The sequence below is a fragment of the Maylandia zebra genome, linkage group LG13, assembly GCF_041146795.1.
Source record: "Maylandia zebra isolate NMK-2024a linkage group LG13, Mzebra_GT3a, whole genome shotgun sequence".
Lineage (NCBI taxonomy): Eukaryota > Metazoa > Chordata > Actinopteri > Cichliformes > Cichlidae > Maylandia > Maylandia zebra.
The window spans coordinates 16,377,258-16,621,050 of NC_135179.1; the positions used below are offsets into that span (position 1 = coordinate 16,377,258).

The 243,793-nt window shown below is 40.5% G+C and overlaps 2 protein-coding genes across 9 annotated transcripts in view; one reads left to right on the forward strand and one right to left on the reverse strand.

Moving 5' to 3' along the window:
• lrmda (leucine rich melanocyte differentiation associated) overlaps positions 1 to 82,451 on the forward strand; it is a 209,775-nt gene extending 127,324 nt beyond the window's left edge. The window contains exons 3-7 of the mRNA XM_004551601.6: positions 7,030 to 7,156; positions 8,507 to 8,646; positions 12,709 to 12,835; positions 52,745 to 52,829; positions 81,191 to 82,451. Coding sequence (XP_004551658.1) covers positions 7,030 to 7,156; positions 8,507 to 8,646; positions 12,709 to 12,835; positions 52,745 to 52,829; positions 81,191 to 81,270 — 559 coding nt within the window. The 3' untranslated portion in view covers positions 81,271 to 82,451. The remainder of the gene's footprint in view (positions 1 to 7,029; positions 7,157 to 8,506; positions 8,647 to 12,708; positions 12,836 to 52,744; positions 52,830 to 81,190) is intronic.
• A 12,791-nt stretch (positions 82,452 to 95,242) lies between these two features.
• On the reverse strand, positions 95,243 to 243,241 carry kcnma1a (potassium large conductance calcium-activated channel, subfamily M, alpha member 1a). 8 transcript variants are annotated; one of them, XM_004551613.6, is made up of 30 exons: positions 242,083 to 243,241; positions 201,018 to 201,185; positions 172,593 to 172,654; positions 160,221 to 160,314; positions 159,542 to 159,653; positions 151,779 to 151,854; positions 150,282 to 150,357; positions 148,894 to 149,064; positions 147,248 to 147,339; positions 141,666 to 141,776; positions 141,461 to 141,566; positions 141,001 to 141,083; positions 140,845 to 140,914; positions 139,801 to 139,956; positions 139,216 to 139,325; positions 138,958 to 139,026; positions 134,907 to 134,993; positions 134,736 to 134,812; positions 121,970 to 122,063; positions 117,931 to 118,057; positions 116,841 to 117,065; positions 116,102 to 116,294; positions 111,813 to 111,926; positions 110,377 to 110,460; positions 108,456 to 108,586; positions 106,456 to 106,650; positions 105,876 to 105,994; positions 104,928 to 105,152; positions 103,820 to 103,848; positions 95,243 to 99,701 (listed from the first exon to the last, which is right to left on the reverse strand). In XM_004551613.6, the coding sequence occupies exons 1-30, from the start codon at positions 242,371 to 242,373 to the stop codon at positions 99,550 to 99,552; spliced, it is 3,699 nt and encodes a 1,232-aa protein (XP_004551670.1). In that variant the 5' UTR covers positions 242,374 to 243,241; the 3' UTR covers positions 95,243 to 99,549. The 8 variants fall into 8 exon arrangements, with proteins under 8 accessions (XP_004551670.1, XP_076747751.1, XP_004551678.1 ...); XM_076891636.1 differs by lacking the exon at positions 110,377 to 110,460 and adding an exon at positions 129,486 to 129,659; XM_004551621.6 differs by lacking the exons at positions 110,377 to 110,460; positions 147,248 to 147,339 and adding an exon at positions 147,063 to 147,154.
• Positions 243,242 to 243,793: the final 552 nt, after the last annotated feature.

The following is a 243,793-nucleotide window of genomic DNA, read 5'->3' on the forward strand; positions in this document are numbered from 1 at the left end:
CTACCTCTGGTAATGCTGTCTACCAATCACACCACAGGCCCCGTCACATTATAAAATTCACCGCTAATATGAAGAAATTATCTTTAGCCTTTCCTCTTTTTTTTTTCTTTTTTCTCGTTTTGCTTTATTGTTCAGTTGAATCACGACTTCTCCTCACTCTGTTCATTTTCTCCTTTATCTGCGTGCATGCGTTTCCTGAGCGGCAGTTTGCGCACATGCACGGGATTTTGCGTGCACCCCCTTTATCAGACTGACAGGCTTTTCATAGAGGTGGTTTTTAATGCATGCCTGGACATCACTCTGGCAGGGTCATCCATCAGACATCAAGACAACATCGATCATTTGCCATGAAGAGAGCGCGGGGTAGTGATTATTTGCTATTAGGTGGATGCTGAGGCATACAAATGGCTGGCAGTTGACAGTTGAACTCACTCTAACGTAATGCGGGATGGCTCCCCCTCTCAGGGAAATGTTGACAAGCACTGAGCCTGAACACTGTAATGACAGAGTGTACAGGCAGACACAGCACTGAGGGATTCTTCCTCACAAATCGCACCATCCATTATTTAATGTTTTTTTTTTTTTTTACAGCTTATTTTATTACAAGTTCATTTCCAGTTAATATTCCTTATATTTAAAATAAATGGATGTGTATTATTTTATTTAATAAAAATAATAATAAAATCAATGCTTATGGGAAATATAATTATTGTGGGAGGCTTTTTTAATGTTTTATGTACACACCAATATGTGAGCCAAATGCGGCATGCATGAGAGATTGCATGTGCTTGTTTGTGCCGCATTGATGTCCTCACTGACTGCGATGCCATCAGTGAATTGATTTCCAGTTCCCGTTCACTGAGAAGGGAGGGTATTTGTCATGTGGATAGACAACTAATCTTTTAATACAAACATTCACAAGATGCATGGGCCGTATTGTGAGCACAGTCCAGGTACTGCGAGGAGGGAGGTGCAGCGTGGGCTCTGATGATGTATTTTGCGCTTATGACGCAATTCACGGTGTACAATTTGTTGCTGCACACGAGGGAACACCTGTCTTTGTGTCAGCTCTCAATTTCAAATGGGCGACTCTCTTCTACCTCTCTATTAGGTCGTTGTTAGAGCTTAGACTTCATCCCGTGCCAAACTGGGGTCAAGCGAGGCTTATGAGGTTGGGCCAGACAGGAATGTCTGTCAAGCTCTTATCCCTCGGAAAAGGGCTGGTCCAGGGTCATTATTCAGCAAGGGGAGTCGGTAAGGCCAGGTGATGCTGACCACAGTACAGCGGTTTTGATTTTGTAGGCCCTGGGTCTTTGCATGTGTGCGTGCGTGAGAAGGTGTGTGCGAACTGACAGGATCACTCCCTGTCTGATTCACAGTGCTCTCAGCCCCTCTGCCAGCCCTAATGACATTGAGACAGAATATTAACCTCACACGCTCAGCGGGAATATCCACAGGGGTAGTCTATAACTCAGACACTGTTGGAGCCACGGTGGTATTAGCAGCTTTAAAATTTCAGACAAATGCGCCGTGATGTAGACATTTACAACAACTGTATCTGCACTTCTCACTTAATAATCTCATGTAAAGCGAAGTAACGAGGGTTGATATTTAACATCTCTATCAAAAAAGAACTTTGATAATTATGTTTCACAGGTTTCCGCTCTCTAAAAATATCTGTTTGTTTTAGCAAATGATGTAACCCTCGGTAAAGTTCACTCTATCATGCCACTATCAATTGACAGCTTTGTAGCTCCCGATGCTTTCGCACGCGGGAGCAAGCATAGTGCAATATTCAAAACAGATTAAGAGTGAGCCCACATAAAGAAGAGATTTGCTGGCGGCGCCAAATGTACTCTAATGATTTGCATTGCCATTAATAGTAATTTGCAGCTGCCTGGGAGGAGACTTGTAATCCCCTTTCCATGTGTGAATTGACATGCATTCAAAGGAAGGCTACGTGTGTCCTGAATGTGCGATCTTTAAATGACTGCCACCTGAGGCCTTGCAATACAGAGAGAGAGGAGTGCCACACTGAGCAGTGACTGTCTGCATGTGAGCAAGACAGGGGTTAGCGAGAGCTTTGGGGGGGAGATAGAGACAGATAATGACAGCCTAATTCACCATCCCCATCAGAGGTGCGTGTGCAGAGCCACGTATAGACCATAAACTGTAGCTGGAGGGGAGAGCGCTGAAAGAGACCTGATCAGCGTAGTGTGGAGGTGGTAGGGGGGCTCGAGGGGTTGCAGGGCATTAATTTGCTTTACAGTTAATGTCATCTTATTTATCATGAGCTAATCCCAGCACTGTTTTGATGCCTTATTTTTGGTATTTTAGGCTATTTACTCGTGTTTCCATTGCGGGCTGAAGTAACGAAATACAGCAATGCTGAACTAATGGAGACTTGTTGTATTAATAGGTTACATATTTCTTTCCCTACTGTCTGTATTTTCAAGCCGCACCTTTTACACTTTTTACACATATACTAATATTAGCTCATCTGGTGTCATATAAGCTTTAGACTTTTGTATCAATATAAATCTCAAATGTCTCTAAAACTCGTTAAAGCAAATCTATTCCTTCTCATTTTTTCATTGAAATAAATTTCTTTAATGTCAGTTATCAAGGAGGTGCAGTTATCTAATGAAATTTCAACGTCTCTCTTGAAATAAGTGGATTTGTAATGCAAAGTGTTAGATAACACAATCAAAGTGGGAGATGTGGGAAAATGGGATTGTTTAGGAATATGGATATTTTTAAATTGCACATAAAGACTGACAGATATATTGCAGTATACAGAGTTGAAAGAACCATCAGGATATTTTTTGACTATTTAAGGCTGAATGGCTTTACGGCCTTCTTCCTTCATCTCTAGCCAACCCTCCTCCATTCACCTTTTCTTATTAAGTTTATTAAAGCCAGTCCACATGCCGGCTTTTTCAGGTCCAGTTCCTTTTACCATTCATTACAGTACCTTATCCTGGCAGGCAATCTGAAGTGTGCTCTGAATAGTCCATTATGCACATATGAGGGCCATCATGGCCACAGTATTGGTCAATTCATCAAACATTTATCTGTTGCCCTCTGAACAGTATGTCAGTATGCCCGTCACTCTGCAGCTCTTGCCCTCCATTTAAAATAGGTGTGCATTGCTTTTTTTCTCGCACTGATGCAACCTTTGAGGGGACTTTGGCTCCTGAGCTGTGGACCGCAGCTGTGAGGGCTCTCAAGCTTTTCAAGGGACTTGTGTGCGCATGTGTTTTAATATACATTAGACTCTGGAACTTTTAAGTACCACACTGCTAGCTGCAAGGATGCGACCTCTGATCTCTATCACCATTTCAGTAATAAAGGAGGCTTTGAGGTTGTTTTACTTTATAGCTCTGTAATGGCTTAGACAAACTCCGTGTTTGACCTATCGTCTTCAGCCGACACAAGGAGGGAGACTGTGGAACACATGTAAAAGAGCCCGGGCTGCTGTTCTTCATTTTTCATGTGCTGCCTGAGGATATCCAACATGACACTAGTGCACACCATTGGCAGAAGTGACTGACATTTCAGCCAATAATGGTCGAGAGTTTTCTTCCCTCTGTTGTCAGCAGTGGTTTATCAATCACTATGTCTGCATCAGTATTAGTGTATTGATCTGGCAAAGCTGCTCTCTGGGTCAGTGTCTCCTCTCCAGTGTCCTTGTCTGTGCTCCCTGTGCCGAGCTTCCTCTGCTCCAGCTAAATATTGCTGTGTCTCCCCTCTGTGTTCAATAGGCTGGATCTTTGCGGATAATGGAGGTTTCAGCACATACATGCGCTACTTGTGTAAGCTCGAGAGCACACACTTATGCACACAGGGCTGTGTGATGTATGATGGTGGGCTTACACAGGCTAAGTGGTAGTCAAAGCGTACAGACAGCCTGTGTGAAGTATTAGCTCTGACAATGAGGCTGATCATAATTATCTTAACAAGGAGAGGATTCATCGCCTCACCTCGTTAAAGCTACCGCCTTTCTCTCGCTCGCTCGCTCACTCTCTTTTTCTAGGTAATAGGTTTTTTGGTTGTTGTTGTTTTATTTTTTTTGGGGGGGGGGGTTTGTAGCTTTTCTAAATTTGTAATGTTAAAATGGTAAATTATTTTTGGGAGTAATTCACTTCCATAAAATTCTTTATTCTATTTAATTATTATGTTTATTCTTAAAAAAAACATTACACTTACCTTTTTGATAATTAATTATACTATTAAAATAATGGGATCTGTCATACTAGCAGGTGTATGACACATTTAAAGCAAAATGTTTGGTGTGTGTGTGTGTGTGTGTGTGTGTGTGTGTGTGTGTGTGTGTGTGTGTGTGTGTGTGTGTGTGTGTGTGTGTGTGTGTGTGTGTATATTTCACTGTAGAAATTTAGCGTTTTGCCTGTGCCTGCCATTTATCACATCTCTGGGTTAGTCTCATTAGTCTTTTTAATAGCAAACCCTACCCCTTTTCTTAAGGGGGTAAAGTACTTTTACTGCAGTGCCTAAACTTTGTTTTCAGAGCCACACATTAAAACAAGAATGCTTATAAAAAGTAATGAAACCAGTTATGGAAGTTTGCAGAGGGAGCAAAGAAAGCTGGAGAGTATTAGAAGTTCAATCCCTTGCACTGTAGCTAATGCTGGATGGGACTCTGTGGCTCTCCCCTGGCTGTGAATTTAACTGATTAAATCAGCCAGTGCACGCAGTAGTGGTGACATGAAAACAACAATTAATAAGGCTCCCTCCTGAGCCATGCGGCTCTCTTTAACCGAGCAGCTAATAACATAACCCACAGGACTGCAGCCCATCATACACACACACACACACACACACACGCATGCAGGTTTCAGTAGTTTGTTAGCAAGCTTTGTTCACAGTGAATTAAATAATGGTTATCCAGTGTGGTATACCTATACTTAAACAAAGATTATATGCAGCATTTAATTGCATTTTGTACTGAAATCCTATCAGGACAAACACAATAAAAGTGCAAAAAAATGTATTAATTGCATTCCCATTTTTTGGCTTTAGAGCCAGTAGCCTAGCCACAAGTAGCCTACAGTTTACATGTTACTACTACTTGTGGATTTGCATAAGCAGCACTGGCATATGGACAAATCCCAGCACAGCAGATGACACAGAATGTACTCAAAAGGAACAGGAAAGTTGACTTATTGTCACTACATTGGAAGTGTTTACTTGTATTCTCTGTTGAGCTAACTATACTGTAGCTTTTTTATGCCTTTATAAATGAAAAGTATCATTGTGGGGGGAAAAAAATACAAGCAAACAGAAAATGTCATAAAACTGGCACATCTCACCGTTCATCCATCTTGCCAGCGCATTAATCAGACCTGATAAGACGTTGTCAGCTAGCGGCTTTCCCAGCACGCTGGCTAGGTGCTGTCAGTTGTTGTGGGTGTCGAGTGTGTGTGTGTGTGTGTGTGTGTGTGCAAAATGTTGATGTCTTTAAAACGAGTCTGCCTCACTCGCAAGTCAACAATGAATTTGCTGATTTATTGTTTTCCACTCATGAAGGTAGTTGCAACATTTTTGCTTTGTACATCAAAGCTGCTGGGAGTATGTCTGCTGCCAGCGTCTACAGTACTTCTTGGATCATGGACTATGCCTCAGTGGACCTCGGGTGGTGGGTGGGGAAAAGTGAATGAGAAACTGAACAGGCTAATTAAAAGCGTGTAATTAAAGTGCACATATGGGAACTGAGTTACCAATTAGTTGTAAAAGTTAAAATCTTGATAGGATCTTAGATTTATACTACAGCCTGTCCTCCGTTTTTCCCAAAGTCTTAATCTTGCCTTTTCATTATCTTTTTCCATAATCTATTCTGTACATTATACATTGTTTCCATATTGCACACTGCTTCATGCTTTCCATATGCATGTTGTCACAAGAGTTGTGTGCGCTAGGCAGCTCATGACACTAGGCAGATACAGAGAGGAGCAATAGTTCATGCTGCAGTTATTTAGACATCGGTGAACCTTGAGTTTGTCATGTAGAGATGTGACATGGCTCACTTGGATTTATATTTATATAACTGCATTTTCAAATCCATCTGCTTTTACTTTTACCAGAAAACATTTTATCTGTTTAGTGTAGAGCTTGGAAAGAATGATTAGTGCAGTCAAATGTACTTAATATTCAGAAATTCCACATTTAATGAAAATATGAGCGGTGAATAAGAGATGTTGAGAGTTACCCTGTCTGTGTTTTGTCAGATTTAGATATCAATAAAGCCACTCAGGACACTTAAACATGCAGGGCTAATAGTGCGAGGGATTAGACAGCACACGCATTACCTTTGTGCAGCTTCTATGGCTTGAACTTTGCAGCGCCCTGACACCGGCCCTACGTCATTTTTATGCCTGTGTGAATGTGTGCGAGAGGGACAGAGAGGAAAAGGAGTTGAGATGACCCTTCACCTTCCTTTGCACTGCGTCATAGAAAGAAACGGAAAGGCAAAATGATTCCTTTAGGAGGAAAAGAAAATAGTCCTTTGATGTTAAAATCCCGACACTAACCCCTATCATGGCACAGTTGCAAAAAAAAAAAGTTTCCCTTCCATTCCATCTGTGATTGCAAGTGTATTCCAGTTCCTCTGTGAAAATGATGGATGACAAGTTAAATTTGTGTCTGGGGAGTGAAGGTGAACTGTGACAGAGTGATTTGTCTTGGGAATGGAGGGTTAGGGTCAGGCGAAACTGGGTGCCTCAAGGCACAAGACATTGACAAATTCATCCTGCCCGCTGCATTTCTGAAGCCTTTTGTTTTGAATCCTGGCTACTCACAAGTGACCCCCATCCCTCATCCTGCCAGCCGCTGAAGGATGCCTCACCATGCCAGGGGAGCTCAGCACCACTAATTCTTGTCATTCACTTCCTTGACAGGCCCAGACCCATACTCTCTTGGTGCATGAAAGAGAGCTGAAATATTTATTTCTTCTCAATAACAGCTTACCAGATTTAAAGCCATAACAGTTTTCCTGCTTCCTTATCATTGCAGGTCACTGGCAGGCCTCAAAATGTTCACTGAGCTGGAAGAGCTGATCGTCGACAACAATCTGCTTGGAAATGACCTCCAGTTGCCCAGGTTACCCAACCTCCACACCCTGACGCTCAACAAGAACCACATATCCTTTCAAGGCCGTTGCTCAGCCTCTGATTTGCATTTTCCAACGCAGACATTATTTACAGGCCTCGGTGTCGGCATCAGCAGTTGATTTCATATTAATTGTTGTGTCACTGCCTTCCTGTATTGTCTCAAAAAGCCACTTTGTTATGCCACGGCTCTGCAGGAAGCACTGGGTGTTGCAAAAGAGTGTACAAGAAGTTGGCTGTCGCAGAGCTTTACACTGGACTAGTTTTTGAACCACAGGGACCTCTAGTGGAATCAGTTTTAACTGTCAACATATCTTTTTTTTTCTATTTTCAAAAAGAATAAAAAAGTAGCAAATTAAAACCAGATCCAATGAGCGAGACATTATATTTGCGAAATATAGTTGGTTGATTTGTTTCTTTTTTCTTTCGCTTTAATTTGCACTAATGTATTTGCATCAGCTTTAATATTGTATTGCACCGTTTTCCTCACTGCTATAGAATTGTCCAGGTATTATTTGTCACTTAATGATCACATTTTGGCCTCATTTATTCGAATCATCTTGCGTTCTACTTGCCACCCAACGTAAACATGTTAAAAACCAGAGCTCTGCACAGCCAACCTAAATTTAAGACACACTGCGAAGCTGTTTATGATCAGTCAGAGAAGTGTGAACTTCCCCTCCAAGCTTCAGAACAGCTTTAGCAATGTGTCCTGTTTTTCTCTGGTTACGCAAATCCTACTGGGTAACGATGCTTACTCTTTCTCTCGCACATACACACACACACTTCCAGAGTCAACATTAAAACTGGGACTCCTTGAAGTGTGCATCTGGGACTGTGCGCTGAGTTTGGTTGTGAAGTGGTCGGCACATGCTAATAGGCCAATTATGTACATCCTGTCGTGGCATGGTGCCATTTTAAAGCTCGAGCACTGCATTAGTGCAGTTGTATTTTGACACTTTGGGGCTCAATTTTCCAAGTGAATGTATTAGTGATGAATGTGCCTGCTTAGGGGCTGTTTGTTTTTTCCACGTTTCGCAAAAGTTTTCCACGGCACAGCTCTGAGAAGCACGGACTGTTGAAACCACAGGGCATCCATCATTTTGTCACTGTTCTGCACCCAGCCACCTAGGAAATGAGAGCGTTCAAGAGAAAGAGAGAGAGCAGGAGCCAAATTGTGTCACTACTATATGCCAAAGCCTGCACCTTAAATTGCCCCTCTGTCTGCCCAGTCTCACAAAGCCACTGACTAGCCTCTTTGAGCACCTCAGTAAATTTGACAGTGATGTGTTTTTGTGGAGCCAGGCCTGGGAGGGGCTGTGCGGGTAGTAAATGCTAATGTAATTAACAGCACGAGGTCCTTGACATCCGCCCTTTGACACCTGACTGATATCGAGGCCTTGCTGGAACACTTGGCTGATGTGACCCCATCACTCGAGTACCTAAGCCTGCTGGGAAATGAGGCCTGTCCTAACCAGCTGGTCAGCCCGGATAAGGACGAGGACGACTACCAGCGATACAGGTCTGTTGATGTTACGTATCGATCTTGTATGAGGAAGATCATTATGTGTTTAGATTTTTAGATACTCAACTGTTCAGAATGATAGGTTTTTATTAATAATGTCTTTGGAGATGTTCCTTTTTTTAAACAAACAGCTCCTGCAGTTCATAAGCAGACTGCGGATTCAACCACATCACTCTAAAAGCTTTGTCAACTGGCCCCTCTACACTCCAGTTTGCAAAATGGATTTCATGTGTGACTAGTCACCACCACAAATGAGTGTTTACTACCCTGCCTTACCAGAGCAGATGATGCATTAAACATCAAGCCAGGCCTCAAGCCATGCAATATGACCACCATTTGTCAGGGTCCTTTACATGAAATGCGATAAAAGGCGAAAAGCATACTCTCTTTTGTCTGTTTTAGCCCTAAGTGCTTGTTTCTGACTCTGTGTTGCCTATTAATCATTTACCACCCATGCCTTTCTTGAATAATCTTTCTTCTCTCTTTTTGTCTCCCTTTCTCCCCCCCCCCCCCCCACCACCGCCACCACCCATCGCTCTCACTTTCCCTCCCCTCCTCCCCCCTTTTCCCCCTTCTTCTCGCATCCTTATCTTACTGGTAAGGAAAGCTGTTCTGTTTTGACTGACAACGTCTATGGTCCTGTAATGTAATATTCATAATGTGTCACATAGTAAAACATCAATTTGAGCGTGATGCAGATTTCATGTCTGACAAGGTTAGGCTGTATGCAGGTCGTGACAGCACTGGCCTTGGGCAATAAATACCCAGCCCAATGCCTCAGGAGCTTTTGGTCTCTCAAGTGAAATACCCTGGTGTGCTGCATCGGTGCCCCAATTAGTGCAGTGACATAGAAATACACTATTCGCACAGCATTGTGTAGTCTGCACGGGAGTTTAGATAGCGTTCTTTTATTAGGTGACTGTACAAATGCTCAGCGGCCGTTCGTAGTACTACAATAACAAGAGTTCAGTTCTCTAATATTATACGTAAATAGTGGGGAAATGGCTATTCAGCACAGGACTCCTCAGAGTAACTTTGGTTTAAAATGTTCTGGCAGTATAATTCTCTTTAAAATATTTCTAATGTACTTGTAATCCCTTACATTATAAGACGTCATCAATTTTTCCAATTTCTCCGCTGTGGCTGATCAAAGAGATGCTAATGATTTCTTTTCCTTCACCCAAGACATTACTGAGTGTAATGATTGTGTTAATATTCTTTCAAATAATTTCAGCTAACAATTAAAATGAACTTTCCTGATGTGCCAATAAACACAGTGAAACAAACGGGTATAAAATGTTTGTTTTTGTTTAGCTGGAGTTTAACTTCTTCTAAACTTTATTCAATCTGGAGAATAAAGTTTGCAACAAGTAAATGAAGGATAACTTTGGTTTTACGAATTTCAGACAATCATTAGAATTTAAGGAATTCTCTAAGAGACTTCCCCTTGAATTTAATGCACCAAGTAATGCTGCCATTGTAAATGAAATGAAATTAACATTAAATGTTTTAATTATTTGACTTTTATTACATGTGTGTTATTGCGCCCCACGCCCCCTTAGTAAAAAGCTAATTGCACTGTTCTAAATGTTAGTCTCGCTGTTAGAACCAGATATACTTCAAAGGGTGTCAGAAGCCATATTTTGGTATTGTCAAAGTATACAGTAGCTACTCTTTTTCTCTTTCACTAGTCAACATATCCCAACCCTCCACTCTACCCCCTCTGTCTCTCTCGCTTTCTTATCCTCCCTCTGTGGTTGAGTTGAATCATTAATATCCCCACTGGCTGACAGAGCCTTGTCATCTGCTTTGACCCTGTGATGGTAGGTTACCTATGGAGAATAACCTCTCTACATGTCTCCCAAGGGCATCTTCACATTTCATCATGAAAATGCCCTGAACAAAGTCTTTCTACATGGAGGGAGACACTGGATTGGGAAGGGGCCTCTTGGATTTGAGTGGTGGAGCTCTCACCAGCAAAGGCGCTCTTTTTTAGTAGCTAGGCCTCATTTCTAGAAATATTATTTGATTTATTCTCAGCTATAATAATCCTAGACAACGTGCTTACTTTATTTTAGGAAAAAAGAAAAAATCCAAGTCCAAGAATCCCTTTTGAATCTTGGGTATCTGTCATCAATATATTTCAAATCGGTTTAAATTGATGGCAGAAGAGAGAAGCAAACTTTTTGGACGTCAAAAATATCATGCACAGAAGAGTTAGACCAGCTGTTGAAAACACTCTCCCCTCTAAAGGCACGCTTTCTATTGTCTCCAATACCACGAGAACTGCCATTGTTATTTACTCATTGTTCTAGTCTGGCACACTATTAAAAAATCGAATACATTTTTAATTTAATGTTTTTTAAGTCCTTTTTACCTGGTCTTACCAATGGTTTATCAGCAGGTGCGTAGTGTCATTTAGGGTTGTCACTATACTACAGTTTTGTACTTGTCAATACAACATACAGCAAGTTAGTGCTTGCTTCTGGTGACTTGACACTGTTTTGGTGTCAAATAGCATTGTAAAATATTCTTTCTGTCTAGACATAAATGATTGGTTCATCCTAAGAAAACAATACTTTCCAGAGCATGACAAAGTTTGCTGCCAGGCTCCCAGATTCACTTTATTGTTTTATTATTAGCGATAGCTGCTAGCTACTTTTTTAATGCTACCATTAGCAATATAGCAATGATAGCATTTCATGATAACATCAGTCGTCTGCGCAGTTATGGGTAAATGCTTATAGTTTAATGGCTGACAGTAATGTGCACACTGTTCAGGTTAAAATTTAGGTTGACAGTTAGTGTTGTGAGCACCAACTTTTTTAGCTATTTGCAACAACGCTGTGTGAAGTTGTGTGTGTGCTAGAGGATCCAAAGACTGCACAGGACGTGATTTGTATATTTAAAAAACCCAAGCTCACGCTGCCACTTAAGAATAACAGGCAGAGCTAAGTTAAAAATTTGAGTTTTCAAAGTTTCAAGTTGAGCATTTTACATTTTTGACTTATCTTAGAGTATGTTGAAATTCAAATTTATTTGAATAAGTTATTCAAAAATTAGAAATTTCTCAATTTCAAGTTATGAAAGTCAAGATTTTGACATGCTAACCTAAAATTTTGACTTACAGATGACAATTAGTTTGATGATCAATTAGTAAGTCTAGTAAGTCAATATAGGTGTTTTTGTTTGTTTGTTTGCTTTTGCAAACCTTGTGTAGAAGCGTATATTTGATCATGTCACAGGAAAGCTGAAAAGTGATCATACATTTAGAAATGCGGTCTTTCTATTGATGATGATTTAAACGTTTGTCTGTTTGCTTTGTTTTTTCAGACTTTTAAATTATTTTTTTCCTTAATTTTGCACAAACATATTTTATATTCCGTGTCAGTCTAAATGTAATCCCCCTCCTTATTATCCTCAGGTGTTGAAAACTTTACACAGGCTTTGCCATCTCCCTTCATCGCCATCACCATCATCAATTTGTCACGGCTCTCTGCACACAGGTCTTGTCTTTGGACATATCCCCCGTCCTTTCTCACCCTCCACTTAGGTGCTGTATGCGTGTCCTTTTTAGCTACCAGCTTACCCCTGACATACCGGTTCCTCTATTCCTGCCTGCCAGTGAAAGGATCTGTTGTCATCTGTGTATTCCAACCATTATCTTTTGACGTTTCTCTCCCTCCCAATGAAAGACAGTGTGTCTGAAAGCTTAGAGAGATATCTGTGATGCTTGCAGAATGACAGCTCCAGCAGACGGGTTGTATCTTCTTTCATGCTATTTATATGTCATACTTTTTCTTATCAGCTTTGAAGGTTATTACATACAAGAAAATATCACCATTAAATCTGCATCACTATTAAATCTGAGTAAACATGGCTTCTTTTCAACTTTTGTTGATGCCTGCATTTACATATTAGAATTTGTGTCAGTTTGATTAGTGTATCACGGTTTACACACTTCCTCAGATAGTCTGTCTCTTTGTCAAGAATAGACCTACAAGGAGGCCTTTTATGGCAACAGTATGTTAATGCTCAGTTTTTCCTGTCTCATTATAGGTACTTTGTTCTGTACAAGTTGCCACAACTGAAGTTTCTGGACACCAGGAAAGTAACCAAAAGAGAAGGGATGGAGGCACAGGAAAGGGGCGCATTCATGAAAGTGGTCAAGCCTAAGCCGGAAGCTGTAAGTTATGTCTTTTAGTTTAGTTTTCTTACACTGTTTTAAGTAGCAGAACCTCTAAAGAACTGAATGAGTTTGTCACTTTGTTCCCTTTCCTATTCTCTTCCTTTATCCTTCTTTTCTTCCTTTGCGTGCTTGACTGTCACTCATCCTTTACAGAGGTCCTAGAACTGTGGCCCTTTGAAAACAGTCGGTGTCTCCCAAGGCCTAGAGTGTGCATGCGTGTTGCATGTGAGTGTGTGTGATTATGGCCTGACCTGATTTCGTATGCATGAGCCCAGATCAAAGACGACGGGCGGCTGTCCGGCCACACTTGTGTTTCCAAGTGTGACGTGGCTGGAGATTGGAGTGACAGCTCATGTACATGCTGCTCGCAATCACTTAATTATCTCAAGTCAGTGCATTCATTCATCCTTGTCTTGTTTGGGACCCCAATGAATAAATACAGTATAAAAAGGTTTGCCCCTTTTACTTCAATCCCCTCGTCTTGCTCATTTTGTAATGCACTATAAATGATCATCTTTTTTCCACATTTGATTTCCTGTAACTGTAAGATCATGAAATATTTACTGTTGGGATCAGCTTAGCTTTGTCATTTCAATGCTCTGGGGCTCCGACAGTCAGCCTGGGAGGTAAAAATGGATCCAGAGAAGGCATTCGGTGATAAATCAGAAGCATGTGAGTTAATGTCGGGTTTAAAAGTGCACGAGAAAAACAAAATATTTATTGATTCAGACAATGAGCTAAGATAGTGTACTCTTTTAGTGTCAGATCATGCTACTCTTTGTTCTTGATTCTTCATGCAAGTGGCAAGTGAGATAGCAAAACACTAAAATAATTTAACCTCCGTCTGCCATGTTTGGTAGATAGAGAAGAGTGGAATGAAAACACTGCTCATCCACTTTATATAAAAAGAAAATGGGGACCTCTACAATGCTTTTTGGCAGGATAAAGTCACTTTTAAGATTTTATTTACATAGCCTGTCAGTGAAAAAGAAATGTTTGCTTTTGTCGCCACAGCCCTAGATGAAAGGAAAGATAATCACTGATTCGGGCTGACATGATGTGTGTGTTTTTGTGTCTTTGCGTCTTTGAACCTGCTGTATATGATTATTTATTCCCTATGCAAAGTAAAAGGTTACAGCTTTGATGAAAATACGTCTACCGAACATTTCGCACAGTATTTTGTGCGCCTGATCGTACTCTTTTTGTACTATGTACACTTCCCTATTAGCAGTGTTGGGCTGCTAATGAAGAGCATTTTTGCCTGGACATATCCTGAGTGGAGGATGTCACGGCAGCATTTCCATAACATTTGTTTTGAGTTAGATGAGACGTGATGTGTCAACTACCGCAGACTTGATGAGCCATGAGTACCTCCCGGCTTTAATTGTCTGCATCATCAGAGTGATTGTAAGTTGACCGATAGTGCGGGCCACCAATTAGTGAAACGTCTGCAACAGAACAGGAGATTGGGAAGAGATGATGGCGTAATTAGATATTTGTGTTTTCTTTTATGTCTGGTACAGCAGGGTGTTGCTCATAGCACTGGCTCATGGTACAGTGTCTGCCATTAGATTCATTACAAAGAATGGTAATTAGATGTCTTGCTGTCACTAACACTACCATTCGAGTCTCAATTAGTGCAAGTACTGTGGGGGGGGGGAAGGACCACGATTGTGATTTAAGACATTTATTTATGAAACTGATTCGGGGGGTTTGGAGGGTGGTGGGGCTCTGTGTTCATTTATTATTTATATGAAACTATATGACAACTATTCTCCATATTGTTAAGAGTAAACTGAAACCTTAATAACAGCAGCAACTGCAGCAGATTTACAGTGATACGTGCCCGCTTTTGACAGCACAAATTTAAGGAAAAGCCCCTTTCGTTCTCACTGCATCACGTACAGTATGTATTGGAATAGTTAATGGGCTGGCTTTGAAAAAGACAGCAGTGAACTTTCGAGACCTCACTTGAGTCATATCAGAGTGGAATATGACCACAATTTAAACTCCTTTTCAGTCATGCCATTTTGGCCTGGCACAGAGGATTGCCACATGTTTCTGATAAAGCAGTTATGGTCTTTAGCACAATATGAACACCATAACTTTTCATACATTCCCAGTGTTTTCCTAAATCACAACCAGACATTAAAGAGCTATTTTTTCGTAAAGAGAGGCAGACACATGCAAAAGCCTGTAATGAGATTTGCAAGTGCGGAATTAGCAAAGGAAAAATGGTGTAGTTTTTAGAAAGGCGTTAAAGAACCAAACGTTTGTTGTGAAGACGCACAGTCAGTCTGACACACAGGAAATAAACTCACATTTGGGCATTTGTTTAATTGTCACTGGGTCGTTAAAATGCATTTCTGATTTTAAAGGATAATAAGCAGTTGGGCATGAAATGGAAGCAAAATGACTAAGACTAGATAGAGAAACTGTACAAATACCTGAGGTAAACAATTAAAAAGAAAAAAAGAAAGCAGTAGGGATGATTAGTGTTTTCCCAAAACCTCAACAGTGAGCAGAGTCAGAGTGGAAAAGCCTTGAGCTGTATTTGGGGAAATTGGGCGTGTTGGAATGCAATAATGTGATAATTCTCTTTGAGGACTTAGAGGTCATGGAATGAAATGGCGTCAAACCACGTAGAGCCATTTGGACCGTGCTGGGCTGCTTTTGGAAAATGCATGTGGTACATTTTGGCTCAGTTAGGCCACGCCACTTCCGCGCAGCCCACATTATGCTGTCGAAACCCTTGGGTTAAACTGGCCATGTCTATCAAAACACTGTGACAGCACTTTCTGTTTTCAGATCCCAAGTAGAGCTTTAAAAAGTGCGTAGCGAATTTAACTAGTAGAATAACATTTACTTCTTGCCTGATGTTTAAGAGCGTTTCACAGTGAGTGAAGTAACTCCACGGGCCCCCTTACTGGTAGCTACGTCAGCCAGTATAAATGCTCCTTGGATGTCACTTAGATTTTGCCCGGATGAAGTATTTGACTTGATTTTCTAGCATGAAGACAGTTTTTTTTTTCTTCCCCCCACATCCTTCTCGGTATAATGTAAAGCAGACTGCATTGCAGGGTGGCTTGAGCCAGCTCCCGGGTCCCATGAGTCTCTGCACACTGGGTAACGGTTCTTCAAGGGAATTGACAATGACAGAGCCAGGAAAGTCCTCAAGTGGATCTTTTCAGTTCAGTTTTTTCTTCCCAAGACACTAACCTGTTTTACTCTGCAGCACACAGTGGTTCATTTTAAGTTTGCGCTGAAGTGAGCAGTTCAAATCTGAGATAGGCTACATCATTTTAGAGCCATGATTGTGCATTATGTGATGCACGATTCTGATTTCGTGTTTTATTTTTTTATTGCATTGCAACTCTGCAAAAAGAGGCAGTATTTTGCTATAGGTCGGTTGTTTAGCTTCCTTAAATGTATGCTGTGAAGAATGTTTCTATGTTCATCTCACTGCTTGAGAGTTATGAGTTCCCCCGAAGCTTTCAAACATAACAAACAGTATGCAATATAGCACTTTGTGAATGTGCCTTCAGTGGGTTTGCTGAATCATTTTACTGAACAAATGTGTCCTTAGAGAAAACTCAAACAATATGGTTCACGACAGGGGGAGGGAATATTACCCAGCAGATTCCCACGGAAGCATGTTTATTACCACTCTTTACCAGAGATGGGCAGTTACAAGTAACGCATTACTGTAATCTGATTACTTTTTCAAGTAACAAATAAAGTAAGGGATTACTATTGCAAAAACGGTAATTAGATTACCGTTACTTTCCCGTAGGCACGCTGCGTTACTGCGTTACTAAAACCGTGATTTTTTTTTTGCGAGAATGTCTCATGACAGTGACGTAAGCGAGTGCGACGTTCGTGACAACAGCTGTGTGCAGATCAACAATGGATAATATATCAGTGCGGGAGAGAGTATGAGCGTGCAGCGTTGGAAGTACTGACCTTGCTTTCAGTTTGATTCCATAAAAAGTGACAAAAACATTAGTGTCCGTTGTGCGTGGGAAGAAAACGTCTTTTTTTTTTTTTTTTTTTTTTTTAAACTTCCGAGCAAGCACCGAGTGCGTTACCACGTAATGGGAAATTCACAGAGAAACTCGCGGATTCTTCCACTGACTGCTGGAATGTGCAGAAAATAGGTTTAAATGTTAAACAAATTTCTTCCAGTCAGAGAATGGTGCATATAATTAATTTTTTTGCTTCATGCATAAAGTTAAAAGATTAAAACTAATAAATCAAGTTTTAAAAAGGGACTTTTCCATTTGATTACATTTTGTATGATGGATTATGTAGAAAAAGTAGAATTGGGCTGAAAGATCTATCGCTTTATCACCTATTCAGGTTGTAAATCGTGTTTTTAAAAAGTAACTAAGTAATTAATTACTTTTGAAAATAAGTAATCAGTAAAGTAACGGGATTACTTTTTGGGGGAAGTAATCAGTAATTAGTTACTGATTACTTTTTTCAAGTAACTTGACCAACACTGCTCTTTACTCTCCGTTTGATTCTCCATGTGCACCAGATATTATACCTAAAGAACCTGGAGTTGACAAATTCCTGCATCGAATGAAGTTGAATGAGGAAAGAACTGCATAGTAGTAGAGGGCAAACTATAACTACACAAACTGCCTCTCTGCCTTATGTTCGCTCAGATGAATTCTCTTACAGACTGTGATTTTCTTGCTTTTGAAGTCTGTTTTCTTTTCCAGCTTACATAATGTCTTATTATCTGTTAATTGCGTCAGACACTCCTTGAGACGCTGCTTTTTAACGATAACGTATCCTAAATCTGAAAGCAGCTGTTTGCAAATGTTTGAGTGTGTTTAGTTCATACGATACACAAAGCACAGTGCTTGCTTTTTGTCGGATACTTCCAGGGTACCACATGTTCGATGCGTGTATCAAACTGACTGAATGGCGTATGCTTCCGTGTGAGCTTTTCTCTGTAGCTGACTGCTGAAATACGTCCAGAGTTTGGACCAGTAGAGCGAGCTCTATCCTGAATGTTCTGGCAGCTTCAACTGAGAGGTCACGCAGGGGTTATAAGCTGGGAAAACAACGGCAATTAGAGGGAGTGACTCACACTGTCCACATAAATCATCCAGGCCCTGCATATCATAAACACACTGTAAAACTTTAAAGCACAATTAATTGTAAGTAAGTGAGCCAATATTGATTTATTGCCTCTTTCAAAGCATAGAGACACGGGGTGCATGACCTGAGTGTCACGTCACTCTTGCAGGCAAAAAATGATCGATGTATTATTCACTTTTTTTGGCTGAACGCAGTGGATAAAAACAAACGTGTGTTTTCCTAAGGGCCTTTATGAGACACTAAAGTGGCCTTATTGCATTAACTGCCTCTCCTTCTGCTGGCATCCGGTGCAGAGAAGGCACGCCTCTGCGGTGAAGCATTTGTTGTCTCGATGTCTCTTGTGTTCAGCGGTGGAGTCTGAGGCTTGTCAGAAAGCAGGCCGAGGCTGGCCAGCAATAATGAGATGTCTCCCTTTTTCTATTTTCATGTTAAGTTTTCATAAAGTTTGACAAATCATGTGATCGGTCATATAACCTTTCCTTTTTTTAAACTTTGAAAGTAAGTCTTGGTTAAGCTTTTATTACTTTAATAATATTAAGTGTCTGGGATTGGCAAGCTACGTAACCTGTTGTCTGAACATACTTTTCCAATGAAATCCTTCATAAGGCTTTGGGAAGGACAGAGTTTTTATTGTAACTCTGCTGATTTCAAATTTCCTTTTAAATGTAGAAATGGGCCGGGGAAAACCCCACTTTTTCCTTACAATATCACTGATCACTTACTTTATCATTTTTGGACATGTTTGAGGTTTTTCTCATATGAAAATGTGCCTCTTAAAACAATGTCTTTTTTTTCATTGCATGTAATAGGGCTGCAAATCTCTACAAACCCTGTACACGCACTGTAACAACAATATCATTCCACTAAGGCTTCTCTTCAATTACACTTCTTATCAAATGATGGTTTTTAGCTATTGCATCGTACAGCATCCCAGTGCGTTGGCCTATCAGTTCAGTCAGAGATAATCCTCCCTGTTGGTCTCTTTGGTAACAGAAAGATGCTGCAAGTGTAATAAGAGACAGTTGGCTTAGTGTTTTCGGAGCTCGGAGGGAAAAAAATCCATCTTTCTTCCTCTTCTCCTGCCCCACCGGGTGCTTCTGCAAAACTCCAATAAACTTTAATTCTTTCAAAGAGATCTGTTATTAGTTTGCTTGTCTCTTTTAGTTGAGGTTGACTGTACACATTAATCACTGTTTCAGCACTTTATAGTTTACTTTGAACTTGATTATCACGTGCCCCTGCTGAAGGCAGTTTTGGTTAAACTTACTTTCTGATTTTTATTTTTATGAGACAAGTCAAGTGATGTTGTTGTTGTTGTTTATGGCTTGCAGATGTTAATTATTTGTTATTTATAAAGTTAAATTTACTTTAGAGCTTTGAAGCTCTGCTGGATGATGCAGGGAAAGTCCATACAAAGCGAGACAGAATAATTATTTTCCTGTATTGCCAAGAATTGGGAGAAGTTATATTACGATCGCATGAGGTAGGGTGAGGGTTAGTGTCAGGGTCAGGGTCGTCAGCACCTAGACCTCAGAGGGCTGAGATGAAAAACATGGTGCTTAGAACTCTTCCCTCTCTCCCCCAGTGCGCTGGATCACTCGAGCTTTAATCCATTATGCCAGTTGTCTCTGTTTTTCAGTGCGGTGTTAATGGAGATGGAGTCATCTTTCAGCAACAGTGACTTTCATGAGCCGGCAACAGAGGACAGAGCCAGAACTGAAAGTCCCTCCACTGAAGTTTGTGCTTACACAGGCCTTCTTTGTGGTTTTTAGAGCTTGTCAGACATGTCAAGCACAGGCTAGAAAAAGTATATTGTTTCCAGGCACTTGGATTCCTTTCCCCCTGACATCTGCCACTCTGCCGAGATGATAAATTCTTGCCTCATTAAGCGTGGGTGTGGGATTACAGACTGACAACACATTAATCACTGGGCTGGGTGGCAGCAGCCCCGCACCAGCTACAGGCATTGTTAACCAAACTTTTCTAATGTGTCACTCTCCTCCTTGACAGCCCATAATCAATCATCCTGATTGGCAGGGCTGATAGATTACACTATTTATACTTTGTGTAATGAAAGCTAGCGTTTCCACCTACTGTCATTGTCGAGACGATGATAGGCCACCTCGTCCAGCTCAATGGGAACACATACAAAAAAGAAACGGAGAGAAAAGAGCGGGTGGGCAGACCTTGGCGTGCATTGTGAACTTTCAAAGAGACACTGTTGAGTTCCAGGGTGGGTGGGTGCATGGGTGGTGTGATGTTTGAGGGGGGTATTCTGTGTGTCCGTATTGTTCACTCTACACAGTATAGCTTAAAGGAAGTCTTCGCACCATCACCGAGTTATTGTCACATTTGTCGTTATCAGCGGAAGGCCATGCTCTCACAGGTAAAACTATGTGAGAGCACTTTGTCTGTGTGAGATTAACTTTCCCTGTGACCCCATTGGCGAGGTGAGTTTTTGTTGTCAGAGCGTCTTTTCTGGCAGAAAGTGAATAATTTACACATGTATAACAACAAAATGACAGGACACCATATACGGTATCTGTGTGCTTGTTAGTGTGCACGGGTCAGCAGGACAAAGGATAATGGATTTCCCTGTTTCCTTGCTAAGAGCGTTAGCGCTATGTTACAGTGCTTTACAACCCCCCAGCACAGTTTTTTTTGTCTTTTCTTGTTTTTTGCATGGGAACTGGATGAAATGACACACGGCTGGTAGCCTTCAAACATAATAAGGTTAGATTTCTTTTTGTTCATTTCAGCCGTATGTCTTTGTCTGATATTAGAGATGTCCTCAGCGCACAGAGTGAGGATATTGAATATGATCTCTTACAGTAGTTGAGAGGGTGCCAAGCTTTTTGAGGAGGGGAAAAGGGTCCATCGTGTTTTTGACAGGCAGTAAATCTGAGGCTGTTTTTTTTTGTTTGTTTTTTTTTTTTTTTAAGCGATGGCGTGCTGTCATGAAATTAGTTAACTAGACCATATTATGGAGAGCCAGGTAATTTACCCTCAGAGATGCAATCGCAGATAACTAGCAGGAGGCCGCATCCCTGACCTGACATTGCTTTGTGTATAATGCAAAATCTAGTGACATGCTCAATGGGTTCTGTCAGCTGCAGGATTGAATTCTCTGCCTACTGCGTCTCAGTTTGGAGCACGCTGGTCAATTATTTCTGAGGCTGTCAGTGCATAGGGAGACACTGTTATTTAGTATGTGTTAACTTGGCATCATTAAGACACTCAGCTGACAGACAATAGCACACCTGAATGTTATTTATTTTGATTCCCGACAGGGGTAACCTTCAAACGCGTTGACCTCCTCCAATTTTGCGTTTTGTGAAATCCCACTCGGTCCATTAGAAACGGGAGCTGTCGAGACAGTAGGGAATCAAATGACCACAAGTCGTCTAATCTAACGCAGTAATGTGCAGGAGAAGCTTCCATTTGTTTGGACAGATTGCTCTGATCACATGGTGGCAGTTGAGTGCCTGTATCCACGCTTCTGCACCAGACGTTGTTGTCCACACAAAAACTTAAAAGCACACACTGAAATGTCATATTATCATAGATCCACGTTTCAGCTCACAAGTGCTCAGGAATAGATGCGGCGGTTTTGCGTCGCGTGTTTCTTTTTAAGTGGTCCTTAGGCAGTAATGTGTTCTAACTTTGCTAGTTTTTTTTTTAAAAATAATAATGTCTATAAATAACAACTCATTGGTATTTAAAGATTATAAAACACAGGGATTGAAATGTACATCCACCACGTTTCACTTAAAATCTTAAGGGTGTTTTTTTCCCAGTTGATGAAGTGAAACAGTTTAAAGTTTGAACTCCAGAATTACCAGGCTTCCATGCTTTGCCTGTACACATACACATCTTCCAACACCTCCACCACCAACCATCCAGCACTGGTGATGAATAGGAAACCTGATCGAGCAAAGCCTCAGCATCACCTCTGTACAGCAGGATGACATGATTAGGAGGTGACAGCTTCTGTAACAACATCTCTGCATTTATCTTTCTCTGCTCTCTCTCTCTCTGTCTTTCACTCTGTGTCACTCTCCCTCTCTCACTCGTTCTCTCTCTCTGTCTCTTTCCTCTCAACAAGTCAGACTACTCTATAATTAATGTCCCTGAGGGCTATCCGCAGGTCAGGTAAGGGGGGGTGCTGTTGAGACAGGTAGTCTTGACACCTCCAGCTTTGTAGCTTCTGCATGCAGGCGGGTAGGTGGCTGAGAAGGGGTAGGAGAGGCCACTGATGAGGGCTGGAGCATGTTTAGGTTGGAAGCTAAGGCGGGAGGAACACTGCAGGTTGAAGGAAGGAGGCCCAAGTGTGCAACCTTTTCACCTGAGAGACAAAAAGGTTGGTTTCACAGGATTAACCAGTCAAATCTGGCGCATTAAAGGCTTAGCTCATCGGGAGCTTCACATTTGACTGACGGGGAGATCCCACACGTGTTTAAACTAAGAAAGGTGCTTTGAAATGGGATAAAATTTTGAGGAGTGATTTAAAGAAAACTTTGTTTTAAAGAAACCTGAGCTTGTGAAATCCTCAACTAGTCAAAAGTTCCCCTAACACTTTCATTCTTTGTGGTGCTTGTGTGCTGCTTACAGGTTGTTTAGCACTTCTGGTTGTATAGAAGTTTAAAGTGAGCCCCTTTACCACTCCACTCTTATGTGTCTTTACAACATTCACACAGTCTCCCTCTCTGCATTTCACAAACACGGCAGCCGCCCTTTTCCCCGACAATCACTCTCTGAATAGCCACTTATGCCTGTGATTTCCATTGGTGAAGAGGCATTTTTTTTCTTTTTCCTTCTCAAGTTTTGAATAGAAGCAGAAAAATGGAAAAGAGGAGCGGGGGTGATGAGCAGGGTGATGGGAGAATTGGACAAAGGAAATTAAGTTGAGACAGCGGAGGAGAGGGAGCCATGCTTGCGGAAATATGTAAAACACCGTGGGGTTGTCCAGGGTGCACTATAGAGGTCACTGCGAGGGCAAAGGGGTCAAGTGACACTCAAACAGCATTTTTGTGTCATTATGGGAGTGCCGGAAAAGGCTGTGAATAGATTGGCATAGGGTTACAGGGCACTGATGGACAGTGAAGTGGGTGAAGGACCTTAATGCCACGATGTTTTAGTGGCACTCATCCACAAAGAATTTGTCGTCTTCCTTCGGTTGTGTTTTTGTCGTGAGAGCTTAGCAAAGGTACAAACTTCTATTTTCTGAAACCTGATTAAAGTACAAGATCTATCACGCTTTACGTCCTAAAAAGACAGTATTAAGCCCCTAATTTTATCAGCCGGGCATTTTTTGTTAATTTTCAGTGTCAAATTATTTTCATCTCTCTGTGTTTATCAAAGGAGATGTAACCTCTGACAGCTTCATTCGCTTTCTATTTGCAGTTGGTGCTCTGTTACGAGCTGACAGATTTGTGATGTCTGACTTCTGCTGTACTGTACCATACTTAAGAAACTGAACCAGAGCCAATGAGCTGTAAGATATCCTGTGAGATCTAATGCAAGTTGTGATTGGTAACGCATTTTATTTTACCAACTTCTCCAGGCAGTGTAGAACAAAGGTTTGTCGTTTCATCAAGTCTGATTAAGTGAACACAGGAAATACTGCGCTGTAGTAGTGGGTGGCAAACAGAGCCATTTTGACAGGCAGCGGAGCTCTATTTCTCCTTATTACTGTTTGTTTGTCTTTCTTTCACCTCACGGTTATAAACAGGTCCCACGAGTGCCAGAGATGTCCACGGCCAAACTGACAGTATTGACCTTGTAGCACCAACTCATTTTGTCCCATTCTGTACGATCTGTCTGTTATCTTGTTAAGACCTACAACTGTAACCCGCAGCCTAAGACATTTAATATATGATATAATGATACTTATCCCTGGGGATCACCTGATATGCTGTTTCCATGCAGGAGGGAGATGGATAGGGCACAGCGGGCATCACTTCCTTGCGTTTTGCTTGCCAACTGGCAGAGTCCGCCACCAGACATGTTCGGGGGTAATCCGAGAGGTGGGCTGAGCTGCGGCAGCTATGACTTTCATCACACCTGTGCTAAAAGCCCAGAGAGGAGCAGCTTGCCCATTCTACCTACTACCCCCCCTCCCCGGTAAGGGAATATTGCGACTGCAGCAGATCAGATGGGCTCACATCCTGTCAGACTCATCAGATTTCAGGACAACTGAGTGCTTTTGTCAGCTGAATTCCAGACATCTTCTTCCTTTCTTCGCAGAAGGGTTTTTCAAAGATAATGTGTCTCAGGACTTGACCCCCCTCAAAACAATAGCATCATTGATACCGTGATGACTCTAACTAATGCTAATGGTGTACGGTACATAATTCATGAGATGTCAGTTTGATCAAAATATGAAGTCCTTAGCCTACAATCTATACCAAACCAGCAGGGCAGAAAGAGGGAGACAACAAGTCTGATGCTCCTTTCATGATGTCTCAGCTCGTCCTCTTATCTATTGCAGCTTGTCTCTCAGTGCCCTCTGTCATAGATGTCATTCTTCCGTGACACCTGTCTGCCCTCGCTTCTTGTCTCACTGTCCCATCTCCTTCTCTGTGGGGTGGAACTGTTTGTTTTCGGAGGTTTGTTTATAGGGGAAGGAATACACCGCTGCTCCAGGCCCCCGTCTAGTCTTTCAGCTCATCACACAAAACATGACAGCCCTCTTTCTCTTTGGTGCTGAGATGAGCCGTTTCTCCCGTCCCCATAGGGAGTCAAAATTTTTCAGTTTCGCTCCCTCCTTCTTCAACTTCACTCGAACACAGCCGATCGATATTGTGTGAGTGAGCGAATGCTACCTGCTTTGGGCCGTCTGCACAAACATTGTGTAATTTGGCAAGTGATGTGGTTTGAGGTTATATACCAGTATATTTCAAAAGGAATGAATGTTTCACTGAATGCACGTATTTCTAAGTAGTTTTTTTTTTTCCACACACAAGCTGTCCTTGAATGGAAATTCAGTATCAACTCAATCGGGCTTTTTCAGATTCGTTTCAAGGCAAAAAATGTACAAACTCCATTAAAAAAAAAAAGAAACAATCTAGTGGCACAAAAATCCCAAATCATTAAATACTTATTTTCTATCATTTCTTTTGTTCATTAACACTCCGCAATGCCAACGTAATCGGTTCCATTTGGACACAGCAAGTTGTAATTACGGCAATAAAATTAGGTCTTTATTCTGGTAAACATGAGCAGTGAAAAGACTATGATTGGCCTGTAAATGGGAATGATGTGAAATCAGTCACTGACAACTTGTAGCTTGTAATTATACTGTTTTCCTGACACACTGTGTAATTATGTTGTTTACTTTAGCAGTGATCTGTTAAACACTTAAGTGTTCCCATTTGTAATATCTGTGAATTTGGTACATTGAAAATGCAGTTCAAGTGTATTTTTTGTTGTCACGGCCGACTCTCACAACCATCGGCCTGAAACCAAGTTACACTTTTAGATGGGGGGGGGGGGTCTGAGGCTCATGGAAAAGTGTTAATAGAAATAATCATACTGGGTGGCCTACCACTGGCCATCAAAGGCCTTCAGTGCTCCACCCAGCAGGCTGGCTCCCAGTTTCACTCTTTTTTTAGTACCTTATTACATTTTTTCATGCTTTTCTGTGTAATTTAGCTTTCTCTTCAGAGCATATCAGCACATCAGATAACCCCAAGGTGTAACAGTAAATCCTTGAGTTCACACACATACTCAGGAGTTGTGTTTGTCTTGCTGGTGTGCGCAAGTTGTGTTTCTTTTTCTTTTTTTGTCTTTAAAGCATGGAGTTAAGACTGAATCAGCTGTTCACACAGGCTCTCACATTGCGCACACACAGGCACGATACTCTGGCTTGTACAAAGGCGCAGTTGCACAGTAGCAAACACACACATTTCTTTTTTTTTTTTTTTTGCACACAAAAACACTCACACACCTAAAGAGGGGGCTGTGCCTCCGGGGGCCACGTCAGTTACCTGCTGACACACAGGCTAGTGATTGATGAGACGCCGGGGGCGCTGGAGTAGACTTTGTCAGCTGCTCATAATTTATACATCTTATCTCCATCAGAAGAAAAGACAGAATGCCGCGTTGTGTATATGGAGATGAAAACACTGGGCTTGTTTAGGCAGCGGTGACAGGGTAGCTGCTAGCTGTTAGCCGTGGCGCAGAGTGAAAACTCAGATTGCTATCTGTTAGCTTTCTCACCAAGTCCCTCTGTGGCCAGAGCCTTCACTCTTTACCTGTGATGAATCCTCTGTCTGTCAGTCATTTCCACTCACTTTCATTGCCTCTTTCCCGCTCTCTCTCATGTTTCCTCCCTCTTTGTGTCTCTCTCTGTCTCGCTCTCTCGTGTCTCTATTTCTCTGCTGTGACCCTTTCTCTTTTTTCTCGTCTCGCTCCTATGTCTATCTCCTGTCACATTCTCAGGCCAGACAGGTCCAAGCCTCTGCTGAAAGCTGCTGGCTCGTCCTCAGTCCACTCACAGGGCGAAGGTCAGGACAGAGGCATGGCTTGAGTTACAGAATAATTAGCTGTGTCGGTGTCATGTTGAAATCAGTGTTCAGACGGTGTTATTTAGTACCGTGCAGCTCTGAGTCTGTTTGTTCTTGTTTAAAATCCTGTGCGTACAGTTAGGCAACTAGCGAGGGTGGTTATTCTCAGACTGTGGTTGATTTATTTTACTCCACTATAATTCATTAGAAAAACGGTACTTTTTATGCTTTTTAGCAGTGAATTATTTTATTTTAGAAAATCTAAACCACGTACAAATCAAGTTATTAAAAATATATATTGTTGCCATGACATCGATGATTTAGAAATATTTCAATGATGGCGTATAAATAGCACTACTCTTTCTTTTTTTAATCAGGATATTTTAAATTATACTTAATAGAGTATTTTCTTTTATCATTATTATAATGCAACTTTTACCCAGGTAAAAGACATTAGTACTTTTTCTACTATTATTTTTTAAACCTTGAATTTCTTTGTTTGTCCCACAACAGTCTGTAACTTAATGAATGATTAAAGGACTTCTTTCCCAGAAGAACAGAGGCGCACACTGTCTCGCTGCTTAAAACAAATGCAGTGTCTCATTGATTTTCGATTTTGTCATTTCAGGTATTGTAGTTCTTATTTTTGTTTTGCTCAAGTTCAAGCCAAAAAGGAAATAAATAAATAAATAAATATATATATATCTCACTGATCGTGCGTAGAGCTTCTTGCTAGTAAACGAATCTGACTTTTGTTGCCCTGTACACTCAGCGTTTGATATTGCCTTCCTGAATGTGAAAAGAAAGTTTATCAACCCAAAGAACTTTGCCTTACTCTCCTCCATTTGTATTTTAGCATGCTTTGTTCTTTCAAATTGCATTCAGATGTTTTTTTTAAGAGTGTCAGTTAACTACTACACCAGCAAAACAACTTTGATTCCATAACCCCTTCCCACTATTGATCTTGCCTTGTAGATAAAAGGCTGCTCTCTCTGAAATCATGCATTTTTCATTGTGGTATCAATGGCAGCCTTTGCATTTGGCATCACACTTAGCTTAAAGCTATACTCACAAATGCTGTCTGTTTTGCTGTATTGATTCAGGGGGTTTGCATCTTGTATATTTGAGATATCAGTCCCCTGGTGTCATTTTACTTTATCTTTGAGCAGCCTGATAGCTGTAAAAAAGCCCAAAAGAATCAAGCAAATTAGCCTAATTAGTGTTTTTTGGTGTATATTAACATTGTGCTTTGCGTGAAATTATCAGGCTGAAGCATTTAACTAAAAAATGCTTTTATTAAAAACAGTGTTTGTGGTACTTCACATCCCCATGACGGCTCAGGCTTCTGCAGGTGCAGAAGCCTGAGTTTGAACACTTATGTGCGCATTATTTATTATTTTTTTCCCAGGATTACACTCACAGTAAATGCAATGAAATTTTACCATAAGAATATTTTCATGCTGTTCTTGTAAAATGCTGATCCCACATCGGTGCTAAACGTATACCTTGAAGGAAAAATAAAATTGAAAATAGAGGTCCAGTGCTACCTTCCTATACCAAATAGCAGTTCACATTGTAGTGATGCTGATGCTTGTCAGGTGTTAAACAACACTTTCGACCAAGGACAGACAAATGAGAGAGTCCTCCTCTCTAATAGAATCTAAAAAGATGAAAAATATAGTGCAGGAGGCAGGAAGGACTAGTCAAAGAGGTGACCATCAGCATCTCAGCGGTGTGGTTTGGCAGCCTCCAGCCTGCCATGGTGTAATTGGAGAGAAAACATATATGGGAGCAAATAACCCCCTGTCAGGGGCATTAAAGGGAGATGTTGTGACGACTGAGAGCCCTGCTAGCTGAGCACAGCAAAGTGGAGGGGAAGAATAAGGCCCATCAAATGGAAAAAAAAAAACTTGCTTGAAGCAGCAGTACATCCAAATATTCAAGATAATTGTTGACCGGTGGTGCAATACGGCGTCCATGTTTGTTTGTGGATCGTTCCCTCAAGAGGAAAAAAAAATATAAATAGATATTTGTCAGTATTGTCACTGCTATTTTCCATTCATCCATCCACTCCATGCTTTGATTGATTTGATACGTCTGCTTTGATGAGTGCAATTTGAAAATGGCAACGGGTCACATTTATAGCAGAAGTGCTCAGCCCGTATTACTGTGAAGTGACACGAAGGTAGATGATTGAAACGGGGAGGAAATGTGAGTCGCTGTCAAAACTTCGAACTGAAAGGTGGAAGGGAAACACGCAGACAAAGTGGGAATTCAAACAGATCGATGGTGTTAGTGTGCGAAGAGGTGCAGGATCAACAGACTGAGTATTTCTGTTAGGCAACAGTTTGTTTTCCTGTATTATAACAAGCATTTGCCTACAATGTCAGCCTGTCGAACTCTAAACATAATATAATAAGCACAGATGTTTGGCCTTTCATGTGGACTTGAGGGTTGTGCGTTGGTGCCAATGAAACACTGGGGGTGGAAAGTACTTCTTACCAAAAGAAATTAGATTTTGGCCCGACTTAGTCAAAAATCCTAACTCCTTAAATGTTAAGGGCTCTCTGTCGTGCTCTTTTTCCTCTTTTCTCCCACGTCTGTACTTCATAATCATCATAAAAGAATTTGCGTGCCTCTTCTGAACCTCCCGTGCGTTTGGAACCTGTCTGACCTCGCCATTCAACCGAGCGTGTCAAAATGTTAATGAGGATTCCCCAAAAGCGCTTCGAGGTTAAATAAAGTCATCATAAGCTGTCGGTCGAAATTCAGTAATTTATTTACTTGGCATGTTTCCACTTTCCCTGCCACTCTGCCTCAGTTCTTGTTTCTATCCAGCGACAGGGCTTGTCTTGTTGGGTTTTGTTTAATTTTTTTTTTTTTTTTTAATGTGTGTGCGCGCAGGCAGCTGTGCAGGCAGCTTTTGTCTGTGTGTGAGATTGCTGCTTTAGCTCTGTGGCCCCTCTCATTAATCATTTGGTCAGACTATTTATAATGTGGCAGCCACACCGCCACCTCGGTTGCCATTGGCTTTTGTCAACGTGGCACTGTGTTTTGTGGCAGGAGGAAACCTAATTATTAACTGTTAAGATGGCAGCCAGCAGTAAAGACGGTAAAGGACCATGTCAACACAGCTGCTTGACAATCAAGCTAGAGTGATGGCCCACTGAGCGGTCATGGACCAACACCAGCACACTGTGTGGCTCAGTCCCAGTTTTCATGAGCTTAAATATATGTGTTTATTTTCTTTTAGTTTATTTTTTTGTATAGTGCTGTATTTTGCAATTTTTTTTTAACATTTTTAAGCTGATTTTTTTAATTAATGATGATGAGTTTTGCACATCATGCACCTCACACACTGAATGCACTGACTAAATTTTGCCCAGTTGGAAAGGACTTACTATGCATGAACATCCACAACCATCAGCTATAAACGCACACTTGTTTGATCAGGTAATTGTATTTCTGATAAAGTTTTGAAAAAAATTACCATTTCTGTGTTTCCTGACTGAAACCTGGCGAGTTCTTCTTATTAATCATTTGTGTTCATGCTGCAAATGTCAAACTAGCACAAATGATTAAATCATTCCCTGATTTGCTAAACAATCCCATATCTTGCAAAATCCAGGGAAGATTGAGCTGGCCCTGGACTTGAAGTGTCAAAAGAATATAATATCTTTCTGTGGTGAAGAGAAAAAAAAAAAGAATTAGTGAAATCCTCCTGGAGAATGACAGTCTTTGTTATTTGTCTTCTGACTCCTTAGCAGACAGCTATCATGAAAAAAGAGAACTCACTGTGCACCACCGAGAGAAGAAAAATATGTGAGTCAGACTTTCCCCTCCTCCTTCCTTTCCCCAAAGCTTGAGATCCCCCTTCCAAAAATGAAAAGGATCAAGTTGCTGTCACTGTCACTGCACAAACATAAACTTTTCTGGCACCTAATAAATAGGCAGTGTGGCATTGTTCTCAAAGCCAGACAGGTGTGTCTGCCTCAGTGATGATGGATTCCATTATTCTGTATGGAAAGCCTGTTGGCTTTCTTGTCATATGTTGTCACACATCTCTCTCCTGAGAGAGAAAGGTTTGAAAGATGGCCAAAAGTAATTACACAGACGCTTCCCTGATGCTGCTGCCATGTGTTTTCTCCTGCTCATCACCACCAAAGGTAGAAAAAAAATTCTGTTACCCACAGCTATATTTCACGGGGAGATGGGGAGTACAGACATGTTGGTGCTATGGTGCTCTCCTGGTTGTGGTGATTGCTAGCTCATTAACCCGTCAGCTTTGTTTTTCCTAGCTATGAACACTAGCTTTGGGAAAGGGCCCTGGGCACTTTTACTCATCACTAAGGTGGAGTAGTACGCCCCGATCTGGGTGTGTGGTGATGACATTATTTGCACCTGAATGGCAGGTACATCAACATCTCCTTGTAAACGTTTCAAAAGCGAGACAGTGGAAACTTTGTTCTCCTCACAGCCCACTTGGGTTGCTGACAGCTTGCTGATTGATATTATCATTCTTAATGTCAGTAAATAGAGGCATGCCTGATAAAGAATCGGTTTCCTCTTGGTGCTGGAGAGCTCATTTATCTTTCTGCAGCTCACCCTAGCATATGCTGAAATTGGAGCCGGAAGTACCCTTCTATTTCAGTCAGAAAGTGATGTGTGTGTATGTGTTTTTTCCCTCCGTGCCATCTCCTAATCTCGCCTCCCTGTCTCACTTTCTCTCCTTGTCTCGGTCCCGCTGGTTATTTTGATTCTGAATTAGTGAGACTTAACTGGGAGGGAAGATCTTAGAAGAGCTTAAGTCAGTTGTAATATGTTAGGACAACTCTTGATTAGATTCTGTCAGACTGAGGTCTCTCTGTCTCTCTCCTGTTCCAGTCTCCCCATCCCAGAACACTAGCTTAACAATAAGCAGATATCGAGCTGCTCAAGGGCCCTTCCATGAATTTGTTACCAAAATAAGGCCCTTGTTAGACTGATACTTCGTCAGAGAGAGCCTCCATTATCTAATTGTGCCTTTTGTATAGTATGTTTTTCTTTTACGAGTTAGCCCCTGAAGAAGAAACGGTGTATAAAATCTGCAGACAAGCCCTTCTAGAACTGCACAGTGGTCACAAAAGGTCCTACAGATATCATATTGAAAAGGTTAAACACTGACAGTGAACAACCCTAACATGGTGGGTACACAACCTCCAGTGAACAGTAACAAATGATGGCATTTGAAAAAAGGAAAAAAAGGCACATGGAAAAGCTATTTTTTTTCCTTTTTTCTGTCAGCAGCGAATAGGTTACACCACCGTATATCGTGGTCACGCTGCTCAGAAAATTAAACACGCAAAAACATATCTGAGTGTTTGACTATAACAATGCAATTCAAAGCACCGATCTGCATGGTTTTTTTTTTCTCCCCTCCCCACTCCAGTCCCCCCCCCCCCCCCCCCCCTCCACACACACACACACACACACACACACACACACACACACACACACACACACACACACACACAGCTATTATGTTGACAGATCGCGCTGATATCCACTGAGCTGGTGATAGATACGTCATATCTTGGGGAGAAATAGGTTTGTCCTCAGCAGGTGAATATGCGGCTCACTCATCCTCCAAGTGGAGAGACACGCATGACACTTTTCGACACTCTCTCTCTGATAGCACTTTGGCATGCAGGCAGAATCAAAGGGGGCATCTTTCACATGCAATTAGAGCGGAAAATAAAGACGATGAAGCGCGGTGTACAAAGGGAAGCTGGGGATCAGAAGGCTGTAATGAAAGGTGATTAGAAGTAGAGGCCCCAGCCAATAAGCTGCAAAGAGCTGGGGAAATAAACTCATCCTGTTAGGGATCTTTGTTGAGGACACTATTAGGCATTATCAAAGCTGATAATGACAGACAGCCACTGGCAGACAGAGATGACTATGCTAGACTATCCTAGATGATAACAAGTAATAAATCAAACCTCATTTTTGAGTGTGGAAGATGTGAACGTCATCTGCCTGAATGTACATGCGTAGTCCACTTGGTTACAAAAAACTGGCTGATAATGAAATTTATGTCACTGGGACCCAAGCATGCCAGTATAAGATCTGAGTCTACATGAAAGGCAGGATAGAACCTGGGCAGGTCTTTAGTGTGTCGCAGAGAAACAAACAAACCTGCATGCTCACATCCCACACCTCACAGTCGATTTAGTTTTTTCCTTAATCGCCAGTTAACTTAATGTGCACGTCTTTGGATTCTGGGAGGAAACTGGAGCACCTGCAGGGAGAGCGTGCAAACTTCATATAGAAAGGCCCCAGTTAACCAGCAGGTTTGAACCTGTTCTGATCAGTGCCTGTGCAATGCATGCTGGCCACCCTTTAATGGCTCACGCTCTAATCCGTACGCAGGTTGGGCACAGAGTTGCAAACTCTGCAGATCAGATTGATTGCACCAAAGGTGGGGGTCTGGGGGTGGGGCATGTTCACAGTTGCACTACTGACCTATGGCACAATGGCTTTTCTACTGTAATCCAGGTTATATCCAGGTCTCATCACCAGTGGTGATCCTCGACATAAACAATCAGTTTGACACAGAATTTGATGTTTTCTCTTTGTGCAATTTCGTGAACTATTGTAAAATCACAAATGTGCACATGCACGTAGTTCTTTTTGATCACACCTCATATTACACATTATATACAGTTGGTCCAAGCATGCCTGCCTGGATATAAATACAGTAAGAATACTACTGAAAACTCATTAAATACAGGCGACATCATTGAAAAACTTCTGGGTGTTTTACCGACATGTATTACAGGAATAACTGCTCTGACCTTATGTTTAATCACTTTTCTTTGGAGTTTTGTATGTATTTACCTTTCATCTGATTGAAGTCTGTTAAGGCAGAACATCATTAAAATGTGAGTGGAATCTGCTAGTTTCATCAGCGCCTTGAGGCACCATAATGTTGTGATTTGGCGCTTTATAAATAAAATTAAATTGAAATTGGACCTTGGTCAAAAGTGTATCATTTCACTGGTGACTGGATGGCATTTTCCCTTAGTTTTTCCATTGTTCCTATGTGTCCTCACAAGCAGTGGACCATCCTGCTGGGTACTGAGTGAGTGAGTGATGGGCATTTGTTGCACTGCTCTCTGACTAAACTAAAGAAAAGGAGACTCATTCCTCTGCCTGCCATTGCCAGCTGTGAGTGGTTGTCAGGGTTGGGGCTGGTCCAGGGCCTGCTAATGGTGCTGTCTGTCTCAGTCAAGTACTTGAGCTCTTGAGTCCCTCAAGGCACACCAAGCTCTAAAGTTTGACTGGAATTAGGCACCAGGTGAATGCACAGAGGGGCGACTAGGCTGCCATGGTTGCAATCAGTGCAACATTACAAACACAGTTCATGTCTTGAGAGGCTCTTTTTGAAGATGTTTTCTTAACCACTTAAAGGTTGAATGTCGAGTTAATCTTTGTGCAAGCCAGTGGATTTCTGAAAAAAATGGTTGGTAAATAAATTATACAACATGTATGTTTTATACCGGTTGATTATCATACCAAAAGGACCCCCACGTCCCCAAAACACAAAGGACAAAAAACATAAAAATAAACCAGAGACTGAGGAGGGGTCCCAGAGGCTTCCACAAACAAACAACACTAATTCAATGCTTCACTGACACAAAAGCGCATTCAATCAAATGCCAAATAACATCCTTGTCAAGCATCTGGTAAATGGGTTATTTGGCACCTTAAACAACAAGTTGCAGTTCAGGCCCATTCAGTTTGTCAGCAGACACTACTGGCATGCTGTCTGGGGATGAGAAGCTTAGCAAAACAAAAAAAGGAGGCTGCAGGGGAGCACTGGGGCAACCGGAGAGTTTAAGACCTGCAGTGTAGCTATTACAGGATGTCAGAAAATGTGCGTAATTGAAAATGATTAGAGCTCGCGTAAAAGCCGATCAAGTCAGGGTTTGGGGAGAAAGCGCAATTGTCCTGCATAATCCTGCCTCATTCTGTTCTTTCATCTGGATGAAGAGATCAAAAAAGAAAGGATTTGTAAGGGCTAGACCTCCCTTCGCTACAGCCGCTGAGCTCAGCTCCTCTCTTTGCTTTGCTTCTTTTCAAATGTACTTCCTCTCTCGCACCCTCCGTGATGCGTGTTTCTTTTTGTTATCTGCGACATCCGTCATTTGTTCCAATGCACGCAGAAGTCAGCAAGCATTCATATGCATTTTAGCTGCAATATCTGCATGCTTGGCATTAAGTTGTGAATCGTGAAGAGGGGCCTGTGTGACAGCATGTTTAGAGATTGCACGGTGTTGCTCTTCATTATGAGACTTCAAAGGGACACACACAAACCCACACATAAACTATGAGCTGTACTTCCTTTATGCATCTTCCAGAAAAGGAAAAAAAAATTAAGAAAAAAAAAACGAGGATAGAAAGCAGTCTGAAATGAAAGCTAGAGGGGCCTAGAGAGAGTCAAAGAGAGACACACATGGAGGAATCAGCTGTGTGCTGAATGGATCTGAGTTGGGGGAGAACGCTGCCCTTATGCCCTCTCTTTGAAGTGAGGCACAGGCCGTATGTACAGGCCCCAGAGAGGGGCACGTCTACATCCCCCCCATAGGCTGGCTGAAGGCGGCAGTCCATGCGGAGCGCGAGATACAGAGAAAAGAGTGAAGCTTTCCAACTAGGCAGCTTCCTCTCTGCGCTTTGTCTTCACCTGCATCACAGTTATTTTGTCAAGAGAAAGCTTGGAGAATTGAGCTCTGCCATTCCTGATTTAATGCCTGCATTATTTTAAGGTTATAAGATGCTATTTTAAAAGGTGTTTTATGTGATTAAGACTGATGTATAAAAAGTCAGTAGTCTAACAAGTGATAGCATGCACATGCAGCTCATTCAAATCCTCTATAATGGCCCTGAGTGTTTACCTTAAGATAAATTCTCCTAAACAGAAACATGAGTGATGGGCGTTTAGTTCTCATCTCAACAAATATGTTTAAACCAGCGAGTGAGGAGGGAGGGCGTCCATTTATGTTGAGTGCAGCACCGTTAACCGCTAGCTCGATTAGCAAGGAGGGGGAAAAAACTCGGAGCAGATGATCTCCGTCACTGTAAAGTCACACTGTTGCTCTTAGCTGTCGAAGCTGCGCTCACAGGACCCTCGTTGTAAACACACGCACGCGCGCTTTGATGGGCTGTTCTCAGCTTGCGCACCCAACACTCGGCTTGCGGGTTGGGTGGGATGCGGAGAGACGGTGTGAGGTCTTGTCTGGTCCGAGCAACTCTTGCTCTGCTCTGGCCTCGGGGAATGTTTGGCGTGAGATAAGGCTGTGTTTGAAGAGGAGCTCCAGATGCTCGTATATTACAGGTTGTCTTGTCATGCCACAGATAAAGCCTCAGAGAAGCTCCTGTCGCCAAGCTGTACCACACACAGACACACACTCACAGTGAAGATAAACGTTTACAGGAAGCATTCACCCTTCGACAGTGTCGTGCTGTGAACGTCAGGGCTGTCATAGCTCGACCATTTTTAGGCTGCGGCTCATGTCTGCAGCATCTACATTTTGACATTGGCTTACATCCTGTATATCCCTTTTTATAAACACATGATTATATTTCCCTAACTTTGAGATAGCGCTCTAGTTTTAAATATATAATTAGCCTTAACAAACACTGACTGCTAGTTACTCTCTAAAAGGACATGGGAAGGGGAAAGGGTTTATTCTGCTTTCTGAGATTTGATTTGGTCACTGTGCACTGCCAGTTGGCTGTCCAGTGTCTTTTCACACTTAATAAAACAAAAATGCAGTCTTAATAATTTCAATTCCTAGTCTTAAAGTGATGTTACTATGCCTAGCATTTATTTTAATAAACTTTGAAATAGCTTTTACTGTAGGTCAGATTTTAAGTCTTGGCTTCAGTGTACTCTCAGCATGTAACCTGTTGAAATATCTCCTTGGAAAGCAAAATTGCTTAATTAGTTTGGGGGTTCTGTTTGATTGACCGTGTTCTTTGCTGTAAGTCTTCTTACCTTATTAAGAAGGAGAAACGCTAAGGTGTCCCTGTTTTCCATCCGACCTTGAATGAGGTTATACCTCACTAATAGGACAGGAGATAGTGTGTTTGTATAATGCAGAGCCGGGTTTCCCTTTGTCATTTAGTCGTGTGTTTGCTAAAGTGGAATGGTATATTGCTCGACATAAAACGTGGCATGTCTTCATTTGTCAGGCTCATAGAGCTGTGAGACAAACGATGTTCAGAGTGTATTTCTGAGGGCCCTCTGAGACCACAGTTGAGCGGTTGCTCACTGGTGCGTTTCTCATGCTAATGTCATGGTCTCACAGTCTATCTGTCACCCCATTACGCTAACATCATTATGCACAGGGGCCTGTCTGTGTCGCTGAAAAGGACAGAATTATTCCTGTCTTATTTTGAAGCAAATTGTTTGGGGAACATTTCTCTCTCTCTCTCGCTCTGTCTCGCTCTCCTTTTTTTTCCAGCGGTAATGGCGGGCCAATCATTTTGCGAGGCTCCAGGTATGCAGATGAATGAGTAGCTATTTGAGCTGTTTGGTGAAAGGGAGTTTTTGTATTATTCATGAGAGGGGTGGTGTGTCTGAAGGAGAAGGTGTGTGTGTGTGTGTGTGTGTGTGTGTGTGTGTGTGTGTGTGTGTGTGTGTGTGTGTGTGTGTGTGTGTGTGTGTGTGTGTGTATTAGGGGCCAGTTGGGCTATCAGACACGCATGCATTCACTCTCAGGTACAGTGTACATGCATTGACTATCGCACTAACTCTGAGACAGCCATGCCTCAAAATTGCAGATAAAAATTGTGGAAGTTTGTTTCTGCCACTGGAAATAAAAAAACAAAAAAATGTCATCTGTAACTCAAAATTTCAGGTTAGTATCTCAAAAATGTGACTTAGTGACTCAATATTTTCAAGTTACTTCCTTTTGGGTCAAAATTTACTTTGATTTTGACTGTGTAATTATTGCTGGGGATTTTAACATTCATGTGGACAACCCTCAGGACAAAGGGACTAAAGACCTGAGTAACACTCTGGGCAACTTTGGGCTGACTCAGCATGTAACAGAGGCCACACATAATAGAGGACACACTCTTGACCTACTGACCTCCAAGGGCCTGAGCATTTCAAAGGTTACTGTGTCTGATGTGGGCCTGTCTGATCATTACTGTGTTTTCTTTGAAAGTAAAATCTCAGCCCACACAAATATATCAACAACAGTGATCACAAAACGGTGTATAACTGAACACAGTAGTGCAATTTTTAACCAGGTCTTCCCATTAACACCTGACCTGTCCAGAGGGTCAGTCAATGAGCTCGTCAATAGCTTCAATGCTAACATGTTAAATGTAATGGACACTATTGCTCCCATTAAGGTGAAGGTTATCTCTGGAAGGAAAAAGTCTCCATGGAGAAACTCCACACTGGTGAAAAATGAAAAAAGAGAGTGTAGGAAAGCTGAGCGCAGATGGAGAAAAACAAACCTCCAGGTTCATTATGACATTTATAAAGAGAAACTTCACAATTATAATTTACAACTGAGGAATGCAAGGAGGTCCTACTTCTCTGACATCATCACTAAAAACAGTCATAATGCTCGGGTCTTATTTTCTACAGTTGACAGGCTAACAAACCCTCCTGTGTCAGTGGCAGCTGAACTTCATTCGACCATGGCCTGCAATGACTTTGCCAAATTCTTCACTGAAAAAATCCAAAAAATTAGACAAGCAATTGGTACATCAACAGCAGATCCAGGATATGTACTGTGTCCACCGAAAAACTGTTTAAACACCATGAAACAGTTTCACCCTATTAACAGCAAAGACCTGGAGGACATCTTAGGTCAACTGAACTCCTCCTCCTGCTGTTTAGATGTCCTGCCAACAAGTTTTTTCAAAAAGGTCTCAAAGACTTTGCAGTCAGACCTGTTACAGATCGTCAACTTTTCTTTATTATCAGGTGTGTTTCCAGAATCACTAAAAACTGCTGTAATAAAACCTATACTGAAAAAGGACAATCTTGACAAGACACAAATGAACAACTACAGGCCGATCTCAAATCTCCCGTTTTTAAGTAAGATCATTGAAAAAGCAGTTTCTCAACAGCTCAGTTACTTCTTAAAACAGAATAATTGCTACGATGCCTTCCAGTCAGGTTTTAGACAGAACCACAGCACTGAAACCGCTCTGACCAAAGTGTTTAGTGACATATGTCTGAATACAGACAGTGGAAAAATGTCAGTCCTAGTTTTACTGGATCTCAGTGCAGCATTTGATACAGTTGACCACAACATATTACTCAAACGACTGGAGATCTGGACAGGTCTTTCAGGAACTGTACTAAACTGGTTCAAAACATACGTAGAAAACAGGAAATACTTTGTATCAATAGGTAACTTCACATCTGAGCAGACAAGTATCCCATGTGGAGTTCCCCAAGGTTCCATCTTGGGACCCCTTCTGTTTAACATCTACATGCTCCCACTGGCACAGATTATAAACAACAACAAAATAAACTATCACAGCTATGCAGATGACACACAAATATATATCACAATGTCACCAGGAGACCGAGGCCCTGTACAGGCTCTTGGTAAATGCATTGAGGAAATCAATGACTGGTTGTGCCACAATTTTCTCCAGCTAAACAAAAACAAAACTGAGGTAATAGTCTTTGGCGCCAAAGAAAAACGATTACAGGTCACCAGAGAACTTCAATCTATACATCTAAAAACCACAAACCAGGCGAGAAATTTGGGTGTAGTGATGGATGCAGACCTAAACTTAGAAAAACACATTAAGACAATAACAAAGTCAGCTTACTATCACCTCAAGAATATATCAAGGATAAAAGATCTGATGTCTCAACAGGACCTGGAAAAACTAGTCCATGCATTCATCTTTAGTAGGCTTGATTACTGTAACAGCATCTTTACAGGTCTACCTAAAAAATCAGTCAGACAACTACAGCTCATTCAGAACTCTGCTGCTCGAGTCCTCACTAAGACCAAAAAAGTGGACCACATCAGTCCAGCTCTGAGGTCTTTACACTGGCTGCCTGTCCGTCAGAGGATAGACTTTAAAGTTCTGATGCTGGCCTATAAAGCTCTGAATGGTTTAGGACCAAAACACATCAATGACCTCCTGACCCAGTATGAACCTTCCAGATCCCTCAGGTCATCTGGATCCGGTCTTTTATCAGTTCCCAGAGTCAGAACCAGACACGGAGAAGCTGCATTCAGCTTTTATGCTCCTTATATCTGGAACAAACTCCCAGAAAGCCTCAGATCAGCTGAAACACTCAGTTTATTTAAATCCAGGTTGAAGACTCACCTGTTCTCAGCTGCATTTGAATAAAGCACCAAATCCACACTTTAAGCTTAAATTTCAAAACTTACATTTAACTACTGATTTTATCTACTGTTCTGATTTTATCTGTTTTGATTTTATATACTGTTGTTTGTTTGTTTGTTTGTTAATTAGTTAGTTAGTTTATTTGCTTGTTTTAATCAATTTTAAATCATGCTTTTTATTTGTTCTTGTTTCTAATGTCTCTGTAAAGCACTTTGAATCACCTTGTTGTTGAATTGTGCTATACAAATAAACTTGCCTTGCCTTGCCTTGCCTTACTCAACTTTTTAAGATAACTCAAAAGTTCAACTTGGCTCTGCCTGGCAGAAACAAGCTTCCATGTGAACTATATGCTTGTCTTCTAGTAGGGATGCCATGTATTCTGAATGGTTGTTGGCTTTCTTGAATACTCAGTTTGAGGCTACTATTAAATATTAATTCAATTTATTTATTTATTTATTTATTTATTTTACCAGCTGTCAATGCACAAACTCTGCTCTAAGCAGCTTGATTTTTATAAATTAGGTGGATCTGCTATGGCCTTCTCTCCCTCATCCACCTTACTCGTTTCCTCTTACCCAGTGTAGGTTCAGTCTAAGCTCTCAGTCTTAATACTTTGGTTCTGGGAAAGAACACAAATTCCATGAGTGTGTCAGCAGGTTTGCAGGTCTCCTGCATGTGTGCCGCCTCTCTTTGTGGGAGCGATGCATACACCCACCTGCTAATTGAAAAGCTTCAATCAGCTCGGCTAACTGAGGAGACAACCCTGGGTTCCTGTAATTGCTCTGGTGACAGTGCTTCACCAAGAAAAAAAAAGGGAAAGCCTTTCTGTGTCTCTGTGTCATCATTTGCACAGCGTTATGAATAGGTTAATAAAATGAAATACTTTAATTATAGCTTACTTGCCATATTGTTAATGGTGCCAGTGTGGCTCAATTGAATAATACAGTTTCTACTATTAATTATCTGAAAGTGAACTTGTTAAAATGATATTTTACAGCCCCTTGATAAAATTATCGCTAGAGGCAATGTAATGATAGACAGACAAAGGCCATGCACGAATTATCATAAACTATTAGCTTGTTTCCAAAGGGTTTTATGTTAATCTTTTAGTGCTTAAGTACCCTGCAATTAACATATCAGGAGGAGCTGCCTTCCAGCTAGGCTTGCAAATTGAAGTGCTCAGATAAAAAAGCTATTGAGATGAAACCCTGAAAGAGAAGAGGAGCTATCGCAGTGAAGTGTGCTGGAATTTTTACTCGTGCGCTTGTGTGTCTGTGCGCACATTTGTGAGAGAGGGAGAGAGCGATAGAGAGACCAAGAGCACCGAGACAAAGAATGAGTGAAAAAGAGAGCAAGATGCCGTGAGAGTGTCTGTGATCAAGGATGTATAACAATTCCATTATCTCTCGGGTGATGACATGAGATGTCTCTTTCAGGCCTCTCTCCCTTTGTCTAATGCTGCACAGTGTGTGAGGTATAGCTGGAATGAAATGGCTCTCATTGGCTACGATGGCGGCATCTGATGGAATGTGTTTACACATCAGGCTAGTGGCTTGATATGTAAATGCAGCTCGCTGAAAAGGCTACAGGGAGATATGGTTCATTGTTGGGTCCTCGCAGCCTGCTTTTCCTTTTATGCTAAGCACAATTGTATCCACTGAGCGAGCATCTTGTAAAACACCCGTTGCCTTTGGTGAGTTAAACCCACAGAGGAGACCCATGCTTTGGAAGATATGCATGTTTTATAGGGTAATTGGCAGCGTTGCTTTGCTCTGCGTTCTTTGTAGTTGACACATGGCACCATTTACGTTTATTACAATTAAAAGAAAATGCCCATAAAGCATGTGTTGACAAAAGAAGAGGGTAATTATTCCTCCGAGTATTATCTTCAGATTATTTCTTCCAGGAAAATGTATTATATATTTTATACTGATACTGATTCTTTTCTTCTTCTTGTTATTTTATGTTATCGGGCTTGTAGTTGTATTTAGAAAAGACTTGTGTTTGTCATCCACACTGTAGGAATTAATTCACAGTGTGTGCAAACAGTGAGTTGTTGGACTTTTTATCCTAATAGACATTCTAATAGACATCGGTCCTGACTCTGTGAAACCATATTGCCCATAGAGTGTTGTGATATTTTCCTCCATCACCCAAAGATGGATGACTCCACTGAGGCCCTAATCTCATGTTAAAGATTTGTTGGCCTCTAGGAGTCAGGCCTAGCATTGAGGTGCCTCACCTGATTTATATTCACTGGCACTGGAAGGAGAGCCAAGTGCACTATCTGCAAAGCAGATGCTGCAGCAGTACCCTGGTATTAGGACTTATATTTCACCTGAAATAAAACCTCTGAGCAAGGTTGTGTCCTCGAACCGCCTCTTCTTTCTCTTTTTTTTTCCATCTTTTATTGGCTCTCGTCTTCTTCTTCTTCTAACATTTACTTTTAGTAATCTTTCATGTATACGATAACCTGACCAAAAAACCATTATGTCTGCAGTGGTTAATAGCAGAGAAAAAAGCATTTTGCAACAACCTTTAAATTTTTTCTCCTGTGGCTGGATATGAAATCAGAAAGCTGAGGCAAAAATAAGGCCCATCGCCAGCCAAAATGCGGATGAGCGTCGCCTTTAAAACCAAATTCTTGTCTGTCAGCTCCTGTAGTTTATGGGGCAGAGATTACAAAGCTACCGATACAATAAATTAAACTGATGGACAGAATTATGCCCAGTGCTTCCTGCTCTCCCCAATGACGCACACTAACTTAGCGCTGCCTGACAATGAGTATGATTTAACACCCGAGCAAGAGCGGAGAGAGGAGAAACATTCACAGGCAGAGGCACCTAGGCCTCTCACTTTGGCCCACAGCCTAGTGAATAAAACACTGCTTTAATTCACCCACAAACGTGTCGCCATTAAAAGCCTAAGAATAGGGATTGCAGATCATAAATACTCTCTGATTTATTAGCTGACAACAAAGAACATAAGCCCAGCCAAGGAGAGGGAGATTGTTTGACAGAGTCTTGTCAAGGGGAGAAAAAGAGAGGAAAAACACACTCGTTCCCTCATTCTCACTCGCAGACACTCTTAGCTAAATCTGACCAAGGATGTAGCCCAGCCCTATCTCCTGCAGCAGTGCAGGAGCAGATGTGTCTGCTCTCTTCTCAATGTGTGACAGACAGAAAAGATAAACAGAGAGAAAGGCTGAGAGGGAGGAAGAGACGGAGGGAGGGAGGTAAAGAGAGCAGGAGCTGGCACGGCACTGGCTAATTTATCTCGCTGAGAGACAGATTAAAGAGAGAGGAGAGTGAAACAAAGTTCCACTGGCTTAATCAGACAGCCTGCTAGCAGAAGACATGATAAATCAGAGCAGGCTCGGTCCTGGAGAAAGCCTTTGCTCTGGGAGGGAATGGGAGACATCCTCAGCCAAACAGCAGTATCTTTTACATGGGCTGTTGTGAATAGCGGCTCGTGAACCTGCGATGGTGTATACGTGCAATCGATACTCGTTGCTATTGTTTGAACAAACATTGTTGTACAGTAGTTGTCGGCTGTTACATCGCTCCAGCGCTGTTATTTTTAGGCGCGGGTGAACAATCCTGCTCGCTGGTGTTGTGTAAACAGGACAAAAGGGACATGAAGGGCCTTAAGTTTCCCCCTCAGTTTTTCTGTGAAGCAGTGTCTTTCTTTAGCTTTGTGTCTGACAGGGGACTAACCTAAGGGCCTAACCCAGGAAGAGGAAAAGGGGCTTAGATATCCCTGTGTCATTAGTTCACTACGGGGTCACAGCTGGGCCACTCAGAGCATGATTACACCCCTTGATTTATCTGCTTTGGAGCCCTAGCACAGATAAATCTCCGAGCTCATCCCCGCCGTGGGATCCTCACTGTGTGATAAACGGCCCAAGCTGAATAAACAACCGCCAACACCCCCCCCCCCCCCCCCCCCCCCCCCCCCGCACCCTCCACAAACTCCCAAGCCCTCATACATTATGAATAATTCATTCAGGTTGCGAGCTCTGTTAAATGTGTATATTTTCTATGTTAAATGGCAAAGGTGCATTCACGATCTCTATCCAAAGGTGCACATCTTTGATGAAATAGTGAAGAGCCAGAGATTGACCGACATTTTGTTTTGTAGTTGTAAAAAAAGAAAAAAAAAATCCTCACCCACCTCCAGCTGTCGTCCTCGAGTGTTTTCACGTAAATTTGCCTTATGCAAATATGTCCCTACCACAGTTCCTGTGTAGATATTGGCCTGTCTGCCACTTTATCACAAAGTTTAGAGTCATTCATTACAGTGACCCCTGCAATAAATTTGCTTAGCGGAAAATTGCCCTCGCTGGTGTGTAGATGTGATTACGAGTGCATTTTAACTTAATTAATTGGCCGTTTCTGTTGACAAGAAATTTATGCAGTAATAATTTGCTCGAAATAGATGCAGAGCGCAGGAAATGAGATATCCATCAGGGCGCTTGTGTTCCGCCAGCTGCACCGCGGCTAATATGAAAGTATTTCAGGCTGCTCAGACCCTGCTGTTTGCGCAGTCAAGATTATATATACCCACGATCCATTGCCTGCCTCAGAGGCGCTCATGGAGGTCTATGATAACAAAGACTATGTGATTTATGGCCTGCTGTGAAAGCAGAACTTGATGAGATTAAACAATTTCATAGCACGAGTGTTTCTCAGAGGGCCTTCTGATTTGTGGCAGCAACACCGACAGTAAATCAGGTTTATATATCTGAAAGCATGCTCAGCAAAGGAGTGCAATTACTATTTCAGACAGCTACTTTTTATTTAATTTTTATCCCTGGTTTGTCTCTTTTATTCCTGGCCTGTCACATAGCCACTCACCTTCATAAGTCCTTTTGAAGGAAGGGCTGAAAAAGATTGGGAGGGTGGGAAAGTCAAGGAGGGCTGGAGAGGACGGTGCAGTGGCATGTGCCCTCTGCTATCTCTCCTCGGCAGCTTTTACAGCAACAACAACAACAACCAGGGGAGGACAACAGGCACCAGAAGAAAGACACGGGCACAGAACAGGGGAAAGCACTCCATTTTTAATGCTTTGTTTGCCTGCTGCTCTGTCCCAGTCTGGGTAAATGGAGTAAGCAGAGTGTAATTAGAGAGCTCGGCTCCGCTCCTTTGCCACAAAGATGACATGCTGTAATGATACAGCTTACAGGCCCGCAGAGGGTTCTGTCTTGCGACGGAGCATCTCGGTGGTTTGCTCGTGACTTACGATAGGTGTGGAGGATGACAGCGTTATCGTTGCGACGTAGCGATTCCGAGATGCGGATGTGGGGGAACTTCCTGTGAAAGGTTGTCAGAGATTGGAGGCAAGCGGGAGATGGATACAGAGTGTTTTAATCATCTGTTTTTACAGGATGTGTCTAATATTTTCAAATGAAAATAAAGGCCAGCCTAATTATGTGGTGGTCTGATTTGTCACAATCACAGGCAAAATTGTGTTTGTGTGCTGAAAAACAAATCACAAAACCACGACGACAATAAGGCACCATTTTTTTTTTGTTTAATTAAGAAAAGAAGTCGTGCTACTGAATGTTTTGCTTGAGTTCAGGTCAGATTTCTTTAATTTAGACGCCAGAGCTTGAACTGTATTTACATCATACAACTCAAAATCTGTGTTAATCAACTAATCAGTTTTGAGTTTTGGCCTGAATGTAAGTGAACACTGAAATAGATGTGCATTAGTGTTTCGTGCATTAAAAAAATATTTTGTGTGTGTGTGTGTTTGAGGTTTTTAATGTGAGTTCCTGCACACATGCAAATGTGTGTGTTTTGAAGTTGCGGTTAAACGTTCAACGGGTGTTTGTGTGTCTGTGTCCTTGGGTGAAGATGTGAGTTGTGCATCTGTCTGCATCATCCCGTATCTTCCCAGAAAACATCAAGAGATCTCATTATTTTGACACATCTCAGGGTTTTTTTTTCCTCTTTTTTCTCTCCGTGTGCCTTGAGTCAAAATTAGTTTTCGTTCCCTCTGTGATCTTACTGACTGAAGCCGGCTCAAAGTAAAGAAAATCGCAGTCTTCGTAGCAGGGCTGAGTCAAACACACACTTCACACAGCCACAGTCTGAGTTAAGCATTGCTAAGTAACCTTCACATTTCACTCGTGTGAAGAGCTAATTTCCTTTAAGTTCACATGTCACTTTTTGTAGCTCTTTTTGTGGGTCCTCTTCAAATGTCTCTCGGCATCTAATTGCATAGGAAACATTCTAGACAAGCCGGTGTGACAGGCCCGCTCCCAGAGTCTTCAATTATTAAACATCCTACACTCTAGAAAACAGCCTTGACGTTAGATACAGCCCCTAATCGGAACAGAAAGCCTCATGATATGTCACACTCCTGAGTTGCTGTGGTTTTGTGCGTGTGTGTGTGTGTTTGTGTAGTTTGCCTTAAAACAAGGAAAGATGAAAATATTTCTTTTCACACCAGTTAAATAAGGCAAAACTATGACAAAAATAATTTTTGTCACAGGTAGATCAGAAAGCTCACAGCTTACTTTTCCCCCTCTTGTTTAGTGATAAAAGAAATGGCGCCTGTGGAAATGTGAGAGACAACTGGTTAGGTTTTGCTTAAAAGTTTGACCAAGGTAACAAATTACAGTTTCGACTAATACTTGAAAGATTTCATGATGCTTTATTTGCATGTGTGTCTGTCTGTCTTTGCAACTTTGTAGCATTAGCATCTGCGCCTGTGGAAAGGTCAAACTAAACCAAAATAAAAAATAGCTTTAAGCCAATTGTGCTGCATACCTGCAATGAAGACTTTCTCCTTTAAATCACCTGTACTTATCCAGCAAGACGCTCGCCCAAAAGGTCGACGACTCTTTAAATTTCAACCTCAAAACAAACACAGCCTTATTACCATCTGTGAGTCATCGCTGTGGGTGATTAACGTTCAGCGGCACTCAACCTTTGCCTGTCTGACGCTTAGCCGTACACAGAACTGCAGGTTTTTACTGTTGCCGGTTCACTCTGTGTGTCTCGTGCCCCGAGCGAAACATCAGTTCCTCTTGTGATCAGTGATCATATGATACGTTTACTCAGAACAAGTTCATTGGAGTAGAACTGGCTAATCATTAAACGCACGCTCAGTAGTCTTCCTGCTGGGGAAAACACTGCCGTTCTGCTCACAAGTGCAGGCACCGTTACATCAAATTTTCTTCCCCCTGCCATCACCCAAGAAAACGGAATTCATTCTTTTCATGCACACTCATTTTATTTTTTCTTTTCACTACGCACGCTCAGAATCACTGAGGTCTCGTGTAACATGACATGAAAACATCTTAATTAATACACTTCTATTGCAGTCTTCGCCATATTTTGATGCCAAAGTACCCATTTTAATTATTTGACCTCATGCAAAGTGCTGCTCTGGCATCCAAAATAATATCTTGTGCACCAGTGTGATATTCCATTAGATTAGACTTTTCTTTGAGAGCGTACAAATGCCTCTGCTCGATCTCTGGTAGCGAATTAGAGCATTTTCCATTTCATCAGTGCCATTACATGCTGAGAGATGCTCCGAGCCGTTGCTGCTTATTCGTTTTTCATTGTTTATTTCTAAAAGTGTTGCATTGTTTGTAACCTCCCCTCTCAAAAAAAACCAACTTTAGAAGTGCGAAACACGAATCATAAAAAATTCCATCTAGTGAAGAAATAAACGTGTCATGCCAGCATTAAATGTTGACTCAAATAAGTTCACAAGTTGTGTCTCCTCTGATCTCCAACATGATCAGAAAGCTGCACCAGTTTATAGAGACAAGATGTGAAAAAAGTTCCATGCACAGACACAAAAGAAATATTTTGATATAGACCCAAAGAGAAAACATATCAAAAGACATTTTTATACATGTCTTTTGCAAGCACAAAAAGCAGAAATGGTGTCAAGAGAAAACAAAACAGAAGGCTTGTTTCTTCCAACAATTGCTTTAAGCTACAAAAATCTCCTTGAGTCCCTAGCCTCCCCTCAATGTCAGCCCCCTCCCCTCCCCTCGCCCTCCCTTCCCCTCTCTCCTCTTCATTTCTCTCTTTTCCCCTTTTCCCTCTGTAAGGCAGGACAGGGCCCTCTTTGCACCCTGATAGGTTGCGGGCTGATGCTTAGCAACAACATTCCTGTGCCCTAAGTAGCAGTAAGCCTCTGGCTGAACTCTTTGATGTGGCTGTCAGGCCACATTTATTTCCTTTTAGCACTTTGTCTACTTGTCCAGATGTATAAGGAGATAAAAAGGGCTGGTGTTTACACTGGTCTCCCTCTGTAGCGCGGCTGTAATTAGATTGTATTGCTGGTCAGTCTTAAGGAGAGAGGTGAGGTGAGGCGAGGCAGGAACCAGCTGTGTCAGGATGAGCTGGTCAAAGGGAGACTTCAGAGACAGATCGCCAGAAAGGAAAACAGTGTGTAAGACATGGTGCAACACGGTTGCTTTATGTGCTCACCGCGATGGCCGGCGTCAGATTTGAGAGAAATCTTCTAGATGAACTAATATCTTCATAATGTACTGTAATGTAACGCCCATCAAGATCTCTAATCTGCAGCCAAGCTTGCGAAACTTTGTAAACTTTGTGGCAGTTGCATGTGAAAAACAACTAGATTCACTTTTTCAGTGTCTTACATTTTGAAGATCCCCACCGTGGAGGTGGTTATGTGCTCCATGTGGCTCTCTTTGTGACTTGCTTTTCTTCTTTTTCCATCCCTCCCCTGTCTTCCTCCCCTCTCTCTCATGATGATATGTTGGAAGTAATAATCACTATTGCCTCTGGGTTTATCAGCATTTATTCACATAACAACACTGAAAAGGAGAAGACAGACAGCACTGGTGTGATGTATTATCTAGTATGGGAATCATCTTTCATAATGACATCCAACGGAGCTTCCTCTCTCTACCTATTCCACTCTCCCGCTTGCACACATACATCTACACACACTTTCTTCATTTCTCTCTCCCTCTTTGCACTCCCCTCTGTCCACCCTTTATTATCACGGAATCCGTGGTGCTCCCAAGCCTGTAAATTTGTGCCACATTATCATAAGCTGTGGTGATAACTCACATTGCACAGAGACAATAATGATGTGAACACTCAGCATATGCCCCGGGCCCAGCAAATTAAAACAATGCTCAGCTTGATGAGCAGACTAATCTGGACAGCAGAGAGAGGAGAGAGAAGAAGGGCGTCCAGGAGCATCTTACATAGACAACACAGCAGCACCTCCCTCTGTTCAGTGTAGGTACAGCTGGAGAAATCAAGCCAAAGAGCCAGAGGGAGTGAAAGAAATGATACAGGAAAGAGGGAACAGTGGGAGATGGAGTGTAAATGAAGTCCTTGTTTTGAAAATGTGAAAAGGACACGATGGGACAGGTCGTATGTTTAGTACATCGGAGGTTTCTGATTTGACAGAAAGTTTGCAAACCCTTTGTAATATAAAGGATTCCTGCATTAATTAATCAGAAAATGGTGCCCCATGTCTACATCGCAGTCATAATTTCAAACTTAAATGACATTTGGATTTTTTTAATTTTGATTCGTACATCTTGACCACTCACAGCGCAGGGATGAAAAATTAGAAATTAGAAACTTGTAGAACCTTCACCTCAGTCCGATCTCTTCTAAGCTCCCTGGACTGCTGCCCTGTGTTTTCTGTACTGTTCTCTCAGTAGCTGCAGAACAGCGACGCTCACTTCACCAGACTTCACATTTGAATGCTTTGGTGGTAATGTGCGACACCCCCTTTCCTCTAAACATAGCATTTTGTGTCTCAACAGTCCACTTTACATTGACCCTGAAGTGTTTTTGCTTCATTTGTGAAACACACAGTGTTGAGCTTTGTTTTGTTTATATGTGTCTGCAAAATGGTAGGTTGCTTAATAGCTTCCTTCAATAGCCACCTGTCTTACTCAGTGCTTATCTTAGAAATTTAACAAATTGTAGAGATACCTCCTGGTGGTCCTTTTTCACCTTTTCCAGGATTGCATATCGTGCTCTTGGTCTGAACACTGCGGGACACATACTTGCATAGAGAGTAAGCAACAATCCTGAATAATCTTCAATCGTAGCCAGCTTGTTTATTGTTTCTTGATGAGCAGCCCTTTCCAGCTTTGCGCATCAATAAAATGCTTTAAATGTGTTTTCCTTGTGGTATGATTCACGTCAGTGTTTTTAGGATAAGCAGACTTTGTCAGTACAGACATTGTGTGACCTTATAACAAACAGCTCCTTACAGTAATTGGAGCACCAAACTCTGAGCAGCATTAGAATAGGGGTTCACTTAGTTTCTCCAACCTACTTTCTAAATATCTTTAATAAAGGCACCAAAAGTTTTCTATTATTAGTATAATCAGAGTTTCTTTCTTTTTGCATTTTCTTTGTAATGGACCATGCTTTATGAGTAGCCAGTTTAGAAATACTGGTGGAAAAAAACACTTGTTTAAAGTGCTAAAACATAAAGCTATTAATCCTCTCGTAGCAAGTACAGAAAAATCGTCCTCCATTTGCTTCACATGCATGCTTGAGTGCAAATGTCAAGGGCTAATGATGAAGATCTGAGGGTTTAAAGGGGAAGATCGAGACAAGTGGAAGTTGGAGTTACAACAGCCACCTACGGGTCAGCTGTGTGATCAGCAGGCATTAGAGCGAGGAAGTAAAGTAGTGGTGTCATATCACTGGGGTGGAGTTGGTTTCAGCACTGAAAACAAGGTGACTAATGTCCCATAGGACCACAGCCAGAGTGCTAAGCTCCATCTAGTATTCACCACACCTAAGTAGTGCTCCCTTGTTCTCATCCAGCACCCCCTATATCATCTGCGGGTGGTGCTGTTAATAATGTGGCAACCCGGAAGATTAATTGTGGCCGAGCATCAGGATTAAGAGGGGATTTTTGTGGGCCAAGCAGGCCTAAAGGGGCCCAGGCTTGTGATCTTTCATGCAGACCAGGAAATGAGGCAAGCAGGGGGCGCAACTCTATGGTGGCCCAGACATGCACAAAGGTAGATCAGACAGCTCACAATTCCCGTCTTAATGCCTGAGTCGCTTGTTTCTTTTCCTATGAAGTGACATAGACGAACACTGAGTGTGTTTGTACTGATCGGTAATATGAGTTGCAAACCAAAATGGCAAAATTCAAAGATAGGAAAACGCTAAATAAACCTTGATACATGTCTCAAAAATGAGATGGGTGGTGATCATTTTGCTGTAGGATCTTTAGTCTCAGTCCAATATTTGTTTTGCTAGCTCAATGCTATAAATACCCAACTATTTTCCTTACATGTCAGGTGACAGTAGTTACTGAGTACAATGTGTTCATATTTTTAGTTCTTTTACTTCATAAATGTACATCGCAGAAGCAGGGGAGTGATCTGTGACATTTCTTAGGTTTTAGCAGCAGGTCTGCTGTCAAAACTATATTCTTCTTTTAAGCACTTTTTTTTTTTTTCAAAAGCTGACTCTCCAGCATACATGAAGCAAGGCCTTTAAAATAGGCGCATTTTGTCTTCTTTTTTTTCCTTGGTATAATATGAGACACATGCTGGCCAGACCTTAATGCCTTTCAGAGATGCTATCTGAAAGCACATTATGTGATCGTTTTCAGTTCACATTGCTCTCTTTGCCGATGAAGAATATGGTTCCATTTAACAGTGCAGACCATTCCATTTCTCAAGGTTATGCATGGGCATGTAGAGGAACAACAATAAAAGTGGGAAAAATGCAGCTCCAAGCCATCTCTAATATGTATTTGTCAGTTGAGTCTCTTGCCATGATTAAAGGCCTAGTGAATTCCTTCCTGCAAGAAAGGAAAGTATTTCTGCAAAGGCATCAGATATCGCTGTGTCATGATAAACTGCCTGCTCCGCTAGCTAAAAGGCTAAGGTGGAAAAAAAGAGAATGTTTTGGACCTTGAAAGTGCACCAAAAGAATAACAACACACAAACTGTTGACCCGTGTGGGAATACTGTCTCATGACATAGAGGCCACTGTTTTCTCTTTGTCCCAAACCCGCATTCATCACACGCGTTTAGCCTGAACCTCTGACTGTGCTCACAGTCAGAGGTTCAGTCCAGTTTTGCAGCTAAGAATGTATGAAAAAAAAATCACATTTCAGTTGTAGGACAATAAATAAGATAAAGAAGTTAAACAAAGAGAAGTATGTATCATGTAATTTGCATTCACACTTTCTAGTGTAGAAAGGTTATTTCGTCTGATTTTATATTACCCTCATGTTACTGTTGTATTATCTGGGTGAATGTTAAAACCTCCCTATTAGGTTATGCTATAAATCAGGTGTCATCAGGTCCTCTCATAGACTTCATTAGAAAAGTTGTTTTGGTCTCTGGTTTGAAGATTATATTTATGAAGCCTAATGTGTTTGTTGCATTTAAACGTGTCACATCAACAAATTGTGATTTTACAAAGATTGAATCGCTTTCTGTACAGGTGTATCAGTACAGGTGTAAGACAGACACAGAGATCTGTTAGCATAATATACCACATAGCAATCTATTTGATTTGTCAGATAATTCCATTATAAATGACTCGACTCCATGAACAGGGTTTAAAGGTCCAGTTTGGGGATTCAAATTAGCAGCAATCTCACCCAGAGGTCAGCTAGCAGCTATAGAGAAATGACTGACACTCAAAGCAAGCCCTTAATCTTAGTATAATATAAACGGATAAGTTAAATTAGGAAAACACCACTGAAGGTGATTAATCCATGCTGTTAAACCTTGTCCCTATGAGAAGATTTTTTTTTGTCACAAAATGTAAATAAAATAAAATGAACTTTAGAACAAAGACTGCCACATGGCATTATTTTTTAACCATGTGGCAGTGGTTTGCTGCTTGCTTGCTATAACTTTATAGCTAATTCTTTTTCTACATTCCTTTTCTGCTAGTCACTTAATGAGGCTGGATCAGAGAGCCATCCACTGCCCTATTCGCCTCTACCGCGAGGATCCAGAGATCCCATGCCCCACAAAGGTAAGAAAAATATTTATTTTCTTCAAAATTAAGAAGAAACATTGAGATCCTGGTTCTATAGATTATGTAAATGAGTCATAACGCTAACAGCAGCAGAGAGTGGGAATCTATTGAACTTGAAACTGAGTTGAAGTTATCTATTCTTATTGATCTCTTCTCATCTGTGTGATGTGTTGATAGTGGGAATAAATCTGAGTAATCTCAGCTAACTCTGATCTGAGTGTAAGCGTGGGAGCATGCAGTACATACACAGAATGAAGCATCCTTGATCTGTTGATACTAGACATTGATTAGGCCTCATATTGACCCAGTGTAGTATGTTGATGTAATTATGTAGCAACTTCTTAACATCAAACACTGCACTCTAGAAAGAATACAACACATTCATTAAAACGACACACTGCTCTAAATTAATGGCGAAGGCCACCTACTGCTTTTGTACCAGATACTCAGCTGAGACTTTGAGAAAAAACAAGTCAAGTTCAATATTATTATACGTATCATACCCACAGGTCATTATCCCGTAATCAGCTGAAATGATTTACTGCAACCAAAATTAACTAATTCAATTCATTCCACTTGCATTTTTTTGTTGTTGCATGAATTCACAACAAAAGTAACATCAAGGTGTTTTATATTGTAAGGTAAAGACCCTACAGTAATACAGAAATAACCCAACAATGACACCCTATGAGCAAGCACTTGGTGACAGTGGGAAGGAAAAACTCCCTTTTAAACAGGAACAAACCTTCAGCAGAACCAGCCTCAGGGAGGGTGACTCATCTGCCGTGACCGGTTGAAGGTAAAGTGAGGAAAACCAAATGTGCATTTTAGTCAGTTCGTTTGACAATTTAGTGGTTTTCTTAATAATTAAACTGAATTAAATAAAGGAAGTGAATATATTTTATTTTAATACCACCAGAAACAAAAGTAAAATTCTTAAAATGCCCTCTATACACACATTCCAGCTATTAACATAAAGTAACATAAACACAACCTATGCTTCAGCCACAGTTCCAGAGATGAGCAGTCTCTTATGGATCCAGCATATGTACAACATATGGAGGTGGAAGACCATTTAAGGCTTTAAATGCAAGCAGTAGCACTGTATACTGGATTCTGTAGTGCAAAGGAAGCCAGTGTCAGTAATGCAATCTCTCTCTTTTTTTCTTTCAGTCAGTAATTGTCTGCTGCATTTTTGGACTAATTTTAAACAAGCAAGAAATGATTTACTAACTCCAGTATACTGTGCATAACAATAGTCCAGTCTACATGTAACAAAAGCATGCAGAAAGCATCAGAGCTGATGGTTTTAGACAAAATTTTAGTCCGTGTCAAATTTGTGTCAAGGATTTTAAACCTGTGTTTTAAAGTGGGTAAGAAGCCCAGGTTATGTGTCAACCTAGTTCATAGTGGAGGGCCTAACGATACGGCTTCTGTTTTCGATTCATTTGACTGTAAAAACTGTGGGATGTTTCTATATCCAAGATGCAGACAGTGGGCCTTCATATGCAGCAATAAGAGGATGCGTGCTGATAGTTTAATAATAAAGATAATTTTAAACATAAAATTTCACAGTCAGCCACCAGTTTTTCCATGTCTTGCAAAAGAAAATAAACATGCGAAGCAGTGTCTTCTATTTTCCAAATTCACGTTTATATATAGACTTTATGGAAACCCAGATTTAAGTAAGCCTGACTCTTGGACTTGGCTTTGTGGAGTTGTTTAAAGCAGAATTAACAGATAAGTTTGGCTTAATAACTCATTTGGCTTAATAAGTACCCTATTTCAGGGTTCAGGGTAGTTAACTCTTACTTCATGCTTGAGAGATTCATCAATGATGTCACATTGCAAGATATTTGTGATGAGCTGACAACCACTATAGTAGCATTACTTATCAGTTGTGAGTGCTTCTAGGCTAATATACAGTAGAGTAGACCTCCATCCACATTAATGGTGCCAAGGACAGATCTATGTCATGAAAGCCAGGATGGTGGCAGCTCTCATCGGAAGTAAGGACAGAAAGAGCCTTGTGCTTTGTCAAAATCAGACCTGGCTAAGAACAACTCATTTAAAGGTGAGGGGACCTGCCACATGAAATATATTTCTCCCCTCTGACTGAGATCAGAGTAACAGTGACAGTCTCCATTTGTTATTTTTATGATGCGGCGCTGCAGCCTTAGATAACACAGCCCTCGTCTTCGCCCTTCACCTCCTCTTCGTGTCCCTGCCTCGTCGAGCCCCTACCCCCGCTCTTATTTTTTTCTTTCCCCCCCGTTTATTTGCTCTTCTCAAACACAGTTGAGTTTTCTCTATGTGTGGGAAACGGTCACAGTAACTCCTCATTCAAAGAGAACAAAGTGGTGACAAAGCAGCGCTACAACAAACAGAATGGTTGAGACAGTAATTCCACACAAATGCGTGCTGAGGTAAATTCAGTAAATGAACAAAAGCGCTGAAACAATGCGCTGCATAATTTTGTGCAAATCACTGCAGAACTCTTGTTTCAACACACACGGTAAATTAAACAAATCGCTACATGTTTGTTCAAAATTTGTTGCAAAAGTAAGCCACTCTGGTCTTACTCTGTATCGTGCTTTTCCCACTGCAACTGCTGCTTCTTGTGCCATGTGATTAGCCTGTTTGCTTTATGCTTTAATCTTGAGAATCACAATCAATACTTGAATAAAAAATGCACTTCAACAGCTTTGGCTTTTTAAAGTACACATTATGCGGTATGTGATTGTGACAGTAGTTGTTTGGGTTAATGGTGTGGTCTTTTTAATAGAGAGGCAAGCGGGAGGCTGTTTGGTTTTATCCGGACTCCAGAAATAGCGGCCATATCAGCAGCGTATCTGAGATCGCTCCGACGGTGTCTCAGAAACACTCCGCCTTACCTCCCTTGAACCCCCTGCACCTAACTACTCCACCGTGTTACCTGTTTGAAAGCCCCAGAGTCTGGTTGGCAGAGGTAATTACAGCAGCTAGGAGCTCCCAATGGAAGGCAGCACTGGCAGGTCACTGCCCAGGGACAGAGGGGTGGAAACTGTGCTCCTGTCTTGGTTGGTGAAGGACACGGAATAAAACAAGGTAGCAGAGAGAAGAGCAGGGGAGAGTAGTGAAAAAACATTTGCTGCTGTGGTAGTGAAATCTAAATCGTAATTTCATAGACATCTGACAGCAGACAGAGAGGAAAGTAGGGGGGAAAGGATGGGGAAATCAGGAAGAGGGGCAGCTTTAAACAGTGAAAGGAGATGAGACTTCAGAATGAGAGGAAACTAGACAAAAGGCAAAGTGAAGGAGGATAGTGTGTGGCTCTAGTGTGTCTTGACGAAGGCGTGACACAGAGTGGAGTACATAGTCTGGCAGAGGGGCCCGAGGATCGTCCACTACTGTCACCTTAGCTCTAACTCTCAGTGCTGGTCCAACTGTCAGCTCGACTCTGAATCTAACAGTCCAAGATGGAGTCTCAGTGTAAAGTATAGTTTGCCTTCATGAAGACTGGTCTATACTACACTATTACACAGCCAATTACACGATGCAGTCTTGTGTCTTACTGTGAAGATGTATCATTTCAGCCTGGAAAAGAAAAAAAAATGTGCTGAGTTATTTATTACCACCTTGTCTTTTTCTTGAGGTGGCACATTTTGAAGTCAGATTTACATGTTGATTTCATAGATCTAATTATAGCTGTAGTTAAGAGGTATGTATGTAAAAAAAAAAAAAAAAAGTAAGGCTTGAGACTTGATTGATGTATCCGTGTGCACAGAAGAAATTTTAATGAACTGCCTTTCATTTCCTTTGTATAATTCAATAAATATGCCAGACACTAGAAGCTGCTTTTTCACATGTATCAGATTAAATCTGATTGGGCCATCCTTCAGCAGTGACAGCTGTAAATGAAGGGGATGTCTCTGTACAAGCCAAGTAAATAGATCAAGAAAAAAAGCCCCACCTGGTATCTGCCTTACAGTATGAGCCCTGGGCCCTTTTAATCTCGCTTTTCTGGGCCTGCTTCCAGCTACTTTGTATGTATGTAACTTAAATGGTGCACAACTGTTATTAAAATCCCCAGAGGAAAGCAGCCTTCAAAGAAGAAAAAAAAAACCTCCTTTCTGATGATACTCATGGGGCACCTCGCATTTGTTTAGAAGTTCGCTTTTGTTACATGTCGAGGTGATCTGCACTGCAGCTCCTGCTACAATCCCCACAGCTCCCTCGGCACTCCTCCCCGAAATGGAGCAACGGGAACAGATCCAAGCTAAGAGTAAACTGTTTTACAGTTGCTGCACAACAAATAAACAAACATCTGGAAGCATTCAGAGTGGCCCATTAGAAGGGCTCTGGGCTTTGCCAAAAAGGGGTAAATGATGAGGAATGGGCTGTCGAGAGGCTGGTGGAGACAGGGGAGAGGCCAGATGACAGAGCTGTGGGTGCTAAGCACTGCCTTTTAGAGCTCAGCTGGGCTCAGAGAGATCTACACCTGCTGCTATCTCCTCCTCCCCTCCTCTCCTCCATCAGACATCTGGATGGGATACATGACTAATGGATGACTAAACTGCTAGTGTTGAAACTTAGCTGTTGTCATTATGAAGGAAAAGGTTGTTTGTCTGACTGATGACTTAATGTCCTCTGTACAACACACTTGGTAAAAGTAAAAATCAGTTTGACGGCTTTAAAATGAAAAAAATAGATATACCCCGATGTCTGTTTATCGTTGTTTGTGTAATAACCAGAGCTGATTGTATCTTCTATAAGTGCTTAGATTAGATGCTGTTGTGAATGCAAATCTGTTTTGAAAACATGTTCCGCTGATTATGAAATTGCTTCCTAAATTAACTGGCATTACATCAGACATCTGTTTCTTAACCCCGTAGGTTTTTCTGCACCGAGCTGTTTTTTCCGTGCTTATCTTGAGTGATAACTTAGTTCTGGTCGATGTCAATCTGTAGATAGAATGACGACTCTGCTCTTTCAGCTGACAGTCCTTCCATTCTGGTTTGGGCCACATGTTCCGAAAGTATGGAAACATCCTCTCTGGAACTTAGTGAGAAAACACAGAGCAAAGCTTTGACGTTTCCCATTAGACATACGTGCTCTGCAAGACATTTCACTCAGTCCCGTAATGATTATACCAGGACAATCTGTCCCCTGATAAACATCACTCTTAAACACAAAGACTTGCTTTGGCCCCCACACAACTAAAATGAGCCACATGGAAAGGGAAAAGTGTAATCTTTTCCTCAAGACTGTCCCAGAGAGTCCTTTGCAGAGCTGCTTTCTATAAACTTTTGTAATAAACCAAACAAAATTTGAAGTGTGCATTCAACATCAATGAGAAGGGACAGATGATGAAATGCTGTTACAGAGAGTGATATATATACACACAGTGAGCTGGCAGCTATATACCGAGCCTCTGCACCAAACTCTAAAAAGTAAATTAACAAAGTAAAGACATGGCCTTCTTCCCGGGTACTGACTTCATAAAAGTGTTTCCCAAGCACTCGTCACTTCATGAAGGTTTTATTTCTCTGCAGCGTCTGCCAGTTGGTGAGCTGATGAGGTGTCTTAAGTTTAGTGTGTAATGACTGGGTGTCCTGTTGCCATCTCGGAAGTTGTCATGTAAATCAAAATCCAGCTACAAAACTGACACAGTCGAACAGATGTTCCCCTTTGTTTAAATGACCATGCACAGTGTTAGCCTCAGGAGCTACTTGGACAGATAATGTCGAAATGTAAGATATTGTACCGTGGTGCTGCGATGCAAATTTTCTAGAAGTACTTGCATGGCGTAACTTTGTGCTGAACATTGGGGGGGTCAAGATCTCTGTCTAAATAAATAAATAAATCTGGGTAAATTCCCAGATGATTAAACATGCAACTATTTTGCTGGCAATAACAAATTTCCCATGTGTGGGACTAATAAAGGTTATCTTATCTTATCTTATCTTATACCTGAAATGAGTAAAGAAAATCAACAGCCTATTTATGCAAGTTAATTCTTAATTTCATTAGGGGGTTATATTGGTTGGATCTGATTATTGGGGGGGGGGGGGGGGGGGGGGTGGTCATAACCCCCCTAACACCCCTGGAAATTACGCCCCTGAGTACTTGCTATATTTCATCTCAAATATAGCTAAACAGCTAAAACTAGCCTTCAATTTATACATTACATAGTAACGCTTATAATTTGCTCACAATGTAATACAGTGTTCTCTACTTATTAGGCTAAAATTTATCTTACGATATTAAAAGACAAAAGGAAAAAGTACATGTGTATTTATTGTGTGATTTGGCGCTATATAAATAAAATTGAATTGAATAGAATATTTATCAGTAATAATATTCTATTTAAAAAGGCACAACATTACGTGTACTCCTTTGAATGTTGTAATTTAACAAAATAAATACCTTTAATACATTTTCCTGTTAAAAATGGCTCTTTACTTGTAGTTGGAAACAAAAAGTAAGTAGAAAAATGTGTCGTAAATGCTCGATATTTCTCTTTTTGCTTCTAAACGCGTATCAAATGTACAAGATTCTGAAAATTCCATCGCGGTCACATCAGTCTACTTTTTGGCAGCGAGGCTCCTGGTGTATATCACAGCATATCACAGTACTATATACTCCCCCTGAATAGGACAGGCTCTATTTCCTTTATCTGAGTCAGATGATGTGATATTATTCCTCCCAGGAGTGGATTGGCTCAGCAACATGAATATCCATTTAAGCCAGCCTATGGAGATGGATGAGGCGAGAGGGGACGAGGCAAACTGGGCCTGCAATCCCTCATCGCGGCTTCGCATTGCACAGCGCTGTCCGCATCCAAAGTGATGAGAGCTCATTTTTAGGAGGCAGGCCTGTCCTTGTTATTACTAGCCCTGGAAATCACCTCTACATTTTCTCCCTTAGAAGCAGGCTAGATTAAAATGCCAGGATAACCTCCTCAACTTCCATGACAGGCTTAACTGCCAAACTGTGACACGCCAGCTCTAAACTGCTTTGAGAAAGCTGCCTTCCACCAAGTGTCATTATCTCTCCGTTATCTGATGGCACTCCTCTCAGTGTGTGAATAATTCTGTTTGTGCAGGGTTTGGGGAAATGTCAGTGACACTATTGTTTTTACCTTGCCGTTTGATGTAGCTGGGAGAGTCTCCCGAGTGTCTTGAGTTCTTAAACTGATGTTGGGCGTATACAGGAGAAACTTAAAGTGGAAAGATAGTACTGTCAGCTTCTGAACTATTCCAAGATATTTGTTTGTTAGTTCCTTTAACTATTGGTATAAAAGTACACATTCCCCTCTCTGATATTCTGCATTAATAAGGGTTGTTTCAGTCAAGTTAAAGTAAAGTTCTGGATTTGGTTTGTCTGAAGCGATTGAAGTGGTTTCATTATGATGCCACCAAGAGTTCACTAATGTTAGACAATTAATGTCACAAATTAATCTGCAATTTTTTTAAAGCACCTGTTTTACTTTTTAATGAGTAAAAAAGCTAAGTCATACTTTCCACCCATCACTATTGAAATATGATTATTACAAGCTTTGAGCCACTTTCTCAGCAGCGGGAAAATATGGAGTCTCCTAAATCTTTATAGTCCGTGACTATTGCAGACAAACCTTTGTTATTTATGATGATAGAAACCCAACTGGGCTTACCCGTTAAAACTTTCTTAAGCACAAACAGACGTATGTTTCTTGGCTGCTTCCCTTAATATGTCAGAAGAATAGACAAGGACATGAGTTTCTGCCAAGCAGACCCAACCCTCGTGGAAAAATATACTGCAAGTCCTCTGGACCTTGGTTTACTTCCCAGTTGCACTGGTCATTCTCAGGAAGGTAGCAGAACATAAATCATCCAAAGTGGATAGGCCTGCAACAATCAACTCTGATTCTAATGCAACTACACTATTCATTTTCCACCATGATTTGTAGCTGTGGTTGGGGACAACTGAGATGTGGTCAGTGCTTTCAAGTCGTACTTTCAGTCAGAAGTTGGAGCGGGTTTCTGGAGCCTTCATGGTTTCCAAAGGTGGGAGTCCATCATGGTAATTTAGGATGGGGGTTAGCTGCCAGATGGTTTTGGATATTTTTGCAGCAGGATGGATGTTGGGTCCACAAGCTTTCTTCTGTGTCAGTACCCCGTGAAACAAATTGCTCAGTGAGCAGGCTGAGTCTGTCTACTTGAGGGGGGCTCGCTACCCTTCATTCTGATGAATAGCTACTAACATTCAAGCAGATGGCCGACAACTTGTCATTCTAAAAGGGACAGGATCAGACCAGAACAATGCCTTGTAGCCTTGTAATTATTGCACGTTACCTGGGATGTTTAAACAGAGACACAAAACGTCTCATAGTTTATATCAGCTAATATAAAACAATACAGTATTTGTTAAGTACACTTACCTTCTCAGTTTATGTGGCGTCATATATCTTAATCAGGGTGTTTTTTAATAAATTATATTTTAAGTCTGCTGTAGATGCTAATTCTAGGGTAACTGATCGCGCACGGTAATCATTCAAGATCAAAACATGCTTTAATGCAAGTCTGGTTAATGGCTCAAACAAATTAGATTCCAATTCACTCAGCAGCTAGTTTATCATGCTGTATGGCTTACCAGCTGTGCTACATCAATGAAGCTTTCTGTCAGGAATCTTAACATAGCTATACACAACATGGAAATGCTAATATTTGGTGAAAGAAGAGGCCACACAGCAGCATAAGGTGAACTCTGGCTTGAGAATAGGTTCTGAAGTACAATAAAACATTGATACGGCTAATGATCTTTTTTAAAATTTATCATATTGAGTATACAACAAAACTCAGCACAATTTCAAGCAATAAAAACAAGACTTCCACAGAGTGTTCCATATAGTACTGTGCAAAAGCCATCACTTTATTGAAAGATGTATACAAGGAAATACAGTATCTAAGGCAAAAACAGAGTTTGTACAACTCTAATGAGCTTGAAAGTCAATATTCGGTATGACTACCTTTATTCTTCACAGCCATAACCCTCTAAAGCCCATCGATCGTATTTGATACACGTGTTTTTGTGAGTTTTTGAGACTTCTACATCATCAGCGTGACTTTTTTTTACCCTCAAAAAATGATGTAACACATTTCTAATGACTAAATTGCAAAACTATGGCTTATGTAGAAAATGTGATACAAATTAAAACTCATGCAGATTAAAATTTGATATATTTTTACAAATTTTAAGGTTAAACAAACACTTCATTATCAAAAAAGTAAAGATTTCTGGCAGTTATTTCATGGTGGAGGTTTTAAAGGGTTAACTCTCTCAGGCAGGTGATGGGAAGTTCTTTTCATTTCTTCAGAATGAGTTCTCCAGGCTCCTTGAAGGACATTCAAAGCTCTTCTTTGGATGTTGGCTGCCTTCTGTTCCATTCTCTATCATGCTGGTACTTATAATGTGCACTATGTGAAAAATGAAGCTTTTCCCAGTCATCCACTTGGTATCTCCAGATGTTATTGCAATGATAAATTTTGACAACATCACTGGCTGAAATGTAGCCCCATAGCATGAGAAAGCCTCTACCACGTTTCAAAGTTGGCTTTAGAGACATACTATTGTACCTCTCTCTTGACCTCCTCTGTACATTTTGACATATTTCAAATTTGAATTCATCACTCCATAAGATCTGTCCAGACACACTGCACACCATACCAAGATACAGCATGTTTTTCTCATAGATCCAACTAAAGATATGGAAAAGAATTGTGTGTTTCTGCATCAGAATGCTTGGAACAAAGTTTCTAAAGATACAATTTCAATTTGGTTCCTTGATAAATCTGTTATGTATAGACACAACAAACCCTTTGAGATAGGTGCTTTTTTAGGTCAGTGTTAGGTGCGTCAACACACAAGAACCTGAACATGACGAGGTGCAAACACAAACTTTCAACGATCTTCAGAAAGCCTGAAGAACTGTTGGTCAAAACTACTTTTAAAAATGACCTCATACTCCTTTGAAGCAAAATATAAAGAAATATGGCGTAGGGAAATTCTCCCTTCTTTTCATTTTAACCAATGCATAACCAGATCCTAGCAGTGTAGTGATTAGAGTGGCACTCTTATTCACCGACATGGAACTGCAAAACTACAAAAATAATTCTCAAATTGTAATATAATTTAATTCTTCTTTAAAAGTTTACGAACACTTGATATTTGTTAATAATAGAGGCCATCATTTTTAGAAAAGGAGTCCTTACCATTTTACAGGAATGAAACTACAGGGTAGATTACTTTAGTGCTGTTGGCACAACAACACTATGAAGAGATTTCCATGTGTCTTAATTGACACAATTAAGACACATTGAAATCTCTTCATAGTCTCCATGAAGATCTTCAAGGGATTTTTTTTATAGTCAATTCATTGAAGCACTAACAGAATTACTAAAAGACTGCAATATTTACATTACTGATATATTAAAGTGATAATAGTACAGGGTGGGCCGTTTATATGGATACACCATAATAACATGGGAATGGTTGGTGATATTAAAGTCCTGTTTTCTGGCACATTAGTATATTTGAGGGGGCAAACTCCTCAAGATGGGTGGTGACCATGGTGGCCATTTAGAAGTCGGCCATCCTGGATACAACTTTTGTTTTTTCAACAGGAAGAGGGCCATGTGACACATCAGACTTATCGGTAATGTCACAAGAAAAACAATTGTGTGCTTGGTTTCAATGTAACTTTATTCTTTCATGAGTTATTTACAAGTTTCTGACCACTTATAAAATGTGTTCAATGTGCTGCCCATTGTGTTGGATTGTCAATACAACCCTCTTCTCCCACTCTTCACACACTGATAGCAACACCGCAGGAGAAATGCCAGCACAGGCATCCAGTATCCGTAGTTTCAGGTGCTGCACATCTCGTATCTTCACACCATAGACAATTGCCTGCAGATGACCCCAAAGATAAAAGTCTAAGGGGGTCAGATTGGGAGACCTTGGGGGCCATTCAACTGGCCCACGATGACCAATCCACTTTCCAGGAAACTGTTCATCTAGGAATGCTCGGACCTGGCACCCATAATATGCTGGTGCACCATCTTGCTGGAAAAACTCAGGGAACGTGCCAGCTTCAGTGAATAAAGTGGGAAACACGTCATCATGTAGCAATTTCAAATATCCAGTGGGCTTGAGGTTTCCATTGATGAAGAATGGACCCACTATCGTTGTACCCCATATACTGTATCACACCAAATCATCACTTTTGTTGTTCCAACAGTCTTGGAGGGATCCATCCAATGTGGGTTAGTGCCAGACCAATAGCGGTGGTTTTGTTTGTTAACTTCACCATTCACATAAAGGTTTGCCTCATCACTGAACTAAATCTTCTGCATGAACTGAGGTTCCTGTTTCAATTTTTGTTTTGCCCATTCTGCAAATTCTGTGCGCCGATCTGGGTCATCCTCGTTGAGATGCTGCAGTAGCTGGAGTTTGTACGGGTGCCATTTGTGAGTAGCTAATATCCACCAAAGGGATGTTCGACTAATGCCACTCTCCAGTGACATGCGGCGAGTGCTACGCTGTGGGCTCTTGCTGAATGAAGCTAGGACAGCCACTGATGTTTCTTCATTAGTGACAGTTTTCTTGCGTCCACATTTTGGCAAATCCAACACTGAACCAGTTTCACGAAACTTAGCAAGCAGTTTGCTAACTGTAGCATGGGAGATGAGTGGTCTTGTAGGGTGTCTTGCATTGAAATCTGCTGCAATGACCCGGTTACTGCATTCACCAGATATCAACACAATTTCGATCCGCTCCTCACGTGTTAACCTCTTCGACATGTCAATGGCTGTGAACAAAGAGAAACTTGTCAATAACTCATGAAAGAATAAAGTTACGTTGAAACCAAGCACACCATTGTTTTTCTTGTGACATTACCAATAAGTTTGATGTGTCACATGGCCCTCTTCCTATTGAAAAAAAAAACAAAAGTTATATCCAAGATGGCCGACTTCTAAATGGCCACCATGGTCACCACCCATCTTGAGGAGTTTGCCCCCTCACATATACTAATGTGCCACAAACAGGACTTTAATATCACCAACCATTCCCATGTTATTACGGTGTATCCATATAAATGGCCCACCCTGTATAATACAACAACTCCAGGTCTGCATGGATGCACTTTTCTTTTTCCTCTGGAGCATTATTTGTCCATACACACACACAATGTCATTCCCAGGTACCCTCTATGCTCTGAGCTATTGTCGTGAAAAGAGCTGAACTCATCTGTCAATTATGGTAAGCTCCATTGGGCGATTGTCTAAACTGTTTTCTCACTCTCTGGATTCACTCTGCTGAATCCTGTGATTTATTTTCAACTGCCTAAGCATCAATACACAATTGGGAGACACTAAGCTGTGATGTCTGAACACAAACTATTGTCAGAGTATCAGCATAGCTCACATTAAGTGCCATTTAGATTATTCATTGCACTGGGCTGTGTGAAAACTGCTTGTAAAGAGAAGAGAAGGCCATTATCCCATATGCCGGGATTCCTGTGCTATGGATCTAAGCTTCTGTTTACTTCAGATTCACTCTCCAACTGAATGAACGGTGTCAAGGCTGAGCCGAAAACAGGCACAGATTTTGTGCCCCGCCTTGAAGTCCATAAGGTCAACTGGATATGAATGTCAGTGCTATTTTGTAGAACTGACATGCATTTTATCTCTTTTAAAATATAAAAGGGGCCCTAGGTTACAGGAAGTAGTGGGTTTTATGGTTTGCACAGGCTTCAACATCTCAGCTCAACCAGAATGAAAAGAGCAGGGTCACTGAAATGCTAGGAAGTCCAAAACAACCTTTTAATCTGTCACATTCATTTTCTTATTAGGTCCCTTTAAACAGACAGAGCAGGTTTCCCTGTCATTGTAATATGAGCGGACAAGTTATTTCACCATCATAATTTGATTTGTCGATAGTTTCTGGCATGTTACGTCGCTGCATTGCAAGATGATTGGATTGACTGTTTTTTTTTTCAGACACATACATTTATCCCAGATTGTTGCACAGCTTCATCCCTATCGTAAAGGATAAACATGTACTCAAACCTAAACCTTCAAACCACACCGAATATGATGAAAAAAAAAATTTTTGGTTTTGTGTATTTGCTGAAATTATGAACTGCTATAATGCAGCAGAATGTCAATAAACTGATTGAAAACGCTGAAAGCACGAATAAACAGGAGCTATTTTTTGTGCATGTGAGTGTTTAGTGCCTGGAGAGCTTCTAAAGAAAGCAAAAATATGTCTCACAATTTGACACCATTAGCAAGTGTTAACGCATAACCTTTGGCAACACTGGCCAGCCGCTCTGTACCATTTTAGGCATCTTCTGCAGGAGCGGTTCTGAGCTAAGGACTTGGACAGCTGGATAACTGAGATGGGGTGGAGGGCATGCTGCTGGATAAAGTGAAACAAACATATCTGGCGGTCTGATTCTATGTTTGCATGTTTCCACTGTGACCCTGACATGCAGTGTCTCAGAGCTAGCCAACTGTTTGTTTTTTGCCCTTTGGTCTATGTTTTACTGAAATAACTAGCCCCTCCCCCCCTTGTTCTCCTTAAATTATAATCTCCCTGTAAATAATAGTGGCCACTATTTTCAAGTGAAAAGAGAACATTTTGAACCATCACCCAGATTAGTGTTTTTCTGTTATATAGCAGGCGGTAGATTGTAATAAGAGAGCCGAAAAGATGATATTAAGATAACCTTGGGAGAGAAGCGATAGCACAGCCATCAGCATCTGTCCTTCCTGCCGTCACTAACCCACGGTGACATTTTGGCTCAGGAGCAGCTCGAGCAACAGCAGTTTATTTGCACTTTGTATACAATAGTTGAAGGGGTGCAGTATAGCTTTTTATTATTGTTATTATTGTACTGTTGTAGGGATCGCTTCCACAGTCTGATTCTATTGTGATGTGTTGTTACCCATTAGTGTATGGCGAGGTAATCCTGACAAATACAGTGAACAAATCAAGGACATTAGTGCCGTGATGTGCAGTCGATAATATTTGGCTTCATTAATTCCTATGCCCTGAGATGACATCCCACTCCTATTAGGTTTGAAATCTCATCCCCTTCTCCTCTATACCTCAGCTGTGGCTCAACCAAGCAGCCAAGCAGATAATACGCTCTGAGCTCTGAAACATGTACCATTATAATTAGCTTTGTCAGGTCCTAGCCCCTACAACCCTCATGCAGATAATATGATAATATGTCTTCATAACCAGCTGACCTTACATGCTCAATATTTCTCCCCTTATGAAGATTACATGTCAATAAAGTAATTGAGTCCCGGGGTGTGTGGCAAGTGAAGATTTAGGTTATAGGACTTTTTCGGGGCAGTGATGTACGAGCGTTATTATTTTACCTGTCAGGAGATGTGCAGGGGCTGAGGACAGTCCGAGGGTGTCAGGGGGGAAGGAGAGGTGAGGAGGGAGACAGAGAGAGAGAGAGGGGAGACAGAGAGACACAGATAAGAGGAAACAGAAAGAGAGGGGAGGGTGCAGAAAGAAATGAAGTGAGCCAAAGAGGAGCACGGACAAGGCAGCGTAAGGAAGACAGAAATGAAGAGAGGAGGGGGGAAGACTGGGAAGAGCAGAAGAGGCGAGATCATTTCTCAAAAGGACGGACAGATCCACAGTTAATCATTCCCTCATACCTTCATCTCCATGTCCCCCTGCCTCACTCTCTGCATATGAGCAGGGGATATGTCATATTAATTAAAAGAAATAGAGTTGCAGTGGAGCCATCCATCTGCATAAGGCATAGGGAGGCCAGAGGGGCATGAAGAATCTCACAAAACACAAACGTATCATCACCACAGCCTCAAATCTGATTGGCTACCCTGGGTTCATCAGTTGTAATTCTGGCAGGAAATGACGGCATGTAATTTGACACTGCTATAAGCTGAATGTGATGTCACCAAGTGCACATTTTTCATCCTTTTAACCTTAAATTTACAGTATCTGTTGGCTGCTTTTCTTTGTACTCGCATTTTGTACTCCCATAATCACCTATAACTCACACAATGTCTGGCTCTAAAATACTCTTAAATACATATCAGAGCAGCATGATTATGGCCAAAATGATTAAAGCGATAATTCTGATCAATACTCCCATCAGAACCTGTCACAATTATTCATTGATTTTAGTGACAAAAATGGTTTTATTTCACCTCATGTAAACGAAACAGCGATTTAACGTCCGTGCTGTGCTTCTTTCCTGATAATGTACAAAACTTACACTGTGCTACATTCCTGACACGGTCAGGCACTGCTTTAGGGGGCACTAAATTTGCTTTTGCTTTGCATTCTACAGTTAGGTCTATAAATATTTGGACAGAAATTATTTTCTAGTTTTAGTTCTGTAGTTCAAAAAGATTGCATAAAAGTTTGAGGAACTAAAACTTTTTTTTAAACACAATCCCTTCATATCAGGAGTATCAAAAGTAATTGGATAAATTAAATAACTGAAAATAAAATGTTCATTTCTAACACTTGGTTAAAAAACCCTTTGCTGGCAATGGCAGCCTGAAGTCTTGAACTCATGGACATCACCAGATGCTGGGTTTCCACCTTTTTAATGCTCTGCCAGGCTTTTACTGCAGCGGCTTTTAGTTGCTGTTTGTTTGTGGACCTTTCTGTCTGAAGTTTAGCCTTCAAATGAAATGTATGCTCAACGTGGTTAAGATCGGGTGGATGACTTAGCCATTCAAGAGTATTCCTCTTCTTTTCTTTAATAAACTTCTGGGTTGCTTTGGCTGTATGTTTTGGGTCATTGTCCATCTGTATTATGAAACACTGCTCAAACAATTTGACTGCATTTAGCTGGATTTGATCAGACAGTATATCTCTGAACCCCTCAGAGTTCATTCAGCTGCTTCTGTCCTGTGTCACATCGTCAATAAACACTAGTGTCCCAGTGCCACTGGCGGCCATGCCTGCCCAAGCCATCACACTACCTCCGCCGTGTTTTACAGATGATGTGGCATGCTTTGGATCATTAGCTGTTCCATACTTTTTTCTTGCTAACATTCTGGTAGAGGTTGATCTTGGATTTATCTGTCCAAAGAATGTTTTTGTCAGAACTATGCTGGAGTTTTTTAGATGTTTTTTTTAGCAAAGTCCAATCTAGCCTTTCTATTCTTGAGGCTTTTGAGTGGCTTGCACTTTGCAGCGAACCCTCTGTATTTACTTGGATGCATTTTCCTCTTTATGGTAGACTTGGATATTGATACGCCTACTTCCTTAAGAGTGTTGTTCATTTGGTTGGCTGTTGTGAAGGTGTTTCTCTTCACCATGGAGATGATTCTGCGATCATACACCACTTTTGTCTTACATGGACATCCAGGTGTTTTTGCGTTGCCGATTTCACCAGTGCTTTCTTTCTTTCTTAGGATGTACCAAAATTTTGCCACTCCCACTATTGTACCAGTTTCTCCGATGGGCTTAAGGATGGCTTGTTTCAGCTGCTTTGACCACATGTTGCCTGTTCACAGCAAAATCTTCCAAATGCAACACCGCACCTTAAATCAATTCCAGGCCTTTTATCTGCTTAATTGATAATGACATTACAAAGGAATTGTCCACAGCTGCCCATAAAATAGCCTTTGGTGCCTTTAAAAAGAGGGGCACATGTTAAGGAGCTGAAACTCCTAAACCCTTCATCCAATTTGAATGCGGATGCTCTCAAATAAAAACTGAGAATCTACACATTATTTCCATGCCCATTATGGATCTGTTACACAGTTGAAATGATGGGCCAACTCATCTCCCGTGCAACATATTTATTTTTACAGAAAACTGTAAAAACAGAAAAATAAGACAGGCCGTACACTGCCTCTTCACCACTGGCACTACTTCTTCTAGTGTAGCTGACATTACTTTATACAAGTAACTTATACAGTTTCACATTCACATGCACCACCTTTGTAAACTGGTTAAATCACACAAATACATTTTACTATACACATGAACAACATAGTGAACTCATTACAGTTTTATCTTGTTTTTACTACTGTTTAAATCTATTTATGAACCTGTCTTCTTAACTGTATTTAATAAACTAGATCTCTTTCAAATAAATGTTTTTCTTAACATATTTCTACAGCATTCACTCTTCATGAACTAAACATAACGCAATTCACACTTTCTCTTATTGTGCAAAATATATATCTTGTGGCTTTAACCCAAAAATACACCTGCACCGAGCTCACAGAGTTTCGGTACAGTCTAACACTTGTATCGGCACAGGCTAACAACTGGACCAACTTGGAAATTAGCTCTTTAGCTTAACATTCGCCACACACAAGACATTTATCATTAATCGCCACTGCTGTCTGTCACTTTTATAACATCTGTTTATATTATCAACCACCCAGCTTACCTGTAAAAACAGAAAAATAAGACAATCAGTTCTCTTTGGCGCGCAGGCCGTACGCTGCCTCTTCACCACTGGCACTACTTCTTCTAGTGTAGCGTCAGCTACCGAGGACCGAGCGCCCGTACAGGACCGAGCGCCCTCTGCTGGCGGAACTTATACAACAGTAAAACTTACATTGCAGTGGCCTTACTAAAAGAAAATGTCCTTGAGTATAAAATAAAATGGGGGGCTACTATTTTCATGTCTCTGTCTTTAACATAGTGCCACATATCTAATTAAAATATTTTTTAGTAAACAGGTTTGTCTCAGTGTCCAAATATATATGGACCTAACTTTATTTTAGGAACAGACATTTTCAATATTCTTTGATCATATACATTTAATTGTAGAAAGCCAAAATTGTAATTGAAATTAAAATTTGATTAATTGTGCAGATCTAATACATACTATATGCATGTACAATTCTGTTAGGCAGACTTTGCAAGTACTGCATTGGATCCTTTTTGCCTTCAACAACTCTTCATTTTTAATGATACAGATTTAGCGAGGTATTGGAAACATTCCTCTGAGCTTTTGGTCCATATTGAGATGATAGCATCACACATTTGCTGTAGATTTGTAGGCTTTCATCCATGATGTGAATCTCATGTTGCTCCACATCCCAAAGGTGCTCTATTGAATTGAAATGAGGCCATTTCAGTACAGTGAACTCATTGTTATGTTCAAGAAACCAGTTTAAGATGATTTGAGCTTTGGGATGGATGGATGGATGGATGGATGTGTGTGTATATATGTGCATCATTTTCTATTTCAGTAGATATAATAAGTATCAATAATGCTGTCAATGACTTTGTTTAGCCAGCCACCTAATTTTCAACTTTAGTTCTTTAGTGAGAAGATCTAAACTGTATACATTACAGTGGTGAAAAGTTGCAAAGCAGATTAGCAAACTCAACTTTTTGAAGTGATGGGGATACCAAACTAAATGAATAAATAGGTGGACATATCATATAAGCTTGTCAGTTCTTGGACATGAATAGCATACCCCTTCAAGGTAAATGGCACAGATTGCATATGCACAATTGCAAGTGCATCAACCAATATTAGATACTCTATATGTGTGTTACTTTTTGCAATTATTTCTGAATAATTCAATTCTGAAAAGCAAATCTTAAGTACTGGGGTTTCACTCTTATCTTGACAACATTTCTACCTTTTCACATGAGTAACATGCATGCTTAGCTAAAAAAAAACCTGTGATGTCACCAAAGTTTAACCACGCCATCACTAGAAAAATGTTGATTTTCCTCAAATCTCTGATTTAAAACATCTCAGCAGTTCACATATGTAAGTAATCCTTTCTCTTTTTTTCTTTCTGTATTTAGTGGCTAAATGCCATTTGTCAAGGTACCATTTTGCTCATCATTTTGCCCCTCATAATTTGACTGTCAGTGCTAGAGACAGAGGAAATGGGATGTGAAAATGAGTGTGGTCGATTGAGGTCCAATGACGAAGGTTACACACATTTTCATCTGCTACAGAAGCAGGGGACACACAAAGACAGGGTGGAAGAGCAATGTTAAAGGATATTTTACCATGTCCTTTTGGATTAGGCCTGGAGATTGATATCTTCCAGTCAGATGAAGCTCTGATGTGAGTGATCCAGCTCTTCCATCATTGTGACATGCGGCTCTTGGCTAACGCTCATCCGTGTTGATGGGCACACCCTACGCCACAAGGGCTCTGGCTAGCATACCCACCTTCCTCTTTCCCATCTCTGTCTGCCTCACTCTGCCATCTCTGTTCTTTTATTTCCATTGCCCTTCTCCCCTGTTTTCTGTCACCATGTCATGTTCAATCACTGTTTGGCTGGCCAGGCACTCAGTCGGGCAGGCAGGGAGCAGGGAGCCCCAGGTAGAGAGCTGCCTAACACGCGTCAGGATGGGCACTGAAATGACTCTAATAATGGGGTCCCCGTGTGGCCCAGACTGGCCAGTCAGTTAGCAGGCCTAGGATGGGGACTAATAAGTGTTTGATGTCTGCAGGGGAAGGACGTGTGAAGGAGTACAGCCAACCCTGGACACTCCAGTCAGGCAGGTGCAGCCAGGCAGGAACTGAGGGGGTCGACTGTGGAACAAGACGTCAGATCAGTATTGATATGTGTCACGCTGGAGGTTGCCACGCTGTTTGTTTAAGAGAGTGTCTCAGAGTAGTACTAGCAGCCATGCAGTAATTGATGTCTAGATCAAAAGTGGAGCTAGAGGACAAGCTGATACGCCTAATGCTCAGTGAAACCAAATTTGTCGATTTTTATAGCGCGGCGAAGAAGGAAAATACTGCACAATGTGTACCTAAATTATCAGTGCATGTGTAAAACTCCGGCAGCAGTTACACTCATGGCTAAATTTGCTGGCCATCCTTGATTTGATGGAAATTACCACTGACAGGCAGTGAGGTGCCATTTTGTCCACTGATGCGTGAAGTCCATCATTGTCTGTGTAGTTGAGTTTAGTTAACATGGCACTTAGCGACTGACATTGCTTTAGAGCCAGCAAAACATTGTCATTGTCATGTCATTTATCTCTTGCTAGACAATTTTCGATGTGGTCTTCACTGAACGCCTCACTGATGCTTCTAGCTTTTTACAGTAGGCATGTGCAGCCAGACAGAGTTTCGGTGCCCTCTAAGAATAAACTGTATGTCAACCCCCTCCGCACATTTTAGGCCCTGATATGGGAGCGAATGGCTTGCCCAGCACCTTGCACTGATAAAGCCACAGCTGTCCTTTCAAGTATGGCCATCTAGTAACAAGCTACTTCCCTTTGAACAGTTTTATGTGGTTGTAATTGACCTGACAATGGGGTTCATTATGCAGTCCCTTTCATGCTGTTTTGCCTGATAATTATTATTTAATGTGTTCGGATGGAGTGCATCATTAATTCATCCCTTCCTCCAATGTCAAAGAGATGAACAGTGAAGTTATCACTCTCTGGTGATTAATATTATGCTCTTTTGTTATTGAATCCTGTCCCAGTGATTAAACCTTCATTGAGCGACTCACCAGCCGCTCTTATTAACGGCGTCATTAACAAACACAGTCAAATCTCTAATTGTGATTTTCGCTTTTTCTTTCGTGTTTTTGGTCAAAGGTTTGAACCACTTATCTGGGCTTTTCTTTTAATTAGAAGTCCCGAGCGTAATGAAGAACACAATCGATCAGTGTCAGGCTATGTGGCGTGCAGAAAATGAGCGCTTATGATTACTTGCGTCATTAGTGCTTTCACGTGCCTTTAAGAGCAGATGAACTGTAGGAGTAAATAACCAGCCTGTCATTAATGTGCTTGCGGTTGGGTTTCTGTTGGTTACATGACAATGTATGCTTTGCAAAAGACCCTCAAAAGGGGGACGTGAGACCTTCTGTCCTCCACCTTAAACAACCTTCCTGTTATCTGCAGCCTCCAGAGCTACTGTAACTATTTTTCTCTTCTGGCTCTATATGGAATAAACGTCACTGAAATTAATTTCCTTTTTTCTTCTTCTTGTTTTTTTTTTTTTACTAGACCCCTCAGAATGGTAATCTCGTCTTCAGTCAAAATTTATGTGCCCCCGAATTCAATTTCCTTCTCGTCCTCATAAGTTGAAGGTGCAAAGATGGATAACTGACAGGCATTTACCTGTATATATGATTATAAATTTAAAGTGTTCAATTAGAGTCTTTAATTTAAAGTGTTTGTCAGCTGTAAGGGTTCAGTCATGCCTGCTAATGCACAGGTTATGCCAGGGGTTTTAAACATATGGCCCCAGGGCCGGAACTGGACAGCTTTGAAAAAAAAATGTGAGGAAGTGCATAGATTTTTGCACTTTCAAGTTTTACACCTTTTCCTATTGATAAAGACCCCCCCCCCCCCCCCCCCCCCCTTCATATTACACATACTACAACATAATTAAGTAATATAAAAACAATAAAATGACAAAAACGTTCCTGTTTTTTCATGTAATTTTCTTTAAATTGATGAAAACTTTAGATTTTATAATTACAGAACAGTCTGAGCAATGAACTGCCAGAACTTTTATTCTACACACCTAAGATCACAGAATCCTTGTTCTTTGAAACACACTATATAAAATGAGTTTGACAATCCTGAGTTATGTGCACTGCATGTCGTTTTAGGAGAGGGTGTTATCCTACCTTTTGTTTGCATATATGCTATTGTAAATCATAATCCTTCAGTCACACAGCCAGCCTTCAGCGTCTGAATGTGCTATTTGTCTACCTCAAGGAGAATCATGTAGAAAAAGCTACCTGGTATTGATCAGCACTGTTTGAGCCATGACCCAGCAACTTTCCTCTGAAAGCCCATCAGGATGTGGCAGTAGCAAATATTTCAACTCTCCATCTGTCACACTTGCGCCAGCCATTTTTTTTTAAATTCTTTGCTGGCCTTCGGTGTGTGTTGTTATAGCATCTGAATCATGTAGAAAGTTTCTACATCTGTCTCTGTGTTGGTCAGGGTCTCTGTTTAATACCTCACACCCAAAGAAAAAGAAATAAGGCCCTAATGAAAGCTTGTGCAGCAACAATAAAAGTAAAAGTATAATACATCACCGTATTTTATATAATATTATGAAACGGCACCATGTGCCATGTCTTAGCATCCTACATGGCTTGCTATTCACTGTTATGTTGTAGGCTTTTTAATCCCCTCCTTCCTGTCTCCCCTACACAGTTTCTCTTCCCTCCTTTTCCTCTCCCTTCTCCCCAGCCTCTGCCTTGGTGAAAAATGGGGCGCATTTCCCTGATAGCCTGTGTGAATGTGGAGAGTATAAATGGCTAATGAATTACAGATGAACATTGACGCAAATTAATCTTCCTGATGTCCCAGGGTTATATGGCAGCTATTTAAAAGTTTAATCAATACGCTGAAGTTGAGAACATGCAGGCGCTGCAGTTGTTTGGGCGCAGTAAACGGCCAGGAGGGGAACAGGGAAGGCATAAGCCCAGGGCATGCATCATGATGACAGCTATTTATGTTTAATGGACTAAATATTTTTTACTGATGGAGGACAAATGTCACTTTAATTCTTAAAGTTACAAGCAGGAGATTTGTTTGGGACTGGTGAAAGATGGGTGACACCTCAGCTGTTTAAAAAGGCTAACTAATGGACATAAGAGTCTATTAGTTAAGACTGAATAGGAATGGATTTTGTTCGAACATGCCATTTTAAAGCTTTTCTGAGAACCGCACATCAAAAATAAAAAAGGAGAGGTTTTACCTAAACAATGAGTGTTTAAATATATAGATTGGCTTAAGTGTGATTCCAAATTGTTCATAGGTGTGGACGTATTAGTGGTTTTCTGTGTCTTTGATTTAACCCTGTGACGTACCGGAAGTCTGTCTAAGGGGTAGCTCTACTTACAACCACTGTGTGGAAATGTCATTTTATTCTATATGGCATCTTTTTTTTTTTTTTTTCAAACTGGATCCAGCTTCTGTTACGTCGTTCATTTCATCTTATTCACTCATTCATCTTATTTATATGAAATCAAGAAAGAGAAAGTATGTGCTGCATTTCCACATTCAGTACTGTGCTGGCTTTCGAGTTGCTTGCTGCTGCTGCTGCTGTTTATCTCTGGCAATATTTAAGTGGCACTCAAAAGAAAAATATACTTAGTTCATACTGCCACACATAGCCAGCACACCAGTACTAAGTGAAACAATTCAATTTCTCTCCATGGCAATGTGCTGTGTGTGCCAGCTGACCTCTCAGTGGGCTGAATCACAGTCTACTGCCTGTTAGTTTATGGGACGCAGAGGGGTTATCTATCTACCGGCTTCCCTATAGAGAGAAGGTGGCGACTCCATCTCATGACGTTGGGCTGAACTGATAAAAGGACAGCCGGAGATGGATTGTGTCCACAATAATAGCCCTGGCTCACAGCAGCCTCCACCCCAAGCCCATAAGTCACTTGCACCAATTCTTATAGAAGCCAGCGATGAACAACATCTGACCCCATCCCCCACCTGCCCAGTGTTATTTCAGCCCTTGGAGATAATACGGAGAGTGTAATTGTGTTGTTAATTGGATTCTTCAAGTTATATTTTTTCCCCCCTGACGGATTGAAACGCACAAATTGTTGGCTAAGTCGCTAAAAAGGAGAGTGTGGTTACACAAAAAAAAATCAGTGAATAATCAGAAAGCAGAAGAGTGCATAAAGGAGGAGAAAGACAAAGTGGAAGCAGTTAAGACAAGAGGGGAGAATAGATGTGGAGAGGGGACAGGGCAAGAAACTAGGAGTGGAGGGAGTGAATTCATGCCAAGAATAGATAACCTTGATGTTAAAAGCTACATCCGTTGGATGTGTCTTTCTGTGACATATTGATGGCCCTTGAAAAGAGTCAAGCTGATTGTATGCAGGGAACAATCATTAAACCCACTCCATCTCCCTCCCCTCTCTGACTCCCTCTGTCTTCCTCTTATAAGTGTGCGCTGATGAAATGCTACAAGACCCACACATGCTATGAGCTAAAAAATTAGTCCAAGTCCTTATTTCTTACACAAACTATGTCTCTTACACGATCTGCCTTCTTCCATCTGTTAAGTTTTGAGACACCCGAAAGCTATGTCTACTACCTCTCTGTTAATACTATTACTAATATTATTTTACATCAGATTTGGTTCCACATTTCTCTTGATGTCTCTTGTTAGGTCACAGCATCTTTAACAGGTGAGGAGTTAATGTAGTAAAATTGCTGGAGATTAGTCCACTTTACCAACAGAAGACAATGACTGTTCAGGTATAATCTAAAACCACACAGATTGATGCATTTTATTATTTGCTGTACAATCATATTTCATGTATTACCGCTATCTTGCCAAGTTAATACTCTTAGGCAGCGCCTCTTCGGTATTACAATTTAATAATTACAGCATAAATCTCAAACAAAGGACTAGCTAATGCTCTCCTAAATATCCACATAAAAAAGAATGACATTCATCTCTGCAGGTTATACCAGAAAATTATCTGAAAGAAACATAAAAACATACTCTGAACTACAAAGGACAATGAAACTTGATTAGGAATACATTATTGTCTTTCTATTCAAATGTTTATTGATGACTTTTTGTTGTGTTAATCTTATGCAGCAAAACAATAAAACACCCTTGATTACTTTGTCAGTTCTGTCTGCTGGGATTGCTTTACCCCTTTGGTTATACTGTACTTTATTATTACTAAGAAATTCTGTGTTCAACAGCAACTGTTGATGCTGTATGTGTTGATTTGGTGTTAGAGCACTGTAAACATGACGCTTGCACAGTTAGCTTACTCACACTGTGGGAGAATGGCCCATCAAGCCCCTGTGGGGAGGACACATGCTTTGGGTAATCAGCTCGCAAAAGACCAGACTTTTCTGACGAAGAACCCACACTGCAGCAATCACCAAGCAGGAGATGCAAAAAACCAATTGTGCAAGCTTTTAATAAAGACAAGAGGGTTTGCGTCTAACTTGGGGCTGTGTGACATACAGTATGTAGTATAAAGGGCTGATTGTTGCTCCACCAGGGCATGATGGAAACGTTAGCCTCCCCGTCACTTTGTTAATCTGTCACTTTAATGGCTGCTCCCACCGTTCTCCCCGTGTGCTCGAGATGAAAGGGGGTATGAGTTTGTGATAATGTGTACATGGTTGAGAGTGTGGGTGTTGATTCGAGTGTGCTCATCCATGTCTCAGGGTACACAGAGGATATTGTACACTAGCACGTTTGGCACTGTAACACTTTTTATTAAGTATCAGTTCATCAGGCAGAGCCCCACCGGCGTGACTGTGGCCTCAGAGGGCATTATGTAAGACCAAGTTTGGCTTAGTTATTCCCTTTCCTGTCTCCAGCCACCCCATCTTTCTCCTGGTTTCTCTTGTAATAAGAGCAAACACTTGCTGTGAAGGGAATGCAGTGAACTGGAATGTGTTTATGCACCAAACACACCGCTTAATGTAGTGCTGAAATGTAGAGCTTTCAACGTTCATGCACTTTTTCACCCACTGGGAGACGGACCTCTTGCCTGTTCTTTGTTCTTCCCTTTTTTCCTTAATTTAAACTCCCACTTCTCCTATGATCGCACACAAGTGTATATATTAACGCTGTTGTGGAGTTACAGGTCACACATTTTCCAGCGCTTTCTGATTGGTACTGGAGAATCACAGAATGTGGTCCCTCCAATCCTTCTCAGTCCCCACAGGCTAGTGACGAGCTCAGCGGAGTGTGAAGGTTCGAGGGGCCTTTGGCTTTAGTTCCTTCATCTGTGAAGGTTATCTCTGAAAGGCTTTGGTTGCAACCTACAAATATATCCCCTCTAGGTAAGCTCTTATTGGGAGCCTTGGTTCTGGTCATTTCTCCCCATCGCCCTACTCCTGGAGAGCGCGAGCTAGCTCGCTGGGTAAGCTGTGAATATGTGAAAGGCCCCGGTACCCATGTGATCAGAGCACTGTGAGACACCCCGATTCCAGTGGTGTCAAGCCCACTCTCCAGCCGTGGCACCTATATCCCCAGGCAAATCACGGCAGCTGGAATTCATCCCCCCCACCCCAGCCTCCTGACTGTCAGAGAAGCACATGCACACACACGTACAAACACACGTGTGTATGTACCCCCCGTACACCGGGGGAGCAGGCAGGCACGGAGCTGGTCCTGGATTTTATCGGAGGTGACAGCTTCTCACACTTCAGTGTTTGGATCACCTCAAGTAGCTGGGCTATGAGGGGAAATGAGCACTGCTCCACTACAAAGTCCAGATTTAGATTGACTGAGCTTGTCCTCGGGCCTGTGGGCTTCTGCTGCTGCTGTACAGCTCCGCCGCCTGACAGAACACCCACTACTGCTGCCAGGGACTGTGTGTGTGTGTGTGTGTGTGTGTGTGTGTGTGTGTGTGTGTGCTCTATATGTGTGCATATGTGTGTGTCACTCGGTAGAGCCTACTTTGAAGAGTCGGAGAGAGTGGGGGAAAGAGAGCGATGTGTCAGGTTTGGTTAGAATTGAGGGTGGCATCAGAATATGCTTGGCACTAATATGGCACCAGTATCTCTGTCCCCGTCTCTGCTTTCTGTCACTTAGTTGCCATTCTCTCCTCGCCCTTGACAATGTCTCTTTGGATTATGTGATTGGACTTACCACTTGGAGCACCCCTCATCCCTCTGCGACACTGCCTCTCCAATGAGTCTCTCCTTTTCTGCCTTGCATCTGGCCTGCCCCTCCCTCCTCCCGTAATGCACTTGATGTCTATTTAGAAAAAAAAATGGTGAAAGCTTTATCTGTTCTCCTGTCAGATGATCATTGACAGCGCTAATGCCACTTGTCCTTGCCTCATTTGGCGAGAGGTGACACCTAGGTACAGCCCGCCACATTCATCAAGTGGCAGTGGAAGCGATGTGACATCAACGTCTGCAAACCAAATACGGAGCTCGGGGCAGCTCTCTGCATGGACAGCACCGCCTCGCAATAAAGCAAGAAAAGCACTGCAGACCATCATCCCCCTTTGATGTGGCTTTAATTTTAATACTTGGTTTTACTGATTTTCCTGATTGTTATTCCGGTAGATTACGTTTCTCTCCGTTTTTTGTTTTTTTTTAAATAGCTAATATCTAAATTAACTGTTTTAATAATATAGAATAGACAGATATATGTATAGGTATATATGTAAACCTCTTTGATAAAGTAATTCTGCCTATCTTCTATGAAATAATAGCACAGAAGTTCAGCTTGTTTTGACTAGTACTGTAGTTCCATCCACAAGAACTGCTGATTAAGTATAAATATGATACCTTAATGAAAAGTAATATATGCACATAAATGCGGTGAAAAGCAGGATGTCCTCTTATTTGGAAGACCCATGTAAAGAATATTTGGAAATGTTTCACATTTTATGCCAGAAAGTTTAATTTGTAATGAAAATAATCATTAAATCCTGCAGTTAATTTAATCCATAATTAGTAAAGTAACCTTAGGATAAAGTAAATAATCTTGTGTCTGCATTGAGTTATTTAAATACGTTCCTGTAATGCAGTAAATACACCTTCCTGATTAAACTTGCATGCTGCATCTATTGGAAGCAAATGCAAATATTCAGGTCTCTCTCTGAAACTGCCTCTTTCACCCGCCTGCAAGAAGCAGAGACGCACACCCAGTTCAGTCCTGCCATTTAAAACTGCACGACTACAGTAAACAAAACAGTTTTGTGTACTTTCAGTGTTTCCCATTTAGAAACTCAGCCAGGCTTATTTTGTGTGTCTTTAAAGTCAAACAGATAAACTGAATTTATTACCTAGATTTTGAAGATGCCTGAAGATGCCTTCAATAATATTAATACATCTGCATAGTTTCATGATATTTCAAAGTAGAATGGGAGGCAGAGCCTTCAGCTTTCAGGCCCCTTTTCTGCGGAACCAGCTCCTAGTTTGGATTCAGCAGAACCCCTGGTTCTGCCAGAGGTTTCTTCATGTTTAAAGGGAGTTTTTCCTTCCCACTGTTGCCAAGTGCTCGTTCAGATGGGATCGTTTTATAGTTAGGGTTTTCGTGCACCTTGAGGTGACTGCTTTGTGATTTGGTGCAATATAAATCAAATTGAATTGAATTAAATGTAATTAAAAATGAACTTACAAGTTTGCTATTTCTTGGTTTCCTGTCATTCTTATAAACAAACCACATCAGAGACGTGCTCTGAGGGTCTTGCCAACAGGTTGAAAGCTGCTGTTGTTAATCTGCGAATGACACTGCAAATGCACTGCAGTTATTATACTACAACCTAGAAACTGCTGATTGTTTAGTTTTGACACTAAAATGTTTACGGAAATGCAGTCCAGTTAGAAATTTCAATGTGAAAAGTATATACAGGTACTAAAGCAAACTGACTGAACTCTCCTCTTTCTGTTTTTAGGAGTGTTCGCCAAGTGTCGCTACATCTACTATGGCAAGCACTCAGAGGGCAACAGATTCATCAGAAACGATCAGCTCTGATGGACAGCCGCTCAACCGTAGACTAAGAGACGGACATGGAAGGCAGCAGATGCTAACAGAAGGACGGAAGGATCAAGTCAGTCTTATTTATTGAATCCAGTGGTGATAATTGGTTCACCTAATCACCTGATCTGGAAAAGAAAAGATTTAAATTCCTTGAATATATGTTCCTATATAAAAGGAAGGTTTCCTTGTTTTTAAAGATCATATTGCAGCCCCATAGTTAGAGCCTCTTTTGCTTCTGCTTCCCTGCATGCAGCTCAGCCGGAGATGACACTCTGAATGACATGATTGCCTCTAAGCATTTGCAACTGCAAAACTCGAGACTCAAAACACAAACACAAGAGCACAAGCCTCTCTCTCTCTCTCTCTCACACACACACACACACACACACACACACACACACACACACACACACACACACAGAGTCAGTGACAAACATACCCAGCCAATTGCGTCCTCTTCCTTGACAGCCATGATGGATCACTTGTCCACTACCACCACTAATCAAGGGTGAAGAGGTTATGGTCACACACCTGGGGCCTGACACGGACTCATCTCTTTCACCGTGTGTATCATTCGCTTACACACACTCACATCTTCTTTAAAACATTAAGACAAGGCTTTAGTTTGAGGCAGAATTTTATGTTTTTTCAGGGGAGTAGGGTTTTTTGTGCTCATGTGATTTTTATTTGGTTATTTTTATCTTTTGGAACTTTTGGTGTCTAAAAAAGAGAAAATTTCTTCTTGAAAGTCGAAAATCGGATAACTGAGAAGATTCGGTGAGTTTCTTCTACAGTGTGCACATTTTTTTTTGTTTGAAGCAAAAGAAGCCAAACGAAATGCAGCTTAATCATAAAAATAAAACATTCCAGCACCAGCTTTAATTTCTCTTTCCAGGTTCATGTCTGAAATGTTGCTCTCTTTTATTGCTTTACAATTTTCAGAATATCCAAGCCAATGTAATAACCAGTGTTGCTGCATGAGAAATGTTTACATTTTGTTATTCTCTTTATAATTGTTGTGGCTTACCATTGTTGTATTGATCCGTTTAATGCCCTCTCACAGCAGCAGGTCAAATTTCTGAGGCAACAAATTGAAATTTTAATGTAAAGGATGTGATAAATCTGATCTGATGTGAAATTGTATTAACAGGATTTAATTAAATGGGTTGAACTAACACATGTCTCTTGTCAATTTGATGTGGAGTTTAAGGTACTATGATGCTTTCGCATTTAGTTCCCTCTGCCGGCACTTTAAACTGTTTCCTAATGAGGAACTGTCCATCACATAGATATTTTTTTCCTGCATAAAGCTTATTAAAGATGTCAGTGACTGACAAAACTCATCTGTCATCAAATCATAAGGCTTGATTACTTACACTTTAGAAGTGATGGAGGTGAATAAACCACAGTGATGAGATAGAGGCTTTATTTATTTGGGACTTGAAAGAAACCATGTTGAGCTTCAGTACAGTGTGTCACTCATCCACAAACGGATGAAGAAAAGGTCAGAGATAGCCTGATGCAATGTTTGTTCACTGTGTCTCTTTCAGTTCGTCTCATATTTCTATTAGCTTAAACATTTGCACTAGTATACGATTGTGTGTGTGTGTGTGTGTGTGTGTGTGTGTGTGTGTGTGTGTGTGTGTGTGTGTGTGTGTCTGCTTGCTCGTTCACTTCACAACTTTCAACAGGACTGTGTGACCATATTCCAGATGACATGCCGTTCAGGAGCCTGGTCACTAGTGCTGGCGTTTCAAAATGACAAGGTTTATTTGTCTGTGTTTTGATATGTTCAGAGGAAACTGGGGCTGACAGCCGGAGGAGGCAGGAAGAGGGGAGCCACAACAAGTTCCCCCCGCACGACACAAAATGTCATCCTTCCCCTGGCTGCGGCGCACGCCCAGCCATCCTGCTGAAAAGAGCAGACATTTAAAACTTTGTGACATGTGTCACAGGCACTGCCATTGAGCCAGTGCCACTGACGGAGCTGGAATTGACAGGCCCCGAGCCACCGGAGCTGGCTGGGGGACACACCGAGTTTGGTGCGTGTCACTTCCCATCCTCGTCAGGGATGCATCCCGAGCTGCCACACCAACACAAACTGCATTATGGGGTGGGCAGGGAGTGCCAGATTGGGTTGACATATGCTTGACGTGTGCCTTTGTGCATGCGGTGGGATGAATGGGATGCTTGGCATCACGGACAGTAGATTAATTAAGGTATGAGGCACAGATCTACCTGTAGGCGGTGCCCTCCTTGACCCTCGGCTCTGTCACTGAGGCTGCTCCTTGGGAACTTCTTGGCTGAACAAATGGCACGCCACTTCATCACAGCAGATCAGTGACATTCTGCTATAGTGGCCCTGCAGGCTCCTCTACTAGCCGCAGTGTGCATGTGTGTGTCTGTGCGTAGGCACACGCATAGGAAGTGTAACTCTGAATGTGCATATTTTTATGTGAATCCATATCTGCGTGAGCATCATCTAGGTCTTTGTGCACAGTTTGCGTAGACAATTTTTGCTGTTTTTGTACTAGAAAGGAAACGTTACACAATGAAACCTTAATACTAACAATACGGCACGTGCATTTTGTAAAAAAAATAAATAAAACTTGATTTGGGCCTATTATAAGTATTCCAAGTAACTGCTCTTTTTGCTTGAGTTTTGATGTGCTCTTAATAGCCACAAATACAGATGACGATGTGATAGCTCTTCCTGTATCCTTATTTAATATGAGAAAGTTTAATTTAAGTTCATCCTTTTGCACAGTCTTCAATAATACTGTACATACTTTCACAGCAACTGTTGCACAATATTGGAAGGCTTTCAGACTGTAGGTATATTAAAATGTATTTGCATATTGTATGAGCTCAGATTTTTCCTACATTGTTGGCACAGCGCAATTCTCCTCCCCAAAGGCACACGAGTGTGTGACTTGCTGTCAAGAAAACTAAGGACCAATCGCCCCATCACTAGATATCAGCTCACAGCCTGATGACTGATTGGCATGAGCTAATGCAAATTTACAAGGAGGCGGAGAAAGGAAAAAGGACTTGTCTGTATGAGTGACAAGTGGCCACTGATAGAGCAGCAGACAGGATGGGGTGAGATTTAGATTTAACTGTCCTCCTGGCTCTAGAAATCTCTTTCCCCCCTTTTTCCTTTTCTACCCCACTTTTTCTCTGTCTGTGTCTGACATGCAAACCCCTTCCCTCCTGCTACTGAAGACATCTGGCAGCACACTGCTGTCTCACTTGAGCCAGAGGAGCTGAAAGGGGGGGGTGGGAGAGTGGCCCTTATTTCCGGGCCGGTCTTAGATGAGTAACATTTGTCACTCAGGGTTGTGCTGTAGTAATTAGCTTGTCAGTGGGCACCAGGCTGAGCTGGCTCTTTCTGCTAAGAAAGATGGACAGACTGACACAGGAGCTGACAGCCAGTCGATAATGTGGCAATTAATGTCATAAATAATTCCACTGCCAATTATATCAAAATGGACCCCGTTCTTTCAAAGGGCTTGGTACTCCCTTATCATTCCCTCTGATAAGGGGAACAACCATCCCCCCATAATTATGGGGCTTTTTATATGGAAATATAACATGGCCTTGCTCTCTCACATGTTTATAGCACAGGGGTGAAAAGCAGAACAAGGTGGACAGAGCAATAAATGTAATATGCTAATAAATGTGTTTTGTGCCCTTTAGCTTAGGTACTCCGACAGGTCGTGTGGCAGGACTGGTGAGGCATTTCAAATGTCACTGGCATGTACAAAACGGGGCGTGGGGGGTGGGAGACTTGATTTGAAAATGTAGGCAATTATGTGAGAGAGATCGATTGGAGTTGATATTTTAAAGGTTGCAAAAGCTTAACCAACAGTGAGAATATTGATCCTGACGCCCCATAGCTTGGTGGGAAAAATCATATCTATTCTGTCTTCAAGATGCAGGTCAATCAATCGCAGTAAGCGTGAATACTTGATGAGCTGGAATCCACATGGGTTCAGTGAATAGTAAATGTGCTGTATATTGGAGGGAAGTAAAAGTGGGAAAGCGGGAATTTGCTTTGAAATGCTTATTATCCAACGCCTCGGCCTGTTTCCGCGGGCTCATTTGTCTCGACAAGTGACTCAGTCACTGTGAACGGTCCCCATCAGCCTGACACTAAACTCTTCCTGTGAAATGTATGAGCAAATAAAGTGAGCTCAGCACATGTAAAGCCCTCCTAATGCATTGTAAAACAGCCTTAAACACATCAGATGTATCTTCGGGATGGGAAGGTCGCTCTGATGGTAATATATGGTCTGCGCTCAGAAGTCTCAAGGTCGTGTCAAATTCGCCTACATAATGCATGATTTCCCGTTACTCTTACAGACTCCAATCATGCCTCTCAAGCCTTGAGATGAAAATTTTAATAAGTAAATCAGCCACCTTGCTGGCATTTCTATTACCCCTCAATGTGCACTGACAGAGAAAATGAATAATTCCAAATAATAACACATAGTAACAAATCAAATTTACTACTCTGAGAGAGAAAGTGCTGCCGTGGATGTAAAACTGTTAGCCGGCTTTAGTTATTCTTTCATCTCGCCTGTATGGATTTTACTTCTGTTTTGTGTTTGTTTTGCGCTGCTGTGTAAATGTCTTCTTTGTACTTTATGAAGATGAGCGTGTCGCTCCTCCACTTGTCACTGTCCTCTCGTTAGATTGTGTGTAATTATTGTGTCACTTATTGCACGAGAATTGCTTTGCTTTGAATAAAGCAGTTAAATGACCCTGTTAGCATAATTAATTTAACTATCCTGAGGGTCTGCAAAGTCGCAGCCTCATGAATATTAATCGCTGTCAGTGTCGTGCTAAATATTGTACGACAACAACGCAACGTGTTTCTGTTTCGTGTTTGTTTTGAAGTGATTCATCGTTTGATGCAATTTTTGGAGCAAAATTTGGAGTCTTTGTTCCTCGTTCTTAGGCGCTCTATTTGTTTGGTTTTTTTGATTAACAATAACACATTTAATACAATCGGCCACATGTAATCAGATAAATATTTGATCAGACACTTTCACTTTTTTTTCTGCATCATTAAAACAAAAACAAAAAAAACACATTGATTTGGCAGAAAACATACAGTAATTATACACACTAGTATGGCAGAGGGGCATGTAAAGTTTGCATTTTAATGTTCACACCCCAGGGCTCTACAGCTGTACATTGTATGACACAAAGCATCATTGCCATTGATTTTACATGCTTGCAGGCTTGGTTCAATGCATTACATCCTCACTTGAAATTTGAATAATAAATGGGAGTTCCAAATTATTTGGAAACCAGAGTGTAATAACCTTGTTTTATATGGTTATTACAACCTAGTTTCCACAAACTGGCAGCCCAAATAAAGACATAAACAGATACTGTCTAACATCAAGAAATAAGTAGTACTACATATAGTATCCCCTATAGTTACATTATTGTCATTGATAATTATACTTTAGAAGAAAGATGCTTTTTGGTTTATTATATGCAATTACAAATAATATTAAAATGTCACAAAGACACATCTTTGCTATTATAACAGATGAGAATAAAAGTATTTTCCCCTACATGTTATGGCTGTTTGATTGAGATAAAATGAGTATGATATGCACATGAACTGGCCAATAACAATCTTTTTGGCAGACAACAATCACTTCAATGTGTCTAGAGTTCTGCGCCTATGCTCATTTGAGATGCTAGACCTTACATGCTTGAATAGAACAATCAAACATTGCAAATGAAATTCCTGGAAATATTGGCATTTACTTCTTCTATCAGGTCCCGAGGGTGGAAGTGCTGATTGTGTTGAATCGCGTCTGTGTTTATCTAACAAGTGGACGTGAAAAGGAACCAGGAAAAAAAAAGCCCCCAGGAGAAATGGCTGGTTTTCTCACATGGCCAATTCTGTATGACTCCATTGAGGCACAAGAGAATACTTAAACAAGCAGTGTACTGTACAATGAAGTGATGTGTACCTACAGTATCCGTGGCATCATGCTCTTTCACTCAAATGGCTGCTTCGGATGGATGCAGGAATTATTCTCTCAGATTTTGATTTTTTGGGGGGAGGGTTATTTCCCATGAACGTGTTTTGAACTGTAAACAATGCTCATACATTACATATGAATACACATATTATGGGACCCACGGTGGTGTGACCTGAGGGACAAATGTGCCGTGCTGTATGTCAGACTCTGTGGTATTTCCTGCGGCACTCTTAGCCTATCTCTGGGGTCCTCTGGAGGGCAGCCTCTAAAATGGCTCGACTTGGCCTTGGCCGATGACAGTGACATACAGAGGCAGTCGAATTTTGACACACGGCTGTGAGTAATTGTGAGGAAAAGGTGAGGGAAATCCGTTTGTGGGTGAGTCTTAAAGACATGGAGATCCAGCCAGCCTCCTTGGGGTATGGCGTAGCACAAATGAAATCCTTGAATCATGAATACTCTGGAGGTGAGGCACTATTTACTGCAGCCAGTCTTGCTTTTATGGAAACAATAATGGTGGTCAGTAGCTGGGAGCTCAGGTTTTAAGTAGCCCATGTTTTTCTTTTTCTTCTTTTTGGATTGCCAATATGTAGATTTCTATTTATTTATTTTGTTTTTATTAATGTTTTATTTCAACTAACCATTTCTAATAAGTTAATTTAATTATTTTTTAATTATTTTTTAAAGGAAGCACATTTAAAGAACAGTGATAAAAATGCTAAAACGGTTGAATATACCAAACTACAAACTAACCAAATCCTAATCATACTGAGAGATTTAGTCAAATCAAATAAATCATTTAAGGAGGGGTTAAAGTTAATTTTGGTAATCATTTTTCATAAACATTTTTAAAATAAATCAAAAAGAATGTACAAAAACATATCCACACAATAACAGGCTAGCACCATTACAGCAACCAGAGATCAATCCATTTAACAAATTTTACCAATTAGATTAGATTAGATTAGATTAGATTAGATAGAACTTTATTAATTAAAGGGGCAGGGATAGCTCAGTAGGTAGAGTGGTAGCCCCATGATCGGAAGGTCGGGGGTTCGACTCCACTGAACGGCTACCCTGAGGTACCCCCGAGCAAGGTACCGTCCCTACACACTGCTCCCCGGGCGCTGCACTGGCAGCTGCCCACTGCTTCACTGGGTGAATGGGTTAAATGCAGAGGAACTATTTCCCTATGGGGACTAACACGCACACTTTACACTTTACACACTTTATCCCTCGGGTGGATTCCTCTGGGAAATTCGACTTCCAAAAAAAAGCACAGCAACGACCGAAGTTACAGTTATATATATATATATATATATATATATATATATATATATATATATATATATATATATATATATATATACACACACACACACACACACACACACACATATAAATACAGAGACAAATATAAATAAAATATACGAAGGGGATAAATAGAATAAATAGGAATAAAAAATAAAAATACAAGTGAATTGCACATTTCAAGTATTGAGTCTATTGCACTGTTGACTATTTACAAAAAGTATTGCACAAGGTATTGTACAGTGAGGTGAAGAGGCACTACAGCTTAGAAACTATACCTGTACTAATGTGATGATTTGTTTTTTGTTGAGACCAATGTCTGCATGAAAAGACAGAAAACATTATGTCAATAATTCATGTGTAGTAATTATATTCTAGAATGAAAGCACAATGCCACAGCTACTTCTGATGGCTAACTACTGATAGCTAACTACTGCCCTTAGCTAGCTAGCTAGGGATGTTAATTCGCAGATAAGCTTACAAAACACACATAATTTAAATCGGTGAGATAGACATGACTTAGCTGCTATGTTAAAATAATGTGTCCACTATCATACTGTTAGTAAACATTAAGCCTACATGTTAAATATACTATTTTTGTTGTCCTAGTTTTGCATGTTAGCATGCTGACTTTTCTCAGTTAGCATCAACCATGTAGTAGGTTGAAATTATAGTTTGCAGGTATTTGGTCATTAAGTTAGCAATGCGAGATTAAAAGTCAAGTAACTGTAAAATTATGTTGGCCACACCAAATATAGTTTCATGATACTGTGATGCATCACATATCTATAGCCTCACATTCAAGAAGACAAGAACCAAAAAGGAAAAAGGCAGGAGTTGTATATTTATTCACTGCAGTGTCATTCTGTCATTCAGCTGTTCGTTTTTTTTCCTCCTACAAGTGCAGGTTGTTTAATTTATTTCTAGTTTGCTCTCATTTGTTTGATAAGCACAACTCCAAGGAGTTATGAAGCACTTACTACAGTTGATCAACTTGTTGGAGCAAATTCTTTGCAGTTCTTACACGGGCTTTTGTAAAGCTCAAGTTCACCTCCATCACTGCATGATCATGGATACCTGTAAAAAATGTAATGCTCTCCTGTCCTGGTTGCTGAGATTCTTATTTCTGGATCGCACACATTTTTGCCATGAAGGTGAAGTAAGAGTCAGGCAAAGTTGAGGTGTTCTCACAACAAACAATACAAATCCTACACTATTTGAGATATGCATATGGTGATTAAATGCCAATAGCACAAAACATTGATCCATTTACAAGAGCTGGTTCAAGTATCCTTGAGCTAAAGGTTTATTAGTTGTGATTCTCTTCTATGTCTGGGTAAACTTCAGCTGTGAACCTGTGCATTTGGGTATCAGCAATGCTTTCTCTCTGTGTGTCAAACTGGCTGATAGGCCTAACCTTGTCTGTCTTTCCAAACATATTGATTAGTCTGTGAGAAAAGATATGCTGAGTGCAGAGGCTAAACTTGAAGTAATTCACTTCCTACTAATATAATCCTCTTTTATTACAATGAGGGAAAAGTTTGGAACTACGAGTACACAGCTGAAGACAACAGTGCTCAAGTTTTCCACTTTTGCCTAATAAGAAAATAATCAAATGTATGCCAGTCTATTATTAATAATATCAAAATGCAAGTCTTTAACACTGAAAAACAAGCTGACTTGACAACACAGTCTTGATTTCATTGGACGTCATGTAATGACAGCCAACCACATATCTGAGTCTGTTATTGTTTGTGTGTCAGATAGAAAAACCAACCATCCATGACAGGCTTAGAGAGGAAGATTCGCCAAGTTTTCCAGAAGAGGACATTCAACACAAATTACAAATGGCAGTGGCAGCCGGGGAAAAAAGAAGAGAAACGCCAACCCCTGTGCCTTTGTTGTTCTCCTTTAATTCTGTTAATCGCCCCCAGGTAAAGATTAGCTGCTCTTGCCAATTTAATTCAGCCTCAAATGATGCCGCTACAAGGTCACTTTTTCTATTCCTCCTCTCTCTTCTGCGTTCCCTTCATTCACCCTTCCTTGCCTCACCCCCCCTCACTTTCCATCCCAACAAACTCTCTCCTCCATTTCTCTTTCCGTGAGCAGGATTGAGTTGTCATGTAGTTCTAATAGGCAGCACAGGGAATCATTAGTCCACCTCGCCTCCCTGACTGATGGGTATTTCACTCCAATCATCTGAGTACTGTGCGTGTATTTGTGTAGGTGTGTGTGTGGAAGGAGAAAGCTGGAATATCCCCCACCTCACCAACCCCCCTTCCGCACATACACACTCTCTCCGCCATAGACTATCACCAACACCCCCAACCCCCTAACCCCCCTCCGTCACAGCATTGTGCGCCTGCTGCTATTGACGGAGTGTCAGAGCTGAGGGGAGATGTCTTAATCAACTTGGACACACTGGGCATTGATTTGACAAGCTGCTGTAATGACCTTCTTGTTTTTGTAAAGGATCACTGTTTATCTGGGCCACAAGTGATGTGCTGAGCATGCCTCATCGTCATGGAAACTATTATCACAGTAGAATTGGGACAGGGCTCGGTCTTTGGATCTTTTCCTTTTCTTTCTCTGTCACACAAACAAACACACACACACACACATGCAGCCACACTTATCGATATCGATATGTTTGAGGTGCCCTACTATAACCAGATGTTTGGATACTGTAAAACATTGACCGTGATGTTAAACGGTTCAGGGGTCAAAAGGTAGAAGCTCTAAATGGTGTTGACAGCCTTTGTGTCAATGTTATGGAAATTGTTACACAGTGGTTGGATTGACTGAGATGGCTCAATAATCCCACGACAGCTGTTTCATGCACTTGCCTTCCAGCTCTTTTTAGAAAATTATTTTAAACCTGCAGGTCACTGATTTGCTAAACGGCTCATTATGACAAGGGGATAATGATATATATATCTAAAGATATATGAATATATCTTCTATTAGTCAATGAATGTTTAAAAGAAGTAGCTAAAAGAAGCATAAACAGCATCGGTGTGGTGCTCCATCGTCTGGTTCACGTTTAAAGGCACACCTTGCTTCCTTAAAAAGAAGAAGAAGGTGAAAAAAACGACACTGCTGAGTTTATTTGCAGGGATCTCAGGTTCAGGGTGCTGTCAGCTTCTGTCAGGGCAATCAGCAACACTCAGCCTCCCTTGAATAGCCCGCACACCAGACGGTAAATATTATTGGCATTCTGACACCCTCTCGCTGCGACGAAGTGTGTAAAATTGTTAATAAGGAACATGATGGGGCCACCACACGTCGTCCTGAGAATGGAAAAGCTTGCTCTTGTTGGCAATTATCCAAATAACAGGATGAGGCGTGCGAGGACAGGTGATTTAAGTCCTTAGCTGGCTGGTGGAGAGGTTTGTTTTGGCAAAGAGGAAGTAAAGAAAAGTCACAGAGGTCACATGGTAAACATTGTCCTTGTGATTTATCCATCAGTAAAACTCCTTATAAAATGTACACGGAGACCCTTGTATGTGCCGTTTGGAAAAATTGCCATATACGAGGCACTTTAACACTTGAGGGCTGTTCTACATTATGTATGACAGGCATGTGAGTGTAGGTAGGCTAAAGGTTGCTGGTGTGTCAGCTTTAAGTATGGCTGAGAATGTGCTGCTTGTTTACTGAAATCCACTGTTATTAGTTATTTCTATGCCTCCCTCTGAAAGTCTCAATGTGACACTGAGATAAGGCAAACAGTATTCCCTCCCTTTGCATAGAGCAGGTAAGTCATTATTTTTAAAGGCATAGTATCTCCAAGTCACAGAAGGACACGTTGATAGGAGAATAAAGTACACAATCGTAAACGTTTATGCCAGTATTTCTCACTGTATGATTACATTTTTATGGTTCATATTCTGATAGGGCTTGTATTTGCTGCCACCTCCAGAGAAATGAGACAGGCCCAGAGGTGGCATTTCTCCTCTGCTTTATGGAGAGTTGGGTGGGGGTGGAGAGGGGGGAGCTGGGAGGAGAGTCCTGCTCATTTTTGTTCAGTAAACACACTGCCAACCTAAATGGCTGATCAATCAATTTCAGCGGGATCGATCTGCATCAGTTCTGCCTGCATGCACACACCCGGAGCCACTTTATTGTAAATCAATCATTTTGAAAACATCTCACAGAGGGGCCCGTCCTCACTAACAAGCCATCAATTCCAGCTGCCTGTGTAGCACCCTTATCAGGCCACAAATCAGCAGCCGCACAAACATCTGCTCCATTTCCATCGCTTTCCCTCCTGCCTCACTCTGTCTTTTATCCCCGCTCTGTCCGTACCGCTCGTCGTGTTTTGATGTCTGGGTGTCTGGCATGGAGAAGAGAGGAGAGAGGCCGGGATTCTTCACCACACCACTTAAGATAACCCAAGGGTAATAGTGTTTGCACATTTGAGAGAGAAATGAGGACAAATGCCAGGGTGGGTCATACGTTCTCTTTCTGACCGCCTGTTTGACGTTGGAGTGTGAAATTGCACACTTCAGCTGAGGAGGAGGAGGAGGAGGGGAAGGAGGGCAGGGCTCGGAGACTTATGAGATGTCCACTGATTTCTAGCTATGAGATAAGAGTGGCTCGTTGTCTGAGAAGTCATCCTGACACATCATAACACCTCAGAATTGGTGCTGCTCGTGATGTTTGAAGGATTCTCGGGAGATATCTCCGTACCCTTGACACGGGCAGCACAGTGTTCACTGCAGTGTATATCTAAACAGATTATTGGAGTTGGAAAATTACTGCATTACAGAAAGGTTAAAAATCCTCCAACGTTAGCGCTGTTTAATGACATGCTCGTCAAGGTGCGGGCTTCGCTTTGACATGTCGTAGCTCTAACAGCGAGAAAGAGGATTAATCCCTCAATAAATCAGTCGCTTCTATAATAACTGTATCTGCAAGCCAAATCCACATTAAGATGCTACACATCCTGATGTGGCGCACATCCACAGCGCTGACATGACAGCACAGCGAGATACCTGGTATGATGTCCTTTACTCATCCACTGTCACTGTCCTGGCGGAGATATACGAGCTACTGTGGACAGAATGCTATTCCCACCCATCACTGTGTGGATCCTCATTGATTGACAGTGTGACAGGTGAAAGTGATGGAGCAGCTAATAGCGTGTCAGTAAACGTAAATCAAGACTAATGCCAGACTCAGAGGATACGCGATTGGTGGTGGGACTTGGACGGCAGGGTCACCGACCCCTCGGCAGGGTGAGGATTGGTAAAATACAGTTTGTATTCATCTCAGGTGTCTCCTGTTCATGGTCAAGGTCAGGGGCTGGGTCTTTTTCAACTGTACTGTACATGTTTAGAGAGATAATTTGGCATGTGGGTAGACTGATGGTGGTCATATTTGATGTTGTGCACGAACATGAACGCTCCATGTTGTTGGCTGGAGTGATGTTGGTTTGGTCTGCGCATTTTTTTTCATTTGCAAACAGAGTTGTGCAAACACTGCACCGAATGGACACCTATCAGACAAATACGAGATTTCGGTGTATCTAATAGAAAGCACTTTCAATCACCTCCAGAAGCTTTATAATGTAAGGTAAAGACTCTGCAGTAACAGACAGAAAGCCCCAACAATCAGATGCTGATGAGCAAATGCTTAGTGACGGTGGTAACAGGAAGAAACTTCCAGCAGAACCAGACTAAAGGAGGAGAAGCAAAAGACACATTGTGGAAAAGAGCCAAAGATTAATTAATATATGGTAAAAATTTTGAGGGATGTTTGCTTATGTTATCTGTCAATTATTGCTTAAATCAGATCAAAACACCCAAACACAGACCCGATGAAGCAGGCTAGCTGAGTTTCTGAGCCTGCTACTAAAATAAACTCACCAGCTTCTTTGTTAGGTACACCTGACAAACTGGTTTAACTGCTTGTTAACACAGAATTTAATCAGACAATCAAATTGAACCTGTGGATCTACACATGGTCAAGATGACTTGTTGAAGTTCAAACCGGGCATCAGAATGGGGACAAACAGGTGATTTAAGTGACTTTGAACACAATACGGTTGTTAGTGCTATTTTGAATATTTCAGAAACTCTTGAGCTACTGGGAATTTCCCAAATAACCACATCTGAGAATGGTCCAAGCAGCAGTTCTCTGGAAGAAAATGCCTTGTCAGAGAAGGTCAGAGAAAAATGTCCGGACTGCTTCAAACTGATAGGAAGGCAACAGTATCTCAAATACCCACACACAGCAACCAAGCTATGGAGAAGAGTGTCTCCAAATGCTCAACATGTTGAACCCTGAAGCAGATGGGCTCCACTAGCAGAAGACAACAATGGGTACCACTCTTGTTAACTAAGAACAGGAAATTGAGGCTACAGTTCACATAGGATCTAAATCTATGCTATGAAGAGTTAAAACAGTACTGAAGGCAAAAGGTGGCCGAGCACTACCAAGGTGTACCTAATAAAGTGTTCGCAAGTGTATAACATTATTTAACGTATGGACATTGTTTACAAGTATAAACTACATGTAATAGTTGTGTATGTACTGTATCACTTTCTATTTATGGTCATTCCAAATATATAATTGTATAGTTCATAACTGAGAACTGCTGTTTGTAGCTGGAATTTTTCTAAACAATTAGGAGAATGTCCAGGTTTAGAACACAAATACATCCATTTTAATTTGAGAAAAAATACAAAAAGAAACCATGTACAATCTATGTACATTTTTTTTGTACAAGACAGTATATTTATCAGCAGATTATATTTGACAGAGTCAGGTAGATCAACTCAGCACCATCAAATAATCCATTTATCCATCACATCTTGAACGCATCCAAACTAATTAGACTGCTGTGTCAAACTTCCGTTTGCTGCAATGATGATGTACTAAGAAATCCTATCTGTGATAAACAAGAGCAATATCTTGAATTCTTCCTGAACTGATAGGCAGCCAAAAAAAGCAAGTTTTCTTTAAAAGAAAATGCTGAATGCAGTTTTCATGTATTATTAAGACTTGAGACCCACCTCCTATCCCCATAAGTATTTTATGTTCTATTATATATCTAGTACATTTCCCAGCAAATAAGTTTCTATTTCCATCCTTTACAGCAAAAAAATAGATTAACAAAATTAATGCAACATACTGTAACAGTAACATATGACGCGTCAGTCTTTTGATTTGTTCAGTGGATAACAACACATCTGTGCATCTTTCAGTCATCCATATCTCATTACACTGTATGACACAACCTGCTAACCTTTAACAAAGCATGTGGCAGATAGGACATGTGTGATTTATTGACTGAAGCTTGTATCCATCTGCCCCATCAGCCCCTCGGGCCTCCTGTATGCCACTTTTCGCTTTAGTGGGACTTAATATGGGCCCTCCTCTTGACCTTCTGAACTGCCTGGCACTATACTGGCATGGAGGCATTGATGGCTTGGATGTTCTCCATGTCAGTACAAGACTTTATTCTCACAGTGGAAAACACGTGGACTCCCTTAAAGGAAGCCTGTGTCCCTGAATGACTGAAGGATGCCTGCTCAACTGAACTCTTCATGGCACTTAAAAAAAAAAACACTCCAAAAACTTTAGAGGTATACAATGCAAAGAACATCTGAAAAGATGTAGGAAGGAGAGACATCTCAGTCCAGTGTTGTGAGTAATGCCAGCCTGAATGAGTTGTGCAATGAGGGTTCAGGTCTAAAAAAAAAAAAAAAAAAAGCACAGTAATCAAGTATAATGAAAGTAAATGGTGCATTACTTTTCGAGTTTATGCCGGTTTGCAGCATGTACCACTTTGCTATGTTTAAGTGCCTCAAAAATATTCTGTAAACAAATAAGAAGCAGTTGTGACAGTTTGTGATAGATAATGATGAGCTGACAAAATGGAATGTAAACCCTGATACAAAGCAAAGTAATAGAAACAGGAAAACGAAGGATGTCCTGTCTTTCGATAATTGCTGAATTGGTGCTACCTTTCATCTTCGTGATGGCTGATCAAATTCTGCCTAACCTATCCATGTGCCACATACAGTACTTGAATAGTCTCCGCATTCCTACAATAAACCAAGATCTTTTATTTTTTTGAGATACATATTCATCTTTTTTTTTTTCCTCAACAGAACAATCAGTTTGTCGATTTTTATGTAGAGTGAGCGACCGACGTTACCAAATATTAATTCCTTAAAGTTCAGGCTAGAAAGTATGGCGTTAACAACCCAATTATACGTACATTTTACTCACATATTTTTCCAAAAAGAAACCTATTTGCTACAATGTGTGACAACGATGTAATCACAGTTCAAAAGTTCACTTCAGGACAATGTGTATGAGGCTTCAGCATAGTTGTACCACACCCAAAAGACGGACACTGAGGCTCAGATCATTTTGATTGAGAAAGAAATGTCATCTATATCATGGGTTGAGTTTACACAAACATATTTAGCACAGTATCATCTTTTCCATTTTCCAAAATTGTTTTCTATTTTCAGAATGACGTTCTCTTTACAATCTATAGAGCAGGATCGCTGCAATAAACAAACAGCGTCTCCCGGTCATATTCTGTGGAAAATACCAGCACACTTTGTGGTAGTGTACATACTCCTACTCCATGCTAGGGACCTAATTTAGGTCACAGTCATCTAATAAAGGTCGTTCGGTTCTGGTCTGCACACAGTGGGAGAAACTTTCTATTCATCCCGTCATTATTAACCATTCTAATCCACTGCTTAGTTAAGTACATTTACCCTCTCCCCCAAAACACAACTCCTTTACGCCTTTCTTCCCTTTATGCATGTTCTCAGCAAGGGACGCTTAGTAGTAGACACATTATTTAGTAGACACTGCATCTGTGCAACCAAAGGAGGCTTCCGATTAGCCTAAATTTATTTCTACAAGCACTCAACAGAGCTGAGCTGCCAAGCTGAAGATGTTTTCACAATGCAAGCTAGTCTAAGCTATGTTAGCTCCAGAGTGATGCAGTCTGTCAGAGAGGGGCTAGGGTGATTAAAAAAATAATCATTTGTTTTAGTATACGTGACAAAGTGACAGTCCAACATAAAATCTTTTGATATGTAGTTGTAATTAAATATATCAATTCAGTCTTCTCCTAAAGTACTTTTAACTTTGCTCTTGACTAGAAAAATAAGTACAAATTGATTATGTTTATGGATATAAAATAATTATGCTGAAATGTATAAATCCCACTACTTTTTTTTTTCTTGGACAAGGTTGACCATTAGGAGTACGAGGCTACCGGGTCAATCCTCCATCCATGCAGCAGCCTCATTTGGATATATAGGCGCGTTAGCATACAGAAAATACACTCATGTTGCACCCGAGCACGTTCCACTTCCTTGTCCTTATGCCTGTGGCATTTGTTGCATTTCCACCAACTATGCTTGAGCATTTCCTCGTGTTCGAGGACTGAACACAGCAGCTTGGCGTGCGACATCTGGGCTGGCAACAGAGAACATCCAAGCTCTTTACTGCCTCTGTGCCAACCCCGTGCCAGGCAGTTGCTCCGATCAAAGGAGGACCCACTGATGCCCACTATTACGCAATATGTGGCATTTCTTTCCTCATATATTAACTTTATGTTACAGGCAATACACCACTTTGCTGAGTGGTCCCAGTGCTGTTACAGTTATAACGCCATGCAGCTGCTGTTCATGTTAGATACGCTCAATCATAGTTGGCTATTTTGGTTTGGTTTTGGATGCAACTCAATGCCTTTGTTAGAATATCCAAGTGATTTATGATCTACTACTGTTTGTGTCTATTATGACTCTTTTTTTTTCTTTTCAAACATGCTGTTCCCTCAAAGGTCCTTCATCACATACAAATCAGTGTTGGTGGGGAGTGACAGTGCAGCATCAGAAGGACAAGTGGCTGTAATACGACACACACATACACACAGTTTATACATAAACCTGAATGCATGAAGGACAGAACAGGTTTTTGTTGTTGTTGTTTTTTTTTTTATCCTTTTCATGTATTCAGGCTGATTAACCGCGATATCTACTGGGCTCAAGCACAGGTATCTGACATATCAGCAGAAGACTCGGGCTCTCCTTCCAGCCAGCATGCACCAACACTGCACCATTGTCTTGAGTTTTTAGATTACCAATTTGCAATATTTGATATCCTTTTTTTTTTGTTTTTTGTTTTCAGGCCTGGATTGATCTCACTCTACATGGCGAGTCAAGGTGAAACAGCAAAACCTTAAAGCAATGACACGATGAGTAACAAACTGAGAACAAAATTAGTATGCCTTCAAAGCCGAGCAGCCCTTCCTCCGTCATCTCCTCAATGACTCTTTTCTCAGAGGTGGCGTGGGGAGGTGGGGGGTGTTGATGTTTCCAGTTGTTCTGTGGAAAGAAACTTGTTCAGTTTTAGTGCAAATAGAACAGAAGCAGACGGGAGATATGACGGCGATGAACCCAGCCGGTTTGACGCAACTGAGTTAATCTTTGGGAGATGATATGATCAGTTTATCGCTGCAACCCTCATCCTCCAATAACCAGTCACTTCAGCCATGGAGTCTGGTCACATGAAGAGGTGAACTATTGCAAAGAATTACAGGAAGTACTCTTCTTTCTTTTTTTTCCATCAACTCTCAAAATAATTCCAAAAAGTGCTAGAGGGAAGGAGCTGTACAATCCTTATTTGATTGTCATTATGTACATTTCTATGGACACATAAATAAATAAAACAAATGTCCAAGAGCATGGAAGTAACATTAAACATATACACATAGGAGGTCCCTTCCCAGTCTGGGTTCCTGTCCAACCCTCAATTAGAAGAATGAGTGAGGAGAAATGTGTCAATCTTCACCACCTCTGTCATCATCATCATCATCATCATCATCATCATCATCCCTCCTTTGGTGATCTCTTCCAATCTCTTTCGTAAAGAGCGTACAGATGTCTGGTGAGTCAGCAAGAAAGCCTGGTGTTCAGCATTCATCTTCAACTTCTCTGATTGGTGGAATCAGACTACTAGTGGATTTGTATTGGTTGACTTGGTTGGCCATGTGAGTGCTCATGGGCTTGATCTGAATGTTCCTTGGGTAGGCATTTTCTGGTTCATCTGTAAACCATTTCTTTTCTAAAGGGGAAAACGTGAGAGAGGAAGAAAACAAGGGTTTAGTTAGAAAAAGTATGCAATGCTGGTTTAGTTACAACCATACTGCCTCAGTTTAAGTGAGATTAAGATTTGCATGGCATTCTTTGTCGTACGCAAGGTCCACTTTCAGTTTGGTTTCTGGTGACCTGAGACAATCTGAAGTTGATATGGTGGCATTGTCCATAACTGACTTTGTATTTATGTGGGTATGTTATATCAGATTTCTAATTAATTGTGGGAAGACTGATAAGACAAAAGAAAAAAGAAGAACAGACTAGTATGCTATACAGTACATACTAAAGCATATTTCAGGATCTGCTCACCCAAATTACAAAACAGAAAACAATGTTTGTTTGTTTTTAAACCATTTCTCCTGTTTTTGGATAGTTTTGGTTTTATTTCCAGATTTTGAGACATCCATTCCAGAGATTTCTGCTGTCACCACAACACAGAGTCAATGTCAGTTGACTCTGTGTTGTCAATTCTTAAAAATTAGTCTAAATAAAGACTATTTTTTTAAGAATCTCTTTATAGCAAAGAAATAGTCTGTATAAAACCTCCAATGAGTGTATTCCTCTGACCAGCCAGACTCAAGATGTGGAACGGGTGGATTCAAATTCAACATAAATACCCTCAAATTGCCAAGGGCAGTGTGAGTGGAAGCAAATGTGGGACTTTTTTTTTTTTCAATTAAAGGAAAAAAAATCTGGGTGAATTTAAATATCAAGCCTTTACAATATTAAAGTATAGCAATAGATTTAGAAATCTTGGTATTATCATTAAAACTATGTAGATGCATTGCCATTTACAAGAATACACATTTGACACATTTTTACAGGGGCTCATTTACCATTCTAAGAAATATGGTGTGTAAAATATATACACACACTATAAATAATATATACATAAATTTGCAAGTCATTTAAACATTATTTACATAAAAGTAATAAAGACAAAATATTAAGTGCTGGTGCTAAGAAAAAAGTTCGGAAGGGAACAAAAAAGCATCTCTCCATCTGTACTAAACTGGCCTTCCTGTCGGCCTGTCCCATCACCCATTGAAAATATTTGATAATTTCCCTTAACAACAATAGTGGATTATGATGAATTATTTAAAAGCTGAAATTCAATATAAGCAAAAATGAGGAAACATTTTGCCTTGAAAGCAGCAGAATCTCCTCAGTTCACACCCAGAAAAATGAAGGAGTATTAAAAGAAGAGGGAATGCAACATAGCTTTTAGTAAGTCTGTGTCCCGATTTTTTTTAAGCGTGAAATCAAGTTTAGAAAACAAAAAGAAACCAAAGAAAATTATTTTTAAAATATTTAACCGGTTATTTGTTTTTTGCTTTTTTAAATTTTTGCATTCTGTTTTTCTGCTACACAGCTTGCTCATCAAAGATTGGCCACACTCATGATAATAGTATAAAAGATGATATAAAAGGTACCAACCCTAACCCTACTGATCATAGTTTAAAAGACAGATTTTAGCACTGAGATTTAACACAATGATTAAATTAGTCCCCTTATGAAACCTGTTCTTCATGTAGTGAAACTGAATGCAATGTGCAAGGACCTGACTGAGAAATGGGCTAACTTGTGAATGACAAGTTGCTAGCTGATGAGCATGTCCCCTTGAACTGGTTCATTGCTTTTTCATGTAAAAAGTGGCATAAGCACATGTGTGCACAAATGTGCTGGTATATAAGATGGAACCATCAAACATCAGTGAAGCAAACATCAGTGAAGCAAAAGCATCTCACCGAATCATAGATACAGTTTGCAGATTTTTCTTATTAATTCAATTTTCAATTCAATTCAGTTTAATTTTCTTTATACAGCGCCAAATCACAACAACAGTCACCTCAAGGCGCTTTATATTGTAAGGTAGACCCTACAATGATACATACAGAGAAAAATCCAACAATAATATGACCTCCTATGAGCAAGCACTTTGGCAACAGTGGGAAGGAAAAACTCCCTTTTTAACAGGAAGAAACCTCAGACAGAACCAGGCTCAGGGAGGGGCAGCCATCTATTAAAGCTTTTTTCAAATGGATGTTACCCAAGCGTTTGCTACTTGAAGCTATGCCATGTTCTACCATTAAGCCACTTAAAAATTGAGCAGGATTTCAAAAGGTAAAGGAGAGGACTGGTTCTGCACCAGCACTACATTGGTGGAAAAGAGGTAAAAGGTCCTAGCTGTGAGCAGGGATGTATTATTTCTTGTTTGGTAAAACTGGGGTTCTGTTATTAAACTGTTATTATCCAGAGAGGTCCCACTGTCTGTGCTTTTCAGATGCAGCATCTGAACATTTTCAGCACACACAATAAACCTGAATTACTCCAACTAAACGAAAACCAAATAAATAGCTCATCTCCTCTGGAAAAACAAACAAATAATAGTGGATTAGGATTGACAGAATAACAGGTAACCAGAGGATGATCCACAACTGAACCAGTACTTTGTACTTGTGAACACTGAATTTAATTAATCTTTTCAAATATCGACAGGAAAATGTGCCTTTTGTGGTAAACTCTAAATTGTTAGTGCTGTGAAATTCTATTCACTTGTGTTGTATTTGGATGGTCGCAGAAATCAAAGAAATAGATACCATGCAATAAAACCAGAACTTTTTGTAGGACCATTTACCGATAGTGGAATTATAGAAAATGTGTCTTTTGCGATTTGGGTGATCTGGTTGTTTAGCTAATAATTTAAAAAAGTGCACCATACCCTAAACAGTCGCATTTCGGAGTGAGCTCTTAAAATCACTGTCAGCATGAGAGCAGGAAGGAGATTTGAGAGGGTTGGATGTGTCATCTAGGAGAGAATCTCTTCATGTTTAAGTAGGCTATGAGAGCAGTGTTTCTGAGGAAAGGGAAGTGTGTATGCCAGCTGTCAGAAGTTTGTAAACTCACTCCCAGCACTTCACAGGCGACTGCAACGCCATTCAAGATGTCACTTCCTTTTGGGTGAAGTTGTAATATCAAATTTTAACTTTGCGATGTGGAGCACACCCTGTGCACGCATCCGTGCGTGTGTGTGTGCGTGTGTGAAAGTGCTCGTCTACATGCAGGACTGCATGTGCAGAGATTCATTTGTGTGGGCTTGAGTGTGTGTGTGTGTCAGCAAGCTTGAGGCTGCAGGGCTGTGTGTTACAGCAAAGACATTTGATGTGTAGAATTGTGCCTGAGGTGAAGCAAGATGTCTGCCATCTCTCTCCGGAGTCTACTGCTGATACGGTGAACTTAGTGATGTCGCCTCAAACCACCATATCAGGCGTGCAGGGTTACAAGGAGGAGACTTACAGACTCATATTCCCCCTTCAATTTAAACTCTAAATTGGTCACACCTCCCACTTTTGCAGTGTGACCGATGGCACAGGGCTGGACACACTTTCTTAAAGTTCTGTGAAGAAGTAAGCAATTTGGCTGCATCAGGGGGATTTGAATCAGTCTGACCTACATGTGAGCTATGGTACATGTATGTACAGTATTACAACACGTAGTTGCTCTGCGGTACATGCTGATGCTGTTATAATAACATAGTTGCTGTGCTAAATGAGAGGATAAATTTTACATCTGAAAGTCTGCTACAGTCGTCTCATAGCATTCAATAGGAGGGAAGATGCGCAAACACACAGACCTCTCACACAATGCAAACCATCTCAAGTTCAAATAAACCGTAAGAAGGCATGATAGATAATGAGAAAAAAATGTGGAAGATGATTTTGTCTGTAGGAGAGAGGAAAAAAAATCATATCATGAAATAAATAACTGAGGTAGAGGCACAAAGGAGGGGGAGGGCAGGGTGGGGCAGGGTGGGGTGGGGTGGGGTGGTAAGGTGTAGGGGTTGTCTCAACCTCATGCAGTGTGGAAATGGTCCTGATCATGGCAGGGAGGCAGGAGCAGCAGCAGACATTTTGCTTTCCAGATGAAAGCAAAACTTAAACTGAGGCATGGTTTACTTAACGTCTGAAGAACGTAAGAAATAAAACAAACTCCCCTCATCATAACAATATCCACAGAGGACATAGTTATGATCAGAACCCCAGGTAAAAAGGTTGCTAAGTCATGCAGAATCGTTAACTTGCATACCTTGGCCCATTCTATTCATCCTTGTTGCACTTCAGAAAGAGAGGTAAGTAATCTACTGTAAGTGAGGCGTATTTACAGTTAATACACAACTAACAAATGGCTACCAGTCTATCTTATGCGTACATGTTGTCATTACAGCATTCGGTTGATATAATACATCTACGTTTCAAGATGTATTCAGGACTTTTCCTTTACTCCTTAACAGCTCTGGAGTACGATTGTAACAAATCTGCATGCTTTTAGAATATGTCACGCTTCAAAAATGACTTTATTCTCCCAAGTCAAAAGAAAATTACGCTCATTTTTGGGAGAAAATATGGAATAAACACCAAGTATTGTCAAAAATATTTCACCAAATTTGAAAATAATCTTATAAGTGAATAATAAAGTACAGGAAATAATAGCCTGCTCAAAAGGGCTACCAACATGGACATGCAATAAAGCAGTACAGATGCACCATGATTAACAAAATATCAACACTGCTAATGAGGGATGATCTTATGAGTATCTGTAATGTCAACTTAATAATAAATATCAGCTACAGTAGCCAAATCACAGTACGTTACATCCATGATCCAGGTGTGCTGATCATGTGCACAAATATCCAACACATAACAGTTACTTACTCCACAAATACTACAAGATAAACACAAAACAACTAACTATTAAGACAAATACAACAGGAAGACCAAACAACATATTGAAAGTGAGTTGTGGTTGGGGCTTTTTACTGTAATCTTCTTTCCAACCACAATGGCCGTTTAATCCAAACAAATGGCCTTACTGTTTACAAAAGAGGCTCGAGTCTTTGAGGCAAATAAATGAACCCAGTTCTCCACAAAGTGAGTTTACCATTTTGCTTATGCCATGTTATGACTGCAGTGATGTCAGAGTGAAGACCACATGCAGATGATTATGAACAAAACACACAAACACAGGGCATGGACGCAAAGCACAAACACATAATACACAGTAATCATCAGTGCATGTGTCATCACCGTCTACACACACAAACACACACACACGCACGCACACACCTATAGCATACTGTACAGGTTGGGTATAAAACACTAATCAGGCAGATTGCAGGACATGTGCGTATGCGTACTTCTGTTTTTCGCGGGACTCCCGGGTCTTGCTGCTGCGGTTCTGCCGGTTCGATGGGGGGATGGAGTGCACGGATGAGCTCTTTTTGCTGGAGGAATGGGAGGAGTGGGAAGAGTGGGACAAACTTGTCCGGGACTGGCCGGCGTTGTGGTCGAACTGCATTAGGCAGAAGATCAGGTCGGTGGGCACCAGTTCAAATTCGTATGGAGGGTTTGTGATCACATACCTAGCCGGAAAACACATGTTACAGACGATAAGACTCAGATACATCAATGAAAGAGCGGCAAAGCATTTACTGCAACATTTAAAAATTAAACATAAAAGTCATGTTAAAAATAAAGTTTCCACAGGCCTCTAAGTACACCCTTACCTTTTCTAGAGGGATTAAATTAATAAGTAGCAGCCAGGCGCTTCTAATCAAATGCAACTGAAAATCAGCAAGCGTGATCAACTCTGTAAAAGCATGGGTTTTGGCAGTTTGCAGTCTGGAGCATTCAGGTAAATGTTAACACAATAGCACAATCTTCCCAGGAGTGGAGCTCCCAGCAAATTCACCCCAAGATCAGAGAAAACGATCAGAGAAACTCTGACATAAAATTGCATAAAACCCAAGAGCTACATCTCAGACTCTACAGGCTCTAGCTAGTGTTTTAAATGTTAAAGTTCATGACTGCACAATTAGAAAAAGACTGAATAAAAATGGCTCATTTGGAAGGGATGCAGGATACCAGAATATGAGCACAAAGACATCGACGAACTGTCAAGCACGGTGGTGGAGTGGTGATGATTTGGGCTTGCTATGCAGTCACAAGACCTGAACACCTTGTAGTCACTGAGTTTAATACAAATGCCTCTGTATACAACAGTACTCTGGAGTCTACAAGCGTAATCATTCATTCTATTACATCAAGATATTCATTTTGTCAATGAGCAAAAGCTTGTATCATACCGTTTTGTACATTGGCTTGGTGCACCGAGATGTGCATCTCTTAATCTGTAGATTCCGAAACACAGCATGTTGTATGTCTTCAGTGCTTTGCAGAATAAATCTCCGTAGCAGCCGCCATCCTGGTGAACAACAGAACAAAGAAACCATGATTGTGTGTTAGGTCAGTCAGGTTAGGACAATAAATGGAATTGTTAAGTTGTGAGATTCATGCGCTCTGTACCAGTCTTTTGCTTGCCAGTAAACACCAACTTTTGGCAGAGGAGACTGCAATAAAAACTGGCAATGTTGTAAAATTATGCCAGAGTTCATCCAAGAAAAAAACAAAACAAAAAAAACTTCATTACTCATAGTTCACAAGATTAAGAAAACCTGTTAAAAACAAGGTTGGAACCAATTAGAACCAACACCATGTTGGTTCATTGTTCTCTTCAAAGCGATCTTCCCTTTCCACCCACTAAGGCTTGCTTTGCACAATCACTGTTCTTCACATCAGATTAAGGCCCGGGAGCAGCAGAGGTGGGCAGATGTGTGCTGCTGGGTAGTGGCAAAATGTGTCATCTGCACTTAAACATCCACTTACCCCTAAGTCAGCAAATGGCCCGTCGTAGAGGGCTAGCTGGGCGACGCGACACCTGTCTCTGTTGGCCAGAGTTTGCGGTGTGCTGTAGCCTCCTCTGAGAGCATTCTCTTCAGCCAGCAGACCCTCCAGCTCTGGCGTGGCTCCCCCTGTTACCAGCGTTCGAATCAGCGTGAGGATATTATCATTAAAGTATGTCTGGACAGAGAAAAAAAGGTATATGTATAAGCAGATGTCATTAGAGTCACCAGTAGAGCTGTAGCAGACATAAGTAAAAAGCGCTTAGACCTTACTACCTCTCACTACTCATTAGTTATTGAAAACATATTTTCTTCCTTACCTCTTGTGATATTTCACTGTAGGTAGTTTGGACTTTATTTACTGAAGTTATTAATCTTTAGGTTTCTGATAATAAATGAATTTATTTGAAAAGTCAACAGAAACACATCTTTGTAGAAACCACTTTGCTGTTATGGTCAATAACCCACAGATCTCAACACTGACATTTTTCACTGTGCCCGTTTCTTATAAAATATAAATTTTTTTAAATGCTGATCTTTTTATGCAATAGTGAATATTTGCTTTAAAAAAAATGATATTTTAAAATCTTTCTTTTCATGCGCCATTCACCAAGATGAATACATTAAAATATTTTTTTAAAAACTGACTTTGAAAACAGAACCATATACATGAATAAATACAACTAGATATAAGTGCAAACATGCTTTTTTGGCTTTTTTGGGGGGGTTAGTTGGTGAACCAGCCCTTTAAGTATTCAGTATGAGAAATGTTGCATTAGGTTGCACTAAAATATACATAAAATTCAAGATACATAAATCTATCAAATTTTAGAGCTACATGGTCAAGGACATTTTGCTAACCATAGTACATGTGGGATCATTGCATTAAATAAAACACTAGTACTTCCACAAAACATAATTCTTTCCTCTACGCACCCCACAAGGTCTGCTTTGACTTCCGAAACAACAATTTGACTGCGATCTGCAAGTGTCAGGTTCTCCTGTCCTTCAAGCCGATCAGAACCTGCTTTTGCTAAGAGTGAAGACAGCTGATGTCACCAGGCAGACGGGCCGTAGTGGCAGCGCCCCTCACTGGGACCCTGACAGGCCTGCAGAGCCTCATGATGGATGAGCAGTGTCCATTAGCTGGCTTCACCTCTGACCAGTGCCAGACTACAGCTGACGCCCGCTATACTCCCTGCACAGCTCAGCTTTGCACGCTACTCTAACCCCTTATTCGCAGAGAGAACTGCTGGAATTAAGCCATCACAGCACCAAAGGGAAACAACACACTTGGTCATCGGGAGAGGGAGAATTTTTCTGTAGCTTGTTTTCTGCCCATTTCATCTTTTTTCTTATCTCCGGCTCAGTGATCACAAATGACAAAACAGCATTTCTTTGGCCCCTTTCTAGCTGCACATATATCACCACTACTACACTAACTTTTAGTTTACTTTGTTAAAATAAAACTCCTGAAAGTTAAACAGTCAACACTTAGGGTGAGTGATGCCAACTATTTCTCTTCTGATGTCAGTGGAGTTGGCAGGCATATGTGATCAATGTACTGTGCCATTTCATTTACCAACTTCTGCCTACTTGAAATGCCAAAACTGCGCATCTACTTAAATTTATGTCAACACATCATCTCAGGATGTGTTTTTTTTATTATATACACCAGCTGAGTTTGTAACTTATAGGTAAGTACAGGTACATCTGAAAATTTATTGTTCTAAAGCAATTTAATTGTAAATAAGGAAAATAAGGAAATGATCTGGGTTTATTAACATAATGCAATGTCTTAACTCTACCTTAATCTACAGTCTCTACCTGAGCAACAGCATGCAGTTAAGTCTTTATGTACTTTATTTGAAACTCTTCTCTAATGAATATAGCTATTAAAGCATGCAGATGGAGAATTTCAAAAATAAAAATTGTAAAATTTAAAACAAGCACAGTGGGTTTTCAGTCTGTTTAGGAACTCACCGCACTCATCAGGGAGTCGAGTACACTGACAGCGAAGGCGGTGCCGCAGGCGAAGGGCTGAGTGAGGTACAGCTCTGTGTCTGGGTCGTCATCATCATCTTGGTCCAGGAACTGAACGTTTGAGTCGTTCACTGAGAGAGGGGACACAGCCGAGTTAGAGACGGGCAGAGTGAAGTGCACACCTGAGAGTTTAATAGCATACGATACACTTCTTCTTCTTCTTTTTTTTTTTAAATGCTGAGTTACATTTTAAAAGATTAGGACACATCTTAGTAATGGAAGAAGAAGGTCTCAGGCATATAGGTATTGCGGTATGGTTGGAGCTTCCAATATAATGCAACATCAGATGCACATTATATCTCACTGCATATATACACCACTGCACTTACTTTAAAACACAAGAAAAAAAAATAAAATTCATTTCTTCTCCAAACAATTGACATGTTTTCCACTGATCATGAAATCAAAAATTATTGTAAAATTGATGCCCAAGTTTAAAAATACTCTTCTTTTGTCCTCATATGTTTAATTGTTTGGAATGTGACAAATATGTGTTGCTGAATAAAATACCTTTTTCATTTTTTAATATGTATATTGTAATATATGTAATTCTATGTACTGTATATAACATGCAGGGTGCGTTTCATACATTTAGGCAAACCACAACTTTAGATAACCATTGAAGAAGTCTCCAATCTTAGCATCTCTGTAGCTACTATATACTCATTTTGGTTTTCCTTTTATTATTTATTATATTGCTATCCAAGGTACATAACTGCACAGAATTTCAAAATACAGTGACAGTAGCATACATAAAAACAAAAACAGATATGTATTTTAAAAAAAAGTATATATCTATATATTTATAAGGGTTCATTAAAAAGTAAAATTTGAGACTTCAACAATGGCTACTATCTCACATGAGAAAACCATGCACTTAATGACATGCTATGTTTTTTTTTTGTTTTGTTTTGTTTTTTAGGAAATTCCTTCTTGATGGATGTGTTTGTCACATCATCACCATTGTGGAGATACATCTCACATATTTACCTGCGCCCCGAAAGTCAAATTAAAACCAGATAACAACACACTTTTTATATTATGATGAAGAAAAACATGATCTGCACAGTCTAAATGAAACTAGCCTGATAATAAATGGATTTTTTTAAAAACCTCTTAAGTGTAATAAAAGAATGAGTTCTTGCTGCAAATCTTTTTCCCTATAATGTATTTCTAGCAGCAGTGGACAGCGATGAATCTATGAGCCAACATTACTCTAAAAGAGAGCATCACACAAGTTTTCTGTTTGACTTGTGCAGTATCTGTGCCTCAGAGTTATGGCATGAGGGAAAGAAAAAAAAGAAAAATACATTTTAAAAATAAACAAACAGCTTAAAAGATTTTGTTCGTTGTTGTTATTTTTGAAATTTGATTTCTTCCCTTGTTTCCTGTGAGCTGTGGAACAAAAATGTCAGTCAAAGAGAGAAGGGGGCTGATGCAAACAGGCCTGGGCCAACGGAGTGAAGGGGGGGAAAGCGGGAGTTAGTGTGTGTGTGGAGGTGGCAAGGAGGGGAGGTAGGGGTGGTGAGAGGCCGAGGGGGTGTTGCTATGAAAACAGCCACAAGGACAGACTGAACATGATCAAAGGCCTAGCGAAGCTCTGCAAAAACCCAACTGGAAGAAAGAAAACAAAAAAAAAATGCCCCAAAATAAATAAGAAAAATAAAAAAATCAGTAAAAAGAGGGCCAAAACAAGACAGTCAATTTCAGCCAGAACGAAGGATAAAAATGTGTTCAAAGTGAAGCCATGGGAGCGGCGAGAGCCTTGACTGCAGCCAGATAAATCAAGACAAGCTGATGAGGAGCGGAGCGACGGAGCGAGGGGGAACGAACGGCAGCAGAGGACAAAGGCTCAGCTTACCCAGCTCTGTTATCATTTGTATGCTGGTTCCACTTTTTTTTTCCTGACTGAGTGAAACCAATGGCAGTAGTTTGCCAGGTTTAGCTAATGGTGATGAGACAGTGCAGAGAGAGGGAGAAATTGTGTCGTTATTGAAACAGTTTCAAAGACTGCAGTAAAGGCATTCGGGTGTCTCGAGACTGCTCGCGTCAACTTCGGAATTACTCTGAAATATTCACGGCTGTCCGGTGTCTAAAAGTGAAGCACCCCGGATTAGAGTGCACAGTAGATACGAAGCCCGAGCTGTCACAGCACCTTGCCGCTTCAACAACAATAAATAATTTCATGGTAAAGCAGTGAGACGGATAAAGAAAAGGATCTTATCCATAAACACACCTACTTCACACGCCATGCAAACAAAATTGATCACGAAACTCAGATGAAGCGTGTTTTTTAGGTTTGAAAGTGACTTTAATATGCTTCTGGCACTGTAACCTGAACATATGACAATGTAAGTACAGCATATATTTGGCGTAAGACATGCAGCCACTCTTCCCTTTGTATTCTCTTACTTCTTCCTTTCCTAAAAGACAATGTTATCACATCTAGTGATGCTGCAGCTTGAAAATTTTCTAAGCAAAGACCATGCAGAGAGGCAACTCCAGAGCCATGAGCATTAAGGTCCAGGACAGAAGCCTTTGGCTCTAACGTGGACTATCTAGTTTTGATGATTACATATGCGGTTAGGAGTGTAATGGGAGAGGCTCAATTCAGGTAATGGCTGTGCTGGTTACAAGTAATATTAGGCAGCTTCTTTCTCTTTCTGGCCTTTTCTTAGCTGGCCTCATGCTCCATTGCTCCCTAATTGGGTCAGAGGAGACAGAGTAGCTAGTCTCTAGTGCTTTAGAAGGCCCCTCGGAGATCTGAAAGTTTCATGAGTCCCCATCACCATTGGGAATACAACCAGTGGTATTGTGATTAATAAATGGACCCATTTTGCAACCAAGGCACTTTTCCTCTTCTACCTTTTCTCTTCCCTTTTCTCCCTCTCTCACTCTCTCCATCAGGCTGAGTTTCTCTTGTCCATTAGTGGACAAATGGCAGGAGATGTGGCTTTTGTCCCGAAAGTGCGTGTTTGATACCTTTAAGTTGAGTCACCACTTGACCAAAAAAAACAAAAAACAAAAAACAAAAAACCTTGCAGGATCCAGTAACCCACATCCGAATATGAAGTTGAGTTGGGCAAAGCTATCAACAACATGAAAGTGGACAAAAATTCCACACCGTGCATTCTTTAGTCTGTTTGACCTCGAATGAGTTGGAACTTTTGATAGCAGAATGATGCCTGAGATTATTAGCTCTGTGTGTCTACATCTGGAAATGAATAATGAGTTGACTGGTAGTTACTGGATGTAACATGCAATGTTTGCAACTGAGGTGGGTGGAAACAGTTTTACCTAGTTCTGTGATGATGGGGATGTTGGATCCGGTGGTGACAGATGCCTGACGCACGAAGCCATGTACTGGACTGCTGTCTGGAGATGACCTGTCCATTCCAGGAGGCGTGAAACCTTTACACATTCGGAAACAAAGACATAGGCTGAATACATCTGCAGATAAAACAGCGTTATGGATCAAGTATTCAGGCTGGTCAGCAAACTTTATAGCTGATGTAAAGGGTTTAAATCTTAATATCTACTTAATACAAATAAAGTCATGTGAAAAAGAAAGTTTTCAGTTCAATGCCACCCTCACTGCTTCCACAGGCATTAAAGCCAGCCGGGTGCTGCTAATCAAATGTACCTGATTAACTGACCATCAGCAAGTGTGAGCACCTCTATAAAAACACAATTTTTGACAGTGTGCTGGTCTGGAACATTTGGGTGTGCGTTAACACAATGCCACAATATTCCCAATAGTGGACATCCCAGCATCACCCCAAGTTTAGACCAGGCAAAGCTAAAAAAAAAACTGCATAAAACCCAAGAGCTACAGGTTTGACCCTATAGGCATCAATTAGCATGTTAAAGGTTAATGTTCATGACAATGTAAGTAGAAACAGACAGAATAAGTATGGCTTGTTTGGAGGTGCTGCCAGCAGAAAACCTCTTTTTACTATATAACAGCATAACTTCAGTTTAAGAACGTTAAATTAAAAAAAAAAAAAAAAACCCAATGCTTCTGGAAACTGTCCTCTGGAAGGACAAGACCAAAGATGAGAGGTTTGGCCATAGTGTATAGCACAGAGGCAAATCTACAACAGAATGGCTGAGAATAAAATGAATCGAGGTGCAGCGATGGCCAGTTAAAGCCCAAACTGATAATAAGGAATCTATGGCAGGACCTTAAGAGACATGTGCATAAATGAATGCCTGCAAACTTCAGTGAACTGAAGCAACATTGTAAAGAAGCCTGGGTCAAACTTTTCCCACAAAGATGTAAGAGATGGATAAAGTCATGCAGAAAAAAATTACTTTAAGTTATTGGAGTTAAGATGGTTCAATAAGCTACTGAATTCACACGACTGGGCATTTAAAGAAAAAACTGTTGCTTCAGCTTCAATTTATACTAAAAAATAACTACATGATTTTGATAGGTTTCTATTATTACTATTTACATTTGAATAAATAAAATATAATAAAACAATAAAAAATTATTAAAGTTATAGCAATATGTTACTTTTAACTGATGTTTTCCTACTAATTTACTAATTATTTATTCTTTGAGCCCTAACTTACATTTTGTGGTGTTTTTTGAATTTAATTTAATTTTGTTTCACCTCAAACATATAATGCTATTACCAATGCGACTACTCTTTATGAGGCATAATAATTTAATAAACATAAAAAATCAGATTCCAACTTAAATGTCGTCACTGTGTATCGGCTTAATGTGGGTCTTACTCTTTATGACAAATAGCAAAACAAAAATGTGCAGTCTGTATGTTTTATTGTAGAAGTATCACCGGCATGAGGGCATGACCTAAAACTCTGCATCAGTACAATTACAGATGCATTCTATCTTACCCAGCATGAAGTTTTTGATGTGCACTTTATGTGCGATTCAAATGTGTGGATTGAAGAACACACACGGACACAAAGAAGGCAGCTAAGTGAAGCAGGCGCCTGCCTAAAAACTGCAATAGTGATACTGTGCTTTTAGGGGTCAGCCAAGACATATTTAGCATTCACATCCCTCCATCAACTGGCAGACATAAATTTTATATGTTGTTCATTTTGTTACAATAAAATTGGTGAAGTGGATCCTGAAAACCTTTTATCGAAAATGGTGTGGCACAGAACCATGAAATACAAGTGCAAGTGACAGGAGTATGAATTCACATGACTTCACATTTTTGCATTTCCTCAAAGTGACAAGTAAACACCTTAAATCTGTAATGCTATATGCATAATGCATCAACTGTGTTTTGACATCCATCATTTAATGCTGACTACAGCAAAATGTCAGCTTATAGTGCCACCACCAAGGAAACATAATGCAGGGAATATATTCAGGTCACAAAGTTTTAAAAGGCTTGCAAATTCTCTCTGTGTGCGAGTGTGTGCGTGCCTTTCTGTCAAGAAACTCAATGAGCTGCTTACATTACAAAAGAGATCTTTCAGCCCTTTGCAACGGAAAAGGCACCAAATAGTTTAGTACACAGCGGGAAGCACACACTGAACTGAAGCATGGATAATCATAACTTTTGTTACACCAATTATTGAACTAGGAGATAGCAGCGGTTTGACACTTCAACCAGGGAGCACAGCTCAGATAGTGCAAGCATCATTTTGTCGATGTCCATAAAGGATGATGTTTACTCCACTGGAGAGTGACAGCAAGTTTTTTGGATTCTGCCTCTAAAACGCCGCGCTTATTGTATCATAGTGAACATGAAGACTGTGGGAAGATGTAGGAGAGCGCCTTCCACTCTGCGCAGCGCAACCCCAGAAAGTGGCGTTGGTGAGAACAGGGATACATGAGGCCTGCTGTAGAGCTGCTTTCAAAACCTGTTAGGTTACAAACAGCTCAAAAGTCGTTATGCAGTGTGAGCTGGCAAAATCCAAACAGAGAGCTGAGCCTCTACTGAGCACTGAAAAACAGAAGAGCTCAAATGTGTTTTTCATATGACCCATATGAAAAACACTGTTTATCTCTAAAGAAAGACACTGTTTATCTTTATAGACTAGTCTTGTGTCCTTGTGATTGAAATAACAGTATGCTTCTTGAATTGCCTAATTATACTTAAAACAGTCAATTTTCCTCTTTTATATGTTTTATATTAATGCTAACTTTTTTTTTTTTTAATGAAAAATGAAAATGATGCCCCAAAGCAAAGACGCTGGCTTTTGCTTTTGTTAAACTGTAACTTAGTTTATTCAGCTACAATCTACAATAGATGAGTGAGATCTGGGTTACATGCCCCCTTATCCCTGTAGCCCTGCGGGCACAGCTATGCTCTGTGGTTGACTACATGCTACAGCAGCCGGGAGAAGCTCTCCCCCAGGAAAGCGCATGTTTACTTATTCATTTGCACCTCTAAATTCCACAGACAGCGTCTGAATGAGAGCATCGCTAGGAGGAAGGAATCCTCACAGCAATACCCATGATACAATAGCAGCGCCTGGTTATATGAGTGTATTTTCTTATGTATGCATGATTGCATGTCACTGTGTTTTCTTAAATGGGCCGTTAAAGTAAGACCCGGTTATTGATAACGCCAGTCTCAAACCATTGGTTTGGGTTAGAAGACATAAACCTGCGAGCTTCTGGATGGACGTGGCTTTCTGCAAGTAGTGCTCCCCAGAGTGGACGCGCTCTCAGATTTACTCCTGCCGATTGTTGCTTGCTGGCACTATTATCGACAGCGTATCGCTCACACAGGCTGGAGAAGTAACTGCATCGACATTCTAATAAAAATGTGGATATGCCCTCCATTACGAAAAGAAAAAAAAAAAAAAGGCCTCTTGAACCTTCACTTTGATTTGTATTTACAACAGTCGCTGTGGTGGCACTAACTGCTTACCTCAAGGCATGTAGAACCTTTCAAGCTAATCATAAACTGAGGATCACCTGTTTGTGAATGTTTGTGGATAGGATGCCTTGGCATGAGTAACCGAGTGTGTTACGCACGCAAACGCGTGCGCACGCTATGAAGCACTGAGGTGTGTGCGTGCATGTGTTGCTGTTTTGTTGTGACTAATGAGGAGCAGCTGAATTGGCCTGCCTGGTGATTTGTACTAGCTGCTTAATGATGATGAGGCCTGATGGGATGCCTGGTTTGTATGTTTGTCTGCAAACATCAACAATCTGTTCCAGACGATCTGCCAGACTCCAGATCAGGGGGAACAACATCAAATGACACAGTCATGTTGATTACATCATTAAAAAGTATTATCAAAGGTTTAGCAGCATCTAATTGCCAGGGACAAGACTGAAACCATCAGAAAGGCTTGATGAAGGTATAAACACAATGTTTCTGTGTGTGCACATCTTCAGTTAGAGTTACAGTAATGTCAGTTTACAGACGAGACTCAAAGCAGACTTTCAGAGAATTTCAGTTATGAGCGCTTAGCAGACTCTGTGCTCGACAAACTACATCTACCCTTCCTGTGTGGCCTTCTCACTGCCCTCCAGTCTTTTCCTCTTTTCCTTTTCCATTTTTTGACTACTCTCCTTTCCTCCCTCCCATAACCTGTCCCCTTTGGCCAGGAGTGTACATGGAGTCTAATGGGACACTTCTTACCTTGGGAATTAGCCTGTAAGACCCCAATGCTGTCATCAAACTGCATAGATTTGATGTTGAGTGTTGCCAAGATGCATTCCTTATCCTGCAGAGACGCATCTTCGATATTGTTCTGATTGGCTGACAGTATTACACACATGTCGCAGAGGTTGATGTTGACAGCCCTTAAATCTGCCCGACTTAATGGTGTACCCTTCAGGGCGAGGGGAACACAGAGAAAGAGCAAGACAGCGAGAGAGAGAAAGCAAAACACAGAGAACAGACAGACATGGGGGAGAGAAAAATAAATTTAAGAAGTGAGCAGAGTGGGGCTGTGGGAAATTAGTTAACAAGTATTCTTGTTTTGAGGCGATGACATTCCACTGATCTAACCGGGCGTTGGAGATTCAGAGACATGGACTAATCTAAAGGCTAGCCTGCGCTGAGGGCTGTGTTTGTGATTCTCCTCTGATCATCAGTCAAACCAGGCCTAACAAGCTCTAAGGCAGCAAGCCACGCCATCTGTGATGGGCACTGCAGCTGCAACGCTCATAAACTCCACTTTGGATATGCAGGATGTGTCACTGCTAGGGATGAGGGAGGCTCACTGAGCTCTCATGAAGTAATCATTCAACTGAGAAATGCGCGATCAAACTCAAAATGACAATCGCTTGAAAGATTTCAGCATGAGTGCAACTTAAAATGTCAGCGCCTGCTAGTTGGACAGATATTCAACATGCAGGTGAAGTAGTACACTCACAGGTAAGATGGAGACCTTGGGGAAGTTGTGTAAAGTTTCCCACTCTCTCCGAAGGTAATCCAGCGAGCCCACAAAAACTATAGGCTTTAGCTCGTGGTAATGGAAGTTGCTGGCTCTTAAAGGCATCACCAAGTTTCGCAGCCCCACTAAAGCGGACGTGACATCCCCAAATATACAGACCACTACATGGCCGCTTAGCACTGTCATGGAGGCTTCACTCCGGGTCTGTAGGGAAGAGAGGGACACGGGGAAGGGGGGGAGAGAAAAGCAGAGAATGAGGAAAAAAAGCGAAGGCAGAAAAGAGATGAGGAGGCACATAGAGACAAACACAGGTTTACAGAATAAAAATGAGTGCCGATAACAGAAAACTGGGTCAGGTGCATGAAGTTAAAACCCCCCCAACATATCTAGAGTTTAAATGTGCTTAAAAGCATCACATAAACTGTTATATATCCACATGTAATCATTTATTAACCATGTGTTTGGTTTTATTATTAGCTCTTCATTAGACAAATTAAACACGCACGAATGTAAGCTGTAAACTGTTACATTCATAAAAAAGTACAGCTGCAAATTGTATCATATTTTCAGCTGGCGGCAAATGATGTTTATCTGTGTATCTGAAACATTTTGGTGAAGCAGCCTTCATATTCCCTTGAGTTGAGTGAAAACAGCACCTGGGTCACTCGAGTCTTAGACAAAGCAAAGATATGTCGTATCTTTACTATGCACAGTAGGTGACTGCGCCTCCTACTTGATCCTACACAAACAATTTATGCACTAACATAAATGCTTTAAACCGTCTCGTTAAAGCATCTGAGCAAAGTCATGCACCGAGTGTTGAAATGCTGCTCACTCATTCCTTGGTGGATATACACATATACTGTATATATAAATATAAAAACAAACTCACCTTGAAACAACAGAGAGGCAGTGAGAGAAATTTCAATACACATTAGTATGTGATTGTGTTACTGCAGTACTGAGGGGAAACATTTGCTCCTGAGCATACTTACTAGTACCTTCTTTTTTTATATACACTATTTTTCCCCTCACTGGGTAGCAGTTACAGAACTTTTGCCCCACTTACCAGGATGACTTTTTCGATGTCTTTTGAAGGGCACCAGTGAAACATCCCTGTCGAGTCATACCTCTTCACGTTCATGTCCATATTCTCAATTTGTTCATTTCCAGGAATTAGAAGGGGATCGTGTCGACTGGAAAAGAGAAAATATTTACGTTAGGCTGTTTTGTGGCAGAAGCCAGGCAGGGTTTCTTGATATCTGTGCTGTCTGATCGTTAAAAGTCCATCTCATTCTCAGAGTGTGAAACTTTCTACTGCACTGCATAACTAGAATATCTTTCCCTCCAATCTGTCTCATCCCCTATGTAGAGGCATCAGAAAAGTCAATGACCCTTGTGCTCACTGTGGTACAGAGGAGAACAGCAAGATGTGAGTACTACTGACTGAATGGCATGACAACACAAGGCCAATTACCAGCTTTTACCCTCTCTTCCAGTTCCTGACGCCATGTGGCGCAAACAGTAAAAGCTCCAACAGGCTCGCACTTTAAATATTTCAGGAATTTGCCCAATCACATTTTGCTTTCCCAGCTGATGGTCATTAATGTTTCAGCAGCATGTCACAACCAAACAGGCTAATCCACAGCAGTGGGCTGCTGAGTTTTATCTGCTGTAACACTGACCATGAAAGGGTTCCTGTCAGTGTTGTTACGCTGCCTCTCCTGTTCTTGAACTTATTCTACAAGACATGTTCTCACAGCCCCTCTGAACACGGTCCAGAAAATGTCATCAAAAACACAGAGTCAAGATAAACGGCGGAAGTGCTGTTTTCCCACAAAGGCCCCTTGTTTTGCAGCAATGTAAATGTAGTTTATTGAGAATTTAAGAAAAATTATGAAAATTCAATACTGCTGATAGTCCTAAAAAAAGGGGGGGGGGGAAACTGCAGAGATAGACATGTGAGTAATATGGGAGAAAATATCTCAAGAATTTGACATACATCTCTCTCAGTATCACTCTCTCTATCCTCTATCAACACTGTCATTCACTGACAAGGCTTTGATGTTGTTTCTTCCTTCAACCTGCATTTGGATTGCATGCCATCGCAGGCAAAAGTTAAAGTTAAAGAAAAAAAAAAAGCTGTCAATTAGCCACCCTCTCTCTCTCCACCTCTCTTTCCCCCCCTCTCCCCTCTATCAGTTAGAGCAGGTGATAATAACACTGACAGCATTTAGTGTTTTTACACTCAGCCTGAATCTTTCATCCAGAGCCGCGTGTTGCGCCAATCAACTCCAAGGAGCCCCCCGTCACTTCAATCTGCTCAGCTCTGCTCGCCTCCACACAGGGGCTGACTGGCGCATGCAGACGGGCTGCCGCTCCACCTCTCACTGCCAAGACAGCTATCTTTCACAGAGCTGTCAGCGGTGTGACTGGCAGCCTGTCACAGGCTCCGCACACCTCCTTCCTCTTCCTTCTCCGCGCCTCGGGTTGAACCTACCACAAGGCTCAGGCAGAGCAGACATGACGTCTGTGCTACGGGGCCACGCCCAAGGGATATCAGCTGCAGATGATACTGTGACATCTTCTGCAAATGGATGCGTGTTGTCAGTCATGACCCATCGTGAAGGTTTGTGTGGGTGTGGGGTGGGATGGGATGGTGTTAGCGCCACGGCAGGAATGCGGTTCATTAGGAAATTTACAAGCTGGATTGGCTACTAATAAATTATTTAACACAGGGCTCCTAAATGTCACCCAAATAGCAAGCGAAGTGACAGATAAATGCAGATATTCTCTGCTGAGAATTTTCAGTCCTGAACAAGTAGATGCAGAATTACGTGAACTTTGCTTAATTTCTAGCATTGTACCAGAATGCAAACTAAATGTTGTGCTCGGTGAAATACAATATTTTATCAGATGCACTTTTATGGAGGACAAACAGTATTTCCCTTACAGCATGTCTCACTCCGGTGCCTCCCTCCCTCCCTCTCTGTCTCTTTCTTTCTCTCGTACCCTCTCCCTCAGTATATTTCAAACAGAGTTGAATTATTCCAGTGTATCACTCTGCAGTCACAAAGCTGGGGATGGGCGTGCTCCCCCAATCCCTCTCTGCCAGACTACGAAGGCAGCTTCTTGCTTTGAAAATTTTTCCCATCATGCAAACTGACAAAGGCATGCTTTTCAAAAGCCCACAGCCAATCTGTTGATCATTATTTATTTACAAAGGCCTTCAGGCTGCGAGTCCTGTAAAAACCATACTTGATACGTATGTTCGCTCTCTTGCTAGCTCTCCACTGTGTTTTCCCCCTTCTTGCTTGTTGAATAAAGTATCCCTAAGGCTACCTCAAACAATCACTTTTCATTCTGCATAAAATCCACCTCGCAAAGCACAACGGTTTATATAATATATATGGTCTTATATGTTGACAGGGGCAGCTGTGAAGGGGTGGAGGGAGGGACTGTGGACTGCGATGGGTAATTTGATGTTCTGCTAAAGGCTAATACTTGGAAGGAAAAAAAAGAAAAAGCTACACCTATAACAGAGGACCTGTCATCCCAGCACCCAAGAGCCAGCAGAATACAGAAGCAACCCTAAAGCAGAGAAAACTTTGACACCGCTTTGAAGCGTTTTCAAAACTGAGTAAATAACTCGCAAGGATTATTATCACTGCGAGATCAAAGCGCAGATGCATATATTACATGGCAAACGGGGACCGTCTTCTAAGCAGAAAAGGAAGAGAAGAAAAGGTTTTGTGCTTTAAGTTAGGCAAACTAAAGAACCTTTTAAAACAAGCAGTTATCTGGAAATGTGCCAGTGTCTCGTTGTTTTTGTAGCAGTTTGCTCCCTCTGAGCAAGGGCATCTGAGCTGATGCTCTGCTGCGAACTAGACTGAAGGGTATGACTCTGTGTTGGGCTAATGGTTTGGCAAGTGTGAAGGCTTATTAAGTGCTTGTTTTGTTGTGAGGGGGAGGCCGACAACTATACTGGACAAAAATCACATAGGCATGCCAGTGCAGTAAGAGGATTGCTGCCTGAGGGAAACTAGCAGGGCTAACGTACACGGCACTCAACCAGAATGGTACAGTAATAAGTGAAAACATTATGCAGTGTATGAAAGAGAACAAAACAGAACTACTTTGTATAATAGCTCATATTTATATTGACTTTATTTGGAAATGTTAACTATTCCACCTTAGAGTTTGCTTATTTTTTAAAGGGTTTAAATTCCATAAATAAGATTAAGATTATATATATTACGAGGTCTCTCTTTAGAGTTCCTTAATGTAAACCCTCGCTCTCATTAGGAGACGAGCAGTGTAGCTATGAGTGTTTCTGTCCTGTTAGATCTTCGCCACCGTGCCTTCATCCCGCCGTCCCAACCCGCACAGCTCGGCCTCCCTGCATTTTCCTCTCAGTCGTGCGTCTAACCCCGCCTTGCAGTCAGAGGAGCACAAAAACCTACCCTTTTTATCTTTCAAAATCAATTAACAGCAGTTTAATTCCAAAGGACAGGATAAAAGGAAGGTAATATTTGAATTCATATTTGATTGTGACGATACATCTCGCATATGGCCTTAAGTACCAGATACACTACTCACAGGGGTTCCCACAATAGACGAGTAGCCCGAGGGCAAAGTAACCATGCAGGTCTCTCTGATTGGTTGGTGGTGTCATTAGTGCCAGCATTGTTTAAGGAGTACATGTGGACCAGAACGGAGGAGGTGACAGCTGGGTCTTTAAAGCCAGAGGAGTTTTCAAACGGCTCCTCACAGCCGCTTTTCATGACAGAAATATTATTTCAGCTCTGTCATTAACAGCTGACAGCATGCCATCCTAAACAGCCAGCACCTAACAGGGCATTTCTCTTCTCTTTTTCACTCACAGAGTTTCTTACCTCCCTCTTCTGCCACCCCTAATTTGCCCCCTCCCATCCATCCAAACTCCCACCATCTCACCATCAGCAGCATACGCCTCTGAAGTATCTCTCAGACACATATCCCCCCCCCCCCCTCCCCCCTCCCCATGCTCCCTCCCATCTTCCTTATATCTGTCTTCCTCTCACTCCCAGTTTGAAGGCTGGAAGAAGAATAAAATCAGCATCTCTTACCTCATCATTTTGGGCGAGCAGTTGGGTGAGTTTCGCATCCCTCCGTTGCGCTGCTTTTTTTTGGGCGAGAGCGTTGACGGATGCTCGTCTTCGACTGAAAACACATGCGCACAATGTCAGAGCAGAGACAGACGGTTCAGAAAGAGAGCTGGACCTGACATGAAAATAGGCAACAATCAATCAATCATTCAATGCAAACCACAAAAAAAGAAACTGAACGCAAGAAAAGGAAAATTAATAATTCAATGTGTCAAAATGGAAGGGAAATAAAAATAGAGAGAGAAAATATTAGTAATGGACAAATGATTAAATCTGAAAAAAGCCGGAGGAAACCACGGAGAGAAAACAATTCCTGACCTAAAAGGAAGGTTTATTTAAAAAATAAGAATTTTTTTTTTAAATGTCCCCCATGTTGTGGCTATACTAAGGTGCAATATTGCACATCCTCCACTGACACTTCACTGCGTCTGTTCACCCACCGAACTCTGCAGGCGGTTGGACCTCTAGCAGTTTACATCCAAGTGACCATGCTTACCTAAAGCATTAATTGCAATGTGATGCTACAGACTGTTATTGTCACTGGGGCATGGGCAAAAGCAATGACAATGATATAAATACAGGTTATGGAGATGAATTTTGAGTGCGTAGTTGACTTCCTAATGAAACTACTTGAACCCCAACACTTGTGAAAACTTGTGTCGGATTAAATATACAGCGTCTTTGTTTCATGTTTTGCTGAACAATGCTGTGTTATTTTATAGTCCTCTTTTGTTTGTTTTTTTTAAAGATTATTTGATCACATTTGAACTCGGTTTTCTGTCAGCCATGCTTCGCTAGGTTGAAAAAAAAAATCATCTAAAAACAAAAACACTGTTTCTCAAACTTTACTTGAGTCCCAGCCAGACAGAGAGAATGAGAAAGAGCAGCCGGAGTGAGTCCAGGCCCAGCTGTCTGAAGATTTCAGTCAAGCTAACAGTAGTCTGATCTTCTTCACTGTCTGTGAGTTTCAAGAGCTTTCAGACAGGCACCCAGATACTCTTATCCAATCTACGCTCTCCCAGCGCAAATGTCAAGTGCACCGTCACTTCAAACCCGCATTAGTCCTTTGGTTAGAAATCAATAACACAGCATGATATTAGTGCAAATCAATGTGCGCGCTGCAAGCCGCGGTTATTCCAAGCATGTTGAATTTCATTATTCTCTGAGCACCCATTCTATGCTGTCACCTAATTCTGCTAATAAAAGATAAGAAATATGGCTTTGCCTTCTAATAAAATGTCATTCTCTGACATTTCCTTTATGCAATTGGGCAATCAGAATAGCTAATATCACAAGCATTTTACACTTTACAAATAATTCTCTCTCTGATGTACTTTGAAAATACCACACAGCAGAAAGTATGCTTTCCTTGCTATACCATTTGACAAACCCCTCTTGGTTTAAACTTAATTTTTTAACATTAAAACAATTGAACTTTTTGCTTTCACGGACACCACGCTTCATTTCCCCACTACATAATGATATTAGTGCAAAATCCCTGAGCTCACAACACCTAGAGCCACTTCTGAAATAGCACGTTGTCTACAGTAAATTCACCTGTTTTATCCCGGCGCTTAAAAGTTATCTCATATAGACAGTAGCAGCCACTGCACTAGCAGCCAGATCTGTGCAAAGCAGCAGAAGAAACAACAGCAGCAGCTCCAGCAGAGTGAGCCGTCATGCAGCAAACAAGACAAAATGAAGAGACGGGACAGCATTACTGACTGATGCATCCCGCTAAGGGGCCAACCTACAGTGCCTACTGTGACTGAGCAGCATGGCATTACTGGGGTGGCAGCGGTATTTCACTGGCAGACTGCGGGCCCGGTTCAGTCGACTTTCAGCCAGGGATCTGGTCGCCACGTCTCCTGGACCCGAGATACTGAAGCGCAATTGCGAGGGGTCGTCCCCGGGCCCCAGCCGCATGTGGAGCAGGCATCCTTTACGGTTATTAACGAGAGGGATGTTGACTGTGCCAGGGCTGACCAGGGGGTCCTGGCTGGGGTGCAGGGCATTGGGAAGGAATACATTTGAGGTGATGGAGGTGGAGATGCAGCCGGTGGTTTTAAGTGTTCTGTTTTGAAAAGGCGGTCTAACTTCATCCGTTACTGTCAAATAGTGGAGAACAAAGAGTGTGAAAACGCCTGCTTTAAATACTCAGAAATGACTGAGAAAAGAAGTGTTATTGTATTTCAAATTAGATTTTGTTAAATAGATATTTCAGGGTAAATTCCATAAAACAATCATTATTTCACAGTATGTTAAAATGAATATCTGATCACTAAGAAAAAAATGCAATTTAAGTTTTGACTGAACCAGCTTAAAGCAAAAATATATTAATAATAATGTTAATAAATAAAGGCAGGAACCATGTAGAATTTCCTAAAAATAGTTGAAGCCTTCTTAATTTGCTTTTCATTTGTGTTAAATTCATTAGAAGCCTCTTAACTTTACTTCTCATTTGTGCTGCGCTCGGGTAGAACAAAGCAGAGGCATGGCTTGGCTAAAGCCAGTCAAAACCAATTAGATATTGTCACTTCAAGTGAGCGTGGCACACCACAATAATGTCAACAAATAGAACTAAATATTTATAATATTATAAATTCAAAACATCTAATCATTAAACATGTATTGGATTCCTTTTGGATTATGTACACAAGTGTGATTTAATTCCGCATGAAAAATGTTGAAAAACAGAGCATTTGGAATTTTCACTATTACACTAAATCGCTTGAGTATGAGAATAAATACTCGCATATGTACCAAATATGTTCAGCAAGTCGTTTCACCAAACTCACAGAAACACACACTCACACACAGTCCATCTGTGGCTGCAGAGTCAACCCGCATGTTTGTATGTACTGAAAGGGTCATGGCACACTGTAGGAAGACAGCAGTGGGAGATGAGTAAAATATCTGGTTGCAAAGTTGACTTGGAGAGGCGGAGCCCTTTTCCTCCCTTTGGTTGAAGGGTGGTTGGTTGGTTGTTTGGAGGAGAGAGCATGCTTGGGTGGCCCTGGGCGATAAACAGACGTTTATCCCAGCCGTCAGCTGCCTCCTTGATTTACAGGGCGCCACCGATAGCTCCTGGATTCATCTGGCCCTTGTCAAACACGTGCAGCGTTACAGAGTGTTCACCCGCCCTGGCAGGTCCACTGTGCATCCTGAACAACCCAGACGGCAACTGTCCCTTCTTGAAATGATAATCACATGACGGTACTGTCCTGCATGCAAGCCTTATCAGATCGCCGTGACCCAATGTAAACTGGATGATGAGGCGGAGGAATAACAAGTAAAAATGTTTACTTTACTATGTGAGCTAAGCTGGCTTTGCCTTTACAGTGTTTGCTGCATGAGCGAGCTTTGTTCTTCAGCTGCATTGCAACTGCATGAAAGAGCTTTTTAAAGCCATGCATTGTGGTCTTTACAGTTAAAAAAGGGAAGAAAAAAAAACTTATGATTACTGCGCTTCCTTTTAGTTTGCTTAACAGGTGAGGCAGCCATTATTTAATAAAGGAAACCAAAAAAAAGCCTTTATTGTCAGTATGCCTAATAATAACAAATACATTTAAAATGTAGACACAAAGTGTTAGAGGTGACAAATAACATTTCAAAAGTGAAATGTATTCTTAACCAGTAAAATAAAGGAGGGGGGGGGAAAGTCATTTAACAATTATTTACCAAAGATTTACCTATATTGCAATCAGCTTTGAATCGAACGCCAGCCTCTTTATGGCTTCCACTGTTTCCTGGTGTTGTAGCGCCATCTGCTGCTAGATGCAGCACAATACAAAAAGAATATTTCATGGATCTACATAGTGTTATCAAACACAAAATGATCTCAGTACTTTAGTTTGCTGTCAAAATATGTTAAAATGATTTTATCATATTTAAGTTAAATATAAATAAACTGGATATTTTAAAAGAAACACTGAAAGTTTTTCAAAAGTTGGTTTCCTTTTTTTTTTTTTTTTTACAGTAAAAATACAAAAATACTTAAGCAAAGCATCGCTACTAAGAATGTTATATGACATGCTGAGGGAGCTATACTCTATACACAAAGCTATGGCAGAAGGACAGGGAAACACACTTACGTGATCTGACAAATCCGTTATACTTATATTTGGCTGGGGAGGATGCAAAGACAAGTGGCAGGTCACACACAAGGAGAGAGGGTGTAATGAAAGAGACACATTAGGAAAGACATCAACATAAGAGCCGTAGATGGAAATTAAATCAAATGTAAATCTGATGTTGTCTCACCAAAAGGTATGAGGGCACAAACCAAAAAATGAAAGTATAAATAATTAAAAATCACTGTAAAACCCTAATGGTGGCACTGATTACAGTATGATGTGATGGCACATAAAAGGCAGACAGATGAATGAAAGAACTGTCCATTCACAGAGTGAGCCATGCTTTTAGGAAAGTGTACTACACCTGTAATGAGATGTAATGACGGTCTAATGGCTGGTTTTAATACATTTGAAAAAAAAAAGAAGGAAAGAACTACATTACATGTCACATCATTTCCGTGTAGATTTAGCAATTCCATTTTTTCCCCATTTTATAATAGAGTTTCGTGGGGGGTTTTATATCTAAAAATGATGGGAAGTGTGAGGCGGAACAAATAAAGCCACAATGGGAAATAAAGAAAACGAATACATACTTCAGTGCATGTATAAATCCAAAACAGACAACAGCTGCTCAAAACAGCTGCGCTAACAGAGCACTAATGCATAGATACCTGATTTTTGCATGCAGTCCAGAAGTCTTATACAAATAGAGATTTTAAAAATTAGGGTTTTTTTTTTCATAACTTGAGCTCAGTGCACGATCTTTGGGGTTGTACTTTTAAAGGGTTCACAAAGGTCTCCACTTTTGCCAGTGCAGTTAATTCTCTGGTAATTACAGTTTTTGACCTTGACCAAGAAGATATTAAAGACCGGTACCACTAGAACTACTAATGTAGTAAGCACTTGAACTCAGAGCTGCTGACACTCCCCACTCTCTCCCAGAGTATCTTCCAGCAGTAAAGGTCACAGTGAGGGCCCAGGGCTGGCCTATGACACAGATCCTCAAAAAGAGACCCACAGTGGCCCTGGCATCTGTCTCTAGCAATCTGCCCGCACCGCAAAGGCGGCAGACTAACTGGCTAGCATCTGGGGCATTGCGAGACGGCGTAGGACAGGGTGGGTGGGGGAGGGTGGTCGAGGGGGTGGAGGTCTGCCTGGTGGACAGGAGCTGTCAGGGCAAGTTTGGTGATGAACCAGCAGGGCTGGGAAAATGCAAACATAATTTCTGTGTCAGGATGGATAAGGTCCCCAGCAATGAGATGCAGATTCACACACATGCATAGACACCGAGATACAAGTGCATGTTGTTGCGCACACAAGATGTGCACATGCGCACATATACACAGCCCAGAAGGTTGTGGACAAGCCGAAACCATCTCCCTAACCCCAGGCCCACATCCCTTGTCCAGAGCTTAGCAAACCAAGTTGAAACCTCTTAACTGACTAAAGATTTTCTAAAATAGTGAAAGTCAAGTCACAAAAAAGACTTGTTTCATTTACAGACAAAAAAACCTCTTGATGTAGCCAAAGAATTTAGAATAAAGTAATATGTTAACTGCCTATAATAAAAAAGAACAATGGAGAACTACATTTTTCTAACCACTTCATCTGCATACATATCATTACTCATTTAATGAGTTTGTGTTAAAAGTTGCCATAATAAATATTGTATTAGTCGTTAAAGCAGTTTACAGTTGTATACTTCTGCCATCCTAACTTGCTGATAGCTGTCTGTGCTACACACAGACATGTGGCCCTAATTTGGCACGTGTAGGAAAACAGCAGCTTAAACGAAGCAGTGCTATCCAAGAGATCAATAATCAAAGTGCAAGAAAAAAAATTAGTTCAGAAGCATATGAAGTCATCGTGGATAAAGATGTCTTATCCTCTCAGCCTGGTGGAAAAAAAAAAAAGAGGAAATAGGGAAAGGAAATCCAACAATCCCTGACTGACAAAGCCCAATGCGCTCCTTCACTAAACTCACTTTGTTCAGATGAAGTCAGGGTTAAAAAGAGAAAGAAATCTAAGACAGAGGAGGCTTTCCTGAAATCCTACAGGGGGTTGAGGGAGAAGTGAGATCAGTAACCATGTAATGGCCAGTAATTGGTACCGAGGGATATCAGCGCAGGCCCAACTACAAGAGGCCAAGCCAAATTCATCATGGCATGTTTGACACTAATCTAGGCTGAGTCGGCAGACGGTGGGAGAATGTTGAGAAGGAAATCAGATCTGTATGTCTGAACCCAAGGCTTTGATAGCTAGGCCTACTGCTGCCATGTCTAATTGACAAACAATTTAGTATTTCCCATCCACTCAAAAGGAAAACAGATTTAAGGCGATCTTCTAGGAGCCTCGGGCCTCTTACCTTTCCTTTATCAAGCCAGAAGCACTTTTTATAGTTTCCTTTTTGATTTTAATTTCTCCTTCTCTTTGCTGTTCCTTTATCTATTTTCTTGTACTCTTCCCAGCTACATAAAGCATTCTTTTTCTCTCATTTGATTTTTTCCTCCTTCCTATTTCACTGCCACGTTCCTACCGTATAAATGTGACAAACTATCAATGGCTGCAGGACAGATGAAGTGCAGGAAATACAAGTCTGAACAATACAATTAATGTGGGGGGGAAATGCATGTATGTTTTCTTAACCGTTGCATAAGTAAAATTTGATTTCAGTTCCATTATTATCTGTGCCCTGCTCATCATTTTTAAGACCTGGCAAGATGATAGAGGCTTAAACGGTATTTCATTTATGATTCATTTAAAATCCACATGAAAGCAAAGCCAAAATCTTAGTATAGTTTCTCATCAAGGTTAAAAGAAAATGCAGAAAAAAGCAAAACCTACGTCAACTGAAAAGTGTACAAACTTAAAAAAGGATTAACTCAGAGGTTTGAAAGAGTCTTCAAAGTAAATGTACAAAAGGCACAATTAACAAATGTTATCATTAAAATGCAGAATAAAATCTTTCATTTTTGTGTATTCAGACATCTTACCTGAAACAGTTAAAAAGAGACATAAAACACCACGCTCCACCAGTGACATTATCACACGACTGCATGACTGGTGCCGCATGCGGGAGCCACATGTCTAACATCTACAGTACTTACAGCACCACCACTGAGCCACGTCACCACTTATCAACCACACATACTATAAATCAAAGAAAATCTAACCAGATATAGAGAAAGAGAGAGATAGATACAGAAAAAAAAATAAGATCAATATAGAAAAAAAAATGTAAAACAACACAGAAACACATAGACCACGGGTACACAAACAATGGGGTCACAATAAACAAATTACACCTCACGCACGCACACACGTACGGTATGGTACACGGTACGATACACAGAGCACACACCACAGACACGTAACAGCATGTGTTGGGCGGTGTAACTTACAGGCACGTAAAGTGGTTGCGCAATCATGAACAGAGACAGAGGAAAGTGGGTAGGCCCTCTGAAGGGTGTCCATGTTACTATGTACACTGCCTGACATGCAAGAGCAGTCTTGCTCTGAACGGCCGCAATCAAAACAACATGCCAGTTTCATTCGTTTGTAGACGGACATCTTGGCTACAGTCATGTTTTGGGATGAGAGGAGAGGAAAAGCAGCAGGTTAATGGCAAAAGGAGAAATATACATCTAGGGGAAGTCGGAAGGTAACTTCATCAGAAAGTGCAAGCCTTAGTCACCTGCTCCCACAGGCTTGAGCCCCAAGTTATATTAACAAACTCCAAGAGTTACATTTACCTTAACAAGTCAGCCGGCACATTTCATTTTGCCATTTTAAAAGTGTCTCTAAATTGGACACATTATCTATTATTATAATATTATCAATTAAAAATACAACAGTCATAATGCTGGTGATTCTCTTAGGAGTTCAAGCTGTGCGCTAAGGCTGTAACAAGTCAAAAAGGCAAAATTATAACAGTGGGAAAGAGAGGTGGGGAGAAAGGGAAGAGGGTAGGGAGGCATTCGGGGAAGAAAGGCATGAGCAATGTCTTCAGCAGCAAACCTCATACAATGTTTCATACATTTGTACATCCTCTATCCATTTGGCTAAAGGAGTGGATCACGTACCTGTATCCCATCATGCAGCTGTAGCGGTTCTGTCCAAGGCATCACACTAGTCTACTGGCTAGACTGGCTAAATCATGCTATATTCAAAACCTGCAATTTCACTGCTCCACTCCCCAAAGGGACTTCACTCTGATGTGCATGTGCTTAAACGGTATTATTACACGCTAAAGTGTTAGTTACACAGTTGTTGTTTTGATGTAATTTGAAGTCATGTTTGAAGATACAAATGGGAAGTATAATTCACAAGAAAATGAAGAAATAACCATTAATTTGATCCTCTACTTAATATCCCCAAATTATCAATTGTTTGCAGTGTGCCTGATTTTAAACACTAGTTTGTACCTGGGAAATTCTGAATTTCCGTTTAAAGAATTTATCTAATGTTCTCCGTATACCATAAATTTGTAACCATTCACGGGCCATTATAATACATGTAATTTTGTCTTTCAACCAACCAGCAAAACTGGTTCCCAACTAGCGTTTCCAACATACAATATAAAAGCATTTGAGCATTTACATACACCTACGTTTTTGTTTTTTTCAAGCTCGCTGTTGTGTGCATCAATTCAGCACATACAGCCCAGTGAATCTTTCAAATGGTTCCAGTCCACTTATGTTTCTTTTCAATCATCGCCCAAGTAGAAAACAGGCAAGATGACGATCTGGTGTGCTAATTAAGTAAAAAAGGATGTAAAAGTAGTATTACGCCAGACAAAAGTTTTAGCTACAAAAGTCAGCCTACAGCCAAGTGTATGTGTGAGTGGTGTGTGAAGCCCTTGAACCCTGAGGGAAGCGGGAGTGAAAGTCCCCAGAGTAGCATCTCTAGATTGCTGTGACTCTGGACAGAAACAGTCCCTGGTCCCCATTCTCTCATTGCCAAGGTGTAAACAGACAGCAGACTAATACTGTCTGGCACCTTTCAGCATCTTTGACTCTGACTCACATTGGAAAATAAGACCTTGAATGAAGTAATATGTTTTCAGCTCCTGGCCAAGGAAAGAATGGGAAACACAGATCATATCCCATAAGATGAATGCATCAGGGACTGCTGTATCCTGTGACATGCATATGTGCCTTACTAGCATGTGGAAAGCATGCAGGAAATGTAGCTTAAGTCCTGGCAACAAGGAGAAGTACACAGATAACTGTTCACAGTAATGAAACAGTTTTGGGAACATGGCGGACAAGTGCAGTGAGGCCGTCAGGTCATGCTGAAGTTTCTTTGCTTCGGTGTTTTTGTTTGGGCGCTTGGAACATATTATGTGGGCTCACTGGCAACTTTATTAGGTACACATGTGAAATCTAACATAACCTAATACAACAGCTCTGCTGTAAACTCTGCTTTTACGAGGCTTCTTTATTTTTTAAGTAAACGTGAGTTGTCACGTTCTGGCCTGTAAACATGTTCAGTCTTTAACCCTCTTTGCATGTAATCAAGTGGACAAATGGAGTAAGATGAAGAATTGAAATAAAAGTAGACTCTATGGCAGAGCTGTTGTATTGGTCTGCATTTAGCGTCACAGGTGTACCTAATAACAGCAGCCCATGAGTGTGTATACCACAATGTAGACTTCTGACAAATGGAAGGGGAGCAATGGAAGACAGAAGACACATACACGCACACACGCACACACACAAAGACAATGTATTTTACTTCTGACTTCACAAATACCTAGATTCTGGTTTAGGATGACAAGGTGTCCATTTCAGGGCATTCCTAACTGAAGATTCAACATAACAGCGACCCTGATCAACTGTCTGTGTGGGCTTGATTGGCTACTACTGCCTACAAACCACTAATATTCTGTAAACAGAAGCTATCAGGGTGCTACGTTGAATATGAAGGATGTCCCACAGAAAGCAACATTCTGATATCCACCTAAAGCCTCCTTATTCAGCAACAGTGCAAGGAAAAAGATTACTGCTGGCTCAAGAGGTGAACCTTTGAGCAATAACTAACAGAGAGTGCAGTATCCTGTCAGAGTGGGGCACATAAAAGTGGACAAAACAAATACTTTTTTGCTTGAAAAAGCCAACTTTGTACACAAGTGCACACCCCTCCCCATACCCTGCTTTATATTGTAACATATAGATATAAAAGCAATGTGAAATAACATGTTAAGGATGATAAATCTGTAAAGCCGTACAAACTGATTTATTATCCTAAAACAAAAAGGCACCCATCTGATCCTTGCAATTTTGTTGAACAGGTCTCAGGGGATTAGAGTTTCCTCTACAGACATCACCATTTAACTATGGATATCTATTACCGCACAAGACTCTGGCACGGCACTACCATCTAGTGGGAACTGAAAATTATGACAATGCCGCGTATTAATCCTAGACTTGTCTCCCAGTAAAGCGAGTTAAACAAAATGGCCCAACGACAGTCTGTGTTTGAAAGGCACAAGGCTCGTGCAGTTCTGAAAAGAACCAGTGATCTCTGAAACATCAGCCCAGGCTGGGCCAGGGCCCGGAGTTTATAAAGGGGCTGAAATCACAGCAAAGGGGGGTAAAAGGGGAGACCAGATTGTTTTGATTGTGTTTTGGCAACGTAGCTTAACAGGATTTGAAGAACATCCCAGAAGGACGTTTTCTGCTCTCTGCCACACAAAACTACCTTTGACAGAAAGCAGATCATTTTAAATAGCAGTAGATCTTTCCCCCGTGTGTTGGTTCCTCTAAATCTGTTTTTAATGTACGACATCTCAGATTTTTATTCTTCTGTTCTTTCTCTGAGCAAATACACTATAAAGAGGTTAATCACATGTAATGACACAAGACTCGCAGCAGATTGGCTTTTAAATGCCAAATACGTGTTTGGTTTGATGATCAAAGAGTGAGCAAAAACTGCACACCTCATCGGCCGCATCCAATCGTGTAGCGCTTTATTTAATTGTCATCTCCAACAAATCAGATCATCAGCTGGCTGAGCCTCTGAGGAGCAGAGGCCTGATGCTGGTGCGAGTTCAATATCTGCTGTTTTGGATTCAGTTTGTTCTGAGCACGGTGTAGAAATGGGAGGCGAGGAGAGGGATGCAGAAGCTACACCGGTAACATGCAACATAGATACAATATACTATTTGCTGAAAAGGAAGAGAAATTAAAAAAAAACCAAAAAAAAAAACCACTTGCACTGCACTCTGGGTAATTAGACACCCATTTTCATTTTACTCACAATAAATCACTACCAGTGAGTAGTTAAAATAAAGTGGTGTTTTCCAATGGCAGCAGGGAAGGAAATACATCAAAAGTGTGTCACTGGTCATAAAAAAACATGGGAAAAAACAACAGAAGAGAACAAAACATGACAGAACAGAACATACAGTTGGACAGAATCCCATTACAGTAATGGAACTGTCATCTTTTTAATGCAACTCTCTTGTCAGCAACAAATGTAATAAGATAAAACATAACGCCATCAGCTGAGTCTCAGACATGAAGATAGTAGGAAAGCAAACAGAGGTAAATAGTTGTGGTAAATAAAACTAGAGTGTGAAAAACCTGTTGATTCTATTGAGTTGACAGAGCAGAAAGCGTCTGAATAATTGAAATGGCACAGACAAAAGAAGGAACTGGAGGGTACCTATTTTAAAACCAGGCTATGTCTGTAACGGACTGCTCACCGTAACAGCCTGTGACCTTTTATGGAAACATAGAATATTAACCTGAATTATTTATCCATCAGCTAACACATTCTGACAAGTGTCGCCTGCACATAGGTCAGGATGTATTTGCGTGCATTTCCTGCCTTAATGGTAATGTTGTATCTGCATAAAACATTCACTGATTTGATGTGGGTGTTTGCATAGCTAAATTAGAAAATTAACAGCTAGCAACCCTATCCATAACATTTGTGACCTATAAAACAATTGAGAAGAATGAAACAGCCTTAAAATATTTCACTGAGAGCATTCATATGTAAGTAAGAGGATATGTTTCCTAATTCCTCCACCAAGCTGAGGCTGAGGCACAGCATGTGATCAGTACTCAGAAACTACCAGGCTGAATTTCATTAAACTAGGTGAAGCAGGTAAAGCACTGGCAGAACCTGAACCCATCCTTTATAATTGCAACATAGGGCACTTGGTGGATCTGCTCTACTTTCTAATGTTTCAAATGCAATACAGAAACAAGCCTGGTTTAGACTCTTACGCTTTCTACTTACATGTTAGCACTTTGCATTTCATTCACTGCAATACAGTCTCAGTTTGTGCAAATAAAGTGGTGATTCAGTGGTTAAAGCAAGATGAATAGACATTTAAAGATGGCAACAGCTACATTTTGACAAAGAAACAAAAGTGCTTTGACTTATGATCATACTATAATGGAGGTTATGGAAGCTCAAATGGGACCAATAACAAACACTTTCCCTAAGAGTATAATGGCAATATAATGTTTAAAACACAGATTCAGAGTACAAGAAGAACAACAACACAATGAAAGGCATAATAACCATGTGCACACCTATGAATAAAGAGAAAGACGAGACCCATAGGTTGGTCTTTGGAGTGAGAAGGAAGGGAAGGAAGGGTGCCAGTGGGGCAAAATAAAGGCACAGCTACTCACGTCGCTTGCAGCCGCACTTCTTGATCCGTTTGGGGTCTGTGATGTCATCATGACAAGCTTTGCAGTAGAAAAATGCTCTAAAAGTGACACAGTAAACATGTTTAGCGCTCCTATTCATTTGTCAACTGACACGGTTAGTGACCCCGCCGTTTGGCAGGATGGCCCAATTACCTTTTTACTTCTTTGGCATCACTAGCGATAAAAAATCCCAGTGTTCCCTCCTGCAGCTTGACATGGTTGCCCGGGTTGATGAGAATGCTGGGTAATCAAAGACATACAGACAAATAATGCTCATTAACATCTGGACATACACAAAATTCATGCACACAACATGCTAATCAAGAGGAATGGTACACACACTTGTTGAAGCCCTAAAATTGAATCTGGACTTTGCCGGGCTTCCTTTTTTGCATCATTTTAAACACATTATCCTTCCCTTTGTTACGTGTGTCTTGTAAGTTACCACAAACACACTTGCTCCTTCTGATTTGAGGCAATTTACTGATGCGATACTCACACGGATGGACAAAAATGTACAACAGTAATGATCGCACATTGAATTTTAATTCTTTTCTCTACGAAGTGGCATTGGATTGCCCCGGGGGTGGAAGAGAAGGACAGAGAGATACAAGTAGAGGGACGAGGGCAGAAAGAATTAAAATTATGGCCATGGAGTGGTTTTAGTCTCAGCACTCAAATGCAGTCATCTAGTCAGAACAGATGTTATGATGTCCACTGAGACACGGCTGTCGTACAGAGAATGTCCAGTAGGTGTATCTCAGTTAGTACTTGACAGTGGAATGCAAGGGAATGAACAGCTCTTTCTGCTTATTATACTGAGCTAATTCTTACAATTGAGTCTGCTCTAGACTCTGCTAGGGGAAAATAAGACTGGTCCAAATGTGTTGCTCCATTACAAATACTTGTAATGCATGTCTAGTTAAGTACAAACTGCTTTAATCATTTTCATTATATTTTGATTTAAAAGAAATGTGTTACTGTAATAAATAATAATTACTCGCTTCTTTTGTGATAAAGTGGGATTTGGTTTAATAGTCAAGGGTACTTTAAGTGATTGGCTGTATCATTCCCCATTAATTAGACTAAGACAAAAAGTAGACGCCACACACAAATATGCACACACGCACACGCACACACACCCCGGTCATTAATGGTTACCTGTGGGCAACAATCATCAATGAAGTGAGTGTGAAGTAAGATATCAAAACACTGTACCCACAAACCTTTAAGGGTCACTCTTTCAAAATACAAGCCCAGATGAAAGATGATCTTGATTCTTTTTTTTGTCTCATTCGCTGCTCTGTTTACATTTTAAGCTTTTGTAAATTTGCAACATTGATAAACGAGAAAAGCTCGACTGATTGTGTGTTACCAACTTGATTCACACTTACGCGTGTAATAACTATTCACGGCATTTTAGTCATTCATTTTGAAAGAGTATGTGAGGTCTAGATTCGGGGGAGAAGGGAACAAGTATATTATCGCACAACATCTTTCCTCTGAGCTCTGGAAAAAGGTTACATTAGGGAGGAAATTAAAAAAAAACTATTAAGGGAGCAATTGAATCCATATACATATTGGGATGTGATCAAATTGCACCAGTCATGCAGATCAGAATTTTCTTTCCATACTGCAAGAAGTAAAATAGCACCTAACATACGCTCAGATTGAATGGCCCCCAGAGAAGTTAACAGGCATTATACCTGGCATGCTTTTTTAGTCAAAAATAAAACAAAGAAACCAATCAAATCAAGACAGTTCCACAAACATTGCTGCCCAAATCTGAGATTTTACAGGTGTAACTATCCAAGACATTTTTCTTGAGTCGTGTGCAAACTGGTGAATAAAAGCCAAGAAGACGCATCAAAACCTCATATTGTGAGCAACAAGGCAAGCATCAAACACTTTATGTGATAGTGTCGTAGCATGCAGTTACCAAACAGTATGAGGAGGACAATAATAAAACAGAAAGGCATAGCCACTGCAGTACAGGTATAGGGACAGGTACGTAGATGCAGACGGTTGCAGTAACTTCTGTGCAGTTGGATTGTTTCTCAAACACCAAACTGACAGGAAGTGACCTCACTTAAGAACATCTACTCGAGAGACGCACGAGCATGACTGTACACGGTGGCTGAGACGCACAAAACTCCGCACTCGCACACGCACACACACTCAAAACACAAACTCTCCCTTCCGAGGTGATTGCACATACGCAGACGCGCATACATGCACAGATGGATACACATTTGGGAATGAGGACATGAGAGGGTGATGGGATGCAAGAGTGAAATGTGGGCCACATAAATAAAACTTCAGTTTGGATAAACCCAATGCTATCCAAAATCAACAGCTCCATGCCTTTTCTAGTGTCTTAAAAAAATCATGAAAAAACAAAGATTGGTGAGGTGCTGCTGGTATAATAAAACCATGAAAAACAACAACAAAAAACATACTGCTATATCAATCACCGCCTACAGCAGTGGCGTGTAATCAGTCATTTTATTTAAAGATTATATCCAAAGTTGTAGGATATCAGTGCCTATCAACACCATATCTGATGTCTGAGATATGCATACAGAAACTCCTCACTGTACTGTTCTGGTGAAGACTTTTAAACACCGATGAGTGGAAAACGTGGCTCGTCAAAGCTAAGAAACAGTAGGGTAACGACTGAGCGACACTGAAAAAGAACTGAAAGTGTGAGAGAAAGAAACTAAAGGAGCAAAGGAGTTTGCTTGAGGACAAAAATGAAAAGATCAAATAAGAGGTAGATATGGAGAGGGTGAGTGTTTGGCCTTGGTACAGCGACAACAGCAAAGACAAAAAGAAAAAAGAAAATAAAACAGCACTTCTACAAACATGTCCAATTTATCTATCCTCTCTCTGCCTGCAAAGAAGTTAGTGCATTAAGCACAAGGGACACCATAAAAAGGAGTTAGAAAAAGAGGCCTGTGAGATAGTGTTTGGAAAAATATCCTTGGGGAAACTCCCAAAGTCAGAAGCTTTAAAGTGGTGACGATTGGGTGGAACTTTGGAAGTAAGATAAGGTAGAGGGCATACCGCTTTCGGCTTCTGCAAACAACAAGAAAAAATCTCAAATCAAACAGTTATCATGAATATAAAAGAAGAGGAGAATATAGCTGTTGCTAATGCTTCTCTGCCCATTTACAAGCTATGCTTTCATTATATGGCAGCGTGTGATGCAACTTTGTCTTTGTCTGAGGGCCTTGCAACTCAGAGTCATAAAAATGAAGAAAAAACAGTGTTTGAAGTTATTCATCTTTTACAAAAAGTACATAGAGGGCAGAGAATATGTTTAATAAAAGGTTTGAAAGTATAAATAAAATATTCTAGGGTGTCACTATAAAATGTACAAAAAGAAAAAACGTAAAAGAAAAAGCTCAACTACCTTGAAAGTGATTGGACCATGGACACAATTTAGCCCACTGGGTTATATAAAGTGTATTCAATTAGTATCAACTAGAATTTACATCATCTTTAATTAATATTAAATCAACCATGCAACCTCGTTAGTACACAAACATTTGACACAGGTGAATGGGGAAGGGTGAGTGGGATTTGGCAAATTGAGACTACTGAAAAAATGCATTTTGTGTCGTTATTGGTGATAAAACCAGCACTCATGTAGAGTTAGTGATAATCATAAAGACAGAGCAGGAGCACAGTAAAAAGTGCAGGAGACACATTATGTGAAATTTAAACGTGAAGCAAATTTGTTATTTAGGTGTAAAGTTTGTCTCTGAAAAAGGACCGTGAACATGAAGTTAATCCAGTGCAGTACCTAGTACTTCTCTGAAACCAATCACAGTTTAACCACATTTCAAGTTTTTTTTGTCCTGCATACCTGCAAGGTTTACCTAAAAGCTTGTGACCCGAATCCTTGGCCAATATCAATCCCATTTATTTGCTTTTTAAAGAGGGTAATAGCTCAGAAAAAAATAAATACTGAATTATTTATTATAGGGAGTACCTCATGGTGACACAATAATGCTCAAGTGTTCACCAAATTGATCTGAAAAATGAATATCAACTGCATAGATAACAAGCTGCAAAGAGGACTTGAGAGGAAAAGAAAAATCGAGATATCTTATTAGAAGATCTACTTTTAGCAAAGTACAGTGCAGTTCACTGTTATCACAGCTGTATCAGATGCTCCGGAAAGATCCGCTATACCAACCTGCTCTCTCTCTGCTCAGACTTGAATTCAATGGCAATAAGCAACAGCTTCAGTTTCACGTAACACAGCCTGTAAAACAAGTGCACTCATTAGAGAAGAGCAGGATATAAGCAGATGACTGATGTGTTCAAAAACCGTTAAAATCCACAGCCTTACATCCCAACACTCCTCTTTTTTGTCATTCTTACTTTGCATTATATATATTTTTAAGCTACCTACCATTGAGAGTGGTCGTGTTGATCAAAGAGTGATACTTACTCGCAGACCATGGGGAAGGAGAGGCCTACAAAGGCACTGGACAAATACTCTGTGTACATCTCATTAGCCACTCCTTCAAGGTAATACTTCTGCCATGTGTCCTCCTCGATCTGATAAAAAAAAAAATGAAACAGGGAAATGTCACATGTGTTGGTTAAGAAAAAAAAGTAAGAAAAAAAAAAGAACAGTTTTCCTTCCAAAAGCAGCCTAATCTGGTCAGCAGATGTCCCACTGCACAACATCAGCCTGGTCATTATAAGCTGATCTATCATCTTTATGACATGAGAACAGTTTTTTGATAGAAGCAAGCACCTCTTCAATTCTAAGCCGCAGAGAACACTGAACAGATTCCACATGACATGTCACACAATAAAATATGATGTGCCAGAATGACTGAAAACACACTAATGGAAGCCCGTCTCTGGACAGAGATGTCAATTTTTTTTTAGGGAATGCACTGTTTGACAGACCTAGTCCATGTGTCAGCAGAGAACCTTCTTATTTAGCCTATAATCCCTTAATAAATCACCTCATGTGCAAAAAATGCAATGTGAGAAATCATTCGTCAATAGTCCACTCTGTTACCTCAATAAAGGACCTCATGGAGAAGAGGTTGGCTAGCATTGTCGACAGACCCTGGGCCAGACAACTCTGCGCAATGAAGCCTGCCTTCAGCTCTGCCAAGCAGATAGCATCATCACCCTCCTTCCAGTTCCAGCTTGGAATATTCAGTAGATGGGCCTTCATCACATGAAAGTTAGAGAGGTCAGAAACACAGAAAACTGTATATATGAGTCACATTTCTTTTGGAACAGATAACATTAATACAACCCTCATATTTGCTTGAACTGGGAACTGGGTTAGCCTAAAAACTGGAAACTGGGGTAAGCTAGCTTGGCTTTATGCGGTGGTATTGAAATCCAACATTCAGGATAACAAAAGTCCACTAATTAACATGATCTACCTCAATTAGTTCAAAGCTGAAATGCAAACATGTGAATGCAAATTAAATTAAACAGTTACAATAAACAGCCAGTTAGCTTAGCATACAATAAAATAAATAAAAACTAACTAGCTTATCCTAGAAATGTAGAGCTGTTCCTTTCCTAAAGTCAGCTAACTACTAGAAAAGTTAGCATCCTGGGTAAATCCCTTACAATGTACAAGTCTCAGTTAGTGTACCAGTTTCCATACATAAAGGGCATCATTCACAGCAATTTAAAAAAATATATACATATTTGCATATCTCCTTGCCATGTCATATGACAGATGCAGTGATTCAGACACACAATTATTAAATATAAAAGACACATTTTCAAAAGCTCACATTTTCTCCTGTAATACTATTTACCATGCTAAGTGCTGCTCTATTAATTCTTCATTTAAAAAAGTGAGGTCCATTCTTCAGGAGCATGCACAGCATGTAAGCAGCTGAGCGAGTGAATGCTTTAAAAAGTCACTTATATGTCAAAGTTACCATGAATCCTTAAAAGCACCACATAGCTCTCAAGCTGACAGGATTGCCATTTTACTGCAGCCATAATCTTTCTGTGAGGAAAGGTTGGAGAGCGGCCAAGATGAAGTGAAGCAAACATACACTACACAATGCAGGGCACCGAGACGTCTCACCTTATTGTGATACTGCAGCATCTGTGTGATTATTCTGATCTTGGGGTGATAGTTCTTGATGGAAATGACCCTTTGAAAAACAGGCAGATAAAGTGAGCAAGGAAACATAACACCTCCGCAAGCCAGTTGTTACTGATTGTCCAGAAGAGAGAATACCTCATGATGTTGGAGGCATCTTCAGCATCAGGATCTGCACAATACTTGTTGGCTAGGATTAAGCAGGCATCTGCTGACTCGATCTATGTGTAGAGTACCAAAGAAACAAATATGACAACATTAAAGTGCACGTCTGTATTTAATAAAAAAGTATCCAATATACCAGATGGTTTAAATCTGCTCAACAACAACAAAAAAAGTATTTTCTTTCTTTCTTCTGTCCTGATATATTTTGGCTAAAAAATTGAAATGGATATCATTAGATTATCATTCTTCTGCATTTTTTCTTTACTCTCTTTGTCAGCTGAATTTATACAGTAATACGTTTATAGCCTGCTAATCAGTGACGCACACAACTGCAGCTAATCTGTGAAAAATGTTTCTACTCTTAAGTTCAACAACAGCTGTCAAAAATGTTAAGGATTTTCATTGCTCCAGGAGTCTCGCCACCAGCCGGTACCTTCACTCGGGCCAGATCATGAGGGTTGAGAACCGATCCCTGGTAGAACTCTACTTGGGTAAAATGGCGTTTGAACAAGGCTTCCAGCTCAAGATTAGGGGAAATACTAAAAAAAAGAAGATGGGTTAGCACATAAATATAGCTCCTATGCAATAGTTCGTTTGTTGCTAAGCTACAAAGGGTGAGAAAGACAAAATTAACTTACTTATGGAGAAAAACAATTTCTACATTGACATCATCCCTGTCCTTGTGTAGGAAGTCTTTGAGGAAGTTGGAGACACTTTCGAGGGTAATATGACCACAGACCACAATGTGCCTGAAAGAGGGAGGGGGGTGAAGAAATCATCTTGAGTGGGCAACATAAATCACTGCAGACACTGGCATGTCTCCCAGAGATAATCAGTCAAACCAAAGCACTCTAACATCTAACTCAAATAAAGACTGAAAAAAATATATATACATGTCAAGAAATGTCTTTTCGAAGCAAACAACTAACCGAATTATCATTTTTGCCATAAAAGCGAATATTTTTCCTCGATGCAATGAAAGTGGTTAAATTCTGCACGACAAGTACAATCAAACACTCAACTCGCGACCACTTGAAAAAAAAAAAATCTAAGATATAATCACACAGCCCACAGTGGTTGGACTGTCATCTGTCCTCAATAAAAAAAATTTGTCCCTTCAGCCAAACCGCCCCTTTGTGAGCTGAATAGATGTTGACAAAGACATGTACATCAATATGCTTGTGCTTTTACACAGAGCATTACTAAAACTCTCAAAATGATTTGGAGGCCTGTGGTTGACAAGAATTGTAAACAGGGCCTCGGAGTTTTTGACAGGTCTCTGGCAAGATTCGGTAGTGCATTACAGCAGAGGGATCTGTCAGAAGCTGTACGGGGCTGATTACAGCCGTAAGGGAGTGAGAAAGGTTTGGAACGGTTTGAGGTTTGAGGTTGTGTCCCTGTTTATCTTCTGACGACAATATAAAGTGATCAAGTTCAGGTCAACTTCATATTTATGCCAACTTTATGGACACTCGGGGCAGTTTGGATGGACATTGTTCCAGCAAATAAACTTGTGGTGCTTCTGTAACTCGAATATTTTAACATCCTAAATCTAAGAATTCAAATATTGGTGTTAATAAAAAAAACATTGCCTTTATTTTACATATTTCCATTGCATTTTATCCTGTTATATTAGGTTATCTTACTACTTTATCTCGTTTTTTCTTCCTAATAAAGTCATAGTCATGGCTGTTGGTATTAAAGGGACTTTAAGCACGAGCATTCAATAATTCTGATTTAATTCAATCACGCTAATGTGGATTTAAAACCCTTCATAAGATTAATTTGCACTATGGTAAGCTGAGCTACTCTGCTGGACTTACTGCTAAATGTCATTTGTGAAGTCTTATTGCCAAGCCTTGCACAGTAAAACCCAGACCTAATACTGACATAGATTAGTGTGGACACTCGGCAGACACCCTAATTACCCTATGGAGACCTGTAAGGCAATCTGTGTAATGACAATGGCCTTATCCACCACTTGATGTGCCAAGAGACAATTGAACCACTTTAGTTTTTGAGTGCCTGGGTACTGGACAGCTTTGCACTTAACACAAGGTGTATTGAGTTACTTTTTCCAAAAATAAAGAAAAAAAATTGGTGGTCATATTTGTTTGAAGTCCAAGTTCTTATCGTGTACATTTGTAGGAGAGATTTCTATTATCAAGTGCTTACACAGAAGAAGGGAGTCGTGGTGAACAGACTGGCCTTTAAAGTTGATGTCTAAAGCTGTATAAAGCATTATTGAAACCTGAATCAGTTTGGCAGGTTTAAAGGGAACAAAGATATTTATTGATGTTAGATGAGAACCATAGTCCAGATCATTGAGTGTTCTTCTGCCCTGTACCTGAACTGATGTGGACTTGGCAAAGTAATGCGACGGGCATATTGAGGGAATGACAGTTTGTGGATGTTACAGGATATAATGTTCTTCGCAGATGTTGCGTCTGTCCTTTAAGAGAATCTAATGAGCGGTCGTGATTGCATGGTTGGCCAGAGCTGAGCAAAGGGCCGTGTGGTCTTACAAGCTGATGAGCTGGGATGTCTGTGGGCAGCCAGCAGTATCTGGCACAAGAAGTCTCTCATTTTATGAAATGTTAAAAAAATATTTTTTTTAAAAACCCACACACACACAATCAGTCATGTTTTCCTATTCAAGTATCCCGATGCTCGTCCGAGGGTAGAGGAAGTTTAAAGATTTATAAGGCAAATTATTTGATTCATGTGGGTTCAATGGAGGTTGTGGATCTTAAGCACAAACTTGGAAGTGTAAATGCATCTCCGTGACATGTGCATTTTTCTAAATAGGTTTTTAATCAGGGAAGCAAACTTTTCTTCCACATCTTGAACACGCCACTAATTTAGGTCCTTATATTTAAGATGGAAATATTCACTTGATATCCTTAAAGGTTTCCTACTTCTACTTAGTTTCCCTCTCTATCTCTGTGCCAAAAAAGGCATCAAGCTGAATACCAAGATCATAAGCTAGTTAAACAGGACATGGGGGGAAGATATTAAAGATAATTCAACCATTTATAATTACCCAAAAACTAAATATCTCCCTTTTTAGTCAACCTGATTGTGCAGTACAGTTTTAGCTAGACATATACAGAAAGAATCAAAGGAAAACAAATAAACATAGCATTTAGAGGGAACAGGTTTCTTTCTTTTAACAAGAAACCATAGACAACAACTCAGAAACTAAAAAAAGGTGTGGCACAGAGTCACATTAATCAAATCCAATGGGTTTTACAGAGCATGCACACAAGAACATGCAGCCAGGAAACATCTCAGGATGTCACTGGGGATACACTTAATACAGCGAACAAACACAGAGCTCAAACGTCAGCAACAGAGGTCACTCACTTGGTACTGCTCTAATCCTTAGGGTGACGAAACTTACTGCAAGAATCATCTTTATGAAAATGTTGCAGTTTCAAAATCTGTGTTCCCTGTTTTGGTGTATCACCTTTCAGGGAACTTAAAGAAAGGGAGGAATAAACACCATCTCCTGTGTTTAATGCCAAGAATCAGCTAGGTGAAATGTTACCAACACTAGCCAATCAAATTAAGCTCACAGACATAACGTACTTAGTGCATTTTGTCATTGTGTAATTACATGAAATTGTGTTGGAACCTCAACTAGGTGCATGTTTTGTGAATATGCAAATACGTGTTAATTCCTGACACTGAAAGTCTCCGAGTCTGCACGCTTCAAGTTTGTAGCCTCGATGGAGGACTTTCAAAGTTGTGTGTCAGAGTTCAGCCAGGGTTGAAGCCAGTTTTCATGCCAAGTCCTCTCTTGAAGTTGGGGCTAATGGAAACCATAGAGTCATAATGGAAACCACAGAGCCCCGAGTGCAGTGGGCGCCAACAGAACGCAACACTTGTCATTATTATATCAGCGCACACAGGCTGAGAGCTGTCATTACGCTCACGGGTGTATGCTACACTACACAGAGTACTATAAGCAACGCTAGCATGAAACAGAAATCCAGTTCAGATCCAATCCAACCTTTCACTTCCAAATAAGTTTTGAAGGCCTGGTTCAAATGACAGCAGCCAGGCCCAGAGATGAAATGAGGGCTACATTTAATAAACTTCACTATGTATCATGACTTCATTGTTTGTGAGCTCTGTAATCAGGCAGATACGTGTAATCCCCTAATCTTATTTCCAAGATTTGGAGGATTGTGGGCTGATAGCTGCGAAGTGATAATGCACTGAAGCCCAATGAAAATCCTAAATCCACATGGCAAACCACTTTTTCATTTGCATTACATCCTATAAGCACATATCCAAATGAGAATGTAAAAGAATGTAGCTACTCTTGAGTCTTTGATGAATATCTTCCAATTGTTACAATATGTTTGCACTCTAACCAGAAGGAGACATGGAAGGGGGGTGTGGATGGAGAAAATAAAGTGTGTTGGAGAAACTATCCACGATTTTGACAAGGGCTTCTCTCAGCACCCATCTGTGAGCCTGGGTTGAGGTCACTGGCCAAACATAACATTTCATCAATCTTATCTCAATGACAGGCAAATGTTACTGCACAAAGGCTTTTTTTTCCCCCTAACGTCTTGTTCTACTGCTGACTCCTCAGAATCTGCTCCGCTGAACAGAATGACTGAAACTGGTGGGGGTGAGATTGGAAAGAGAAACAGAGTGAGAAAGAGTAGACAGCAGATAGTAGCAGATGCTGGCTGCCGTACAAAATTAGAAGAAAAGAGACGGAGGACAATGAAAAGAGCACTTTCCCTGTTCTGTATACGCTCCTTTTGGATTAATTTAAATCTGTGTGCTGAATATTTCAAGGTTTGAGCCACAAGGAGGGAAGAGGAGAAGAGAACTTCACAATAAGTATTGTGGCACGTTTGTACAAACACTATAATAACCACAGTGTCACATATACTTCACAGTGTACTGGAGCCTCGGCTGCGAGAGGGCAGTCGCACATTTACATAAATATGAGAGCCTCCAGAGATAAAGTCCACCATCACCACCACCACACACACATAAGAGCCAGGCGGGCATCAACGAACCAAGCAGGCAAAGCAAGCCAAAAGCAATTGAAAGCCTCCAATGGGAACGAGGCATCCAGCATTCAGGGTGTGGGAGCTGACTGAAGATCAGGGCCAGAGTAATGTCAGGCATTGATGATGCGATGCGCTAGCAATGACAGACAACAGAAGGATGACTTTATCATCCATTTAGCAATTAATGACAAAGCCACAAGACTGCAGGTCATAGAGAACATGCCCGATATGATGCAGTTAAGGAAAAAAGTAATTCCACAAAGCATGCAAAACGAATTCAAGCAGGGAAAAAAATGCATATAATAATTTTAAAAAAGCAAAAGTAAAGAGAAAAACAAAAAAACAAGAAAAGAAATTGTATCCTGCAATGCTCATTGAGATTGATGATTCTTAAAAAAAAAAAGACCACCAATAATAATGCACTTGCAGATGTTTAAATCTTTCTATTTTCTTGTGAGAAAATGCTTTAAAAGCGGATAGTAGGGATTTCATGACTGTTTTGTTGCTTTTTGATTTGGATTCTAATTAATCCCTGTAGGCTAGCCTGTATTGATGAGACACACTGGGCACACGTTACATTAAATAGAAGCACCACAGGTTAGTTTCCTGTTAGGCTAAAGTGTAATAGTCATGAAAGCTCTATTTTCCAAATTAAATTAAAGCGCAACACAGGATGTTTCAAGGAGGACACAGAAAGAAAATGAAAAGCACACAAATGACTTTAGGAAAGCTTTGAATGGAGGATAGATAAAGGCAGACAGAGGAAGAAGACAGAAAGAGAAAGACTGAAAGAGAGAATTAAAGGGCATGGACATGTGTGTCCTATTGGCCAAGGTCTCCAGTCACGCAGTGTGACTTGACATAATGTACCTTTACTTTAACTGCGTTTAAACTTTACCATTCTAAAAAAGTCAAGTTAACTAACCCCCAGTAACTACCAACTTCTGGAGGTGTACCTTAGTCACACAACCACACCTTGTCTGGATTTCAACTTACTTTCTGCCTCGTGTCGAGTTATAACTCCCTCCGAATTTCTTCCGATTAAGGATGAGAGCAGCAATTTCTGGCACGTAGCGAGCAAACATGGCCTACATGCATGGAATAGAAAAAAAAAAGAAAAAAGCATGCAGAGAGGGTTCTACCGCACACAGAAAAACAGCAGAACCATCTGGAATACTTACTTTCTCCCATTAACCGCACTATAGGAACCACCATATTTCTTGCGGTTTCCTATTAACTCTATGATTTCAGGGACGTAGCTGGCAAACATGGCCTAAGGAGAAGATAGAAGACAGAAGAAGAGACTAAAAAAGAGACTAGTATGGCGCAGAGTGGGTTGTGGAGCGATTGGTGCGTGAATCCAGATTTCTGAGGATATAAAAAAAATATTAGCCTGTAAATCCCATCGCTCTCATTACCTGGAGAGACTCCCTAAAGTTCACAAAAATCAGTGGAGGGAAAAAAGAAGTAGCCCCAGTGTTTAAAAGTTCAGAACGGGTTTGGTTAGTGGGCAATAATTTTGTTACAGCTGACAGCTAGTCAGTCTGCAATTAACACCCAAAACCTTTCTTTGGAGAAAAGCTGAGGAAGAATAAAAACCTATGTGCCATGTTTTGTCCAACAAACACAGATGACCTGGCAGGTTGATTTGAATAGGCACACCTGATGGTCCACAGCTGCAAAACACATTAAGACTCATTCGTTGGGCTAGAAAATGAGCTGGATGCATTTTGCAAAGGTTGACAGCCTGTCGTCCCAGCACAGAGTTATGTTTAAGCTCACTGCTTACCAGTGGCGTATACTCGCTGGCGTTACTCGAGTAGGCTTGCATCTGCAGTTAGCAACACAGAGATGCCCTTGCTCGGTAAAAGCATACTTCACTCGTGCCTGGAAAAAATGTACTGTTACATTACCAGGAATAGTGTGACATTATGTGAGTTTGATTTTATCCTTGGCTTTAGCATACCTTCACCCTGGAGTCATTGCTAAGCCACTGCTGCTGAGAGGAAGCAGGCGGAGGTATTCGCCTAAAGACTTCCAGAACTCGCAGCACTAAGAAAACCTTGCAATCTATCACCATGGTCACAATATGGTACACATCCACACAGCTGTAGGTCATCAGTGCATACTGATAGCTGTCTTTGTACAGAGTTTGGCTAAATCCTCCAGTCTTTGCGAGCGAAGACGAAGGGCGTGCGCGCTCTTCTGTATGCGACCGTGTGTTCGAGTGCTTACAGGTGTTTGCGTTCATGCGTGTTTACATGTGAGTTACTGTACTAGTGTCAGCCCAACGGGACGTTAGATCAGAGGAAGGTAAGAGGGCAGGTTGTGGGAAGCTGCCGTTGCTATGGTAACATTCAGGCTGGCCTAAGCTTCATCTCCCTGCCCCTGTGTTTGTTGGAATTGTGGGAAGAGACACGGAAGGAGGGGTGTCCTGAAACCGCAACTGCTTTTAAGAGAATAACAACATCATCAGACAAAAGCTTATAATCTAATCAAACAAATATAGGGAGGACACATAGGGGGAAGAAGACAAAGGAGCACAATGATCTGTGACTCCAGGAGACAAGATACAGTAGGCTAAACAGGAGGATACAACTACACTGTGACAAAGATATAGCATGTACTGTCTAGGCAATATAGTTCTAACAATATAAAAACACTACACTAACATGTTATACAGTATAGATCATTCTAAATATTAACATCACATTTTATTTATTTTATTTTTAGACATTTTAAACAGTTCTAAACAGTTTATTGATGGGGGCAGGCAGGAATTTATAGGGAAAATGGGATATAGGGAGAATAAAAAGTCTGATTTTACCAAACCGCCAAGGATGAAGAAGACCATAAAGAGGCGCCCCAAGGTGGTTCTTGCATAGACATCCCCGTAGCCCACTGTAGACATAGTCACCATCAGCAAGTAGACACATTCCCAATATGATAGTGACTGGGAATTTTGGAAGTTTTCCCAAGGATCCCCTGAGTTTTCCACCTAAAATTGACAAGGGAGTGATGCAGAAGGATCATTAGATACAATTCGCACAACCAATTTGTAAACAGAGTTTTTCTAAAAAGAAACAGTTTCCTGAGATTTGATTAAATCCAGCTGCAAGTGTGCCAGCATTCATCTCACTTTGTGACATCGTCTTCATTTAGTGAGCCTTGACTACCATCTAGTGGTAAAATCATTTAATACCTCACGAGTACGGATTTTCACTTTAAAAGCATCTGGCTTAACTGAAACCAACACTTTGATCAGAATAAAGGGAAGGTGAAGGAGGAGGCAGTTTTATGCTCCATTTTATGTGTTTGTAATATTAAATACCACATCCCTAATTTTGGTTCACAGGAAAGTTCCAAGGGTTAAAAACCCTATTTACAATTTACACGCATCCTACATGTGATCAGTATTAAAATTACATATATGCAGAAATCTAATTTAGTAGAAATGATCTCAGGCAGGAATAAAAGCAAGTCATGCAGCGTGATCACATGAAAAAAATCTGCTTTGTTCAACACAACTACTTTTTCCCGCCACTGGAAGTAAGCCTGATAATAACTACACGAAGTGCAAAAAAGAAAAGAGGAACGCTTCACCTGTCCTGGAATGTGACACGTGTCACCAATTTCTCCATTCAGATGGGATTCATGTGAGAGTTTAGCCGAGATAACAAGAGTAGATTTCAATAACAGGTCTAAATAATAAATCTGAATACAGATCACATGGAAATTCCAGGCATAAATTTAATATAAAAATCTGAGCTGATCTTTCAGAAAATACTGATGATTCACACACATAACATGCTGGTTATTTGCTTTGTGACAGTTAGTTAAAATTTGCCCTACAGAATAAACACAAGATATTTACACAGATAGGGCTTGGCTTTAATATCCCTGATATATTTTATGTACATTAAAGTTAAAGTCACTAAAATGTCTTTAATTATGCTGCCTCCTAAGTTTTAGTGGCACAGCAGATAGTGCCCTATCCACATATGACATCACAGCAATGTTTTAAACTTGGAGAAATTTAATTTTTTACTAGCAAATACCATTAATTTAGGCTCTTTATTCATACTATCAGACTCACTGAAAGTGTTAGGTGTCACACTTGTGTCAGTGAGGTAGTTACAGTTAGTTCACTACAGTATCATTCTTTCTGGAACATTTAACTCTGGATGCCACTGGCCGTCACATCTGTCCACTTACCAAATGTATGAATCCAGCAGCTGTGAGCCATGTGCTTATGAAGATGGAACACAGGTTCACCAGCTTGATGGAATTGCTGCACAGAGTGAAAAAAAAATAAAACTCATTTAAGGCGGCGAGACCAGTGACAGAAAAAAAGAGATTTGTTTTATTCATATATATAACAAAGTTTTTTGTTTTTTTTTACATCTTACAATAGTTGAAAGGAAATCAGGTTGAATAAAAATGTCAGAATTTTGTTCCCTATTATCTATTGTTTCCTTTTGTTTACTCCAAATCAACCACAGTGTTCATCACACACTCATGGTAAAAAGAAAGTCCCCAATCTTTCAGTTCAAGGTTTAACATAATAAAAACAATCATTTAATCCCCACCAGGTTTTAAAATTAGGTCAATGCAACCTCAGATGAAGAACACTTATATTACACTGTGTCGTCATTTATTTCACAAACATCACTGTGCAGAAATTTTGGCCCACTCTTCTTTAAATATTGCTTCAGTTCATTGAGGTTTGGGGAATTTGTTTCTTTTTCAGCCATTCTGTTGCATGTTTGCCTCTGTGCTCTGGGATCACCGGCCTGTTGCATAAGCCAGTTTGGGCCAAGTTTTATATGCTGGATAGGTGGCCTCACATTATACTCCAGAATACTTGAGTATACAGATTGCTTAATGTGCCACTCGATGATTGCGAGGTGCCCGGGTCCTGTCCCTGCAACACAAGCCCGAAGCATCAGCTCTCCTCCACTGTGCTGACAGCTGATGTTTGGTTTTCAAATGTGGCACTGTGCATTATGCCCAAACATGTCCATCTTGCTTTCTGCCCAAAACAAGCCACTCTTGTTCAGTCAGTTGCACTGACATGAACCTCAACATTTAGCAGGCTGTAGAGTCTGAGGTGTAGCTTTTTTATTTATTTTTTTAATTTTTTGCTGAGATGTTCACTCCTGGGATGATTGCCAACTGTCTTGAAAGTCTAGCTGTGAATGACCTTCATCCCCCGTAGAATACTGGATTACTTCTTTAAGATCATTGCTGATGTCTTGGCATCGAATGCTCCAGACCAGCAAACTGCCAAAATACGTGCCTTTATAGAGGTCCTCACACTTGCTGATGATTAAGTTAATGAGTTAATCAAGTACATTTGATTAGCGGCAACTGGTCACCACTTACCTTCTTAATATATATATATATATATATATATATATCGAAGTATTTACCTAATTGTTTATACACCGCTTCTGTATTTTGGCCTAATTTGTGTGAACTATGGTATGGCTATATTATTATGTTATACATAATATATGACTTGTTGTTTATCTGAGAAGATATTTACTAAATTTTAAGAACTGATAAGGACCAGATGATTTGTATTATGTCCTGATAACCAAAGCATATTTATTTAAGACTCTAGGTGATAGGTTGGTCTTAATACTAAAAATTCTGTTGTCAGGGTATGTGTGTGTTTTGTAAATGAAAAAAAGAAAACACTTTTCTTACCTTGTTTTCAAGATATTTAAGAATTGCAAAATCTCTGAGAACTGTATCAATCTTAGTGCTCTCAGGAATCTTAAACCTGCGTGAACAGAGAAGAACAGAGAAACGTATCAACATGTAACATGCACTGACAGGAGGGAAATGTAGAGACAACACCTGTGCAGACATTGTCCTGAGTTCAAACAACATGAGGTTCTGCATGTTGGCAGATCAGCTAGTGATGCAGCCCACATGTTACCACAGCATTTAGGCACAGTACAGAGCAACATCATCCAAATCATCAAATGTAGCTTATAACATACAAGAAAACAAAACAAAAATAATACATCAATAAATAAATAAATAAATAGCACATTTTCTGAATAATTATGGTGTCAACCAAGTTAGAAGGAACATTTTAAGCCGTGAGTGTCAGTGCAAAGAGCAGGTCCCTCATGGATTATAGAGCAAAGTGGCAACTGTCTCATTGTGTCATGGTCCTGGGCCATGTTGGCCCAGTGTTCTTAGTTTTCTTGTATGTTTGTATTTTGTTCCTTGCTTAGGCCATGTTTTCTGAGTTGCCCTGTTGTGTTGTTCCCTAAGTGTTTTCCCTTCATGGCTTTTACCCCGTGTGCCCCTCTGCGTATCTGTAAGCCCTCGTCTCTCCTTATGTTTTATTCCATGTTTCCCCTGCCCATTATGTCTAAGTTCTCCCCGTGCTCTCTCTTCCCCCTGTGTGCCCTCTATGTATTTATGAGCCCTCGTCTCCCTTTGTGGTTGTTTCATGTTTTCCCAGCCCGTTATGTCTGTGTTTTCCCCGTGCTCTCTCTCCTCCTGTCTGAACCTCTGTGCACTTCCTGTTTACTTTGTGACTCTCACGCCCGTACATGTCATGTTCAGTTCACCCCGCCCTGTCTCGTTATGATTATCAGTGTCACCTGTGTTCCCCGTGTGTTCCCACTTTCCTCGTTAACCCTCTGTGTATTTCTGTCTGCGTCTCCCTCTGTTCAGCGTGACGTTGTCCCTCTTGCTGTGTGGATCTCCCTGTGTGTCTCTCTGTGAGTTTTCCAAGTTCCCAGTTTAGATTAGTTTGTATGTTTTTTCCCTGCCAGCAAATAAAGCTGAGTTTTGAGTTCACCTCCCTGAGTCTGTGAGTCCTGCACTTTGGGTCCAACTCCTGCCTGCCGCACAGCGATTCATGACACATTGTCTTTTTATATAACAGGTCCAATCCCATAGAACAAGCATACATGGATTTATGTCAGTGATAAAAATTCCTACTGAAATTATACAATCAGACCCCACAAATATAAGGTTGTCACAGGCACATCAATGATTCTGATGAAGCAATCTCACGTATTACACTTAACCTAAGGCTCTTACCCCAGTTGGAGAGAATGTGTAAACAGGACCAAACAGAATAGTAAAGTCCTGTCTGGCTTCCCTTTTTCTCCTGTCCATGATGGCCCTGCCTCACCCTGTATCCATTCTGAAAAAGATCGCCACAAGACTTCTTTCGCCTCCATGTCTCTTGGAGGGTTTGCAAATTTACATCACTGTGTGTACGACGGTACACAAGCAGTTTAGGAGGAATCATTGTTTCTGGACCAAATCCAGTACTTGGGACTTGACTTCAGGTCAAGAAGTCTGTAATCCTCAAATATTTAGGGTCTTTAAGTATTCCTAGTAAAATAACCAAAGAAAAGGCTTTAAAAAGAAAGGCTTCCTTGATAGGACAATGTTGCTTCTGTTGGTGTTAAATCATTGGTCTCCGTGCATTCAGCTGCAGTTGTATAGGTTTTCCATGTCAGTCGCATCAGAGAGTGTCTCTGTGAGCAAAATGTCAGCTCTAATATAATTGTTTTTTTTTCCTCATTTTTTGTTACAGTGCCTTTAATCCCCACAACCCAAACAGATTTACCTTTCTCCTGCCCCTTTTAGTGATTTACTACTAACCCCTATAAAGCCACGTCTCCATCAACACAGCTGTGTCAAACCTTTCAAAAAAGTCTGAACCATGCCAGGGATTAACAGAGATGAAAATAAAGCAGAACAAAAACAATAATCCGTACATAAAATGAGAGACCTGTTTTCACAATGAAATTTCAAACACCTCTGTCTGACAGTAAAAAAAAAAAAAGTAAAAAAACAAAAACAAAACCCATCTCTGTCAGATTAGGACTACAGATAAGGAATCTACACTTCCATGTAAACATGTATTTAGGGCATAAATTCCTGAAACTTTTTTTTTTTTTTTTTTTTTAAACAGACACAAATGAATCCTCCAGCTCCAGGTATTTTAGCAGAATCAAAGGAAAGACTCCCTCTGGAGCTGGAAGCAACAAGACGACATAAAATCCAGATTATATTGTCATGACCCTCAGTAATCACTTTGTATCTATGGCAACTGAAGCTGTGTTTTTCTCATGTTTATGGCCCAGAATGGGACTGAAATCTGAAAGAGAAATCTGATATTGTACTTTTGCAAAAACCTGTTTGTTTGTTTTTTTTAAACCCAAACAACAACAACAAATTATAAGTACACTCACCAGCTCCTTTGTAAAGTACTCTGTGCTAGTACTGAGTTGGACTCGCTTTTCTCTTCATAACTGCCTTAATGCCTCTTGGCACAAATTTAGCAAGGTGCTGGAAAATATTCCTTTTTGAGCCATACAAACATGATAGCATCACACAGTTGAATTTACAGTCATCTGCACAAGATACACATCTTTATTTCCACTAAATCCCAAAGGTGGTCTATTAGACTGAGATCTGGTGACTGCAGAGGCTATTTGAGTACAGTGAACTCACTGCTGTGTTCAAGAAACCTTTGTGACATGGTGCGTTATTCTGCTGGAAGCAGATAAGCAAAAGATGGGTACACCGTGGTCATAAAGGAATGGCCATGTTCACCAACAATACTCAGATAGACTGTGGTGTTTAAATGATGATCAGTTGCTACTAGCAGGTTTTCTTGACCATGTCTAAATGCACCGAGTTACTGTCATGTCGTGTGGCTGATTAGATCTTTGTGATAAGCAGCTGAACGATTATATCAAACAAAATTGCGTTTCTCCTGTCCATGATGGCTCTGCCTCACCCTGTCATGTCGTGCGGCAACACAGATACATGTATATATAAATAATGCTTTTTAGTTTATTTTTAGTTTTCTTTAGTTGTAACAACGACCATCTATAAATAATGTCAATGAATAATAAAACAGTTGAACAAATGTACAATATTAAACTTAATATTAATTAAGGAAAATAAATTAGCAACATAAGTTTAAATTTCATATTTTTTAATGACCACAAATCATGTTTTCATAGACGCTGATATCCTATTGAAAAAATGTAATACTCCCCTTGGTGTTATGCTGCTTCCTGTTTTTACTCCACTACATGATGGATGCAATTATTGTAGTTTATTTATTTTAAAGCTTTAGATGTGTATTATTTCGCTGATATATCAAGAAATCTAGCCATATATGGTGTAACAACAGGTCAACAACAGCTGCAACATTAAATGTATGAATCAATAAATTCATAAGTATTATACTATGATATCATTTATACAGATGATTCTTGAAAGTTTTACTTCAACTACTTTAAATATGTTTTGTTTATATCATTGCTAGCCTACTTAAGTAGTATTCTAATTTTACTTTAGTATATAAAAAAAAATCCAACTGATGGTGTGGATCGTAATTCATACTGCACACATGTAATCCTAACTGACCTCACTGTGTTTTGCCTTTTCGCATTGGCTTTGGATGCAGTGATTCACACCTGTTTAACAATAACAAACAAAATTGTACATAAAAACAAATGTCTACGCTCCACAAACTGAAACTGTATATTTGTTCGACTGGCAAACACAGAAATGCTGTGTTGCACTTACAACACAAAACATAGCAGCCAGCTTTTTGACATAAAACTGATGTGACAACATCAACAAATACTTCGCAAATTTGGCGTTCAGATTGCAAATATCAGACATGCCACCAAACACACAGTGATGCTGCGATGCAGGTGGCTGCAGAACACATTTTTCTCAATTAGTGTGAAGCATCTGTGTTTGTGTTATGCTGTACATCTGTGCGTGTGGTATTTTGTCTTGCGTTTAACACTTTGTGAGACTTTGTGGAGAAATATCTGTTCACGCTATCACATCTGAGACTTCACCTACACTGAGTGAGAGCAAGAAAAACAGCCCCACAAAGGCCTACAACAATTATAACACACAATAATTTCTTTTCTATAAAAAAAAATGTGTATTATGTAAAAATCATGTTAAAAACAAACCAAAAAAAAAACCTCAATGAAATTCTCTTGCTGTGTTCATGTATGAGAAAATCTCTTTCCCGCACATGCCAAAGCCTCTTGCACACATGTGTCAGCTTGCCAGATGCTCATTCAAAAAAAAAAGGTTTTCTGTTCTGTGCCCGCTCTTACTTAATTGAGGCTTTGCAAGCCCAAGCACTGACTCTGTGTCACATGTCCTGGACGGGCAGCTTTCTGGGGCTTTTTATCAATCGGCAGGCTGGAGCAGTTCATCTGGGATAACACTGACAGTAAACCAAGCCAGGATTAGATTATATGATGCTACGCTAATCTAAACACACAGATCCTCAGCAAGTGTACACAGCACTGACTCTTCCTGCTCATTCATGGAGGATAAACAGTCCATATTTATCAATACATAAAAAAAAAAAATGTTCAAACTGCAACACGCGAGAAGCCTGGCTATACCAAAGAGGCTTAAACTTCCCTCGAAACAGTTTCCCTTCCCTACCATGGGCTGAAGGGCCATATAAAGCGATCATGCCCATATCAGGTGCTGTAAGCCTCTTTCAGCAGGAAACCAACAAACTAACCCACCACTAGGAGGCAGTAGCATGTCAGAATATAAGGCACGTCTGAAGGCTACAAACTACTGCACATTCTTCAGGCCAGTGAAGCTTCAATAACATTAGATTGACACCATTTCTTACTGGCTATCCAAAAACAGCACACTTTAATCAAATACAATGAAATAGAAATAAAATAGACTTTGCAGTTGTCTTTAGGTATTTTCATGATGCCATTTGTCTTTAAAAAATTGTTTTATTCCTTAAATATTTAAAACTGGGAAGGTAGTCCTCTGTAATGGCTGTGGTGGAAAGGCATGGAGTTAACTTACAGAGTGTGAAAGCTAAGGCTCAGTAGCCACAAGATCTATGAGCATCTTTCAAACGGCAAATCCCACACTGTCAGGACTCTTGGGAGAAATGTTAAGTTCAAGTAGTTAAAGGAGATTAATTCCTTTTTCCAAGGAAGAACTCTACATGCACTCTTACATTAGCCTCACATCATTCTCCTCCCCTTAATCAATGTCCAATTTGCAAAGCCAAAGAGAACATGACTTAAAATGTGCACAGCGTATACAGGCACTGCCTTGTGTGCAAAGTGGGTGAATACTCTACCACAGAGCACAGGGCAGAGCCCTTATTAGTGGGCTTTTTATTAACTGGGCACACCTCCACTGAATTTCCACTGGTCTTCTCCAGGACTGAAACGAGAGGTAGTATAATTGTGATATATTATGCTGGCTGGTGTGTGGTGTGTATTCCCTACCAGCTAATTGAAGTGAAGATGAACCAATCCAAGGGGATTGAAGAGCACAATACGCACTCTTAACAGCCACCATGGCTTCTAACAAAGCCTGCGTTAAGGAACAGTATGGACACTTAACTAAATGAAAGTAACAGCAGTTGTGCATTAGCTCGTTTTGGCCCTGTTAAGCTGTCTGATGGAAGTGAACAACCACATACACAGCTAAAGCAAAACGGGCAATTTCATTTATTTAACAGTGAATTGCAAAGGTCACCATCAGAAAGCAGATCAGGTTCTGACTGATACCGTTTAATTGTGCTTATTTTCCTCCCACCACAGAGTTCCATATTAACTCCCTTATTAATACAGGATATAAGCAGTTAATAATGACTGCTATTCTCAGGTTCTCGACCTGAATATGAAGACACTTTCAGCACATGATTGGTATTCTAAAATCGACCGTCACATCCTACTGCAGATCGACGCTCTGTTAATTTTATAACATGCACTTTATGTTGCTATTAAACACAACGCCCGGTAAAAATAAACCCATCCCAACGCATGACAGAGGGTTTTCTGTTCTTTTACTGTGCTGCTGTTAGACAAGTCCAGCACTAAAATAAAAAATGTCTTCGTTTTTATGAGGTGGAGATGCCACCTCTCGTGTCACCACTGTGAAACTGAAACGCACTGAGTCTCCCCATTTAAAAATAATGAAGAGCCCTGGAATCTAGGGCATCTCTAAATAAAAAAAACATTATAGGCACATTTTGTTTAAGGATAACAGCTCACAGTGAAGCTGGATTATATGTTAAGGTGTTGTTCTTTCCTGCATCAGGTCTACATGCAGGATATTTAATAATCATTACAGAACATCAGCCAGCAGCCAGACCACTATTTCACAATCTTTCATCATCCTCATCAAGGGCCTAACGCCAACAGTCTTCTGGGGAGGAGATGAGGACACCTTGCATCATGAAACCAGACTACTTGGCTTGGCCACGTCTAATTCATTACACAGCTTGTTCCGTGTGAAATTCGCGAACCACTCTGCGCTTCTTAAGAAACCTTCATCAACTCAGAGATCAAACATTCACAGCCTCACATTACTTCACAGAGTCAGTGATTCTGGCGGGCATGTAAAAAAAAAACCTGAGGAAAACCAGCATTATCGAGTGATTCCTCGTGTTTCTTCTCAAATTTAACAAAAACCTTGCCAATGGCAATATCGATTGCTCTACTCTTTTAAAACTCAGTGAAATCCTTAAAAATGTAGCAGTGAACACCAAGAGCACCCTGAAACGGTCACATTTAATTAATTGTAATATTTGAGCACTCCTACTGTTACTGATAAAGAGTGTTGGAGACAAACTCGACAAAAATGGCAATTTGAAGGAAGGCTAAATGTCATTATTAGTGTGACTACTGCATTAACATTGTCGCTCAGCAATTTTTGTATTCCAGTGACACAATAAGACCAACGCTGGAATAGTGTCGGCACGAACGAGCTTCTTTTTTGAGGTTTTTAAAAGCAGAGAGGCAGAGCATCCAAAAAAGAACACACCTACAAAGAACTGCAATGTAATTTAGGTCACATCATCTAAACACGGTGGGGAAAAAATAGGTCGTTATGTAATGCAGGTTAGGGTATTTTCCAGTCTGCTCATGCGAGAGTGTGTATAAGTGTGTATGGGGATATCACATGCTTTTACATGTGCATTTTTTTGTTCGCATGGATGTGAATGAGTCTAATAGATGGTACAGCACTGTGAGGTACCCCAGGTGCAACGCCTCAACAGACCAAGTACTAATGAATGTGAAGCACAAACATGGAGAGTCACCGAGCCACAGCCCTACTCTGAGTCACTTTCACTCCCATTAGTTGATCCACTCTGCTGTGTCTGTGTTCCCTGAAACATCAGAGGAACCCAGCCCTGTCACTTTCAATGACGAGGGAACATTGACTGTAGCCGCAAGCAAGAGAGCCTCCGAGATTTGCTCCCAGTGATGGGGAGACGGTGGGAGTGATAGGAGGAGATAAAAAAGAAGGGTGGCATTCAATGACAGAGGGCAAAAAGGAATAGAAAGACACAAATGTGAGGATGAAAATTATTAAAAATAAGCGGAAAGGAAAAGCAATAGGGTCGATAGAGTGAGAGCTATAAGTTTAAGTTTATGGATATGGAAACTTACCAAGCCAGCTTCTGTTTAAGTAGACAGAGACGAACACAGGAGGAACAGTGAAGAAGTCAACCACTGAGTTGACCTCCAGCCAGAACCACAGCTTGTCATTGGCTGCTATAAACTGTCAAAAAGAAAAAAGGTGACAACTGAAGGTTAATTTTGCACAAAACATCCTGACTTTGCCACAGCCCGCTCTTCAAACTGCTGTGTCTTCTTTTGACAATGCTGACTTATTATACACAATGACAAAAGCTTCACCCTACTTGCTGAGTCATGCAGTAATGGTTGTTGGTGTAAGCAGCTTATGAGTTTGTTTGTTTTTTTCATTCATTCAGGATGTCAAGCATCCGGATAGCATTTGCACCATCGGAATTCTGCTCTTGCATGACAGCCATGCTGGGAACATCGTTACAGCAATGTCAGCTTAAACTAAAGGTACGCTGTTTGAGTAATGGGTGACTAAGGTAAAAGTCTGCACATGCATGTCCAAAAGATTACTGTGTCTCAAAGTAACTGTTTTTTATGCCATCATAAAAATAAAATCAATAAAAAGCAGTAAATGAATGAAGTCAGATGCATTAAAGAGCCTTTTTGAAGATAAAACAACAGCTATATGGCTGTATTTTGTAGTACATTCATTGCACAGCAGATGCATGTAAAAAATGGGTGTGTGCATGCACCAGCTTACCCGCAGGCCAAAGTAAAGAAGGAAGAATACGTTGAAGGCCATATCAATCTGTAACGTGAAATCTTTGTAGAAGTTCTGGCAGGATTCTATAGGACTAGAGACAGAGAGAATTATCAGTTAACAGCAATTATCAGTCAGTAAATGTGAAATAATTTGATCAAAATATGGAGTTATAACCACTGTAATAAAACTGAAATCTCCCGTAATACTGAGCTCAATGCAATGATGGTGTTTTACGTCGACTGAGTCCGAGGAGTGAGTGGGAGGGGCGGGTCATAGAGCAAGATGAAAGACTTATGGCTCTAGCTTAGCTGTAGAGTCAATCGCATCTAGATGAAACGGCCAAAAATATACTGAAAGTGGAGTTTGCTTTGATGTGACAGTACTTTCAACGCGCATAAATTATTCCTCGTCTGTCACACACAAATGTTCCAAAAGATAGTCCCTCATTTGAAGAGAATGTGTGGAGACTGCAATCACTGGGCTGGTGATACTCTTCAAAAAGGCAGATGATGAAAAATGAGTTATTAACTGTCTGGTCTGTCATATGATCCATTTTCTTATTTACCGCGTGATGATTAACCATTAGCGAGTTGGTGCTCGCAACAAAAGCAATAACAGGCTCTGTGCCCACCCCATTCTTCACTTGGTCATGGGCCTATAGTATTTTGCTCTTGAGTAATGAGGAAATCCCACTGTGGGGATAAGCATGAATATGCATTACGGTGTGGCTGACTATAGGCGACCTTTTGGGAATGTATAGAGCGGTGAGGGAAGACACACTGGGCTATTACCACAGCACACAGTTCAAAGTCAAGTTAAATGTTTAAGTCTACATGTGTATGTAGGGGGCCCATGGGGATGCAGTGTATGAATCAGAATGGAGTTTACCACATAATGAGACCCCCAAAGGAAATGATTAGTGAAACTTAATCATCTTCCAGTTAACATCAGACCCTTGATCACATGATGCTTTTTTTATAATGGCTGACTAAGTAGAGAAGGAAGATTGCTCGAAGAGGATGATCCAACTTCTAATACGTGGCCTTGTTGGGCATATCCTAAAGACTGATGCGATCTTTTAGACACTGATGCTGAGAGCTAGGATGATATGGATTAGTCTAATTTATGCAGCAACTGTTTAAAAATCTAATCCTTAGAGCTAAAGTAATGGACCACCAGAAGTATCTCTACGCGATATCAGATCAAATTGAAGCAGCTCACAGATAATAAGTAAATAATAAGTATTTGGCATCCAAAATATTCATCCGCAAATCTTCTAACATCTACACAGTGAAACTCACACAATGATTTAGAAGTTCAACCTTAGCTAATGTTTGCAGACCTAAGCGCAAGTCAGTGTCTTAACAAAGCACATATGATCATAAGCACACATTTATACACATGCAGATGGTGCATACTGAAGACACCATTTGGAGCGGTCACTGTGGAGTTTTCCCTTGGGCCCAGCTCTGGCCTAATTCTGAATAACCACTAAAGTCATGTGACTGACTCTTGACAATACAGAGAAAGCATGGCAGCAGCAGCAGGGCTCGTGTGGTTCACTGAATCTGCCGTCTATTCGCTTTAGAAAAACAACACAATGGTTACACAGAGAGCTCGTGTTTAGTCATTTTATAATCATCATTGGAAAGCAAAGCTCATCATTAACTAAAGTAGGGGGAAGACACAGTGAGATGATTTCATCAGTACAACATGGGTACAGTCCAATTATAGAGCGGCTGAATTTTAAACTGCATATTACGGCAATGTGAACTACAAAGGAAGAAAAACAAGAACAGACAGGTGACTTTTTTCAAGTCCACTGTTTTTTCCACCTTCTCCCTGCATTAGATTTGCCAACCTTGGCTGTTCTTTTGTGGACATTTTTAAAAGCACAAATAAAAATGAAGCCACACTCCTAATACAGGTGTGCTAATAAATGGATTCGATGTACTGCAGTCATAGAGTTGAGTGCCATCACACGCGTACAAATTGTTATGTTTTGTCTGCTAACATTAAAGCAACATTTTTTCAAATAATGTATTCCTTTAATTTAATCTAAAGCTGCACTAAATGCAGCAGAAAGCAGTTCCCAGCCAAAAAAAAAAAAAAAAAAGCTGACTGTGCACTACAGTACCTGAGCCTCACAGAAAGATACACAAAGCAGGAACTACTTGACAAACTAAGTGGAACATTTAGAAGCTAAAAGGCCAGAGAGACTGTTTTATATTGTGAGGCCAGGTTTAATATTCAGACGATGTTAAGTAGAAATATTTGTTCCAGAATTCTGCTAGAAAAATGTTATTTATTGAAACGTGCAAATATACATGCAAATATCTCTTTTATGACTGTCTGCTGCCTTTTGTTCTGCTTTCTGTCAAGATGATCCCACACTGCCTCAATAATGTTGGGGTCCAGACTCTAGGGAGGCCAATCCATGACTGACAGTGTTCAATTTTGTGTTTTTCTCTCCAACTATGCTTTTACTGGATTGGCAGTGTGTTTGGGATCATTGTCATGCTGAAAAATGAATTGGATGCTGTCTGCATTCATAATTACATGCATTTTGTCAACACCACTGGATGAAATCTTAATGTTTTTTTAGTTTTTTTTTTTAGGCCCGATATTTTGTCTTCCACTTTTCCAGTTTCCTCAGTTTTGTTGTAACCGCACACTGAGCACAATAGTGAGATAGCTGAGCTAATAGCTCTTTAGAAATCATCTTACTTGTACCAAAATACTATTGTACGCCTTTCAAACTGTGTTTTCTTTATACATTCAAGTAAAGAGATGGGAATATATTATGTGTTTTTGCGACTGGCTACTAGTAACAAAGCATGGAGACCATGTTAAAAATTACAAGAAAGTATGAAAGGAAATGGAAAGAAATTACGGCTGACCCAAGAATTTAGCACAGTATGTATTATGCATAAACAAGCAATTCATTTGTATTACAATTCTCTGTCTATCCGTCAACCATAGAAAACAAGAATTTACACAAGACAGATTTTGCGAGAAAAAGATGGCATTACTATTCAGTTTACTCCTGCTAAACTTGGATTTAAGGAACTCAGTAGGTCCTTGGCACAGAAACAGATGCCAGGTCATTATATTCCTACTGGGTGTAGCTCAGGAGGTATAGAGCAGGTCAACTACTGATTAAAAGTTTAGCGGTTCGATCTCTGGCTCCCCTAGTCTGTATGCCAAGTATCCTTGGGTAAGATACTAACCCCAAGTTGCTCTCAGATGCATCCATCGGAGGATGAATGCATGTGAATGTTAGCTAAAAAGCACTGAAAAGCATAGAAAAAAGTGCTGGTGTGAATGGGTGAATGTGGCATGTCGTATAAAGTGCTTTGAGTGCTCCATGAGGGCAGAAAAACGCTATATAAGAGTCCATTTACCATTTACTGATTCTGATGAGTGAACTCTGAGACACCCCTCCTCAAACTGACCCCTTGCAACTCAACAAAAATTTCTTCAGACATGGCATTTTTAAGTTAGGGGATTTATAAAGGATAACCTAAGGCAAAATTCATTCATAGCATATAATCCTAAGTAAGAGAGCAGTGGGCGACACCTGAGAACAAGCTCCAAGTTACTGTGCCTTGATCAAGAAAAATTAACCCAGCAAGTTTCTTCCTGTGACAGAAGGAAACCAATGAAAGCCTGGAGACAACATGTAAACTTTAAAAGTTGACATTACTGTCACGTTAACACTTTTAGTCACACATACAATCAGAACTGCTCCCAACAAACAGATGTTTACATCTGCGCTGTAACTGCAATAATTTAATCAACCGATTTGCACTACAACCTGGTTTGCCTCTTATCTGTAGTTAATTTTATTTAATTTTAATAACTGTACAGTACTCTGTTTATAGTAACCATTGTCCTTAATGTAAATATGTAAGAAAAATTGTGTATGTTTCTGTTCTGTGTCCTGTTTACCGTTTGTTGTATATGTGTCTTTCTGGCTGCTGTTACAACCAAATTTCCCCTTGTGAGACAATTAAAGGATTATTCTATTCTATCTATTCTTCTATTCTACATCTCCAAAAGTTGATTCTGTTCATCTGGACGTAGCGTTTTGTGGGAGAAACGTTTCGTCACTCATCCAAGTGACTTCTTGGATGAGTGTTTTAGTCACACAGCTCAAAAGTAGTCATGAAATAGTTAATGAAGCCTTAAAGTTAAATGTTAAGGACAAAAGCAAATAATTAGCAACAACTGTGGCCTGACAAAATTCAATTCAAAATCCCTTAAAAATGGGTTCATACTTGAGAATTCTGCAGCCATGTCCAGGTGCCACTGCATATGCCTTCGTCAACGTCACATGTTATCAATTTGTCATGGGATAAAAGTGGGTTGCCCATGAATTCACTCATTATTGACCTGAACAACTATTCAAAAAGATGATAAGCCTTTTAATTCTGTTATGCATTGCCCAGCAATAGGATGGGCGCTTCTGTTATTGAACCCCACTATCTGTGTCACCTTCCCACACAAAGAGTGTGTAAGACAAGACAAAATCCAGATTCCTGCTTTCAATGTCATTTCACACTCTGCAATCACAAGGGATTCCTGGCCACATGCTGCCAGTGTCCTGCAGAAAATAGATCTGCCCACCACAGGTCTTATTACTCCTTAAGCTCTGCCACAGCCTGGGGTTACACCATCGTGCCTGACAGGAAGAGGAGACGAGAGAGAGACGGAGCAAGAGGAGGGAGCAGGGGTGGTGGGAGAGAAAGAAAGACAGCAGCAAGACATGTAGAGATTAGACAAGGAGAGAAGAAAGGTTGTGACATAAGAGGGAGAAGAGCCGAAGATGTAAAAGTGACAGCGGAAAAACTCTTCATCTCCAACCCCACTGTGCTTATTACCTAAACTAGGACTAGATATGCACATGTATACACACGCAGACACACGCAGAATAACAATTAGGGGCAAAATCTCGCAGGATATTAAAGGTAGAAGCATCAAAATCCTCTGATCCCCACCTAACCCACCGCAACATGGGCCAGACAGGCAAAAAGTCATTTGCGTCTCAAGGGCAACAGAGTATGTTGATGATGATGATCTAAAAATAGTCCCGAACACCTTCAGTCCGTCAGCAGGACCCAGTCATTCGTTAGCCTGCACATGACCTTGGCTAGCTGCAGGAGCAACAGCAAGGTTTCTCCCTGAGGAAACAACAACAACACGCTACTGCTGACATGACTAATGCTTACAATCACCGTGCAACACACACCAAATCTGAGTCACTCTTCATAGACGAGAAATGTCGCACTCTTTGTTTTAGATTATTGCATTCTCTGAGTCTCATTTTTTAAAAGTCATCAGGTGTTAATAAATGTGCTCGGGCTGAAAAATACGGATGTGTCGGGGATAATACCCAAACGTCTAATAGCTTAGGTGCAGCATTTCTCCAGAGGACAGCACATGGAAGCGGCACAGCAGGGGGGGGTCTGTGAAGCTGAAAGAAGGCCAGGTTGGTACTCTGATTGATTTAGGTCAAGGCACCATTACTAAAATGAGAAATACTTTAGCAACGACAAGGGCAACGGACAAATAAAATCCCTCCAGGGAAGCTAAAAATAGACATCTCAATTTTGTAATGTGAGTGCAAATGACTTGCCTCCTGCTGCAGGCGTATCCTGTATTAAGACTTTATTTTAGTCTCAAGCTGCCTATGAATGAAAATAGCTCACCTTTAAAAGAAAGCACAATTTCATATAATGCAAGCAGCAAAAAGAAAAAGAAAATCAACAGGTGAGTGCATTTTTAATATACTGCAAAGCCACAAAAGCTAAAATACATGAAACAAGCAACTCTGCTTTTGAACACAAACTAATTAAGAGATAATAAACTGTGGTTATTCAGAAAGTGTAAGTCTTTATCAGCTCACTGATGAAAGTCGTCAAGCAATTAAGTCGGCTGTGCTGAGTCCTACTCCTATTTGGTCTCATTTCAGGTCATTTAATCAGGGCATTATCACCTATTCATGTAAAATAACCTTCTTTAAGGACACAATATTAACTCCTTAATGCCTAGTCAATTTTAATGCACGAGATTTTGCACGTTTTTGAGGCTTCTACATCACCAGTGTGATTTTCTTTCCCCCTGAAAGGGCTATATAAATTGCACAAAACATTTTGGAGCAATAAATTGTATTAAGAAAAGTGCCAGATATAGCAAATATCACAAAAAAAATGAAAATTAATATTTAAAAAATTAATTTGTCACATGGTTATCAAGAATTGTCAGGGAATTATTTCACTGAGTTTATTATATAACACATATATAATATTTATTGCAATATTCTTATCAAAAAGACATTTCTCCTAAAACTCAGAAGTAAGATTCCTTTAAAATAGTTTATCCATTAGAGAGAAAAACTATTATTTTAATTCTATCATAGTTTAATTCAGTTTCAGATCATTCACAGTAAGTGATAGAAAACTTACTTTGTGTGTTCAGAGAGTTTTAATGGTCTGAAAAGGTAAGATTACAATTTTTCCAATTTCTTGTCTCTCCATGTTAGCCCTGTAATAGACTATAGACTATAGAATACCTTGGGTGTCACCAAAGGTCAACTGGGAGAAGCTCACGATCAATAGTCATGGGAACTGTTGAGAGCAATTCATGGTATGTGTAATTTTGTACCAGTTTGTTTTAAGTTTTTTCTAGATGAGGACCAATCAAGAAAAATGAACATTTTTTTCCGATATAGAGTAATCATTTTTGTCTTCTGGGGTATCTCCCATGCTGTGTCTAAAATCACGCCCACTTATAGAACATCAGGAGAAGAAAAAAGAACATCTTTGTTTATTAGCATCAACATGGCAAGATGTAACCATTTGTAACAGCAGGTTTCCATGGTAACTTTAAGCCTCTTAAGCTCAAATTAAGTTTTTTGTTGCTAATGCACAACCAAGTCCTGCAGTGGTACCTCTGAGTAAAAAAAACTCATAAAATATGTATGTGGGGTAATCAGGTTGTTAGTTTCTAACTGTTGCAAATCAGCAATGTCTGCCTGGAGAGGGTTAACAATCAAACTGACAAAGTTTCAAGTGACCTGGCTAATCATGTGTCCAGTCATTTCTTTCATTAGACCTTGACCATGATGCAGTGCATGCACGGGATTCACAAGGTAACTGTCATTATAATAATGCTTTAGGACTGTTATGCTATATTGTCACATCTATAGCTTAATCGAAAGTGAACCAGGAATATTTTTCAGACTCTTTCTTAGGCCACACGCAGATGACAAAGGCAATTAAATAGCCTAATTTTAGCAGTGTAGGAGAGAGGCTCCATTGTGACCAAACAGTGCTGTTACTTTCCACAACATTCACAAAAATGTTGTTGACATTTAATCATTTCTCATAGTTTTTCCTTTTCATTCAAGTGTTGATAATCGCTCAGTTATCGGGCAAGAGAAAATCCCCCTAAGAGTTTGGATAAAAATATTGAAATGCTATTTTTGTCTCAAGTGGGAGAGATTTTGGTAAATTGATGAAAATTGCATCTTGATGGGAGTCATTTTTCTTTTTACCCTGCAAGTTGTGGATTAAGTCTGAATCCACTTGGGAATGGTGTTAACTATGACTTAATCATACTCATAGTTACACAGTCCTCGCTGATCCATACAGAAACAAAGCTATTCCACCCAGACACAACAATCAGGTGTTGCAAACACCCAACGTCCTTTAATAGGCTACCCTTCATTGTGACAGTCTCCTGTGCTTGCCTCAGTGCTCAGCCATATTTCTCACCTTACCCTATTAATGAATAATCAGGCACTGCTTCTTTGCGATCACACACCAATGATAGAGTTACGGGCACCAGATGCTGCTTTTCAAGCCTCTTTGAGGCAAAATTGAGTCTGTATGCTTATACAGACGGGCACCTCTTCACATTAACGTGCCTGTGCAAGCATGCGCATGCAGAAGCATGCATGTGTGACATGGAGGGATCGAGAGAGGAGAGAATAGTAACAGAAGTGGAGCAGGAACAAGGGCATCCCTTTAAGAGCAGCCTGCAGAGACTTTGTCCTACATTCCTCTTTGTTTCATGGGAGCACAGAGGAAGGGGAGGGGAAAAAAGGGATGAAGAACGAGGAATGGGCCAAGGTATTAAAACAGATTCAGATGTGGGCGGGAGAGGACGCAGTATTCTCCCATTGAAAACATCCCCAAAATAGCATCAGTTTGGCAAGTGAAGTCTGCCGCAGAGGAAGAGAAAAGGCATTGCCTTATCATCCATTATTATGTGCACTGTGGTAAACAAGCAGTTTGAGAAAATAAACAGATGGACAATCTTTTTCATTAAAGTTACATTACCATTCATTCGGGGGGGAAAAATCATAAGAAGCAATCTGCTTAACAACAACAACATGGTTTCCAAGTCAGTGACAAGTAATATATTTGTTCAACTGGAAGGGCATCCAATTACCAATTCCCAGCTTTGAACTCTGTCTACCTGCTTCCACAGAAGACTTTGCTGTTTTTTTTATCTGTGGAGAATACTGGCCAGCATAACTCCTGCTAGGAAAAGTCCCATTTGCCGAAAGGTAGAAGCAACACGGCTCCTAGGAGACTGACCTGGGCCTCCAGAACGCTACATTTTCTTCAGTGTTTTACCCTTATGTGGCCTCACGGGGTTTCCCTACATCACTGAAGTAGATATAAAAGCCCATCGTGCAGCTCCAGCCTCACGAGGTCCAACCCACATGCACTTACTCCACCGCATGTCTCTTTTTGCCATCACCACAGGGAACGAACCATAATCCTTCCCATTACTGTTGCCTTTTTCACAGACAATTTCAGAAGGATGTTCAGTTCATCCCATGGCCAAAATAGCAGATTGGGAAAGCAAGGCACTGAGCCTGAATAGTCCATGAGTCTGGAGTAATTGCTGCCATTAAAAGAGTGACCTATAAATCTGCGCTCATTGATTTCTCAGTCATTAACATTTAGTGGCAGGGATGCTGGTGGGAGAGAAGGTCATATCTGGGGAGCTTTTTTAAACGCAAGCATTTGGAGGAGAAGAATGCGAGTGTCACCATTGCAATGTATGAATTTATTTTTTTATATCCGACATACATGCGTGTGTAACATAAAACAAAGGGTGATAATGAGAGAAAGAATGTGTGTCCACAACTGTGCCCTTGTGTAGAAGCTTGTTGGACTGCGTGGGCTAATCATAGCCAAAAACGGGGAGTAAAATGTAAAGCTTGCGACAGGTGCAAGTGACAGGTAGCGTAGATGCAACGTGTAATTTGCACAATGGCCAGCACGATACACGCCTTGGATTATTTTGAGGTCAGCAGCTGCAACTTTCAGATATTGTTTGCAATTAGATGTTAGAGCAGATTGGTGCCGAGACAAAGATGTCTTTCTTAGAAGACAGTTGACAAAGAATTAGGATGTGGTCAGCTGACATGTAACAAATGGCGCAGAGCACGCAAGAGGCTTCAGCTGCTGTAGTGAAAGTATGGCCATAACACAAGGCTGGTCCTATTTACGATGTGAAATGCTAAAGCGTCAAGTGGAGCTCCTTGGGGTTGATTAGTAGCCCCCCTCCCTGAGTGGAAGTACACACGTGATAAATGACAAGCTTGAGCTAATGACGACAGTAAGGGTGGAGAAAGCCTCAGGTTAGTGCGAGCATAGAGACATCAGGTCAGTGCCTCTCAGAAGTTGAGTCACAAAGAAATACACTTAAAGTTTGCATTATGACATTCAAAGGTGAAATAGTCTAAAGAAAGCTACAGCTATACATTCTTTTTTAACCCTATAAGTTTGGTGTTCAGACATTAAGCACACTGAGTATAACCTATACTTTATTACTATGTGATAAGTATAATTGAGTGTAGTATCCAAACCTTACACCTACCAGTCACTTTATTATTTATAATTTACTAATAGGGGATTGGACCCCCATTAGCCTTCAGAACTGCCCTAATTCTCTGTGGCACAGATTCAACATGATCCTGGAAACATTTCTTAGAGATTTTGGTTTGACATCATATCATCACACAGTTGCTGCAGATTTGTTGGCTGCACATTTCCTGTTCCGCTACATCCTAAAGGTGCTCTGTTGGTTTGAGATCTGGTGACGGTTTAGGCTATTTGAGTACAGTGAACTCACTGTGACGTTCATGAAACCAGTTTTAAGATTGGTTAAGCTTGGCATGTTATTCCGCTAGAACTTGGGTAACACTGTGGTCATAAAGAAATAAATATGGACAGCAACAATACTCAGGCAGGCTGTGGTTTCAAGCGTTACTCAATTGGTACTCAGGAGTTCAAAGTGTGCCAAGGAACTGATACAGGCAGGATGGACGGATGCTGTCATTTTGTTTTAAGATCCTACATGTGAATGTCACAGCAGAAATCGGACCAGACAACATTTTCACCCAGATAACTGGCACTCGGTGGATATTTTCCCCTTTTGGAAAATTCTCTGCAAACCCTAGAGATGGTTGTGCGGGAAAATCCCAGGAGATAAGCAGCCAACAACTTGTTCAAACTTACTTAAATTACCAGTCCTTGTGCTAAGTTTTAACTTCAACAGATCATGCAACGAGTTACTTCCACGTTTAGTTTAACCTGATTAGTTTAACCCGATTAGTGCCTGATTAATTTATCCCTTAATTTACATTAAGGGTTGAAACTGGTGTACATGATGAATGTACACCAATGTGTGTGCAGACTACACAGTTATATCAGTTATATGGATGTGTGATGCAATATGCTACACATATTGTCTCCAAATATGATCATTTTTGCATGAGTGTTATGTAACAGCATGGCTCAGCTGCCAAAGGACTTTTGAGACCACATTTCACTTTCAAGTATCATGTGATGAATGCCAACCAGGTGCCTGTGATTGTTATTTTTTATTTTATTTTTTAATCATCCAGCAAGGATTTTTACTTGTAAAACTGTATCTTGAATCCCCCTTTTTTTGTCCAAATAAATGAATCATAATAATAATTCCAAAAACGTTGATTAGAAAGAATCCTGGGGTTGGGGTGGGGGGAACACAGAATATATACGAAAAGATGTGGAGGAAGAAGTAAAGGTTTTTATCCTGAGGTGCAAATGACTGAGTGGATTCATCCCATGAATAATTTTCATCTGATGCTAAGAGATAAGACTGAATAAGTTGGATTGCATTTCAGATTTACTTCTTTTGAGAAATTTGCATCTCTATTCCTGTTTCAGACTCGGTTCCCTCAAGACACAATTTCACAGTTAACACCAGTAATAAAGCAAAAATAAACTACAGAAGCAAGGCATTACTGCAAGAAATAACTATGGTGAAATAGTTGCACCCGGTTTCTTCCCTGTATGATCAGTAAGTTAGGATAACACTACAGTCAACATTCCCTTACCCGCAGCCACTGCAGATTTATTTTGGTTAATCACTAATACATAAAAGTAAGTGCTGTCAAAGTCACTGTGTGTTTTTTAGGGCACTGTCATGCATTCCTGATCTTGATTTTCAGCATCAACCTCTAACAAACAATTACATGGTTACAAGGATGCATATGGAAACTAGGAAGATACAAAAATATGTTCCCCGCCCCTCAAAATAACACTTCTGATACAGCATATAAACATACAGCGTATTACAGGTTTTGTTGAGCAGTAATAATATACACACTGGAACCCTTTATCACACCTCCTGACAAAGAGAATTAGGTTGATTAAATGTTTTCTGGCTCTCCATTTGAGCTGCTATATTTTTTTAGCCAATAATTTTGTATCTCGAGTGTAGTCTGGCTATGGGATGTGCTGCCAGAGCTAATAACACAATATCTTTTACTAGAGAGAACCAGAAAACTATCCCTTCAAAAGGTACAGTTAGACTGAATGGTGTGAAAGTAGCTGCAATAGATGTCGGAGAGATGCCAGGCCTGCAATCTGTCTCTGGGTGACTGCCAGCCAGGGATACACATAAACTGACAATACCCACACACCCGTACTCGCACACAGAACAAGCTCCCCAACACATACAGTATCTGCCTATCTCTGTTACCATGGAAACTGACAGGCCTCCCATTGACAAATCTTCCGATGGAGATGTGTGTATGTGCGTGTGTGTCCATACAGTACGCGTGAGCATCGCTGCTTCTTGAGTGCTTGTGGGGGTGTTGATATGTGCGTTTGCATTTCAGAGATTTCACTCTGTGAAGATGAGTAAGCACACATGTGCGCCCATCATTCAGATACAGCGCGCAGGCCAAAATAAATGCATGTAACAAAAAACTGTACTCATTTAATTTAATCTAAAGTTGTCATCGGTAACGCTGGTGGAGCATGAGTGAAATTACACCCTAATGAGACTGACACTTACTCTGAGGAGTCTATAAAGTATATTCCAAGGGCCCCGATGCTGAGTGCAAAGACTAACACCACCTAAGGAGAGAGAGAAAAGACAAGGGAAAGAGAAATTACTTTCATGCACTTCCACTATGCTCATTAATACAATTTACAGTAAACAAAACACTGCACTCATCTGGGTTGGACACAATTTGCAACACTAGTTACAGCATCTGTAATTAAATAGTGGCTTGCCTCCTGCAGGTTGCAGAATGGGTAGACATTTTCAAATAGCACACACTGAATAATGAATGCCAACTCTCATGTCAGCAAATACCGCGTATTGAACACAGGCAGTGTACAAAAGGAGGCGGCACAATTACAGGGAGCAAAGGAAGGGTGCACATAGGCAAGCTGATGAGAAGAGCAACAACAGTGTGTGTTTTAGGGGGTTAAGAGGAAGCACTTAGAGAGGACCACAACTATCAAGTGTTGACATGTGCTTCCAAGCTACCGCACTGAAACAATGTATTATGCTAGACTGGGGTCTGTAATGTTACTGCGACTATCTATCACTTCCATTAATAACATCAATACCAGAACCCTGCAGTTATTCATGTTTTTTTATATCTTGCAAAGATTTGAGTCCCAAAACATTGCTATAAATGAGTTAAGTGGATACGGATCTTATAAACACGAAAATAGTATCATTTTCTTCCCGTCTCTTCAAATGTAGTATAAAAGAAATTCAGAAGCTGCTTGAAAACACCTTATTGTAAGCACATGCATGTCTCTTCTTGTTCCAGACCAGCAGTTAAAAAGTGCCACAATAACCCCCTGCAGCAACATCAGGGCTCAAATCATCATCATCCTCACTGTGATCATCACAATCATCGTCGCAACAGCTGACCAATGTAGCGTCGTATAATAGTTCCTCTCTGATGATCCCTTCTCCCATTCAGCCATCTCACAATAGAAGCTCAATATCCCTGCTGATTGGCCCATTTATTATTGATGATGGGAGCTTGATAACTTTCATGTGATGGGTCCTTTGTATTGATCCAGCGCATTGTGGCTGAGGTAAACACCTCCCACCCACCCACTCCTCATTGCATTTTTAATAGCTCCCTGCTTGAACAGGGGATGATGGCAATTCCGAACCCAGAGAGGTCAAGGGAAGGAATAACTAAACAAGCCAAAGACATCAATGAGGTTCCGCATAAAAGACACAAAGAGAAAGCACAAGCTGAAACGCTACCATAATGTCAGCAATTTTGGGGTTTTTTTTTTTTAATGAAAGGCACTCCACTACTCTAAATAGAAGAGGTAGTAGTCCATTATGGTGCATTATCTCATTCTAATGCTGCCTTGTTGTGTGTTTTTCCCCAAAAGATGGTCATAGATAGTCTTTGGCAGATGCTTGTTGAGTATCAAAGCCAAACTGAGTAATCTTACACAAGTTTTGTATTTTCTTAAGAGAATCTAATCAATGTTATACTTTAACCTGTTTGTTGGAATACTATTGCTTATGTAAAAGAAAATGCATTAAAATGACATTGATTTCTGTAATGATGCTCTGTAATTTCTGTAACAATAAATAGTCAGGACATCTTTTCTCACTACTTGTGAGAACTGATTCTTAAGCAATGTTCAGACTTTCAGGAGGTGATAGTAGACAAGGTGTTTATGTTGCATTAGCAGACACCTAATCATCTGTGGTCTGGTATGCCAACACTTCATAATAGTAGCATGGCTACTGGTCTAATACCACATCCACCTGTAAATTTTAGAGAATGACAGAAATACAATGAATACAGGAGAATCTAATCTACTGTACATTCTAAATCTGACAATACTACGAGAGTGCAATGTTAGTTCTCCACAAACCACGAATGGATCTGTAAGTCTCAGGAAATGTGACTAGAATGAAAGTTAGTGTCAGTCGCTTTGGAAGTTTGATGGCTGTGATGGTGGAAAATCAACATTTCAAACATAGCAGAGACTGCATGTAAAATACTGATGTGCCCATCGAGATGGACTACCATTATATGAAGCATCGATTCTGGCACTTTGGCTAGGCACCAAAGGCACCATAACCAACTTCTCAGTTACAGTAGCCATACCCTGTAACATATACACCTTGACAGATATTGGATTTTTAAGACCAATTCTGATGCCGATAATTGGTATTATATATCAGCCACAAAAACATAATTAGATTCTCCTACCATTTGTTATGTGTAATTATTCATGAGTTCTCACTAAGATAATATACTATATAATATGATACTCTGCCCAACTCTGTGCGGATTAGCTGGTTGTGTTTGTGACATTTTAAACGCACATATGTTGTCAGCACTTACAGAGTTTGTGCGTTGTGCTGCTTAGAGAGGGCACTTTGGTGGAAAAACTATGTAACACAAGTACTCATAACATGGTCAAAGAGTGTTTCTCCATTCTGTTCATCACTTTTTAAAATTTTCATTTATCGGCCGTTATAACGCGGATATTGATATAATGGCAAATCACTAATAATTTCCAAAACATCATCATGCTTTAATAAAACACCCTATTTTGTCAACTATTTTGCTCTAGATATAACCAAAATTACAAAAACAAACAAATAAATTGGTGGGCACTGCTTGCTGGCTCTGCAAGAATGAAAATTGAGTTAAGTCATTAATCTTATAATATCTCAGTTTTTCAGTAAAATGCATTAAAGAATTAAAGCAATAAAGAAAACACAAGAAAATACACAGAAAATGAAAACAAAGCAGTTAACAGTGAATACCCAGCTCTGAGCTGAAGAGATGAGAAACGTCATCATCTTAAAATGACCCAGTTATTCAACTGTGTTTTGCAGCCCACCCCTCCCCACACCCCATACACTACACTTTTCCTCACTCTCAGTGTCTCTCATCTATAAGGGCTAACTGTTGACCTCAAAACCATAATCTACCAAGGGCAACCAACTGAGCATCCGCCACTTCAAATCAAGGAAAATGCAATGACAAACTACAGCAGCAGTAATAGCAGAAGGGGCATTTCCTCCACTTCCAAAAAGAAATTTAATCAGAAACCTCAGCAGCAGTACAAAGATTACTAAGTATAGCTCCTGCATTTGTAATACCTCAAAATTATTTCGGGGGGCCATTTATGTAAACATTCAGTGATTCACATGTGATTAAATGACATCGGTGAGTCACATTTCTTATCAACTGGAATATGCCAGCATCATGTCTGAGGAACAGCTTTCGGACATGATGTCTAGGTTTTCATTGGTGTACCCCTTTCTACATTTAAAGTGCTAAGCTAAATCTGTCAAATGCTTTCCGAGGTGCACTTCAGCAGGCACACTAGAAGACTCCAAGTGTAAACAGGGCAGCAACAAATTGTGGATGTGTGTGTCTGTGTGTGTGGGTGTATGTGTTTGTGTGTGAACTTGAAAGCGTTAGGGTTTCAGGTTCTCTTACTGCAAGCAGGCTAAAGGCGGCAGCTCTCAAATGACACGATCAGAATTGTAAACACATAATAACACTAACTTACACATATAAACACACATGCAAGTCTGACACACTGAGCTGATTTGTAAGTCTAAAGAATTTTAAGAGCCCATCACAGCTCGCCATCGGAAGCGCCCTAAAACTGAGCCAAAATTTCACACATGACTTCCTTCCCCAACAAGGATCCTATCTAATGACTTCCTCTGTCCTGTAACTGCACTTTGTGACAAGAAGACAGCGGACTCCCGAAGGCAGGTGATGTAGGGTGGCAATATACAGAGAAATCACTTCACATTAAGGCCAAGTATGAGGTCAAGAGGTCAGTGAATCAAAGCTCCTCTGTTTCTACCATATTTCTTTTAAGTGATCAAGACAGAGTACAGTTATGCATTTCTCCATGGTAAACTGAGAAAGGGTTAAAGACATGCCTACACACATTTAGATTTCACTAAAATTAATTTTAAAAAGACATTCTGCCTATAATAACCAGAATGTGGGAATGTCTTCTTTACAGTGGACAAACCAACTAAAATTTGACAGAAGTAGTTTTTACTCATGTTGATTAAGACACAATATTTTAAAAGCCAGTCTGACCTATGCCTGTTTACAGATGCAGTTTACTAAGGCCTCAGTCACACAGGCCAAGAGACTGGTTAACAACCATCTAGCAGCCACTGGTTGCAAAGAAAAAAATTAGTACTCCCCAACTGCTTGAAAGTGTTTGCTGGAAACCACTGTGAAATCAATTGCTAAAGTCCTCTTTACACAAGCCCAGAGACCAGATAGTGATCCCTTAGCTACTGCCAGTTGCTACGGAAAAGCACTACCAGTCTCAAGGCTTGGGTGACAAAGCTCTAACCAAGCTAGCTATCATTAGCTGCTAAATTAGAAATCCACTTTGTCATCCATTTAAGGGAAGTTTTTCTCACGGGTTAAAGATGACTTTCATAGCCGCTGAAATGCTAATTCATTTATTAAAAGCTTTTGCTATAGACATAATAGCAGCATGTGACAAAAGAGGCAGTCCTACTATGTATCTTGCTGCTGCTGGTACATACAAATGTGTGCATGCATGTATTTATGTATGCTAGTAAGCTTCTAGAGATAATTGAAACAATAAAGGGTGTCATGAAGGGTTTCTAGGAATCCTGATTTGTTTCCGAAGATTACATGAGTGGGAAACATCTTTGGGAAGTCAAGAATGCCCATCAGTACTGTATGGCATCAGGATAAGCTTGTTCATTAATCCAGCCTGGCTCGCTGGGTTAGCCAGAAAGAAGAGCTCCAAAATGTGTGATTGATGCCTCAGCCAGAAAGGATTTCAGAGGTCCACAGCCAAGAAAATCTCTGGCCAATCCAGTGTAGAGTTTCTGCTTTTCTATGGTTTTAATCCCCAAACACATACAATATATGGTTTGTATTTTTTCAACAGACTTCAAAACAATAAAGAACATTATGTGTTAATTCATATTCTATACAGATTTTCTCTGAATAATTGACCTGTCAGTGAAACAGAAAAGAGATGCAACACTATAGCTTTCCCTTTCTCATCAACTTGTCACAATGTTTGCACTGCAGAGCAAACATTTGCATCAATCCCAAGTGTTTGCTTTCATAACATCCACTCCTACATTATCAGTCACGGGTCTATGGTGTCAATGCAGATTGAGATGCACTAGGAAACAGAATCGTATGTCACCGTGAGGCAGAAGTGTGAGCCTCTCTCTGAGGGAATGTCAGCAAAGGAAACCTCCATTAAACTTTGATGGCATACACCCATACATCAGCACACATTGTGATATCCCCTGTCAGAACGCCGCACTCTATATTCCAGCCACAGACTGCATAACTCAACCTAGACTACTGATTCGCTCCGTGAGACTGAACAGAGGTGCCACAAGCATACCAATTCACGCCAGCGTGTTCCTATCGAATACACCGGCAGCTTCGGAAAGTACGTGATTATTAACAACAGGAGCCAAACAAATTCTAAGGCTCAGATTATGACCAGCGGACTGGAAAGAGACCCAAGAGCCTCAATGCAATTAGCAGCACGTTGCTGAAATCCAAATATAAACCAAAAGTCCAATTTTTTTTGGTTTGCTTTTGAGGCAACCTTGAATTAAAGCAATTTACTTCTAGGCTTTCAAGGGACTGAAAGTCCACTTCACACTGTCTGATGATCAGTCTGCTGATAGCTAACCTCTGAACAGACTTTCCCTTGGCCTGATTGCTAATTGCCACCTTCACTACAAAAGCATTTTACTGATTAAATGCGGTTTCAAAACTGTTCTTATTTTTCTAAAGCTGGAGCTCTGTTTGTTTTTTTATAATACTCTCTTCTCCACTGTATAAGTTTAAATTAAGAGAGGCACAGAGGACAAAAAGCAGGCAGCAAACGAGCTGAAGCTCGAGTGAGTTGTGCATCAGTGTGTCTGTTTTTTTTTTTCTTCCATTATTTGAATCCACTGTAGACTGAGTTTATTTTAGTCAAGTCTATTGGGGAAGGAGATGGAGGAGTTGAGTACTGAACTACATCTAGTCCCCTGTAATGAAATGTCTACCACTACTGTTAGAATATCTCGGTAATGTTTTATACTTCTCATCTGTCTAGTGTACATCTGTTTCTTTTTAACAGTTGTTATACATCTTAGCTCCTTTTTAAAGAAAAGAATCTGAGGTTTTATGAGGTTGAATTGTCTGGTTGGAATCGAGTAGTGAAAATACTGCTGGCTCTAAATGTTGCGCTAGGCAACACAATCCTGTCTCCTTTCTTTCCACTCATATCTCGTCCTCGCTCTCACAGCTAGCTCAATTTGTGTTACCATCCAAGGTCACACAGTAGCTGTTCTCTGGGGTCTCTGGGGAACAGTTGAATAGAGACTTGGTTGGAGGACATTAACATGTCCTTCAAGAATAATCATTATCATTCATCCACCAAAAAACTTTGCTTTTAAAGCCATGAAAAGTAAAAAAGTTGGATTTTCAGCATTTACATGTTTATTCTGTTACATACACTATCACAAGCAATGTTGGAAAAAGACCTTATGTCTGGAGAACTGTCAGAATGGACGTGAGGGAATGTACGAATAAGCAGAAAAAGTATATAGCGCCAAATCACAACAAGCTGACCACAAAAAAAGAGCATGTAAACCACCAGGGCACTTTGCATGGTAATCAACACATAATGCACTACACAGAGACACAAAATGCTGGCAACAACGTCGCCCACTAACGCAGATAACATCGTAGGGTCTGTAAAAACTCCTTGCAGAAGTCTCAAATATTGTGATTTTAGAGAAAAGCATGAGAAATGGGGATGACTCAGCCCATTTCCAATAAATCACTGGAAAGTTTGAAAACAATGCAGTGCGTGGTGAAATTACAGATTAGAATCTACATCTCACTCTCCTCACATCCCTGAATTTAACGATACTTTCTTCCCACTTCCTACTTTTTCTTCCATTATTGCTTTTGCCTGCTGCCAAAGCCATAATGTCTTCAGCTATAAAAAAAAAAATAATTTTAACATTGCAAAAGCTGGCAATGTGACACTGACGGGACTCTGCCCGATTTTGACGCATGAAAATACAAACACGGTGTGAAATGTAACACTTTCAGAGCGCTGACTCTGTTTAAAATGAACTCTGGCGATGTCAACAGAACAGGTGCAAGCCCGCAACAAGCCACAACAAGAAGAGTTAGATTTCTGCATTCCAAATTCTGCATAGTCACGCTTAATTTGTTGCTGGCATGTTTTGCAATACCCGATCACACAGATTTAGAGCCATCTAGAGCTGCAAGGATTGCACAAATAACGGCAGGTCAACCATTTTGATAATAAATGCGCACAAATCAAAGTTTAAAATTAGTATTAGCTGTATCTAAATATTCCGGTATTTTTATATTTCTATTTGGCCCAATTGTTTCAGTGAGGCACATGTAGTGGTTTGGAACACACAGAAATGCTTATATAATAATGCTTATAGCTACTGACTGCTAATTCTGAGAATTAACTACTAATGCTCTAATATGAAATCCTACCTATTCCTCAGACAGCATATGGTGTATTATTTCATCTTACATAACACCAAGAAATGACTAAATAAACTTGCTCACCCCCACAATGTTTTTTTTGTTTTGTTTTCAAATCCCGAAAACAAATGCGCTCTCATAAATCAGTATACAACCCTAGGAATTGGTTTCATTCAACCTTTGTGTCCTTTAAGAGACAGATGTCCACAAACTGTCGTACCTAGGCAACAGAAACAGTGATTGACAGGGGGAGAGAGTGGGAAGGGGGTCGTTATGGAGGAAAGCCTTTCAGGTCTGACAGGGTGACAGATCCTAAAATGAGCATCTGTCAGTGGGAGATGAAGAGGAGGCCCGTGGGGATCCGTTACAGATTTCACAGGACAACCTTTCTGAAAAATCTCCCTAAAAGCTTTTACAGCATCATTAATTCATAAAAAGAGATTTTTTGGGGGAGGTGTTACTTGTGTACTATGAGAGACAGACAACTGCAAAATTAAACGGCGCTAACAAAGATTAGCTTATGTGAGTTGTACAGTATGTTCTAGGTACTGGAAGGGCACCCCACCCTTCTTATGTCTAATCGCAGCCTTTTCGGGAGTGACCATGACCTTGTATGTTCTCGGAGAATATCAAAAGGACAAAAGAGAAAAGGAGAGAAAATAGATGGAGGTGATTATGACAGGAGATGGAAGGATGAGAAAATATTAGAGAGAGCTCCTCACCCCTGTGGGACATAAGGAACATTAAGAGGTGGCAGAAAATGGCTTGTAGCAAAGACAGAATGAGAGCAAGCGAGAGCAGCTGAAGAGAGATGGAGAATAATAGAGCATGTCCTCTAAGGCACAGCAAGAGCTTAAATGCCACAGCGTGTACGTGTCATTGCACGTCTTCACCTGTGTGGATGTGTGCGTGTGAGAGGGTGCATGTGTATCATGCGTTCAACCTTACCAAGCATTCAACCTTTGAGTATGTCTACGAGACAGAAGGTAGGAGCCCTACTGGGATTATGCCAGCACAGAGAAGATGAGCGCATGTGACCGGACTGCAAAGAGGTGCTGACAGTGTTCTTGTGGGGTTGGGGGATATTTTTCAATCAGCCATCATATCCTTTCTTAGTCTACGACATTAACCTATAGGTGGTTCCATCTGAACGCTTCACAGTGTGAGCGTTACCATAATCGTAACCATACATACGTATGGCAGCTAGAGGGCAATATTATTTTCAGCAAAATGTGACTGTTCAGCTCTTACAGCGGCGCTAACTGAGTGGCAGGTCATAGTTCAGCTGACACTACAAAAAAAATAACAAAACATAACAAACTGATATATTTTAGGTTAAGTTTGGCTTTTTGCTGCTAGGTATCACAGGTCCACAGACTTCTCCCCGAGCCCCTGGGAAATGTCGAGTGTCCGTAAATGTGCAACAGCCCACGAGTAAGCCAGAGCCTCAGGCATGGAGGGTAACACTGCAAGGACACGATCCAGAAACAAACTCAGTTTGTACACCTGAAGCACAAGATATTGCAAGTACAAAAAAGCAGCTTTCACAATGTTAGCACTCAACAAGAAACTGTAGTTATTCTGGGTATATTGTGACAGGTAAAGTGGAAGAAACTTATTAAATTTTTTTCCCTCACTGAATTTTCAATTTTTCGTCATCATACAGTACTTCAGCCTGCAAAAAATGTAAAAAAAATACATACGTGAACGTTTAAATAACATGATAAAAAGGTTATTGAATGATCTGCCTCATTCTGAAATCATTGCAAACATAAACAGGCTTGTTTTCTGTTTCAGGAGTGAATTATGGTGATAGACAGAGAGAGCACATTCAATAGATGCACAGACACATAGATGGATAGGTGGATGCTGCGACACTTTCTATTCTAGTAACACCTCCGAGCCTTTGAAGTTGTTACTTTTCTGTCTAATCAGCCAAGTTTTTTCTGAGTCAACACAGTGACAACACTCCCCCACTGTTGCTAGACTTATAACCGTTTAGGCTACACAGGGCACTTAAACGTTCAGACTAATTTAACACACAATTGCAAGGTTAACAAGAATAGTTGTCATGACTATGTCTAAGGTGGCAAGTCTGACTCATTGCAACACAAGCAGGGAGGCTGAGTGCGCTACAGAAGACCTGATACTAGTAACGCAGGGAGGTTTGATAAGGAAGTTCTTTGTTTGATTTAAATGAGCCCAAATTCAAGTATGATGCCGTCAGCTCATGCACCTCTGGACCATTTTAATCAACACTGCGGTTATTTTTAGGGCTTTCAGCAGAATGTCTTTGCGAAGGGGAGGACAAAGTTGCAGCTAGTCAAATCTGGCAAGTGGTGCAGGTGATGAGTGAAGACTGTGCTCATATTTTAAAAAATTCCTGCGTTGTTGATGTGCTCTAAGATGGCTCAAGATGGCACACATCACAGTTCACGTTAAGTCTTCCCCTGTGGAGCAATTAACTGTGCCTAAGCTGATGAATGATCAGAATAATGACAAGTATTCTCCCTGCCTCACTCTTTGGGGCCCAGTCACACGGCCCTACAGTAGATACTGGTTGGTGACTACCTACAACCAACCAGACCAGTCTCTTATGTTTGATCATTGTTTGTAATGTGGAAAAAAAGTACAAGTATCCACTCGCTGGGGCGACCAAGCTAAAAGAAGCATTTACCTAAGTAAACATTTACCAACATACTCAAGTAGCTAAACAGTGCAAAGCTTGTATAGTTAAAATATATTTAAAGTACCTAAAGTAAATGTACTTATCATGTAGAATGGCTATTTTATGAATCATATATGCAGGATATTATTGGATCATAATTACTGATTTATCTCTCGCTAATGTTGGAGCTGCTGGTGATTTTAATGTATGTATTGCTCTGTAGCTTGAGATATAATATTGCAATTTGTCAGCAAAAGAATTTAAGTTCAAATAAATAGGATAAACTACTGTGTAGTGGAGTAAAAGAAAGCAGCACCGCATGGAAATACTTATATTAAGTACAAGTATATCAGTAATCCTCAGTAAAGTTCAACCCCTTATTGGACATGCCCCTGAGCTGGAGTCACTGCGGTCATTGCTTTTTTTGGCTTTTGACTCTTATGGTCCTGTTCTCAGGACTTTTTGCTCACACCTCATATTTAAGATGTGCTATGTGAGATTAATGGGGAGTTGGAGTACAGACTTATCAATCAACTAGTCCGCTTGTCTGGGCTTGATCCTGGACCACTTACAATCCTTCTGATTTAATGTGTAATAAATTAGTTTTTAAGGTCGTTGCATTCATGAAAATGAAGACAAGTAAAGTTTTATGAATCACCACTGAATAAGATTTCTACTTCTGGTGACTCGTGCACCCCTGCTGGCCTCAGACTGAATCCTGTCAAAGTCATCTTCTTCCCCACTCCCTGCAGCTTCAATCAAAAGGAAACACTTAATATCCCGCAAGACCTCTCTTCATACTGGGAATCCTTTCAAAGTGACAACATGACACAGAGTGGGTCTCTTCTTTTTCGGTGTTTGTTTCCAAACAATAACCAGAAAATGAGACACAAATCTGAGGGGATTTTCCCTGGTTTTGTACGGAGCAGTCGAGAAGCGCGGTGACATGTCACTGCTATTAATTCATCCCTTCGCAGATGTTCTATTCAAAGCCAGATTTACTGTCTGCATGGAGGTAGTTTACCAGTAGATCTGTAGCTTGATAGACAGCAGAAAAAAGGAAAATAAAGTCTGACAGAAAAGAGCAGGTGGTGTGACAAATTAAAATGCATCAGTAGTGTAGTGTTACCAGAATCTTAATTGGTGAAAGTGAAATGACTGATTTTGTTGAGCATAATCTCTGAGCAGAAATGTATGGGTATCCCTTAATTATTAATTTCAGCATTGTTAAGAGTCTAACTGTGCCCCGTATCCACTCATAGCTAATGTGGCATTTACATAACTGGTATGATTTCCCATCGTACCACTGAATAGATCGCTCTCAAATCACAAGAAATAAAGTTCCCTGTGTGAATACTAAAAGTCTTTTCCCTGTGGTCTCATCAAAATATATGCAGGTCACTAGACACTTGTCCAGGCACCACTTACAGCCACACAGTTCCATTATGTACCTTAAATTACAGCATAAATTATCCCTGTCACAGTTAATATTATCAAAACTTTATCACACCAATCCAATTTCTGTTACAATGCGTGCAGAGCAATTACTGTGTCTGATGTGTAATGCAGAATCCAGCAGAACCTTTTTATCCCCCTCCAAAAATGTCATACCGCATTTCGCTGCCAGAGGGACAGTCAACTCCTGCCAAATGTGGAATTAAAAGTTTATGTTCCTTTCCTATAAAGCAAATGGAATAACTACCAACCAAATTATAAAACCATATAGATATATGCATACTCAATAACCTTTTTTTTTTTCTTCCTTTTCTTAAATTCACCTTTTTATGACACCAACAACCCCCCGTCAGGTACATAGGTTTCAACTCAGAAGAAACGCGACAGTGACATGATCTTTATCTAATTTAAAAAAGGTTTTATTTAATTTCCTGAAGGTTAATGAGAAGTTTATCATCCGCGACAAAATCCACTTTTTCTTGCTAACAACGTAGCGGGTTGTGATAAGGCAGAATGCTCACGCTCAGCAAAAAGAAGATGAGACTAGGATCCACAGAGAAGGGAAAGCTGCATTAGTATTCTGTGTTTGCTGGCAGGTATAAAGTGCAGAGCAGCAGTCTCTGAGTTTATCCCACCCATGTTTGCTTTCTGCCACATAAGATCAAGGGTTACATACACCTGTCCAGCTAAGTAAATGAGGTGGGTGGATGCCTGGAACCATCATGTATGACCTTAACACATTTCTGATACCTTCACCCACCAGCAGGAGGGATAAAGGTGGCAGCTGTTTTAACAAACAGAGGTGTCTGGAGAGCCAAAACATCCTAAAACGTCATATAATATTTCAAATAGATTTGTAACATTAGAAACTGTTGAATTTTTGTACTACTCACACTTTTATATACACACTTAAGATATGTGGAGGGATGAACAGAAGGCTAATTTGCTAATGGTTTCTATTTCTTTCCCTTTTGGGGTATTTTTATTAATTGCACTCTAGTTAAATTGTGCTTATTCCTAAGATAAGTATTACTCTCTACAGAAAAGAGCTAATCCAACTAAGAAAACGAAAATCAATTTCAGAAACTTCAATTTAAATACAGTTTTTCACAGGAACTATCTAAAAATACTGAGAGCTTTTTCCCCCCCATAATCATAAGTAAACAAAGAAATACCATTAATTATTTAATTTAGAAAGTATATAATGTTTTTAACTTTTTGCCGTTTCTCTTGCAGCCCCAACATTAAGAATACACTTCAAGTCAAACTATACCTTAATATTCACTTGGTACAACTTTCACCTTTCACCTCTGAACATAGGCCACTGGTTACATTAACTATTAATTTGCATCATGACAATACTCATTATCCAACATGCTTCTCAGGGAAACAGTCAGCCGTGTGCTACCTGGAGAGCTGTCAGCGTTACGTTCAAAATACACAAGCACCGATCTACAGGCCAGCGAACATTTTCTGTGTTCGGCCAGTCAACCTCATGTATACAGCAGCTCAGCTAAACAGTTGCATGCACACTTGTCCTTAGTGTCGAAGCTCCTCAACATAAATGAGGACACAAAGTTTGCCAAAATAACAGCACAAGCATATTAATCTCAACAAGCCTAATCACAGATATTTTAAAGAAGCTAACAAAGGCAAACTGGCTAAAGCTAAAACTCAAAGCCAGCAGGCTCAGTATGAGCCTGAGTACAAGCAGAAGATCAGAGCAGCTACAAGGAAAATTATGGAGATGAGGGAAAAGAGGAAAGAGTTGATGTCCTGTAATCTGAAAAAAAAAAAGAAAAAGAAAAAAGAAATACAACCAAAATATATTTCCATAAACAGTAAGAGGGGAAGAAAGAAATGACAGAAAAGACACTCAAACTATATTATGTGCCATTTTCTTATAAGGTACCTTTCTTTAATATCCTTACACAAAAAAACAACAACAACAAATTAAGAATGTTATCACTGTAGAGGTCATACTTCAAATAAATATCATCACAAATTAGGGAAAAAATTAAAAAGGTTTTGTCTCCCTTAACAAATCACAGATTTAATGCACTGCCTGGCAATCGCACAAAGTGACGCTAAAAATAGCATCCCAAAGAAAGATGGGTTTTCAGAAAAAAAGTGGAGAGGTGTTCCCAGCTTTCACAGCTCCATGAAAGGCTGTGTGGGTAAACTGTTCAATAATTTAAGAATGAAAGAGTCAGAGAATCCAGAGAAATGTCTAGAACTGAGCCACAAGCCCAAAGAATCTAATATTGAATAGCTGTGATCTTCAAGCTCTCATTCAGCACAGCATTGAAAACAGACATGTTTCTGCAGTGGAAATCGCCACATTGGCACAGGAAAACTTAAAACCTACTGTCAGTGAACACAGTTTGTCCACGCATCCTCAAATACCAGCTCAAAAGTACAATAAATAAATAAATGAACGCACACATAACCAATCATCACCTTGTTTCTTTGGCCCACGTGCATATAAGAGAGATTGATGGAAAACTCGAACCTGAGAGAAATGAATGACTTTAATATAAATTATGGACACAGAGTCTTCTGGGCTAAAGAGGACAGAGACAATCCTGCTTATTTTTGGCAAAAACCCCACATTCAGTGTTGCATATGGAATCTACCAACTGAGCATTTGCGCTCCTGTTAATTGTATCATCCTGAATATTTTTTGAGTTTCTAATGATAAACTCAAAGGATGTACCCATTTGCAAAAAGGCAGAAATCACTTAGCAATTACACATAATTATTAATTTGCTTGAAATGCCCCTTCCAGCCCATTGAAAAAAATGGATACATAGAACAGAGGCACCGAGGGATGGTAAGGAGTGAGAGAGAGACAGAGAGAGAAATAAAAACAGAGACAGACGGAGGGCACAAAGCTCATTCTTGTGAATAAGAGATGTGAGATGTTGCCACGGTGATATGCCACTTGTGGGAATAACTGTGAATGCAATGTGCCAGAGAAATGCATGCAGCTGCAGCAAAGTAATAAAAAGGGATCACAAAACAAAGGCATTATTCAGTCTTCAGAGGCTAGGACAGTCTGCCCTTTTGGCCCCTTTTTCAGAGGGAGTTTTATGCTTTCATTACTTCATCTCAGTATACCAGTGATAGATCTCTCCCTAGCCTCTGGTTTGCAGTCAATTTATCAACAAGAATATTTCCAAAGAAACTGACGTAACTGGAGGAAAAAGAGGATGTAATTTCTAATTAATTGATCTTTTTGAGGAGAAATTTTCATACTTTTTAATACAGGTATGAACAGAATTACATCAATTTAATACATTTAATAGAGTTTTAAATTAACATACCTATATAATTAGATAGATGTAAGAAAATGGTACATAATATGGTTTGATAGCTTTCACTGATAACAGCTTAGACCTGCTGCGTAATTTTTTTCTTCCTCTGTGTCTGCTTATTAAATTTTTTTGTTTGTTTGTTTTATTCCCACCTGTTTTTTTCATATGATTTTTACTACATGAATTCACAGAGGGGCAATCCCAGTTTACTTCTCTGTGAATCACTACCTTATCGTGGTGGAGGGCTTTGTGTGTCCCAGGGATCCCAGGGGAGTCCGGCTTTGTCTCAGTCTGAAGTTGCCCTTGAGAGGCGGCAGGCTCGGGTGGGTATTTAAATGTATTTATTTATTTATATTTATTTTGATAATCTCTAGTCCTGTGTTCAGTGTGTTTGTATTGCTTCCTCCCAGTCTCATTATGTCTGATTAGTTTCAGCTGTGTTTCCCATCCCCTTATCATCCTCTGTGCATTTAAGCCCTCAGTCTTCCTCTGCTCGTTGTCACGTCATCCACATTGGCTGTGCGTTCTCATGTTTGTTGCAGGTTCCCTCATTATGCCAAGTTGTCAGCTCTTCATTTCCAAAAGTCCAAGTTTCTAGTTTATCTTTTGTTTGTTTGTTTTGGTGTGTTTTCTGTATCTTTTTGGTTGTTGAATCACAGGAATAAAGCTGCCTCTGAGTTCTGCGTTTGGGCCCTACCCTCACCTGCCACACAGCCTTCTGAGACATGGAGGGGCCTTATTGAGAGGAACAGCCTGACAGATCTGAACTTGAGTGGTGTGTGTTACCGGACTTCTGTGCAAGTTTGTCCATATTAAACACAATGTTCTAATATAAGGTTGTCCATAAGTGACTCTGGATAAGCACAAGAGGAAGGATGGACGGAGATTGATCTACCTGAAGGATACTTTGTCCCCACATTCACTATGACTGTGCACATATCAGACAATCATAATAATAATAATAATGATAACAGAAAATATCTCCCTACATTATTCATGCATGCAGTCAATTACAAGTGTGTCTTTGCCAGGTGAGGAGGCGACAAATTAAATTAACACCTTGGTTCCTAAAGACGAAAAAAATACTAAGGAAAACAGTGGTTGGAGACCATTTGACCGAAATGACTGTGACTGTGCAACCTTTGCCTTTGAAATGGATGCATCAAAGACATGGTCTTAGACCACTCTTCAGTCAGTTGCTGTCTTCAAGTCAGCTTTAGTGAGTGAAGATGGCGGTAAAACAGGAAGAAAACGACAATAAGACAGAGTTAGTTTGCTGTCACTTTTCAACTGAAGTGGTTCATATTCAACCCACACAGTCTGTTTGTGAGATTCTCATGGTTAAATGTGATAAATTGCAAATTTAAATCAGAAGTGTCGACATGTATCAGAGGAGAAGGGCAAAATCCTAGGGCTAAGGGCCGACCTCTTCTCAAATAAAATGCAAGAGACTGAAGAAAAATCATGTTAACAATATTAGTTTTAACTCTTCTGGGGACAAATTATTCTATTACATTGTACAAACTATTTCCCCATAAAAACCTGAAATCTGTGTTTAACAACTATATGATTACTGCTGTGAAAAGACATGCAGAGATGTTTTCTTTGTGTACTGATTTTTATGTAGAAATGTGACTAAAAGCTTTAAACACTGGAACCTCTCTGCTCTTGAATTAAGCAGGAATGCAGGGCTCTGCACTAAACACCCAGGACCAAGTAAAGAGCAACAGGACAGAGCAACCAACTGGTCACCACAAGCACTTGCAATCAGTACTAGACACCAAAAAAAAAAAAATGTGAATGCAGTCTCTCACCAACCACTGCTTTTTACTCTGTTGCAAAGAGGCTGTCCTATATATTTTTTAAATATAAATTCTCTATAAAAAGCCTAAAATAACACCTAAAAAAAACATATAAATCATCCAAATAAAGCTTATGTAATATATGTGAAAGAATATTTTCTCCCTCTAAAAACTTTAGAGGGAGTCCCTTTCCCTGTATGTCTCATTTTCACCTGCCCCTTAACACTCCTCTCCCTCCCTTCTTTCCTGTGTTTGTTACATCAACTATGATCATCCCCTAATGATCTCATGGAAACTCTGAGCAGTAAGTGGCGGGCTCTGGAGGTGATGTCTTTTAGGGACACTCTGTGGCCGTCCCGTCCCAGGAAACAGAATCCCAGTGGGGGTAAACGGATCTGAAACCTGGCTTAGCAGATGGTCCCCACTGAGCTGACTCCTCTAATAAGCAATTAGAAGCACTAACATGACACGAGTGACAACAGCATATTCAGGATGAACCTGAAACCATATATATGACCAGGCCTTTTATGAGAATCAAAGGAGGGTCAGAAAGTTGCTGTTGTTTTTTAAAATAAACAAGGAAGCATGTCATACAGAGGCTACACATGGAAATCTCACACTTAATCCTGCACCTTCTAAAGCTCTGCACAGCACAAGAGGTGTTTTTCCCGCCAAAATAAACCCATTATGTGACGGCCTCTTTTTATGTAGGTCAGTTTTAGGAGGAGTACAACCATCATCATCCATCTTCCACCATGGATGTTGCTGCAATAATAACCTGTCCACCCTTTAAAGCAGAGGTTGGGAATCAGTCAGCCCCATCTCTACTGATCCTTCCACTCCCACACCAACTTTCTGTGTGACTCAGACCTGCTGATGTATAGATGAGACAGGCTGAGAAGAGGAGGCAGTTCCAGCTCCACAGAGCAATTGACATGCGGCATATAAGCCTGCACCAAGAAAATGTTGAATGTTAATAATGTGACACTTTATCAGTGCCCACTGGGAAATTCTCATAATGCTTAACCCACTCCAGGGAGACTGGGGCATGAAGCATGAAGTGATTTAGATGGCAACACGATTGGATCCATCTCCAGGTCAATTCCAAGTCACTGAGTGTACTTCTCAATTAAGGGTGATCTAGATTTGTCTCTGCAGATATGCTGTTAAGTTGTTGACAATGCATCCTTCTGCTCTTCTTTCAGCTGTTCGTCCAGTAACAAGATAGTTTCCCCTCCCAGTCTCAAACCTCCTGGTCTTTTGCATGTTTAGCAAATGCTAACCTTAACCTATAAACTATGGAGCCGCTTTACAATATAGAGAAAATCCAAATTGTTTGGTTGAGCCTTTCTTTCCACTACACAGCCAAGATGGTGTCCATGAGAGCATTCAGCTAGCTCCAACTTCACTTTGTAGTTATAACTTGACCTTTTTCACTATATTGCTTTTTTTCACAATATAGAGAAAATCCAGGTTAGCTCTGTCACCTCACTGCAAGAAGGTCCTACTGTAGGTCCTTCCTTGTTGTGTTTTAACTTAAATATCTACAACTTAAAGAGAACTTATTTGTATAACTGAAGGACTCTTAATACTTCACCGAAATAAGCTATAAATGATTTATTAAAAAGAACATTAAAATAGAGATCATTCACTCTTGTTCAATTTGTTTTATCAGTAGTATTGCAAGCAAAGGAATTTTCTTTCTTTGGTCATTTTGGCAACATCGTCTGTCCCTAATCTTGTTTTCAGAAAAAATTAATAAATGTGTCTGGCAGCAAGAGGGTTGTTTAAATTGGTCGGATCACTGTGATGCTGCAAGTTCTGATCCATTAGATATGCGTCATCCTGGAGGCACTGAGTCACTCAGCACTCCTCCCTGAGACCACACCAGGCAGCCACGACAAAGATGAGATGGGGAAAGCGCAGTCTTAGATCTGACAAGGGTCTCCAAATAACAAACACGAGAATGTCTGCATCTTCTCTGACTGCCTGCTTAGGTCTCTGTCCATAGCCACGTAATTTTCTGCCTGTCTGTTTTCCTCCCGTGTTGATTCTTTGCTGTGTGACTGTGTACTCCTGTCTGTCTCTCGCCTGCAGTCTAATCTGCTTGTGACTCTAAATGTAATCTCATTTCTGACTACCCTGTCACTCTTCAGCCCGAGGCTTCAGCAGAGCATAAATAATCATATTGTAAAAAGTAAACAGTCATTTGCTTGTGGCTTTAATTTTCTAATAGCATGGACCACTTGTTTAAGAGCTAGAGTGGGTTTGCTGTAATTATCTAAGTGATTTTGGATTTCCTTATGACACACTTCAAGGGCAATGTCACCAGAGTGTTTAAAAAACAAAGACTAAAAATAACCAGAGACAAAATGAATGTGTGCTGTCGCCACAGTGTCTCAGACACTGTGGCCTGTAAGTCACAGACAAATTTGATCTAATAGGGAAAAGGTTGGGCACCCAGATAAATGAGACATTTAGTGTCTGCTCTCTTGACCTTTTCCTCTGCAAAACAGTTTGAAGGAAGGTGGGACAGACAAAGGTCGCAGGGACTGCAGCACAAAACGATGGGTGTAGGTCACCGACTCTTTAGCAACACAGGCGCAGGTGGCAAATGGATGGGTTAATAGATGAGAGAGGAAGAGGGAAAAAAAAAAAGAGGGACGAGCAAGGATGAGTCATCGCACAAAGCCTTATGATAGGCCTAAAGGGGGGGCTGCAGGGAAAACCATTCATGAGGACAAATTGACACAAGCTAATGCAAAGTTGTAAAATTCTCCCTAGTGCTCTAGAAATGTAAAAGCCAAGGGAGAAATTGAGCAATTATAACTACACTACATACTCCAATTTGAATGGTATAAAAGAAATTTTACCCCGGTGTACATTTTAAACAATTTAATAAATGTATCCTCTGTAAATTTGCAATTTTAAGAAGTTCAACACAGATGAACAGCACTGTGTACACTTCTTAAATAAACCAATGTGTCTACTATCAGAAAATATAGAGCATGATAGCAGGGATCCTTGTTCTTTTCTTTCCTCCTATGACACGTTGCTTTCCCTCTCATCCCCCGTCCACCTCCTCCTCCTACACTCCTCTACTACTCAATACAAGGCTTATGTTTTTTATGTGGCGGCAGCCCAAAAGGAAAAAATAAGCCAGGAGGACCTGACTTCACACTGCTGACCAGTGGCAATGGTATGAACACAAATTCTGAACCACAGCTAAATCTCACCATTGTAAATCTAAATCAAATACAATAGTGTCTCTTATCTACAAAGGTACCTACAAAATAATTAATTTGTAATTGTTTGCTGCCTTAAACACTGTATGCATGAGAGGTAAAATAATCAAATGGTTCTTTGTCACCACTGGACATAATACTCTTTCAGCATACAGCTTAATTTCTCTGAAAGGGACCGAGTCTGCCACACATCCTCTGGGCACTTTAAGGATTTAAGCTGACTTTTGACTGTGGATAATTACAGGTTATTTCAAATCAGATGAGGTCAGTAATATAGAGAGCAAACGCATCCATAGATCTTGTGTTGCAATGGACTCTCACCAGGGATAATGGACTACAACTTATTTATAGCACATATCAAGCAGGTGAATTTGCCTGTGTTTGCCTGGTGGGAGGGGTTTAGGACAGTCAGGGGAGCTACAGAAGGAGCGCTATCTATTTTCAAAATCTAGCAGGCTAAAATTATAACAAAGTGAAAACAAAAATAGATCACCTTTCATAATGAGTTTGTGTGTGAACACATTCTATGTTGCTGTATTTAGTCTTTGAGCTAAAGCCAACATCAGGATGCCAACACTGCTAAAAATGCTCATGTAAAGCCCCAGTCACAAAAGCCTAGAGAACAGTCTGACCTCCTGGTAATTAGTGGTTGCTAAGGAAAAAAAATGTGCATTCCCGAAGCAGTTGCCAAAGAGTTTGAAGTCACTGCTAGTCTAGGTGTAAATGCTTGCCTAGCTTTGGTCATGAGCAGATTGCCATGGTCGGCCATAGTTACAGTGGAAAATGGGACAAGTGCTTGGAGACAATTTGGCATCTTTGATGCGAACTACAGGCGGCTATGGCAGTCCACTGGTGCCTGGAGCAATAACAAGGAGGTTGTTGGTGCCTCTTGGTGACCAGTTTCACCTAGCAACAGCCAGCCAACTTCCAGCAACCACTCGCCAGCTAGCAAGAGAAAGGTGGCTGTTAGTCAACTGGTTTCTACGCTTGTGTGGCAGATGCCTTAAGCAAATGTTTTGAAGAGATGTATTAAAGTTTTGGCTAAATTAAAACTTTGAAATGAGATAAAGATGAAAAAACTTGAGGGAAGTTTAAAATGTTGCAATTCTTAGAGCAGGAAAATGAAACTCATTTTATGTGGGCGAAATGTGAGTGAAACTCCCCTTTTTAAGAAGTGAAGAAGTTTAACTACACACATACAGTAAAAAGGCGCTTCTACTGTAGTAAAATTGAAAATAAATGAAAGAAAGCACATCTTTGGGCTTCAAATGTAAGAAATACATCTATAAAATTACAGAAAACTTCTGGTAGCTGTCTGTCCAGACTGTTGTTAATTCATAGAAAATGTCCATTATTTACATATGGATCCATTGTAAATAACACATTTCTTTAGTAGATAAGGTAATTCATAGGTTTATCTGTTGGCTATGGAGAAGGTCTTCATCGGTAGGAAAAGATGTGAAACAGTTAAAAGTCTAAAACTTATGCCATCTTTAATATTCTCCAAAGTCGGCCAGTGGACTAGATTTGAGTCTTTGCTGGGCCAATTCTGGTCCTCAGGCCTTATGTTTAACACTCCTGTTTTAGAGGATGACTTAATGTTTCATTCCAGTCCATTCAATACTTGATTTAAACTAAAAAATATCAGTCTTGTGGTGACACTAGGAGAAAAGTCAAGGAATCAGCAGTCAATATTCTTAAGACCATAAATTCCAGTATCACAATCATACCATTTTCAGTCATTTATTCACCATGTAGCCATCTTATACATGTTTCTCTATACAGAGAACGCATTCATTACTTCTCCAGTGGCATAGTTGAGGATTTTTGTTTTCCTATGTACAGACCTTGTCTTGCACTAGACACATCACACTCCTTCTGCTCCCTCCACACCAATCTCTCTGCCACCGTGTTTATCCCCCGAGGTCGCTTTTGCCAAAAACAGTCATTCATCACTTTTCAGAGGATTTACGTCAATGCCAATTTGATTGCCATCAAACTGATAAATTGCGGCAAAAGACAAATTAATACACTGTGCAGCCTGATTAATCCAACAGCTGAGAGAAATGGAAGCAAGGCAAGGTGATAGCCTGGAGGTTTCAGAGGTCATGGAGTTTGAGTTAGGGGAATAGGAGCAGACTGGCTCAGAAACTGAGTTTCATTATGGTGGAACACAATGCTGAGGCAAAGTGTCATATCACCAAACTGGGGGAGTTAGGTGAAAAATGTGTCTGAGCCCACTGTTATTAATTTAGAAACAAACTAATTTGTTAAATGTGTGTGATTTCTGCAGAGATGGCCTCTCTGGATCTTCCAACATTGATGTAACTGATGATGTCTGACGGCCCCTTTTGGCACCCACTGAGGAAATTTACAAGTTTGTGAGCATTGTTGTTTTAAAGGCAGAGTTGGGTAATAAGTTTCAGTCATGTGCATTTGATTTTTAGTTATATTTGATAATGATGAATTAAAAAATACATAAAAATATGATGATTATGATAATGATTTGCAAAATACTGACTAGTCTTTCTGCATGCTGAGTATCTGTGTCTATATGTGGGCGGTTGTGTTTCTTGTAAAGATTTCTCATTGAGCTTTTACAGCAATGAAGTAAACTGCTCCCCCTGAACGGAAATAAAACATAATTTTGTAAAAACCATATGCTTGCATTCATGCAGGGAAGTGTAATTAGCAAGCACAAACAGCAACACATGGGAAACTGTCGCCACGAACATAAACACGCACATATAGCACAGAGAAACATACTGTGTCTACTCAGGCAAACACGTCTCTCATGCACACACATACATTCAGAGGCAAACAGTCTCTGGCAGTGCCCAACGTCTTCTGTAAACGAAAAAAAAGAAGTGCTTGCACAAGCCCAAGGACCTCTAGCACAAAAATGTACTTATACATGGGTGTAAACACAAACAGCGCCAGCATCATAAACAATCCCAGTCTGAAAAGTACTTTGTAGAGCACGGTGAATGACAGACGTTCTCTGCACAGGAATCATGGGGAGTGTGAGCGAACACTTATTTTCTCCCCAACAGGATGTTTGAGGACACATGGAAACGTGGTGAAACACACTTGCAGCAACCTTACACACTACGCACAATCTCACCTTGGTCTCTGCCAAGAAACGCACACAAGCACACACAAAGACACACTCACACAGTAAGAAATTGTTTGAAAAGAATGAGATAATAGAGGGGCAATCACGGGAAAAGCTACGTAGCAGGAAAGCAAGCATGTCAAAGAAATTTGTGCTTCCTGTCCTGTTGACTTCTATCATTTTACTGAAGTGTTTAAATAAAAGGAGCTGGCTAAAAAAGAAAAAAAGGTGTGGATTTGTCACAGCACTAGTTAAAATGAAAGTGTTATCACTTAGCTGTAAAGAGAAACAGATGTGTTGTATTTTCAGATGATAGGGGTCGATATGCAGAGTGCCGTGCAGTGTGTGGGTGGATGGTAGGCAGAGGGATGACCATAGGATTTAGGGAGCGTGCCATGTGAACAGATGGTCTCTGGTTGCCACCAAAGATCCCATTAAGAAAGATGGCAGGACTGACCTATTTCTGGACCCACCGTGTCAGGCAAATCCACTGCACCGGGAGATAGGGGGAATATCTACATTCAGTGGTTATAATCCTTCGCTGTTTTTGTTGAACATTATGGGATTACACACATTGTCACTGTAACAATAATGCAGGAATCTATTACATGATACGCTGGGCTCATGTAGCACAAGAAGTTAGCCAACTCATATTTCCAGCTGTCCGAGTAGTTGCTTCCTCAGACGTTGTGCCCTTGAGCGCTTAATTAGGTCTTTCAGGAAAAACAACTGGGATGATACAGTTGTCGAAGTAACTGATGAGCTATCCACAGCCTGACGGGAGGTGCGCTCTTTTTCCACCTATGTTCCCGTACGCTGTCCCTTTGCGTGGACAGCTGTCTCATAAGGGCTCAGGGAGACACATTCTTCTGAGTGCACAGTACAGTCAATTAGTTGCTGCTCTGCATAAGCCTTTTTCCACCTGTCGATTAATCAAAAAAAACTTCATCACAAACTGGAACCTGCTAAAAATGCTGTGATTTTCTTCTCTTCTAATTTCAATCACTGTGTTAAAAAAATACATGTTTTCCCTTGGACGCAAACTTAGTGTTTGTATTTGATAAAGCGGTATTACAAAGGTGTGGAGAAAAAAAAAGAGCTAAACAACAATAACTACTAACCCATACAGCAGAACAACACTGGCTCACGCAGGCAACATTTCATCTCACTGGCATCTTTTTTTGTTGGTGACATGTTGGATATACTACGTGAGGGGTTGTTGGGGGTGGGGGGGGGGTCTTTTGGGTAAGTCACAAAAGCTATGGTGAGGAAAAAATGTATTATCAGCACCTTTGCCTTACACACACACACACACACACACACACACACACACACACACACACACACACACTTTTTTGTTCTTCTGCAATTTTCTACTTGTGCAGCCTGTGGCTCACCAATGGGATTATTTTTCAAGACATGATCGCCAACAACCAGAATGATCAATTCCCATGCAGCATGTCCGGTCCTGATGGCCATGCAGCGTAGGCGAATGTGTGCTCATTAACATTTCTTTCTGATCAGAGCAAATTAGCTCGGTAAAGTCACTGCACATCATTTTAAAAAAAACAAAAAAAAACACAGGCATTGCCTTACTCGTGCTGGCATTTCATCACAGTATGGAGCAGCATAGTTTCCTAAGCTCCAAAATACATTTTACAATTGCTTTCCCACTGGTCAGGTGCTCAGAGGTAACTTTTTCTTCTGAATGAAGGTAGCACCGTAAGTTGGCAGGAATTTGTTGGGGTGAACTCTGTTGTAAAAAACACATGAATAGTACAAAGGAGACAACCAGGCTCCCATCTGTGGTTAGGTTTAGGCAACGAATCTGAACATGAAAGTCAGTTTCTAACCTTAACGGAGGATTTGACTGAGACTTCCAAAATAATATATGCGACTCATTATTGCACAGCACATATAAATTTTTCTAGTAATTCAGTAAGCCTGGGGGTATAGCTGATTGTTCACAAACAGGGAAGTCATCAAGGCAGACAAATGAATGGGGGATGGAGGGCTCCGCCTACCAAAGACCATCCTTCCCAGTGTGCTTTTGTCCCTTTTCCATCTGGATAGAACCGAATGGGGTCTACATCAAGATGTAATCCCACCTGTCTGTGTGTGTGTGTGTGTGTGTGTGTGTGTGTGTGTGTGTGTGTGTGTGTGTGTGTGTGTGTGTGTGTGTGTGTGTGTGTAAGTGTAAAACACAGAGAGAGAGACTGAATGTGCATGGTATTTCTACTCTGCTCTGCCCAGGCAGACGGCCCCCTAATGTCAAATGACCGAGCGCCACTACACAGCAGTTGCTATGGTTACCAGCCAGGTTCTGTGTACACGGATACTCATCGCAATCTCGATCTGCAGTGAAGCACCGATGGCAGAGCAAGAGCCCCGCAAAAGAAAAACTAAATAATATTAATAACATAAGAATCCACCTACCCACCCACATGCACATACATACACACAAATCATGTTTATACTGTATGCAGTACATGTTGAGAAATACTTGCATACATGCACCCACGAATGTTAATTCCACCCACATGAGAAGATACTGTACTCACTTCACCTTCACGTAGCACTCACTTGAGTAAATACTCAGTTGTGCTGCATATCATTAGAGTGAGCAAGTAAGCAAACACAGCCTGCTGGGCAGAATTATCAGCCCCAGCACAAGTAGCACAAATCGCAGTAGGCGATACACTGGGATATCACTATGGCTAGAAACCCCTCTAAAGCAGCCGGTGCTTTATTTCTCCCTGACTGTCACAACCACTCTGTTTTACTCTCAATCTGCCCGTCTTTCTCTCTGTTGGCGTGTCTCCCTATATGTTTCTTTGATTTATCTCTCACTCTCTCTCATATACACACACACACACACACCAATGTACATACAGGGCAGATTGGGAGCACTCAGTCAGAGCAGGAGATGAAAGGGAAGAGGGAGCTGTGTCCATGCCAATGGAGCTGTGTGAGTGGGGAAGTGATGAAAGAGAGGCTCATTTAGTAAATTGACAGTTCCCTTCGGGATTCTTTATCTTCTTCCCCATGAAAGGCCTGAATCTTTCTCAACTGCGAGCTATTCTCACCAGGCATGAGGAAGATGTCATATTCCAGCAAACATTAACAATGTCAGTATTTTAGTTTGGATCCATCTCTCTCCTCACTCCCACTGCTGCTCCATTCAATCCACAGATGCACAGCAGATGTCTGTGCAAAACACACCTACTTTTCATACGCTGATGTAAAATGAGATGTAAAATGAGCACTAGATGCTCCCTGACTAACATACAAATGCAATGTGTTTCATTATTATTATTATTATTATTATTATTATTATTATTATAGTTCTGTCGTAAAATTCTTGAGCTACCCATCAGTATTTTTAAATGGTCTTTAGCAATAGTTCTCCAGGCTTTGTGAAGGTCATTGAAAGTTTTTCTTTGTACATCTAGTCTAGTCCGTGTCTGTCCTTTTAGAAAAATGTGTTCTTTTTGGTAGTTAAGAAACTTAACATTGATGAATCATCCAGGCATAGAAAAGATATCTAACTTCAGGGATAATCCATCCAGTCTACACATGAAAGACAACTTAGCAAAGAATCAATTTTAAATTATATCTTTAGACATTTTGCTAGCAGTCTGTGCAAAAAACACATCATTTGCTCCTATTTCTGTAGCTGAATTTAATATATATACATATATACATATATCAAACAGACACCATTTAACAGACAATTACACAAGAACTGGACAGAGAATCAGTCAGTTTTATGTAATGATGTAGGGACGAGTTCAGGAGTTTGGTCTCTGAGAAGTCAAATTAGTCAAGCATGATAGCAAAATTATAAAGTAAACGTCAGAGCCAGTCAGCAAATGTTGCTCATTTGTAACCTTAATAGACATTTAGCAGGAAAACATAATTATTATCACAAATGATTACAAAAGCCCAGAAAAAGAAACTGTGGTAGTCCACAAAAAAAACCAAAAAAAAAAACAACCTCAGCAATGAAAATATTTACACACAAATTTGAGCTGATACACTAATCAAGCATAACATTCAACTACTAAAACACATTTCTGTCTTCAGAAATATAAGTAAATACTAAGTAAACTGGAATTTGGCATGTTAATCTAAAAAAAATAAAATAATGTGCTCTAGGTTTTTTTCAGCTTTTCTATAAAACTTTACATTTGAAAAATTCATGGATAGTAATAATTATGTCTTAGCATTGAAAATATCATTTCGATTAAAGACCTTATGCATAATTGTGGATTAGCCATTACAGAAACATAAAAATAGATTTTTGGTCATAACCAGTACTGTTAATTTAGGGCAGCTGTGGCATAAACCTTACACCAGATGGTGGACTAATAAATAGTCTAAGCACCGTGTATACACTATGTTGCCCAACACTTAAATGGGCCTCAATTTTAATCAAGTGCTGTGAAGTCTTTCCATAACTCAGCCAGTCTAAAAGGTAACAGAGGTAGCATGCTGCTCATAGTTAACTCTCTGTGCTCAGACATTAGACTGTGTGTGGAGGACATATGGGTATGCTTATAGGGAGAACACATCAGCAACTGTGCTGGTGGAAAGACTTTTTTTTTCTTTTTAAAAATTAAAAGCTGTTTCTCTAAAGCTTTGTCATAGTAAAAATCAAACAACAGGAGAAACAGAAAGAGAATTTGACATCCTTTAGGATATGTATCCAACTTAACAGATACCTCACTACACAGACCAGCTAATTCTGTGCCAAACTATGGAAACTTGCAATATCTAAACAATGAAATTCTGAGGGTGAAAAAGGCGACTAAAAGCAACACAGGACAAGGAGTTTGTTTACTTCATAGTTCATTGTTAACAAACATTAACAAATCTTCCTCATATGCATCTAAGTATGTACATGCACACCCACACACAAAAATAAATGCAAACTCATATAGCAGAGTGAGCTGCAGTGGGCCACAGAAAGGACACTGTAGCACAAAAAAGGCCGGACAGTGCCAGCCAAATAGCCAACTGATGTTCAACTAGCCTCTGCTAGGATAAAATGAATTGCCCTACAGTATGTCTCCAGTGGGACTTGTATAAATAAGGTGAGGAAACGTGTACACGACAGTGGATTGTGCAGTGGATTTATCCAAAAGCCAACTTGATTGTGAACACTATGTGCAGTCCTTTTGCCAGAGGAAAGACCAAACTGTTGCACTTAGTTAACGGTGGCTGGGCCAAACGATTAATGTCAAAAAAGACCTGATGTATGTGTGTCTGGGTTTGGTATCTGACATGTTCATCCCCATCAGAAAAGCGAAAACTTACAAGAACTCTGCCAGTGAGTGTCTGAGCGGAGATCATGACACCGGCCCAGTCTTTGACTGAAGTCATCCATCCCACTTCATTGGCTGGCGCCTCCTCCTTCTCATCAGGGCCCTTTGGTGCTCTGTCGGCTGCCTGATTGTTGGCGGGGTTGTTCACCTTCTGAGCCTCCTAGAAAAAAAACGGAAACGAAATCTGAGTAGGCAAATTAAGGAAACCGACAGGAACACATTGTTGATTATAAGCAGATAAGTCAGTTTGTTTAACAACAACAAATTATACGTTATCCCCCACAGTAAGGCAATTTGTCATAATCCATTATTTCCACACTTCCCATTTAATGCCTATGCATCCTGGCAGCATCATGTTCATGTTCCTTCTGAGTGGCAGAACTTCGGGTTACTCACCGTATACCTGCATGAGCCTAAAATACTTCTGGGGATACTGCAACTTAACAGTTCTAAAAAAATAAAAATAAAAAATAAAAAAACCTGATAAAAACTTTCAAACTGGTTGTTGTGGATCTAAAATGATGGCACACTTAACAGCCCGCATGGCTTCCCACTTTTCAAACACATCTTGGTGAACTATTTCTATAATATATATCAAGGAAAGTTTGCAAAAGAGCAGCCATGTTAAAAGACTGTAGGAGATGGAGAGCATGTACTGTACGTAGTATAAGTTTCTGAACTTATGTATACCCTTAAAAAACTACACATTTCTTTAGGACAAAAAAAAAAGGGTGTCACTGCACCCATCACGCCATCATAGCATCCATCTGCTACTATTAATGGTGAATATGTGTGTTCAAGTCAAATAACAAGATGTGTATGAGGCCACTCTAATTTTATTGCGCATATGGCATAATTGTTCCTCGGGGTAAACTGTTGTTCTCATGCAGCCCTTTTAATGTGCCTTCTCGTGTCTGGCTGAGTGAGCAGAGTTGCATGGCACTTCATTGACATGCTTTGTTTGGCACAGTCGCTGCATGCAGCTGTTCCTCTCTAGAAATTCGCTCATTCCTGATTTGATACAAGTAAGCACTCTGCTACCTTGTCCTTCTGCCAGAAAATGAAGCAAGTGGATTTCCTCCACTTTTGTCTTCCTCAAAGAAAAAAAACCTATATTCAGGCATAATAAATGGAGTCCATAGAGAATGCCTGGAATTGAAATAACTTTAAAGCCCCTGGATTATGTGGCATCGGTCCACTCTGTGGGAACAGCCTCATAGTGCACATGTAGCACTAGGAAAACATTTTACATGTCCCTTCTCACAGTGACATCTGACAAGTAGCCATCAGAGCAGATTATGTGCTATGTCAACAAAGTAAAATTAGTGTCCCTGTTGTGTAAGTGTGGGACGTTTGTTGTGATGACCCCATGAAATTCAAAAATGGTGACGAGTGAAAACTATAAGTGTTTACAGTGAGTTTATTCTTGTTTTTAAAACCCAATACATCATAATTCCTAGAACTTTATGAAGCAATAAAGACATGCAACCAAAAGCCAGCTGACCACTGGGGTGACCGATGCACACCCACATGTGATACGAAAACAAACCAGACTGCAACTTGAGTATTTCTGCAGGGCTAAAGAGCAGATGAGCCCAAGAGAGTGCTCTGTCCATTTCAAGAGGATTGTCTGGTTAAATTGGATTATATTTGATAATGATATGGCATGGACACAGCTGCCATTTTCCTAATTTCATTCTAACCCATAACAATGCCAATAAACTGACCCTAAAAAAGCCTGCCTTAGTCATAAGATTATTATCCAGCTCTGCCGTTGGGCCTCGCAGTACTCCAGTGGGTAATTCGGTTAGTTATGGTTTATATGCTCATTAAATGACTCAGCGTTTGGAGACTCACAAACTTTTGAAGTACCTATCGTGAAAGTGACGTGAAGCATTCAGCTTTGCTTTTGAGCACCACAAGAATTCAGTATTTCCGACAGGCTGCTATCAAGCACATTTAACATTTAGAAACTTTAGCTTAATATCATTTAAATAAATAACAGCCGGTTCAGGCATTTTATTTGGCAGAAAAAGTGAATGAGGCATTGACCTGAGACAGATATAGCCTGGTTCAAAGTTAAGTGCTGTGTTTGTTCTAATAGATAATTATCGTCCACTTCACCAGCCTGCGTTCAATATTTTTGTTCAACACAAGAGGTGCTATTGCTGTTTTGTTGTTCACTTTCTTAAAAGTAATTAAAATAAATTAATATTACAATGCATTCTTAAACACAGTGGTTCAACAAAACCCATTGCAACGGTTTCTTATTCACCCATTTGTTAGCATACCAGTGGTATTTAAGGCTACTGTAGCATGTGCAGGGGCTACTACCCCGTCTCATCCCATTCTCTTTCCTCCTTAAGTCCTCCACTAATCACACCGTAACCAAGATATCTGAAAAAGTTATCAACGTTTTATAAAGTTCAAGCTCCCACCATGAAACTTTATTGTATAAGAGCTTACCGGATATGTCACACTGCAAACAGTTAAATACCGGTACTTACATCTAACTGAATTTCTCCCACTCCCACTCATCCACTCACTTTATTGCATTGCCAGCATGCGGCAAAGACCCAGGAAAATTTGTATACATGCACATACACATGTCACCATCCACAGGGATGTCTACGATTTCACTCTGACTGACACTTGATAGCACTCCAGACAGGGTGTGTGTTAGTCTATGCCCACCAGTTACTTCTCACCCAGAAGAACCCCAAAACCTCACATGCTGCACAATTATACCACAGCAGGAGCACAGCACATCACACCAGGACTACAGTGTGTCGTGCAAATGTCACATCGCTTGTTTCTGGCTCTCTTTGCCATTTGCAGTGTTGCTGTTTTTTTTGTTTTATTTATTTTAAGCATGTTAAAAATCCCTGCAGTCATCTGTTTGGTCACAGTTGTGGCTTTACCTTCATGAATTACATTTCATACAAAATACAAACTGCACATTACATTTACTTTACAATGATTTCATTTCAAATGAAACAAGGATTTCCATCTTGTTACAAAATAACTGCTACTATTTTGTTTTTTCAATAATATATTATGTGAAGACCTCCATGGATGCCAGTTTAATCACAGGACAGTAGTTCTCATTACAGGGAGTGAAGAATTATTAGGCAAGTTGTATTTTTGAGGAATAATTTTATTATTGAACAACAACCATGTTCTCAATGAACCCAAAAAACTCATTAATATCAAAGCTGAATGTTTTTGGAAGTAGTTTTTAGTTTTAGCTATTTTAGGGGGATATCTGTGTGTGCAGGTGACTATTACTGTGCATAATTATTAGGCAACTTAACAAAAAACAAATATATACCCATTTCAATTACTTATTTTTACCAGTGACACCAATATAACATCTCCACATTCACAAATATACATTTCTGACATTCAAAAACAAAACAAAAACAAATCAGCGACCAATATAGCCACCTTTCTTTGCAAGGACACTCAAAAGCCTGCCATCCATGGATTCTGTCAGTGTTTTGATCTGCTCACCATCAACATTGCGTGCAGCAGCAACCACAGCCTCCCAGACACTGTTCAGAGAGGTGTACTGTTTTCCCTCCTTATAAATCTCACATTTGATGATGGACCACAGGTTCTCAATGGGGTTCAGATCAGGTGAACAAGGAGGCCATGTCATTAGTTTTTCTTCTTTTATACCCTTTCTTGCCAGCCACGCTGTGGAGTACTTGGACGCGTGTGATGGAGCATTGTCCTGCATGAAAATCATGTTTTTCTTGAAGGATGCAGACTTCTTCCTGTACCACTGCTTGAAGAAGGTGTCTTCCAGAAACTGGCAGTAGGACTGGGAGTTGAGCTTGACTCCATCCTCAACCCGAAAAGGCCCCACAAGCTCATCTTTGATGATACCAGCCCAAACCAGTACTCCACCTCCACCTTGCTGGCGTCTGAGTCGGACTGGAGCTCTCTGCCCTTTACCAATCCAGCCACGGGCCCATCCATCTGGCCCATCAAGACTCACTCTCATTTCATCAGTCCATAAAACCTTAGAAAAACCAGTCTTGAGATATTTCTTGGCCCAGTCTTGACATTTCAGCTTGTGTGTCTTGTTCAGTGGTGGTCGACTTTCAGCCTTTCTTACCTTGGCCATGTCTCTGATATTGCACACCTTGTGCTTTTGGGCACTCCAGTGATGTTGCAGCTCTGAAATATGGCCAAACTGGTGGCAAGTGGCATCTTGGCAACCAAGGCGCAGTTATTTTGCGCCTTGGTTTTTCCACACGCTTCTTGCGACCCTGTTGACTATTTTGAATGAAACGCTTGATTGTTCGATGATCACGTTTCAGAAGCTTTGCAATTTTGAGACTGCTGCATCCCTCTGCAAGATATCTCACTATTTTTGACTTTTCTGAGCCTGTCAAGTCCTTCTTTTGACCCATTTTGCCAAAGGAAAGGAAGTTGCCTAATAATTATGCACACCTGATATAGGGTGTTGATGTCATTAGACCACACCCCTTCTCATTACGGAGATGCACATCACCTAATATGCTTAATTGGTAGTAGGCTTTCGGGCCTATACAGCTTGGAGTAAGACAACATGCATGAAGAGGATGATGTGGACAAAATAGTCATTTGCCTAATAATTCTGCACTCCCTGTATTGCACACTGAACAGCGATAGCATATTGAGCAGCACTGACGTTTAACATTCTCTCTATGCATGTGAGTGCGTTTACGGTGAATGAGAATACATGAATAATGGATGTAGTCACGAACTAAAGGCTAGGCAGATCAGGAGACATAATGTAAACAAAGAATTTCTTCTAGCTTATTTGAGCGGCCGGCGGTGGGCTAAGCTCACGCACAGAAAGCCAGTGAAGCAGACTGTTATGGGAGAATCCATCTGCTGGCTATATATAAACACATCTGTGATGTCAAACAGGGCGAGACAGGCAGACAGAGAGAGAGAGAGAGAGGGATTCAGAGAGGGAGCCGCAGGAGTCAGTAAATGTGTTTACAACCAAAGTCCACAAAGGACAAAAAAAGTAAATATTATAATAATAATGAAAAAAGCAAAGACTTAAACAAAAAATATATGGTTGGATGCTAATGCTCACCTGGTGGTCAGAAACATGATGTATATAATATATATATATATATATATATATATATATCATATTACATTTTATTGTTTTCAGTTCATCTTATTAACAGGTGTTATTATTCAGTTCCCCACAGGCATATATGAAATGTAATAATTCCCTCCTGGTGCAAATTAAACAATTCAAGCTTCTACAGTGAGCTGTCACATGACACATAGGCAACACACTGTAAACATCTGCTTAAACAGAGGTTGCTGGAGCATTAACCCTGTCCTTGCCATTACCACCCCTGACCATCGCTGTAACAAAAAAAACAAAAACACTTCTGGAACCACAAGTGTTGTAACTTATTGTAACATTTTTGCAACCCTGTGCAGAGCCTATGTGAACTTTAGCCTTAGTTTCCTGTTCTTAACTGACAGGAATGGCACCTAGTATGGTTTTCTGCTACTGTAGCCCAATCTGCTTCAAGGTTCGGTGAAGATGCTCTTCTGCATACTATTGTTATAAAAAGTATTCATTTGAGTTGCTGTCGTCTTCTTATCACCTCAAAGCAGTCCGACGTTCTCCTCTGACATCAACAAGGCATTACTGCCCAGAGAACCACCGCTCCCAGGATTTATTTCTTTTTTTAGGCTATTCTTTTTAAATCGCGGAGATGGTTGTGCGGGAAGATCCCAGCAGATCACCAATTTCTGAAACATTCAGACCAGCCTGGTCAACCACGCCATGTTCAAAGTCAGCATTTTGATTCTTGGTTTGAACTTGCGCAGATTATCTTGAGCATATCTAAATGCCTGAATGAACTCGTGCTGTTGCCAGACGATTGGATGTTTTGGCATTTCTGTTTACAAGCAGTCAAACAGGGGCACCTAACAAACTGGTCGGCGACTGTATATTGGAATCCCGGCATTATTTCACTCATTTTGAGTGGGTATTTCAATTTGGTGCCTCAAATTGATGATGGTGTGTCAGTGGTTACGGCATGCAGAAATAAACATAATTGGTATCGAATATGCCAACCAATCACATTACAGTTTGCGTTACAGTCTTTTAGATAAATCAACATTATTAATTTTAGTATTGCATCAGTGCATAAAAGCATTTGCAAATGAACTTCAGAAGCATTAGTATGAGTCACGTTAAGGCCTAAAATATATGTAGTTCACCTACTTCAAGAATCTTCTTTCCAAAAATAGATGAACATTGTTAATATTAGGACTGTACCAATTAACAGAGTACACAGGGGAGGGCTGGTAATAATGAGCAAGAGAGTGGCAGAACACGAAAAAAAATATGACACAGGAAGGAAGGAAGACAAAGAGAGGAACTGACAGTGAGAAGTCTACAGGACGGGGACAAAAACACAGGGACTGTGGGGTAAAAGAGGACACTGAGTCAAACAAAGACTCGGAGGGAGGCAGAGAGATAGAATGCCAGAACAATAAAGCAAGAGGAGCAGAGATAATGACAGAGACAGAAATTAAAAGACATCAAGAGAGACAGGAAAACTGAGCAAACACACGACTGACAGAGAAGGAGAGGACAGCGACAGAGAGACAAAGATACTGAAAGACAAGGGGGGTAAACAAGTAGCTGAAAGACAGACAGCGGCACAGATTAGGAGCAAGAGAAATGGTAAGTGAGAGTGAGAGAACAAGAGACAGAGGAAAAGACAGAAAGAATAGACAACGGAGAGAGAAAGAGAGAGAGGACCATGCCCGTCTGACTCGGCTGATCTAACCGGACTTGGCTTTAACGCAGCTGTTCCTCTGGCTTTCATTCGCATTGCTGGGGAAAACTCTATTCCACTGTGAGAGGCTATTTATAGCCTCACCCTGGGAGATGAGAAACTAGTGAATCTCATAACATGCTTCGTTCCCCCTGTTTGCTATTTAAATGCCGGTACAGTTACCCAGTGTCCCTGGGTTACAGCCCTACACTGGGTCATAGCAGAAGGGAACACGGAGGAAGAACACACACTCTCCTTAGTAACCAGTTTAAAAGCCCACATAGACAGGTGCAAGGCTGGATATGATAACACCGTGAGGAGAAAAGCTATTCCTGTGTAAAAACCACGCCTACTGAATCATATAGAACTATGGAGGCCAAATGTTACAGACTGGCTATTACCGAGTGATATGCAAATCTCTGCAACAAAGAAATGAGCTCAGTTATTGTCCCAGTTGGTTTTTATGATCAAATAAATGTATTTATTTCATAGTTGCCCCTTGAGAACCCAGATCCGTTATTGCAAAGCGCAGAGAAAGAAGTTCACAAAGTTCTGATTTTAAATGATAGGCTGAGGGCTTGTTATGCTAACGTGTTTAATTCAGGTACGGACTGGAATAAAATCTGGATGGTGCCCATATTTGTAGATTATGCCCCCAAAAAATTACAAATATGTATATGTTCTGTACTAAATCTGCCTGGAGGAAAGTGACTTTATGGGGCCTAACACAAGATGTATCAAGAGTATTATGAAAGAGAGTGGCACAATGGGTTTCTCAAGATCTTGCTTTCACAATCCCCGGAAGCAAAGATTGAAATTGAAAATAATATCTGATTAATTTCCCAGCCATGGGCAGCACAAATATCCTATCTGTTGTTGTCAAAAAGAAATTCCCACTCAGATACTAATCGATACTAAAAGTCACTATTGGATTAGATACTCATTTGCGACAATATGAATACCAGCAGTGCCTCGCTTTTCAGCTGACACACAGTCCCTGCTCTCACTAAGAGGATGCAGTAATATTTCACATTCATAGCGCTGAATTTCAAGAGGTCAGAAAAGCTCCTGTCTTAAAACCATTAAAGTAATAAGGAATTATCATGAATGTAAATCTGGCCAGAGCCACATTAACTTTAGGTGCTTAATTATTAGTAGTTAGCCTTAGCTGCTAGCCACATTAGCTATCTGTTATCTTAAGGCAGGGGTGTCAAATTCAAATACACAGTGGGCCAAAATTCAAAATGGAACAAAGTCGCGGGCTAACATTAATATTTATCGAAAAAAAATAATCTTCCTCCAGATATAAGAATGAATCTTTTCTTATGGACTCAAACAAGTTTAGCTGAAAAACTGAATATGGAACAAGCAAAGCTTAATACTAAACAATATATATATTAGCTGTATAATACCAGTAGGCCAGCTCTAATAGTAATTTGGTATGGCTTCGCGGGCCAAATGTAATTAGGCTGCGGGCCAAATTTGGCCCACGGGCCAGAGTTTGACACCTATGTCTTAAGGTAACGGCTAGCGGTTATAGCTAATAATAAAATGATAACATTGATGTGGGTTATTTCAATCAATTTCAATCATTTGTTAGATTTTGTACATTTATAATTTAGTTAGTTTACTCAGCTACTGTTTTTACTGTCTTGGAGCAACTGTGACACATAATTTTCCTTATTACAGTATTTTGATTCTGATTTATTTGCATCTAAAAAGTGTCAAGTTCCAGATTCCAGCTGAGAAAAGTCTACTAGCAACTAGACAGAAACAGCAGAAGTGTACTTTAAAAGTGCCTTAGCAATGAAAACATGGGGCAAAGTCAAGAGAACCAAAGCACTAAATATAGGATAAATATTTATTCAGAGCTTAATACATTTATTAAACCACCTGTCATAAAAACAAGAAAATACTTTAGAAACTTCTAAACAAAAAAAAAAAAAACTTTTTTAAAACTAAAGTAAGACAAATTATATTATAATTTATTAGGCAAATAATCAGAATTCTCTTTTTTATGTCCAAATTTGAATCAACAAACTGAACTCAAAACTCACAACTTAATGAAGCAGGATGTTCAGACACTAAAATTCATTTTTCTGTTCAGGAATGGAAGAAAACAACTGTAATTCATCTTAATCAAAAAACAATAATATACATTATAATTTTTTCTACATTGTGTAAAGCATTAAATGTGAAAATTTATAGAAAAGAGCAATGTTTTTGTTGAAATTTGAAGCTCAAGGGTTTAGGTTCATAAAGAAAAAGAAAAAAAATCATAAGCTTTTCATAAATTAGGACAATGCTGTGAGTCAAAACTCCAAACTATGCAGACACTTTCAAATACGTCATCACAGTGTGATCAATCAACAAAATACCATCAGTGCCGCTGAGAAGTTTGTCCATCTCCAGAAGCACATTAGCCCTGTGCTGCCCCTCTGTGCCTGAGCACTGCAGGCCAGAGAAGGATTAGACGATTTGTAGACACTGAACTATATAAATAACATCCACAATATCGGCAAAACAGGAAGACAAGCCAAACGGTTTACATCTCTCTGCATCTCTGATGGACAGCATGCCCATCTGCACAACAGGGCATGAACTCAGTCCTACTAATGGCTGCTGTTCAAGTGCACATTTTCTTTGTCCCGATTGTAACGTCTCTTCAGCTAGCTAGAGAAAAATGATAAGACATGAATATATGATCTGATGGCAGCTGATGCTGACTAAAACGTCCCTCTGTTCATACAGCAGAAGACAGAATAAAGACACATTCACATTAGCGCTGCCTTATAACTGGAGGGAGGCTGACAGAAAGAAATATCTTGAATGTACAGTCCGATCGATTCATAATACTGTACTGCACCTCTCCCATTGATACAACATTTTAAGCCCCAGTGGTCCAGGATAAAAATAGATGATGCAGTAAATTGCAAGACTGAAAGGTCAGCACTTGTCATCCGTAACGTCTTTGAGTTTTATCATCTTAATGTCAGCGGATAATAGAAGGCCAGTGGCTTAAATGAGGGCATACTAAAGTTGTAGGGTATATAATAAAATACCCTGAATGAAAGTTGGGGTTTTTTCCCCATTTGATCTGCTACAGAGCAGAGAAAATTAACAAATGCCTGCTGTGTCTCCTTAAGGTGAAGTTGTTTGGCAGTAACAAAAAAAAAAAAAAAGAGCCTTTTTCAGTCAGGACAACAAAACAAATACCACTAACTGCTGGTTTCATTTAGTTTTCGGTGTGTCTGGGCAATAAATGGTATAACAGCAGTTTCAGACCCTAAAAATCAATACAATAATTTTCTTTGCACTTTCCATTACTCTAAACCAAGTAGAAGGCTGAGATTACATCACTGGAATTTGCACCCATCAGTCACCTCTGCTCTCGTCTGCGAACCTTAATTCAACCTAAACAAGGCGAGAAACTGTCAATCAAGCTGTCAGCCTCCCACAAAAAGCTTGTCGCCTCATCTGCAGAGCTTTGCCTCCACTCCATTACCCCGCGACTTCAGATCATGTCAGAATGTGAGAAAGCATAATAACTTAGATCTAGACGGAGGTGTGCAAATTTAACAAATTACTGTGCAAGGAGAAAACACACCACAAATGTAAAATCATTACAGACAACCACAAATTCTCCTCCACATGCTGTGGCCTTGCAATAATTGGTCATTTGATTCTCAGCAGGCTCAGGCTATCATCTATATTTTCTTTCTTTTAAATCATCAATCTGATGATGGCTTGTTACTATGGCGATCCACACATGTTCACATTCTCGTTTTCAGTGCAAATTAGATCTGAATGGAAACACTTTTTTATTTCCTGGTCAATTTAACAATCCATTCAGTGTGAATGCTGAAAATTAAAAGACAGTGGTTACTGCAGAGTTACGCATCTGGATTTTTATTTTTATTTTCTTACATTGTGGACATGTAAGAAACACCACAACCAAAACATGTTTGTGGGCCAGACAGTAACCCACAATAATTTCCCAGATTTGGTTACATAGCATTTTAAGCTTAACCTAAAAGTAGGTGGAATAAAAATAAATAAATAAGAAAACATGCTTGAGTGACATCAGCTTTTATCATACTACAGCCATCAGTGAAGAAATGACCTGAGGCTAAATTCTGACATTTTGTACTGCAGCCCACGAGTGTGCCTGAATGAATTTACAAGCAGTGAATAGAAGAAAAGCCCAACAAAACATGGCCAAAAACAGGTCCTAAAAGCACTTAGACTGAGGTTATTATAGTTAACCAAAAAGAAATGTTAAATCGACCTGCTGTGCTCTTGTTTGGGATGCGGACTTGATTTTTCCAGGCGGTTTCAGATTAGTTTTTCCAGTAAGTGAAACACAAGAGGAATGAAGTGCACGGAATAAACTGGATGTGGAAAACAACCCAAAACATTGTAACAAAATAAAAGTAAAAAATATAAATAATATAAACTTTAAAAAAATGATACTGTTCAGGGAAAAACACAATGCACCTATTTTTAGTAAAAGGAAAAAGAAAAACCAACAACAAAATATTAAAAAAATCAAAACAAAACTCAGTGAGAAAAGCTGCTCTGGAAACTAAATTTAAAAAATGGTAACGAAAAACATAATGACAACTATAATAACTACTCTCATTTAGACATCTACATGTTCCCATATAGTCCACATTTTTGAAATAGAAACTTTCTGTCCTATGTAGAGTGTCAACATTCCTTAAATAATTACTTCATTAAATAATTAACTGTGTCATTAATTAATTACACTTGGAAATAATTAAATTAAATTTAAATTTATTTCATGTATAACATTTAATACATTTTTTTATCTATTTCAAATCTTCATTAATTATTGACAGATTTAATTAAATATTTAACAAAGTATTCATTTTGGCACTCGTGGCCCGCCGTAGTCTTATACTATATTCTCTGCATTAAACGCTACTGTGACCCTTACTTGAAATGACACTGTCCTTGTGATGCTCTTGCCGCTTAAAACCTCCAACCTATATCTGTGCTGCCACTCTGTGAAGGTTCACTCTGTTTTCTATTATTGCTCTCAGAATCTGGACTTTCGCTCGTTCAAGGGCGATGGACATTTTTGCTTGCCTATGTGTGTGTGTGTATGTATGCTCAGGCCAACGACTGATTTCTGTTTCATCTGGACCACAGTCTGTGTCGACGTCGCTTACCACACCTATGAATCAAGAGGTAATAGTGTTTCTCCTAGTTTGTAACCTGTGTCAGAGCCTGAAGTGAGCTCACAGCAAACTAAGGCGCACACCACACAATAACTGTGTCACACAACCGAGGCCAGTTTTTAATTTTATCATCATTAATAAAGGTATAAACCTACTAGTTAACGATTCCTAAAGACTATAACATTTTTTTACTGGGTCTGAAAAGCATTACATGCTGTACAGGCAATGTTTACTAAAAAAATGCAAGGAAAATGAATTTTCCTTCCTCGTTAAAAACAAGCAAACAAAATCAAAGACTCAGTAAAAACACTCTCCTGTCTAAACCTGTATTCTAGTCATTCAGCTTTAATGCATTTTATTGGTAGATTACCTCAAACTAATCACTTACCAGAGCAATTTAATTACAGTGATGTTGGAGGGTTTTTTCTTTAGTTTTTAGGCACACATGAATTACAGTATCCACACTGTGTTGTGTCTTTAATAGACTCACTAATTAGCAAGTCAGGCATGGCGTTTACAGAATAGTAAAAGACAGTTAAATTATTTTTTTATTTTTTTAAAGGAGGCTGTTTACTATTATCTATTGTATGTTATATCCATGTATTAATTACATGTACTAAACAGATTCAGACCGGCATTTTTTGCAGTATTTGATCATTTGAGAGTTTAAATTTGTACTTCCTTGTGTAACTTCAGCTTCAAAGTACTACGTAAATGTTTTCTGAAACCTGTTAAACTGAAAGTAAGAGTTGTGTTTCTTCCACACCTGTCACACCTGAACTCAACAGTGCAGAGAACAACAACAGACACAGCAGTACAACAGCAGCCTTATCAAACAGCCACCACCTGTCGTAGCCCTGATCTCTTATTGCCCTCGGAACACTTTAACGAGCTTTCTCCCTAAATACAGACAGACGGCTCGCTCTCTGTCAATAAGTGACTCAGCGTTCAACAGACAGATGAAATCGGGGCCCCATTATCCCGAGCAGAACAGGCCGCTTAGGTGTTTCCCAGGAGCGGAAAACAATCAAAATGGTAGCTGTTGCCCTAATTGGCTCCCTGCTGTCTAACCTGCACTGATCAATGGCTCGGCTCTATAAAGACCAACATCCAGATATGACTGGCAGATGAATCTTTTAGCAGCAGATTGGTATGTAGTGCTAAGCAGTGACGTTCAGTGTTGAAAGCAAACAAGGCAGGAAACAACAGGCCGCCAACCTCTCACTCTTTTCTCTTTTTAACAGTTTGTAGTTGTAGTTTGTGATAAAGTAATTAAATCAAAATAAAATGTGATTTGAAAATCATTTAAATCAAATACTTAACAGTAAATAGCAAAAAGTTCTGATATTTTCTTTGCTTATTGAATTTCAACAAGAAACTTGTTTCATGGTGAAAGGAAAAAAAGTTAAATGTTTCACAACTAATTAGGTTAATTAGAAGCATGATTGGGTTTAAAGAGCATCCCAGAGGGCCTCCCTTAAGCAAGTAAGATCAGGATTTCTGTGAAAGATCGCATGGGTACATTTTCCAAAGAAATGTTTCTCAGCTGAAAAATACAAAGAAGTTTGGCATTTCGTCACTTATGAAACATAATCTGATTTAAAAATCCAGAGAATCTGTTGAAATCTCCGTACACAAGGGGAAAGACTGAAAATATTACGAGGATCTTTGCTACATCCAGAAATTCAAGTTGAACCTCCACCAGGCAGGAACATAAACAAATGCCGTTACTTTCTCGATCAAAAGGTTTAAGATAGAACTGAGAGGAAATGGGAAAGTGTTCTTTGGTCTAACCAATCCATATCTGAAATTCTTCCTTTGAAATATGGGTGCCTGGTCCTCGGTACGTAAGAGGCGGGGAAACATCTGCCTTCTTATATTTGCACAGTTTAAAAGCCAGCATCCCTGATGGTATAAAGGATGCATTATTAGTGGAAGGACACATGCAAAGGCTTAGTTAAGGCTGACTCTGAATTAAGGCTGATGCCTATATTCGTTTTGGAGCAATGCAAGTTTGTGTATGACTTTCACTGATTTGACAAGGCAATGCTAAACATATTGTTTGTTTGTACTGCTGCAGAAGAGGACGAGTGCTAAACGGACCTGCCTGCAGTCCAAATGTGTCAGTATTCAAAGCATCCTTAAATGGAAACACACAGCGATCCAACCTTTTTGGACACCAACCTTCACTCACACACACATACACATTTTTTTAAATCAGCAAACAGGAACAGTGTACTTTTTGAATCAGCTGGATCAATCAATCACTGTTGACAAAGCATTAAACAGCTTCGGTGTTTATCTTGTCGTTTGTTTTTGGCTTAAGCCGACAAGAGATTAAAAAAAAACTCTGATATTTAAAGAACTAGTCATTCCAGAAAATGTGTAACTACAGAACAACAAGTGAGCAGGAAAGGCTGCATGGTGGGAGTCCTGCAGTCTATGCATACGATATGAATGACTAAGTACGAACACGGTCTCTCAGCACACCCAGCAAGCAGATTTGCATATATGCAACAGCATGTCCTCGATAAGCTATGATTCACTCGATTACAAAATCAACTTCAAACGTTAAAACAGGTTTTTGGATAGCACCCGCTCAAGTTATCCCTAATAATATGTTCCTCTCTGATGCATTATCACATTTAACATGTCAAGCCACCGCTTTTACTGCTCCCGTCAACAGTTTCACACTCGTTACCCCCTATTTGTGCATTTTTGTCCTCTCCACTCTAACAGCCACGTAAAAAGACCCTTTAAAAGGTATAATCACATGTACCCATTTCTTTCTATTCCCCCCATATCTATTCTCAGTGTCATCTCTCCTTGTCTATCCTGTCTATTCACATTTCCTTCCAATTCCTCCTAATTTCTTTTCACTTTCTCATCTTCTATACTCACTTTTCCCCTCCACCAGCTTAAGAAAAGTCAGAATAAACCAAGAAGATTAGGCTCTCTTTACTTGAGAGACAGATCTCAGTATCTTTATCTTATCCTGATGCAATAATACCTTAAAATCTTTCACTAATGCCAGTGAGTGCACGCGTCTATATGATTTTTTTTGTTTGTTTTTTTAAAGATGAGGTGTAGGTATGCATCGGATGTGGAACAGCAGCAAAAGAAGTAAAGGTTTGAAATTTAATCTGTTTATTTACTTGTTTGATTCCTTGTCTAATGCGAAGCACTAAACAAAGATGAGCTTGTTTGTCTTCTGATTTCTAAAAGAAAAGTGTTTGATCAGGTCCATAAACTGTATTGCATAATATAGAGGTCAACAATGTTATCTGGGAAGTGTTCTTGTTGAAGGCAGTAAAAAAGGCAGTCATCTGAGCCTAATGATTCAGAGCCGTGACCTTGATTTGAGAACAGCTCAGAGGCTAACAAATGGAAGTGCAAATGATTTTCTTACTCTAGGCTCATTTAATCATTTTAAATTTAGATCTCACGCCTCCCACTGGGGAAAAGAAATCAGCTTCTTTCATACAGAATTTGCATGTTTTACGCCTGAAGTTAGGAAAAGGAATTGGGGAGAGGACATGGCGCAGATTGGTATGGCTTGTGCGCTCTTATCAGCCAACACCAAGGCCCCCCGATGTGTTCCACGGGGAAGATTGCGTTTCTTTACTGTGACCTCACACAGAGAGGACCTTAGCTAACAAGATCCATTAAGGAGAGACGAAGCCTGGATGAAACACTGCATCAAGTTTGTGTACACATTCTTAAGCCTACAGAGAATCAGTGTAATTACGCAAGATGGCAGCACGGCAAACCAATCTGTGCGTTTATAAGAAAGGTCAGTGCCTTTGGAGGAACGCTGGAATGCATTGCACAGCATTAAGCCTCCATGTGATGTCAAGTGTAAAGCATGCTGCCGGGGAGGACTGAGGCACTCTTGCTCGGTCTAGCTCCGACTGCGTGGTGACCAACTTTACCAAATCAAAGGATTTTCGCAATCAAATCAAACATCCACAGACAAGGCACACAGAGCTTAGAGGAACCACTATGTGCCCAAGCCCAACTACATTTGTTTGTGCTCAGTGTAAGACGGGCATTGGGGTTTGGTTTCCACTGTGATCTGTCCGTTCCTGTTAGCGCCATTGTTGTTAGAACAGGTTTGCGATTTGAGTAGCTGACAGAAAGTGTTGCGGGATTGCCTTTCGCCTGAGGTCGACAGAGGCATTCCCTGTGATGGTGCTGCGATGTGGGGGTGGTTGGTGCATGTAGGGGTGGAGAGAACCACCTCCCCAGACTCAGCAATTTGACCCTTGCAGGCTTGGTACAGGCTGCACTGTTAAGCTCGAATAAACAACACGGAAAATTCAGCACAAAAATGAAAATGTGTCAGGGTGCGTTAGAAGGAGAGTTGGCAACAGCTTTCACAGGGGATGATGTGAAGACTGAATCAGCTCTCCTTCACTGTCCACACAGTCTGCACTTGATCACTGCAGCACTTTTAAAACCAAGGACAAGTCACTGAGAGTGACATAAAATGTGTTGCGGTTACATTTGCATGACAGGGGGTTTTAATTTATAGTGAAGCAACAATACGCCCAATAAGGGGGAATGAGAGAGTCAGTGTTTAATAAAGGTGGTCACTTTTAAAATAGAATGTCCAATACACATAGCAATTAAAGCACCTATAGTCTCTTCTAGCAAGTAGAGAACTATGCAAACAGTTTATGTGAAGGACACATTGTGCATTATGTTATAGAGAAGACAGCTTCAGGTTTTGATAACTTAGAGTGCCCGTCAAAGTGAAGTGACCTCAAGCCTGTGAGCTTCTCTTCAAACGCAGTAGTGAGTAAATCCGCATCGCTAATCTTCAGCCTTAGCGCATTTATTTAACCCGCTCTGGATATCATCTTATGGTTTACTGTGAGAACGTCTTTGTTTCCCCTTCCACTGGCTAATAGCCAGTGTTAATCAATACTGTTGTAAGTACTTTTTAGTCCTCAGCACTGGGCTCATTTGTCAACATAAAAGCCGCAAGGCCCCAAAGGACTAATCAAAAGGAATGAAGTAACAGAGAAATTCACAGCCTGGAAACATGAAAAGCAGCAAGGACGTGTAAGGAGGGGTGTAGCAGTGGTTGAAGCATGTTCAAAGACAGCTTTAGATTACAACATACAGTGTGGTGGCAACTGATAACCCAGAACAGAAGACTGACCAAAACGAGATTCAAAAAAAGGTTTAATTCAAAGCCAATGACTCATTACAGCCAAACAAGTCCAACATGGGAGAGTGAAGGCAATTACCTGAAGGCAGACTCACTGGGAAACTTCATGCAGAAGTATCACATTTCTTTGAGACTTCTCCACTTACACATGCTATTTTGATTTCACTGGTTTGCCTAATACTGCTACACGCAGATTACTGTGAGTACTGAGATGATGCTGTCTAAAGCTGAGTATGAAATGCGGTATGGTTTTTTTTTTTTTCATCTGCAGTGGTCACCATCTTGGCTAAGTAATGGAAAGGAAGAGGCCACCAAGTAATTTTTAACAACTTGGTCGATATTATCAGTGCTAGCTAGCAAACTGACTGATATCAGGCATTTGCTTTGCACATTAATGCATTGTTTGGGGCTGTTGTAGAACAGTGTTGTATCACATGTGTCGTTAGAGACTCAACACTTTGATGATCACATATCAAAAATTGTATATATGTGCGGAGATTAGCCCCAGAGGAGAGACAAGGAGAGTGTTTCTCCAAAAACCATCTTGCGAGTGCTTTATGAGCTTGCCACGGTTGCCCATAATTTACATGGAAGACTCCAACTTGTCTGCAAACACTTGTCAACTGCTAACAAAGCAGAAGTACACAGACACAAGTCTGAAATGGAGAGCATTCACCTTAGAATTAAAAGCTGTACCTCACTCATGCAAACAAACGGTATCATTTTCACTACGAAGGCAAAAGTTCTCAGTTTCTGGTTTGCTCTTTTTGCATTTTTTGCTCAGAAAGTAGAGGGCAAGTGTTTGCAGAAGTTCATATTTTACATGCAAAATATGTATGACAGCTGCTAGTGACCAAAGCAACTGCAAGGAGGTTTTTGGTACAGCACTGTATACCTCTGTGCGCCCAAATTCATCCATCCCCTCACCAACAGAGGGGGAATATACATTTTTTTCCTTGCAACCAGTGGTGGCCAGTTGCCCACACAAGTCTCCACACTTGCAGGACTTGGGTCTTCTTCAAATTAAGACAGACAGGAAATGACAATTAGATACATTTGACAGGCAATAAGGCAAGCCTCGGTTAATCACACAATAACAGAAAATATATATGGGAGAATCTGGAATAAGTGGAGACATACATATAACAAAATATAACTGGAAGCTAAATAAAGATGTCAGTAATACACCAATAAATTCAGTTACAACTTCCACTGTGTTTGGGAAACACTTGATTCAAATTGTTAATATTATGAGGAAATTACATAATTCAGATTTGATCTAGAGTACCACATGCTACAGTGAAAGTCTACAAAACTTAATAGCTGATATGGGAATAAGTTTGATTGCTGAATAAATACACTTAGTGATTTAATTTGTAAGTCACAATTTATCCCAACATCGGCTCCAACTGCAGTATTTTTTCATTATTGCCTCAATAAGTATCTCAGCCTCTTCCAAGCCTCTGCATTCATTTTCCAATAAACTACGCAAATTTAATCAATGACATTTTAAAAGTCATTTTATCAATTGCTTCAGTACAAGCACAAAAACCTCAAACGCATGCTTAGATTTAAATGCACTTCTGCCACAGTTTTCTTTTCACCGAAAACCGCTTCAACTCTTTAAAGAAGGTCCGGCGTACGTGCGGCCGGCACAGGGAAGGATGAGATCATGATGGACAAACGTCGCTCTCATAAGAGCAGTCCAGCGCTCGCTGCTTGTCGCTAAGCAACAGAGACCTGGCAGGCAGACAGTAGGTGTGTGAGACAGAGTGCGTGGGAAGGGGAGGTTTGGAGCGGGGGGTAGAGAGAGGGACAGAAGCAGAGAACAGGGAGAAAAAGACACAGAGCCAGGCTGAGAGCGAAAGACAGATAGGAGGTGTGATGCAAGACGCCAGTGGGAGAGATTTGACCAGTGTCAATAAAGGATTGTGTGGCGTAATCAGAGAAGTGATAATTCAGTCTGAGAAGTAGATATAAACACTGGTGTGCATCTTAATCATAAGACAGGCAGTGGTGTTTATAATAAGCAGCTGATTCTTTTTTGAGTTCATTCATATTTCTTGGTTTCACCGTTGTGAAACATGTCAGCATTGATTTGCTGATCTGCAGAATTAGTTTCGATGTTCAAGGCTCAGTCCACCGTTTACATTATTTCTTTATTCACATTCGCTTGACGGTCAGAACTATTGCGTGTCATGAACAGTGGGAAGCGAAGGAAAATAAGGCACCTGTGTTGTTTGTGCATTTGCAGGCCACCTTAAGGCAAGATGTTTAGTTTTGTTGTTACAGGAATATATTAATTATTTTTACACTGCTGACCACGTTTCTGTTTATAGCTATTCAGTTCACGCCGTGATTTAGTTTGCTTTATGTGCTCTCAGAATCAAAGCACTGACAGAAATTAGATCTAACACTGCAATGCCATAAATGGAAAGGCTTATAAGTAATGCACCGTAGGGCCTTTTGATAAGATTATCTTTGCTCCAATTTTAGCCTTAAAGTAATCTGGTCAAGGAATTGACATGCAATAGTCGGAGAACAGCATTAATCCTGTTATTATCAAATTATGGTTTGCACAAAAATGCATAGCTTCGGTTGTATGGTCAACGTGTTCACAGTGTTTATCCAACAGTCCCTGGGTAATCCAATCTACAGTTTTATGATTTGGGACTGAAATTGAGAAATTAGCAGGTATGAAAGATACATGCTCATTTTAACTATACAAAAAGCCACTTATCATGTTTGAAACTGGACATCACAATCCAATGGAGATCTAACTGAGATCCTGTCTACATGTAAACTGGCAGTTTGGTAAACTTAGCTTTTTCTGTGTGTTTTGGCCTTTTGTCTGCAATTTAAATCACTGAAAGTTGGAGCTTTAGAAAAAACTGCTTCCAGGTGAAAATTTATCAGAAACTCTGCTTCTGCATTTGATGGAGACCAAAATAAGTCAGACTGTGCGCTGTGTCACTGTTTGGTGACTTCTGATCAGCCAGCACTTCTATACATTTGGGGTTAGGTTGCTACGTTGTTAGTTTGGTATGCTCTTGACTATGCTTGAGATTTTTATGTGTGTTTTCACGTGTATGGAGAAAAAAACCCACTGCCCACTCTTTTCAGTTTTGTCAGGCTAAGTTTAAAGTGTACCCTGCTTAACTATAATACTACTTTTTATTTGACTGTAATTTACAATAAAAGCCTAAGTGTTAATGGAGGTCATATATAAAATGTGAAAAATAATGTAACTGAAATTTGTTTATATACATTTATATATTTATAACAGTCACCCCAAGAGGCTTTGTATTATAATTTAACAAAATTAGAAAGAAAACCCCAGCATTTAGACAACATGGCAACAGTGGGAAGGAAAAACTCCATTTTAACAGGAAGGAACCTTTAGCAGAACCAGGCTGGGGGAGGGGCAGCCATATGCCACCACACCACGTGGTGACTGCAGCCATCTCCAGACTTTTTTTGGAAGACCTCCTTCTGGCTGTTCAAATGTCCAGCAGGGGGTTGCATTGGCTTCAGAGCCATCTTTTATATACAGTCTAACAGTTTTGGCAGAAAATTTCATTTCACAGTAACACAAAACCTGAGCCAAAAGTGGGACCAATAGCTTGACACTAATATTAGCACAGGAATATCGAACGTCTTTTTACAATATTTGTTAAAAAAGTCAAGATTCCAGGTGAAAAAAGCAACATTTCTTTCATAACATTTCATACTTTTAACCATAACTGAAAGAGTAAAGCTTACACATTTTAAATTCTTATTTCCACATTAAAAGGTGCAATGCAAAGGAAGCATGCTCTCTTAGTGCAGGTGGCAAAATACTAAAATACCATCACTTTATTTTTAGCTTGGTGAACAGTAAAAAATAGCCCAAGTGCAACCTTGGTAAACACTCAGTCCTCGCTGCCTAGGCTTTACAAGACATATATTCTCCTGTGTGGCCTAATGTCACAAACAGCAGCCAAGTCTCAAGGAAATGTCAATGACAACGAGAGTGCTGTGCTGGGGTAACATAAGGTTGCCCTAATTCATACTAAGCTTTAATGTGGTCATACGTGGTCATCGCAGCCAATATTAACCTATCACAGGCTTTGCATGCTCTGTCATTCACTCTTTCAGTGTTTCAGCAGCAGCTTTCATCCTGTCAGTCAAGTTAACTTCGCTAGCTTTTCCCACAGCATGATCAAGCAAATAATATTTTGTGCACTATTATGCCATATTTGCAATTCAACAAACCCATTAGTGGTAACATTTCCACTGAGATTTGTGGCCGCAAACTAAATAAACGTTTAGCGGTAGCATCTTCCCGTCGATCATCACGGGGCACCATAAATGCTCCAGGAAAAGCACCGTAACAAGAGAGACTCTTAGCAAAGACGCTGCACATCCCAGGGACCTCAATAATGGACCCAACTGACAGCACTCTAATTCAATCACGTGTTGCAGTTGCAGCTAAGCTGCCTTCAAATACCCGTATCTATTTTAAACCCTGTTCAACAATGATAGACCAAGAAGAGCCCAATATGCCTGTAAAAACATTACGCAAAAGGAAAGAAACATACACCGCCGGCTTTTCTCAGTTTGTCAAGTGTTAATGTGCATTTCAGAGTATGTGCATGGATAAATGCCTCTGCATAACCTCAATGTCCCATTATATTAGTATATAAGTAAAAGGCACACTTGATAGACCTTTTTTTCCTCCCTTTTTCAAACACAATTCTCATATCAGAATTATCTCTGGATCATCTCTGAAGGCTTAATTTATAAAAGGAGGACCTATTTGAAAGGATTTCCAGCAAGATTGAAGTCATTTCTTTTGCCTCTTAATCGGAGCATACTTGAGCCTTACAGCTGTTGTTTACTATTAAAGCAGGATTAGGGCCAAGTTTTGCTGGGTAGTTCCAGGAGATGTCACTGATCACATGGTCATTATCAGAACGCCTGGGTCTTTCAGATCATTTCCTGCCTAATGGCCTCAAGGCCATTTCCTCATCTGCACTCTAGCCACGAAGCTAGAAAGAAAATTAGTCACGTGACAAAGGAGAACACATACAACCGCAGACATTACAGGCTAGGCCTATGCTTCCTTCTTTTTCCTCTGTACAGCAAATGTGTTTTTTTTCCTCGTCATTCACAAAAGGCCAATGCTTTATTGTGAAAAACACCCTGAGGCCTTTTGTTGCTATTGATTTATGAATATCAGGGTAAAGAACGCTACCTCCAGGTAAGTCTCAGCCCCATCAATAATGCAGCAACACTATCTGTGTCCACACAAAAAATGCACAACACATCGGCGTCTCCATTATTCATGAGCGTTTCCACCTGTAGCACCTCAGCTGTATTATATGCGTCCCATAGGAAGGCGTGCAGGAGCTCAGTGGAAACCACTCGATGCAGTATTTGTAGTGGCACTACATAAACGTTATGTTGTAGGAGCTTACACACCATAGTGCTTTAGTAGAGATAACACATATTCTTTATATAACCTCTAACCAATAGGAAATGCCCTAATAATTAAGATCCATGTGGTAACACACATTATCCCATATTTATGTCATTTCTATTAAAAAAATAAAATAGAATACTACAACAGTATATCAACAAAATCAAAAAAAGATGCCATTTGGATTACTTTTTCTCATATTTAATGATTTCTGCTACAATAAACAAGAGCTACCTTTAAAAGAGGGAGTTCCCAGTGCTTCTGTTTTGTTTTGCTTTCCTAACACAGAGGACAGAAAGCATCAATCCACAGCAGTAATTGGAAAGATGAAACAAACAACAACAACAAATGAAAATGCAATTTGGCTAAGAACATTGCTGACGCAGAAAGGAGAAACTTTAAAGGACCAAATGGCTGGAAGAATTTAATTGCCTTGATTTTTCTTCCACTTTCAATTCCCAAAGCCCATTTAGCTGCTTTTAAGTGCCTGTAAAACTAAATCTGAATCTAGACTTCTGTTACTTTTTGGCATATGGAAACAATTCTAATAACTTTTCAAACTGGAAGGTCATTAGGCAGCCCTGTGGTTCACGTGGTAGAGCCCTCACTGCAAGTGGCCCAGGCTTGATCCTGCCCTGGTCCTTCTAATTCATTTCCATAACTCTGTGACTTTCCCTTTCTTCAGCTTGTACAGGTCATTCCTCACCAAGAACAATGTCCTGTCCCAGAAGACTAAATGAGGCAATCAGATCCATGGAAAGATTGTCTCCCTTGTGCCATTGAGTATCATGAATTCTTGGATTCTGCGTGGCAGTTTTTACATAATCCTGCTGACAAACAGCAAATACATCTTGCAGTACATGTAGTTTTATATGTATATCTATGAATGCTGTTCTGCTGTAAGGCCTATAACATAGCAGGGTTCTCACTTTCACTGTGTCACAGCAAATGGCCCATGCTCCTTATTGAACTTACAACCAAGAGGTCACAGCCAGGAGGTTAAAACTAGGTCAGACAACTGTACTGCCATAATTCAAGCAGACAGTATTTATATAAGATCACTGCCATGATGCCTACAAGTAGCCTGCCTGTATTTTGAAGCTATTGTTATCATTAATATTAAGATTACATTAAAAAAAAATTACATTTTACGTTCGATTTTTGGAGTAACAGCTTCCACATCTGGTGGATGAGCAACTTTATAGCAATTCAAGTTAGATTTTATCCTATTTGTTTTCTTTTTTTTTCCCCCACTGTGCCCTAACTGCTCTGCTATGACACAGAGGCTGCACGGAAAAACAAAACCACCACCTGCACGGCATACAGTGCTTAAATGTCAGATTCTCGATACTGCTAATGGCGTGCAAGCGAGCACGCTTGTGTGTTTTATATGTGTGTTTACTTTATGTGTGAGTAAAAACAGCAGGGCCAAGGCAGGCCTTGAGAGAGCAGTAAATCATATTATCCAGCACAGTCTCTATATATCACAGCTGCTGCCATTCTGCCCACTGGCTTCCGACTGCTGTTCCAAGTCCCCTCTCTATATTTCATGCCTCTGAACAGACTGCTAAAACTCGAGCTATCTCGGAATTACAGTGATGACTTCATAATGTTTTAATGAAATTTTTTTTGTCATCGTTTGAAAGTGCAGAATGTCCTCATCTCAAGTATAACAAAGAAGCTCTTTTTCTTTATTGGACCAGTGCGTGGAAATGGACGTAATGACTAGACTCTGGAAGGTTGAACAAGGCTAAGACAGATCCTCTTTATCTATTTATAACAAGGAGATGTATTTCCCAACTCGTGTGTCTTTGTTCTTATCGCCTAGCATGCATTTTTAAATCGCATAAACCCTGTATTTCTCACACCCACACGCACACCTCGCCAAGAATGGGGTGCTTTGATCGACGGGGAGCGTGGCAGCGATGGTCAGAGGCTGCGTGTCAGAGTAATTACAGAGCAGCCATGTTAGCAGGCCAGAACTGGTCCCACGGGAGGAGGAAACAACTCGCATAGGTAGGGTTTCACCTTAAAAGTCAGCTCGCCTCTGTACCGTTCACTGCCTGGACTGACATGTGAGAACACTTAGGCTAATTTCTCCAGCGACCCTTGTCAACTTTGACTCTGACCCCTTTTGGAACAGGTGAAAAGCTCGTTCTCTAGTCGCACACAAACTGGAAACTGGTTTCCATTTCTAATCCCGGGAGCAAAGGTTAAGTCCTTAAGTTTGAATGCAAAATCACAATGAAATAAAAAGAAGGCAGAGGAGTTATTCTCACAAATTGTTAAAAACGGACAGCAGACGTCTGTTTTCTCCCTTCCTGCTGACTGTTTCTCCACTTCAACCCTCTCCTGTCATACTCTTTAATTGCAAGTGACTGGTGAAGGAAAGTCTTTCCTAATATTTTAACACTGGTATGTTTTCACGTGTCATCTGTGATTTGAGTTACGATCTGTTTATACCCCCCCAGGGCAGGGAACCAATTGAGCAACAACGGCTTCCCAGAGACCAGTCTTGCCTGGCTACAAAATTCACAAACCGTGGCTCCTTTGGGGAAACATCAGGGAGACCCGAAGGACAATGACCGATGACGATGCTTTAGGACAGGAGAAAGGGAGATGGCGGCCGACGCAAGGGGAGCAGAGAACATGCAAACAGAGGGAAAGCCCAACGTATGGAAACTAATAAGGATAAGCAAGAACAAGATCAACAGCAGATCAAACTAAAGAGGACAGATGAATAAAGGGAAAGAAGGTGAAAGCCTGTGGCATTCTGAACACTTGCCAGAGTACTTCTGTTGCTCATGTTCACTTGAGACAATGTGCAGCAGAGCAGCTGCTAAGCTCAGCTGTCTCCTATTGCATCGCTTTGAAAAGCACAGGAAGGCAAAACCATTCATGGGTACCTGGGCTGTTCATCAGGAATGACCATCGCAGTCACTTAATTATCAGGACACAAAGCACAGGATAAGCTGTAGCATGCGTAACGACACATGGAAGATTATTGAAGATGAAAAATGGAAGTTAATGAATATGACAACAAGATGTTTTTATTACAATTTATGGTGCACAGTTTTATCCATTATTATTCATTATACTGTTTAACTACCTCTCTATATAGCAATTTGCATTGTAGTAGCATGAAGTGCTATTCACAAGCTGGATTTAAATGCTTCCGATTGTTCAAGGGATTCACACAAAACTAGGAGTGCATTTCATTCATTTTTATCTCACTGACATGAGCCTCACTGCGTGCTGCTCACTTGCTTATTCTTTCCACTAGTGTGCCTAGGGTCTAAAACTGTGCTTTCCATTATTGCTCATATTGCAAAGGTAGCTTTTATTGTGAGGTAGTCACATCAATTACTGCGTTTTGGTCATTAGAGTTCGGAGGTTAAAACCATCATTTAGCAAATGAGTTTAATTATTTACAAGCAGCTCCAAGCCTCCAAGTCTTCAGCCAGGTAGTTGGCTCTTCTCGGGAAAAATGAAATTACTGTGTGACGGAAAATAAAGATGCAAACAGTCTACTGTGTTTCCAAAAAAAAAGGAGCTCCTCAGGAAGTGTTTACTGTGCCCAGAATCCCTGAAACATGGATGGAAATCTGAAAACCAGAAGTGGCTGATGTAACTGCCATTACACACGGCTGTCTTGTACAGAGCGAAATCTTATAATGCATTAAATTTGTCAATATTCAGTCCTTGAGGAAAACTGCATATATTTGATTTATTTAAGGCTACTTTCAGCTGCTCCCTTATTCACAAGGGTGTCGCCACAGCGGGTAGCGCCGCATGTTTGATTTGGCAGATATTTATGCCGGATGCTCATCCTGATGCAACCCCAAAGGGATTTGTGTCTCCACATAGGATCGGACTGCGGTTAGGTGTAAACCAAGAGAGGAATTCAACCATCTCACAAAACTGCCAAAATGTACAAAACAGCAAAATTGCTTTCAGAGAATCTATAAACATAACCGCTTCTTAAAATGATCAAAACAACAATGGATGATTCCACTCAGAAGTGTGTGTGTGAGTCTTATGTGAGTCTAATGTCTAATTTAAAGGTTTGCCTTGGACTGTTTTCCCCAATCCCACACCTGCCCCTTCCACAGATTTCAGACCATTAGTGTCTGCTCCTGCAAATGCACTAAGTCACTCCTCCTGGCACAAATAAAAGCTCTCAGCCCTGCCATGTTAGCCCTCAAATCTTTTGCTGAAAATCCACTGTTTACCTGGAATGCACATTTCAGTAATAACTGTATGTTATTTACAGATCAGAAACATTTTGCAGATTATAGATAATGAATAAAAGAACCAATAAACAATCGTTTACTGGTTTATTCAAGGAGCAAAAGATTCTAGTTAACTCGAAGCAATGCAGTGATGTTCCTTCTAGATGAAAAAACAAACAATAAACAGTTATAATGATGAAATATTAACATTTCTGTAGACAAAGTGTCAAGCGCCAGAATGGTATTTGGTATAATCAAAATTATCAGCTGAAATAAGCTTATCGAGCATTGTTATACAAAATACATTGACTGATCATCAACAAGACGTGTCAGTAGAGATATTTCCAACAGAGACTAAGATCAGCCAAAATAATTCAGAAATGCTGTTAGCACCATCTGTGCTTCGTGTATTCACCACAGAGCACCTATGAATTAAGGTGCACCTTAATAAAAAATGACATTTGAGAACCTTCCATCCATTTTTTAAACAACTCTAAAACTAACTGCATCATATCAACCTTAATATTTCTGCTTCTTGATTTCTGCAGGCTAGACACTGCGGTTGCACAACCGTTTGGAGATCCTTGACATTCACTGAGTGCATTTTTGTTCCCCAAAGAATGAACCGTGTCGATTCTGAACATTTGTGAGCTTCCTCCCAGTGGCACCCTCAGGCTAAAATGTCAGCTTTGCACATAATGCAATCTAATATGCATAATCTAATAAGCAGATTGCCATGAAATTTGCTGACGAAATGCTCCCAGGGGAATAACCCCTTTTCTTTAGCCCCACTTTCATGACTTTCATGAACTTTAAATTTTTTAGCTGGTAAGCGTCTAAGAATAGCATTATCCCTGCGGCTAACGACTTGCAGAAATTTGGACCTCTTCTCTTATCATTTTGCTCTTATACACCAAATTTTAGCTTTAAAAACATGTGAATGCTGTGATGTTTTAAGGCACAATAACAAACTAGTTGTGCAATGCATGAAGAACCGTACTTTAAATGTTAACCAGTTGCACACCAGTTGTTTAATTAACTAAACATTTGAATACTGAGTACTGTGTGCATTACTGTGAGACACTGAGTACAACCCATGACTCGGTAGCTTGTAGAACCACCTTTAGCACAATCTTCTAAAACACTTCACATCAATTCATTAAAGTTTGCACACAATTGTTTATGCACAGCTCTGACCCGCCCACCACAGAATTTCATTGTAGTTCAGGTCTGGTCTTTGACTGGCCCATTGCGCTTTGATTCTTCTCTTGATGGCCTCACGTTTGACTCTGGAATACTTTGCTATGAAGAGGAGTTCATGGTCGATTGAATGACTGCAAAGTGCCCAGGTCCTGTGCCTGCAAACAAGCTCAAATCATCACCCCTCCCCCACCGTGTTCTTTAGAGAGAAGCTGCTGTAGCGTCTAGATGCAGCTGAGATGCAGAATTCCATGGTCTGACCTTGGGCTGAATTTCCTGGGACATCCACTCCTGAGAAGATTGCGTGCATTAACACACACCTAAATTCTTCAGACCGGCAAACTCACAACATCTACTTTTACAGAAACAGATGCTCACTTACGTATGATGAGTTATTCACGTGCACTGATATGCAGTGTGATGGAGAGGCCAACACTCCTATATTAACAACCTATTCACACCCCTTTTTAGTTTCTGTGGAACCAATTAAACCTGCTTTTGGGCCATGAGCTTTCCAACTTCATTCTTTAGTAAAGAGCAGTGAGCAACAGAGAGTTGCTCCATAGACAACCGAGAGCTCATAACAGGTTATCAGTCTAAATTAAGTTAAAATTTTCATTAGCAATTAGCTGTATGCAAAATTGTTGAAGAATTTTCTTTCCATGTGTTGAGTGTGAAAAGGGAAACTTGATCAAACTGAAAGATGAGAAAATTTACTTCTGCATCTTTTCTAGACATAAATTTTAAGGCTAAGTGATGATTTAACATCAGCTCATTCATCTTCCCCAGCTCTATTTTTATATTACAAAACAACAAGGTTCTTGATTATTTAAACAAAAGACACAAAAATGTCTAACAACTACTTTTTAAGTGCTCACCAGCACTGACACCGTCAGGAATGTATGAGCACGAGAAGCCTCGCTCATGCTCCCTTCCTGCGCTCTCCATGGTGCTGAAAGTCTCTACTTGTGTAAAATAACTGAGACCGGTAACGATCATGCTTAATAAGCCCTGTCAACACACAACAGAGATGGAGCACAATTGCAGTGTGTCACTGTGGCCAATGGATGTCATGTCTTAGATGAGCAACACTGATAGAATTACGTAGTCTGAATATTAAAACTAGTCCCCGCTGCTCCCGTGGACAACATCATAACTGAAATAGAAATTTCAGAACAGACCACAAACGGCCCCTAAAGATTCAGGATGTTCATTCTAAATGATGCTAATAACGAGAAAAATATTGTGGTAGCACTACTAATTTACAACTTTGGCAATGCCATAGCCAACTTGATAGTGCATGTACAACATGGCCTCTAATACTCTAAGAAAGTCCATGGTTCGAATCCCAGTGAAGCAGTTTTTGCATGTCATTATTCTATCTTGTGAAATAAATAGTTAAATAAAAATGAAAATCATAGATGTATTACTTATCATACCTACATATGATTAACGGGGAGGCCAGGAAATGGCTGGATCTGTCCCATGGTGGTGAATGTACAGCCTGCCTTTCAGAATCTGTTGTGAATGATCAACAGCACTTTCTGTACAAGGTATTTATCTAGTCATTTGCTTCTCCTCATCAACAAATAATATTTCAAGTTGCTGGTTTGCCCACTGAGAGCAACTTAGTACTCTGCATCTTCCCCAAGGACACTTCAAATTGTAGACAGAAGAATCGAACCGCCAGCCCCCGCCAGCAGCAAACAAGCGGAGTGTCAATAATTACAGCAGAGCCACATTTCTTTAACTGTAAGTACCATACTGTTTCCTAAAGAAAACTGGCCCTGCCAACACATAAAACACTTTGTACAGACTCATCCACAATGTCACACATATGCATAATGTATAATGTATACCCCCAAGCAGCTTTTCCAAGTCTGTGTAAAACAATGGGAGTAAAGAGTGAGGCATTACATCTGACGCTGACGCCCTAACCAGCAGCTTCAGAGGAGACACCTACTAGAGATATACAACTCTGTGTATGGGCGTCAGCGTTTAAGGCACCTTACAGCAGGAGATATAGTGTATGCATTTTGTGTCATTAAAGTTTAAACCGATCCATGTTTAAAATGGCTTTAATTGATAGAAAACACACTGCTTAATGCAGATTAAAAGCTAACAGATGACTAACAATCATCATATACAATGCTGCTTAATCTCAATAGCAGAGGCTGTCAGGGAGAAGTATGGCAACTCTGCATTATCATCCATCTTTAATGAGAGCAGCAGCGAAGCCATGCACTCTGCGCATCATCTGTACATCATGTCTACACATGCTGTCATATGGAGCTCAACACTACGGGGATCATCTTACAAAGCTCATGTCACTCTGAAATTGGTCTGCATCGCTTGGTTCATGTCTAGATACATTTCACAGCATTCAGAGCAACGCTGGGCAACAGACGGAACCTGAGTGAGACAAGACCTTCTGGGATTTCACTTCTGCAAGCATCAAGCAACACTGTAATTGACAGCTGGGCTATTCATTCTGCGCAGCCACTCTGGAAAATGTCAGAAGAAGTCAAGAGGTAAAATCATTGTGAAGCAGGCCTGCATACTTTGCCTGAACAAGGTTCAGCTACTAGGCTGCCCTTTGCTGTCATTCATGTTTGCATTCACCCTTCAATAATATTCCCTTTAATCCGCGTCTACGCTTCTGTTTACTAATAGAAACGGACTGGGTTGCTGCCATATGAGGGGCAAGCTAAGCAATGTAGCATGCTGGCTATGAAGGCAGAGAAACCTGATCCTGCTGTTAGCCTGCAAGGAGAAAAACAATTAGCATATTAGCCTGGCTACCTAGGAGGTTAATCGAGACTGGTTGCTGAGGGCAGCGGCTGTGGTGGTGGTGGTGGTGGAGACGAGTAATCCTAACACTTTACCAACCTTCTCAGAAAATGGAAGTTTTGCTTCTGTGCTCACCCACAGATTCGGCCTCACAGAGTCATTTCTGTTGCTAAGAGAGAGAGCAAGAGAGAAAGATTGGATCTCTAAAGCAGAATCACCGCCTGCTGGGATCTGTGAAGGTCACTGCCATGTCCTCTGCGCACTCCCTCTCTCTATCGCTCTCTGTGCATCACCGCTCACAGCTCAAAGCACCAATTATAACGTTAACCATGTTTTGATGTCCATGTGTCAGTGCACCACTGGCATTGTTGATATCCGAGGTGGGTGGTGGGCTAAGGGGAGTGGAACGAAGATGAGGGGGAGGCTAGGAAATGGCTGGCTCTGCCTGATAATCAGCACCAGAAAATGCGAGTCCCATGGCGGTGAATGTGCTGGTCTGTCTGGCTGCTGTGATTCCATGCAACGACATGCAAGGTTAGGCTGTTTCTAGTACTTTAATAGCTCTGTATGGCAAACATAGAACATCAGAGTATATTTCATAGTTTAAACAGTCAAAAACATTCTGAGACAGTTCCTTTTTTACCACTGCTAAGAAACATACAAACATGTAAGTGACTTTTTAAATTAAGCTATAAAAGAAAAACTAAATCCAATACATGCTGCACGAGGGATGATTATATGCCGCTATCCCTCTATGAACGTCCAAATATAAAAACCAGCTCAACCTTTCAGGTGAAAAATTGTCAGGCATAAAAAAAGCTTTAAACGTTGACTTCTACGACTTGACTATAGGTCGTGCAGACCCAACCAATGCAAACTCTGACATTGAGCCGTTTAACGACTTCTCTTTTTCAGCTGTAGTCAAACACTAGAAACCATAAGCTGTAAACCAGCAGGACAGCCAGGTACTAGCTAGCTATCTCCCTCCTGCAGGCCTCCCATGCCAGCTTAGGTCTCAACCAGCAGAGATATATGCAAATGCGTTTCCACTGCCAGTTTGACTGGAGGAGGATAAGGTGGCTTAAGACAGTATCGCACACACTTTGAAAATGTTAGAAATATCATCCCAATGCTCTTCGCCCTTGTGGAGCCAGGTACGCATTGCCCCTCTAACCTTTCACCTTTGAATGCTTCCTGGGGCACGGATGTCCTTTTAATAGTTCAGAGACTGGCCAAAGAAGACATAACAGCCTGACAGCAGGGTAGCATAGTGGCGGCCCTGGGTGTAGGGGGGCGGGGGACCTCTGTCTATCCCATGATATACATAGTCCAGCCTGATATATGGCCACTTCTTGTCTGTGGATTAACATATATCCCTGTGGCAAACTACAGTTGTCCCTAGATGGCCATCATTTCAGGCCCAGGGAGGATCTTCACTAGATAATAACTCATGTGTCACATGTTCCACATTAGAGGAGTATGAGAAAAGAAGGTTAATCAGTGATACCGAACATAGCCAGTTTGTAAAAGCTTGTTAAATCTAGTGTGTGCTGCTCAAGTACAACATCTATTTCTCCATCTGCTCAGAATCTAAAAGCACATTAAAATTGTGAGACATTTTTACTAAACTCCACACAGCTTATGTCTTTTTCTTTTTGGCTGGATCTTAAAAATAGATTAATGGGTTTTAAGTGAGCTATGAAGGAAAATTTCTGCTTTCCTTCTTAACATAGCTGACTGGATATTTTTTTGAAGAGGTCATCCTTGCTCTGGAAAATATTGCCAATTTGAAGCATTTTTCTGACTTCTTATAGACTGAACAAAGAATTCAAATTAAATAAGTAGCCAGCTAATGATTATGAAAAGAAGGGCTGGGAATAGGCATGTGAGCTGGAGTGGAAACTGGTCACGCTCTGCCCTGGGACAGCTGTGAGGCATGCTCTCTCTCCCGCAAGTGTCAACAACACATGACAAGACGCGTGCAATTCAGCTACTTGCCACAAGAACATAGTCCACCTACACGCATGCCTTCAGTGCACTTGTGCATGTGTGCAGATATACAGCTCTTTAGGAAAGGGTTTGTTTTTTTCATGTATTTTTTCAATTAGTTCTGGATTTTCATAAGCTTTGGGTTGAAGGGGACCAAGTTGGGCCAAGTTAGGCCGGGGTTAGTGAGAGCGACAGCTGATGGCAGGGTGTGTGCACTATGCTGTTCTGGCAAAATGCAGCTGGTCTGTTGCCAAGAGCAAGGGATACACAGGCTCACAACAGTTCCTCTCTGCAGGCACCTCAACAATCTATTCTGCTTAAAGGCGCACCGAAGAGTGCACCAGCGCACCTCATTTCCTCTGCCGTGGAATATTTTTTTCCTTGTGATACGGGGAAATGTTGCCAAAGACACGGAAACACTGAGGTGGGGTTCGGACTCATCTTTCATCAATTCCTTAGAATGAAAGCTAAGCCTTAGTGCATAAAAATCAATAACAATCTTCAATTATGGAAAATGCATTGGGATGATTTAAAATCCACCAGGGTTGCCATATTTCATTAGAGAGGCTCATTGGATTGATTTCTCCTCGCAGTTTGAAAGCAGATTTAAACGATACAGATTTGCCGTTCCACCGTTAAACAACCAAGTGTTAGTTATTAAGACTCTGATCATGTTTTTACCACGAAAACTTAAACCACACACTGACACGGGTCAGAGAAGATGGAGCCTCAGGACCAAATACGTTCTCAACCTTAACTTTATTAGTGAAAATGCACAAGCACAGTCTGGCCAACACATCAAACTCCCATTGAGGAAAACAAACCTTTAATAGCCTTGTGATTGCCCTGTTGACACTTGTCTGTTGCAAACATCAGAAACAGCACATGCTTAATTCAAGGTTTCAACGATAAATGGGCTATTTTAAATTAAATGTAATTATTTTAATTTATTACTCCTGCTGAAGGTTAGGATTTTGATATCAAGGAATTTAAAAAAAGAAACTACAATAGGCTAAAATTTGAATCATTGTACAGTCCTGTACAAGAGTCTTGAGCCATTCATTACAATTTGCTAGGAAAGTGGTGCAGTTATTTATTGAAACATGTAAACATACATGGAAGTACAATGCGGTATATGAGGCATAAACTGTTTGGGCAATTCTTATGAGCTTGAAAATCAATATATGCTATGACCACCTTTTTACTACAATACAGTCTAAATCAGGGATGGGCAATCTCAGTCCACGAGGGCCGGTGTCCTTGCAGGTTTTAGATGTGTCCTCGAACCAACACAGCTGATTTAAATGGCTAAATTAGCTCCTCAACATGTCCTGAAGTTCTCCAGAGGCCTGGTAACGAACTAATCATGTGATTCAGGTGTGTTGACCCAAGGTGAGATCTAAAACCTGCAGGGACACCAGCCCTCGTGGACTGAGATTGCCCACCCCTGGTCTAAACTCTTAAAGAAATTACAAGAAAGCTTCCCTAAGTAGTTTTCAGGAATAGTTCTTCAGGCTTCTTCACAGCTCTTCTTTGGCTGTTGTTGGCTACCTTTTGCTCCTTTCTCTCTCAAAATGGTCCTACACTGCTTCTATAATGTTGAAGTCTGGACCCTGGGGAGGCCAATCCATGACTGATAGAAAAAACACACAGTGGAGCACTTTTATTGTGATTCTGAAAAATAAAGTCATTGCCAATCATTGTCATTGACAATACTTTTTTGTCCTCCACTTATCTAGTTTCCTCACTTTTTTCAAGGACACACTGCACACCATGCCAACATATGCCAAGTTTTGGGTAATAGCACATAGCATCTCTTTGGGAATCATCTTGTTGGTTTAAAAATAAGTGGAAAGAAAAATGCTATTTTATGCCTCGCAAACTGTTTTATCTTTGGCTTTTTTAAGGTTCAACTAAAGTGTTTGTGTTACAGTGTGCTAGTTACAAAATGCATGAAAAGATTTGCATTTGGTTTTTTACAAAGTCGTCTGTTATGTGTAGACAACACTGGTCCATCGGTGCGTTGTTTTATGTGTGAACGATTCAGAGGTCAGTATTAAGAGGCTTAACAAATGAAAAAATACATTCCTCTGAAGATGGCCAGGTACATCGAGTGGACTAAAGATGACTGAAAAAGCAGCCAATGTCCAAACTTTGAAAGCGCTTCAGAAAGTCTGAAGAACTGCTCCTTGAAAACAAAATATAAAAATATATATAAATTAGGGCTGAACCCAACACTTGCACAGTATTTAACTTCAACACGTAATTCATCAGTATTACAATTTCCTATAATTGGGATGACCTTTAAAATAGCAGCATTACACATGAAAGATTTTGCAAGAAAATTTGACAAAATTTAAAGAAATAGCAGGTGACTCAAGATTTTTGCACGGTAATGTAAAAATGAGCAACAAATGCCGTATCACATAAAGCAGAATTTATATTTATAGAGAAAAATGTAACACTGGTGACGGAGAGGGTCAAACAAATTTTATGTGTCAGACCACAAATGTAAAACAGCTATATTTGCTGTGTAATTTAATGAGTAAACAATAGTGTATAATATTTGTCATCATTACTACAAAGACAAATATAGAGTGTAGACCCAGGACAAAAAAAGCATGCAAATATATCAGATTTGGATACAGCAAAGCAAATACAGAGTCGAGTGTACATGCAGAGCGAGGAGCACTGCTCCATCGCTGTTCTCGTTGGGCTGTTTAGACAGAAACAATTGCACAGTCCTGATGGCTGTTGGCTCTAAAGTGAACATAAAACTCTGCATGTTGCACCTTAGGGGGATGAGGGGGAGGCTGAAGGTAGCTGCATCAGCTGTTGTACTGAGGTGAGGTGGGAGGTGTATTTTTTTAGCCTCATTTGGTGTATATGTCTCATCAAAACACAGAGATACAATGGGTGGTGTGGTGCTTGGACTGAAGTACGTGACAGTTCACTCTTTTGTTGCTCGTACAGCAGCTGTGTACTGTCAGTTCATACCGGTGTGTAGCTGATGTGAAACCGCATTGTAACAGAAGCCTGTTTCTACATCTCAAAGTCCATCGCCAGGTTTCTTCTGAACATCTGTGGAGTCTTGTGTAAATGAAGTAGCAGTTTAACAGTAAAGTTGACCTCATGGGAAAAGATTTTTAAAAATTTTAAATGTTCTGATTGTGTAAACAGACCAACAGTGACAGTATATGCTTTGTGTCTGCACTTGTATGGTTACGAGACTCCTGCAGAGGTCATGGAGACAATCTACAAAAAAGAGCTTTGAAGCATTTGGTATCTGGACTTTAAGGCAAACACAGTTATTTTCAAAGTGTGACCAGGTCGATTTAGAGCCTCACTGTGCACCCTTACACTTAAATCTATCCAAACAGCAAATAAAAACATAACCCGAGTGTTAAAATAATAGCAAACAAAGTGCAAAATGCATTAGTCACAGATGGGGTTTTAAACTGTACTCTGTAAAAGAATGGCGAATGACTTATACTGCCCCCATGTTCTGCCTCTTAAATGCAGACCTAGGTTGCTGGAGCTGGAAAGAGTACACTATGATCGTAAATAAAAAGAGACACATTTGGAACCTGCCCTCAGACTGAAGCAACAATTGTTCAAAGACAGGAAAATTTATGCCCATAACCACAAAATCAATCGATAAATATTTTGATTATTTCATAAACTTCATTCGAATAATTTTATTTGCTTCTCACCTGTAGAACAGACCTGATCGAGGATTTCTCAGAGTTTTCACTGAGCCACTTTCTACAGAGGACAATGGCGCCATTCATGCTTGAATAGAAAGTGGTGCCACAAATGCAAAGCCTCTATACGCCTCCTCCTCCTCACACATTCAAAATAACACAGGCGTCATATAAGAACTCCTGGAGGTGGCATGATGCAGAGTAGATAACTAGACCATTAGATAACCATACTGCATTGAAGCATCACACCACAAAAAACGGTCCAGGACTCTACATGAGGAAAATAAAGAGCAGGCTTATATATTAACAAGCCTGTCAGCGTGGCCTTAGTGTCCTCCACTTCAGTACCTCTGAGTGGGTATGCTTACATTTCCCCTCAGTCATACATATTCATTATAATTTTCTTGAGTGAGACTTTCCCTTCTTAGGAAACCCCTTATTTAGACTGTGTGAAGTCTTTACTGTAAAAAGGGAATTGAATAATCAAGCTCACCCAGGCAGCGAGAGAACGGCTGTTTACAGGATAACTTGAAGCAAATCAAATTAGAAATGTAGTAAATATGTGGTTTAAAAATGGCATTTGGGCAATCTGAAATGCCTGGCAGATAAATGATTCCATAAATATAGCCATTACAGCACAATGCCAGAAACATCAATAGCTTTTTTTTTTTATTATTATTATTATCTTATGTTGGGCTTTTTTTTTTTTTCAGTCCACATAGGAGGAAGAACCAGACCTATAAAGTATGGTTCTGTAGTGTGGAATACAAGCGTATTGCCTTGTTTTAGAGAGGCAGAGGTAATGCTGTAAACATCGCTTGTTTACGGAGTTTTGATCATTTTTCCAACAACTCTTAGGTGCATCTATCAGCTTTGCCGTTTTAAGAACAGCACAGCGCAGGTTTGCAGACTTGAAATGGCCCCAATTCCAAAAATCCAAAATACTGCACTTGACGTTTTACTTCGCTACATCTTCTCATCTTTTTCCTACTTCCAGTACGATCCTTTGATCTTTCACTTCTATCTTATAAGCCTGACAGAGAAGAGTTAGGATACAGCTGTGTATCAACAGCAGAGCACACAAGGACACTACACAAGGTATGTAACACAACACCCCCTCTAAAACCCTTCGTCACCCTCAAACCCCCCGTTTCCATTTCCTCCTGTGTCTCTCTCAGAGTTTCCACCTCTGTTTCCTTGCCCGTGATTCCAGGTTCCCAGTACCGCCACAGAAAGCTGACCACCGCCACCACGCCAGCTATGCATCCTGTTTCTGACATATGCCAACTTAGCCTGCTGCACTAGTCAGCTGAACACAGATCCAGTTTCCCCTTCTTAATACCCCTAACAAGCCTTTTCCCTCAGCAGCCAAGTGTCAAGCCTATCAAAGTCACCTAACGGGATGACTCTGCCTTCCACACACAGCAACACAAAAACAAAGGGAAAGTACGAGCACTAACTAAGATACACGCTCTCATTTTTTGCTATTTCTCCTCATTTGCAAGATATAAGATGCAAACAGATACTGACTAACAGTCACAAGATGGATACCTAATTATATTTGCATGGTTTGTTTTCATCACTTTCTCAGCGGGATGGTGAGAAGTATGAGGGAAGACATATGGTTTGATGCCATTTCTTACACCAGGATCCATGAGCACAACTAAATGACAGAATCCTGACAGCTAATACTGGTGTAGAAAATGTATTTCTATTAACAGGATACGAACCACAGGCTTTCAAGGTGGCTGTAATTAAACCGTCTCAGCTAACTATAGAACATTCTACAATCTTCCTCTTATTTCTAAAATCCTTGAAAGAGTGGAAACAGTAAACAGATTATTTGCAGAGGAATGGTATATTTGAAGAGTTTTAGTCAAGATTTAAAGTACATGGTAGCATAGAAACAGCACTAGTGAAGGTTATAAATGATCTGATTGCCTTTGACAGTGAACTCATCTCTATGCTCGTGTTGTTAAACCTCAGTGTAGGATTCAATACAGCTGATCATATCATTTTAATACAGAGACTAGAATGCATTATAGGTATTAAAGGAACTACACTATAATGGTTTGAATCATATCTATCTGGTAGACTCCAATTTGTTTATGTAAAAAACAAAAAGTTAGTCATGGAGTTCCACAGGGTTCTGTACTGGGACCAATACTATTTAAATTATAAAACACTGCTTTATTTATTTCTCTATAAAGCCAGTTGTTTTAACACCTGTTAAACAACAGGTGTGTCTTAAAGACAAACATCTGGATGAGCTCCAATTGTCTTCTCAAGTCAGACATAACTGGTTATTATATTTGGAACTAAACATCTTAGAAACATGGTGTTTCACGTATCGTGGATGGCAGTAACCTCCAGTAACAGTGTGAGGAATCTGAGTCATTTTTGATCAGAATATGTTATTCAATGTTCACATTAAACAAATATTTAAAAATGCTTCCTTTCACCATCGCAATAGCTCTAAAATTAGAAATATCCTGTCTTGAAGTGATGCTGAAAACCTATTTCATGCATTTGTTACTTCTAAGGTAAACTACTGTTATTCACTATTATCAGATTATTCTAAAAGTTGCCTGAAAAGCCTTCAGTTAATCCAAAGCACTGTAGTTAGAGTACTGACAGCAACTACAAAGAGAGCATATTTTTTCCACATATTGACTTCTCTTCATTGGCTCCCTGTTAAATGCAGAATCAAATTTAAACTCCTTCTCTCCACATACAAAATTTTTAAGAATCAGAACCCATCATATTTTAAAGACCTCATAGCAGTATATTATCCTAATGGAGCACACCGCTCTCAGACTGCTGGCTTGCTTGTGATTCCTAAAGTAGAATGGGAGGTAGAGCCGTCAGCTTTCAGGTCCCTCTTCTGCGGAACCAGCTCCAAGTTTGGACTTGGGAGACAGACACCTTTTAAGATTAGGATTAAAACTTTCCTTTTTGATAAAGCACATATTTAAGGCTGGATCGGTTGTCTTTGAGACATCCTTTAGATATGCTGTAATAGGTTCCAACTCCTGTGAGACACTGAGCATTGATTTATTTACCACTGACGCATATCATTACATTTTTGTCCTCTCTCTCCCTTGGAGCAGATAGGAGTAAAACACACTTTTCTCTTCCTGAGCCTGGTTCCACAAGTGAGATCTTCCTGTTAAAAGGGAGTTCTTCCTTTCCACCCCCGTAAAGCCCTTGCTCATCAGACATTTGATTATTGGAATTTGCTTCCAAATAAATAGAAACCCAACAGTATTGTGATTGTGATTTGGCTCTATATTTAAAAAAAAAAAAATAAACATTAATTGAATTTAAGGGTGCAGCTCTTTATGTCCCATTTTATACCAGTCCTTATAAGAAAGAGATACAGGCAGGAAAGGGTCAAGTCCACCAAAAACACATGATAGCAGAGCAGTGGGAGTGAGAAGGGTCATTCATTTGAATATCAAGGACAAAGGATATCACTCTCACTCTCTGTTCTATCTGTCCATCAACACAAAAACATCCTCTTTCCCCCCAAATTCTATAAAACCGCTGAAGACAGATCGGCAGCATGACTGCACTTGCTTTCTTGTATTTGTTCTTTGGATTAATATTAACATATCTCCCATGGCAAGTAAGCATCGTAAAATAAAATACTGTAAGCCGTGTTTTGCACACTCTGCGAATTACTTTTAAAACACCCCTCTGTTCAGGGGACCACTTGGACTATACACAAGTGTGTGAGTCACGTATGAAGCTGCCTTTAATACAAATGTGAATCAGCCATGATTCATCTACCCCCAGCAAAGTAATGGGCAGTCACCCTTATTATACCGTTTCTATATTAGTCCTGCAGACAGGTTACCTTCATCATGCCACGAAAATATTTGATGTGCAGCACAAACACCTAGTGTAAACATTTAGGAGGATAAATGCAGGGGGGAAAGGATCCAAAATTGAAGAGGGCACGCTATCTCAATCTTAATGTCCATGAGAAGTCCCAGTGGACTTCATTAGGAGTGCAGGATCATATGCGTGGTTACATAAAACTAGTGCATGCCATGTGAAATCCACACTTTCACCTGAGAACTTAGCAGCTGACATGGCATGAGGATACTTTTGTGTTTTGCTAAAGCTAAATAAAATGAAGGAACTGCTCTCCTCTCATCCCACCCATAGCTGTCATGCAACATCACCCCCTTCATTCAGGAGTGGGAGGTAGTAAACAGCCAAAGGACAATAACAATCATGCTGAATTCATTCTAAAGGCGCTTCAATCGGCACAGCACTCCGGGGTATGCAGAAGATGTACATAAAAAGGAAACCATCAGATTCAGCCAAGGGAAATGCAGCTTGCGTTATGAAAGCCATTATAGAACAAGAAGTCAGGTCAGTGCCATAGAAATACACAAGGATGTGTATAGCATGTGCATCAGTGATTATGTACGAGCAAATTCAGAAAGAAAGACTGTTGATGGGCCAGCAGACATACCTTGTTTTTAATGTTGCAGTGACAGCAAACAGTCCACAGATATTTGAGGGTCCTCCATAGCAGAATGATGAAGAGACCCCCAAAAAACGTCACCATGGAGGAGGCGAGGAATGCCCACCACATGCGCTGGCCATTATTGTCGCAGGGCACCTCGGACGAGTACGGGATGACAACGTCTGCCATCCTCGATATTAAGATCGAAGAGTCCGGATTTATGTTATTATTGATATTGCTTGTCCTCATAGAGCTGTCGCTTCCATGGGGAACCGTGCCATCTGCCTCAGCTAGCATTTAGGAGCCTTGGAGAGCCTGTGCCAGCGTCCCCAGCCCCACTCACCAGCCATATTGCTTGGGAAAAATAAAAACAAATCTCCCTCTTTGCTGTAGATTATGTTAACCCACCCGATAAAGTCTCTTTCCGTTTTTCACAAGCCTGTGAATTGTTTGTTCGTGACAGAAGGAGACACGGCACACGCGAACCTATCCAAAACAGCGGGTCGGTGGCCTTTGGCGAGAGGCATTTAAATCCGCAATAATGACGAATCTTAGGCGCTTCTCCTTCCGAGGGGGTTCTCTGGCTCTTTCACGCAATATGCCATGGCAGAGACGGCATCGTTTGCAGCCGTCGAGGCTGCCACTGATATTTCGGTTAATGTAAACACAGCGCCGGGGAAAATTGTTGCAGCCCAATCTCAGCGAGTCGACCTCTAGCCGTCTTCCATTCAGGTATCCTGTCGATTCACAGGCGGAGAATCGATTTCATTTTCTTGAAGCGTTAATCGAATGTGAGAGGACTGGAAAAGAAAAAAAAGGTTGGAAAAGCTGGGGAGAAAGTGCACATGAATCTAATTTAATTCTAGAGGTGTGTAGCTGTCACTGCAGAGAACAAGACTGTTTTCTTGCGGGCGTTTTCGTTGTCAATTCTGCGTAAAAGGGCTGGCGCTCGGGTGGTTATCGCTGTCTCCATTCGGTCCCCTGCAGCCCTGGCACGGAGCGGCCAGCTGAGAGCGCCTGTCAGATCCGCTCCAGAGGAGAGCGGGGAGATTTACAGGTAGGAGGGCGGAGCGAAGCGCTAATAATAAAGACGGACAGAGGGCAGAAATACCGTTTATTCCAAGTACCGACCGGAGTCCGCTGCTCGGACGTATAAAGAAGAAGTGGGCTACAGTTGCGCCTTTGCGTCTTTATTGCACGCCAGTGACGCACGTCGCAAAACAAGCAGGGATTTTAACAAAGGGACTGTGTTGATCAGCCACAAACTTCAGTATCCTGATTAACATAAAAAAAACAACGATAACCACTCCCACCCCATCCCCACTGGGTTCTTATACAAGGCAGCATAAAACAGCCTGTATGGATATTATTGTAATGAGTGTTCATTAAGGATAGTGCTCCTTTTTCAATTACTGAGTCTGTGGATTTTCATCTATGCATGGTTCCCATTTAAAAAACTGAACTTGGGCCACAGGATAAATGCCCCTCCCAATTACTGTAATATGCTTAGGCTTTTAGCTCACATATTGGGTCAAAAACAGGTGTGGATTGGTGATGACGGCAAGCTATGACTAGCAGTAGTTTATGGCTGCCCTCAAGTAACCAGCCAGAGCAAAGGATATGTGGATACAGCTGGCTTAGGGCCCTGAATAACCACTGACCTCTCTAATGAGCAGCAGACAGGCAGGTGCACACAGCCACCTGTGTCACAAGGCTC

Bases quoted from the DNA above. Each gene is read 5' to 3' on its own strand.
- kcnma1a (XM_076891636.1), bottom strand. From the start codon at position 242,373: ATGCTAGCTGAGGCAGATGGCACGGTTCCCCATGGAAGCGACAGCTCT. The intron at 160,315-172,592 runs GTAAGTGTCAGT...CTCTGTCTCTAG, and splicing joins TACTTTATAGACTCCTCAGA to TCCTATAGAATCCTGCCAGA. The intron at 147,340-148,893 runs GTAAAATCAGAC...TCTTCTCCTTAG, and splicing joins TCTTCATCCTTGGCGGTTTG to GCCATGTTTGCCAGCTACGT.